Consider the following 210369-nt stretch of genomic DNA (forward strand, 5'->3'; position numbering starts at 1 on the left):
TCGTTTGTGTCTTTTTCTCCAATACAACATCGTATTTATACCTGCCAATATAGAAAAGATAACCGCGACTGAAATTTTTTTCGGTAATAGTGTGGCATCTAGTGGCTAATAATCATTACGGTGTTAACGTTTTGTTCGGTGACAGTGCGCCATATAGCTGCAAATTGCAGAAACCAATTCAACCATTCATGTTGGTTGAAAACAACATTTTATTTCTCTAATACAACTAAAAAATTAGTTGAATGAATATGAAGTGTGCCTTAGCTAAGAAATGACAGCCCGTTTAATTGGTGAATTCAACTAAAAAATAGCCATTTCAACAAATCTTTTATTATTATTAAGGGAATGAGAATTCAAAAATCTAAATTAGCAAAAGTAAGATTGTTTTAGTTGTCTCAAAAAATAACTAACTAAAATAAGAAAATCAACTAATTTTTTCGCCAAAATGCTGATTTCGGTCTTTCCGTGAAGAATAAGTCATGATTTCATGAGTACCGGCAATAGATTTTTACCCGTGTGTGTATATATATATATATATATATATATATATATATATATATATATATATATATATATATATATATATATATATATATATATATATATATATATATATATATATATATATATATATATATATATATATATATATATATATATATATATATATATATATATATATATATATATATATATATATATATCTATATATATATATATATATAATTTCATCCAACTTTACTTTACTTACAACCTTCATCTTCGAAGGAAACATTTTCATTCTTCTGGGCTCGGATCTTAAAATAAATCTGAATTTGAATAATGGTGTTTGATTGCGTTTTGGAAAAAGGTTACATGCAACATTATGTCATAACATTTATGGCTTTTGTATGCTGTGAAACAGTTATGCTTTTGCTGTATTTTTGGAGGACCTAAGATTTAATATCTTAAATTGAGAGTATTACCAGAAATGTACCCGGGTTGGCGGTTCAATACATAGGACGTTGGTCTTACAAACCAGTTGCCCTATGTTCGAGTCCCGACCTGAAAGGATTCTTAGTGTCAGTGTGATCGTAACTATATAGCGTACGCTATGAATCGGCTGTGAAAACTGTTGAAATAGAAGGTCAAATTCCACAAAAAAATGTAATACCAAGGCTTCTTTACTTCTAGCGTTTCTCATATAGAAAGGTTATGCAATCACTGTGATAACCGACTTTCGAACCGAGGCCCAGAGGATCAAGATCTATATTCCATTCGACTCAGTTCGTCGAGTATGCAAAATGTCTGTATGTGTGTATATGTATGTATATGTGAGTATATGTGTGTATATGTGAATATGTGTGTTTTTCCACTCACTTTTCTTGGAGATTGCTGAACCGATTTTCACAAACTAAGATTCAAATGAAAGGTTTTGTAGCCCCATACAAAGCTCCTGATTTTTATTCGAATCCCACCTCAGGTTCCAGAATTACAGAGCGATATGTTCAAAAAACAATGAAAATAAGTGCACTTACTTATCTCAGAGATAGCTGAATCGATTCTTACAAACTTACAATTCAAATGCAAAGTACAATTATTTCACCTTCAAACGAAAGGTACAATTATCATATATTACGTAGTTTCTGAATTTTATTTCGATCCGACTTCTGGTTCCAAAATTACAAGTAGATTAGTGTAAAAATCCTTATTTCGAATTACTTCCTCACTTTTCTCAGAGATGGCGTGACCGATTTTAGTAAACTTAACTTCAAATGAAAGGTTTCATGGTCCCAAAACTTCATCCTGATCCTACTTCTGGTTCCGGATTTGTAGAATGAAGTTTGTTAAAAATTTAATACCGTCGCTTAAAGCGGCATAAAAATAAAAAAATCTCAATTGACCTCGAAACTAATCCAATTAGTTATCCATTACCAGTGAACAACCAAACAAACCGATTCCGGCTATCCAAATTTCCGATTTCTGATTCCGGAAGCACCGAAAATAGTGGTCATATATTCCAAAATGGGTTTCACTCACTTTACGTAACCGATTTTCACAAACTTCGTTCCAAATGAAAAATTGTGTAGTTCCTTATTGAATTCCTTATTTTCATCCGGATCCGACATCCGGTTCTGAAATTACAAGGTTAAGATTGTTAAAATATTCATGCCGTCACTAAGCGCGGCAAAGTAAAAAACGTAAAAATAATTTCTTTACTTTATATATCATTCATTTATATTCGGTTTTAACCTACTAACGGTCGTTCGATCGGTATAATAATTTATAACATTGCCTCAAAACTATTCCAATCGGTAGTTATTATCAATAAACGATCAAACAAAAAAAAACCTAAAAATTGATCCCAGAAACTTTTCTCGAACCAACTTCGACTACACCGGGATCCCACTTGTAATAGTGGAACTCACTTCGTTTTCTCAGAGATGGCCTAATCGATCTGAGTACTGTTTGACTCTGTATTTTATACTAGTTTATGGACAAACCTTTTTGTTTTTCAAGAATCAAAGAAAATTCTGTTGAAGAATAAAGCAGGTTTGTTTTAGTCATCTCATCTTTTGGCGATCACTTTTCAGATAGATTTGCACATTATTCATTTTCTGCGAATCCATTGATTATAAGTGAGTGCTTGAGATATGTTATAATAACTCAAACAAAGTGCAGAGTTCAATCAATAAAAGTGATAAAATTGGATTGAAATGCGGATAACTTACGTTGGTTCAAATTCGGGTGAATTTATAATTATACAAAAGAATTCAAATCCAAATATAAATATCATACATTTGATTAAAATAGTTGATTAATACTCGAATGAACAGTGATTTCTGACAGCACTTTTTGAATGACTTGAAGAATTTGTTTGATATCTTAAAGCAATTTGATTGAAACTAACCATCCCGAAATCGAATCTTCCTTAATAAGTCCGTAAGAATATTTACCTGACAAATGGGATACCGTGATCAGCGATTTCTCCAAGGTAAGGCTCTACCATTGAACTGCAATATGATATTTATTAAACTCAAGGTATCTTTATTTCTCCAGTGCAGACCCTTTTTGTGTGTGGGTTCCTCTGAAGTATACTTGATCTACAAGTAGTACACGTTTCATGTGGCGTATCATCGAATACCCCTATGAAAATGTGTAAGGAAATAGCTTAGCTTAGCTTAGTTGACTGCCCGTGAGTTTCCCGTGATTGATCAGAAACTAGTTGAAATTGCATGTTGAACCAAATACATAGAACATAGACTGATCAATAATGAAGACGACCACGCCCAAGCAGGTCAATATGGGGTCAATGTTAGTTCAACACTTGTTGCTACTAGTGACCGAGGAATTCTCTGCATCACTACAAGTGTCACTGGAAAGGAGTGGTGTTAGTACTGTCACATTGTGTAAACTGCATTGATCCCTGCATGACAATCAATACCGATGCCGGTCACGTCCAAATGCATATCTTCTTGGGAAAAACAATTAGTTCTATGCATGTTGCAACTAGAAACTGAGGAAATCTCTGCATTTCCAGATACATCATAGGAAGGGATTGTTTGTTAGTAAGATTTCGAATAATATTATCTTTTGTTTATCGCTCTGGGGAGCCGTCTACCAAGAATACGATGCATTTTTATAGCGTTTTGTATTAATATATGTTTACTACTAGAACACGAAATTTCTTCCGAAACTCGTAAAACTCTGGACAGCCGGCTGTCGGGAGGTTCTCTATCAATTCATACAGGGTCCGCCATCTAACTTTTTTTTTAACTAGCGGTTATTTCGACATTGGTAACCTTAATGTCACTTCTGATTTGGCAGAAACTTAGTTTTATCCTTCCGCTGAACGAAAATGGTTGTGTATACGCTTGAGGAACGCGTGAAAATAGTCTTCTCGGATGAGGCACATTTTCATCACGGCGGGTATGTTAATAAGCAAAATTGTCGCATCTGGGGGACGGAAAACCCGCACGTTATTATGGAGAAGCCGATGCATCCTCAGAGAGTGACGGTTTAATGCGGATTTTGGTCTGGCGGCATCATTGGGCCATTTTTCTTCGAAAAAGAGGCAGGTGCCGCCGCCACGGTCAATGGCGAGTGCTACCGCGCTATGATTAGCGATTGGTTCTTCCTGTTACTTGAAGAGGAAGACTTGGACACCATTTGGTTCCAACAAGACGGCGATCCGTGCCACACAGCCAACGCAACGATCGATATTCTGCGCGCAGTCTTCGAAGATCGAATTATCAGTCGAAATTCGGATGTCGTTTGGCCGCCTCGGGGCTGTGATTTGACACCGTTAGACTATTATCGTTGGGGGGCTGTCAAAGACAAGTTTTATGTGGACAAGTCAGAGACAATTCAAGCCTTGAAGGACAACATTCGTGCAGCCATAGCTGAAATAAAGCTGCATACAATAGAAAATGTACTAAAAAACTGGACCGACCGTATGGCGTACTGCAAGGCCAGCCGAGGCAGCCATTTGAATGAAATAATAGTCCACAATTAACCAAAAGGATTGTACTTTAAGATGAAAAAATAAATTTTGAAATCGGATGAGCCGTTTGTGTTTTATTGCATGTTTAAAAAAAAATTACATGGCGGACCCTGTACCTTCAATTCATTGTGTTCTGTTTTTTTTTAATAGACAGCCGTAACACTCGCAAGATATCGCTCAATCACCATCAGTCGAACAACAACGCCTGACGCGATACGAAGTAATTTCGATATCTACTCCCTAACCAAAATAATAAAATATCAAATTGAGTCTAAACTATATTTACATAAGCTAAGCTTTGGTATTACATTCCTGTAGTGAAATTTGACCTTCTGTTTCAACAGACTTCGCAGCCGATTCAGAGTGTACAGAACCATTGCATGGCTAGTGCTACGATCCTACGGACACTACGGATCCTTCCAGACCGGGGCTCGAACGTACGACAACTGGTTGTTAGACCAGTGCCCTATGCATTGAACCGCCAACCCGGGACTATATTTTCTATATTTACATATAACCTTGTTAAGCACGGTCGCAAGAAATATATATTATTCACTGAGCATACGTTCCACAAATAATCGACGGAGTTTAGTCCAGCCCGATTTTAGTAAGGAGAAATATAATAAGAAAAATGTGCAATATCTCTAAAGAACGATCTCACCAGTATTCTGTTTCTCCTATTCGCATTGCTGTAAACAACGCGACCACTACTGAAAAAATTAAATAAAATAAACACTCCCGAATGGGTTTGCTGCAGACAAATTTTAGATTTTCAGCTTGAATCATACGATTGACTTGTAAATTTTCCATAAATAATAACAAAATCGGATAACACCGACAATGATATGCAGATGGCACTTCGATCGGTTGACATAGTTTAATTTACGCTTGCAAATATTTTAGTTTCGCCAATCAGCATTATTTAATAAATAACACTTTTAACACTTTTCAAAAATCAACACACACACAATTGTCACAGCTGCACTACCACTTTAAATAACTGTTTCGACCAAGTACTTTACTAAATCGTACTCCCAGTGATGCCAACTCTCATGAAAATGTGTAAGGGAATAAGAAGTCTTAAATTGTACGCTAGTCGATAAACAACTTCCAACAGAGTTGATCACTGAATTCTTCCACCCAAATAGAAGAAGATGTTTTCTTATTCCGACCGTGGCTAATCTCCTATTTGCAAAATCATAGGAACCATGATTGTACACGAAAGAATTTACAAAACTTTCTAAAATCAGAGATTGATTTTGATCCGAAACTGTTCGACTTTGATCAGAAACTTCGAGTACGTCTTGCTCAGCCAATCCAACCGAAATAGGTAATCTACATAATGTGAGCTTTCCCTTTTTCCAAGAATCATATGATTATGAGCACATGCTTCCATGTAGTAATTACACGATGTTTCGAAGCTGATCATTCCAAAGTCTGGAACCTAATTCTGGTTGATCGAAAAGTGATTACTGATTCCCTTTGAAGGTCAGACAGTTTCCTGAAACTTGGTACCAACAAGGCTTCAGTATAGTTAACGAAAAACTACCACATAATTATGCATATATTGTACCCAATCCACTATCAAAGCATGACAAGGTACGGTTTATTCAGTCTGTTGGCATCCTTTTTTGTTACCGTGTAACATGCAAAATTGTTTTAATAACATACCATCGAATCATGGTGCGCAATTGCTTTATTGAATATTACAACCTGCATGAAAGTATGCATATCGGCATCGGAGCTAGTCTGGGAATTCATGATGAAGCAGCATCATCATGTTATCATAATATAAATTCCACAACCAACATAAACAGCAGCACCAATGCCACTCGATTATAGGAACCTTGGCAGAGTTTGTACGATACTTCAAGGTCACTTAGAAAGATATGGGTTCCTCCGATCCGAGACAGAAAATAAAACAAACAAGTGAAGACGACACTCCTTTCGAGAACGAGACAAAATCACGGATCCCAAAGCGAAGATGACAGCCCTGACTGCAGATGCATTAAGCCCTCCAACAAGGAAAGGGGAAATAACAAACCATTTCAAAACTGGTTATTTGAATAATGAAGTAAACACCCGTCATTGATAGCGGCGGCGTTGATCCAAAATAATCATGTTTTGTCGGGACCAGTGGCCGTGATCTCATAAAACGTTATACGTTAATAATTTTAGGAAAATTCACAGCACGAGAGATCCCGTCCGTATCAAAAACTTTACAATTGATAAAGCTATTATCACAAAATGACAGTAGAAAATCTCATCGTTCTCACCGAGCGTCTACCGCCATACTTTACTCATAAGTAAATGATGAATCTGCACTGCTATAGTTATAATTTCCACCGATGAAATGAACTGCAGAACTATCGATCATGGAGGTAAAAATTAATTTATACTTTTCATTACCATACATCGCCTTTCCCCGCAGTCAATTTGTGGCCCCGCTGTTATCCCTTTTCGCGGAATCAATTAAAAGCGGTGGGTTCGGGTTTTTAGCTCATCCTGGCGAGATACCACCTGGAGTTTAATTGTACACATTTCAGCAATTGCAAATCCAACACACAGTAATATCACGGAGCGCACACATAATGAAGCGAAGGGAGCTGAAGTAGAGGGCAGATCGAGTGGGCGTTGATGAACAGACGCCGGTTCGGTAGCGACGGTTTGCTTGGAGTTATGTTCTCATTTTTTCTTCGCTCTTACCAGCTATTATGCTGCACTGCATGCGGTTCGGCAGCTATAATAACGGCAGATATGATGTAAGATGATTTGAAGAAACTGCATGGACATGTCTTCTATTCATTCGTGGTCAATGGACGACATAATCTGCTACCACTGCTTCGACTGTCAACTAGTGAGCTCTGATCTTGCCACTGGAAAATACGCTCTTAGTTTGCGCTCCATGTGTTGGCGTAGAATTGGACATCAATCAACCTTCAACTGTAGTAATTACTGAGGATGGACTAGTGATTGCACAACCTTTCTATATGAGAAAGATAAAAAGTATACTTTTAAATAATAGAATCGTAATCATGATTTTGTGATAATACAAACAAGTGTGTGCAAATTAAAAAAGAGAATATCAAAAATCATAAACATCACACATTGTCCTATCTGCTAGTGACGGTTAATTTATATTAACCTTTTTTGCAATTATGTTAATTTATTATTTTTTTATGTTTTCTAAATTTTGATGTAGAACACATCTTTGTTTTCTATATAGGTGTGCAAATTAGAAAATCAAGGGTAAATACAAGTAGAAATATGGTCAGGTTTTGAACACTCACAGCTCAGTCAGTTTAGTTTCAATCAGTAATATTATTTCACCAATTGATTGAAAATATTACTACTTATTGATATGAATGATCATAGCCATGTATTTTCAATTATATATCACTGAAATGTTGATTAATAGCTAGCAGTGTCCTATTTTGTCTGCTTATAATCTCCGGCATACCGGATTTCCCTGCCATAGACGACGCTTTTGAAGGAGTAAGCGATATATCAATGGGAAAGCATCGCTCTGATTGGTCAATCGATGTAAAAGCGAAGCTGTTGGAAGCACGCGAATCTATAAATATAAGCGAAACTATAGCTAACGTTTTAGTAGTAACTAACTATAGTAACGCGTAGCATGCCAGAGGTAGGTTGTTGCTAGACAGCAAGACAAAAAGTGCCATAAAACGATTTGAAGCTTTACTTGGTATGCTTTGATCTTGTGTCATGCGAGTTCGGATGAAATTCCATGTTATGTCGTTTTCGCCTGAGAAATTTGCAACTACTCCAAGGTCAATTTTGAGTGCTTAAGATTAATTTCTAATTTATATTTAATATGATGAACTCGATTAATAATGAGAAAAAGTTTTATCGCTTCTACCGAAATCGCAGAATGGTAGAGAAACCAATATTATGACGCAGAATGCCATTTCGCAGAAAGAGTCACTTCGCTGCAAACCAAATCACTTCACAGAATACTATATCACCGAAAGAGTCAATTCGCCGAATGCCAAAAGGGTCATTTTGGCGAATTGTAAAATTATTTGTATATCGCATTGAAATTGATTTTAACTGAATAAAAATTAAAGATGTTAGTGTCCACGTCCGTTTTTACCTTTTTTTTAAATATAAAAAATATTACCTTTTTTTTAAAAATATACTAATTAGGAAACGTGTGTGTGTTGTTAAAAACGAGGTGGAGATCTCAGAGATGATTGGACCGATTTTGATCAAACTAGTCGCAAATAAAAGGTCTCCTTATCACCCTGAACGCTATTGAATGGTTTTGAGATCAGATGTTTACTTTTTGAGTTATACGAAGTTTTATGTGAAAATATTTGTCACAATTGACCTTGAAAACAGATAATGTTTTTAGACATAGATTCCACACGGTAATAGCTATACAACTAGCCAATCCGTCCATTTTTAACGGAGATATCGATATTTTTGTATCAGCGACTTTTCACCTTATTCCAGTATTAGGAGTTTTACGCTCTTGATGATAAAGCGATGTTTCGGAGTAAACTGAAACACGATTTTCAATACTGTGTCATACAATTGTTTCTTTGCACCTAAAACACTATACACAGTACCCTTTTTCATGACGTTTCGATTTTAGCATGGCTCGTTTTTGGCAACATAATCAATCGAACATGGCATATGTATTATGGCGTTTTTCATTGAATAACACTGGTGGCGTGGATTGCTCTGGTTTTGCACTTTCGAGCAGAAATCGCAAAAAAACACCGTCAGAATGCTGCATTTCTGCTCGAGCAATCCACGCCACCATGGTTTTTTTTTTTAATGAAAAACGACATTAAAATGATGGCAGTGTTTTCAAATTCTAAACAACTTCATATTTATATTGATTTATACTACTTGCAACAATAATTGCTGGAATAACACAACTTCTTACACCCTCATACCATTCGAAGAAGTTCGTCGAGATAAGAAAAATTTATGTGAAAAATTATTTCATTAATTTTTCTCGGAAATGGCTCAACTGATTTCTACAAACTTAGACTCATATGAATAGTTTTATGCTCCCATATAAGGTTTCTGAATTTTATTTGGATCCGACTTCTGATTCCGGAACAACAGGATGATACATGTAATGGAATTTAAATAATGTCACTCATTTTACTAGCTGAACCGATTTGGTCCATCTAACGTTCAAATTAAAGGCCTTATGGTTCCATAAAAAAATTCCTTTTTTTTTAATCAATTAAAAATTTTATGTGAAACACACTATGATTTCTATAAGGTGGCTACACTTATTTTCAAAAATTTCTAATCTAATGAAATGGTGAACAATCCATTAAGTGAATTTAACTGGCTTCGGTTACACCGATTTCCGAATTCCGTTTCCAAAAGTATCGGCAATAGAGAAGCTAAAAGAAGGACAAAACGAATTTAATAAACAAAAACTCAAATTAAAATAAACATACAAAATTGGTGAATTTTAACCGATTCCGACTTCCAATTCTGAAATTACAGGATGATGAGTTTTTAAAATTCAAACAGTCATAGAAGATGATGACACCAAAAAATCTTCAAAGTTGGTCTCAAAACTATTTCAATTTATTCGTCATACTAATTCATGGACATACGAACTGTTTTTGGTTATGCTGTTCTCTGAATATCGTTTCTGAAAGAACCATAAATAATGACAAACACTTCTACATCTCATGGAATGGTTATTCGATTGTCATAAAAATAAATCAAATTTTCGATGTGTTTGTGAAAAAAAACTACGTCTAATACTCAACGGTAAAGTGGAGAATTGAGATTGCAGATACGCATAAATCACGAGCTGTACCAAATATACAAACATTGGAAAGCTAAGTTGGTTACAATGTACTGCTCATGTAACAAGAATGTCCCGAAAGAGAATGGCCTACGCAATACTCAATGGAGAATCTGGTAGAAGTCGTCGATTGTACACGCAACGGAAGCTTAAAAGGATTAACGAATAGCTACCAAAAATTCGTTCGGTAATATTCCGAAGATGGGATGTGACTAGCAAGTAGTAAAAACGGCTGATCTAAACCGAAATAAACATTTTTCATATTTCATTATTCTTGAATATTCAAGATTTATTCACAAATTCCTGTAGGCTAGCCATCGATACGAAGTATATGAAATTTACTTCTGCAGAGCATTAATTATTTTCTAAGAATAACAATTGCGCACAAAGCAGTTTCTTACAAATCCATAATAACACTGCGATACGCTCAACACTTGATTGATCGAAGCGTAGTAATGAGTACGCGATTCAGTGCACATTAATACGTTACACATCGGCTGTACAGTATATGCATATGTGCGCCTCTTTGATCAATGACTAGGACCACCCGTTCGTGGTTGATGCGGTTGATGCCCTTGGATGACCGCGTTTCAGTGGCCATTGGGCATCATGTTCAACGTCGTGGACCACTGAAGGTGCTATAATCAAATGGCTGCTTTTAGGTTTCTTTCGACACGTTTTGTATGAGCTTGTTTATGGGTTCTGAACACTGCTATACTTGACGGTGAGCGGCTCAAGTCATCGCAAAAGTAATTCGCAACAATACAAACCGGCGGTAATTTCAAACAAAGCTATTCGTCTAACATCACTTCTAATTGCAGTTCTTTTCAAACTAAACGCTTTTACTATCGCGAAATTCCAGAAACCATCAGCAGAAATGGTATCAAAATCAAGATCAACTAACTTCGATTTGGATGAAACTTTGCTCAAATTTAGCAATATGGCAAAGTTGTTCTGAATGAACGGAGGAATCAATTTGACTCGAATTTTATTTTTTTAGAACAGGGGTATGTGTTTTTGCATAAAAACTTCAAATTTATAACGCTCAACGCCATAACTAAAAAAACCCTTTTGATCCGCCTAGTGGTGTAATGATGCCTTTCTCATATTATTTATATTTTCAAAAACATCACTACCCGGCGAACGACCAGAATTAGATTAAAGCCGGGTATAAATAAACGATATAAAAAAACATCACTAGATTCTGTCAAATTATTTTTTCAAACTTGAATAAAATCAAAAACTTTCCTTGGTTTAAACTACCATCACCTGTATGACTTTTTGAAAGTTTGGATACTCATTGCTCTATAATCTCGGAACCGGAAGTCAGATCTGGATGAAATGGCACAGCATCTTTTAAGATACTGAGAGCTTTAATTTGTTTAAAGTTCAGTACTGATTTTTTGCAAAAGCGATTCTCACTATAACTGTTTTCACATGGCAAAAAATCAGATGTGAGAAATCCTCTAGCGAACATTCTCCTCGTTAATATCTATGAAAATAAAATGTTCACATTTAATATATCTGATATGATTCTCGAACACAAGATTTTTGGAAAATGAACTTTCAATGCCGTTACAATACCGTGGTGGTGGAGTAATATCATCAATAAAAGCAGCAAGTACTGTTTTGCTTATTTGTCCATTTATAGCTTTTTCAGGTATGTTCTCAGTCATCCAAGAACATCAGTGAAAACAAACTTTGAGATCTACACGAACAATCCGCAGCTTATTAAAAACATGTCATGGAACTCCGTATTGCTTACCTTTCTATTTTGGTCTGTTCAGGAATATTTTCTGTCACCCAGAGACTTCAGTGAATCACAAGTATGGAACATGAAGATTAAGTTCGTTAGTGCACTTTGTTTCCCGGTAGACCCCAAGACCTGAGTTCCAAGTAGTATTTGGGTGAGCACATGCAAAAGTCACCAGTCACGCGATTATACACTGATTTCTTTTTTCCAGATAATTCTTAGATACATCCGACCTTAACTAAATTCTAAACAACTCCATACTGTTAAACTTTTTTTACGCGGTAATCAAATTTAAAAAAAAAATTTTATATAATAAATGCTAAAGGCTAATTAAAAGTAGATTGTCACGCCATGCGCGTCAATAGCTCGTCTCTAGTTATGAGAATCTAAAATCTTTAACAGTGGTTTTTTATTCTTCTATTGAGAACAAACGTTAATCGATTGCTCTCAGAAATAGTGTCAAATGGAACGGAGTAGTCCATTTCCAAACTGAAGCAGAATATACCGATATTCGACCAATCGAAAAAGGCGGGTGGGTAATGTCAGAGACATATCTGGATGTCGTGAATATGAAAAAAACTGACATGTTCCTCAACACTTCCGAATATCAATTAGTTGATCAATAGTATGAATTGTGCAAGCATTCCCCCTTTTTCCATAAATACGTTTATTTCTTAAGGCAATTCACATAAGTTTTTCTTCGCCGTAACATCACTTTTACATAGAATTCTCATCCTAATATAATACTAATATAGTCACAACGATTTGAGTTTAATAAAACATATTCCTCTTATTTTAAAATATCATATTATTTGAATCAAACGATTAACTGCTATAAATTATAAAATAATCTGAAATTTTCATACATTTTGTTGTTGATTAATCATTCCCCTTTATCACATTTTTCGAAAAAACAAAGAAGGCTTCACTTAATCTCGATTACTGCGAATTTCACACAGCGAATAGTGCACAAATCTAATCAAACTGTTCTAGATTTGCACTAAACTGAGGATATTTACTTTCGATTTGCAAAGAAGAAATCCTAATAGTTCTTTAAAGAACTTTTAGAGTCATTAGAAGGGCTGATTTTGTGTGATGCTCCCCACCGTTATCCTCTTTTCGTTGTTTTTTCACCAATGAAAACGACTAGCAGCTGTGACGTAATCGCTCTTGTCGAAAGCAAAACTAGCTTTGCAAACGACACACAATACATCTGCTCGCAGTGGCGATAGAATCCAAACTGATAAAATTTTTGTTAAGAGGTTTAACGTTGATTATTTGCCTTTCATTGAAAGAAGCTATCAGGATGCTGTACGGGATTCATTCCTGCCTTTAAGAAGGACAAAATTGTGGAACTCATTACGATATTAAGCACTGTTCGGAACATTTTTCTCGAACGGTTTGTTGTACAGCAGTAGATATTTTGTTCTCTTCCTCAGAACGCGTTCTGATTGGCTGGTGTTGACATGGGTCAAATGAAACAGGTTTTTCAACAGTGTATTATTGAAATACTTCAATGCTGTTGCTATACACGTTAAGGTTGAAAAATTTCGATTCTATTGGTAGTTAGATTATATAAATCTATTCACAGATCACTGAGCTATGAGCTTTAAAAATACGAGAAAGGCAAACGCGCCTAATGAATTATCCTCTTTGATACTCGTTTATACCAAACATTTCAGAAAAGTTTAATTTTGTATTATTTGAGATTATGTCACATAACTGAAAATTTTATCATAAAATTGTGATCATATTTCCGATGGCATGTAGCAAGAATTATGTTGATTCATTAGATACAACAAGAGATATTCACTTGCAATCTGGAAACATCAGCTGGAATTCGAAATTTGCAATGTAGAGTTTAAAGCGACCGACCCGCATTATGAGACTTTCCATTTGAATCATTTTTCTGTGAGTTAATCTAGGTAGATATCAAACAATCAAACCGGAATGAAAGTTAAATTTTGATGGATTTTGAACAATACTTGCGGGGCTTATGGCTGCGAATATTGCAAACTAATGTGACTAATAGGCAATAGGTTAATCATCAATCATAAAAACTTGCTATTTGAATTCTATAAGGTAGTTTTGCTTCACTGAATTTAATCATTTCCGTTCATTTACAACTATTCTTCAGTACGAAAAAAAGCTTGCTCATAGTTCTAAAGTAGCCCCGGTTGGAAGGAAACGACGAAAGAGGTAGAGAGCGATAGATTATTTTTGTAGCAATATGGACTTACACTAGTTATTATATGATGCCAACATATCCTCCCAACCTGGCAACTCAAAACAAACCGGTTCGAAGCCAGTCGTGCTTTTTAACTGTTCATGTTTTTTTATCGCTAATCAAATCGCCTAAAGGTATGCAATTTCATCGTCGCGAAATCTATTTTTAGATTTGCACGATAAAGCCTTTCCCTCCAGAAAAAACGAAACAATCCCAGATACAATTTTGTTATCCCGTGTCGATCGGGATATTATGGTGCGATAAATCGTTTTTGTCTGATTCAATGCCTAACCAAATCATTTCGATTTTACTGATTTTGAATCCAAATTAGGCCATGATGATATCATCAGGGATAGTTCTCCATCGAGATCTCTCCTGTTGAAAATTTGGTTAATATATCGATATCTTTTTGCCTTTCTGTATAGAAAGGTATTAGAATTGCTGGAAAAACCGACTTTCGAACGGAACCTCGGAGACCCATAGTGTTATATACCATTCGACTCAGTTCGACGAGATCGGAAAATGTCTGTGTGAGTGTGTATGTATGTGTGTGTGTGTGTGTGTGTGTGTGTGTGTGTGTGTGTGCGCACTTTTCGAAGATATTTGAACGCGCTCAATTTTCTTAGAGATGGCTGAACCGAATTGAACAAACTTGGGCTCGTTTGAAAGCTACTGTCGAGCCATTGATCAAATTCGAGGATCAAATGGCTGTGACTTTTGGTTCCGGATATATGATTGTATAAGTGACGTAACCGACAAAAAGCGTTGTTTTTTGAAACGCGCTCAATTTTCTCAGAGATGGCTAAACCGATTTTAACAAACTTGGGCTCGTTTGAATGCTACTTTCGGGCCATTGCTTAAGTTCGAAGATCAAATGGCTGAGAATTTTGGTTCCGGAGATATGATTGTATATGTGACGTAACCGACAAGACGTGTTGTATTTATACGCGCTCAATTTTCTCAGAGATGGCTGAATCGATTTTAACAAACTTTTAACAAACTCGTTTGAAAGCTACTATTAGGCCATTAGTTCTGGAGATATTATAGTATATGTGACGTAACCAACAAAACGCGTTGTATTATACGCGCTCAATTTTCTCAGATATGGCTGAACCGATTTTAACAAACTTGGGCTCGTTTGAAAGCTACTGTCGGGCCATTGATCAAGTTCGAAGATCAAATGGTTGTGACTTTTGGTTCCAGATATATGATGGTATATGTGACGTAACCGACAAAACACGTTGATTTTTACCGCTCTTATATCTATATAAGACTGCCAATATTTTGAGATCACCTCTAATTTCGTAAAGCGCTAGTGCTCAAAAGTTTAAGCACCTCGAAAAATGTCCTCATGCAAAATTTGAGCTAAATCGGACATGCGTAAGGGGTGCTGCCCGGCGATTAAGATTTGAAAATTTTCGATCTTGAAAAAGCACAATAGGGGAGAGTACATGAAATTTCCGAAATCTAAATTTTTTTTCTTAAGCCGAAACTCTTAAAACTTTTAGTGTTACCTCAAAAAAAAATTTTTTTTTTAAAATCAATTTTGTGGGACTTTTGATAGTCCCAACTTTTAATAGTCCCAAAAAGTCGATTTTTGAAAAAAAAATTTTTTCGAGATGACACTAAATCTCGACGTTTTATGCAATTCTAAGCCTTTTGGCATTCAAATTATTGTTTCGATTTCGAAAATTTCATGTACTCCCCCCTATGGTGATTTTTCAAGATCTATGAAAATTCCACTAAGTGGACTAAGAAGGGTTATTTTAAATTACCATCACTCTTCTACAAATACAAATAGGCAACGCAAATTTCAAGCACTAGTTTGGATAAATGATGCTGACTGTGTGACATAAACAATGAAGCATGCTTTTGTGGACTACTCGAATCAATCTGAATCAATTGGTGTCAAAATAATATCCGAAATTATTTAATAAAAGTATGAAATATATTTTCATAAGACTGTTATGAAAAAAGAGAAAGGCATTATCACACCACTAGGTGGATTAAGAAGGGGTTTTCTTTTTGCGATATTCTCCTAACCAGAGACCATTTTTTTGTAGAAACAGACAATGAAAATTATAAAATGATAGTACTTAAGGGAGTACCTTTCCGTTCTATATATTCACATCCTTGCTCTCCCTTGAGTACTATCATTCTATAATTTTCATTGTCTGTTTCTACAAAAAAATGGTCTCTGGTTAGGAGAATATCGCAAAAAGAAAAAAGAAATCTTGACTACTAAACTTGGTCGTTAAAACAGGAAAAAAAAACAAAAAAAAGGTATGACATATATCTCTAAATATTCAATGCTTTATTGAGCCATTACTTTCGTTGTATCCAGAATCTAATATTCTTCGAAATTTCAAATTGTGTTTCCTTTTGAATATGACATGAAAGTGTATTCATTCTACTGTGTGCTTTACAGTAGTTTCCTAATCTGATATATTGATTTTTTTACATTTCCGAGCCTATCATATTGTTGAAATCAATAAATCTATGATAACAAGCTTTAACTGGAATGTATATTTCATATTTAAAATTTCAATTTAAATAATTACCTAAAATCTCGATAAAAACTCGTATGTATGAACACCACTAATTTCTTTAATTTCTGTTCAAAAGCTACGAGGACTTTATTTATGATTATCCCGAAACCAAAAATCTCAGTAACTAAAAATTTCAGGTCGAAAGAATAATACCGAGATTTAGAGTTGTTTAAATGTTTGCCGAGCACTCAGCTGTTGGTATTTATATCTCAGTTAGTTATAAATATGATTCCAAATCAGAAGCAAACGTTCAGATTGTATTATGACTGTAGTAAGATTGAATTGTATAAAAAGTGCCATCATATTTCAAGTAAAAATATACCAATGAATTTAAAAACTTTATATCACTTTAGTTAAGCATATTGTTGAATATCCCTTAAAAGAGTTCTAGTACTTTTATCGATCATGTATTTGATATTCAACACAAGTAATGCTACGCTTCAATAACAAACAGATTTCCCTACTTCACATAATTGAGATTACTTTATGAAAACAATAACTTGGCATTTAAACGTTTCTAGGTAATATCTACTTTCATCGAGTATGTTTTGCCTTTTTCATATAGAAAGACTATGCAATCACTGTGAAAACCGACTTTTGAACCGAGGCCCGAAGGGCCGAGTTTCATATACCATTCGACTCAGTTCGTCGAGTACGCAAAATGTCAGTGTGTGTGTGCGTATGTGTGTATGTAACGCTTTTTTGCACTAACTTTTCTCGGAGATGGCTGAACCGATTTTCACAAACTTAAATTCCAAACGAAAAGTCTTGTGGTCCTATACAAAATTTCTGAATGTTATTTGAATCCGACTTCTGGTTCCGGAATTATGGGGTGACATGTGCAAAAAAATGAAAATAAGTTTTCTAGCTTTTCTCATAGATGGCGCGACCGATTTTCATAAACTTAGGTTCAAATGAAAGGTCCTGTGGTCCCACGTAATTCCTGAATTTCATCTGGATCCGACTTCCGGATCCGAAAATAAAGGGTAAAATGTGTTAAAAATTGTATACCATCACTGAAAAGGGCGAAACACCATAAAAAGTTTTCTGAATCGACCTCAAATCTTCTCCAATTAATAGTTTTTATCAGTAGATGGTCAAACAAACCGATTTCGGTTATTCTTTTTAGGAATCGAAGAAAATTATTTTGAAGAATACCACAGTATTATATATGATAGTATGATTGATATGAGAAAGGCATCATTACACCACTAGGTGGATTAAAATAGGTTTTTTTTTCTTCAAAGAACAGAACATTCTTTCAATTTAAAAAAGAATAACTTTCACGATGATTTTTCGCTTTTTCTCGTCCGAATTAAAAACATTATGCAATAACTTTAAAACTCGACTAATAAAAATTCGCCCAGAAGGAAACCCAATGTTTCCTCGGAGATGATTTTCACATGCTTGGATTCAAATGAGTTCTTTAATATTATCGAAATCCGATTTTTGTTTCCAAGAACACTGAACGATAAGAGTTAAAAATTTTAAATCGTCGTTAAAAATGACTCAGCAATAAACGAAAACCAAAATCTAAATCTGGGCTCAAAAACTTAGTTCAAAACTATTTGTTGGTTGAAAATGGCGACTTCGGTTTTACTGGATATTTCATGCATATCACTCCCATTCAGAGATTCTCAACATATCTCACTCCCATTCATTTTTTAAACAATATTTAATAAACTCAACCTATTGCAGTAATGAAGTTTTTTTCGTATATCCCTAATTGGTATGATTTGTAGATTGAATCTAAATAAAAAACTTGATCAATATTACATAGAAAAATGTTTACTCACGCACTGATGATATTTGAAGTCATAGCCTAAAGTGAACTAAAATAATATTACGACCATTATTTGGTTGAAGCCGGGTAAAAATAAACTTGAAAAAAATAATAAAAAAAATATTGAACCCCTTTGACAATTCTTGAATCTAAAAAAAAATCTATCCATGATCTGAAAAGTCTCGTTTCGTAGTACCAAAGTATCAAATGTAACTTATTAAAATTTCAAGATGTTCCACAATTGTTTTAGAATTGTTATTCATGTTAGATATGTTCTTATTACTATTAAGTTTCGCAATACAACCGAAAAACTCACTCTAGAGCAACTTTAGGTACATCTAAAACAATTGGGCAGCAAATCACCAATTTGTTCATGTTTCACTAGCAGTTATAGAATTTCTTCAAAAATTTTCACATCGTCATGTAAAATGGAAGTAACTATTAACAATTGTGCTACTTATCAAAAAATTTCCAAACGGCTGTCATAATTATATCGGACAAAATATACGTCGAAATTGCTATAAATCACTTGTGGAAAAAATTAGCGAAATGATGCTCCCCGTGAAGCAAAAAATGATAAGCAGAATTGAGAACCTTGCTGTAACAAATATTTTTCTGCTGAGTCCGCATAGTTTTGGATGTCTCATGAATTATTAGGTCAGTGTGTGCAGTTTTCTTCAGTTTTAGAATAACAATGATATAAAATTCAAAACTTTCAAAAAAGTTTATCTGTTTGAAATGAACGCAAAACTTGCAAACATGAAAATATTCTCATAAAAGTTTCAGAAACACAGCATTACAAACGCAATGAAAACAAAAATCATTCAGACAATTTGGTTCGGTTTTCATCTCGTGAAAAAAAAAATCAGCAGACCTGACATCACTTTTTAAAGATATTGAACGAAAAGTTAAGTTCATCATAGTTATATATTACCGATTGAGCAACTTGTTTTTGCAACTCCAGCACATGGACTTACTAAAATAATACCTACAGTGCTTATCACAAAAGTCGGGCCCACTAAGATGAATGACTATACTGTATTGTTGTTTAATTCATTTCTTTCCGAAATAATAACATGTTAATGTTTTCTGTTATTTAGAGAATATAAGTCATTACGCTGCGTGAACCATTTTCTATTCAACTCACTGTTACCATCGATGCCATATTGGGAAATATTTAAGAAAAAATCTTTTCGAGACTTTTTACGGATCAATAAAATATTAGTTTCAATATTGATTAAAACAGTCTGAAAACTTTAATAATGTTTAAATATACCTATTATAAACACCATTCCGATGATTCTTATTAAAAATAATAGACGGTATTTTCACAGAAATTAATTTACAATCATCCAAACAAGTCAATTCAAAGATGCCTGAAAATTTCAACCGTAAGTATACATGTTTCTCCATAAAAATGCAGTTCGTTGTCGATTTTTCATTTACCAAAACACAAAAGATCAATTCTACAATATGTAGCATTATCATTTTCCATGTGCAGATTATTTCACAAGATCCATGTTTGTGTTAAGAACAGTTGTATCGAAAATCAAATGTAAAACTTATTCATTAGAAATTTAGTTTGGTATGGTTTTGTAAACGTCATTCCATTTCTTGTTTACATAACGTAGTAGTTTTCAGAAGTTTCACAATTATTTTTTCGCTGATTTGCCTTTGTGATGGGATTGACGCATGAGTTTTTGTATCATTTGCACAATCGTTGAGAAGAATCGGAAGAACTTAAAGATATGTTGCACAACACAGAAAAATTGCGCTTTTTCCATAACACAACAGTTACTAGAATAGTAATATAAACTAACTTGATAAATTGCACAATCAGTAGAAATATACAGGACAGCAACTTAGCATGCTACTTGGGTATCTTGACTACATCAAATGCGGAATCGTGAACTGGGACTTGAAATAACGGAGGTTTGTTTGGACTTTGATTATTGAGATGTACGTCATATCCGGTCATTATGAGACCTTCCATTTGAATCAAAATTTGTGATCTAGATATCTCTGCGACAAGCACAAACTAACAAACCGAAATGAATGTTAAATTTCGATGATTTTTGAATACTGCTTACGGGGATCGTCAAATCGCCTAAAAGTATGCAATTTCATCTTTGCCTCACAAAATCTATTTTTAAATATGCACGATAAAACCTTTCTCCCAAAAAATGGGTGATAACTGTTGAATAGTTGTACAAAGTTTGTAACAAATTTAGAAATAATATTGTTATTTACATGTCATATTTTAACATATATAGAAAAACGAAACATCCTCAATTGTTCTCCTTGTTGATAGGTTCATAATTGATAAACAAATTTACAAAATTTTGCATCATATAACTAAAATGACGACTACCGGAAAATTTGGCTTCTTGTCACTTCACAAAATGTCGTTTGATAAATAATGGTATGAACCTACTTAAGTGAATAATTATTAATATTGTTACAGCGCTTTTGACTAAAATGGTTATCCCCCAATAACACTGTTACTTCAAAACTACGTTGAGACGAGCTGGTGACCAGGGTTGCCACATTTAAATCTGCATTTTTCAGAAGAAAAATCTGTACATCTGTATCAGGTGATCAAAAACCTGTATTGAAAATCTGTATGAGAAATGTGGTGAGAAATCAAAGCAGAACGGAATGAAAAAGCCTTTCTTGGTTTGAATTTTATGATGTTATGGTTGGAAAATGGCTGGAAGTTATTTTTGAGTTTGAGCTTTTCGAAATGATGAAGTGAGCATGGAAAAATCTTTATTAGCAGATAGGACATCTGTATTTACTGTTCTTGGTATTCTTATTTATGTAAGTTTTACCCTCTTTTAAGAATTAACACAAAATCAGGATAATGGTTTTACTTCGAGAAACAACAGTACCATGCTTCAATATATTTTACCTCGATCATTATTCAATTTTTAATCCACTTTCTTAAAAATCTGTAGAAATCTGTATTTCTTGCCAAAAATCTGTAATCTTTAAATACAGAATCTTGGTCACAAATTTATCTTAAAAATCTGTAGAATACAGATTAATCTGTATATGTGGCAACCCTGCTGGTGACTGGAATTAGCAAATTAAGAACGGGAATGATACTAGCTGAAAATCAAAAGAGACCCTGTGAGAGCACAAGCGAGAAATCTGCTCAGCTTTCTCTCTGACTTTGATCTGCTGTATGTACATTTCCTGCTTTGGTCAGCGCCAAGCTCGGCTCAGCTTTCGGCCTCCACTCTGTCTACAGCCTTACACAGTGGAACCGATGTAACACAATAAACGACTGTACCCGTAAGTTCTATCACACAGTAATGTATCATTTTCGGTTACATATAAACTCATGTTTACTGATGAAGCAGCGTTTCTCCGAATGAGACCGAGCTGGCTAGGGTCTGCTGCTCACACCAAATCGGGTGTGACGTATAGCCTCATAATAGTATAGCTAAAAGTACTACAGAAAAACACATCATCGCTCCCGCCATCAGCAAATTATGTTCGATTGCGTCCAAACTAGGTAACAATTAGTATTTCGTATCGATTGTTATTAAGTTAATTATGCTCCATTGAAAAACTTCTGTGCCATTAAACGTGTTTTAATCGAGAGCATGCTTCGAACTGATTATGCACACTCATCGTAGATTCCCTCGATTGGGATTGGATTTGAAGAAGACGAACATTCAATGCGCCAAAAGTTGTTTTAAAATTTTTACTTTAGCAGAATTGGTTACCTAAGAGAACTTTGTTCCCTCACGTTTTAACCGATTTTGGAAAATGAACAAAATTTATTTAGGATATTCAATGCCATTTATTGACAATTCACTCAGAATACAATATCGATGAAATGACCGCCAATATTAGGCACACACAAAGCATAGTCTTTGGTTTGTTGGCGTACTCTTCAAATATGAACTTAACGGAAAGTGCCGAAATTATTCCACATTTTTTTAAGATAGGCACGCAGTTTTCACAGCTGAACGGTTTTTTCATTCAATAGTATAATATAATTTTAAGGCACACTGCTTAAGCTCTAAGTTGCCAAGGGCATTTTCTAATTCTTATTAACGATTAACTTATAACTAGAATAATATCATTAGGCAATATCGTATCGGGGTCGCGGATTCTCGAAAATCGGCCGTGGCCGGTGAATTGAATATAGCATGAGAGTCTTCCAGATGGTGTTGGTAAATATCTATGTCAGCCGCATCCTTCGGTTCGTGTGGCCTCGCGGAAAACATCCTCAGGCTACGAGGACCTGGCGGGTGGTCCGCATGCTGGTCATTGACTGGAGCGGTCTTCCGTTGTCGGTGATGGTGAAAGAGACGTAAATATTGTGAAAAACGGGGTAAAAAGGGTGTGTGGGAACAAAATGGTTGGTATACGACGCAATTCAGGCCCCAATGTAGCTCCCTACCTCCTCGCGGTGTCGGCTGGGATACGAGTAACCATAGGAAAGATCGGGTAACCAACCCTGGTGGGACCTTAGTCGTATGCTGCCTTCTCTTTACAGAGAGCGAGCTTACCCGAGCGTCTGTTCTCCATGTTAGGAGCGGCTGATTACCGTCCTTATGTCGGTGTGGGGCTCTAAACAGATCTGACACGATGGCCCTCCGGCGAGACAGGAGGTTGGTGCAGGCCTAACAAGCCGCCCGGAAAACACAAGCTACGCATAATCAAGAAAGAAATACGACTCGGAATAATCGGCAAAGACCTACGCAATGAACAAAGGACTACGATTGGAAGCTGCGTGATAAGCTTCAAATCCGCAGCTTCGATATCGTAGCACTGCAGGAACTTTGTTGGACGGGACAGAAGGTGTGGAAAAGTGGACATCGAGCGGCTATCTTCTACCAGAGCTGTGGCACAACCAGCGTTCTAGGAACGGGATTTATAGTGTTGGGCAAGATACGTCACCGCGTGATTGGGCGGCAGCCAATCAGTGAAAGGATGTGCGTATTCAAAATCAAGGGCCGTTTCTTCAATTACAGCATCATCATCGATGACGAGAAGGAAGGATTTTACACGCAGCTGGAACGAACCTACGACAGCTGTCCACGGCGGGATGTAAAATTCGTCATCGGCGACATGAATGCTCAGGTAGGCCGGGAGCCAATGTACAGGCCCGTGATTTGATCAACATACAGAAAATCAAATCGACCACGTTCTCATCGACGGGCGATTCTTCTCCGACGTCATCAATGTCCGCACTTACCGCAGTGCCAACATTGATTCTAACCACTACCTTGACGCGGTTTGTATGCGCTCAACACTATCGACGGTGCACAACACTCGTCGCACAGGAACGCCGGGACTTAATCTCGAGCAGCTACGTAGCGTTCGTACTGCAGAGGAATACGCGCATCCACTGGGGCTAGTGCTACCAACGGAAGAGCAGCTTGGCGCGGCGACTCTTGAATACGGCTGGAGAAACATAAAGTCCGCCATTAGTAGCACTGCTGCAATCATACTAAGTACGAGGTTATCGAATCGAGGAAATGACTGGTTTGACGGCGAATGTCAGCAGTTGATCGAAGAGAAGAATGCAGCAAGGGCGAGGATGCTGCAACACAGCACGAGAGCGAACGTAGAACGATACTGGCAGGCGCGGAACAGACAGAACACGGTTTTCCGGAGGAGAAAGCGCCACCAGGAAGACCAAGATCGCGATGCGATGGAACAGCTGTACCGCGCAAATGGCACACGGAAGTTCTATGAGAAGGTGAACCGCTCACGTAGAGCCTACACGCCACATGTCGAAATGTGCAGAGATACCAGTGGTAACCTTCTCACGAACGAACGTGAGATGATCGACAGGTGAAAGCAGTACTATGACGAACATCTGAATGGCGGAGCACAAGATACAGAGAACGGATAATAGATTGTTGCAATTACCGCGCAATCACATTGCTGAACGTCGCCTACAAGGTACTCTCCCAAATCCTTTGCCGTCGTCTTTCACCAATAGCTAAGGAATTCGTAGAGGGCTACGGCAAGGTGATGGACTCTCTTGTATCGTGTTCAATATTGCCTTGAAAGGTGTGATTCGAAGAGCGAAAATCGACACGATCTTCCGAAAGTCCGTACAACTTTTTGGTTTCGCTGACGATATTGATATTGTGACACGTAACCTTGAGAAGATGACGGAAACCTACATCGGACTGAAAGCTGAAGCTAGGCGTATTGGACTGGCCATAAATGCGTCAAAAACAAAATACAGGAGAGGAAAAGGCTCTGGAGAAGAAACACTACGCCTCCCACCACGAATATTGATAGACGGTGACGATATCGAGGTGGTTGACGAGTTCGTGTATTTGGGCTCACTGGTTACCGCCGATAATTACACCAGCAGAGAAATTCAGAGACGTATTTTAGCAAGAAATCGGGCGTACTTTGGGCTCAGAGAAACCCTTCGATCGAGAAAAGTACGCCACCGCACGAAATTCACCATTTACAAAATGCTCATCAGACCGGTTGTTCTCTATGGCCACGAGACCTGGACTATGTTGGCAGAGGTCCAACGCGCACTCAGTATTTTTGAAATAAAATTACTGAGGACCATCTATGGCGGAGTGCAGATGGAAGACGGAACGTGGAGACGGCATAAGAATCACGAATTGCAACAGCTGCTAGGAGAACCACCCATCGTACGGACCGCTAACATTGGACGTTTACGATGGGCTGGGCATGTCATAAGGATGTCGGACGACAGCTCAGTGAAAAAACGACAGAGATCTAATTACTAGCCATCGAGATGGTGAAGAGACAAAGGAAGGGGGAACGACAACGTTAGTGACAAAAAAAAAGATCTTATTAGTTCCAATAAAGATGGTGCACAGGGTTGGGGATCGAAAGAATCGAGCGGATATTAGTGTCGAGCCTGCAGGTGGAGATAATACTTTCTAAAGGAGGTATAACAGATTACACTTGTAAATTAATGTGTTTGAGGTAATGGTAATAATTTGTGGTCTCTGAATATATTTCCATCTTGATATTGTATGAAAAAAATATTCGATCCACCTAAAAGTAACATGATGCACTACGCTACGGACCGGAAAATGACGATTTTTTAATAAATTAACTTGTGTAGTTTTGCCTTTCTCATATAGAAAGGTTATGCAATCACTGTGAAAACCGACTTTTGAACCGAGGCCCGGAGGGCCGAGTGTCATGTACCATTCTGTGTGTGTGTATGTGCGTATGTGTGTATGTAACGTTTTTTTGCACTACCTTTTCTCGGAGATGGCTGAACCGATTTTCACAAACTTAGATTCAAATGAAAAGTCTTGTGGTCCCCTACAAAATTCCTGAATATTATTTGAATCCGATTTCCGGTTCCGGAATTATGGGGTAAAATGTGCAAAAAGAATGTGAAAATAAGTGCACTAACTTTTCTCAGAGATAGCTGAACCGATTTTCACAAACTTGGGTTCAAATGAAAGGTCTTGTAGTCATATACAAAATTCCTGAATATTGTTTGGATCCGACTTCCGATTCCGGAGTTATGGGATAAAATGTGCAAAAACATGAAAATATGTTTTTTAGTTGTTCTCATAGATGGCGCGACCGATTTTCATAAACTTAGGTTCAAATGAAAGGTCCTGCGTTCCCATACGTAATTCCTGAATTTCATCTGGATCCGACTTCCGGATCCGGATATATAAGGTAAAGTGTGTTAAAAATTGTATACCATCACTGAAAAGGGCGAAATCCTTGAGAAAAGTTTTCTCCAAAAGGGTTTATCTTAATATTTTTTATTTCTGATATGTTGTTTCAGGTGTACAACTTTGCTTCCACCGTTTTCCGATAGGTGGCTGTACCGGCTGAGGCTGGTCAAAATACATAGATGATAATGCCTTTAAAGTGAGTGTGTACAGTGTCTAACGAATTGTCATCGCCGTTTCAGTGACAGTTGTTCTTGTTTTCGTATTATTCATGCTCGAAAATGTCTGTTTATGTGGCCAATTCTCGCCATTTGCGGGAAGTTTTATTTTTCTGTTACAATTCGGAAAAAAGCCAACTGAAGCGCATCGAATGCTCTCAGAAACTTACGGTGATGCTGCTCTGAGTAAAAGAACGTGTCGGGAGTGGTTTCAACGTTTTAAAAATGGTGATTTCGATGTCGAAGACAAACATGGTGGTGGAAGAGAAAACTTTCAAAGATGAACTACTAGAAGCATTGGTTGATGAAGATTCGTGCCAAACCCAAGAAGAGCTTGCCGAATCGATGGGAGTGAGTCAGCAAGCCATTTCAAAACATCTCAAGGCCCTGGGCATGATTCAGAAAGAAGGAACTGGGTGTCGTACGAGTTGAAACCGAGGGACATCGAGTGCCGTCTATTTGTATGTGAGCAACTGCTTCAAAGACAAAATCGTAAGGGGTTTTTACATCGTATCGTAAACGGGGATGAAAAGTGGGTTCGATAAGATAATCTTAAATGCAGATAATCATGAGAAAAGCCCGGGCATGCTACTTCGTCGAAGGCAAAACCGAATATTCACGGCGCCAAGGTTATGATTTGTATTTGGTGGGATCAGCTCGGTGTGATTTACTACGAGCTCCTAAAACCGGGTGAAACCATCACAGGAGATCGGCCTCACGTCGCAAAAGTGGTCAAAAAGTACTTGGAAATGCTGAAATGGGAAGTCTTGCCCCACCCGCCATATTCTTCAGATGTCGCCCCTTCTGACTTCGACCTATTCCGTTCGATGGCACACGGTCTGGCAGATCAACATTTTCAATCATTCGAAGAGTTGGAAAAATGGATTGCTTCATGGATAGCGTCAAAATAGGACTCCTTTTTTCGAGCCGGGATCCGAAAATTGCCGGAAAGATGGGAGAATATAGTCGCTAGCGACGGACAATAATTTGAATAATACATCTGTAAGCATTTTTTCGCAATAAAGCTTTTAATTTTGGATAAAACGGCGGTTGTTGGAGTTTATTGCACTATGAGTAAAGATGGGAGAGTAACAAACGAAAAAGTTTTTTTGTTTCTTACAAAAATAGTGATTTTTAGAAAATTTTCTGCATTTTGCATTTTCAAGTTTTTCGACTCGATTTTATGAAAAAATGCAAACTTTTCAATAAAAGAAGTACACAAAATTTGGTTGAATACTACCGCTTTACTAATAATAGTGGATTTTTATTATGTTAAAGTATCTTATTAAACTGAAAAATGAAAATTAACCGAAATATGAAAAATGACTATGTAAAAAATAAAGCGGTTTTCGCGGTTCAAATATGGGAACTCTTTATATGGACTACAAGAGGACAGTGCAAGAAAAAAAATTTTTTTTTGTTTGCTGCCAACTTGGCATCACTGTGCGCAGGTGAAGAGACCGCTCTCCATGAGCCCAACACGCCGGAGTTGTGCGTTGAAAGTGTAGTGATTTGACATGAACCGAATTCCCCAAGCATAACACGAATGAAATCGGGACTCACGTTCATCCTCCTGAACCAAGGTTTCGTCGATACCCTAGGGATAATGGAATGTAACTATCGTCCCACTTCGCCATTGTTCCATGAAGTTTGCTAGCTTTCGAGAGTTTTCTGATGAGAGATAAATATCACCTTCTAATGCACCCACCTTAGCCAATGAGTATGCCTTTTCATTTCCCGGGATGGAGCAATGCGAAGGGACCCAGACTAACGATATTGAATAAGAACGTTCAGATAAAGTTCTCAAATATTCCCGAATTTTTCCTAGGAAATATGGGGAATTCTTTATTGGCTTCATTTCCCGGAGAGCTTCTATTGAACTCAGACTGTCCGTGACAATGAAGTAATATTCTTTGGACAAAGTTTCAATGATCCCAAGGGTGTATTGAATAGCTGCTAATTCTGCGACGTAAACTGAACCGGATCACTGAGTTTGTACGAAGTGGTGATGTTCTGATTGAAGATGCCGAAGCCTGTGGACCTGTTGATGTTTCATTCGTCAGTGTAAAACACCTTTTCATATTATTTTTTACGTTTCGTCTTTGACTCGTCAGTGCAGAGCAGTTCAAATTGAACTGCTTAGTGCTAAACTCGGCAGTTCAATTTGAACCGCTATGCAGACGTAAAGTTTCTAAAATAATAAAAACGGTTATGTGCCCTAGCACAAAATTTGGCTAACCCTTAAATCACCTTTTCATTGTTGACTGTTCTAAATTTATTATAAAAGATATTAGGGGCCACTTGAGGACGTATGTGATCCGGAATTCCACGAATCTCTTCTCTCATGGATGTGTCTAAAAAGACAGTAGAATCAGAAGTATCCAAAAAATGGCACTTGCTAGCTACTGATAATATTAGACTACAACAACAGAATATTATTCTCAACATTTGCTACTTAGCCATTGTACACTAGCTGGCGCACCAATTGGTCGAAGTTGTGGGCAATTTGGTGGATTCATGTCTTTTAGGACGAATGTGACATTTTTGGTAGTATACCATTCTACCATTGATTTCGAGTAGTGACAAGAAGCAAAATCTAGCTAGAAGAAAACAGGATCCTTGTGGCTTCGAATCATGGGTAGAAGTCGTTTTTGTAAACATTCCTTGATGTATATTTCGCTGTTCATTGAAACAGTGGTCATGAACGGTTTCGAAATCTTACCGCAGCTACAAATTACTTGCCAGACCATAGCTTTCTTACCAAATTTTTCGACTTCAATCGATGTCTCGGACTGGTTTAACACTTGCCCTTCTCGCACCGTATAATATTGTGGTACCGGCAAGGATTTGTAATCGAGTTTCACGTAGGTTTCGTCGTCCATCGTTATGCAGTTCAAATTTCCAGCCAGAATCGTATTGTACAGCTCTCGGACCCTCGGCCTGATCGATGCTTCCTGTTTCGGACTACTTTTGGTTGTTTCTGCTTCTTATAGGTTCGAAGATTCAAACGTTCTTTAGCACGAAGAACATTTGACTTCGAAGTGCCCACTTTTTTGGCCACATCCCGAACTGAAACCTCGTTCTTTTGCTCGAACGCCTTCAGTATACGTACATGTATTACTCGGACAAATCTCCAAATATCAAGGGGAACGTGCCATTTGAGCCAATTTGTTCTGATTCTGATACTTGTCTCTATTCATGTGGGACAATATTATCCTTAAGAAGCTTTTTGAATAAATTTAATAAGCGCTTTTTAGCAGAATCAGGCAAATTTTTCAACAAGTTGAATTTGATTTTGTCCAACCCCGGAGCTTTATTGTTACACGATAAAAGAGCAAGTAGGAGCTCTACCATCGAAAAAGGTGTTTCGTTTCTGTTTGATGAGGCGACGCGCATGATCGTCTGTTCCGGAACAAAGTCAGCACATACTTTTTTAGCGAAATTGAATATCCAGCGGTTAGAATATTCTTCATTTTCGTTTTTGGTATTATAGTTACACATTCGTCGGGTCGTATTCCAAATAGTGCTCATTGATGTTTCTCTCGATAATCCGTCTACGAATCGACGCCAATAATCGCTTTTTTTCGCTTTAATCAAGCCTTTCATTTTAGCGTCTAATGCCGCGTAGTTTCTATAATTATCAAGTGTTTCGTTTTTCCTAAACTCGATAAATGACGAAGCTCTCTCCGCGTTTAATTCTGAGTACTCTTTATCCCACCACGGGTTGGGATGACGGATGTAAATTTTCGCGTCGGGTACACGTTTCGTCTGAGCTCGAGTCGCGGTGTCGAGAATCAAGCCAGTCAAAAACTTGTATTCTTCCTCCGGTGGAAGTTCTTGTGTTGTTTTTAGTTTATCCTAAATCGAATTTGCGTAGCATTTTCTATCAATATTTCGTGTGAGGTCATACGAAACATTGATTGTCTCCGAAGGTCGTAATTCGTAGGCGATTAATATTACGATAGGTAGATGATCGCTACCGTGGGAGTCAGACGATTCAGACGAATAAGGGAAGTTTAAGGGTATTTCAGAAGTTAGCCAAGTTTCACACTACGCAAATGCGTCACATTTCACATTATTTAGTAGAAATTTAAAAGGATCTATTTTTGGGATTAGAATTCCACTGTATAATAGTGATTGTATCCGTGACCTCAGTGGGTGACTTAGCCATCGAAGGATACGATCGCTGAAAGAAGGGGCCATTTTTCAGTCAACTGTTTTAAAAATGTTTTAACTGTAGGAATAAAAGCCATTATCAGGCTTTTGAGAGGTTCAGAAATATTGAAAGTAGACATGATCCACAATATCAGAGAATTTAACAATCCCAGTATGTGATAAATTTTCTGACTGATCTTTAGGGACTTTTGAGGTTTTGAAGTCCCAGGAAGTGAAGGCCTGGAGCTTTTTTCTCTGGTTTTTTGCCATCACTTCAAGTTCTTGTAATTTTTTGTGACCCATCAGAGGACACCTCCGAACCGAATGTTTGTTTTGTTTTTTTTTTTTTTGTAAACATCAATTGAATTCTTGTTTACATTACGTAGCAGCTACCAAGAGCTTCACAATTGTTTTTTCGTTAAATAGATTGTTGCATTTGTAAAGGGATCGATGCATAAGTTTTTGTATCAGTTGCTAAATCGCTTCAAATAAACCAGACGCAACTACTTGAAAATTCTTTTAAATAAGTTTCACAATCGAGTCTTTATACTGTCATATATTTATAATCGTAACTTTGTTTTTGATTATTATTTTAGTTAGTTTCACAATTGATTATCCAAGTTAATGTGAACGTTCGTAAAACATATTTACTTAAACGTAACTCATATAGTTGTATATTCAATATATATAGTTTCATTTAGGTCTTCACTAAACACTAAAAACAAAAATAGTTAATTGCTCTCATATACAAGCACCTGGCAGTGTGACAGAAACGTCTCATCAATGGAGTCATCGCTTGATGGGTTCAATGTATTCGTCAAACCCGATAATGGGTGCAGTTTGGCGAATTGATCTAGAACGAACAACATTGAAAAATTGTGTATTAGCTGCTGTTTACTCGTGTAGAGCAACTTGTTTTTTCCTGAAGCTCTTGAACGACTGAGAACATTCCTGGAACCAATCAAAGTTGACAAGCAATATATAGCTCTAAAAGTATGAACAGCAAACCAAAAAAAGAATTGACCTCGGACACCAATCTTCGCGGATAACTATCCTTTCTTGGTAATTTGGTTTCGTTCGAGACGTCAGTTTAGACGTTACACTTCTTGTGTAATAAAAAAGTGTCTTGCAAATAGCATTAACATTACGTCTGCTCAGCGGATTATGTTGATCCGGGGGTTTGCATCAGCATAATCTGCTGACGCACTGATGAGTCGAAGACGAAACGTAAACTTAAGAATATCCTTTCTTTTTCGGTCTTAGACCCTTTTCATGGACCACTAGGACACTTGTCAAACTAAGTTAATCGTTTTCTATTATACACAGCCTGCCATAGCATAGAGTTATAGCTTACGTGTTATAGTTACGTGCATGCAAAGAAACCCAATGCATTGTATACACAGGGTAAACGGGAACCTTATTTTCACGATGGTGCAAACATTATCACGCATACGGCACATTCATTATATCCACCATAAATCGTGCCTCGAAAGATACTCCAGTATGAAGTTAAAGCAACGACGAGATCCTAATATGTTGCTTTCAACTTTCTGAGCTTCTAAAGTTAATAAATAGCAATTACTCATTTTACTTGTTCAAATTCTAATTAACACCTGTATACATAGTAATACAGATATCGATAATGGCAGAATTGTCACATTTACTTTAATGCATGACTACTATGATTATAAGAAATTCGTTTATCAATTATCATTCACCGAGCTTACAGTAATATCGGATGATTACATTTTTTTGTATCCATTATGAAAACTGAAAGTTTGATAAATCTTGCATTGTTCATTCGCTTACCTATGAGTCTATGGGAAGATTATCTCACCTCGATGAAGAACAACTCAAGTCTGGCAGCCATCACACTCGGCCATAAATTACAATCCTGATGATGAATATGGCCTCTCGACTCCAACCGAGGCGCAGACTCATTATTCAATATAGCTAAGACGATCATCGGGGTAATCCCTGGGGATATGGAAGCGGTTCACGCGTCAGATGCGCGTCATTGAAAATGTTCACAACACCATCCGTTAGCAACATTGTGGTGGGCTCGGGTGGTCATAAAACTCATACATGGGCAAAGTATAGACATCTACAAAGGGCTTCTTTGAAAATTCTCGCGAATTGGTATACCACAAAGTAAAAGTTTCTGCATTTATTTATCGCATCCCAGCCAAGAGTATCATTAAGGATTCTGGAGAGAACCTAACGCAGGGTTACAGGGTAGCGGAAAGCCAATCTTTCAAAGTCGCGCCATTCGGCATGACGTTGCTGTTGCTGACTATTCTTGAAGCAACCATAATAAAAAAAAACACGATATTTAAATAGGCAAACCAGCACCTTTCTTGAACACTCTTGCAATAAAAGGAAAAGCAGTGGAGTTCAATGACAGCAGAACGACGAACCTGTTGATTAGTATCGAAGGAAAGAATTCTTCAACCGGGATGCTCGAATGAGTGCTGACATTACCTGAGCAGCTCAGTGAGGATCGCTTGAAATAGCTTGACAGCCCGCAGCTATTGACTTCAAATACCGAGAAGCAGCGATGATGATTGATATTCTGAGATTTGCATAATCATATTTTAATGAATTTCTTTTTCCTCTAACGCTAATGGGCCCAAATCGTGGGAGAGATGGTGGAAAGAACGTTAATGTATACGACAAATAGTTGCCGCTGAAGGCGGAGTTGTAGTTTTAATAATAAACGAAAAAGTTCACTTTGTATGTTAGAACCTAATTAAAGCATATTAATCATTATCTTATGAGCCGGGATCAAATTCACAACTCTCCATGGTAGAATTTGATTTAATATTTTCATAACATATTAGGGCATATTCAGGAGCAGTCACGTACCCAGAGGGGGGGCTCGAGGGGCCCTGGCCCCTCCCGAAATAAAAAACAAATATATAATTATTTAGAAGGTCTCAGCCATGTGTTACAGAAATAACAAGAAAGTAAACGTAAAGAAATGTAATACAATAACAGTTCCAGTGGAAAAGTTTAAAGTGTCTATTAAAAACACCCATTAAAGGGACACCGAGAATTAGGTACACCAGCAATCTTCAGTAACATTATTTTTTTTATCTTTGGGCCCCTCCCGAAATGAAATCCTGGGTACGGGCCTGTTCAGGAGTGTTCTAGTTCTAGATGCATAATTTATGTCAGTTTTAAAATTTAAATCTAGAAATTATAACAAAATAAACTGGCAGCCCCAGCAGCGTTTTATCTGTGTTTCAAATATAGAAAAAATAGAACGGCAATGTATACCAGTTTTAAATTTGACAGTAGAACTGGTCGAATAAATAAAACTAAAACGGATTGCTGGGGATACGTTTGTTTCAGTTTCATTTACATTATAGACCACCCATATGAATCTTGCAGCTGCTGAATTTGCTCTTATATAGACCCAATTCTAAGTAACGCAGAGTGTCTGAATAGCTGAACAAATATTTTTATCGAAGGCACAAATGTCGGTATTATTATCAATTTCAGTGAATTCCAAACCATCGAAAATACGGTAAAAACAACTAACCAAAAAATCATTGGTCATCCAAACGCCTTGCCAAGCTGAATTCCCGATAAGCCGCGATAATTTTGATACACTCTAACGGACTCCTGCGATCCATTATTACATTTTTTTAATAGGGGCCAACCCATTGTTCATATAATGTCGGAGCACTTAGCTGACATTCATTGAAAGTTGACCCGCTGCCAGCCCTCGGCAATATCTTGCATGGAGGCTGCGGAGAAAGAACTTATTCTACCGTTTGAGCACGATTGTTTATTTTGCCAAGCTTAATTATAGGGTATGATTGAATTTACGATGCACGAATATTTTATGAGCCTTCCCCGCAGTAAGAGCGTGTTCTAAAACCTGTTTTAATCCACCTAGTGGTGTAATGATGCCTTTCTCACACAGTTCGAAAAAGTCTTGTAATTTTACATCTTATAAGATGCACATAAATGAAGCGTCGTGTTTCACACAGATATTCAAGAACATGTAAAATTGTGTGATTTGAAAATTGCAGGAGTTTACTATTGAATGAAATAAAAAAAACAAAAGATCGAAAGCAACAGCGCGAACCGAGAAACATTAGATCATAAATCTCATCAGTTAATGGACTGAACCAAAAAAGCCCATATCCGCTTGATGAATAATTGATCCATATAAATTCATATAGCGGCACTTGGTATACAAGTGCAAATTACATTCGGAGCCTGTAAAATTCTGTACGAGAGGAATATTGCGTCATTTGGAAAATTAAATAGTTATGAATTGTATCGTTTGCAGAATTATGTCACCTGTAAAATTCATAAACATTTTCTGTTATTCATTTTCTCCTGTTTACTACAGCTGAAATTTCCCGAAATACTACAATAGAAAAAGAAAGTTTAGAAAAGAGTTTTTAAGATTTGTGTTGCATAATACTACTACATTGATTTACTTTACTTGAATTTATGTTATTGAACATTTATTCAATCACATGTGAGAAAGTGAAAGCAAAGCCTTGGTATTACATTCCTGTAGTGGAATTTGACCTTCTGTTTCAACAGACTTCGCAGCCGATTCTTAGCGTACAGAATCATTGCATGGCTAGTACTACGATCCTACTGACACTATGAATCCTTCCAGGTCGGGGCTCGATCATACGACAACTGGATTGTAGAAAGTGAAGTGGGTTCTATTTTATCACATTTGAATACTATTGTCGGTACTTCCGGAACCGAAAACTGGATATCAGCATAGTAACATTCGTTTCATTCAATCATACACTAATAGCATTAGCATTAGCATTAGCATTAGAGACCGCCCGTGTGTTGCTACTCCGTTATTGATCTGGACCAATTGAGATTGCAAAATGATTTTTTGAAGTAACATGTTTGGGAATAACACATTGTTTCACACTGTACAAACTGTATTGAACCATGCATGCTGATCAATACCGACGCCGGCCACGTCCGAATGCAGATCTACTTGGGAGGGAAAGGATTGTTAGTTCGATGCATGTTGCTACTAAGAACCGAGGAATTCTCTGCATTCCCACATGCATCACAGGAGAGGATACTTTGTTAGTAAATGTTTTAATAATGTTATCATGTGTTTATTGCTCTGGGTAGCCGGCTACCAAGAATGTTTTAAAGTATTATCGTTTTATGTGTTACTTTGTGCTGGCAATATAATGCACGAAACAGTCAATCTCCGAAATTGACAAAACTCCGGACAGCCGGCTGTCGAGTATGCAGTCACTCGTTTATGCAACTACCTTTCGCGTTTTTTTTAGTCATGCATAAAAAACACATGCGGATTGATAAAAAAAAGGTATCATCTCACTGCTAGGTGGATTAAGCACGTTTTTATAAATGAAACTACGTGATACAAAATAAACGAGCGAATAGGTTTTAGACAAAAAAGTTGATTCATTGCATTGAAATATTCTAAACAGTTATTATAAAATCATTTTAAATCATCAAACAAAGGTCAACAGATTTCACACGCGTCTTGATTCTTTATTATTTCCGCTTTATTATTTTAATTATTTATTAAAATTATTAATTGGTTCTATTAGTTGATCTGGGCAGCCGGCTACCGAGAAAAATATTAATTTACTGTTTGAAATATTAATATCAAGTGTTTTTTACTATGTATTCAATATACCGATACATGTCATCTCTGTTATTAACTTTGTAATATAAACGGATTTACGTAATGGTTGATTTTTATCATTCATTTTATAATCCTGAAAGACAATCAATAACATGGAAGAAGAAATCAGCTAGACGGAAATTGATAGGTTGAATAAAGAGATGATTTAGTAAAATTGAGTAATCAGAAGTAAAACATTGAAAATATCTGATAACTGAAAGGAAAAAGAAACTCCTGCAATTGTCGCCTTTTACGACATGGAAGCAGGAACCCAGTGGATCTATTCTTCATTTTTTTCCGCCGGATTCCACACGGCATCTAGGCTGGTACAGTCCGGAGAGAGCTAATAGGTACTATCAATCTCCTAGTGGACCCCAGCCCTTATTCATTCAATCATACACTAATATAACCTAAACATTTTTTACGATATTCTATGACGATTCGAATTTTGGGAAAAAATGTACCAGTAGTCGAACTTGGATAAAAAACATCAAATCATTTATGGGGCTACAAGGGTAAAAAACCATTACCGGTACCATGATTAAAAATCATTAAATCATGAATCATGTCTATCATGAATAAAAAGTCATGATTTCATGAGTAAAATGATTGATATCGTGAACAATAACACATCTTTCATGAAAATTTTCGTGATATCAATCAGTTTGGTAATAAAATTTCATAAGAAGGCATGGTTCATGATTTCATGATTAAAAATCATGGTACCGGTAATAGATTTTTATCCTTGTATCAATGGTATATTTGGTTACAGACTCTCATGGTCTGCAAACTAGAGAAATTCATAATCCAATATAAAAAGTTAGCTTATGATAAAATCTGATTTATTCCACCTAGTGGTGTTAAAATACCTTTCTCATATAACTCATGTTTTCATGTCCAAAAAACTTTTCTTCCGATAATGAATAAGAACAAAAAAGTTTGCTTGAGCATACTTTAGCATAACCTATTCAATTTTTAACAGTTTTTACCCAAATTAAGAGAAATTCTTCGTTTTTGGCATCTTCGCTCAAAATAACGGTTTAAAAATTTAAACACATCTCACCCTGTTGCTCCAAAAACGGAAGTGAGATGCGTACAATAGCCAAAAGCAGTCTATTATCATACATGTTGACCCATTCACTTGAAACTCAGCTGTTTCTGAGTTTCTGTCCCGGGTTGGCGGTTCAATGCATAGGGTACTGGTCTTATAACCAAATCGTCGTATGTACGAGCCCCGACCTGGAAGGATTCGTAGTGTCAATTATTCTGCACACTCTGAATCGGCTGCGATGTCTGTTGAAACAGAAGATCAAATTCCACTACAGGAATGTAATACCAAAGCTTTGCTTTTGTTTCTGAGAAAATGAAGACCACTATTTCCGGTACTTCCGGAACCGGGAGCTGAAATCGGTAATTAGCATAACCTATAAATTCAAAAAAAATTGAACCAAATTTATAATTTTTACGATTTTTGCATTATCGCTCTATATGACAGGTTGCAATTCCTTACACATTACCTTGTATTTCCGTATTTCATACACACTACCTTGTATTTCCGGTATACCAAAAATCAACGTATTTGGTCATCAACTAATCATACTGACTAGCTAATCATATCAACTAGCCTGACTGAAGAATTATACGGCTATTTGAATGTACTTGGTTCGATTTTTCCATGTCATGTATATAACACACTCCTAAAAATGAATTTTTTATACTTGTCAGTCTGTAATTCCGGAACCCGAAGCTGAATCCGGATGAAATTCGGTAAGATTACATGGAGTTCTAACACCTTTCGTTTAAATCTATGTTTGTGAAAATCGGCTTAGCCATCTCCGAGAGAATCGGGTGCACATTTTTGCTACATAAACACATACACATACATACTCTCACATACAGACATTTGTTCAGATCGTTGAATTGAGTCGAACAGTATATGACATTTGGTTAAAAATTCGGTTTTCACCGTGATTACATAGCCTTTCTATATGATAGGGGCACACATATTCTTGTAATTGGCATTTTTACACTAATCATCCCACCTCCGGAACCAGCGAATGAAAATTGTGATATTTTTATGGCATCTTGAGACCTTTCATTTGAAGTAACATTGAAAAGTTTGTAAAAATCGGTTCAACCAACTCCTAGAAAAGTGAGTAACATTATTTTCACATGTTTGGTCCATATCACCCTGTAATTCCGGAACCGGAAGTCGGATTCAAATGAAATCCAGGAACTTTGTATGGAACTATAAGACCTTTTATTTGATTCTGAGTTTGTGAAAATAAGTTCAGCCATCTCCGATAAAAGTGAGTGACATTATTTTCACAATTTTGGTGCATATCACTCTCTAATTCTGGAACCGGGGGTCGGATCAAAATGATATACAGGAAGGTTATACAACACATTTCAATCTGAGTTTGTGAAAATCTATTCAGCTATCTCCGAGAGAAGTGAATAACATTGTTTTCACAGTTTTGGTATATATCACCATGTAACTCCGGAACCGGAAGTCGGATCCAAATAAAATTAATAAACTCTGTATGTGACCATAAGCCATCTTCGCGAAAAGTGAGTGACAATATTTGTCACACACACATACAGGAACAGACATTTTCTCAGTTCGTCGAGCTGAGTCGAACGGTATATGACATTCGGCCTCGTTTCAAAAGTCGATTTTCACAGTGATTGTATAGCCTTTCTATATGAGAAAGGCAAAAACATAATTTGCATTCTCGTGAAAAAGGAGCAAAGAGGATCTCTGCTACAATGTTTCAACTTGCTGACCTTTGCTTGATTCACCGCAATAACCATGCTTGAAATCGCATACTTTAGATTGGGAACCGTGAGAGATTTACCGTTCGTTTGCAATTATTAAGGTATAAACTTTTGACAAATCATTGTGCCGGAACGTTGCTGGTGTTCAGTAAGAATTGTTATTTGGAAGCCAAGCACATTTTTATTCGAAACAAAATAGTGACTTGTTAAGAAAACAAAATTGAAAACGTGTTATCGATAGTAAAAGAGCATCTTCGATTTGATTAAAATTCAAATCACTTTTCACTACAATGGTGTATGCATCATATTGCAGTTTATCCCTCTGAGATGGTTCAATCTTCAATCGGAGAATATCACGAGATCTGTGATAAATTTGACCATGAAGTTGCTGCTATCAAATCTTTACATGTTTACTCAGATTAATTACTGAATTCTCAGCTTGTTCGTTTTATCGATAAGAGAAAAAAAAGTTAAATGAGCAAAAACTTTATCTTTCTCAAATAGTAACATTAAATAATCATTGCAGCTCAATTCATATATTTGGACTCGAGGAACCAACTCTAACGAGGGATTGTTTCTAAAATATAAAATAGTAGTGTTGTCAAAATGAAGATTATTAATGCACCTTTTGGAAAAAAAAACATCATCAGTCACTTTGATCGCCAACTTCAGTGGCACTTTTAATCAACCTCCTCCATATCTCGGAGACCATTTTTCGAGCCACTTCCGGCCATTCTTCAATAACTACATAATAATTCTCGATCGAGCAAAATAGCGACCAATTGAGTGGATTCCGCCCTGTTGTCACGGTATCACCTGAGTGAAACTCGCCTATATTGCTCATTTCAGTCCAATACAGATTTTCATCACTGTCGAGTTAACTCACCTCCTTGTTTTAACAAGATGAATGAAGAATAGGAAGTTATAAGAGCTGAGTAATCTTTCCCTTTTCATATCAACAGACTCATTAAACATTTATAAGATCCTCGACCATTAGTATTGTGTGTTTATCGAATAATCTAATAATTGCTTTCAAACGAGTCTACGTCTTACGAAATGCCCGAGAAATTTTGGTGCATTAAAAAGCACTGGGATTTGTAAGTTACGTCACATATCCCGAACCGGGAATGTTCGCCATAAACCTTCCCAACTTGTAGCTTTTAAATGAACCTAAGTTTATCGAACTTCGTCGAGTCCTATTCGAGAAAATTTAGCCGATGAAGAATGTGCGTTTAGTCGGTTACGTCACTTGTACCATTATATCTCCCGAACCGGAAGTGACAACCGTTTAATATTTGAACCTAAGTTTATTGACATCTCTGACAAAATAAAGCGTTAAAAACAATGCGTTTTGTCGGTTGCGTCACTTATACCTTTTATTATTCGGAACCAAAAATGACATCTAATTGATCTTTGAACTTGAAATCAAACTATGAGAAAGTTTTCAGATATGAAAGCCACTTGATCTTCAAACTTGATCAATGGCCCAATAGTAGCTTTCAAACGAGCTAAAGCTTGCGGAAATCGGCTCAGCAGTCTCCGAGAAAATTGAGTGGTACAAAATCTGTGAAAGGTGCATGTACATAAACACAACCATTTTTCGATCTCGTCGAGCTTAGTTGAATGGTATATAACACTATGAGGTTCCCTTCGAAAGTCGGGTTTTGCTTACTATTACCTTCATATAGAGCAAAATCTAATAACAATAATAGAAAAGTTAGTTACGTCAAAATAGATACTGAAAATAAAATGACAAACTTTCCAAATGTTTTCGGTAATAGGTAATATTTGGACATTTTGAACAGATTTTAAACACTGTTATTATTCTAAACGTTTTTTGAACAATTTGACATAAAAGAAATCTAACATATTTTCGATGGTAGCCAAAATTGAAGTCGTATTCAATAAACATTATCGCCTGAATGATAAGCTATGTTTAAAGCACTTTTTTTTTTTGAAACCACAATTACAGATAAGCTATGCTACACAACCCAATTCACACTTTCTCAACAAGAGACAACCAGTTGACGCCTTTCCGTTATCCAAATGCTATTATAGACACCAGAGGTGGTATTTTGTATCTCAATTCGCCTAATTTTTTTTCGAATCGACCTTGTTTCGTATTATGGTTCTCGATTCGAGCTCGATGATTATCGAGAAGTTTTGGCATTATGAAACTGAAACAATCGATCTTGTAAACGACTGAACTCAATGAGAAATGATCGAATGTTATATAGCTATCGACTTCAAATGATCTAATACGCTTTCTCATCTTATCCAAGACAGTCAATAAAACAAAACCGCTTACGTTCAGGACGGAAGAAACCAAATATAGTATTGTGTATTGAACAATAGAAAGACCTCGAAATGAGTGAACCAATCGAACAAAAGCTACCGCCGAAAACAATTATTGTTGACTTCGACCTTCGATACGAGAACTTGAAAGTTTGCTTAAGGAGCATATGCATCTTGACATTAAACGTGTGCATTTACTTCAATGCAATAAGACAAATAATGTTGTTTTCATCCAGTTTTATAAAGTTGGATGCAATTCAATTCGCAAAAGACAGTAACAATGTGTACTATGTGGAGCACGAAATCATTAAGTACAACATTCCAATATATATGGAAGATAGTGCTATAGAAGTGCGTGTGCATGATTGTTTCAATACAGAGAGATTCTATCTATAGAAAAAGAAAAGTGCAAGAACTTTTTCCCCGGTATTTTGAATGGCGTACGTTTGTTACGCATGCGCTTGAAGAGGTCTATACCTTCTTATCTGACTTTCGGTCAGGATACAAGAATCCCGTACAAATCACTTGTTACCAATGACAATCAGATGGCCACATGTCAATATTGCCAAAAAGCTGTTCACTACGGTAAGCCATGTGATAAACTGGACAAGGAGACAACTACACCGAAGGACAACGGTGCTTCCTTCACACCAACCACAATCAACCCCAGTACACCTGTGACAGCCACCAACAACAAAGTGAAAAACAAACCGAATCTGTCAAACCAAGGGTCTGTGAGTTATACGTAAACTACTGTACAGAAAATCAGCAAGCGTAAGCGTGGATGATGAATACTACGTGTAATTTGTTCATAAAACGCTTGCAGGTGACCGGTTCCGGTCAGTACTGAACAAAGTAATAATGATTCTGATAAGTCGATTTTTTCAGAAAATATTGGTAAAAAGGTAATGGTATGGGAAGCAACGCGTGAATATGGAATGCTTTCAATTCCAAAAATACCCATATTATAAGGGTTTTCAAGGAATGTCAATAAACCGGAACTCGCGATATTGGAATTTCAAACCACCTCAGACATCGTTTCCCGACATCTACTCATCAAACCAGTTCCAAAAATACCCATATTATAAGGGTTTTCAAGGAATATCAATAAACCAGAAGTCGGAATTCTTGGAATTCAGAACCACCTTAAACATCGTTTTCCGACATCTACTCATCAAACCCATTCCGAAAATATCCATATTGTAGTAATTTCCATGGAATATAAATGAGCGAGAAATGATTTTCATTGTATGCAAAAACCTCTTTTTCTACGAAGTAAGTTCGTAAAAAATGATTACGTTATTTGGGATTTTCTTCGTAAAAAGAGTTACGTAAAAAGAGGTAACGAAAAAAAGTAAACGGAGGTTTGGGTGTAATACACTCCACCGATGATTCATCCGATTATTTCATACACTTCTCCGAACTCCCACTAAATTACTACCGAAACCAAATAATCTTCAAAATTACACGTTTAGACACAATCATACAAGAAACCCATTTTCAGAATTTTCAACGAACGATTATATTCCAAAATGAATTCAATGAAGATTAAATAACGCACTTTTTAAAGCGCTTCCACAACAGCTAACAAGAAAATCTTATACATACCATCTAGGAATCCTATAAAGAGAATTTTAATCAGAAAGGACACTTTGTCTTCACTGATAAGATAGTGGAAGACGAAAACAGACAGGAAATCAAATCAAATAATCAAATAATTACAAAAGAACACGAGCGAGCGCATCGAGGAATAACAGAAGTAGAAGCACAAATTAAACGGTCATATTTTTTCCCAAACATGTGCGCAAAAATCTTCCAAATCCAAATCTAACGAACAAATAGAACGCTCACATTCTACTATAATCGAAATCTTTCATGTAAACAAACATAAATTCAGAACAATGGGTACCAAATCAATTGTAAAATTGTCAATTACGTTATATAATAATTCTTCAACGAAATACACCCAATGAAATCCTTTTTAATCAAAACAATATAGTAAACCCAGAAAAAATTATAAGAAATGCACAGGAACTTTTTTCAAAAGCAAAAAGAAATATGGCAAAATCGTAAGAGTACATTACTAATCAAAATAGAATAAGAGAAGGCCCGCCACCAATCAATGAGGGTCAAGAGGTTTACGTTAATGGCTTGTAAGACCAGCGCCGTATGCATTGAACCCCCAATCCAGGCTTCTTTATATTACTTGAACCGAACAAATGCAATCGAATATATCCGAACAATAATTCAAAAAGTTCTATTTTCCCGCGATTGCAGTGTATATGTATTTGTTTATTTTTATTTAACTTTTTGAACCGTACCAGCCAAAATCTAGTACCACATTGTTGGGATCTCGAAACACGAAACTATATTTCAAAACTGGGCTGAAATCAATTCCAATCGATGTGTTGACAGCCTAGCAAAGTCGACTTCGGCTATACCAGTCCCTGGCTTTCAGTTCCGGCAGCACCAAGAATACTGTTGAAAGCAGGGTTGCGAACGGTACTGGAAAATGACACGAAACATCAGACAGTCAAACCGTACAAATGACAGCAGTCGCCGATTGTACTTTACCGTGAAGTAGCAGATGAAAAATGTCATAGGTCTCATGACATTTTCTCTCGTGAATGTCGCCGTTTGTTCTCATCGACAGCTGTTCTACTCTTTTCAATCTGAGAATGGCTAGCCGCAATAAACAGTGCTCCTTCCAAATTCAACAACTTTCGAGAGACAGTCGCCAACAAGGCTCAACTTGGAAATTCGTTTTATGTCGATTCTCATGAGGTGTAGGGAAACATGCGAAAGAACGTCTTGCTTCCCATTGCAGACGGTTTTGCCTTTCTCTATAGAAAGGTATTAGAATTGCTGGAAAATCCGACTTTCGAACGAAGCTTCGGAGACCCATAGTGTTATATACCATTCGACTCAGTTCGACGAGATTGGAAAATGTCTTTGTGTGTGTATGTATGTTTGTGTGTATGTATGTTTGTGTGTATGTGTGTGCACTTTTCGAAGATATTTGAACGCGCTCAATTTTCTCAGAGATGGTTGAACCGATTTTAACAAATTTGAGCTCGTTTGAAAGCTACTGTTGGGCCATCGATCAAGTTCGAAGATCAAATGGCTGTGACTTTTGGTTCCGGAGATATTATTGTATAAGTGACGTAACCGACAAAAAGCGTTGTATTTTAACGCGCTCAATTTTCTCAGAGATGGTTGAACCGATTTTAACAAATTTGAGCCCGTTTGAAAGCTACTGTTGGGCCATTGATCAAGTTCGAAGATCAAATGGCTGTGACTTTTGGTTCCGGAGATATGATTGTATAAGTGACGTAACCGACAAAACACGTTGATTTTTACCGCTCTTATATATAAGGGTGCCAATATTTTGGGATCACTTCTAATTTCGTAAAGCGCTAGCGTGATTTTTCAAGATATATGAAAATTCCACTAATTGGACTAAGAAGAGTTTTTTTAGATTAGCAGGACTCTTCTCATACAAATAGGCAACGCAAATGTCAAGCACTAGTTTGGAAAAATGATGCTGACTGTGTGACATAAACACTGAAGCATGCTTTTGTGAACTACTCGAATCAATCTGAATCAATTGGTGTCAAAATTAGTATCTGAAATTATATAATAAAAGTATGAAATATATTTTCATGAGACTGTTATGAAAAAAGAGAAAGGCATTATCACACCACTAGGTGGATTAAGAAGGGTTTTTTTCTGTATCCTTACGAGTTTTGTTTCTCTGCATTCCCGTTAAAATGAAGCGATTCAGTAAGAAAAGCAAAATAAATGCTTTGACTTCTAGAACTTGGATGGTAGGTTCGTTTTGGCAGTTCGGGTGATTTTGTTTTATTTCCAGTTGGTTGATTTACTCCAATGCACATTTTCGATCAAACAATTAAATCCCGTTCAGCATAAACCAGAATTGTAGAAGTAACAGGAGCGCAATCTATTGTCTCTGTTGTAAGATTTCTTGCCTTTGCGTCATACTAGAAAGGCAAAAGCTGCGCTCCTGATACTTCGTGACATTCTCGAAACCCGTGACCGAAAATGAACATAGCAGCTACTTATCCAGTATGTACATACACTACCACAAAGTGAATGCTGTGGCTTTGACTACTGTGAGAGAGTGCGACAAAATTAACTGCTCTCAATATTGCTGTCGTGTGTCGTGGCTCTCTTGATTGCGCCAAGCTCTCGTGTCATTGCGTGTTGGCTACTGTTGAGCGTAGCAGTTGCTCGTATCATTGGCAGTGACTGTCTTATGCTTGGCGACAGTTTAAAGAAATGTCAAATTTTCACACCTTTGGTTGAAAGTGTTACCCTATATAGCATGAATTTCATATACAAAAGTAACACGAGCCCAGGATTTCACTTGTTTAATTTGTTTAATCGAAATAGTGCATAATATGTAGATCAAACAGCTTGTATTAAAACAAAGTCATTGTCTCTATAAATAATGTTCAGAATGGAATATTAAAAAATCAACTATTAGGAATCAACTATTAGGAATTGAATCTCACTCACTTTTCTCAAACCGACTTAAACTATACCGGCTCCCGGATTCCGGTAGCACTTCTTGGTTTTTAAAGAATCAAAGAAAATTATTTGAAGAATACCACACATTTATACATGAGTATATGAGAGATGTTAGTAAGGCATCATTAATAGAAACTATTGTTGACGAACTTTTGTCACTGAATTATTACAGAGTATAAAAGATCATTAGAATGCATTACACGCAAAAAATAAAACAAACAAAAATTATGGTACAGTTTTATTTCAATTGCAAATACAGTCTGTATGTGCCTAAAGTTATAGACAAATACAAAAACCATTTGCGCAATGCAAAAACAGACCTACTTGAAGCATTTTGCAAAATAAAGTCATCTAACAGTTTATATAAATCAAGTTTGTCGGTTATGTCGCGACAAACATGTAAAATTTCAACGTTATTGAGTTGATCGAGCAGCATTGTTGATCTGAAACGTTTTGAGTTTGCGAAGATCCGAAAAACATTAACCAAGTAGACGAAAAAACACACAAACTCTGGAACAAGCCCTCTTATTCATTTATACTTTTGTAAGAAATCTACAACTTTTCTTAGATTATTTGCCTGTTCATTTTGGCCCTTTCAGATATTTCGAAAACATATCTCTATCAGTTTTTGCAATGACTGGGTGGAAACATATATTAGAGAAGCGAAATGATTGAGAAACTCACAGGAAAAATGATTTTTTGGAAAAGGATACGCTCAGAGATAGGACTCGAACCTACGTTCTTATGCATTCTGTGCATACGCGCTACCATAGTGACAAAAACTGAACTTAGTTATGGCAACTTTACGACAAACCAACTAAAATGAATAAATCGATATCTCTATCACTGAGTAACCTTTCCTTGTCACAATCATGCTTATAAAACTTCACAATTCCACAACACTCAAAAAAGAAATCACGTTACTTCTACTTGAAAACATACATGAATCTCATCCACCCAACTTTTCACATACATTCTATGGGGTAGATAGATGAATTGTATCGGATTGTTCATATATCATGCATCTTATTCAATAGGTAAATAATATATCACTTGTCCGTTGGATACAACGTGATTTTCATATGTTTTAACTGAACTTCACGTAATAGTTACATGACTTGAACATCTTTAATGAGCATAGGAAAACCACATAATAATTACATGAAATGGTACATGATTGTATAGTATATAAAACTCAGTTAAAACTAACATTGAAAAGGCATTTATTTGCAGAATGCATTTCTAACGGATCGCTTGTTATTTTACATCTATTTACATATTAATGGTTACATTATCAGCCTTAACGAATAGCAACTCAATGAAATTAAATTTATACTTAACTCTAAATATAAACTTATTATCTACATTATAAACTATTGTTGGTCGTCGATTAAAATAATCAATACCAATAATGCCAACCAGTAATAATGAACCTGATGTTTCAAACGCGACATAGTGTTCATTTCGACCAATGACTACCCATAATTGCAAAATCAAGTGAAATATTTCATCGAACGATAAAATCTCTATGATTTCATAGAGTACAGCTTGATCCGATAAAAAATTTATGACAAACTGTCCTATTTTGTAGTTAATTCCTTTGTAAACAATAGAGTCGGCGGTACCGACAGAAGTTTTTCTATTTATGATTTCTGAAAATATAAATCAATTAATCAAAAATTCTTACTGATAACTTGAATTATTTATATACATTTTGTTTTCTCCCGGAAATTATAAGATCGAAAATATTTTCGTATGCTGTTGGTTCTAAATACTTCCGGAGATCAAGAGCTCGAACAGGCCAATATCGCATTCTACTAAAACTAAACGCAAAATTGTATATTGAGTACTACACTAGTTTTGAAACTGTAGAAGCAAAGTCCGGGCATTACATTCCTTTCGTGGAATTTGGCCATTCTGTTTCAACAGACTTCGCAGCCGATTCTTAGTGTACAGAATCATTGCATGGCTAGTACTATGGATCCTACTGACACTAAGAATCCTTCCAGGTCAGGGCTGTTTTGAAACTTTACTTACCTTTGAAAACTTCCAACAAAGAATGCATTATGTTTAAGTCTGCCACTAACATGTCAGCCATTTTGAGGTTTGAAATTTTCATAGAGCAAATTCACTTAAACTTCGATTCATTCGAAAATCACATAGCTTGTACTGGGTTTCCAGATGTTATTCATAGACATCACGTAGAATATCAAATATAAATGAAGCACTGCATTTACGTGAGTAATCCTATAAAACTAATGTGATTTATTTTTTTGAAGAAAACAAATGCTGTGCATATAAACGGCCATACAAAAGACGCTCACATTTTACGCAGTAAAACGGGAATTTACAAGTACCAACCATATCCGCATTATTCGGCGGGTCTGAAAGACTCACGGAGTGGCATAGGATGAAATTTGTGATCAATTGGTTTCTTCATCAGTAAATATTAACTCATACTTGATGTTTAAAATATTCGATTTTCAAATACATTAAAACAAGTACATGGAATAAAAATCTTCATTCTTTCTTATATTTTAACTCTATGAAAATAAGTTAATAGTTGATTAAAAATTATTAGATTTGATTCAAATATTATCAATAAACTAAAATACCACTCGGTAATCGCCATTCCCAATAAGGCACAATGGGATTTATTCCGTTAAAAGAGCAATGTTCTGTTCATGTTATGAAAAATACTTTATTTAGATCTTTTTATGATGTAAGTTAATTCAAACTATTCCCTCTTACTATAATTTTCAACTAAGTAGAGTATGGGGATACGAATATATACTAGCAAAGCACATTGAAGTTAAACGATGGCACAAGACACGGTCGAGTGATAACGCGCCCGAACAGTCTTGAATCGTAACGCAATGAAAACGATATTCAGCAAAAAAGCTACAAGGTAAAGCTTTTAAGAAGCTTTTAGCTGAACTGGTTTGCTCGAAGAATCTTTACACATGACTTAAGTTTTTCAACAACATTCCTGACCATTTATAGCATTGATTATGAATTTATGAAACGAATACAATTAATGAAATCATTTTATAACACTACCAACCAATAACAAGTCAAATGTTTTTTTGTGTACTATTAACAATTAATAATATAACGTATGTGTGAATGTCATGTATACCGATAAATAATGCAGCTAATGAAATTGTTTTCAGTGCGGAATTTTAACATGCAAAACATATCCTGCCAAAATACCGCAATTCGGGTCAACATACTACAATTTCGATTACATCACTGTTCAGAGCCACGGTATATTATGCAACGAAAGTGCATTCATCCTCGCAGCAAGCTCGAGCCAGGAAAGTCTCCACAAACCCGGATCTGAATGGCATCAATAGCAACAACAACAACAACAGCTGTGAATGCTGTTTGATATAGGACTAGTACACTCTATGCAAAATAGTAAATCTGCTCAATAGTCAAATCCTGCTCGCCAGAGTTGGAGCTACGACATTGTATATCCGCTAATAACCGCAACTAAGATGTAGCTCATTATGCAATCCAATCCGAATCTACTGCGACAACAGCGAGTTTGGTATTTCGTTTTTTTTAGTCTCGTCTCATGCTATGTAATACGATTCGATACGGAAAGGCGCACTGAAGTTCAATATTGACCTTCGAGGCAAGCGCTAGTTTTTTTAGGGTGAAATAAAAGTCGTCGATTACTTCTTTAACGTTTTTCCAGTGCATAACAGTACATGTTGGGGCGGGTATAGCGTGATGGGATAGTCAAAGCTTTTCACGCAGCCCGTCTGGATTCGATTCACAACCCCGCACATAGAGTCAGAAAGTTTTTCTGGCCTGAAGAGACCTCTATAATTAGGACAAAAAAATATTATGACATAACCGAGCAGTCCAACATAAACCGCTTAGTTGATGTAAAGATAGCTATTAGCAATACACTTGTTTTGCACCGAGTCGCAATGTTATTACTGATGTGTTGAACGAAATCGTTGTCTTTTGCTTATACTGACCGATTCAGGTTTGGTCGTTCAAAGGTTTTGTTTGTATGTGCTTAGAGTGCCTAACCGTATTTACATTTCTTTACGTTTAGTTCTAGACTCATCAGTGCATAACAGTTTATGTTAAACTGTTACGCCACCTAGTATTCCAACATAAACCGCTTAGCGTCGTCAGTTAATTTTGATGACAAACGAACTAGGTATTAGTAATCGAATTTTTCTTTTCTTAAACGGTAGACCTAGGTGTGTTTTTGATTTTTTATACTCGGTATCAGCGGTAGCAAAATCGGATACATGACATATACTCGGTCAACACCACAAAGCTGTTCAGGTCAACTCGTTTTCCTTGTTACTACGATTCTGAGAATCGCAAACCACCCTGGAAAGTTCAATCAAAGAAATATGCATTCAGTTCATTATTCAAAAAGTTTGACGAAAACCAGGATGCCTTAATATTCAAATAACTACCAACTGTTCTCTATTGACCAATTTCATGCGAAATCGAACGTCCATATTTTTCTATTATTTTTTTTCAAGCTTCTCATATGCATTCTTTATGATCAAAAAAGACAATTTGCTTCATACTCCAGCAAAAATCATCCATTTCTTTTAATAAACTTTCACCCATATCTATTCCAAGCCTGGAAAAAAGTTGGAACAGTAACTTCGAGCTGTCATAGCACAGCTGTTTTTCAACGAATCACAATAATTTTTACACCCTCGATTTTTGTGAAGTTCATAGATTGATTCAACAATTTTGTATCAGACAATTGGTAAAGGAAAACCAATGAAAATTAAATTTTTCCCGTTAAAGGTTTTTTTCACGCGCCCAATATGCCCTATCTGTTTTCTAATTTTCTTTGCTTTGACATAAACATCGCATAGCAAATATTAAACACTTCAACATCACCGAGTCATAACTTTGTTGTTAATCAACCGAGTTTATAAATTTGTTCACCATTGGAACCACCACCAGAAATAAAATGCACTAAAAAACAAAAAATTGTCTGCTCAAAGTTATAATGAAAACTGTATATAGATAACCTCGCAAAAGGTGAGACTTTTCACAATGATCGTGAATATCTCGAAATTCAAAGCGATGATCTATATATTTTTACACATGATTCAATTGCTAGTGATACCAGCTACAATTTTTGTTCAACTACCATTCTTGCACTATCAAAAGAAAACCATAAAAAATCGATGATTTCATAAATATGTATAAAATTTCATTTTTTTCACAACTCAAAAATTAAAGCGATGACATGTTTAAATAAGCGAATGGCATTGAAGGAATATTGGTAGGTAGCTGTCTACCTGTTACACTAGTATAACTGCCATTAGAAGAAGATGACTTGGCCGATCTACCTATTAATAAATTGTTTTCGTTAGAAGATGAACTGGAAGGCGTTCCTGTGTTTTGATTGTTTAGAGTGTGTTAGTGTTAGTTGTCTGCCTGTTATCAAAGCGTAACTGTCATTAGAAGAAGATGATGACGAGGTCGATCTACCTGTCAATAAATTGTTTTCGTTAGAAGACGAATTGGAAGGCGTACCTGTTTTTTGTTTTAAATTTGAAGAAATAAGTGCCTTAGAAGTATTAGGCGTGACATTTGTAACGATTTTTGATTTTCAGGTATGTTCTGTAAATTTAAGGTCGTTGATTTGACTTGTTGTCTAAGCGAACGAGCGTTTAAAATTTTTCCCTGACAGGACATATATCATATGAATAAAATTTTTGAAGTTTCTCGGACAAATATCGGATAAGACGTTCGTAATCTTCCAATCCATCAACCAAGACTTGACATTATCCTCTTCGTCCGATTAGAAATGAGACTTCCGGGAGAAAAGTGAAAAGCTCAGTACGGAATGCTTTGAAGTCGGAAATCATCACCCTGTAATTCCTTAACCGGAAGTCGAATCGAGATAGAATATAATAGCGACTTAAGATTTTTCATTTGAATCAGAGAATCGGTTTAGCCATCTCGAAGAAAATCGAGTGACATTATTTGTCAAATACACACCGCACTCACACACACACACACATATATATATATATATATATATATATATATATATATATATATATATATATATATATATATATATATATATATATATATATATATATATATATATATATATATATATATATATATATATATATATATATATATATATATACCCGCACATTTTGTGATCTCGACGAACTAAGTCGAATGGTATATGACACTCCGTTCAAAAATCGGTTTTAACAGTGATTGCATATTTTTTCTATATGGCACCAATAAAATGTAGATTGAAAATTGAAATTGAATTGATTCAACACATCGAAAAAAAAGTGCACAATCGTTTAAGGCTGGCGACATTCCATCACGTCTTGCTGACAACCTAGAGATTTTCGTTGCACTTGGATCGGTGACACCGTCGTCACCACCGCTACAGTTTGTCACTGACAGACACAGATCGAAAGCAAATTCGAAGAAAGCCAGGCCCTTCGCTTAGAGTTTATATATTTTGTGGTTATTTGCAGACTCGCTTTCCTCTTCTTTTCGCAATATGTTTTCCCTATCTCGATACTTTTTCCATTTGTTTCATCAAAGCGCGTGAGCTTTCTGAAGAAAAAACAATAATTCAAGATGAAGTAACGAAACAAACAAGCCCCCATGCCTTTCTGATGGCAGCTGACTCTTATTTCGGTGTAGTCTTTTTTTTTTGCTAAGGTGTTCGTTACGACTTTTCATTCACTATCCGATCCATTCTTTCACTTTCGCTTTTACCCCTACTGTCGCTGTTTCTGCGCAGGCGAACGAGAGAGTAGATTGCGCTGGAAGGTGAGCCAGTTCCAAAACATGATTTCACTTTTGTCGTTAGTAGGTGTAGTGTCAGGAATTCTGGTTTCTTTGTCAGATATAAATTATGCAATAGAGCTTCAACACTCGCGAAAAACTGCAACAGCAAGTATTTAATAAGCATAACGTTTCGCTTGAGTGATTTAAAAAATCTATTGTGAATGAATTCAAAATGTTTCTTATTCTATTTTAGGACGAGTGAAGATTTTCAGAATCATACAATTCTGCTTTCCAATTCTGTTTGTGCCATTCTCGATCTCATAAAATTCTAGAGTTCTTTATTATTCTAAAGTTGTTATACAACTTTTAAACATGATTGTAATATTATTTTAAATCTGTGTTAGGAAATAAAATGCAGTTTGGCATGAAATAATATAGAAATCATACAATGCCTATGCATACGCATTACAAGCGACAAGTTGGTGTCCAAAATCCAACTCCGCCAATATTTAATATGATTTCTCGGTACTAATACACATTGTACACTAGCTATCCCACGAATACAACTCACAATAATAAATCCCACGGCATTTGAGCCACGAGCAGACCATGGACGCGGATTGGGAATCTAAACAAAGCACGAACACAGCATAATGCTGGGGTTTTCCAAAACCCCAACCAAACACAAATCAAACAACCTTGAGTACACCGAAACACCGCCGTTTGCATATGAAAGTTAGTGACCAAAACAGCGGGTTATGTTTCTGGTCGACTCAACCATGTTTAATCGGGCAGTCTGCCGTTACTTTATGCGGTGCTAGGCTGGGTGGCGCGTGATACCTCTCACTGGTGTCCACGATACCCATACAATGTGAGTTTTTCATTACGTCGTAAGATACACACAAACCATGGTGTGAGGTTTTGGCAAAGCAAATTTCTCTTTTCTCTTTCTTCCAATGTCGTACTTACCTGTATTAGCTTCCGAGAGGCAGACGAGGAATCTGATGGAAAGTGATCTAATAGATATAATATGAATCGGAAAAGTTTCATTTCTTGCTCAACCAAAGAGATTTGTTAAAGTTTTTTATATCTGATATTTTTGTAGCAGAGAGTGTGGAGAGAGAACTAAAATGATGTAATTTGATCAACAAATGACTACCTCTGGATACTGTGTGCATGATCGTCAACTACTTACACACATTTCATGATTACTGGGCTTGTCGCTATTGTATAGTTGAAATCTTTGTTTGACTGCAGAATAAAAAAATCTTAACTTTCCTAGCCTATTTATTTTAGAAAGAATCCTCGAGATCATTTGACTTCAAACAATTGACTACCATAGTAAAATCTAATTCCTTAAACAATACAATGGTGCACTGCATCAATGCAATAGCGTACTTTCTGTTTACAATTAGAATCTGAACTATTTCGCGAATTATTACTTTTGATGAGATTTGAACAGTTTTGTAGTATTAAAATAACGCTACCCAGGGGTATTTAGTTATTTAGTATATGACGTTGACGACAGTAGACTAATTTGGTGATCGGGACAGCACAAAAAACCTGTTTAAATCCACCAAGTGGTGTAATGATGCCTTCCTCGTATCATTCGTTATCTCTTAAATGTTCATATACTGTGGGGTTTTTCAAAATACTTTCGGTAACTTTTGTAATAAAAACTAGAAAGATTTTGTTTAGAAACACATTCTATAAACTTAAATTGTTTTGACCGAAACTTAGAGAATAATAAATTTTTAATACACATTCAAAATATTCAATACACAAACACATATGTCCTAAGTTTGTTAAAATCCATTTTAAAAAAATCATGTTTCTTGCATCGTCGTTCTAAAAAACGGCTCAAAATTCTAAGGCCAGGTCCTGCAATTATTTTTCCCGTTTTTTTAATTTCCCGTTTTTTTTTTTCTAAAAAATACAATTAGAAATTATATAGAATCAGACCCCAAGGCACGCGCGACTGAGATAATGGTAGAAAAAAGGGGATCACAATTTGTCTCGAATAAAAACTTTGATCGGCTTTTACTCTGAACCACGTTTTTTCAACTGGGTGTCAATCATATGTATGTGTATGTATGTATGTATGTGTAAAACCACCATCAGTTCAAGGCATTACCAGTGTATGCGGGTAGACTTACAGTAGATCCGAATTTAATTATCAGACAGCTATCATATAACTGCTGTTAAGAAAGCCAAAATGGGTTTTGAAGACCCGGCGCCTTCCAGCAAGAACATCCGGCCATATAATAAAGAATTTCGTTATACCAACTTAAACCCGCCTGATGATTTGTTTGTTACAGGGTCCGGCACTCGAAGTGTAACCAATTAAAAAGGCCATAAATTCAGTTTGGAAAATTACTTTTACTTAATTCAAAGTACAAAATGTGTAAAAATAATACAAAATTCAGAATCAATTCACTTTTGCTCGATATGACCACCTTTTGCCTTGACTTGATGACTTGAGAGAGCGAAGGAGTTGCTTCGTTTGGCCGAATGTGACTTGCAGGTATTTTGGCCCACTCGCGGACAATAACTTTTTTCAGCGCCTCGAGACTGGTGTATCTTTTAGTTCGGACTTTGCTCTCCAAAATGGCCCAAAGAGAATAATCCATTGGATTCGCATCTGGTGAATTCGAGAGCCATTGTGTGGACGTGATGAAGTTCGGAACGTTGTTTTTCAGCCATTCTTGGTTCACTCGAGCTTTGTGAGACGGTGCCGAGTGCTGCTGAAACGTCCATGGTCTGCCACCGAAATGTTTGTCTGCCCACGGCTTCAAAGCAACCTCCAGATAATATGTCGCATTTACCTTGACGCCAGGCTCGATGAAAACGATTGGAGAGCGCTCATCTGCGGTTACAGCGGCCCAAACCATTATCTGTTGCGGGTGCTGCCTCCTGGTGGCCAATCGATGACTCAAATTCTCGTATGAACGGTCGGTCAAGTAAACCCTATCGTTTTGAGAGTTTACGAATTGCTCAATTGGAAAAATTTTCTCGTCAGAAAATACAATGTTCGGAAATTGACCGCTTTCGGCAAAACGAAGCAACTCCTTCGCTCTCTCAAGTCATCAAGTCAAGGCAAAAGGTGGTCATATCGAGCAAAAGTGAATTGATTCTGAATTTTGTATTATTTTTACACATTTTGTACTTTGAATTAAGTAAAAGTAATTTTCCAAACTGAATTTATGGCCTTTTTAATTGGTTACACTTCGAGTGCCGGACCCTGTAGAAGGGTGCGTCTTGCTCATTTCAGACCTTCAGCGAGAAACACAAAGCTTCCTCCACGTGACTCAGGTTGGCAATCCACTCCATCATCTAGTCATTCGCCTGTAAGATACCCTGATGCACTCCCTGCCCCTCCCTGATGTCGATATAATTGAGCATAAAACAATATAATATAATATAATATAATATAATATAATATAATATAATATAATATAATATAATATAATATAATATAATATAATATAATATAATATAATACAATATGATACAATTTAAAATAACATAATACAATATACTATAATACGATAACATGATATAATATAATCAAATATATTACAACATAATATGACATAACATAAAATAATGTAAGACGATAATATATGAAGTAATATGCTATGATACAATATAGCAGTCAATGTCGCAATATAAGTTAAGCTCTTCTTTCGTCGCAGTACTGCAGGAAATATAATATTATTCTTTATAAAAAATATTATTCTTTTAATAATAATAATAATAATAATAATAATAATAATAATAATAATAATAATAATATATAAAATAACTAACGGACCTCTGCACACTTCGTAGTGCAATAATATTAGATTAGAGCTTGAGCTTGAGCGACCACCCCTGGTTGCTACTCCGTTACTGATCGGGATTAGCTGAAATTGTACAGGGAGTTTCTAGATGATCCGATCCGGGACTGGTGAATCATCCTTCAATGTACATCTTCTGGTAATCCCAGAATTCATTGATCATTACCGGCGACGGCCAGGCCCGAACGTAGATCGTCTAAGGAATGGGAAGGGATGTTAGTCCAACACTTGTTGTTACTAGAGGCCGTATATACTACTGCGCACTCCACAAGTGTCACGGGAGAAGGATATTTGTTAGTAAAATTCAGTATTGGTTTCGCGCGCGACTCAGTATGTTCCGGTTTCAAGATGCTCGGATGCAACACTAAACTCACTGACTTCCCGAGTGAACGTTTCAACAATATCCTATATTGAAGTCCCGGGAAGTCTTGATTTACAGCTCTTTTTCGAGGAAACTGAAGAAAAATTTGCAATACTATCGCGTAAAGAATAAAAACTTCCCTATTTTTTATAAATGAAATTACATGATACAAAATAAACGAGTGAATAGGATTTAGACAAAATAGTTCATTCATTGCATTGACATATTCTAAACAGTTGTTATAAAATCATTTTAAATCACCAAATAAAGGTCAACAGATTTCACACGCGTCTTGATTCTTTATTATTTCCGCTTTATTATTTTAATTATGTATTGAAATTATTAATTGGTTATATTGGTTGATCTGGGCAGCCGGCTACCGAGAAAAATATTAATTTATTGTTTGAAATATTAATATCAAGTGTTTTTTACTATGTATTCAATATTCCGATATATGTTATCTCTGTTATTAACTTTGTAATATCAACGGATTTGCGCAATAGATGATTTTTATCATTCAATTTATAATCCTGAAAGACAATCAAAAGCATGGAAGAAGAAAACATTCCAAATAAAACTTTTCTCCGAAGCTAGACGGAAATTGATAGGTTGAAAGAAGAGATAACTTAGTGAAATAGAGTAATCAGAAGTGAAACATTGGAAATATCTGATAACTGAAAGGAAAAAGAAACTCCTGCAATTGTCGCCTCTTACGACATGGAAGCAGGAACCCAGTGGATCTATTCTTGGTTCATTTTTTTTCCGCCGGATTCCACACGGCATCTAGGCTGGTACTGTCCGGAGAGAGCTAATAGGTACTATCAATCTCCTAGTGGACCCCAGCTAGTGCAATAATATTAGATTAGATGTAGAAAAACAAAACTACTTATAAATGTTAATGATTATTGAAGAAATATATCATTATAATGCTCTAAGATAAAGGCCCCAACCTTTTTGTATCACGGACAACAGGACAAAATATATAAAACCGATGGATTGCCAAAACGCAAGCAGGCAGCGTACAATGTACTATCTGAAAAAACTCTAAATTCACGCTACGGACTTATAACGATTGCCCACGCTACAAACTCCTAACGATTATTGACGGTAACAGAAAAGTTAAACGGATGAAAAAATGATGTTCAAATTGAAATGGCATATTAGTGGGCATTGTTTCTGTAATTTGTGTGTTTGTTCCTATACTTTCTGTGCTTGTTTCAGAATTTGTTCCTGTACGTTCTATACCTGCTCCAGTATCTTCTTGACCCTAAGAGTCCCAACTGATCCAAGCAAATTACAATCAAAATCAATTTGATAGTTTATGAGCAAGAGAGTGAATCGTTCGAATAGGTAAAACATGTCGATGAGTTCCCAAATCTCGGTTCCATCGATGTAATTTAATAACAGGAGGCAAACGGGATGGTTCGAGTACATTGGACGAAACTGTTCATAGCTACTCAAATGCAAATAATTAGAGATTTCGAAGTACTCTGGGTTGATATAATTCGAATCGCGTTTGGGCCAATTGAAGACGTTTGGACTCAAATAAATAACCGAACTTGCAATTTGAAGCAAATGTCGAAATTTGGAGATCTGTTTCGAGAAAAACTTACACAAAATCTCGTCTAAAAAATCTTTTAAATGTATAGCATGGGAAATGCTTTTGAAAAATTTAAGTCGGAAAAATTTCCTTCTAATTCGAATGGAGCCGAACAGTTTTGGTGTTTGAGTTAACTGTGTTAATTTGAAGTTGCAGCACACCTCAATCCTGTTGTCTCAGTGCATTGTGACAGCAATAATTATATCTATCGTGAAGATAGGATTCACATTTCTGGAGTTTTAGGAAAACTACATATCATTAAAAAAAAACGTTAATCACTTTCTTTTCTTATAGTCGTTTCATAATTTGACTTCACGGCATAGAACCCAGATTTATACATCGGAAAATGAAAACCTGTATGCTGTTAATTTGACGCCCTTACTCAATTGAACATGTGATTTCAAATAAAGAAACACGTGAGTCAAGTAGGATCAGTGAAAATTTTGCACAAATCAGCCCGTTTGGCGCCAAACGATTTTATTAATAATCTAGTATTCATATGTTGCTCTACAATCATCGGAGATCTAGTATGCATTGAGTGGAAAATTTCCAATTCCAAACGAACCAATTTTCTAGTTTTTCTCTACTTTCCCGAAGGATTTTCCTTATGTACCACACCCTAAAACCTCCGCCAAAACGTCCCCTTTCGAACAAAAAAAAATCATTTGTAGATCGGTCCACACATACCCGAGAACGTTAGCTACACACACTTTTTCCGCTCTTGTATATATATGTAAATGTATATATATATATATATATATATATATATATATATATATATATATATATATATATATATATATATATATATATATATATATATATATATATATATATATATATATATATATATATATATATATATATATATATATATATATATATATATAAAGGGTGATTTTTTAAGAGCTTGAGAACTTTTTTAAACAATAAAACGCATAAAATTTGCAAAATCTCATCGGTTCTTTATTTTAAACGTTAGATTGGTACATGACATTTACTTTTTGAAGATAATTTCATTTAAATGTTGACCGCGGCTGCGTCTTAGGTGGTCCATTCGGAAAGTCCAATTTTGGGCAACTTTTTCGAGCATTTCGGCCGGAATAGCCCGAATTTCTTCGGAAATGTTGTCTTCCAAAGCTGGAATAGCTACTGGCTTATTTCTGTAGACTTTAGACTTGACGTAGCCCCACAAAAAATAGTCTAAAGGCGTCAAATCGCATGATCTTGGTGGCCAACTTACCGGTCCATTTCTTGAGATGAATTGTTCTCCGAAGTTTTCCCTCAAAATGGCCATAGAATCGCGAGCTGTGTGGCATGTAGCGCCATCTTGTTGAAACCACATGTCAACCAAGTTCAGTTCTTCCATTTTTGGCAACAAAAAGTTTGTTAGCATCGAACGATAGCGATCGCCATTAACTGTAACGTTGCGTCCAACAGCATCTTTGAAAAAATACGGTCCAATGATTCCACCAGCGTACAAACCACACCAAACAGTGCATTTTTCGGGATGCATGGGCAGTTCTTGAACGGCTTCTGGTTGCTCTTCACTCCAAATGCGGCAATTTTGCTTATTTACGTAGCCATTCAACCAGAAATGAGCCTCATCGCTGAACAAAATTTGTCGATAAAAAAGCGGATTTTCCGAATGGACCACCTAAGACGCAGCCGCGGTCAACATTTAAATGAAATTATCTTCAAAAAGTAAATGTCATGTACCAATCTAACGTTTAAAATAAAGAACCGATGAGATTTTGCAAATTTTATGCGTTTTATTGTTTAAAAAAGTTCTCAAGCTCTTAAAAAATCACCCTTTATATATAAATATATATATATATATATATATATATATATATATATATATATATATATATATATATATATATATATATATATATATATATATATATATATATATATATATATATATATATATATATATATATATATATATATATATATATATATTATAGATGTAAGACAATTCAATACAATATATAATAAATTATGTAATAAACAACAGAATTATATGTTGTAAATACTATGATAAACATTGCACCACTTTAGGATGGGCTTTAACTTATAAGCCATTTCGCACCCTCTCATTCTGCTACTAACGCAAAAGGCGATAGTACCCAGTCGACGCCGTTCTATTCACCAAATGTCATCATAGACACATGGGAATGTGTGAGATAGGACCTTGTGAGGACTTAGTTATTTCACCATATGACGGCCTGTTTCAACTGGGTGTCACTCGTATTCCAAAACTATTGCACGTATCAACATGAACCAATAAGCATTTTACTCGTTAGATGTCTCTCTATGGTCGTAACAACAACCAAAAATAGTCATTGTTATTTAAAAAAAGTTGAATTTAAAAATTAAAAGTGCAAATAAGGCTCTAAAATCGAAAAATGATTGCCATTTTGTTTTTTCTTGATGAAAATTTTTCATTCTTGTTCCGATGATAGCCTATTCGATACAGAATATTATTAGCCAATTCTGTGAGAAACTTACTACTATAAAAGTCATCTACAAGAAATGCCCATGTGAATCCCTTATGTTTCAAACATACCCAGTACTATTAAGTAAACACTTCAGCTTCGATTAAGCCATCAACTGCATTCAATCCATAGTTAGTAACTTCTCTAAACTAATCACATCCAAAATCCAAACAGAAATAAATACGATAAACAAAATAACTTGGCACAATACAAGTCCATCTTTCGAAGGATCACTTCTAGTAAAAATGAGTTGAAAAGACGAATCTACTTTTTAAAATTTTTTAATTTCAATAGGGATCTACATTCATATTCTTTTTAAGTTCAATGGAGCGCGAACTTACAATTTATCTACTAATTATCGTCATCTAACACGAAACGCTAACAAAAAACTCTATTGCTGATTGTTGAATTTAAAGTCAAACAGAGGAAACGTGTATACCAAAATCCAACTCCGCCGATTTACGAACCACGTATAGCGATCGTACAAACACAATCATCAACCTATGATGGCCGCATCCTACCAGTACAAACAGCTCACCAAATCAACTCCATCCAGTCCAGGTGCTGCCATGATGAGATAGTTTCCCATCGTGACTCGACTCACCGCCCCATACAACAACAGCTCCAAGCTCAGTAGTCATTCGGAGGTGGTCGCGATCGGTTGGGTGAACTCAAAAACGTTCCATTTCGAATTTCCCGATAGTAGTTCCGGGAGCTTTTGCGCGTGTGCAAAAGATCGTGTGTGGTACCGCACAAAATCGGTAGAGCGTACAACGCGGTTGGGTCGCAACATTCGAATCAATCCAACTCAGTGGGAACTGTGCGTGAGAGGAAGAAATAACAATGGTGGTAATTATGGAATTGATTGTGTACTGCAATTGTCACGTTTGACGAGCTGAAGATTGCAATGATAGTGGAACATGTAAGAGAGGATTTTTAAATTGAAAAGATTGTTTTTAAATCATTGAATATTAGAGAGTGTATAGCATTGAAAGCTACAGAATAAAAATGCTCAATAACAACAGATCTAACGCACAAAGACATGAATCAAATTTAATTTGATGCCACGTTCAAATTTGCACTTCTTTAGTACATCGTCCAAAGAAGAAATAAAATCCAGTGTCGTGCTTCAAACATTAAATAGACTCGATTGGTGTTGATCATTATACGTGTAGATTCGTGTTTTGGTTTTAAGTATATTTCAGACCTTCTTGTCACGCCAACAACATCACTGTTTAAAAAAAATAATTCGGGAAAATATCAACCTGTGCACTCTTCGATGTGGTGAAGAGTGGTCGAAAACAATAATAAAATAACGCATCCGATCATCGTAGCCGCCCATCCATTTCCGTTACGGTCTAATTTCAAGTTCAGTTTCTCTATCTGCTGGCAGAGCAAACTTTCGGAACGATCTCAGCAGCCAGCGCATTTCAAATAATTAGTGAATAATTGAAAAATATATACCTACAATCCCCATTTCTTAGTAAAACTAAATGAAAAGGTTTAAGTGTATCGTAAAGCCACAAAATATTTTATAATCAGTCTAAGGTTCTCAAAATCACATGTAATCGGGGAGCCGAGTCGCTGTCACTCAGAGAAACGTAGAAATTATCGTTCAATTCGAAATACCATGGTAACCATTCCACACATTTCACTTGTTCGTATCGATGAATGAACGAAATCATTCGATACTGAATAAGAGTAGAACCCTTATCAAAAAACTTTACCATAAAAAAGTACACCAGGAAGCATTCGTCAATCTTCATTTGTTAATGATTTCACAAATCAGCTGATGATAGGTCGCGCAGACACCCGTGGGTAATAACTGGATGGGAAGTTAATAGCGGTTCACTGTCAACCGTCTACCACTCACTTTCAAATGGCTTCTCACCGGCGAAAAATCCTCTCTCTGGTGAAGCGGGTGCGGAAGACTTTCACTTTGGTGGTTACTGCGTGGAAGCCATTGCCACTGTCGGCGCACCGGTAGAAGCAATGTTATCAGTTTTTGATTTCCTGTTTTGGCTGTTGTGGACCGCAGTATTCACTGCCGATCACAATGACAATACGTTTTCAAAATCAATCGGCTGGCTTGTTTTGTTTTATATTGATACTAAAATACGTACTGTAAGATACTGAAACACGGACTTTTCCAGTATCAGTGAAGCGATTTTGACAAAAAATTACAAAAAAATTGCGTCTTGTGAGATATTCTTTTTTTTTCGAGCTCTCAACAATTTCAAATGTTATGCCGATATACAGTTTTGTAAATTACCTTGTTCAACAGTAATCAATCAATTTACCCAAATTAGTGAATTAAGCTTAAACTGTATTCAAAGTAATCATTTAGCTTCAAATGAATATTAGCAATGAATTTCTTGTCTTCAGTCGACACCCTGTATGTAACAGTGAGCCCAGGATTGACGGTTCAGTGCACAGAGAATTGGTGTACCAAGTTGTGTGCTCAAGCCTCGGGTTGGACGGATCCTAAGTGTCAATATGATAGTTGCTCTAGCCATACAAAGGTTCTGTACGCTAAGAATCAGCGGCGAAATGAAATAGAACGGTCACATTCCACAAAAGGGATGTAATACAAATACGCGTAAATGTTAATAAATTATGCATATATTACTATTCATGTCCTCGTCCGTTGGTTCGATTTCGCTGTTGTTTGCGGAAACATCGCCGTGGAGTTTTTCTGTCGCTGGATTCGTTATTAGATGGAGCAGGCGTACCTTGTTGCACATTGGTTGCAGCTAATAGATTCGTTTAATGAGTGCTACATTGTTGTAAAGCTACGTCTCAGAAGTACTGAGGTTTGCCTCAATCCGGTCTAGAAGAAGTACCGTTGTACTTGAATGTAAACGACTCATTTCTAATGAACAGGTTTTTCGACAATATCAGCATGTGGTCGTAGGTTATAAGCGATTTACATGGAATCTTGTCTCCTGTCCGGATGTCACCTAAGAAGGTATAGTTTTCTTTGAGACACTTACTTCACAATGGAAAAGTCTTATCTGTACAATGACATAGTTTTCCGAATACATTCATCTTTAACAGCAAAGTACAGGACATGCTCACTCATTTAGAAAGATTAATACTCCACATAAACTGGTGAATGTTGTACTCGACGTTTTCATATTCCGCGTAGAAAGCAATATTGTTGTCTTTAGCAAATCCAATTGTTTTGTACTTCTTGTAGTATTGAATGTAGATAACACTGTTCGTTTCAATCAGATAAGAGGCGGGTAGGGTCTGAAAAATTGGAACGAAACTCTGAATGTTATGGACCTTTATGTATGATTATCCTATTCTGCTAAAAAGTAAGACCTCAGCGCACAGGCCAAAGATTTCTATTTCGATTAACTTGAACACTTAACAAAAGTGCGGCGAATAATCAGAAACGGTTAAAGTCGCTTATAAAATGAAACAAAGACCTTGACAAAACATTCTTGAAATGTTATATTATAACAAAATGCAAAGGGAAAAATATGATTTTTTGAAAAAGTTAGAGTCTACGAGCCCCGTAGAACAATAAATTGTTTGTTCCGATTTTATTGACAATGAGCTTTGAACGAGTTTTTCTCGAAAGCAGTCCGTGTCCATTGTCAACAGACGTTAACAGACACAAAATGGCGGATCGTTATGTTAAAAATCGTAGTTTTAACTGTAAACAACCACCAAAAATTGAAAAAAAATGTAACAAAAATGTTGAGGTCTAGAAAAATATCTACTGCAACTATTCTGCTTTGATTTGTTCACTTCTGAATAGTCTCCGCTGAGATACAGTGAACACCGCAAATCATGATTTCTAAGAAGCGTCCGCAAAAATACTTCTTCACCGCCTTATTTATCAGCTACTCCCTCACATCTTAAGGTAAATGAACTTGTTTTAGATCGAGGTGCATTTACTCCTGAAGCAAAGTTCAAATTTCTAATAACGAAAGTCGAAAACAAGCCCATTGGATATTAACGATGACATTTTTTCGTATTTTCGAAGGTCCTGTTCGCCATTCTCACTTTTTGTTTATTAGGTTTACTTATTTCGGTTGTGTCCCAGGTTGGCAGTTCAATGCATTGAACGCTGGTCTTACAAGCCAATTGTCGTATGTTCGAGCCCCGGCCAGGAAGGATTCTTAGTGTCGGTAGGATCCATAGTACTAGCCATGTAATGATTCTGTACGCTAAGAATCGGCTGCGAAGTCTGTTGAAACAGAAAGGCCAATTCCACAAAAGTATTGTAATGCCAAGACTTTGCTCCTTCTTAATTCGGTTCTTCCTTTCTAATATATGAAGGCTATGCAATTACTGTGAAACTAGACTTTTGGGCCGAGGCCCGAAGTTTCAAGTGTCAGAAACCATTCGAACCAGTTCATCGAGTACACATAATATATGTGTGTCTGTGTATGTGAGGAAAATAAGCACCACCTTTCTCCGACCGAATTCACAAACTTAGGCTTATATGAAAGGAACTTTTTTCCATAGGATTTTTTTAAATGTTGTATGGATCTGATTTCCAACATTTTTACTCAACCTTCTCGGGGCTGATTTTCATAAGCTAAGACTAATATGGAAGATACCATTGTCCCATTGATTTTGTTTCAATTTCTTATGGATCTGGCTACCGGGTCCGGAATTACAGATAAATGAGTATGAAAAACTGCAAATTCAACAAGTCGCTTTTATAGAAGGAGATGTAATGATGAGTAAATTTCTAAAACATAGTAAATAATTCTAATTTACAGATCCTGTAAATTGAAGACCACATAAACTCATGTCGGATGTACCGGTCCCTGAAATCCGGTTCCGAAAGTACATGAATTAGTGGTCAAAAACTAAAATGGAAGGTTTCATGGTGTTTTACAGAATGCCTGAATTTTTTCCGTATCTGACTTCAAGTTCCGGAATTGAAGGATGATGAGTGTTCGAATGTCATCGAGTGTTCGAATGTCATCGAGTGTTCGATGAGGGTTTGAAATTCCATGCCGAAGCTAAGAGCGATGATTCAAAACAGCGAAAACATTCTTCTAAATTGGGCTCAAAACTATTCCAGTTCATAGTTGTATGTACTGACTTCGGCTATGGCGGTCCCCGGAATCCTGTTCCGGAAGTACAATAAATAGGATCAAAAGCTGCAAAAAGGAACTTATTTCGTTTTTTTCAGATATGGCACACAATTTTCACAAGCTTAGGCCCAAATGAAAGTATTCCGGAACTACAGGGGGAGTGTGTTTAAAATTTCAAACCGTCATTTAGAGCGACGCTGCAAAAAAAGGGAAAAAACTTCTAGTTTTTTGGCTCGAAACTTTTTTGTATAGTAGATTATGTTATTTTCTACCCGTACAAACTTTCCAGTTTTTATTCAATTCTTTGAAGAATATCTCAGTGAACTCTATAAGAATTTAAGCTATATAAGCAAGGTACCATCACACCACTAGGTGGATTGGAACAGTTTTTTTAATGAAATCTTACTTCTTGTTCATCTTGTACTACGTACTTTAGAGTAGAAGGTGGTTGCTGTTACGTGGTTTTGTAGAAGACACATATATTTGTAAGTACAAATTTGCCTTTAGTAAGGCTATTAGCATCATTTTATATTTTTGATTGAAAACTAGTACAGATAGCAATGAATCATTAAGTATGACTCGAAAAACCAGAATCGTCGACAATGACTATCAAAGATTTTACACGTTTAAAGTATAGAAACTCATTTCAATGATGATGATGTCGCAACTATGAAAAAATATCATTGTTTGAAGGTGAACTTCTTCTCTCCGCGTTTCTGGTAGAAATAAGTAACACCAAACGGAGGCTACGAAACTGGTTGATGCTGAAATTGAATGGTTTGTGACGAGCCAAAAATTTTAATGGTACTTGCTAATTTCATTCATATCTATAGAGCAGTCGCATTGAATAAAGATATAGTAGTTCACTCTGAGTCTAACCGCAGTTACTAAGTTTTTCAAAATGTTTACTTCTACTGTTAAAGTATCGAAAACTATGTGAGAAGTTTTATCTCAGTTGCCGCATGAGAAAAACATTCGGTTCACCAGAAAGAGTATACTACTGACCAGTCATCAACAGATCATGATTATGAACTATTTGTATGGTTGAGCTTTCAATGCGCAGCTAACAAAATCTCGAATTGATTCTCCACCGGTATTTGAGATGATTGTGTGAAATAATATGCACTTGCCGTTGTTTATATTAGCATTGGTAAATCAATGCTAATTCTATTCCTCACGTTATTGCATGTTAGGAATTACAAAGTGCATAATTACAATACTATCCGACTTACTAGTCACGGAACGATACACAATAGTTTCAATACACTTTTTACCTACTTTCGCATATTTTGCTATATTTATCAACAACTTAACTCGCATCTAGTTTCGGCGCATAAATCATGTAGTAAACGCCGCGATTACAAAATTGCATCTTCATACAAATGCTGACTTATAAGTATTTGCTTTATTTCATGCAATTACTTTCGAACACACCATAAGAATTCAATTTTCATTTCTTTCGAAAATATCTCACAAGTTAATATAATGCAAACTCAGACAGGCTGACTAAGGCCTTGTTAAAGGAAATGAACTATTTCTTTTGAAGCACAAAAAAATAATACCACAAAAACTTCTATGGAAGTGCCGACCTTCTAAATTATGAACAAATTATAAATGGCGGGGAGATTACGATGCGAAATACGAGTGTGCGGATTTGGACGGCTTCTATCTGTCTGACCAACAATAAAAAGCGCATTGTTCGATGCATTCTTTTGTTTCATTCAAACCTGTCCGACAGGACGCAATTAGGAGAGAGTAGGCTCATTTCAATTGTACAACCTGATTGTGGCGAGCTACGAGTGGCACTTTTATGAAAAAATCAGAAATCTTGATTCACAGATTTCATTTTTTGAAACTTGTTTAACACGTACTTCTACAGCGGAAACGAGCGGAAATGATTTACGCTGAACGGTTGATTCATTTTTTAGCATATGGAAATCTTCCGAAAGCGATACCTAAAAACAAACTTGATCCACCTAACGGAATGAAACATTTTTCTATCTCTTCGCATTTGAATATTGTTGCATCATTGTTAAATTGTGTCGGTCGTTTTCAATTGACTTTCAAAGATTACAATAGTGAAATTCATAAAATGCTAATTTTTTTATAAAATATTTTGTTAAATTTTATGTCAATCAAATCAAACAGTTTTAAGAGCAGAAATTGATGAATTTTCAACTCTTTTCCATTGTTACCAATTTCAATATTGAACCCTCTTGTTGCGATGTTTGTTTTCAAGTTGAAGTCTATTCGCACTATTCCGGGACGACTGGGTTGGAACCATCCGGCACGTTTTTTTCCTCATCGGCGATGACTGAGCTGTTCATAGTAAACCGAGGTTGGAGTAAAGTCGTTTTGTAGTTTGTTTAAAAAATGGAAAAAACCGAGTTTCGTGTTGTGATAAAACATTGTTTTTAATGGGTAAAAACACCGTGCAAGCGAAACAATGGATTGAAAAATGTTATCCGGAGTCTTGTCCATAAAAAGCAACGATTTGTCGGTGGTTCGCCGATTTCAAACGTGGTACCGAAACAAATGACGCGGAATGCTCGGGTAGACCTGTGGAAGCCGTTACACCGGAAAATGTGAGTGAAGTGACAAAAATTATAATGAAAGATCGTAAAATGAAGCTCCGTGAGATTGCTGAGATGACACAGATATCATATGGAAGTGTATTTACTATCCTTCATGAAAAATTGAGCATGAAAAAGGTTTTTTCCAAGTGGGTGCCGCGATTGCTTTCGATGAAACAAAATGCACCCTGCCACAAGTCGATGAAAACAATGGCGAAATTGAACGAATTGGGCTTTGATCTGCTTCCCCACCCCCCATACTTGCCAGATTTAGCCCCCAGTTACTACTGGCTCTTTGCTGGTCTTAAAAAAATGCTCCAGGGAAAAAGATTGGGCTCAAATGAGGAGGTCATCGCTGAAACTGAAGCTTATTTTGAAGCGAAAGATAAATTTTTTTATAAACATGGTATTGAAAAATTGGAAAAACGTTGGAACCATTGTATCACCCTAAAAGGTGATTATGTTGATGAATAAAAAAAATTTTTGCAAAAAAACTGTTGTTTCCATTGTTAGTCTCGGGACTTGTTCATATATATATATATATATATATATATATATATATATATATATATATATATATATATATATATATATATATATATATATATATATATATATATATATATATATATATATATATATATATATATATATATATATATATATATATATATATATATATATATATATATATATATATATATATATAATCCTAATTAGACTACACCGACGGAGAGTTCATCGACAACTGAAAAACTTCCGATCCGACGCTTGTTCGCTGATCCCTCTCTCTCTGTGCTCCAATTCAAATTGTGCTGTCAAAAATACATAGGAACATTTATTCAGCAATGAATTTTCAAAGAATTCTGTCGTAATAGGAGAAGAAAAATAGATTTTTTTCCAAATGGAATTTCAACTAATTTTTTTCAATATCCCGCTTCCTCGCATACGGACACCTCTAGTTGTGAAACACAATTTTAGATCACCCATACCGCTCATGCATTTCCGTGGCTCTCTCACGCACACTCACTCTCTCGAACCGCTTCTCCACATTGACGTTTATTGAAAATGAGCCAATGAGCCGTTCAATTGAACCGGCTCTTACGAAAGAGCGTTCGGTTCAGAGCCGCTCATTGAAAAGAGCCGTATTGCCCATCACTAGGTTCTCTGGTGTAGTTTCTCTGCCACATACATCCAATAGACCATTCCTTTGTGTCGCGAAGCGGGGACCGGCAAACAGGACGTGTTCTACAGTTTCAAGCTCATTTGGGCAGCCATGGCAAGCAGGAGATGCCGCCTGGCCGAATCTGTGGAGGTACCACCTAAAACAACCGTGACCTGTGAGGAACTGCGTCAAGCCAAAGTTTACTTCGCCGTGGGGTCTGTCGATCTATCTGGAGACTCTTGGAATGAGCCGATGTGTCCACCTGTCTTTGGCTGAGCTGTCCCATTTCCTTTGCCACTCACGTAGGGAGGCTGCGTTGGCAGTCCTGCGGGCGTTCCTGTCCCTCCGCATATCGTAGCACTCCGCGTCCTCCTTGATGAGCAGTCCAATAGGCACGCCACCACGCCGGCTGCGTCTCCAGATACCGTGCGTGCTCTCCAGTAATTTTGTGTTGCGTTCTATCCGGAGTGCCGACGCTCATACTGGGCTGCCGTACCGACTTCCAATTTTGAAATTACAGCACGGAAAGACTGAAATCAGCATTTTGGTGAAAATATTAGTTAATTTTCTAATTTTAGTTAGTTATTGTTTGAGACAACTAAAAATATCTTCAGGAATCAGAACAAATTGGCTCAAATGGCACGTTCCCCTTGATATTTGGAGATTTGTGCCTTGCCATCAATTTGTTTTTAGCATCAATTTCCCGATATATAAGAGGGAAGGATTGAAAGGAAATGGTAAGGGTTGGACTAGGAGGATGGGAAAAATTGACGACACAAAAACACATAAAAGCAGAAGTACATTCTGCACCCCTAAGGGATGCCGAACAATCTGCTGAGGATCACATTTAGTGGAAGCAGAAGTAAATTCTGAACCTCTACGAGGCCCCGATCAGTCTGCTGTTAATAAACATCCAACCCCCGAGAGGATTTAGAGATCTTACAAAAGCGACACCATTCTGCACTCCCGGAAGAATGCAGAACGATTCGCAGTATGTACGAGCAGAAGTAAATTCGGTACCCCCTAAAGGATGCCAAACAATCTGCTAAACCCTATTTAAGGTGAATACAGAAGGGATTCATTCACTCCAGGAAGAACGATGATCCCTTCTGACTATAGCTCCTTACCACATTGGGTGAGAAACGAGAGAATATCCTTCAATTTTAGCTCCGCATACACAGACTCAACCATGTATGGAGAACCAAAAACCCGGATACGTAGCTGCGTCAATGCGGGGCAGTTACATATCAGATGATATGAAGTACCATAATCGCATTCACACAAATCACACGAATAAAACTCAGCACGTTGAATAGTAGCCATGTGATAATTGAGTTTGCCATGTCCACTCAGAACTCTGACCAGAATACTGCAATGATGCTTGGAGAAATGCAGTAGACACTTTGACATTTTCAGATTTAAATCTGGTAGAAATGCTTTTGTCTGAGCGCAAGTTTGCAAGCTGCGCCAGTAGCTGGCATGTTTGGATGCAGCCCAAGAACGAATCTTGTGCTTTATCCAACTAGTTGAAAGTGGTAAAGCTGGTTCAGGACCAACGAAATCATTCGCTGCACCAGCTCTAGCCAACTCATCAGCCCATTCATTTCCAGTAATACCAGAATGGCCGGGTACCCATAAGAAGTAAACAGCATTTGAAATGCTGAGGTCTTCAATTTGAGTTCGACATGCGATCACTAGATTCGACCGTGAGTCATTCGAACTGAGTGCTTTTAAGGCTGCCTGACTGTCGGAACAAAAATAAATTCGTTTACAACAGATCCTCTGCTGAGATGCCGATGCCGCCTGGCCGAACCTATGGAGGTACCACCTAAAACAACCGTGACATGTGAGGAACTGTGTCAAGCCAAAGTTTACTTCGCCGTAGGGTCTGTCGATCCATCTGGAGACTCTTGGAATGAGCCGATGTGTCCACCTGTCCTTGGCTGAGCTGTCCCATTTCCTTTGCTAATTCAGATTTTTTAGTTCTAATAATAATTAATTTTGATTCTAATAATAATCAAATATTTGTTGAAATGGCTATTTTTTAGTAGAATTCACCAATTAAACGTGCAGTCATTTCTTTGCTAATGCACACTTCATTTCCATTAAACTAATTTTTTAGTTGAATTAGAGAACTAAAACGTTGCTTTCGAACAACATAAATGGTTGAATTGGTTTCTACAATTTGCAGCTATATGGCGCTCTGTCACCGAAAAAACGTTAACACAGTAATGACTACTAGCCACTAGATGGCACACTACTACCGAAAATAATTTCAGTCGCGGTAGTCTTTTCTATATTGGCAGGTATAAATACGATATTGTATTGGAGAAAAAGACATAAGCGAAACATAAACTTCTTTTTGATAAGTTTTCTTGTAAATCGCTGTTTTCTTCATTCGACTTCGGGAAACCGACTCTCTCACTGAAAACTTTGAGCACTCGGAAAACAAAAACCGAATACAAGTATTACACCGGACGGCGTAGCCCGGAAGGTTAGAAGATACAAAAAACATCATTTGACATATACAATTAGAGTTCAACATTCGAAACTCACTTCACTGTACCGCGTAAAAACATTATTACGCACAATCGCTTCAAATGCGCACATTGATAAAAAGGTATCATCTCACTGCTAAGTGGATTAAGAACGTTTTTATGATATGATGTAACTGATAATAGAAGATGTTCATTTCACTCTTGGTCAAGACGGTAAAATGATGGACAAAAGAATTATTGTCTCTTTTAAATAACCAGATTTTCTAAAATTGTTGATTTATGTTTAATTCTTTTTGACCCAATTTTATGAAACTATTGGACACGTGACTTTTTTGTCCATTATTTCTCCATCTTGACCTTGAGGGCAATAAACGCCTTCAATTATCTGCAACAACAGTTTTCATGGTGTATCCTTTTATTCATACAACTCCTGTAGTTAACAAAAACATTGCAGAAGACACCATATCAAACGGTCCACACTTTTTGAGATGCTTTTTTTCGTTTCTATTATAGTTTTAATCTTAAGGTCATTAGCCTCTTCGGGCAAGAAATACTTGCTCACCCTATGTAGGGCTGGGAATCGAATCCCGCTATACCCGTGCCCTATATGTTTTTAGGTTTTTCAAAGAAATTTTTACCCTTCTCAAAAGTTGGGATAGAGTAAAAATAACTGTTTTGATCCACCTAGTGTATAATGATGCCTTTTTCATATATAATACTGTGATATTCTATTCAATATGTTTCTCTTCGATATTTGAAAGAAACCAATGGATTGTTTGTGCATTAACTAGTATAACATACAGAAAGAAACAGTGCTTTGCTCGCGTAGGTCATCCTAATAAAAACGAAGTGGGTTCACTATTATATGCACTTCCAGCACCGGATCCTGAGAACCGGTATAATCGAAGTCGGTCCATACGGCAACCAATTAAGATGACGTACAAAGTCTACTAGTTTGCAGTAATTTTTGGTAGGACCATAAGACTTATCATTTGACCTAAGATTGAGAATAACGGTTTTGAGTCCAGTTTAGAAATTTTGTTGCGGTTTTTGTTTTGCCAGTTTGAGTGACGGTGTACAATATTGAACACACTTTACCCTATAACTCCGGAAACGGAATTCAGATCCAGATGAAATTCTGGAATTCCGTATGGAACCATGAGAATTTTCATTTGAATTTAAGTTTGTCAAAATCGGCTCAGCCATCTCTGAGAAAACCCAATGAGATTATTTGACACATACACACACATACATACACGCACACACACATACATACACGCACTCAGCTCGATGAACTGAGTCGAATGGTATATGACACTTGGCCCTCCGAGACAATGTTTGCAAGTCGGTTTTTCAAGTGATTGAATAACCTTTCTGTATGAGAAAGGCAAAATGTGAAATGATAATGGAAATAGTCTTTTTTGGTTGTGAAGAATGCTTATGCAAAATTTATGACAAAAAGACGACTTTGGAATTCAAATGGAATTGCTCTGATAAAGTCCAAATGCATGTGTCTGTGGTTATAATATATAGTTTGAATTTTTTTCAGATCATCATAATAAATGCAAGTACAACGAAACGACTCAAAATACCTCCTGTTTTCTTTACAGATTCCAATCAGCAACTTACACTAGTGTCAATTCAAGTGAAAATAACGTCTAAATACAAAATTGTGAAAATGTTACAAAATTACTTCGTTTGTAGTAATCCGAAAAGTGAGAATCATAGCCGAAACACGACCACATTACATGTTTATATAATTACGTAATAAATTCGAAGTGTTGCTGTTCGTCTCAGACAGTCAAGTACCAACCATTAGTGATTGGATGAAACCGCGAAAAGAAAGGTGGAGAAATGAATAACAAAGCAAAAATCTGCGGAGCACAGTAAGAAAGAAATCAGTTGTGTTGTGTCAAGTGTGAAACGCTATTTTTGCATGAATATCCAATCAACCCTTGTGTGGTATTCGTGGATCCGAAATTTCGTAATGATTTACCGTTGTATTGGTTTCGAAGTGTTGCGTTAAATGAAATAATTAGTAAAACGATACCAATAAAGATAATGTACACGCGCTCACAATGCCTAGAACTAAAACGTGTCTTAATAAAGTGCGTAAACAATTGATTGATAAAAAACCATAATTTTGGTATAAAAATACGAAAGTGCATGAGACAAATTCGAATAAACCATATGGTTTCGATAGCCAATCCGCAGAGCGTGTGCGTGTGTGTGGCCGAAATCACCCACCGACTCAGCGACACTAGCACGATCAACAAACTTTAACCGCAACTGGATATTGCGGTAAAAGATCCATACCATCGACGAGGGGATCGTGAAAGATGACGTCATTTGCTGACCATGTAAACTTCGGGAACCATCATTGGATTGCATTGTTGTTATGGCTGGGGATTATATTATCACCCGTTGCAGGTAAATAGCAGCATTTGTTTAACTTTTCTGCGTGCTTAAGTTTCGCGCAATACTGGAAAAATGAGAGAATAAAAACTCTTCCGTTTTCCTTAAAACTGCTCAAGAAAAATTATTTCAGTTTCAGCTTACTTCCACTAACACATTTGATTAGCACTAAACACCTTCCTATATGGATTTCCTCTTGCAGAAATTATTGCGATATAAAGATTTACGTACCTTCTATAAGTAAACCCGCAAAATGCGTACCTTTAATTTAACATGCGAAAGGCAATTGATTTGGAATGTTGTCGTAAAACTATTTATTTTTCCAGAAAACTGAAAATATTTAGTTTTGTTTATTTTGTGTAGCGCAATCTAATACAAATCTAATACAATACTAATGAATTCGGTGATCAAAAGAACGATAATACGTACAATTTAGAACGTTCGACTAAAGAAGTACCAATAATACCACCCATAAACGCTTTCACTGCAAAAAAAGCTTGAGAATAAGTTCTTTCCATTACCAAAGTTGCGATGTGTAGTAAACACTAACGATCTCAACAGTCATTTTTTTAATTAAACTGAGTGGAAAGACATGGGTATTGGATGAAGATCCATGCACGCTGCGACATAATTAAAGGAGAAGAATTCGTAGAGATGAGTATGGATCAAATTGGAAAAGGTATTACTATGTGTCATGCTGAAGCAACTCATTTCATCGGCGTAAATCATAATACTACTAGAGTTATATATTATATATTATATATTCAAATGGGTATAAAATACTGTACTGCTCGATATGATGAAGAGTTGAAGAGATTAATAAATCCGACTATTTCTTCAACGCTACGAAATTCTCGATAATATCAATGACGATGCTGACACCATACACCACAACTGAGCGGAAGAGACGTTGTCGTGTAATTTATAACAGGGATTGAAGATCTGAAGACTGATTAATCATTTTATGGAACGACAGTCAATGATCTCGTGAATTGTTGAGTGAATGATTTTAGTTAACTTTCAAACTTTAAATTAGCTCTCATAATCGTTTTCTTACAGACAACCTGTTCCCTTTTTAAAATTTTTCTCAAAAAACAAATGACAGTGTTTTTAAACTCTCATCAGAAACCGTGTTAATTGCGAAAACCGCGTAAATAAAAACCGTGTTAATTTCGGAATCCATGTAAAAAAGCGTACAATCGAAGTCAATTTGCTGAGTTTGCTCTAGGACAACTGCGGATATCCTTAGATTCAAGTGCGTTTACCAGTGGTCCTTAGGTAGAATGGATATTTCCATTAATTGATGGTCCATAAGTCTTCTATCTTGATTGAATATGCTAGCAGTAGCCACGATTGCTACTGAGTAAATATTAATATAATTCCAAGATGATATTATTGAATATTCAACAGCACATAACGTTCATATAAGTTTACACGCATAGCACTCACATTTACTCCAACGAAGCCGTTTGAAAAAATAATACCGTCATTGGTTCGAAAGGCCTCAATGTATACGTTAAACAAGTCAAACTGCTTTCCACCATCACCAGCACCATCACGACTAGTGCCTTCATCGACTAGCTAATGGATCGAATAGGAGTCTCTCCATGAAGAGGCTCGCATCACAGCACAATTGTGGGATGTGACTTGCCGATAGTTTATTTACCTGGAAGCTCCGTCATCGAAGCAAATGACCACTTTCATTTTTTGCTCATCTCTACTGGTGCCAATGTGGTTTGTTGAAAACTGCACTTAGCACCTAAATGATTTGCATAATAATTGATACTGCAGGAAATTACTATGCATTCATGTTTAATTTCTTGAATTTGGTATTTTGCACAAAACAGTATGCATAGTTCAAAGATTTCTATTACAAATAAGAAGACATTAAATGTCCAAAGAACTGTTACAATGAAAGTGGATAGCAAACTTAATGTTACAGCTCAACTCATTAAAGTTGCATTTTTATTTTTGAACTTCTATAGAATGTTTTTCATATCCTTTTATGATTCATTTTCCTGTACAACATGAAACAGTTCAAAACCAAGCTTGGATTTTTAAGCAGACCAAACCCTGTGGTATATGACACTCGCCCCTTCCGGGTCTCCGTTAAAACATCAGTTTTACAGTGATTACATAGCATTTCTTTATGGGAAAAGCAAACCATAATTGTTCTCATCTAAGGTTCTACATATAATCTTAGGAAAACAGCATTTGTTGAAATACGCGAAAGCAATTTTTCTCCTTAATGAGGAAAACATCATTTTATTCAGAAAAACCTTTTTTTAAATGCTTGCAGTAATTTTTGGTAGGACCATAAGACCTTCCATTTAAAACTAAGTTTGTGGAAATCGGTCAAACCATCGATGTGAAAAGTGAGTGAGATCCATTTTGGTATATATGACCACTATTTCCGGTGCTTCCTGAACCGGATACCGGGAACTAGGATAGCCGGAATCAGTTTGTTTAGTTCCCTACTGATAATGACTATCGATTTGTGTTGTTTTGAGACCAGTTTTGAACATTTTTTACGTGTTTTGTTTTGCCGGTTTAAATGACGGTGTACAATACTGATCACACTTTACCCTATAACACCGGAACCGAAAGTCGGATCCTGATGAAATTCCGGAATTCCGTATGGGACCATGAGACCTTTCATTTGATTCTAAGTTTGTCAAAATCGGTTCAGCCATCTCCGAGAAAACCTTGTGAGATTTGACACACACAAACACACACACATTCACACACACATTCACACACACACACACACACACACACACACACACACACACACACACACACACACACACACACACACACACACACACACACACACACACACACACACACACACACACACACACACACACACACACACACACACACACACACACACACACACACACACACACACACACACACACACACACACACACACACATGGGGCAGCAGGGACTTTGTCCAAGGGCTTGACGACCCCTCCCTCGGCCACTGTGAGTTGTGGGGCTTGTCTAGGATGTGGTGGAGTTTGGCAGTGGGCTCTGTTGAACTTCTATAAAAAGCTGCATGTATCCGCAGGCAAGCCCTTCCTAAGCGACCGTGTGCCGCTTAAAGTACACAAGCCCTGCGGGAGTGCCTATCGGCACATCAGGATTAATATCAGTGAAATCCTGATTATGGTATACTGGTCACGGCGAACATAACGGACAGGATTTTTTGGTTTATGGATAGGATATGACGACTTTGGGCTGACAGTCGTGCTGTTCTGCTCCCTCAGTAAGGAAGGGTGACATCGACTTGAAATGGCGAGTAGGATAACAGTACGGCTGCCTCCGTCCCGGTAAAACCGTGGCAGGCCTTCGGATACGTTCGATACCCGTACATCAACTTGATGAGTACTAGGCTCGGATGTAATATTCCCGACTTACGCCGATCCGGCTCTGAACACGGTTCTCATGAGGGGCCGTGTCAACCCTAGCATGGCCTCACTGCTTGCATAGATAACCATGGGATCACAGAAGGCAACTAGTTACTTCGGGTGGAGATAGCGGTCCGAAGGGGGGACCCTGGAAAATGGAAGAGAGCACTAATCAAAAGGAAGTTGGAACGATGAATCCGTTCGCCAAAGGCGGTTTATCGAGATCTCCGCCCCTGCAAAACCAACATGGGCACCAGTCTCGTGATAAGGAGCAACAGAAGTTGCAGCAGCAGTCACAGCAGCAGCCGCAACAGCAGCAGCAACAGATGCACCAGCCAAAGCAGAATGTGTTGAACAAAACAATGCAGAAGCCGAGAGTACTAGAAGCGAAAAGTTTAGTGGACGAGCTCCATAGTTTCGTGGACGCAAGGAACAACATCCACAAAGAAATTAAAGAGATGGTCCACAGAATTCGGAAGGCGGTAGTATCGGCCGTCAAAGAGTACGAAACGATAGTAGAACGAGCAAACACAGCGGAACTTACATTAACATCCGCTAAAGTTACCGCTATCACGAGTTCTCTGAAGCAGGGAGGCACCAGTGCAGCTCCGGTGAGCTCAACGAAACAAGGGAAAGAGGGGGTTGCTGGGGTGGATAATGTCTCTGTTTCCATTACTCCAAAGAGGCCAAGAACATCTCCAGGAGACGAGAGACCAGGCGGTTCCAAGAGACCTATACGCCTAGACGAGGACTCCTCTGAGGAGGTGGCTGAGCAAAAGGAAGGATAGAATACTGTTGGTGGCCGGAAAACAGAGAGAAAAAAGAGTCAGCAAAAGCGAAAGGAGCGGAGAAAATTGGAGCAGAAGGGGAAAGAAAAGTTTGTGCCTCGTCAAAGGACACCAAAAGGGGACGCAGTTCTCGTCAAGGCTAACGAGACTATGACGTACGCAGCAATCCTCAAGAAGGTCAGAGAGGACCCGGAGCTGAAGAATCTCGGTGAGAACGTGGTGAGAGCAAGGCGCACGCAAAAAGGAGAAATGCTTTTCGAGTTGAAAAAGGACCCTACGGTCGACAGCTCGACCATGAAGGAGCTCTTGGGTAAATCATTGGGTGAAGGAGCGGAAGTGAAAGCTTTATGCCCGGAAACGATGATTATATGCAAGAACCTAGATGAGGTCACCTCAGCAGAGGAGCTAAGCGGTGCACTTAAGACACAGTGCAACCTGGGCGACGTGCAAATTATGATCCGTCTAAGGAAAGCATATAGTGGCACACAGACCGCGTTGATTCGTCTACCAACAATTGCTGCTAACAAGGCATTGGAGGTAGGTAAAATAACGATCGGATGGTCGCGGTGTTTACTGAGAGCTGTACCGCGAGTGGAAAAGAGAGCGGAAAGATGCTTCAAGTGCTTGGACTTTGGACATCGAGCAGGAGCTTGTAAAGGCCCCGACAGATCCAAAATGTGCTGGAAATGTGGAGGGATGGGTCATGTTGCGAGAGACTGCACGCAAAAACCGAAGTGTATGCTTTGCACTTCGGAGGAGGGAGATGATCATCAGACTGGTAGCTTCAAGTGCCCTGTCTACAAGAGGGCGACTGCGGGCCAACAGTAATGGAGATAACTCAGATAAATCTGAATCATTGTGATACCGCACAGCAACTGTTATGGCAGTCAATGACAGAAACGAAGTGCGATGTTGCGATAATCTCAGAGCCGTATCAAGTTCCCCCTGATAACGGCAACTGGGTGTCAGATAGAACAGGAATGGCCGCGATACACGTCATGGGAAGATTCCCTATACAGGAAGTGGTCGAGAGCGCAAGTGAAGGCTTCGTGATTGCTAAGATTAACGGCGTCTTTGTATGCAGTTGCTATACCCCTCCGAGGTGGACAGTGGAGCAGTTTAGCCAGGTGCTGGAACAATTGACCAATAAGCTAATCGGACGAAAACCAGTAGTCATAGGAGGAGACTTCAATGCCTGGGCGGTGGAATGGGGCAGCAGAGTAACCAATGCAAGAGGATACATCCTGCAGGAAGCTTTAGCAAAGTTAGAAGTACGATTGTGTAATGAAGGCTCCGTTAGTACATTTCGGAAAGACGGTAGAGAGTCGATCATCGACGTCACGTTCTGCAGTCCTAATCTGGCAGCAAACATGAATTGGAAAGTGAGCGAGGAATACACTCATAGCGATCACCAAGCGATACACTATCGCATCGGCCAACGAATCCCAGTGGCGACACGGAGAAGCATTACCGATGGGCGAAAGTGGAAGACGAAAACCTTTAACAAGGACCTCTTTATTGAGGCACTTCGACCGGACGGCGGCGTCGATAATATCGATGCGACCGAACTGAAAAGAAGAATGATGATGGCTTGCGACACCACAATGCTGCGAAAATCGGAGCCAACGAATAGCCGCCGCCCAGCTTACTGGTCGAACGAGACGCTCAGTACGTTACGAGCTGCTTGCCTCAGAGCCAGGAGGCGGGCCCAGAGAGCAAGGACAGAAACAGAAATAGAGGAACGCAAGTCGGCTTTACGGGAAGCCAGGTCCGCTTTCAAACGGGAGATTAAGCGTAGCAAATCAAATTGCTACAAGAGACTGTGTCGAGAAGCAGACGCCAATCCCTGGGGGGACGCATATCGAGTTGTGGTGGCGAAAATTAAGGGTCCGTCCACCGTAGCTGAGATGTGCCCGAACAAGTTGAAAGAGATCGTGGAGTGTCTCTTCCCGAAGCACGACCCGACTACTTGGCCACCAACACCGTATGGGGAAGAAGAAGCCGACTCTGTTGATCGGCAAATTTCTAACGAAGAGCTTACACAAGCCGCAAAACGACTGAAAGCCAAGAAAGCTCCAGGCCCGGATGGGATACCAAACGTGGCGTTGAAAACCGCGGTTCTGGCGTATCCAGACATGTTCCGAACTGTGTTACAGAAGTGCTTGAACGAAGGCAACTTCCCAGACATGTGGAAGATCCAGAAGCTGGTGTTGCTGCCGAAGCCAGGTAAACCACCGGGTAATCCTGCCTCGTATAGGCCTATTTGCCTGCTGGACACACTTGGGAAACTCCTGGAAAGAATTATTCTCAACAGGTTGATGAAATGCACAGAAGGCGAACGAGGATTGTCGAACATGCAGTTCGGTTTCCGTCAAGGAGTGTCGACGATTGATGCAATCCGGACAGTGCTTGAGAGCGCTGAGAAGGCGTCCAAACAGAAGCGAAGAGGTGACCGATACTGCGCCGTGGTTACAGTGGACGTGAAGAATGCTTTCAACAGTGCCAGCTGGGAGGCCATCGCCACAGCACTACACCGAATGCGGGTCCCAGATTATGTTTGCCGAATCCTAAAGAGCTATTTCCACAATAGAATCCTGGTGTACGATACGAACGAAGGACAGAGGTCAGTGCGAGTGACGGCGGGCGTCCCTCAGGGATCCATTCTCGGTCCGACTCTCTGGAACGCTATGTACAATGGGGTCTTGACACAGAAACTTCCCAGGAAAGTGAAAATCGTGGGCTTCGCGGACGACATATCGTTAACGGTGATGGGCGAGTCTCTGGAAGAAGTAGAGGCCTCGGTGACAGAGACGATAAGCACGATTGAGGGCTGGATGAACGGAGTCAAGTTACAAATAGCTCACCACAAAACGGAAGTGTTGTTGGTGAGCAACTGCAAGTCGATCCAGCGTATCGAGATAGATGTAGGGGGACATGCGATTTCAACTAAGCGAGCTCTGAAACTTCTCGGAGTGATGATCGACAACCGGTTGAACTTTAACTGCCATGTCGACTATGCCTGCGAGAAGTCCGCGAAGGCGATAAATGCAATAACGAGGATCATGCCAAATGTCGGTGGCCCGAAAAGCAGCACAAGACGTCTGTTAGCCAGTGTATCTTCGTCAATACTACGGTATGGTGCTCCTGCCTGGGGAACAGCATTGAAAACGAAGAGGAACCGTGAAAAGCTCAACAGAGCATTCCGGCTTATGGTCATACGAGTCACGAGCGCCTACAGGACAATATCGTCGGAAGCAGCAAGCGTTATCGCTGGAATGATCCCAATCTGCATTACCCTGGCGGAGGATATCGAGTGTTATCAGCGTAGAACCACCAGAAACGTGCGAACGATGGTTCGAATCGATTCGATAGCGAAGTGGCAGCAGGAGTGGGACAGTACGGAGAAAGGTAGATGGACTCACCGGCTCATTCCACATCTGTCGCCGTGGATGAATAGACAACACGGAGAGGTAAACTTCTACCTAACGCAGTTTCTATCTGGCCATGGTTGTTTCCGGAAGTATCTGCATCGGTGTGGTCACGCCGCGTCTCCATTTTGTCCGGAGTGTGAGTATGTTGAAGAAACACCAGAACATGTGATATTCGATTGTCCCCGGTTTGCGGAAGTACGTAGAGAAATGCCTGCTCTAAGGGTGGATAATATATCTGAGGAAATGTGTCGTGAAGAAGGCACTTGGAATGCAGTAAACAAAGTGGTAACACAGATACTCTCGGAGTTGCAGCGAATATGGAGAAGGGATCAGCGAGTAAGCGTCGGATCGAGAGAACTTCCTTCGTCGGTGTAGTCTTGATCCGTCGTCGGGGACAAGATGAGTAGACCACGTCATAGCATCGTAAGGATACAAGTATCGAAAACGTCGGTTTCGAGAGAACTCCCAGCGTCGGGGAACTCTCTGTCGCGGTAGGCTAGATCCTTCGGCGGGGACTAGTCGAGTAGCCACCACAACACCGACTTGTGTCGTCGGGGCGCCAGCCAACCAGAAGCTAAGCTCCAACTGGAATCGCCGGACCGACCTCGGCACTCTCTCGTGTGTCCCGAGTGGTGCAACAGGGGACTCGGTGTCGGAAGAGCCTCTTTCGCCGGGGAACTCTCCGTCGGTGTAGTCTAGATCTTTCTTCGGGGATTAGACGAGTAGATCGTGGCGTAGCACCGTTAAGATAGTCGGGGCACCAGTGAACCGGAAGCCATCCTCCAACCGGCATCATTGGATCGACCCAGGCATCCTTACGGTCGGGCCGTGGACGGGTATCGAAAACGTCGGTTTCGGGAGAACTTCCATCGTCGGGGAACTCTCTGTCGGTGTAGGCTAGATCCATCACCGGGGACTAGTTGAGCAGACGCCACAACACCGATTCGAGTCGTCGGGGCATCAGCGAACCGGACGCCATGCTCCAACCGGAATCGCAGAGCAGACCTCGGCACTCCTTCGGGTGTCCCGCGTGGCGTAAAAGGGGAAACTCTCAGTCGGTGTAGGCTAGATCCATCGTCGGGGATCAGTTGAGTAGTGCGGTGCGACGTAGCGGCATTGGGTTGTCGAGGCGCCAAAGGTGGATCGAGAGGGATAAAGATAGAAACTCAGGAGCTCATTTTCTTCCAAATGAAGAAGTGCATGAGCACAGCCGAGATGTATATAGAGAGCAGGAGCTCATTTTCTCCCAAACGAAGAAGTGCATGAGCACAGCCTCCCCCGAAGTATTGAGCTTAGCTTAGTTCCGGGGGGATCAAGGCAAGATGTCCAAGGTGTTTTAGTGGGTAAGGTTCAGCCAGTCCCACTCGCTGGTTCACAATAGCGGTAGCTTGACAACTACTGAGCGCGTGAACTGGGAAAGTACATAAGTAGGTATTTCACCTTGTAAAAAAAAAAAAAAAAAACACACACACACACACACACACACACACACACACACACACACACACACACACACACACACACACACACACACACACACACACACACACACACACACACACACACACACACACACACACACATACACACACACACGAAGGTTTTTCATTTAAAAAGAATCTTCATAATATGCTGAGTAACTTCTGTGAAGACATCAAACATCCCAGATCAACCGTTATAACACAAGAAAAGAAAGTCAAATCTTATCAAGACCAATAGCAACAGTTGTGCAAATTATACAAAATAATGTTCGGTCCTTTTTTTGGTTTTCCTTTAATTACCTTTTATATAATCGTTGGATCTATTGCGGTCTTCGAAAGTTTCCTTTCTTATTTAATTTCCTAATAAAATGACATACTGTTTGTTTAGTCTATACAGTGACTACCAGACGATTTTTATTTTTGTAAAATGTGAGTTCCAATACAAACTTTCAACTACGCAGGCGAAAATATGTTTTCAACGTTTGAGTTTAAAATTTGTATATTTGCTACACGGAACGACCGAAATTAGCTCTGCGCCTAATTCGTATTACTGTTTTTGAATTAGTTGATTTTAACAACAAAATTTCCAAAATAACTATAAAATTAGTTAAAATTGAGAATTTACTTTGCTGAAAAAACTCTTATTTTTAGAGAATATGTTTAGTTGGTGAATATCCTGGACACAAACCAGCAATATTTCAATCCAACACGAAATTCTCATTGAGAACTAATTTTGTTATTAAAATCAGAAGATTTGTTTCTATTTATCTATCACCATAATTACAAAGAAAACAAAACTGAAATGGGTATTATTAACAAGTTTATTAGCCAAAAACTCACGAGAAGTGTCAAAGCAAAACAATCCATTAAGAAGCTAAAAAGGACAGTTTTTTTGAAACTGCTTGAAAATTGTTTTGATGTTTTTCGCATGTGTTCGATATATCTTTATTTGAATTTCTAAACCGATATGTAAAAATGTCGTAAACTGTTAGTGGAAATCGTACTTATTCAGAATTTGTGCGTACTTGAAGCGATTGTGCGTAATAATGTTTTTACGCGGAACAGTGAAGTGAATTTCGAATGTTTCACTCTAATTGTGATGAAGTATTCGTATCAGGTTTTTGTTTTCCGAGTGCTCAAAGTTTTCAGTGAGAATGAAGAAAACAGTGATTTAAAAGAAAAAAAAATCAAAAAGATGTTTATGTTTCGTTTATGTCTTTTTCTCCAATACAACATCGTATTTATACCTGCCAATATGGAATAGACAACCGCGTCTGAAATTTTTTCGGCAGTAGTGTGCCATCTAGTGGCTAGTAGTCATTACGGTGTTACCGTTTCGGTGACAGGGCGCCATATAGCTGCAGATTGCAGAAGCCAATTCAACCATTCATATTGATTGAAAACAACATTTTATTTCTTTGATTCAACTAAAAAACTAGTTGAATGGAAATGAAATGTGCCTTAGCTAAGAAATGACAGCACGTTTAATTTAAGAATTCAACTAAAAAAAATAGTCATTTCAACAAATATTTTATTATTATTAAGGGAATGAGAATAAAAAATCTAAATTAGCAAAAGTAAGAATTTTTTAGTTGTCTCAAAAAATAACTAACTAAAATCAGCAAATCAACTAAATTTTTCGCGAAAATGCTGATTTCGGTCGTTCCGTGTATGGTATCCAAAAAACGTGCTTAATCCACCTAGCAGTGAGATGATACCTTTTTTTTATCAATCCGCATGTGTTTTTTGCATGAATATTCTTCGGTGTTTCAGTTTTCATGACATTATTCTAATGTCCGTCGATTCAAGTGGCAATTTGAGATTTTAATCACTCATTACTCTGTAATGTCGAAACTGCAAATCGGATCGAATTTGAATCTAAAAGTGTAACAATCGATTAAACATTCCATGATATGTCGAAATAATTTCCACTTTAGAGTTTAGGGTAATTTAAGGTACTACCAGAGCCGGTATTCAGGAACCAGCATAACCCAAACCCAATCGTATGGCCATATGACGATTAAATTGCAATATTTTTGAGTCCAACTTTGAATCTTTTCGGGATTGTTATCTTCTATATCGCCTTGAATTTTAAAAATTCCTCATCCTACAATTCCAGAATCGGAAGTCAGAATTGGATAAAATTGGATTTATTTTAATTTGAACTTTTGTTTCTGAAATTCGATTTGGCTTTTTTTTAGAAAACGATTGAGCTTTGAGAAACGATTCGATACTGGAAACGGAATTCAAAATTCGGTATAGCCGAAGTCAGACAAATTTATTTGAATAGCTATGTAGTTTACATTTGATTTAAAATGTTTTAAAATCAGTGCAGACATCTTTGAGAAATCGTAGCGCAAATTAAATTTTTGAATACCTTCCGAATCGAAAACTGAATACAACCAAAAATGAAATAAGTTTTTTTGGTTATCGACTATACAAATCTGCTAACCCGATATATCTGATTAATTTATTTGAAATAGACATTTTTATACTAATCACCATGTATCTCTCTAAACCGGAAGTTGGATCTAACTGAAAAGCAAGATGTTTTATAGAATCTTAAAACTTTTCATTTGAATCTTAGATGATTCTTAGATTTCATTTGAATCTTAGATCGGTTCAGCCATCTACGAGTAAAATGAGTTACGCAGTTTTAATTTCGTTTCACATATCATCCTGTAGTTCCGGAACCAGAGGTCGGAACCAAACATAATTCAGGAGTCTTGTTTGGGAGTATACGATTTTTCATATGGATCTGAGTTTGTAGAATACGGTTGAGTCATCTCCGAAAAAAATTGAGTGAAATTATTGGTCACACACGGATTTGTTGATCTCGACGAACTGATTCGAATGGTATATGGCTGTTATTTTCTTCCAGCATTTATTTCTGTAAGTCGTTTAAATCAATATAATTATGGAATTGCTTTCAACTCGAAAATTCGTCTGGCTTACATATGTCATATTCGAACGATTATGTTGCCAAAAACGAACCGTGCTAAAATCGGTCCGAGGCAAAATATCATGTTGTACACAGTCTTTTGGGTACTTAAAACCAAATGTATGTAACAGTATAAAAAATCGTGTTTTATGTTGTTCCCAAGCATTTCTTTGCCAGACAGCGCTCAAAACTTCTACTGCTGGAATAGGGGAAAAGTCGTTTACACAAAAATTTCGATATCTCCGTTAAAAATTGACGGATTTTAACAATCTATGGCTTGTTGGATAGGTATTATCGTGCGGAATCTAAGTCTGAAAACATATTCTGTTTTCAAGGTCAATTGTGACAGATACTGTCAAAAAACTGAAAATTTTGACATAAAACTTCGTATAACTCAAAAAGTAAACATCCGATCTCAAAACCATTCAATAGCGTTTTGGGTGACGGGGAGACCTTTCATTTGCGACTAGTTTGATCAAAATCGGTCCAGCCATTTCTGAGATCTCGACCTCTTAGTTGACAACACACATACACACACACAGCCATTTGCTCAGTTCGTCGAGCTGAATCGATTGATATATGTCATTCGGCCCTCCGGGCCTCGGAAAAATTTTCGAAAGTTTGAGCGATTTCTATACCTATTTTTTATATATATAAAAAAAGGTAACACGCGCTGAAATTTAAATTTTGTAACACTCTTATAGACACAAGTAATTTGGAATCTTTAGGAATTCCCAGTACTTATCTTATCCGGCGAATTTTTGAAGCGGTTGCGAATCCAATTCGAATGTTGTTTATGAAACCATAGCATTAGAAAAGCCACATCTATGATAGAGTTTGACCATTGAAACGTAAGTAAACACTTGTCAAACTCATGAATCATTGATAACATGTTCCCTCCTCCGGCTTACATAGCATGACTCAAATTAGGTATCAACAACGCTTTTGGGGATATTCGAAGATAAATCGGTATAATTTTCCAAGCTCAGGTTTTCATATAACAACGAGATTTTGCTCTCTGAATGCTAACAAGACGATACAATACTTGCTATCCGAAGATTATCTTTGAATCTCCATTAGCGTGCTTTCATTTACTGACGTAGTCTAGTAAAGGCAATATCGATTAAAAGTCTCCCTATCACATTATGTCAACCCGGTTGATGCTGGTATTTTATGTCTAGCGAGAAAAGCCAAACCCCATTGAACTATGCATGTCCACAACAGAGATTGCTTTGGACAGTAGAAAACTAGTTTGCCTTGCGACTGTGGTTCCGACAACCTTCATTTTTAATCGGACTGATAACTTAAACGCATTGTATTAAAAGAAAAGCATATAAAGAAATATAAATTAACGTATTTTTTTTCAAATCATTCCTGAGTTTTAAATTATCGTATGTTCATTTATACAAATAACGAATATTCTTTGAATGATGTCCTAAATTTCACTTTCAAAGATTATAGATATGAACAAGTCAGCTTATTAAAAGAAAATATTCAACGAAATGTATCTAATGAAACATTTTATCCCTTTCAGAATCACAAGAGCTTAATACACCTCCCGTGATTTTAGTCGACCGAAACTGGCGAATTCGGGAAAACATCACCGTTGGTTCAATGATCAAACAGGTCGGAGCAGAAGATAGTGACAACGACGAACTGGAGTTTGGACTGGACCCATTAGGAAATGGGCAACTACAGCCATTTGTGATAGATCCGCGAAGCGGATATGTTTATCTGAATGAAAGTCTGGATGGAAAAGTGGGAGGGATTTTACAAATAAAGATGACTTTTCAGAACATTCCATTTCTTTTAGGCTGGACAGAACTTTTTCGTGTACGTCACTGTTACGGATGGTTTAGTCACATCGAAGAACGAAGTGTACGTCAACATTCTTAGCAAAAATGCCACTGATGTGTATAACTTCAGGGGACCCCAATTCACACCGGACATCAACAGCATCCGAAGGATATTGCCTCCTGGAATACACCTTCCCGGAATCAGCTCTATACCACAAGCTCCACCTCCACCGCCACCGTTTCCACCACGTCCAACGGTGCCGTTAGACAACAATCATCATTCAGTCTCATCTACTACTAAGCAAACCAAAACATATCCGGATAGATCATTGGAATTCAGTACCGAAGCATCGCAACCCACAAACAATGGAACCATCACTAAACTTTCTCCTGTATCCAAAAATGAAGCAACTGCCTCGGCAAGTCCCGCACCGTCAGTACCTCATCCGACATCCCCGCGCAGCAGTGGCAGTTCAATTAGTCCAAACAGAACAAAACCCGGTACGGACGAAAGCCATCAGCTTACATCGGTTTTGCCTGTTATCATCTCGGTAGTGGCCATTTTTCTGATCGCAGGCCTAGTGGCTGTTTGCATGTTCCGCAAATATCTTTGCGACATTAGCAAAACACTCAAAAAGAAAAACAAAATCGACAAAGCCAAAAAGTCAAACCAAAGTAATCTCAGTAGCAATATCAACTCGAGCACGACGGCTGAGGATAGTCGAAACTCAATAGGCATGAACCACTGGAGCGGCCCGATAGCGTTTAGCAACCGTTACACTTCGCCATGGGAGCGAGAGCAGAATGGACACATGCAGGTAAATCCCTCAAATAAAAGATAAGTGACGAACTCCTAGTATACGTTCTCTTCCATCCAGGTAACATCTCAGCTCTCGTCGACCAGCTCGAACAACTCGGCCATGAATGGTTGTATAAAAGACCGATGGGAATTCCCGCGTCATCGTCTGAAAGTGTTCAACATACTGGGCGAAGGTGCCTTCGGTCAGGTGTGGCGCTGCGAAGCTACCGAGATCGATGGCAAGGAGGGCATTACGGTAACGGCCGTCAAAACGCTGAAGGAGAATGCAAGCGAGGCCGAACGAAACGATTTATTGTCGGAGCTACAGGTGCTGAAGTCACTCGAGCCGCACATCAACGTTGTGCGATTGCTCGGATGTTGCACCGAGAAGGATCCGATCTTCGTAATTCTCGAGTACGTCAATATGGGCAAACTGCAGACATTTCTGCGAAATTCGAGAGTTGAGAAGTAAGTGAATGCTAAGTTGTTTGGAATTCACGAGTGGTGTGAACCTTTCGTAATATTTGTTTTTCAGGCACTACGGTAACACCCACGGAAAGTCGAAGATTCTAACATCTGGAGATTTGACATCCTTCATATACCAGGTGGCAAGGGGAATGGATTTTCTAACATCACGAGGAGTAAGTCACAAGCTGTTAAATTACAGAGTACCAGTATCACATAGGGCTTTGAAGAATTTTGGTGAACTAAAAAACATCCCAGCTGGTGTATGCGTACCTGTTTCAAAAAATAATCATGTTGTATGAGTATGAAAGAATTTCGCCGAAGCAACCACTTTTGATTTGGATCTGGCTACCGGCATCGATAATCGAAACCTATTCATTACATCCGTTTCAAAAACACAAATCAGTTGATGCTGATGGCCGTCTTGGACGTGGTTCGTCGTCAACGCGTTCTCTACCCTCAACTTGTATAAATCAAAAACACTTGCTCGCGACTTACATTTATCACCGAAGACCTTTTGCAACATTTCGGCACCAGAAATTTAATTCCGCTCAGAAGATTTAATGGAACTTCTTTGTGGAATAATTTCACTCATTGTAAAAATCACCGATAGCACTTTTAAAACTTCCGAGAGACAGACGTGTACTAAAAACTAATGAATATTTTGACGTGACACTTGCCACAGATGTTAAAATATAAAAAAATATTTCGACGAATATGGTTTCCGCGCGAAATATAATCCAAAAAATGGAGTAATCCGAATTTTATATAAAGCACTTTTTAATATGTATATTTAAGCACAAAAAACCCTACGTACCTCTGTGGAGATAACTATCGAGAATATTTTGTAAAATTTTTTGAATCGATTGGTCAAGATTTACTTGACTTATGTTTCCGGCCATCAAAAATGCAGTACTTTCGCGGAAATGCCACCAAGCCGCCATTTCGTTTGTCAGCTTTTAAAACTGATCATTGTTTTTGTACTTAAATATACATACTAAAAAGTGCTTTATACAAAATTCGGATTACTCCAATTATTGGATCCCAAAATATTTCTACAAATTTTTTCTATAGTGGTGTAACCCCTTAATTTATCTCAGCATATAGCCGTCGCCTCCATACCATAGAATATACGGCTCCAGATTAGCGCTTTGGTCATATTGATCGCTGTGCGACGTTCTGAAATAATCTCATACATGGATTAGTTGTCTTCTGTGAAGCGGCTCTATAATATATACCAATCGATTTAACTCGACAAAAAAACAATTTTACACACACACACACACACATATATATATATATATATATATATATATATATATATATATATATATATATATATATATATATATATATATATATATATATATATATGTATATTATAGAATAACAATTATTGATGCAGAAGGATGGAAGTATTTTCGAATACAAAACATTTTTCTATTTATATTGATTCATACTGCTTACAGCAATGACTGTTGGTAGAACATCATTTCTTACACCCATATACCATTCGAATTAGTTTGTCGAGATCAGCAAATGCGTGTGACAAATAATTTCACTAAATCGTAGTGCTTTCCACATAAAATTTTTGGGTACTCTCCGGGATCGCAAACCAAATACCGGGAAAAACTGAAGTTAATTTATTTGTTCATCGACTCTCAAAATCTGTGAGTCCTATAAACCCAGAAAAATTTATGTGAAACTTTTGCACTAATCACCATGTATCTCCTAAATCGGAAGTCGGATCTCATTAAAAAACAAGCAGTTTTTATAAAACCTTAAGACCTTTTATTTAAATGATGGATGAACGGAATCTAAACTGATTTAATTTGATTACACATATCATCCTGTAGTTCCGGAACCAGAATTTACTAAACTGGTCTCAAAACTACACAAATCGGTAGTCATTATCAGTAGTCAACTAAACAAACTGGTTCATGATTACCGGTTCCGGAAGCACCGAAAATGTTGGTCATATATTCCAAAATGTATCTCACTCACTTTTCTCAGCGACGGTTTGACCGATTTCCACAAACTTAGATTCAAATGAATTTAAACCTGTTTTAATCCACCTAGTGGTCTAATGATGCCTTTCTCATATATGTGGTATCCTGAATTATGTGATATCCACATTGAGTATGATTGGGTTAGCGTGTAGCAGTTGGTGAGAGTGCGGAATGACGGTGGCATGCGTTGAGTCAAAGGCCGCGAACGAGTCAAAGGCCTCGAACGAGTGTACAGAATATAAGTGGATATCTGCGGAAAGGAGAATATCTCATTGGCGATCCTGCCATGATAAACTGAACTGGAAAATCTTGAATTCATTTTCATCGTAAGTATGATTAAGACGAATTAAAAATATATTAAGAATAAAACGATAAGAGATGCGTCAGGTTAAGCAAATAGCCGACATGGAGTACATTGCACCGAGTAAAGCTCATGGTCAATGTTGAATAGTAAACACAAAAAAAAACAGATTGTTGCGTCGGGTCAAGCCGATGGCCGAAGCACATTGCAACGAGTTAAGCTCATGTTCAATGTTTGGAAATTAATAGAATCAGTTGCGACGGGTTAAGCCCATGGCCAACATGCAGTTCATTGCACCGAGTTAAGCTCATGGTCAATATTGGAAAATTCAAATCACAAAGAATTGAGTTCAGCTTAGAGTTCAGAAACATGCGAAACAAAAAAACTGCCAACACTGCTTTGTAATACACATGGTTGGTTGAAATGTGAACGAGATAGAGTAGCAGCTGATGTCCTATGGATAACTTTCAGTACCGAAAAACACACATGTTTATTCCGTATACAAAGAAATTAGTATAAACTGCTTCCGTATACGTTACATACACGTAAAATTTATAAATTGATTAGAATATGGCAACAGAGGCATTTTGTGCGAGAGTGAATTGGTTTTCGAAGCATGGCCGTGCTGGTGTTCTGTTATGTGAGTGTCTAGCGTTATGGAGTGCTTGAGGATTCAAGTAACGTGTGCGAACGAAAGAGTTTCACCCGCTACTATTCGCACTCGTTCCTATGTTTGGTGCAATTTATTGAGAGGAGCGCAGGACAGTTGCTGTTTTCATTCAGTGCTTCTAGAGCATGTAGGGTTCTGAAGTGTCGAGTTTTCTGCAGAAATTTTTGAATTGCTTTTTTGTTCTGGTAAAGCAGAAAGGGGTTGAAGGATTGAAGTATAAATGGAGGCTGATGTTGAAGACTGGCATTGACAGCTTATAAGACAGATAACCGCGGTTAGCCTCAATCAAAACCACGCTTAGGTCTCTGTAGGTAGACTACAGATATATCTCGGTAATTACAATTGTTAATAACTGATATTTACTAATACTGTTATTGATGGGGAGAATGTGGTATCCTGAATTATGTGATATCCACATTGAGTATGATTGGGTTAGTGTGTAGCAGTTGGTGAGAGTGCGGAATGACGGTGGCATGCGTTTAGTCAAAGGCCGCGAACGAGTGTACAGAATATAAGTGGATATCTGAGGAAATGAGAATATCACAATATATATTGCTGTAGTATTCTATTCAAAATGTTCGTGCATGAACTTTGTGCATTGTTTATGCATAAACTAGTATAACATACAGAATTAAACTGTGCTTTGCTCTCGGAGCTCATCCTTGAGGAAACGAAGTGGGTTTACTATTATAGGTGCTTCCAGCACCGGAACCCGAGAACCGCTATAATCGAATTCGGTTCATACGGCCACCAACTAACATGACGTACAAACTCTACTACTTTTTATTCAAATTTTGAATTGGTAGGATCATAAGACCGTTTATTTGACCCTATGATTGGGAATATTGGTTTCGAGTCCAGTTGAGCAATTTGTTTACGGTTTTTGTTTCGCCGGTTTAAGTGACGATGCACAATATTTAACACACTTTACCCTATAACTCCGGAACCGGAAGTCGGAAATGATGAAATGAAATTCAGGAATTCCGAATTGGACTGTGAGACCTTTCATTTGAATCTAATACCGTTTTCGTTTATTGATCAGAGCAGCCCGAGAGCTGACCCAGAGTCGCCCAAACAACTTTTGATGTATTTGTTTTAGCAACCTGTGGTCGCTCTAGATCGAACTCCAACCGCGTAGTTTCGCTCTGAAAATTTTCTCTGGTCGCATCACGCATCCATGCGAGTTTGTTTATTTTTCCCTTTTTTATATGAGTTGTTGTTTAGGGCGCGTACCACGTGTTCGTTTTACTCGGAATCAGAGTCGCCCGCGAGTAGGTTAAAAAACGAAGACGGTATAAGTTTGTGGAAATCGGTCAAGCCATCGCTGAGAAAACTGAGTGAGATCCATTTTATAATACATGACCACTATTTTCGGTGCTTTTATTTACTTCTGTTTCTTCACATTCTTATCTTTTTTCAGTAACACTAAAGTGGATCTACGCTTCTAGGGCTGTATGTTTTGTTCACTTAAAATATCTACTATCCCTTAGATAATGTTTCTTCTTCCACTTGCAACCATCAGGTTATGTGCTGACAAATCTGTTTTTGTTTCGTGCCTTTCTATCGGCCACCTTTAACGGATTCTTTTCTTATCACTATTCAACACTGTGTTAGGCGTCTCTGTTAGCCATATTTAGCGAATTCTCTTCTTTCTACCACGATATCGTATGCGGAATGAAACTACTTGAAAAATGACTATTAATACGTGAACAATCTTCTTCCTTTTCGTGTTCACCGCACAATGACTAAGATTTTCATCTCGTCCTCAAAAATTTTACTGACTACGCTCTAAACTACGGCAACCGCGACTTGCGACTTTTCTGAAAAACTGATTGCACTTGAACTCACGTGAAGTGACTGTCCGACTAACTGACTAGTCTACGGGCCGACGCCCGAGACTAACGGATATTTTCCGCGGACACTCTGAGACTGACTACTAACCGACTGCCTCGAACTCTTCCCAACTATGTGTTTTTTAAATTCCTAACATCTTCTTTCGGGTGAAGTCCGAAGATTTTAGTACAAGCCGAGCTTGTGATTTTAAGTAGAAAGTTCATCCGACTTTCTCCCGAAGTTCTACCGAAGGCCGAGACTACTGTCACTATGCCAGAGGCCGTGACCAGTGTCCGTGAAAAAAATAGCTTTGGTTTTACAACATTGTTGCGATGACTAATGCTCGAAAATGTGCACGCTTCTATAACAAAGTTTATACATGAATGTTGCGGCTACGCTGATATGAGAGTTTCCTTCACAATTTCCTACTTTTTGCTACAATACTAGCAAATTCAAAGGAAAATTTGCTAAGGGCGCTGCAAGAGGAAAGGTACTTTCACAAAAATGTCAATATCTTCGTTGAAAATCAACGAATTTCAGCAAACTATGACTTGTTTGATAAGTATCACAACTAAGTTTACTAATGTCGTTTTCGCTTGATGCCAACCTAACCCAGTTTCCACCCTGACTGCTGTCAAACCGTTTGTTTGAAGCTAATTTCGAACCTAGTTTTAACGTTGTTGAACTGAAAATCTAGCCAGTTTCGATCCTGGTTGTTATATCAGGTTTGCTCAAACCCCCGTTGCTAAGTGCGAAATAAACACAGTTTGGTGAAAAGTGTTTGTTTGATGAAACAACCCCGGGTCAGTTTCAGTTTTCTCAAGCGAAAACGACATAAATTTTGAAATCTTTTTTGTTTTCGAGGTCAACTGTTACAGATATTGTCGAAAAACTGCAAATTCCGACATAAATTTTATATAATTCAAAAGCTAAACAACGGATCAAAAAACGAAAACAATAGCGTTCTGGCTTAAAAAAAGATCTTTCATTTGAAACTAGTCCAATCGAAATCAGTCCAGCCATTTCTGAGATGTACGCCTCTTTGTTCTGCACACACAGACGTTTGCTTACTTCGTCAAGCTGAATCGATTGATATATGACACTTGGCCCTCCGGGCCTCGACAATATTTTCCAAAGTTTTGATTTTCGATCTGATGATGACTTTCCAAATTGTGCAAACAATATCTGTCATAATTGACCATGAAAACCAAATATGGTTCCATATTGAGATACCTTATCGTAATGCCATTCAAACGAGCCGTAGATTGAAATAATTTTGGAGAAAATGGAGTGTACTCCGGTTTGGAGTTGACCTTCATTTTCGATATTTTCGGAATCTGGAAATGGAAACCACACAGTTCGAAAAAACCCTGCGATTTCTTAAAAAGATGCACATAAATTCGCATTTCACGCGAATTTACGTGGAAGAACATTCAATATTGTGTCTTAAATTACATTACATAAAATTCATTGAAATAAAAAAAGAAAAGACCGCCGCGACTTGAACCGAGAATCATTAGATCACAAAGTACGCCTGTTAATCGGTTGAGCCATACAAGCACTTATCCGCTCGGCTGATAAAAGGGGCAGTCGAAAACATGCTAATCTAATATTGAGTCATTACAAATGAAATTTTCCGTCATTTGACATATTAGGTCTTTATGAATTACATCGTTTTACCTTGTTTTATATATATAAAAAATAGGTATAGAATTCGCTCAAACTTTCGAAAATTTTTCCGAGGCCCGGAGGGCCAATCGATTACATATACCAATCGATTCAGCTCGACGAACTGAGCAAATGTCTGTGTGTGTGTGTGTGTGTGTGTGTGTGTGTGTGTGTGTGTGTTTGTGTGTGTGTGTGTGTGTGTGTGTGTGTGTGTGTGTGTGTGTGTGTGTGTGTGTGTGTGTGTGTGTGTGTGTGTGTGTGTGTGTGTGTGTGTGTGTGTGTATGTGTGTTGTCAACTAAGAGGTCGAGATCTCAGAGATGGCTGGACCGATTTTGATCAAACTAGTCGCAAATGAAAGGTCTCCCCGTCACCCAAAACGCTATTGAATGGTTTTGAGATCGGATGTTTACTTTTTGAGTTATTCGAAGTTTTATGTCAAAATTTTCAGTTTTTTTATAGTATCTGTCACAATTGACCTTGAAAACAGAATATGTTTTCAGACTTAGATTCCGCACGATAATACCTATTCAACAAGCCATAGATTGTTAAAATCCGTCCATTTTTAACGGAGATATCGAAATTTTTGTGTAAACGATTTTCCCCCCTATTCCAGCAGTAGGAGTTTTGAGCGCTGTATGACAAAGCAATGCCTGGGAGCAAAGGAAAACACGATTTTTTATTCTTTTACATACAATCGTTTATAAGTACCAAAAAGACTGTGTACAGCATCCTTTTTCATGACAATTTGCCTCGGACCAATTTTAGCACGGCTCGTTTTTGTCAACATAATCGTTCGAATATGACATATATAAACCAGATGATGGCAGATTTTTTTTAATTATATTGTTTTAAACTACTTACAGCAATTAATGCTGGAAGAACATAACATCCATATACCATTCGAATCAGTTCGTCGAGATCAGCAAATGCGTGTGTGACAAATAATTTCACTCAATTTTCTCTGAGAATTTCTTTTCTACAAATTCAGATTCATACGAAAATTCGTATGCTCCCAAACAAAGTTCCTGAATTATGTTTGGTTCCGACCTCTGGTTCCGGAACTACAGGATGATATATGAAACGAAATCAAAATTGTGTAACTCATTCTTCTCGTAGATGGCTGAACCGATCTAAGATTCAAATGAAATCTAAGAATCATCTAAGATGCAAATGAAAAGTTTCAAGATTCTTTAAAACATCTTGCTCTTCAGTCAGATCCAACTTCTGGTTTCGGGGATACAGGGTGATTGGTATAAAAACGTCTATTCCACATAAATTAATCAGGTTTATCGGGTTAGCAGATTTGGATAGTCGATAAAAAAAAATTAACTTTTTTCAGTTTTAGTGGTATTCAGTTGTCGATTCAGAAGGCACCTAAAAAATAATTTCGTGCTATGATCTCTCAAAAATGTCTTCACTGATTTTCAAATATTTTGAAACAAATGTAAACTATACAGCTATTCCGGTGAATTTATCTGACTTCGGCCATACCGATTTTAGAATTCCGGTTCCAGTATAAAATCGTTTCTCAAAGCTCAATCGTTTTCTCAAAAAAGCCTAATCAAATTTCAGAAACAAAAATTCAAATTGAATTAAACTTATATACAAAATTAATTAGTTTTATACATACATACAAAAATTAATGAATTTTAACCAATTAAAATAATGTAATGAAAACTTAAACACCGAAGAATATTCATGCAAAAAACACATGCGGATTGATAAAAAAAGGTATCATCTCACTGCTAGGTGGATTAATCACGTTTTTTAAGATCAAGTCACCCGTAAAATTCAATTGTTATTGGTGTCCAGGTACAATTGTACTGCCCTGTACAATTGAAGCATTATGCTCTGTTATATATTGAAGATTTATGATTCCATTTCTTATTTCAGATCATCCATCGGGACCTTGCTGCACGAAATATCCTGATTACCGAGGACCACACTTGCAAGGTGGCGGACTTCGGTTTCGCCCGTGATATCGTCACATCCAAAGTGTACGAACGGAAAAGTGAAGGCCGATTGCCTATTCGGTGGATGGCTACTGAATCGCTGTACGATAACATCTTCACCGTTAAATCAGATATCTGGAGTTTCGGTATTTTGATGTGGGAGATCGTCACGCTCGGTTCGACGCCCTATCCGGGCATCGCCGCTGCAGATGTGATGCGTAAAGTTCGCGACGGCTATCGATTAGAGAAACCGGAACACTGCCGCCGCGAACTATACAACATTATGTTTTACTGCTGGGCTAAGGATCCGAATGAGCGACCAGATTTCCCGGAGGTAGTGGAAATGCTCGACCGGTTGCTACAGACTGAGACAGACTATATCGAGCTGGAACGATTTCCGGATCACAACTACTACAACATGCTGAATATGAGTGGCGAAAAACTTTAACTAAATGTTGTTTTCCATAATGAAAACCACATTCTGGAGATTACTTATTTGAAGCAACCGATGTAAATAGTCTTAAAATTGTGATAAGTTTGGCCTCTAGTGAGCTATTTATAATGAACTGAATCACAGCAATGGCGAGTGAGCTTAACTTCCTGGAAATGGAAATGTATTTCAAAGTGTAAATAATTACTAATAAATTGCTATTTCGAACAAACTGAAAAATATATTCTGGTTGACTAGTTATGATAGTATAAATGAGACAGTTTGTACAGAAACCGAATTATTTTGGCTCAAAACTCATATCAAACTTAGGTGTTACGTTCGATATCATCTGGAGTGTAACATTTTACATTGTCAATTCCACTATGTATATATTTTGGAAATTTAATTTTAATTCGTGGCTGTCGACTGCTTCCATTTGGACTGCTGTTCCTTTTTCTCTGACTGCTCCCGGTAGTAATCTCATCTGTGCTTATCTTTGGTTCTAAAAAATAAAATGTTCCGTAAGTTGCGTCCTACAGTGATGAATTTTTATTTTATTTTGCATGCGACACCTACTTTTCCGACTATTCCTGGTGGTATATTCTAGGCAACTTTTGTACAAAAAATCGTACTGCTCTCCGGTCTGGACCATCTTCACACGCTGTCGTCGAAGCTGCTTCACAGTATCGTAGATGTTGATCTTCTTTTCCTGTTGTATTCGTTGAAGTATTATATCTAGAGCAATGAATGTTCCCGTTCGCCCTACCCCGGCACTGAAAAAGAAACTTGTCAAATCGAGTTCGAAGTTGATTCTATCGTAGTCATACCTGCAGTGGACTACAACCGGTAAAGCAAGATTGTTTCGTTCGGAACGGATAATTTTGATGAATTTTATCAAATCCGTCGGAGTGGCAGGACAACCGTGATCAGGCCACACTAAAAAATGATAGTGGAAGACTGCTCTACTTACTTTACCCTATGAAGAAAATTAATATCTCATTAATCTGAATTTTTAAATCTAGCTAACTCACTCTTGTTACAATCATCAATCGCTTCTGATAGAATGTCAGATTGAGCTCCTGTGTACATTTAACTCTAATATCCCGAAAATTCACCTGCTGATTGAATATCGGGAAATACTGATAACATTTGATCTTATCATTCTCCACTGTTTGCGTCAACATGACAATCGATTCTACGTCATACTGCAGAATCATACGCCAAAAATCGAAGCCTGTCTCCTTCTTCGGTCCCTGTGTTGCTATGTACTCGCGCTGATATTTGTAACCATCAATGAACGAAGCGTTGATGTAGTCGTTTACCTCTTCGTCCTCGTCACCCACCATATCGTCATAATCGAGTGGAACTCGGTTAGCATCATACGGTAGTATTCCTAGATACCTATTTTTCTTCTCGTTTTCCTTAGCTACGAAAAACGTGACCGTTTCATTGACAAGCTGTTCGGAAAAATAGTTGATAGATTGATATTCCTTCGTGATCTTTTCACTGTTCGATTGAATCAACTCTTCGTAAATTCCCGAAAAGTTCTTGAGTGGAATATCCGACGGTTCATCGTTTGGCGAACGTATGACTGTTTGAGGGGATGCTGTTAACTTATTACTGCGCCAAAGAACAATAATTCCAAGAAGGAATGCTCCCAACAGGCAAACGAAGATGGTGCAAACAATCAACGTGAGTTGAATTAGCGAATCTGAAGGAGATATTTCGTCAAGAGAAAACAACATAAAAAATTTAGAAATTTCAAACCTGTTCGGAAAACTTGCATCGCCGAATCACTGAACCCACTTTTTGTGTATACTCTAAGAAACAGTGCATATTCTGTGCCCGGTTTCAAAGGACCATTGCAGTACTCGGATTCATCATGACAGATTTCATTTCCTATAATATAATCGATTGGTATTAAATTATGTTTCGGATACGGTATAAATTTTGAGGATGGTCGAGATAACGGATTCCATTGTTTCGGAGTAGTTTGGTACTGCGCGGTACAGGGTAATGAAGCGACATCTGACCACGAGAGTAATTGAGGCCAGCCTTCGGAGTGATTTCGTCTTGGAATCGGATCTTCCTGGCAGTGACGTTCCGAGAGCAGCAATGCTACATGTTCTATACTCCCCGAACTCGAATTAAAGATTACTTCCGACAGACTTATTCTGACCGTTCGGGTTGGATTAGGGGCATCTAACACATTCACCGTACCCCAGCTGATATCCTCTTTGAGCTCCGGAACTGAAAAAGTTTCAAAGATTCATTTATCTATAAATCGTTGTTTTTTCCTTTCTCATATAGAATCATTCGTCATCTAACACACGATGTGGATAGACGAATAATCTACTACGACTAATTTCGATTTTGTTTTATCTTTTATTCGCAGCTATCAAAACTACCTATCCAAACTATGTGTAAAACGCGCCATAGATCCGAGAAGTATTCAAAGGATCCTAAGCATCTGAAGCCAAGTGATGTACAGGTATACGACCGTTTGCTGAGTGACAACCAATATGCTGATCTGCCAGTTGATGTCGAAGAGGACCTGCAGAAGAAGGAAAAAATGCCGCCTCTCTACCTGAAGGGCTTCCCACCGACTCTACGCTCGGATTTCAACATGCTGATCAGCAAAGGACTACAGGCAACAATCCGTTTACGTACTGAAGGCTACAAAATAACTGTTCCGGCTTTGAAACAATACAAAGTAGTGGACTGTTACCTGAAGCAGACAAAAGCGGAATACTTCACACACGATATTGCCGCCAACAAACCTATGAAGGTTGTACTTCGATGACTATCCGACATGATGGAAGCCGAACTAAAGCAGGCACTCTCGGAGGCTGGACTAAAGCCTGTGATGGTGTTTAAAATGAAACGAGACAACACGGACAATCGAGTTCAACTGTACTTGATTCATCTGGAAAAGGGTTCCATCACCACGAGTCAACTAAAAACGATAAAATCGTTATTTCATATAATCATCGAATGGCAAAAGTATAAACCGGTACATCGGGATGTCACACAGTGCACGAACTGTTTGAACTACGGCCATGGAGCGAGGAATTGCCACATGAAAAGTCGGTGCGGGAAATGTGCCGAATCACACAATACCAACGATTGCCTACTAGATGACATCGCTGTAAAATGTGTGAACTGTGATGGCGACCATCCATCTACTGGCAAATCGTGTCCCAAACGTGCTGAGATCACAAAAATTCGACAACAGGCGTCCCTTAAACAATCAACATGCAGGAATGTTCCACAGAAGGATGAAATTATTTTCCCACGGCTTCCACCGAAAAAGGGATATTCCAAATTTGCCGCCACTTCCTCACAGCAATCCAAATGATTCAGCCGCTAGATCACAAGAAGAAACTTCCTCCAAAATCCCTCCTGGGTGGTGCAATAATCAATCACAAGCAAGGGATCACTCTGGTGACTTATTCTCTGCTGAACAACTGATCGTTAGATCAAATCAACGCCTTAGGAAAATTCATCATCGAATATGCAATATAATGAATTGGTTGTAGTAAATTGGAATGCTTGCTCACTCAAAAGCAAAACTGCTGAATTGTCCGACTTTCTTCAAGAGAAGAATGCCGATATTGCTATTTTAACTGAAACTCATCTTAAACCTGAAATTTCTATTTTTATTTCCAATTACAGGAGTCACAGGCTCGACAGGGCAACTACCAGAGAAGGGGGAGTTGCCATTGCCGTTAAACGATCCATTCAGCACAGGCTTCTGTCAGCCTTTAAATTACAACTTATAGAAGCCATCGGAATTGAGATTACAACGACGATGGGACCCATCATCATCATTACAGCGTACTGCCCCAAACAAACCAATCTTCGAGATGGTACGTGTGCATCATTGAAGCAAGATCTGGCTATGCTCACTCGACGGCAGAACAAATTCATCATGGCTGGAACCTGAACGCACGGTATGAGCTGTGGGGAAACAAAAGACAGAATCGAAACGGATTCGTACTTGCCGAAGATTACGAAACTGGACAGTACAACATCCTCGCTCCGGATCAACCAACGCGACTTTCCAGATCGGGAGTTCATTCCTTATTGGATATATTCATCAGCAACATCACCATAGACAGCTCTCCGGTTGTTTTCAACGAGCTCTCTTCCGACCACTTTCCAGTAATGTTGACATTGAGATCTTCACCAGAAACTGTGGCTATTCAACCTCGGAGGAACTGTTAACGCACCGACTGGGTCCAATTTCAACAAATTGCCGACCAACTTATTAATATCGATTTGTCACTAGATTCCCCGACGGAAATCGATGCGGCACTATCTTCCTTCCAGCATTCAATCACAGTCACTCGTGATAGGACGGTTCCAGTACAACATATGCCGAGTTCCTCTCTTCAAATTGACAATGTCACCAAGAAACTCATCCGACTTCGAAATATCTACCGGAGGCAGTATCAACGAACTGGCATCCTAGATAAGAAGACCTCTTATAACAACATAACTAGGATAATCCAGGGAAGGATAACTGAGCTTTGCAACAGGAACTTCCAGCGAAAGCTTTGAGCAATTCTCCCACATTCAAAGCCCTACTGGTCCTTAACGAAGGTGCTTAAGAAAAAACCGAAGCCTATTCCTCCTCTGATGTCACCCCAGGACGCAGCTGAAGGAATACCTTTAATCACACCAGTAGAGAAGGCAAATGCGCTAGGCCAGCAGTTTGTGTGTTCTCACAATTTAGGACTCAACATTGTTAGTCCACATGAAAGAGCCGTTGCTGATAGCGTAGCTGAGGTTGACCAATCAGACAGCTTGGTTCCTGGAGAAAGTAGAGTCACTGCGAATGAGCTGATGGCTATTGTGAAAAAATCCAAAAATATGAAGGCCCCCGGTTTTGACAACACATTCAACATTTAGTGGAAACATTTGAGTATTCGCTCATTTGTTTTCTTAGCTAAAATTTTTAACAGGAGCTGGGAGCTTGGCTACTTCCCATCAATCTGGAAGCTAGCTAAAGTTATCCCAGTTTTGAAACCGGGGTAAGATCCTTCCTTGTTCAAGAGAGTTGGGCCATCAGCATACTCTCTGCCCTATCCAAGCTGTTTGAAAAGTCTGTAACTATCTCTCGTTACCGCCCGCTCAGTCACACAATACTCTACCCAGTCCCAGGGTCGGCACAATCCTCGCCGAGGTTTCTCAGTATGAAAGGGGGGAAAATCACTTTTTTATTACTCCTAACAATCGTTTATTCGGCGCTTTGTCCTAATGGTCCCTAACGTCCCTAATACCCTACTAATTTACAATTTGTTTGATACACTTACGTTTTTAATGAAAATGTGTCGAGTGTAGGGCCCGTTGCGCACCTCCGGCTGCTATCAGATTCGGTCCTGGATCGTCCGGTTGCGGTGTTCTGGAACTCGGATGCTCCCCACTTATCGTCGCCGTATAGTTGCAGTCGATGAACCGGGAACTCGGGTGCTTCCGACAGTTCGTCTCACTGGATCGAAATTGCTTACGGGTCTCCGAAGAAACGCTGGACACGTGTTGGTTGATGGGAGTTTTGGGTTAGCCACCGATTCGTTGCTCACACGACGACAACTTTCCCGTTTCTTGATGATTGCTTCCAGCCCGGCCAAACCGAATGGTTTTTGATGATTCCACTCCGATAGAGTCTCAAATAAAGGTTCATTAGTTCAATGGTTGCTTGAACGTTATCGTTTGCCGTTGAAAGAAAACACATTCGCTCCATTCGCTGTTGTGAGACCAAGTGAAGTCTTTCCCTGTACCCGAGTTCCCCGGAACCTTGATACTGAGTTCGCCTTCGTACGATTGTCGTAACCGTTACCAATTTCAGTTCAGTGGACGTCGAATGACTGGGGTCTGTAGGTGGTTGTGGCGTGTAGGGTTGTACAAACTGAATATAATGCCTAACGTGTGTAGAGATTACTTTGTTTTAAAATGTTCGTTGCGCCGTCTAGCTAGCTTATTATACTTGAAAATAAATATATTTTATTTTAATCTAATTGAGAACGTTTATATTTCATTTTAAGGGTTTTAACGATTTAATCATAATTAAATATAATTTCCATATATCCTTTCTAGCTGTTTTTTTTTTATAAAGTGATTTTACCCCATATTTATGTAAATTATTTCCTGGGACTAAGATAAAGCAGTATGTACAGGCGCAAAGTGAACGGAAGGTCACACTACCGGATAGCTCGGGTAAAAAAAATTATTAAAGCAATTAATAATTTTTTTAAGACAACTTTTAGTAATGCACTGTAGTGCCGCACCTGTACCCATATAACTCAACACGTTATGATCAAACAAGCATAACAACATACACAAAGAGAGCTTAATTCAATATTATACTGACTTTAATTTAGTATTTCTCTATGTATTTTTTTAGTTAAAATATACGAAAACTAAGAAAAAATCTATTTACAGTTCCGGAACATTTAATTACAATATATGAGTCATGGGATGTCGAACATCGATCGATAGTAAACGATCTATTATCCGATAAAGTTTTCTACACAATTGGTAGCGCGTGGGGTACGTTTTAGATCTTAGATCTACGATCGTGAGCTTATATATAAGTACACAATAGTCATCAATAGGTCGAATAGAATTCTATGACAAAGAGTTAACTGTGCACCATACTGTTTATGGTGGTTTTCGATTCGGTCGGGTTTAGGAATTGCCTGTTTGCCGGCACTGATTCGAATCTTATCATGTTTGGTACAGATTGGCCAAAGATCTTTTCATGAGTTAGGTATCGTCGAATTCGTCTGAGGCTAATTCTTAAACAGAAGCAAATCAAATTTGATGAAAATATTACCTTTTTGTTATACTGTTGATCAGTAAAATTGTAATCAATTTCTAGGAATGTTTTATAGATAATATTGACGTGAAGTTATGTGTTTTATTGTGATCATTAAATCACTAATAGTGAGTTCTCCAATCCGATGGGTATAAAACCTCCGCTGAACCAAGTTCAAATCTAACTAACGATCTTGAAACATGACGGTAAATAAACCCACATTAGAGACGCTTGATTCATGTTGTAATAATTGTATTTTATTTCAGGTACCTGTATTGTAATCGTCGTATTGAGCAGGAATGGCGAAATACTACTCAGCTAAAGTGTTACATAGCTTCCTTCGCGGGAAACACGGAAATCAAACACTGCACAGATAAAAATATTTTGTGAATTTACATCTATTTTCATGCACATATTTGGAGCAGGTAATTAAACATAAAAATACTTTACAATTCTGTACGTTTCAATATAATTTAATCGCAAAATAAGCGTTAATTGAAAGATACAGTTATATTCATTGAAAATTCAATGCAATTCAATTTAGTTTTGCATCGATGAAGGTTTTCAATCAAAATTTCGATTCAACTCATGTCTATTCCATGTTACTATTGATTTACATCTCGTGTAAATTTCATTATTTCTTTCTGTGTGTGCTCACATGATTTAAACCACTTTGCGGGTAAACGACATAGTGTTGACCTTTACCAAATACGTAACGAAAATCAAATATGATTTCACCCTAAATAAGCTATCATTGAACACAGATTCAATAATTCGTTTTCAAATTCTAGGCTCTTAAATCACCAGCAGAGAAAACACCTAAGACTTTGCCTTTTAAATCACTCACTTCATAGGAGCAGGTTCCCTTTTTTGCCACTATCACACATGGTTCGTAAACCTCACCCAACTTGGCATTAAAATTATCAGCAGCTGATGACTGCCGGAATGTACGTTTAAACACTTTCTGACCGATATCGAAAGTTGGTGAGTATCTTTTGTGTCTTAGATCGTACCTTCTTTTCGTTTGTTCGTGCGATTTCTGAAGGTGCTCGATTACTTTCTCGTACACTGCTCGATTTATGTTTTTCATCCGTCCCATTCTATAGGGTGATTTTTTAAGAGCTTGAGAACTTTTTTAAACAATAAAACGCATAAAATTTGCAAAATCTCATCGGTTCTTTATTTTAAACGTTAGATTGGTACATGACATTTACTTTTTGAAGATAATTTCATTTAAATGTTGACCGCGGCTGCGTCTTAGGTGGTCCATTCGGAAAGTCCAATTTTGGGCAACTTTTTCGAGCATTTCGGCCGGAATAGCCCGAATTTCTTCGGAAATGTTGTCTTCCAAAGCTGGAATAGTTACTGGCTTATTTATGTAGACTTTAGACTTGACGTAGCCCCACAAAAAATAGTCTAAAGGCGTCAAATCGCATGATCTTGGTGGCCAACTTACCGGTCCATTTCTTGAGATGAATTGTTCTCCGAAGTTTTCCCTCAAAATGGCCATAGAATCGCGAGCTGTGTGGCATGTAGCGCCATCTTGTTGAAACCACATGTCAACCAAGTTCAGTTCTTCCATTTTTGGCAACAAAAAGTTTGTTAGCATCGAACGATAGCGATCGCCATTCACTGTAACGTTGCGTCCAACAGCATCTTTGAAAAAATACGGTCCAATGATTCCACCAGCGTACAAACCACACCAAACAGTGCATTTTTCGGGATGCATGGGCAGTTCTTGAACGGCTTCTGGTTGCTCTTCACTCCAAATGCGGCAATTTTGCTTATTTACGTAGCCATTCAACCAGAAATGAGCCTCATCGCTGAACAAAATTTGTCGATAAAAAAGCGGATTTTCCGAATGGACCACCTAAGACGCAGCCGCGGTCAACATTTAAATGAAATTATCTTCAAAAAGTAAATGTCATGTACCAATCTAACGTTTAAAATAAAGAACCGATGAGATTTTGCAAATTTTATGCGTTTTATTGTTTAAAAAAGTTCTCAAGCTCTTAAAAATTCACCCTGTATCTTCCTCGGAGAGATTATCCATCGGTTGAAGTCGATGATCGGATCCCTTTGTTGGTATTTCGTGACCGAAGATTACTCGGTAAGGGGTATATTTAGTACTAGAATGTATTGTATTGTTCAGAACGAACTCTACTTCCGAAATTCGGGTATCCCATAGTTTTTGATTTTCACGAACATAACTCCTGACCATCGAGTTGATCGTCCGGTTTAGTCTTTCTGTAGGATTAGCTTGGCTATGATGCCTTGCACTTGTCCAATGCTGTACCTCATATCTCAAAAGTAGTCCTTGGAACTCTTTTGATAGAAATGTAGTTGCATTATCGGAAATAATGAACTGTGGAACTGCTAGTCGTCTAAACCACAACTGTTCCAAAATTTCACAAACACTGCTTGATGAAATCTTCCGGACTGGAGTCAAAAGACAAAATTTAGAAAAAATATCCATGAGGACAAGTAAATGTGCGTTACCTCTAGAACTCCGTGGTAGGGACTGTATATAGTCCATCGCAAGAATTTGGAATGGTCTAGTTGTAACGCGCTGGTTTCCCATTTCCGGTACTAGCGACGTTGTTGAATGTTTAATTCGTTTGCAAGTTTCGCAGTTTGAAATATATCGTTTGATTTCGGCGTTCATCCGAGGCCAATAATACCGTTTTTTGATTTTTTCCACCGTTTTCTCATAGCCGACATGAAAAGCATTATCGTGCTCTTTAATCAAAATTTTATTTCGCATTGATTCAGGAATGCATAGCTTCCAGTCAAAGACATAATCGAGTACATCGGTTTGTGAGGACACAAATTTATAAATTTTGTTGTTATCGATTTTGAAATCCATATACTTTTCGGGTTCGCTCTGTATTGAAGTATACAGTCGAGAATACCAATTGGATTTGGCATTCATTTCCGCTATTTCCATTGACCTTGACAAAGCATCTGGTACTATGTTTTCTTTCCCTCTTCGGTGTTTGAGTATCATATCGTATTGCTGTAGTTCGATACTCCAGCGTGATAATCGAGACGAAGCTCTCCATTTAGCGCGCATTATGAAGGTAAGCGCCGAAGAATCGGTGGTCAATGTGAATTGAGTACCTTCGATATATTATCTGAACTTTTCGATGCATCTCAGAGCAGCTAGGCCTTCTTTTTCTGCGGCGTGGTAGTTCAGTTCCGCGCCTTTCAGTTTTTCCGAATGGTACGAAATAACTTTCTCTTCTCCGTTTTGCACTTGAGTGAGAACACCCGCTATAGCGTGGTCGCTAGCGTCGGTCTGTATGTGAAAAGGAAGAGTAAAGTCCGGATTTGCAATGATTGGAGCGCTAATCAACCTTTCTTTTAAGACTCTGAATGCCGAATCAGCTTCAACGGTCCACTGAATCGATTTAGGACGATTCTTCAGCAGATCTGTTAAAGGAGCTGTGAGTGCGCTGAACTGCTCGATAAACCTCCGGTAATAATTTACCATACCGAGGTATCCACGCAACGCACGAACAGACTTAGGCACCTCATACGCGACGATCGCATGAACGCGATCCGGATTGGGCCTGAGTCCATCTTTCGATAAAATATAACCCAAATAAGGCAATTCTGGCATACAAAATTTCGATTTTTCTAGGTTAATTCGCAAATTAGCTTCTCGCAACCGTCGAGCCAATTCCTTCAGTTTTTCGATATGCTCTTCAAAAGTTGTACTAACGACAACAATATCGTCTAAATATACAAATATGTAAGGTTCTAATTCGCCAAATCCCAACACAATATCCATTAATTTACTGAGCGTCGCCGCACTAGGCCGAATGGTAAACGCCTAAATTGGAAAAGCCCTCTACCTGGAATTGAGAAAGCCGTTAAATGTCGAGATTCAGGACTTAAAGAGATTTGCAGAAACGCCTGGCTTAGATCGATGGTGGTTAGATATTTGAATGATCCCAATCTACTTAAAATACGGTTTTGATGCGGCAGTGGATAAGCATCACGTTTAGTACGCTCGTTCAATTTTCTCGCATCTAGACATAGACGAACCGCGTCGCTGTCTCTTTTGGAAACTGGTACAACAGGTTGTGCCCAGGCAGATCGCGATGTTTCCACAATATCATCCCGGATCAGCTTCCCCCCGGTGAACGACCAAAAGGTTAAAGCCGGGGTAAAATAAATGATATTAATAATAATAATAATCCCGGATCATGTTATCTAACGCGTTATAAATTTTTTTTTGTATTTGTGGGCTCCAGGGATATGGGTTTTTACGTATGGGGGGTTGATTACGATATTCTTCACCGATTTCAATGGTATGCGACAAAAGATGAGTTAATCCAATATCACCAGGTTTTGGAGTGAGAAACAGGCTTTTTACTTTGTCTAACTCTTCTTGCTCTTCGGGTGACAACGTCGGATCATCGTACCCAGAATCTTCGGGCTCGTCAATAGTTTCGATAAACGAATTCCGAAGTGAAGGGTAAATCCCAAACTGATCCCAAAAAGACATTCCGAGATAGCATTGTCTCTTCAGAGAAGGTGCAATAACAAACGAAACGAATTTCGTTGTACCGTTAAACGTTACTGGTATTTCAATCTCTCCTGAAACTGATACTGGATTACCTTCGGCAGTTATTAAAGCCAAGTCAGATGTAGCACATCTCAAGTTTAAATTTGCTAATAATTTTTCCACGTTTTTGCCCAGAATGTTTCGATTAGTACCGCTATCTAACAGCGCTGTCAACTTAATTCCTAACAGTTCGATTCTTACAAACGGTCTATTGTCCCCGTGTGGGTGGAGAAATATAGTGTTTACCTCCTCCTCACCAGGTGCGAGAACTATTTGTTCGTAACCGAGTAAGGTTAGAATTTCGTTGACAGCGAGGTTTTCGTTGGTATGAGGACTTCCGTTCAAGAAGTTTTGACTACTCTGCCTCAGTGAGTAGTCTTCGTGATGTTTTTTGCAGGACAGTATGGACAGTCTTTTTGGTCAAATCCCGGAAAACCACAAACTTCACAGAAAATTTGTTTCTCTTGTTTACATTGGTGGAAATTATGCCCATACTCATGACAGTTGAAGCACGTTCCCTTTTTTATAGGGATATAAGACTTCAAAACTTTTTCTAGAGAATTTAAATTTTTACTGGTACCAGGTTTACCGTCATCTGGCTGTCTGAGATTGTTATTTTGCTTTTGATCAGTAGGTTTTCGTTCCGAAAACTGCGGCTTATACATTTGTTTTTGATCAACAGTATTAGTTTCAAAATTTGTAGGCCTATTCGAGTTTCGAAACTCCCTCGTGGAATTTTCTTCCCTTTTCCATTGTCGGTTACTATTGTTATTTTGTATTTTTTTATTCGACTCTATTTCATTCACTTGCCTATCTGTTCGACGCGATCGTTTATCGTTATCTCTGTCGTTTTTAATATACCATTGCCAGTTGATCGAGTCGAAGCTTTTTCCAAACTCTCGCATTTTAGCAATAGTAGTAATGTTAGCAGCGAGCATCGCGCTTTTATATTCTGAGCGGAGATTACGAAAGAGAATTAGAAATCTCTTCGTTTCGTCCAAAGGTGTAATCCTGGAAACGTTCTCTTGCTGCTTGCTTACGCAAATGTGCTTGTCTTTCATATTGATAGTCTAAATCAGGTGGAAGAAATTCGCGTTTTAACTCATCTACTAAATTTTTCCATGTCTTAAATTCGTCATGTTCATTTACTTCCATGAACCAAGCCCTCGCCTTACCAAGAAACAAATGGTAGGCTGAGTTATAAAGCTCATGTTCCGACAAACCCTCAGATTTTGCATTAAACTCGACTTCTTTAATAAATTCATTTAATCTACGTCCTCCATCTGTACCATCATAACGAATCTTCCACTTGTAAACTGGAAGTCGTTCGCGACCTGAATATCCTTGGTCATAATTTTCCAATTTAGATGGTTTTGACGATTCTGGAAAGTCAGGTTTATCTTGAATTAATTTTTGATCCTTAGCTAACCAATCAAGAAATTCCTTGTAAGAAAATTTTGATTTGGGTTGATCTAAATTACTGTTACTGCTGCTCAGATCTTTCTTTTTATTGTTAGATTCTGAAAGTTCCATACGAGTTAATAATTGTTCGACTAATTCTCTCAATTGTCGGTTCTCTTCTCGTAGCAACAAATTCTCTCTGTCTGTGGAATTCGTTACTACAACATCTATATCGTCATCGTTCTCTGTGTCATTTTCCTCCTCGGGAGGTGGTAGGTCAGTACTACCAATATCGCTCTCAACTTCTTCGTTTTCTTGATTTCTACAACCCACAATAGTATCGGGGTGGGAAGTTTTATTTTGTTCATTCTGTTTCGTAGGTTCAGTTGAATTTTCGTTTTCTGGAGTAGCCTTTCGCAATTTAAGTAAATTACTGTTTACTAGATCGCTTTCTGCTCTACGTATCTCGGGGTATGGAGACGAAATAGAATAAAAATTATTTAACAGTCTCACACACTGCCCTGCTAAATCTGCTATTGTATTTTGATCCGGTTCCTCTGTCGCATGCGTTTTACATCGCAACGTGCGGAAAAGAATATGTAGAAGTCGAGATTTATGTATTTGATCAGGAGCTTTTTTTGCTGGTCTATTCTCTAACACATTTGCTATTTCTTTTATCTTGCCTTCACACGTTTCAAATTCCTTAATTAATGAGTCCCACCCTTTTTCATATTCAATTTCAGCAACATTCTCTTGTTTTTCTCGTTTCAGCTCAGCTCTACATTTTCTCTCTTGTACTCCTCGAGAATCGGTTTGAGCATCGATTCTTCGGATGGCTGATTCATAAATCAATTCATCAGCCAATAAATGGGATACATTGATGCTATAGTACTGAATAATGAATCGATCCATCATACAATACCGTTAGACTGATCGAAGAACTACGGATGGTTTTTTTTAACTGATATTGAACAATATATAACGCATGTAAAACTTTCATCAAATTTGTTATTATAAATGAATAAATACTATTTCTTGATTATCGTTGTTTAATGGGAAATCTGTGTACTTAAAGAACATAACAGGGGCCAGAATCAGTATGAGATCTTCTTAGTATCGCGGACTCTATTCACACTTGTTCTTTTCAAAGGGTGTCGATATGAAAATTTCAAAGTTAAGAATTATGTTAAATTCGCTTCGTGTTTGATTTGAGATGTTTTTGCTGATCAAATTCTGTCGAATCTGGGACCAATTACCAGAAACACCGGCGGAAACGATGTTTACTATTGTTCTCCCCCCTCACTTAACCTCGAAAAATAGGTACTATTTTCCGTTGGTCGCCAAAATGTAACTATCTCTCGTTACCGCCCGCTCAGTCACACAATACTCTACCCAGTCCCAGGGTCGGCACAATCCTCGCCGAGGTTTCTCAGTATGAAAGGGGGGAAAATCACTTTTTTATTACTCCTAACAATCGTTTATTCGGCGCTTTGTCCTAATGGTCCCTAACGTCCCTAATACCCTACTAATTTACAATTTGTTTGATACACTTACGTTTTTAATGAAAATGTGTCGAGTGTAGGGCCCGTTGCGCACCTCCGGCTGCTATCAGATTCGGTCCTGGATCGTCCGGTTGCGGTGTTCTGGAACTCGGATGCTCCCCACTTATCGTCGCCGTATAGTTGCAGTCGATGAACCGGGAACTCGGGTGCTTCCGACAGTTCGTCTCACTGGATCGAAATTGCTTACGGGTCTCCGAAGAAACGCTGGACACGTGTTGGTTGATGGGAGTTTTGGGTTAGCCACCGATTCGTTGCTCACACGATGACAACTTTCCCGTTTCTTGATGATTGCTTCCAGCCCGGCCAAACCGAATGGTTTTTGATGATTCCACTCCGATAGAGTCTCAAATAAAGGTTCATTAGTTCAATGGTTGCTTGAACGTTATCGTTTGCCGTTGAGTTCCCCGGAACCTTGATACCGAGTTCGCCTTCGTACGATTGTCGTAACCGTTACCAATTTCAGTTCAGTGGACGTCGAATGACTGGGGTCTGTAGGTGGTTGTGGCGTGTAGGGTTGTACAAACTGAATATAATGCCTAACGTGTGTAGAGATTACTTTGTTTTAAAATGTTCGTTGCGCCGTCTAGCTAGCTTATTATACTTGAAAATAAATATATTTTATTTTAATCTAATTGAGAACGTTTATATTTCATTTTAAGGGTTTTAACGATTTAATCATAATTAAATATAATTTCCATATATCCTTTCTAGCTGTTTTTTTTTTATAAAGTGATTTTACCCCATATTTATGTAAATTATTTCCTGGGACTAAGATAAAGCAGTATGTACAGGCGAAAAGTAAACGGAAGGTCACAAGTCAATACAAAGGCGAATTCTTGCTCTCGCAGATGAACAGGATATATTACTTGAAGAACAGTTTGGGTTCCGGAAAGGAAGATCCACCACCCACTAACTCGCAAGGGTTAACAACGTCATCCAACAAAACAAATCAGTGTCCAAAACGACTGCCATGGCAATATTGGATTTTGAAAAGGCATTCGATAATGTGTGGCACGATGGCCTGGTGTTTAAACTACATCGGTATAATTTTCCGATGTATCTTATTAAAATTATCAAAAATTATCTTGCAGATGGAGCATTACAGGTTTCTCTGAATTATTCACTTTCAGAAAGATTTACTATTCCTGCTGGTGTACCCCAAGCAAGTATCTTAGGTCCCATCCTATACAACACATTTACATCAGACATCCCACCTCTTCCGGGTGGTAGTGTTCTGTCACAATTTGCTGATGATACTGCCATTCTTTACAAAGGTCGTGTCATTAATGCTCTGAAGAATAAACTACAGACAGTTCTAGACGCTCTAACTGAATATTTTACAAACTGGAAAATTGTGATCAAAGCAGCAAAAACTCTGGTCATCTTGTTTCCACATTCAAGATCTCCAAAACTTGTTCCATTAGACGAATGCCGAATACGTTTCGGTGATGAGGTCGTCCAATGGTCCAACGAAGCTATCTATCTAGGACTCACCTTTGACAAACTTCTGATAGTCAGGTCATATGTTGACAAAATCGTTCAAAAATGCAGCATACTCATCAGGTCTCTGTTTCCGCTGGTTTGTAGACCATGTCAATTGTGCCTGAAGAATCAGATGGCTGTATGTATATAAACAAATCATCTACCCCGCATTTTAATACGCAGTCCCCGTTTGGTGGGGCTGTTCACGAACGCACAAACTTAAGCTTCAGCGCATTCAAAGTAAGATCAAAGTAAGATGATTCTAAATCTACCCCCTTGGACAAGGACTAGTAAAGTACATGAGATGACCTCCCTGGATATACTACAACAAAATTTCGAACAATACTGCACGAAATTTGAAGAGTGGTGCTAAATCTCTGTAATACAAATAATTCAAAATTTGTACGTATTAGGTTAGGGATAGTTATAAGTAGGTAGATATTTTATTAATAATTAAAATAAATATGATTAAACATTGGTATATGAAACAAGAGTAACTAAAACACCTATTATTAATAACGAATTGTATGAACAATAAAGATGAAAGGCCAAAGGGTCAAACACTTGTACTGTAAAATGTTGATGTAATACACAAAAATAAGATTAATAAACAGATATTTATGAAAAAAAACCATTTGAATCTAATCGGTTCAGCCATCTCCGAGAAAAGATAGTGCAAAAAAACGTTACATACACACATACGCACATACACACACATACACACATAGACATTTTGCGTACTCGACGAACTGAGCCGAATGGTTCATATCCATTCAATTATTTTTTTAGTTGAATTAGAGAAATAAAACGTTGTTTTCAACCAACATAAAAGGTTCAATTGCCTTCGGCAATTTGCAGCTATATGGCGCACTGTCATCAAAAAACGCTATCATTACGGTAATGACTACTAGCCACTAGATGGCACACTACTACCGAAAAAAATTTCAGTCGCGGTTGTCTTTTCTATATTATCAGGTATAAATACGATGTTGTATTGGAGAAAAAGACATGAACGAAACATAAACTTCTTTTTGAAAATTTTTCTTCTAAATCGCTGTTTTCTTCATTCGACTTCGCGAAATCGACTCACTCACTGAAAAACTTTAAGCACTCGGAAAACAAAAACCGAATACAAGTAATACACCGGACGGCGTAGCCCGAGAGATTGGAAGATACAAAAAACATCATTTGACATATATAATTAGAGTGCAACATTCGAAACTGACTTCACTGTTCCACGTAAAAACATTATTACGCACAATCGCTTCAAATGCGTACAAATTCTGTAAAAATACACTTTCCACTAAGAGTTTATGTCATATTTACATATCGATTTAGAAATTTAAATGTGAATAAATCGTAACACATGCGAAAAACATCAAAACAATTTGCAAGCAGTTTCAACAAGACTGTCATTTTTAGCTTTTTAATGGATTGTTTTCTTCGACACTTCTCATGAGTTTTTGGCTAATAAAAGTTGTTATTAAATCCAATTTCATTTTTGTTTGTGCTGTCCTTCAGCAATGATGATAGATAAATAGAAACAAATTTTCTGATTTTGATACCAAATTAATTGTCAATGAGAATTTCGTGTTGAATTGAAATATTGCTGGTTTGTGTCCAGGATATTCGCCAACTAAACACATTTTCTAAAAATAAGAGTTTTTTCTGCAAAGTAAAGTCTCAATTTTAACTATATTCATAGTTATTTTGGAAACTTCGTTGTTAAAATTAACTAATTCAAAAACAGTAATACGAATTAGGCGCGAATCAGAGTAACGCATATAAGCTTGCTACAGCCAGACCCTGTCAGCTTGGAGCGATCTCAATTTTCAGTTCAGCAACGCCATCGCACGGCGTCTCATTCAACATGTCATGTCAATTGTATGGGTGCACAGCCCTGCTATTTTGGCGCGAACGAATTTGACATTTCTCTCCTCTACTTCTATGTATGAGATTCGATGCGGACTCACCTGAGGGCGACATGCTCGCAAAAAAGGATGTTGTCAATGATTTGTTCGGGAAATGTGAGAGCTGGATATCTTGTTAATATGATGTCTTTGCTACAGCGCAGCCCTGAATTTATAACTTTTTAGAAGGTTCGACGTGAACACGACTTTCCTTTACTATGAGGCACCTTTCAACATATGGCTAGAACTTTATCGTGAATATCTTTTAGTGTGCTTCACGTAACAACATCATTTGGTGTACTTAACGTAACAACATAGTTTTTGCTCAACGTGTCATTGTGTCAAACATTCTCGATTCGGAAGATGTAATCTAATATATGACTTAACCGACATAATGTTATGTTTTTTAGTGGAACCAAAATTTCTTGATGATACTTGAATCGAACTCAAAAATCTTAGACACGTTTGAAAGTTACTATTAGGTTAAACTCACAACACGACCTGTGTACACATAACTGTCTCATATTTTATGGGATTTCATGTATTTAATCAATGATTTATTCAGTAAATCAGCGGTTTAGAAGTTTAAATAGAAATGCTTAGTGCACCAGTAGTTCAAAATGAACTGCTAACACACTGATGAGTCGGAGACAAACGACAAATAAAAATTCGTGCGATCTGATTGAATGTCAACAGTTCAATAAAGCATTGTATGCATATGTATTGAACAAAGTTGATTCTTGTCTACTAAGCAAAATTTCTACTGAAATGCGGATTCAACACTCCTAGCACCAAGCCTGAAAAAAAGTTGGAACGGTAACTTTGCGTTTTCATAGCTCAGTTGTTACTTGACCTATTTCGGTAAATTTTACACCCTCGAATGTTTCGAAGTTTGTAGGTTATTTTAAGTATATCATTATTGGCGATCGTTTAGGAAAAACTAATGAACATCTGACTTTTCCCTTTCCAATTTCAGAATTTTAGTAGTTATCAATTGCGTTTGGGTTGTACATAAAAATTGTTTAGATATTCTGTCCAATACAAAAATATAATAATTTTTAGAGTTTAGGAATTTTTACCAAAATTCTTAAGATTGTCAGTGAAATCCAAGTTTCAATTTTGTTGTTGTTTTGTTCATAATCAATTTCCAACCAAATAAAAAAAAAGTTCATGTCATAAAATTTAAAAGTTTTCTTTCTTGAGATTCTGTACCTTTGTACCTTTCCAATGGTGAACAAATTTCGAAAATCTGTTGACTAACAACAAAGTTATAACTCGGTAAAGTTGAAGTGTTCAATATTTTCTGTGCAACGTTTATGCCAAAGGAAAGAAAATAGGAAAGCAGATAGGACATATTGAGCGCGTGAAAATTTTCATTGATTTTCCTTTACCAATCGTCTCCTACAAAGTTTGTGAATCAATCTACGAACTTGACAAAATTCGAGGGTGTAAAATTTATTGAGATTCGTTAAAAAACAGCTGACCTATGACAACTCTAAGTTACCATTCCAAATTTTTTCAGGCTTGGTATTTGGTGTGTTAATTTGCTATCTTCTATATAATTACTATAAAGCAGTCATTCTACTGCATTTCGTCGAGAAATTTAGGCTTCGCAGTCAATTCTTGACAAACAGTCCCCGTAAGAAGAAAATGCACACAATTATTTATAAGCCGGATATACTTCCGTCTCTCTAAAACAGCATGGTAGTACCAACGACCAGGGTCAGCGGAAGAGGTGGATACGGTGAATAGTACTACCCACCCGAAAATTTCAGAGATGAGTAATTACCCACCCGAAATTTCGAGCAGAAAATAATGGAAAGTTCGGCTGAAAAGTTCGTATCGTTTAATAGAAACACACATTTTTTTGCCAAAATTCGTTTTTATTATTCAACATAATTGCCATCAGAGACGATACAGCGATTATAGCGATCTTCCAATTTTTCGATACCATTTTTGTAGTACGATTTGTCCTTTGCCTCAAAATAGGCCTCAGTTTCAGCGATTACCTCTTCATTGCTTCTAAATTTTTTACCAGCGAGCATTCTCTTGAGGTCTGAGAACAGCGCCCTCTCATAGAAACGATACGAACTTTTCAGCCGATCTGTTACTATCAATATCGATATCGATAAGAACATATTTTGAAACTCATAAGAATGAATAAAATCGTTAAGAAACTATATTATGTCGTATTTAAATAATATTTCAATTAGAATATTTTGAAATTGTGGATCGTACTCTCGGTAAGCAAAATTACTCACCTGGACGTTTCATCGGTACTACTAACGTCGGACTCAGTATACCTGCATGGACTTCTGATGTCGTGTAAGAGGATTTTCAAAAGTAATCATGAAAATCTGGCCCTTTAAAGGATTCATGACATCAAGCATCAGTGTAACCAGGTGACGACATGGAAAGAGAACGTCACGACAATGGACTGCCTCCTCCCAATACCAATACCAACCCGATCGAAAATGTGTGAAGTATTATAAAGCCACTTTACACATAAAAGCCTTAAAGCAGTTGTCACGTAGAATTTGAGATATTTATATTTGAGGTTAGGAATGGGGACGAATACACGATCATGTATACCTCTTACTGACACATAGGTACGGTAAAATAAAAGTACAATCAGCAACACCTTTGACCCGAGATATGATTGGCCTGAGACCTGACGTAGACATCAAAAAAGCATTCGGCTTTATCAGCACAGTGATATACTTTTCGGCTCAAGTTGTATACAATTTCTAACAAGGAACTTATTTTAAAATGAAACAGACGTAGCTTTTTCGATGGGAACTACTTGGAAGCAATAAGATCAGAAGGTTTGAGTAATTAGCAATTATAAGTGTGCGCTCGGTGAATGATCTAATGGTTAACACCGAGGTAAAATAATACAATTATAAGTGTAAGTGTAATCTTTACTGATGCATAAAATTGTAGGGTGTTAATTTTGATTCGAAATTTAGGAAACTATCAAAGCTTTTCAACTGAAACGCTAATAACAATAACGACAGCAACTTTTGAATTGTAGAATAATAAAACTTAAAATATATGCAGGATTTTAACACCTCAAACCATCCCTCTTGAAGAATCCAAAAGACACGAAAATATCAATCCAAGTACCCAGTCTATACCTTTAGATACCACAATGTCCAGGAATAGTTTCGTTGAATTATTGACCCTAGATAAATAGGTTCAGATACTTACTTCCAGCCGGTGAATCAAACGACAGGAATCTCGGTTCGCTATGATTATATACATTATCAACAAACACCATAATGGAAACATTATAGTGAAATTCAGGTTCCAAACGATGTTCTACGAAGCTATACTTCTCCGACAAACTTTCTTCGGGAGCAAGTGTACGGCTCCAGTCCAAGTTGTGCTCTAATCCATCACGATATCCAAGAAATTGGCCCATGAAACTTCTGAGACGACCATTCAGACGGCAAGGCAGTGTCCAAGAAATGAAAACTGATGAATTGTATGGTTCGTCTACAACCGGTAGAGTAACATTGAATTCTGTGAACTCTTTCACGGGCTCGGAAGCTGAAAACAAATGATTGAAAACTGCAACTTACTTAATTAGAAATTTTCTCACCAGCTGGCAGTGTTGTTACCAACACCATCTCCGTGTACAATCCAAATCCAGCTTTTGTCGCCGCCGCAATCTGTACCACATAATCTTCATACGGTTGTAAATTCTTTATCGTATAATGTAGTTTATCTTCATTCCAGTTCGTGAATTTGACACCATCTTCATCTCCATGCAAATCGATCGTATCGTTATATCGTTCATCTGGTGTACAATAACTTGGAATCGGATAACCGGGACCCGCAGAATGAATGTGAATTCGATAACGAGTGATAATTCCATTTGTAATTAATGGAGCATCCCAGCTAAGATTTACGGCACCATCACCACCGACCAGATTCAAATTTCGCGGCTGTTCTGGAACTAAGCGAGAAAAATTATTTAATTTCAAATTCTTACAAAATTCTCCACCTACTGAGCTACCTACAATCTTCATCGGTTTCAAATACAACCGGAGTTGTTTCTTCCGACCATCCAGCAATGTTCAAAATCCTAGCCGTGCAGTTGTATTGGCTGAATGGTACTAGGGGAGTCACAATAGCCGAAAGCATTGCCTTTTCATCGGTTATAGGTGACTCACCTATAATCTGGAATTGCAGACTAGCTTGAGATCAATCCAGCTTGTAGTAAAGTATGAGCCTTATGAAGGCTTTTCAAATACAATTATTTGCAAAAAGTCTCTATTCACAGCAGTAAATTTTTTTTTTTTTTCGATAGTATAATATATATTTTCAGGCACACTGCTTAAGCTCTAAGATGCCAAGGGTATTTCCTAATCTTAATTAACGACTAATGTTACTCCAAGTAACAAGAGTTCGAGATCGGTATTTCCGAAATTTTTAGCAGGCGGCCCTATATGTCCGTTCGGAGCAATAATGGGTAGATTCACTCGTTTCACGCCGAACTTTAATTTCCTAATAATAATAATTGAGTTCAATTTGAGTTTTTAATCGAGGTTATAATAATTTCTTACGTTTAGTGCCCTTACTCGTCGTTTATACAGGCAAGATTCTGATCGGTATAACGGTCGCGTACCACCTTTGATCACTAAATTAATTTATAGATTAGCATTATAATTCATGAATAGTGGTGAATATTACCTTCGCTTTTAGAGTTCAAGAGACGCACTGCTCTTTTGTGAAGATTTAAATTTACGGTAATTGTAAGTGTATCTCTAAACATAGGTTATAACAAATTAGAATTATAGAAAATGCCTGAATCAATTACAAACCTCAACAAAGGAACTGCAGTATAGACTTTTTCGTAAATGAATATAAAGATTAAATTCGCGCAGCATCAAAACGTGCTTTCAACTGAGAACAATAGTCCTCTCTACTGACGATTGTTTCGTTCTTATACCTGTCTTCGCTGTGTATGACCGTTATCGTTCGCTATAAATCTAACGGGTAGACTTTCCGGGAAGGATGGCAGTGTTATCAGCTATCTGTGACGAGGGGTTCGATGACACTCCCCCCCAGTTCGGCAACTCTGTCCCTGGGTTGGCTAACTCTTCCTTAGACTTTACATCGAGCACCGCGACTTTGACTGCCGGTCTCTCGTACACACCTGTGTTTGTCTGGATCGTTACTCTGTGTACCTGGCCACCGCTGTTTACTGTCCCAATCACGCGTCCCTTTGGCCAGCAGTTTCTCGGAAGATCTGGATCCACAATCAGCACAATGTCGCCTTCTCTTATCGGATTCACCCTTTGATGCCATTTGGAACGATCGGTGATCTCTGGTAGATACTCCTGGAGCCATCTGCGCCAGAATCGATTGGCCAATACTTGTGACACGTGCCAACCGCGCCTGAGTGCCACTGAGCTATCGTTTAAGAGTGTTAGCGGTTTGGAACCATTAGAAGCACCTAACAGCCAGTGATTAGGAGTCAACGCGGGAGCTCCCTCATCCTCTATCGGTACGTGAGTTAATGGCCGCGCATTAATAACTCCTTCGATCTCTATTAACGCGTTTCTTAGTTCCTCATCCGACGGTCGCCGAGATAGATTCAGCTCTGACAGGTTCCGCTTCACGCTTTGAATTAGCCGTTCCCAGCTCTCCCCCATATGGGGAGATGCTGGAGGGTTAAAGCGCCAGGATGTACTTGACGATACCATCTCTTTTATCATCGCATTTTGGTTGACATCACGCAGAGCTACTTTCAACTCACGGTCTGCGCCAATAAAGTTGGTCCCCCTGTCACTATAGAAAACTGCCGGAGTACCACGACGTGACATAAAATTACGTAGAGCCATTATGCACGAAGCGGTATTTAAAGAGCTAGCTACTTCTATGTGAATTGCGCGCACAGTAAGGCATGTCAAAAGGACCCCCCATCTCTTCTCAACCCGTCTCCCCACTGCCACCTCCATCGGTCCGAAATAGTCCACGCCTGTATGGGTGAACGGACGAGTAAATGCTGCTAGTCTGCATATTGGAAGATCCGCCATAGCTGGTGGACGTGGAAGAGCTGTTCGGATCTTGCATCGCTGACAGTTTGTTCTGATTTTGCAGTATACTCTGCGCAAACGGTGAATACTGAACTTTTGTCGTATTTCATTAATAACTGTCTCATTATTCCGATGATGGAATCTTTGATGATAACTCTCCACGACTAGCCTAGTAACTGCATGGTCTCGTGGGAGGATAATGGGACATTTAACTTCGATTGGCACATATTCACAATTTATGATTCTGCCGCGCATTCTGAGGATACCTTTTTCATCGACAAAGGGATTTAATTTATATAGCGGACTTCGTTTAGCTACAGCGCCTTTCCTGCCTTCTAATGTGAGCATTGAGAAATAATCGCGATATGCATCCCACTGTGCTATGCGATAGTGAAATTCTTCAGCCCGAAGAATTTCTTCACTAGTCAGGACTCCGATCATTCGCATTTTACGGATGTTTGCAAAACGCAAAACGTATGCTGTTACGCGGACCAAGTGTCTCCATTTGGAAAAATTTTTAGCTGGCAACACAGTATACGAACTCTCAAAATGCGCATGTACACTGGCGCGTAGTTCTTCAGATGTACTCCCTATTTTAACAGGGATTTTTGGCCAATCAATTTCAGATGTCCATAAGAACTCGGGACCTTTGTACCACCTACTGTCGCTGGATAAGGTTGGCTGACGTTGCCATTTTGTGCCTTCGTCAGCAACGTTCCATTTCGTTGGAATCCATCTCCAATCGGAGACGTCCGTCAGCTCAAGGATTTCGCTAACTCGCGCTCCCACAAACTGGCTGTATTTGCGGTGTTCCGAGATAGCACGTTTCGCGAGTCGGACCAGAAAACACGTCGCTTGATCTCGATAGATAGCCCACGGATTGTAGAGACCGCGAGTCTTGCCCCGATAAGAGCCGCTTGGAGCTCTAATCTTGGGATTGATAAATACTTAAGTGGTGCCACGCGGGTTTTGGCACTAACCAGCGTACATTCGACCGTTGTCCCCTCGACGTAGCGGAGATATACTAGGGCTGCCATACCGTTCTCTCCTGCATCAACGAAGGTGTGAAGCTGGATCTCTGTTTCAGTACGCGTTGAAGTGACCTGTCTATAGCACCTCGGAATGCTAAGATTTTCGATTTGAGGAAGAAGTTTTATCCACATTCGCCATTTTTCAAAGCATGGTAGGCTGATTTTCTCATCCCAGCCGACGGCAGTGCGCCAGACTTCCTGAAGCAGCACTTTTAGGAACATCAGATAGTGTGATATTAGGCCAAGCGGATCATAGATGCACATTAGAGTGCGTAAAACCTCGCGCTTAGTGGGGCAACGAGTTCCTTCCAACAGGTCGTGCCCCAGTCTGAATCGATTCAACTTGAATGTGAAACAATCGCTACTGGTGTTCCACCACATGCCAAGCACCTTTTCTGTGGCCAAATCCGAAGAAAAGTCAAGGCTTTTTTCTGTTGATTCCTTGCCACAAATTGCAGAGAGAACCGTTGGAGAGTTTGTCGCCCAATTTCGGATTTCGAATCCGCCTTGCTCGTTGACGAAGCAGACTGTTCTTACTAGATCAATTACATCTTTTTCAGTTTCAGAGCTGCATAGCATGTCATCAACGTAGGTGTTCTCGATTATTGCTGTCGTAGCAGCTGGAAATAATCCTCTAAAGCGTTCCGCGTTGAGGTTTTTCGTGAATTGTGCACTTGCCGGGGAACAGCACGCCCCAAAAGTCATGACTTCCATGACGTATACACTTGGTTCATTCTGGTCATCGTTGTCCCTCCACAGAAATCTCTGACTATGCTGGTCTTCACCGCGAATGCGTACCTGGTGAAACATTTCACGTATGTCACCGGCTATAGCGAAGCGATACTCCCGGAATCTACACAGAACCGATGTTAACGGGGTAAGTAAATCGGGTCCTGTTAACAGGACAGAATTTAACGAAATTCCATTCGACGTGGCAGCAGCGTCCCATACCAGCCTTATTTTGCCAGGTTTGTTGGGATTAGAAACTGGGAATACTGGCAAATACCAGGAACGTTGATGGCTTTCCGCTAGCTCATCGTTTGTGAGTCTCCGTATATAGCCTTTTACTAAATATTCTGCCATCTTATTCTTCATAACACCAGCCAAGTCACGGTCCTTTTTCATACGGTGTTCCAGATTGTAGAAACGTTTTAGAGCCATTTGCTTGTTATCTGGCAGTCTGATGTCGTCTCGTCTCCAGAGTAATCCGGTTTCGTACCTCTTTCCGTTGAATAGGGTGAGATCTTGTAGAAGTTTGACGGCTCGCTCATCATCACAGGAACGAGTTTCCCTTGCAGGGCGTGTTATGCCTAGACTATCGATATTGAAATAGTTTTTCATAGATTGTTGTAAACTATCATCGCTTTCATGGTCACATAGGCATACGTGATACGTGTAGTGAAGCATATTCATTGTCTGCTCTGTTGTAGCTCCACCATAAACTGTCCATCCGAGGTTCGTCTTAATCGCGATAGGTTGGCCATACTGTCCTTCACGACTCTTTCTCACGAGGGTGGCATTAGCGTGTTTCACCCCAATCAGAAGCCGTGGTCTAACGTTTTGGTAAGACTGTAAAGGAATTTTTTGAAGATAACGATACTCGGCTTGAAGTTGTTCAACGTCGAGTGATTGCGATGGTAACTGAAGGTCCTTGACCGTCCGGACACCTTCAAGCGAAAACCGTCTTCCGTTTTGGCCGGAGATATCGAAACTGACGATATGTGAATCCTCCTCAAGTCGATGGGCACCTCCAGTCCACTTTAAACACAAAGGGCGAGGCTCCCCGGAAAGGTTGAGTTCATTCGCAAGATCTTGATTTAAAAGAGTTAATGATGATCCATCGTCTAGAAAAGCGTAACAATGAACCGACACGCCGTTACCGTAAACTACTATCGGAATATAACGAAAAAGAACTGAACTTGATCCACCTCGGTGAGTATTGCATGATTGCTCATCACGTCGTGGATTATATGCTACAGACGGATCCGATATTAGTTCTTTATGTAGCAATGGGTGGTGCTTAAAGGTACACTGATTCACACCACAGTCTTTAGACTCGCATCCTCCTTTGTGCCTTTTCAAGCATTTACGACATGTTCTTGTTTCACGAATCACCGCCCATCTCCCATCATAGGAAAGATCCAAAAAACGCTTACATTTGGCAAATGATGTACAATTTCCTTTGCATACGACACATGACGTAAAATTGAGCTTAGGTATGGCACCTGGGGTTACTCTGCAGTGTCCACTTTTCAATGATCCGGACGGATTCATTCTCCGTACCTGAAATTCGTCATGTGTGTTTACAAAGTCTCTCGCACCTTTGCGTATTTCCTTATTTGAGAAATGTTCTTGCACTGTAGGGGGGTCAGCAACAATACTAGCGTCCTCCGCCATATCAAAGATCCAATCACTGAATGCTAAGATATTTACCTTCTGTAAGTGCTTACTATGTCTGGCCCAATCTAACTTCATAGATGCTGGTAATTTCTCCACTAAGCTATCCGCCATTGACATATCATGCGTGTATTCCTCGTCGCCACAAACGCTAATTGTAACGGAAAGATTTTGAACAGCAAAGGCAAAATCAATCATTTTGTTAATTGAATCGGCCTTTAATGGGGGCAGCGACATGATCTTATTCTTCAAAACTCGAATTATATATCGCGGATGCCCAAAACGAAGCTTAAGGGCCTTTATCGCTTTGTCGATCGTTGACGGATGTAGTAAGAAATTTTGTACTGCCGTGAGTGCATCTCCACGCAAACAATTTCTCAAACGAAGCATGTTCTCTTCATCTGTTAGACCGCACATCCGCGTCGTGCTCTCATAGGTAGCGAAAAACATCGGCCATTGCTCAGGATTCCCATTAAACAGCGGCAGTTCCTTTGGAATAACCTGGCGAGCTGCTATCTGATTACGGGAAAGATTGCAGGCGAGTTGGTTACTGGTAAACCGTTTCTTCGCTGTCTTCGGAGTAGATCGCTTTTTTGGGTCAAAATTGGACTTCACTGTATCTGCTTCTTCTTCACCCACGCGGAATGATTCCCTACAATCTTGACTTGATTGCGCTTCGCCGTCAGATTTTGCATCAGCGGAATAGGGTTGCGAACTATTTACATCAGCGTTGTCTTGCAGCCAATCCGTTACTTTTGTATTTCCATTTATACCGTCACCGTGTTGCTGCTTCTCACTGTCTGCGTTTGGTCCATCGACGTCAGCTAATTCTTCTAAAATTTGATACCGTTTTTCAATTAGCCTTTTCATCTCGATTAACAAGGTCTGTTCCGCTTCTATTTTTTGTAATTTCAATTCCAAACGCATTTTGGAAGATTTTCTCGACACTGATGACATTGCTGCGGCCGACTCAGAAGGATGTGACAGCATTGTGGAAGATTTTTTCGTGACCGAAGACTCGACCGACGCGGACGTTGCCGATTCCGGCTCAGATGCATTGGACACTGCTTTCGACGATTTCTTTAACATCAATGACGTCACTGAGGCAGGCTTCGGTGGTATGACAGCAGTGTTAAGAGGATTCTGCCGCACCATCGAAGGTTTCGATTGTTGGCTCGCCGTGTTCGCGGTCTCCTGTTGAACTTTTGTTAATTTAGGTTTCCTTGCCTGTTTATCAGTTTTCATTAACCTTTCGTTAGGCACCGCGTTCAGCTTCTTTGGATGCTCCTTTATTCGCTTTCCCGTACCTATTTTCTTAGTAGACCTGTTTTTCCTTTTCTTTGCCTCACACTTAGCACAGCTCCAGTCTCTATTCTCTACTTCGAATGAAACGCCCACGCAAGCAAAGTGGTGCCAGCCATCACAATCATCGCATTGAACCATTTGGCTGGTGTCGATCGCATTGCACATCTTACAGCTACGTCCAATACCATCATCACTGGCTATCATCCCAGCAAGAAACTGACTCTTCTTATCACCATTGTGCGAAAGAGCTTTTCTAACGATTTGTCTCGTTTCCAAATTCAAAAGATCTTCTTTGTAAGCACTTGTAGAGGGGGGGTCATGGAAGGGGCCTACTGTGCTTGCGCATATAGATTGGATAGCTGAGCTCTTACCTTGTGTGGTTGCGGTGACTGCGGTGATAGCCTTTTTATCGTTAACTTGATCCGACATTTTGCATATGATAAACGAAATTAAAGATTTGTTACTCCAAGTAACAAGAGTTCGAGATCGGTATTTCCGAAATTTTTAGCAGGCGGCCCTATATGTCCGTTCGGAGCAATAATGGGTAGATTCACTCGTTTCACGCCGAACTTTAATTTCCTAATAATAATAATTGAGTTCAATTTGAGTTTTTAATCGAGGTTATAATAATTTCTTACGTTTAGTGCCCTTACTCGTCGTTTATACAGGCAAGATTCTGATCGGTATAACGGTCGCGTACCACCTTTGATCACTAAATTAATTTATAGATTAGCATTATAATTCATGAATAGTGGTGAATATTACCTTCGCTTTTAGAGTTCAAGAGACGCACTACTCTTTTGTGAAGATTTAAATTTACGGTAATTGTAAGTGTATCTCTCAACAAAGGAACTGCAGTATAGACTTTTTCGTAAATGAATATAAAGATTAAATTCGCGCAGCATCAAAACGTGCTTTCAACTGAGAACAATAGTCCTCTCTACTGACGATTGTTTCGTTCTTATACCTGTCTTGGCTGTGTATGACCGTTATCGTTCGCTATAAATCTAACGGGTAGACTTTCCGGGAAGGATGGCAGTGTTATCAGCTATCTGTGACGAGGGGTTCGATGACAACTAACTTAAAACTAGAATAGTATCATTAGATTATGTCGTCTAGAATTTTTGAAAAAAGCTTTTAGCTGGTATTCGGCAGGTGTCGGTGAATTGAATATTGCATGAATTCCAAATGGTGCTATATATGGCCGCTTCCTTTCGGTTCGTGTGGCTCCGCGGGAAACACCCCCAGGCTACGAAGGCCCGGCGGGTGGCCCGCATGCTGGTCATCGTCTGGAGCGTAGGACCGTAGGCGGTGATGGTGATGTTACGAAGAGATGAGAAAATAAAAAAAGTAAATATTGTGAAAACCGAGGTAAATAGGGGGTATGGAAACAAAATGTCTGAAAACTACAGAGATCTAATTAGTTGCCATCGAGATGGTGAAGAGACATGGAAGGGGGGAACGAAAAGTTAGTGACAAAAAAAGATCTTGTTAGTTCCAATGAAGATGGTGGACAGGGACGGTGATCGAGAGAATCGAGCGGATGTTAGTGTCGAACCTGTAGGTGGAGATTATACTTTCTGAGCGAGGTATAACAGATTACACTTGGATATTAATGTGTTTGAGGTACTGGTATATAAGAAGCATATAAGTGATATCCCGACTAGCCAACACATCTCGGACCGGAACTTCAGGTGGTCTACCTCGGGCCCTTAGGGAGTCCTTTAATAAAGACCTGGCGTCACGATACTCCGTACACGTCCATACGACATGCTCGATGTCCTGATAACCGTCACCACAAACGCAGAGACCGCTCTCCACGATTCCAATACGCCGGAGGTGCGCGTTGAAGGTGTAATGGTTTGACATGAGCCGAGACATCACACGAATGAAGTCACGACTCACGTTCATCCCCCTGAACCAAGGTTTCGTCGATACCCTAGGGATAATGGAATGCAGCCATCGTCCCAGTTCGCCATTGCTCCATGAAGTTTGCCAACTTTCGAGAGTTTTCTGACGAGAGATACTGAAAAATTCATTGAAGCAGATTGGTCTTTCATAAATATCACCTTCTAATGCGCCCACCTTAGCCAATGAGTCTGCCTTTTCATTGCCCGGAATGGAACAATGCGAAGGGACCCAGACTAACGATATTAAATAAGACCGTTCAGATAAAGTTCTGAAATGTTCCCGTATTTTCCCCAGGAAATATGGGGGATACTTTCCTGACTTCATTGCCCGGAGAGCTTCTATTGAGCTTAGACTGTCCGTGACAATGAAGTAATGGTCTTTGGGCAAGGTTTCAATGATCTCGAGGGTGTACTGAATAGCAGCTAATTCTGCGACGTAGACTGAAGCCGGATCACTGAGTTTGTACGAAGCGGTGATGTTCTGATTGAAGATTCCGAAGCCTGTGGACCTGTTGATGTTTGATCCGTCAGTGTAAAACATCTTTTCACAGTTGACTGTTCTAAATTTATTATAAAAAATATTTGGGGCCACTTGAGGGCGCACGTGGTCCGGAATTCCACGAATTTCTTCTCTCATGGATGTGTCGAAAAACACAGTAGAATTAGTAGTATCCAAGAAATGAGCACGGTTGGAAACAAACGAAGAAGGATTAATATTCTGAGCCATGTAATCAAAATACAAGGACATAAAACGGGTCTGAGAATTGAGCTCGACAAGCCTTTCGAAGTTTTCAATCACCATCGGATTTAAGATATCGCATCGGATTAGCAATCGATATGAGAGATCCCAGAATCGGTTTTTCAACGGTAAGACGCCCGCGAGCACTTCGAGACTCATCGTATGAGTCGACTGCATGAAACCTAAGGCAATACGCAAACAACGATACTGAATTCTTTCCAGTTTAATGAAATGGGTGTTCGCGGCAGATCGGAAGCAGAAGCATCCATATTCCATTACGGACAATATCGTTGTTTGGTACAGCCTGATCAGGTCTCCTGGGTTTGCACCCCACCAAGTTCCGGTTATTGTGCGAAGAAAATTGATTCTCTTCTGGCATTTTTGTTTCAGATACCTAATGTGACATCCCCAGGTACCTTTGGAGTCGAACCAGACCCCGAGATATTTAAATGTGAAGGCCTGAGCTATGGTTTCACCACTTAGTTGAAGCTGTAGTTGTGCTGGTTCTCGCTTCCTTGAAAATACAACCAGCTCAGTTTTCTCCGTAGAGAACTCGATACCCATTTGAAGAGCCCATGTCGACAAGTTGTCGAGGGTATCTTGTAATGGTCCTTGGAGATCGGCAGCTTTGGGTCCTATAATGGACACAACGCTGTCGTCGGCAAGTTGTCTTAGCGTGCAAGATGTGTTGATACATTCATCAATGTTGTTTACGTAAAAGTTGTATAAAAGGGGGCTTAAGCATGAGCCCTGAGGAAGACCCATGTAACTGAATCGTATTGTCGACAAATCACCATGTGCAAAATACATGTGTTTCTCGGACAATAGATTATGTAAAAAGGTGTTCAAAACCGGCGAAAGACCATGCTGGTGCAGCTTCTTAGATAGGATATTTATAGAAACTGAATCAAAAGCCCCCTTGATATCTAGAAATACTGATGCCATTTGTTCTTTACGAGCAAATGCCATTTGAATTTCGGTTGAGAGCAACGCAAGACAATCGTTCGTTCCTTTACCCCTGCGGAAGCCGAATTGTGTATCTGAAAGTAAACCATTAGTCTCGAGAGAGGATTCTGCCGCACCATCGAAGGTTTCGATTGTTGGCTCGCCGTGTTCGCGGTCTCCTGTTGAACTTTTGTTAATTTAGGTTTCCTTGCCTGTTTATCAGTTTTCATTAACCTTTCGTTAGGCACCGCGTTCAGCTTCTTTGGATGCTCCTTTATTCGCTTTCCCGTACCTATTTTCTTAGTAGACCTGTTTTTCCTTTTCTTTGCCTCACACTTAGCACAGCTCCAGTCTCTATTCTCTACTTCGAATGAAACGCCCACGCAAGCAAAGTGGTGCCAGCCATCACAATCATCGCATTGAACCATTTGGCTGGTGTCGATCGCATTGCACATCTTACAGCTACGTCCAATACCATCATCACTGGCTATCATCCCAGCAAGAAACTGACTCTTCTTATCACCATTGTGCGAAAGAGCTTTTCTAACGATTTGTCTCGTTTCCAAATTCAAAAGATCTTCTTTGTAAGCACTTGTAGAGGGGGGGTCATGGAAGGGGCCTACTGTGCTTGCGCATATAGATTGGATAGCTGAGCTCTTACCTTGTGTGGTTGCGGTGACTGCGGTGATAGCCTTTTTATCGTTAACTTGATCCGACATTTTGCATATGATAAACGAAATTAAAGATTTGTTACTCCAAGTAACAAGAGTTCGAGATCGGTATTTCCGAAATTTTTAGCAGGCGGCCCTATATGTCCGTTCGGAGCAATAATGGGTAGATTCACTCGTTTCACGCCGAACTTTAATTTCCTAATAATAATAATTGAGTTCAATTTGAGTTTTTAATCGAGGTTATAATAATTTCTTACGTTTAGTGCCCTTACTCGTCGTTTATACAGGCAAGATTCTGATCGGTATAAAGGTCGCGTACCACCTTTGATCACTAAATTAATTTATAGATTAGCATTATAATTCATGAATAGTGGTGAATATTACCTTCGCTTTTAGAGTTCAAGAGACGCACTACTCTTTTGTGAAGATTTAAATTTACGGTAATTGTAAGTGTATCTCTCAACAAAGGAACTGCAGTATAGACTTTTTCGTAAATGAATATAAAGATTAAATTCGCGCAGCATCAAAACGTGCTTTCAACTGAGAACAATAGTCCTCTCTACTGACGATTGTTTCGTTCTTATACCTGTCTTCGCTGTGTATGACCGTTATCGTTCGCTATAAATCTAACGGGTAGACTTTCCGGGAAGGATGGCAGTGTTATCAGCTATCTGTGACGAGGGGTTCGATGACAACTAACTTAAAACTAGAATAGTATCATTAGATTATGTCGTCTAGAATTTTTGAAAAAAGCTTTTAGCTGGTATTCGGCAGGTGTCGGTGAATTGAATATTGCATGAATTCCAAATGGTGCTATATATGGCCGCTTCCTTTCGGTTCGTGTGGCTCCGCGGGAAACACCCCCAGGCTACGAAGGCCCGGCGGGTGGCCCGCATGCTGGTCATCGTCTGGAGCGTAGGACCGTAGGCGGTGATGGTGATGTTACGAAGAGATGAGAAAATAAAAAAAGTAAATATTGTGAAAACCGAGGTAAATAGGGGGTATGGAAACAAAATGTCTGAAAACTACAGAGATCTAATTAGTTGCCATCGAGATGGTGAAGAGACATGGAAGGGGGGAACGAAAAGTTAGTGACAAAAAAAGATCTTGTTAGTTCCAATGAAGATGGTGGACAGGGACGGTGATCGAGAGAATCGAGCGGATGTTAGTGTCGAACCTGTAGGTGGAGATTATACTTTCTGAGCGAGGTATAACAGATTACACTTGGATATTAATGTGTTTGAGGTACTGGTATATAAGAAGCGTATAAGTGATATCCCGACTAGCCAACACATCTCGGACCGGAACTTCAGGTGGTCTACCTCGGGCCCTTAGGGAGTCCTTTAATAAAGACCTGGCGTCACGATACTCCGTACACGTCCATACGACATGCTCGATGTCCTGATAACCGTCACCACAAACGCAGAGACCGCTCTCCACGATTCCAATACGCCGGAGGTGCGCGTTGAAGGTGTAATGGTTTGACATGAGCCGAGACATCACACGAATGAAGTCACGACTCACGTTCATCCCCCTGAACCAAGGTTTCGTCGATACCCTAGGGATAATGGAATGCAGCCATCGTCCCAGTTCGCCATTGCTCCATGAAGTTTGCCAACTTTCGAGAGTTTTCTGACGAGAGATACTGAAAAATTCATTGAAGCAGATTGGTCTTTCATAAATATCACCTTCTAATGCGCCCACCTTAGCCAATGAGTCTGCCTTTTCATTGCCCGGAATGGAACAATGCGAAGGGACCCAGACTAACGATATTAAATAAGACCGTTCAGATAAAGTTCTGAAATGTTCCCGTATTTTCCCCAGGAAATATGGGGGATACTTTCCTGACTTCATTGCCCGGAGAGCTTCTATTGAGCTTAGACTGTCCGTGACAATGAAGTAATGGTCTTTGGGCAAGGTTTCAATGATCTCGAGGGTGTACTGAATAGCAGCTAATTCTGCGACGTAGACTGAAGCCGGATCACTGAGTTTGTACGAAGCGGTGATGTTCTGATTGAAGATTCCGAAGCCTGTGGACCTGTTGATGTTTGATCCGTCAGTGTAAAACATCTTTTCACAGTTGACTGTTCTAAATTTATTATAAAAAATATTTGGGGCCACTTGAGGGCGCACGTGGTCCGGAATTCCACGATTTTCTTCTCTCATGGATGTGTCGAAAAACACAGTAGAATTAGTAGTATCCAAGAAATGAGCACGGTTGGAAACAAACGAAGAAGGATTAATATTCTGAGCCATGTAATCAAAATACAAGGACATAAAACGGGTCTGAGAATTGAGCTCGACAAGCCTTTCGAAGTTTTCAATCACCATCGGATTTAAGATATCGCATCGGATTAGCAATCGATATGAGAGATCCCAGAATCGGTTTTTCAACGGTAAGACGCCCGCGAGCACTTCGAGACTCATCGTATGAGTCGACTGCATGAAACCTAAGGCAATACGCAAACAACGATACTGAATTCTTTCCAGTTTAATGAAATGGGTGTTCGCGGCAGATCGGAAGCAGAAGCATCCATATTCCATTACGGACAATATCGTTGTTTGGTACAGCCTGATCAGGTCTCCTGGGTTTGCACCCCACCAAGTTCCGGTTATTGTGCGAAGAAAATTGATTCTCTTCTGGCATTTTTGTTTCAGATACCTAATGTGACATCCCCAGGTACCTTTGGAGTCGAACCAGACCCCGAGATATTTAAATGTGAAGGCCTGAGCTATGGTTTCACCACTTAGTTGAAGCTGTAGTTGTGCTGGTTCTCGCTTCCTTGAAAATACAACCAGCTCAGTTTTCTCCGTAGAGAACTCGATACCCATTTGAAGAGCCCATGTCGACAAGTTGTCGAGGGTATCTTGTAATGGTCCTTGGAGATCGGCAGCTTTGGGTCCTATAATGGACACAACGCTGTCGTCGGCAAGTTGTCTTAGCGTGCAAGATGTGTTGATACATTCATCAATGTTGTTTACGTAAAAGTTGTATAAAAGGGGGCTTAAGCATGAGCCCTGAGGAAGACCCATGTAACTGAATCGTATTGTCGACAAATCACCATGTGCAAAATACATGTGTTTCTCGGACAATAGATTATGTAAAAAGGTGTTCAAAACCGGCGAAAGACCATGCTGGTGCAGCTTCTTAGATAGGATATTTATAGAAACTGAATCAAAAGCCCCCTTGATATCTAGAAATACTGATGCCATTTGTTCTTTACGAGCAAATGCCATTTGAATTTCGGTTGAGAGCAACGCAAGACAATCGTTCGTTCCTTTACCCCTGCGGAAGCCGAATTGTGTATCTGAAAGTAAACCATTAGTCTCGAGAGAGGATTCTGCCGCACCATCGAAGGTTTCGATTGTTGGCTCGCCGTGTTCGCGGTCTCCTGTTGAACTTTTGTTAATTTAGGTTTCCTTGCCTGTTTATCAGTTTTCATTAACCTTTCGTTAGGCACCGCGTTCAGCTTCTTTGGATGCTCCTTTATTCGCTTTCCCGTACCTATTTTCTTAGTAGACCTGTTTTTCCTTTTCTTTGCCTCACACTTAGCACAGCTCCAGTCTCTATTCTCTACTTCGAATGAAACGCCCACGCAAGCAAAGTGGTGCCAGCCATCACAATCATCGCATTGAACCATTTGGCTGGTGTCGATCGCATTGCACATCTTACAGCTACGTCCAATACCATCATCACTGGCTATCATCCCAGCAAGAAACTGACTCTTCTTATCACCATTGTGCGAAAGAGCTTTTCTAACGATTTGTCTCGTTTCCAAATTCAAAAGATCTTCTTTGTAAGCACTTGTAGAGGGGGGGTCATGGAAGGGGCCTACTGTGCTTGCGCATATAGATTGGATAGCTGAGCTCTTACCTTGTGTGGTTGCGGTGACTGCGGTGATAGCCTTTTTATCGTTAACTTGATCCGACATTTTGCATATGATAAACGAAATTAAAGATTTGTTACTCCAAGTAACAAGAGTTCGAGATCGGTATTTCCGAAATTTTTAGCAGGCGGCCCTATATGTCCGTTCGGAGCAATAATGGGTAGATTCACTCGTTTCACGCCGAACTTTAATTTCCTAATAATAATAATTGAGTTCAATTTGAGTTTTTAATCGAGGTTATAATAATTTCTTACGTTTAGTGCCCTTACTCGTCGTTTATACAGGCAAGATTCTGATCGGTATAACGGTCGCGTACCACCTTTGATCACTAAATTAATTTATAGATTAGCATTATAATTCATGAATAGTGGTGAATATTACCTTCGCTTTTAGAGTTCAAGAGACGCACTACTCTTTTGTGAAGATTTAAATTTACGGTAATTGTAAGTGTATCTCTCAACAAAGGAACTGCAGTATAGACTTTTTCGTAAATGAATATAAAGATTAAATTCGCGCAGCATCAAAACGTGCTTTCAACTGAGAACAATAGTCCTCTCTACTGACGATTGTTTCGTTCTTATACCTGTCTTCGCTGTGTATGACCGTTATCGTTCGCTATAAATCTAACGGGTAGACTTTCCGGGAAGGATGGCAGTGTTATCAGCTATCTGTGACGAGGGGTTCGATGACAACTAACTTAAAACTAGAATAGTATCATTAGATTATGTCGTCTAGAATTTTTGAAAAAAGCTTTTAGCTGGTATTCGGCAGGTGTCGGTGAATTGAATATTGCATGAATTCCAAATGGTGCTATATATGGCCGCTTCCTTTCGGTTCGTGTGGCTCCGCGGGAAACACCCCCAGGCTACGAAGGCCCGGCGGGTGGCCCGCATGCTGGTCATCGTCTGGAGCGTAGGACCGTAGGCGGTGATGGTGATGTTACGAAGAGATGAGAAAATAAAAAAAGTAAATATTGTGAAAACCGAGGTAAATAGGGGGTATGGAAACAAAATGTCTGAAAACTACAGAGATCTAATTAGTTGCCATCGAGATGGTGAAGAGACATGGAAGGGGGGAACGAAAAGTTAGTGACAAAAAAAGATCTTGTTAGTTCCAATGAAGATGGTGGACAGGGACGGTGATCGAGAGAATCGAGCGGATGTTAGTGTCGAACCTGTAGGTGGAGATTATACTTTCTGAGCGAGGTATAACAGATTACACTTGGATATTAATGTGTTTGAGGTACTGGTATATAAGAAGCATATAAGTGATATCCCGACTAGCCAACACATCTCGGACCGGAACTTCAGGTGGTCTACCTCGGGCCCTTAGGGAGTCCTTTAATAAAGACCTGGCGTCACGATACTCCGTACACGTCCATACGACATGCTCGATGTCCTGATAACCGTCACCACAAACGCAGAGACCGCTCTCCACGATTCCAATACGCCGGAGGTGCGCGTTGAAGGTGTAATGGTTTGACATGAGCCGAGACATCACACGAATGAAGTCACGACTCACGTTCATCCCCCTGAACCAAGGTTTCGTCGATACCCTAGGGATAATGGAATGCAGCCATCGTCCCAGTTCGCCATTGCTCCATGAAGTTTGCCAACTTTCGAGAGTTTTCTGACGAGAGATACTGAAAAATTCATTGAAGCAGATTGGTCTTTCATAAATATCACCTTCTAATGCGCCCACCTTAGCCAATGAGTCTGCCTTTTCATTGCCCGGAATGGAACAATGCGAAGGGACCCAGACTAACGATATTAAATAAGACCGTTCAGATAAAGTTCTGAAATGTTCCCGTATTTTCCCCAGGAAATATGGGGGATACTTTCCTGACTTCATTGCCCGGAGAGCTTCTATTGAGCTTAGACTGTCCGTGACAATGAAGTAATGGTCTTTGGGCAAGGTTTCAATGATCTCGAGGGTGTACTGAATAGCAGCTAATTCTGCGACGTAGACTGAAGCCGGATCACTGAGTTTGTACGAAGCGGTGATGTTCTGATTGAAGATTCCGAAGCCTGTGGACCTGTTGATGTTTGATCCGTCAGTGAAAAACATCTTTTCACAGTTGACTGTTCTAAATTTATTATAAAAAATATTTGGGGCCACTTGAGGGCGCACGTGGTCCGGAATTCCACGAATTTCTTCTCTCATGGATGTGTCGAAAAACACAGTAGAATTAGTAGTATCCAAGAAATGAGCACGGTTGGAAACAAACGAAGAAGGATTAATATTCTGAGCCATGTAATCAAAATACAAGGACATAAAACGGGTCTGAGAATTGAGCTCGACAAGCCTTTCGAAGTTTTCAATCACCATCGGATTTAAGATATCGCATCGGATTAGCAATCGATATGAGAGATCCCAGAATCGGTTTTTCAACGGTAAGACGCCCGCGAGCACTTCGAGACTCATCGTATGAGTCGACTGCATGAAACCTAAGGCAATACGCAAACAACGATACTGAATTCTTTCCAGTTTAATGAAATGGGTGTTCGCGGCAGATCGGAAGCAGAAGCATCCATATTCCATTACGGACAATATCGTTGTTTGGTACAGCCTGATCAGGTCTCCTGGGTTTGCACCCCACCAAGTTCCGGTTATTGTGCGAAGAAAATTGATTCTCTTCTGGCATTTTTGTTTCAGATACCTAATGTGACATCCCCAGGTACCTTTGGAGTCGAACCAGACCCCGAGATATTTAAATGTGAAGGCCTGAGCTATGGTTTCACCACTTAGTTGAAGCTGTAGTTGTGCTGGTTCTCGCTTCCTTGAAAATACAACCAGCTCAGTTTTCTCCGTAGAGAACTCGATACCCATTTGAAGAGCCCATGTCGACAAGTTGTCGAGGGTATCTTGTAATGGTCCTTGGAGATCGGCAGCTTTGGGTCCTATAATGGACACAACGCTGTCGTCGGCAAGTTGTCTTAGCGTGCAAGATGTGTTGATACATTCATCAATGTTGTTTACGTAAAAGTTGTATAAAAGGGGGCTTAAGCATGAGCCCTGAGGAAGACCCATGTAACTGAATCGTATTGTCGACAAATCACCATGTGCAAAATACATGTGTTTCTCGGACAATAGATTATGTAAAAAGGTGTTCAAAACCGGCGAAAGACCATGCTGGTGCAGCTTCTTAGATAGGATATTTATAGAAACTGAATCAAAAGCCCCCTTGATATCTAGAAATACTGATGCCATTTGTTCTTTACGAGCAAATGCCATTTGAATTTCGGTTGAGAGCAACGCAAGACAATCGTTCGTTCCTTTACCCCTGCGGAAGCCGAATTGTGTATCTGAAAGTAAACCATTAGTCTCGACCCAATTGTCTAGACGGAAGAGAATCATTTTTTCGAACAACTTCCGGATACAGAAAAGCATAGCAATCGGCCGATACGAATTGTGATCGGAGGCTGGTTTCCCAGGTTTTTGAATGGCGATAACTCTCACTTGTCTCCAGTCGTGTGGAACAATATTACCCTCGAGGAACTTGTTAAACAAATTCAGCAAGCGCCTTTTGGCAGAGTCAGGAAGCTTTTTCAACAAGTTGAATTTAATTCTGTCTAACCCCGGGGCCTTATTGTTACACGACAAGAGCGCAAGTGAGAACTCTACCATCGAAAACGGTGTTTCGTTTGTATTCGAAGTCGCGGCGCGGGATATCTTCTGTTCCGGAACAGAATCAGGACATACTTTTTTAGCGAAATCGAATATCCAGCGGTTAGAATATTCCTCGCTTTCGTTCGTTGTGTTTTGGTTGCGCATTCGTCGGGCTGTGTTCCAAAGAGTGCTCATCGATGTTTCTTTTGTTAATCCGTCAACAAACCGTCGCCAGTAACCTAGTTTCTTTGCTTTAACTAAGTTCTTCATTTGCTTATCTAGCGCTGCGTAATTTCTATAATTATCAGGTGTTCCATATTTTCTGAACTTTTTGAATGCTAAAGATCTTTCCGCGTTCAGTGATGAGCACTCTTTGTCCCACCACGGGTTGGGAGGACGAATGTTAGTATTCGCGCCGGGTATACGTTTCGTCTGAGCTTGAATCGCAGTGTCGAGAATCAAGCCAGCCATAAACGTATACTCTTCCTCCGGAGGAAGTTCTTGTGTTGTTTCTAGTTTCTCAGATATCGATATTGCGTAGCATTTCCAATCAATATTTCGTGTGAGGTCATACAAAACATTGATTGTTTCCGATGGTCTTAATCCGCTGGCGATTGAAATTACGATAGGCAGATGATCGCTACCGTGGGGATCAGGGATTACCTTCCACGTGCAATCCAACCGTAGCGATGTCGAGCAGAGGGATAAGTCCAGCGCACTTGGTCTTGCTGGTGGTGCGGGAATTCGTGTCATTTCTCCCGTATTCAAGATTGTCATATTGAAGTTGTCGCTAATATCATGGATCATAGCTGATCTGTTATCATCATGAAGACAACCCCATCCCGTACCGTGAGAGTTAAAGTCTCCTAAAACTAACGTCGGTGCGGGAAGAAGTTGCATGATACTGCTGAGCCAGTGGTACCCAACTGAGGCTCTAGGGGGAATATAGATGGAAGCAATACAAAGGTCCTTGCCTTTAATTGTGACATGACATGCGACAACTTCAATACCTGATATCGAGGGGAGGTTAATTCGAAAGAAGGAATAGCACTTTTTGATCCCCAAAAGTACTCCTCCGTAGGGATTATCTCGATCCAGGCGAATAATGTTAAAATCGTGGAAGTTTAGTGATACATCAGAAGTTAACCAAGTTTCGCACAATGCAAATGCGTCACATTTCAGATTATTTACTAAGTATTTAAAAGGATCTATTTTCGGGATGATACTTCTACAGTTCCACTGTAAAACAGTGATCGAATCCTTGACCTCGTTCGAAAAATTAGCCATCGAAGGAAACGATTTCTGAGAGGAGGGGCCATTTTGCAGTCAGCTGCATCAAAAACATTTTAACTTTTGGCAGGAAAGTCATCAAAATACCTTTTAGGGGGTCAGAAATGTTGAAGACGGAAAATATAAAGTCCACAATGTCACTGAATTTTACAAGTCCAGCACTTGATGTGTTTTCTGGTTCCTTGGGGACTTTCGGGGTTTTGGGTGTCCCCGGAAGTGTTGGATATTCTTTCTCCGATTTCAAGTCTCCGGAACTAGGAGCTTTTGGCTTCTTCTTTTCGTTTTTTTTACCAACACTTCCTTCTGCTGTTACTTTTGGAGGGCCTTCAAGAGATATCTTCGAACCCTTTCAAGGGAGTTTAGGAGATGATATATTTTTCCTCTTCCTAAAACTACGAGGGACAGTTGAAGATGTACCTTCTTGAGGATCGTCAGAGTCGCAATCGTCCGCAGACAAACAGGTGTAGGGGTTCTGTTCAGGTGGTGTGGCGATTTTCAGCATTTCTGCGAACGAGCGGTTTGATCGTTGCTTGAGAGATCGTTTCAAATGATCTCCACGCAATTTATACGCAGAACATGCTGTGAGGTCATGCGGGGCCGCCCCACAGTAAAGACACTTTTCAATGTCTCTGTCGCAAACGCCATCCGCATGACTCTCTCCACACTTCGAGCAGCGGGGCCGATTTCCACAATGGGAAGCTGTGTGTCCTAGTTGTTGACAACTAGTGCAATTCATTACCCGTGGTACGAAAAGTCGTACAGGTAGACGAACCCTGGCCAGGAGAACGAATTTCGGCAAAGCCGAGCCGGAGAAGGTCACCCGATACGAGTCCGAGTGGGGATAAGACTTTGTCCCATCCGCGGCGATCGATACTGAATGCAAACGTTTGCAGTCCAGTATCTTGACATTCTTAAGCAAGGGATCTTTAAAACATCCGACCCCATGTTTGAGAATGTCCTCGCATGTCAGACTTGGATCCGTGATCACTCCGTCTATCTCGACTTCGCGAGCTGGTATATAAACGCGGTAGTCCCGCGTAAAGTGATCGTTTCGAGCGATCTCATTAGCATGTTTCAGACTGGTCAACGAGACCCTGAGCTTATCGGGACGAATTTTTGAAATAAATTTCAATGTTGTATATTTCGACTCCAAGTCTTTAGATATTTTCAAAATATTAAGCGGTTTATTCTTCTCTTTGGTCCGAAAATAAACCACATAAAGGCCGGCCGAGGGTGAAGGCTCTTCGGGATACTGTTTAACCCGGTGAGTCTTACTATTTGGGGCAGATTTACAATCAGTTTCCATTTTATCTTCGGGGGGCAGGGGAGAATTTAATGGACTTGCCATAGCGCGGTTGAGGTTCCGCGCAAATTATAGGGGGAGTCAAAATATAAGACGATAAAGGGACACGAAGGGAAAAAATATTATACTTAGCTAATGATCCGTAGCAACTCGGCCGCTGAGGCCAAGCGTTAGTTACAACGACCTCCGAGAATAAATATGCACACAGCACCGGTTCACGGCACCACACTAAACGTCGGTTCACTGTTCTTATTGTTTTAACACAATAGCACCCGGCACTGTCTAACGGTATTTATTGTTTATACTGTATTGATCTACTGCACAAGCTCACGAACAAAAGATCTGATATTAAATGACCTTGAAACGGATTAGAATGGATTAACGCACAGCTGCTCTAATGCAAACTACCATCCGATCGATACGACGGTCACGAAAGGAATGTGATCACAGCAGTAAATGTCGACCGTATTACTAACCATAATGTACACGTTACGGAAAATCCATCCAGTACCCTAACTCGATATCGCGACCACACCACAGAAACAGCTGACCAACCAATATTCATCACCGACACGCAGACAGAAGGTACCACGTACACCACGGACAAATCGATGGCCCAACAAGCCTATCAGGCTACCAGTAACCAACCGGATGAGGAATGAACCATTTGGATGGAGCCAGCATAGCCAGTTCTAGTGAAGAAGTCGTTTAGTGCATTTGTAAACCTTTTTATTTGAGAAAAAAAGTTTATATTTTTTTCAAACTCGGACCACCAGAATTATAACTGGCGCAGTCGACGGCAAAGTGAGCGAAATTAAGTAGAAGAAATAACTTAAGTGAAAGATCGACTAATGAAGTGATCTTAGTGAAACTAAGAGCTTAATAGAAGAGAAGCATTTAAGTGCAACGAAAGACCTTCTTAAGTAAAGTTCATCGCGAACACCTGTGTTACCGGCAAGAAAGCCGCTGACGAGAGGAAATCATACAGCTTGTGTAATCCAGAACGAAGGAAGGGCCCATTCACACAACCTACAACCAACCATTGACCATTGACGACAGCTAGAACTCCAGTTGAGAATCAGTAATCTTCTGTAAGTAATAAATCTTTTTACTAATTAACAAAAGTGAACATTGAGAGAAAATTCAACTAAAAAATATTCTATAAACCGTGCTAAAATCTTCGATAATAACAGAGCTATGGCACAGGAAATGAACGTTAACGAACTGTTGGAGCAAATCCGCAGAAAACAAAAAGGGGCTAATACAACAAATTAGTGCTGTGCGCGAAAGGGCAGATGATCCGTTTTTAAATTACCGGGCACCCGACACCGACACCGAGAACACCTTAGAGTTATTCGGAAGTTACAAGGGGACACCGTATTATAACCAAATCATTAGAGCCGTGAAAAAAAAAATAACAAGAGAAACCAAAGAAGTATTAATAGTAGACGGAAACCCTAAAGATTGGCAATAAATCAAGGAGGCTCTATTAAACTCCTACGACGACAGAAGAAATCTTACATCTCACATACAATCGCTCTTTTACATAACATGAAATTCATTTAAACAAAAAAAATGAATACTGATAGCGAGCGCCGCGACTTGAACCGAGAACCACTGGATCGCAAAGCACGTCTGTTAATCGACTGAGCCACAGAAGCATACAACTGCTTGACTGGTAAAAGGTGCATTGAAATTCATACAGTCGCACCTGCTAAGAAAACGCAAGTTACAGTCGAAACCAGTTAAAATTCAAGCTAATCTAACATTAAGTCATTAAGAATGAAATTTTCCGTCATATGATAAATTAGGTCTTTATGAATTACATCGTATGAGGGATTGAGTCACCTGTAAAATTCAGATTTTTCTGGTGTGTAAGCCACCGCAAATTCACAACGCGACCATTCCGCATAATGCTCAAAAACTTGGTTCATCAGGGAAATTCAGACCACCAAAACCAGCTACTGACGATGACGTATCCATGAGAACGGTTAGATCAAACCAGGCATGTCCAAACACTGCACTGCACCGTGCGTGCTCCATATAAGCACACCACCGCGTGTATTGAGAATGCCATTGCGTGCCAGTGTACAGAGAGAGTGTGTTATTTTCGGCACAGGTGTTGCAAGCTTCGGCATACACCGAAACCGCATGTTTTCAGTTTCGTTAAACACTGGAGCCGAGTATTTTGAATTTCGCGAAGGCACCGAAGAGCACCCATGCGTTGGTTATATTGTCAATCAATTGAATTCAATCAAACGGTTATCGATGAAAAAAAAATAAATCATTCGAACGCATTTTTCGTCATACCGTGGTGGTATAGGCGATTATAGTACAAGCAACGTACAAGACAAAATAGTATCCGTTGGAAATTAATTGAAACGAAATTAAAATTAGGACAGGCAAATTCCAAGTAATTCAAGAGCCAAACAAGCAAGAAATTACCCAAAAATATAACTTTAGGGAAGACCATCTAAACGACGAAGAAAAGAAAGCGCTAAAACACGTCATCAATCAAAATAAAGAAATACTACACTTGGAATCTGAATAATTGACATTTACACATAAAACTAAACATGAAATCAAGACAGCCGACAATATACCAATTTACGCAAAATCCTACAAATATCCTCAAATATTTGAAGGATAGATACAAAGACAGGTACAGAAGATGCTAAAAGACGGAATTATCAAAAAGTCGATATCACCATACACCTCTCCTGTATGGATAGTACCGAGAAAACCGATGCATCTGGACAAAAAAAATCGTTTAGTGATCGATTACCGAAAACTCAACGAAAAAAAACAGTATATGACAAGTATCCGATCCCGGATGTAACGGGCATATTGGACAAATTTGGTAGAGCTCAGAATGCCCTTCGGCCTGAAAAACGCACCTGCCACATTTCAGCGAGTAATGGAATGCATTTTTCGAGGACTAATATGAGTGTGTTGTTTCGTCTATATGGACGACATAATCATTTTGTCTAGCTCACTGCAAGAGCATCAAAAAGACTTGATACTTGAAAAAGTTGAAAGACGCCGGTCTGAAGAGACAACTGAACAAATGTGAGTTCTTCAGAAAAGATTTCTAAGATACACCGTGTCAGAAGACGGAGTGAAGCCTAATGCGGATAAAATTAAAATAATTAGAGACTGGCCGATGCCAAAATGTGAAAAAGAAGTCAGACAATTTCTGGGCACGTTAGGTTACTACCAGAGATTCATAAAAGATTTCGCGAAGGTGGTAAAACCAATGACAAAATTACTGAGGAATGGCATCGAGTTCAGAATTTTACCTAATAATATATTTACTCCAAAAAGTGTTCGGTTCAGCTCCGGTCTCCGCTTTATTTTGAAAGATCTTTTCTTTAAATATTTAAGTCAATTATAAAATGAATAATTTCCATCAAACGACCAAAAAAATTTCCATAATGCATAATTCCATACGTATTGAAATTGATCAACATGATCTGAGTTCAGACCACCCCAAAAAAAAAGAAAATAAGGAATTACTTCAAGCACAATCCGAACCTTCTGATTCGGGACGAGTCCACCTGATTCACGGGTCGAATTTCATGTCTTCAAGGCAACGAAGGGAACCAGCAAAGCAAAGCTTTGGCATTACATTCCTTTTATGGAATTTGGCCTTCGCAGCAGAATCTTAGCGAACAGAATTGGTACCAGCTTCCTATACATTGAACCACCAATCCGCGAATTTTGATTGAAAACTTTTTCGATGCAAAACTAAATCGGATTGCATTGAATTTTCAATGAATATAACCGCATCTTTAAATTAACGCTTAGTTTGCGATTAAATTATATTGAAACCTACTGAATTGTAAAGTAATCTTATATTTAATTGCCTGCTCCAAATATGTGCATGCAAATAGATGTAAATTCACAAAATATTTTTATCTGAGAACGTTCTTGTTTTTGTGCCGAAGAAAGCAAATCATTCATCGTTTTAGAGCTTAAATCGACCACTCTAGATTTTCTCTTTGATAACTGTATCTTCAACTTGGCCTTCATCATGACAAGAATATAAAGGTGGACTTTTACCTTTCTTTTTCGTCATATGTCAATTTAATGATTATGTGAAGTGAGCATTTGCTAATGCAAATGATATTATAAATGTATTAAAACCTATTCCTTTGAACTCACTTAGCTTTCACACAAACAATTCCTATTTCGTTGTATTATCTTCTTCAATCCAAACTTTAAAAAAACGTTAAGTAGTGATGTGAGTAGCTTTAGTGTGTAAATACTTGGAATGCATAATATATTGCATATAAACTTACCACATTAGTATCTGCTCCCGGAGGTACCTCATCCGTCCGGCAAGTGAACTGAATCATCATCATAGAACACATATTGTTGTTTTCGTTGGTTAAACTGGTTTGCAGTTCTAAACTGTTCGGCAAGTGGTTTTTCAAACGAACCTGGTCAATATGATACCGCATGATAACTGCAGAAAAAATTAATCACTATACTGCAATTAGCCTTACGTGATAGAATATCTTACTTCTCTCCTTAGTCCAAATATCCACAATCACATTTATTCCATCGTTGGCTGAAATAGACACCGGAATAACCTGCACACTATACTTGGCACAAGCGACTACCTCGCCCAACGGAAAGTACAAATCAGTAGTACTGTTAGATAATTGCGCAGGCTTTTCATCTTCCAATTCAATCCACGCAACTAAGCGATAAAATGCTACACAGGATGCAGCATGTTCCGGGGGTTTCCATTTGGCGGACATCGATCTAGGCTCTACTTCGTACAACTCAAGACCCTGTACAGCACTCATTTGTTCTTCCTTTACTGTAGCATTCACAGTGACTGACGCAGCTTCAAGATTTACTAAGTATACAGGAATGATCGTTATTTCATAATTCACACATGCATCGAGGCCGGTGATAGTCAACCAGGTTTGATTTGGCAGAAGAGACTCGGTTTTGTCTAAGAATGAAACGCGATACGTTTCTACGCATTGTGGTAGCAATTCAGGTGCCGACCAGCTAACAGTTAGTTGTCTGATCTCATCAGCATCGATTGTAACGTCCCTAACGAAACCTGGCCCTGCAAAATGCCCCGTTATCTTATAAGGATCTCCTAATGCACCAGTAATCAATACAGGAAATATTCGTGTGGTGAATCGAGAAAGGAGACATACATCGAGGATTGGTTTTGCATAGTAACCTTTTGCAAACTTTTGGTATTCTACTTCAATTGTAGTGTTGGGAAGTGTGATAACACTAAACGTGTTTGTTCCAGTGGTGATACAATCAATTCCCCTAACTGGTTGCTTACAATGAATCCAATCGTATGCTAATGGAGTTTCTTGAGCTTTCTTGTCATGTTGTTCCATAAAAACTGTAACTTCAATTGGAGAATGCCGTGTCTGATACTGGTCAACTGCAGCAACTTGAAAAGTATAATTTTTGCATGGTTTGAGATCGCTGATGGTAGCAATATTGGACGAGGTGTTCATTACAGGCTCTATAAGTCCTTTCCTGTAAATCATATATCGAGACACACATTTCGAAACGATGGGTGATGGAACCCACTGAATTGTGACAGAATTGGACGATATCTGCTTTGCTTCGAGTCGTTCAATAAATTTACGATTCAGTAAAGATGCAATTCCACTCAGAGAAGAAAATGAAAACACATCTGATGCATTTAGTAGAGCCGCGCTTGCTGTGGATTATAAGAAAAGTGAGATTTATTCGATGTACTCGACAAAATTTGATTTTTTTATATCACAGTATAAAAGCATTGCATTGAGAGAGAGTTGGAATCACTGGGAGTGCGATGCGGCGCCTGGGTGTTGCTCTCAAGAAAGTCTAATTTATATGTGTATCACGCAATTTATAGTAAAGTAATTGATCGAAACAGTTATTTTGAGTGATAGCGCAGCTGTGGTAAGTATGTGTTGTTTATTGAAAAGTGTTATTATTGAACAATCCAATCAGCGTGGTCACCACGAGATAGCGTTATGGTGATTGTTTTGACATATCCCATGTATATAGAAAAAAATTCGACGAATTTTTCAATTTACTTGAGTTTGAAATAATGCAGATGGCAAAACCTTACAAATATGGGTAAGAAAAACGATTATTCACGTGTTGCCATCAAACATATGATTTCAAATTGTTCTATACTCTTGGCAATCTCGGATGAAATCTGAAATTTTCAGTTCACATACAGATTTGATTTAGATGATAAAACATGAGTAAATAGACTAGTCATAAAACTTTTGATCATAATTTATCAATTAATCTTAAAATCCAACCCAAAAAACAAAGAATATCCAAGATATGAAAACATTACCCAACCTCACTTCTTCGAATTTGGTATTTCATGTTACGATTTCGGCTGCTCGGCCATCCATGGAAGTTGACCATCAATGTCAACTTCCCTCTCTGAGCAGCCTAGATAGCCGTGTAGTGTCGGTAGCGGTTTCCCAACTGGCTAAGAATAACGCTACGGTCCACCTGTACCGGTGGTATAAGTCCACCAAACAGGTAAGCCGTGTGGCATCCGGCGGAATTATTTTTTTACCAAGAATTGATCCACTGGTTTCCTGTTCCATGTCGTAAAAGGCCACATAAATAGGAACTCCTAAGCCAAGGTGTATTTCCGTGCCGATGGCTGAATGGCTGCAGGAGGTTAAACAATGCAGTCGTGAACGGAATATCTTGGGTTTTTCCCTTACTGTGTTAAGCGAAGCTCTGGCACAGTGGACGACTTCTTTCTTCGCAACTCGTGGGATTTAAATGATTAAAACATTTAAAAAAATCCTTACATGGTGGCTTATAATCGCCTATAGCGAACCATGTAAGGATGAATCATTACTCTAATTGATAATGGTTAGAGTGGCACAAATCAATCTCCAGCATAAACGTACAGCAACTATAAATCTATCCAGACTTCTGCAAGAAGGTAAAGCTTCTATAGCTTTGGTTCAAGAACCATATTTCCAAAAGGGAAACTTCTACGTTGGAAAATTGTTAAACCCAGTCTTTGTTGCCTTCAACAAGACCGGTATGACTAATCCACGTGAAATGTCTCGAGCATGCATACTTGCAAATAGTGCTCTCGATGTTTCTCTCATATCGGAGCTCACAACTCGGGATATTTGTGCTGTCACAGTTGATATGACTATTGATGGCAAAGACAGAAAATATGTCTATTGTTCGGCATATTTGCCGCATAATCAACCTTCGCCAAGCGATGACTTCAAAAAGGTTGTATCATACTGTTGCAAAAGTGATTTACCGCTTGTAATCGGCAGTGACATAAATGCTCACCATATCATTTGGGGCAGCACAGATATAAATTCGAGAGGCTCTGATATGATGGAATTTGTGAGCAGTACAAACCTGCACATAGTCAATGCAGAAAACCGTCCAACTTTTGCGAGAGCTGGAAGAGAGGAGGTTTTGGACGTAACTCTCTGCTCTGATATAATTGCGCATGAGTTGGTGAATTGGCTCGTCTCCGATGAGCTCGAACCTTCGTTGTCTGATCATAAGTACATCTTCTTTGATCATTCAAACGTTAAATTTGATATTATCACATATCGTAATCCCAAATCTACAAACTGGGACCTCTATGAAGAGGGCTTGGCGACTAGATTTTACGGGTACCAACCAACAATTGAAACCCCAATTGATTTGGAAAATGTTGTCGACGAGACAAACTCACTCATAGTTGCAGCATATGAAGAGGCTTGTCCACTTCGGATTGTGCGAGCTACTAGAGGAACTCCTTGGTGGAATGCTGAACTTGCTAGACTAAGGAAACTATGCAGAAGAGCTTGAACCACCGACGCAGAAATGGGTCGGAGGCATTCGTGTCGGCTCGAAGGGCTTACAAAAATGCTCTTCGATCGTCTGAGCGAAGTGGTTGGAAAAGCCTCTGCACAAATGTCTCTAGTCTCAACGAGGCTAGCAGATTAAATAAGTTACTTTCGAAGTCTAAGGACTTTAATGTCAGTTTCTTAAGAACTTCAGATGGTGAACACTTGTCTGATGAAGGTGATGTACTTCACTATCTTTTTAACACTCACTTTCCAGGATGTATGGATCCATCACCGACAGCTCTTCCAGAGACTTTTTCAGGTAGTTACGATTCTTGGGCCCTTGCTCAAAGCGTTGTGACGATTGAATCGGTCAAATGGGCAGTTGAGAGTTTTGCTCCGTACAAGTCTCCTGGAAAGGATGGAGTTTTCCCAGTGTTACTGCAGAAAGGGTATGAACATTTCAAACATGTTCTGAAGAAAATACTTACTTTTAGTCTTGCGACAGGATATATTCCAAGAGCCTGGCAGGAAATAATCGTCAAATTTATTCCCAAAGGCGGTCGCGACACTTATGAGGAAGCGAAGAGTTTCAGGCCTATCAGTCTTAGCTCATTTCTTCTTAAAACAGTGGAACGCATAGTCGATCACTATATCAGGAATGTTAGTTGGGCGTGCATCCGCTACATGGAGTGCAACATGCTTACCAGCGTGGAAAGTCCACTACAACCCTGTTACATGATGTTGTGTACAACATTGAAAAAGCTTTCTCACTAAAGCAATCTTGCTTGGGAGTTTTCCTAGATATTGAAGGTGCCTTTTATAACGTGTCTTTCAATTCAATTCTGGAAGCAGCCCGTGGTCATGGCATACCTTCAAGTATTACAAATTGGATACACGCAATGCTTAGCAATCGACTTCTTTGTTCATCGCTTCGGCAAGCAGAGATTAAAAAGCTGAGCGTCTGTGGGTGTCCTCAAGGTGGTGTACTATCCCCACTTTTATGGAACCTAGTCGCTGATGGTTTGTTAAGGAAACTTAATAACCTTGGATTTCCGACTTATGGTTTTGCCGACGATTATCATATATTGATGACCGGTATAAGCATTAACACTCTCTTTGATTTAATGCAACAAGCCCTGCGATCTGTTGAACAATGGTGTTGTCAGGTTGGATTATCTGTAAATCCGGGCAAAACATCAATGGTGCTTTTCACTCATCGTAGGATAATCACAGGAGCTCGTCCGTTACAGTTCTTCGGTTCAGAGGTTACTGTGGTCGATCAAGTTAAATACGTCGGGGTTATTCTTGACTCAAAACTGAATTGGTCTGCTCACATTGATTTCAGGATTAAAAGAGCTTGCATGGCTTTCGGCCAATGCAGACGAGCTTTTGGAAAATCATGGGGACTCAAACCCAGATATATTTATTGGATCTACACAACTATTGTTAGACCAATTTTAGCATATGGATGTCTTGTATGGTGGCAGAAAGGAGAAGTCGCGACAGTTCAGTCAAAGCTAAATCATCTCCAAAGGATGGTCCTAATGGCGATGACAGGAGCATTCACGACAACTCCTACTGCTGCTCTAGAGGCGCTACTGTGCATTAAACCACTTCATGTGTTCCTAAAACAAGAAGCATTATCTTGTGCATACCGTCTTAAGGTTACAGGGCTTTGGAACAGTAACCCATTAGATTATGCTACCAGCCACACTCGCTTGTGGTCTCAAATGGTTACGTGGGATGAGTATTTACTCGCTCCTAGTGACCTAACTCTCACATGCAGTTTTCCTTTCAAAACATTCAATGTGAGCTATCCTCTTCGTGAGGAATGGTTGTCTGGTTGTCTGGAACGACAACTTGATGAACACATAGTTTGTTATACGGACGGTTCTCTGTTGAATGGTCGTGCTGGTGCTGGTGTCTACTGTCGTGAAATGAGGCTGGAGCAGTCTCTTTCACTTGGTAGATACTGTACTGTGTTCCAAGCAGAAATCTATGCGATTCTGTGTGGAGTACAATCGGCACTTCAGCAGAGGATCTGTGGTAAACGAATTTATTTTTGTTCCGACAGTCAGGCAGCCTTGAAAGCACTCAGTTCGAATGACTCACGGTCGAATCTAGCGATCGCATATCGAACTCAAATTGAAGACCTCAGCATTTCAAATGCTGTTTACTTCTTATGGGTACCCGGCCATTCTGGTATTACTGGAAATGAATGGGCTGATGAGTTGGCTAGAGCTGGTGCAACGAATGATTTCGTTGGTCCTGAACCAGCTTTACCACTTTCTACTAGTTGGATAAAGCACAAGATTCGTTCTTGGGCTGCATCCAAACATGCCAGCTACTGGCGCAGCTTGCAAACTTGCGCTCAGACAAAAGCATTTCTACCAGATTTAAATCTGAAAATGTCAAAGTGTCTACTGCATTTCTCCAAGCATCAGTGCCATTTCTTGGATACTTCTGATTCTACTGTCTTTTTAGACACATCCATGAGAGAAGAGATTCGTGGAATTCCGGATCACATACGTCCTCAAGTGGCCCCTAATATCTTTTATAATAAATTTAGAACAGTCAACAATGAAAAGGTGATTTAAGGGTTAGCCAAATTTTGTGCTAGGGCACATAACCGTTTTTATTATTTTAGAAACTTTACGTCTGCATAGCGGTTCAAATTGAACTGCCGAGTTTAGCACTAAGCAGTTCAATTTGAACTGCTCTGCACTGACGAGTCAAAGACGAAACGTAAAAAATAATATGAAAAGGTGTTTTACACTGACGAATGAAACATCAACAGGTCCACAGGCTTTGGCATCTTCAATCAGAACATCACCACTTCGTACAAACTCAGTGATCCGGTTCAGTTTACGTCGCAGAATTAGCAGCTATTCAATACACCCTTGGGATCATTGAAACTTTGTCCAAAGAATATTACTTCATTGTCACGGACAGTCTGAGTTCAATAGAAGCTCTCCGGGCAATGAAGCCAATAAAGAATTCCCCATATTTCCTAGGAAAAATTCGGGAATATTTGAGAACTTTATCTGGACGTTCTTATTCAATATCGTTAGTCTGGGTCCCTTCGCATTGCTCCATCCTGGGAAATGAAAAGGCATACTCATTGGCTAAGGTGGGTGCATTAGAAGGTGATATTTATCTCTCATCAGAAAACTCTCGAAAGCTAGCAAACTTCATGGAACAATGGCGAAGTGGGACGATAGTTACATTCAATTATCCCTAGGGTATCGACGAAACCTTGGTTCAGGAGGATGAACGTGAGTCGCGATTTCATTCGTGTTATGCTTGGGGAATTCGGTTCATGTCAAATCACTACACTTTCAACGCACAACTCCGGCGTGTTGGGCTCATGGAGAGCGGTCTCTTCACCTGCGCACAGTGATGCCAAGTTGGCAGCAAACAAAAAAAAAATTTTTTTCTTGCACTGTCCTCTTGTAGTCCATATAAAGAGTTCCCATATTTGAACCGCGAAAACCACTTTATTTTTTACATAGTCATTTTTCATATTTCGGTTAATTTTCATTTTCAGTTTAATAAGATACTTTAACATAATAAAAATCCACTATTATTAGTAAAGCGGTAGTATTCAACCAAATTTTGTGTACTTCTTTTATTGAAAAGTTTGCATTCTTTCATAAAATCGAGTCGAAAAACTTGAAAATGCAAAATGCAGAAAATTTTCTAAAAATCACTATTTTTGTAAGAAACAAAAAAACTTTTTCGTTTGTTACTCTCCCATCTTTACTCATAGTGCAATAAACTCCAACAACCGCCGTTTTATCCAAAATTAAAAGCTTTATTGCGAAAAAATGCTTACAGATGTATTATTCAAATTATTGTCCGTCGCTAGCGACTACATTCTCCCATCTTTCCGGCAATTTTCGGATCCCGGCTCGAAAAAAAGAGTCCTATTTTGACGCTATCCATGAAGCAATCCATTTTTCCAACTCTTCGAATGATTGAAAATGTTGATCTGCCAGACCGTGTGCCATCGAACGGAATAGGTCGAAGTCGGAAGGGGCGACATCTGAAGAATACGGCGGGTGGGGCAAGACTTCCCATTTCAGCATTTCCAAGTACTTTTTGACCACTTTTGCGACGTGAGGCCGATCTCCCGTAATGGTTTCACCCGGTTTTAAGAGCTCGTAGTAAATCACACCGAGCTGATCCCACCAAATACAAATCATAACCTTGGCGCCGTGAATATTCGGTTTTGCCTTCGACGAAGTAGCATGCCCGGGCTTTTCTCATGATTTTCTGCATTTAAGATTATCTTATCGAACCCACTTTTCATCCCCGTTTACGATACGATGTAAAAACCCCTTACGATTTTGTCTTTGAAGCAGTTGCTCACATACAAATAGACGGCACTCGATGTCCCTTGGTTTCAACTCGTACGACACCCAGTTCCTTCTTTCTGAATCATGCCCAGGGCCTTGAGATGTTTTGAAATGGCTTGCTGACTCACTCCCATCGATTCGGCAAGCTCTTCTTGGGTTTGGCACGAATCTTCATCAAGCAATGCTTCTAGTAGTTCATCTTTGAAAGTTTTCTCTTCAACCACCATGTTTGTTTTCGACATCGAAATCACCATTTTTAAAACGTTGAAACCACTCCCGACACGTTCTTTTACTCAGAGCAGCATCACCGTAAGTTTCTGAGAGCATTCGATGCGCTTCAGTTGGCTTTTTTCCGAATTGTAACAGAAAAATAAAACTTCCCGCAAATGGCGAGAATTGGCCACATAAACAGACATTTTCGAGCATGAATAATACGTAAACAAGAACAACTGTCACTGAAACGGTGATGACAATTCGTTAGACACTGTACACACTCACTTTAAAGGCATTATCATCTATGTATTTTGACCAGCCTCAGCCGGTACAGCCACCTATCGGAAAACGGTGGAAGCAAAGTTGTACACCTGAAACAACATATCAGAAATAAAAAATATTAAGATAAGCCCTTTTGGAGAAAACTTTTCTCAATGATTTTCGCCCTTTTCTGTGATGGTATACAATTTTTAACACACTTTACCTTATATATCCGGATCCGGAAGTCGGATCCAGATGAAATTCAGGAATTACGTATGGGACCGCAGGACCTTTCATTTTACCCCATAAGGACCTTTCATTTTATCCCATAATTCCGGAACCGGAAATCGGATTCAAATAATATTCAGAAATTTTGTAGGGGACCACAAGACTTTTAATTTGAATCTAAGTTTATGAAAATCGGTTCAGCCATCTCCGAGAAAAGGTAGTGCAAAAAAACGTTACATACACACATACGCACATACACACACACATAATGGTACATGAAACTCGGCCCTCCGGGCCTCGGTTCAAAAGTCGGTTTTCACAGTGATTGCATAACCTTTCTATATGAGAAAGGCAAAACTACACAAGTTAATTTATTAAAAAATCGTCATTTTCCGGTCCGTAGCGTAGTGCATCATGTTACTTTTAGGTGGATCGAATATTTTTTTCATACAATATCAAGATGGAAATATATTCAGAGACCACAAATTATTACCATTACCTCAAACACATTAATTTACAAGTGTAATCTGTTATACCTCCTTTAGAAAGTATTATCTCCACCTGCAGGCTCGACACTAATATCCGCTCGATTCTTTCGATCCCCAACCCTGTGCACCATCTTTATTGGAACTAATAAGATCTTTTTTTTTTTGTCACTAACGTTGTCGTTCCCCCTTCGTTTGTCTCTTCACCATCTCGATGGCTAGTAATTAGATCTCTGTCGTTTTTGCACTGGGCTGTCGTCCGACATCCTTATGACATGCCCAGCCCATCGTAAACGTCCAATGTTAGCGGTCCGTACGATGGGTGGTTCTCCTAGCAGCTGTTGCAATTCGTGATTCTTATGCCAGCTCTGACTGGACATTGCAAACTCAATTATCACATGGCTACTATTCAACGTGCTGAGTATTATTCGTGTGATTTGTGTGAATGCGATTATGGTACTTCATATCATCTGATATGTAACTGTCCCGCATTGACGCAGCTACGTATCCGGGTTTTTGGTTCTCCATACATGGTTGAGTCTATGTATGCGGAGCTAAAATTGAAGGATATTCTCTCGTTTCTCACCCAATGTGGTAAGGAGCTATAGTCAGAAGGGATCATCGTTCTTCCTGGAGTGAATGAATCCCTTCTGTATTCACCTTAAATAGGGTTTAGCAGATTGTTTGGCATCGTTTTAGGGGGTACCGAATTTACTTCTGCTCGTACATACGGCGAATCGCTCTGCATTCTTCCGGGAGTGCAGAATGATGTCGCTTTTGTAAGATCTCTAAATCCTCTCGGGGGTTGGAGGTTTTATTAACAGCAGACTGTTCGGGGCCTCGTAGAGGTTCAGAATTTACTTCTGCTTCCACTAAATGTGATCCTCAGCAGATTGTTCAGCATCCCTTAGGGGTGCAGAATTTACTTCTGCTTTTATGTGTTTTTGTGTCGTCAATTTTTCCCATCCTCCTAGTCCAACCCTTACAATTTCCTTTCAATCCTTCCCTCTTATATATCGGGAAAATGATGCTAAAAACAAATTGATGGCAAGGCACAAATCTCCAAATATCATTGGGAACGTACCATTTGAGCCAATTTGTTCTGATTCCTGATACGATTTCTCCATAAATATCAATCAAACATACCACGGAAAGTTACTGAATCATTAATGATCGAATTTTTTACCATATTTTCACACGTTTTTGTATGTTAGTATTCGATTCATAAGAAAAAAAAAAACCATGGATTTTGTTCGAATCTTCAAGCAAAATTATCACCATCGCTTAGTTCAAAGCTCTCCACTCGTGCAGCGCAGCGATCGCAAAAGAGTTGGTTGGATTCTTCAATTGATCATTGCTGATTCGTGAAAATGAACAATATTCCAACGATGGAAACTGTGAATTTACTGCCAATAATTGAATGACTTCAACCGATCGAAGCGTCATCTGCATATCATTGTCGGTGTTATCATTGACTTGTAAATTTTCACAAATTCCATATAAAGAATTTGTGAAAATTTACAAGTCAATCGTGTGATTCAAACTGAAGATCTAAAATTGGTCAACAGCAAACCCATCCGTGAGTGTTTATTTCATTTCATTTTTTTAGTAGTGGTGTGTCATCTCGCGTTGCTTACAGCAATGCGAATAGGAGAAGCAGGATACTGGTGAGATCGTTCCTTAGAGATATTTTTTTCCATATTTACTATCTTTTTATATTCCACCTTACTAAAAATCGGGCTAGACTATTCGGGGAACTCCGTCGATTATTCGGGGACCGTTTGATCTTTTTTTCTTCGGGCAAAACGCTAAGTATAAGACTCATGCGTAAAGTTTATAACCGTGCAGATATTTTTTGGAAGCTTAACTAGAACTAGAATGTAAATTATAGTTTAGACTGCTAGGAGAGCTTTGGTTTTTTTCTTGCTTTGTTTAGAGAGTAGATGTTGACATTACTTCGTATCGCGTAAGGCTTTGTTGTTCGTTTGATGTTGATCAAGCCATATATTTCTATTATTACGGCTGTCTATTGCAACAAATAACAGAGCACAATGAATTAAATATATGAATTGATAGCGAACCTCCCGACAGCCGGCTGTCCGGAGTTTTACGAGTTTCGAAAGAAATTTTGTATTCTAGTAGAAAGCACACATTAATACAAAACGAGATAAAATTGCAACGAATTCTCGGTAGCCGATCATATTATAAGTAATTATTATCTACCAAGATAAATCCTGATCATTTCCTCGCCCCACTAACATCACTCCTTTCATGTGACACTTGTGATGATACAGAGAACTCCTCGGTCATTATTAGCAATAAGTGTTGAACTAACGTTCCTTCCCTTCCCATAATGACCTGCATGGGCGTGGCCATCTACGTTATTGATCAGTCCATGTTTCTAAGTCAGTTTAGGTTGCATAATTCGGTCATTTGTTTGTGAATTTATATAATTTAACAGCCAATCGATTCGAAAAAATTTAACTTGAACATATGAGGTAACGTCGTTTAGGTATTTCAATAAGGTTTGAATTGACCTATGTTAACCAAACTTCCAAACCGCTCAGTTTCTGCTTCATATGATGAGAACATTGATCGCGCAAGTGTAAACTTTTAAATACCTTGGGTGTGGCTTAATTCCAAATGTATGCGGGGAGGACACATTAGGTATCTGATAACAAAATGCCAACAAAGAGTAAATTTTCTTCGAACAATAACAGTATATTGGTAAAGTGCTCATTCGAAAGATCTAACAAAATTGTATCAGACAACAATACTTTCAGTGGTGAAATATGAATGCGTTCTCTTTCGTTCCGCTGCAAACTCTCATATTATCACATTCGACACATATAATTAGTCCTGAAGTTCTGGTGGGAGTTCTTCCATTGAAAGATCGCCTTTGAGAGCTTTCATCACGTCTGCTAATAAGATGTGAGGTACTGAATCCCCTGGTTATTAATAACTTCGAATGGCAATTTTCTTGGGTAAATTAAGACAGTACCTGAACGACATATTGCATAATATTTATCAAAACACTATAGTCTGGGTCCCGGCTCATTGCTCCATTCCAGGCAATGAAAGAGCCGATATTTTAGACAAATGTGGAGCTATTGAGGTTGGAATTTATGAGCGATCGATTGCTTTCAACTAATTCTACAGCACGTCTCTTCAAAGAACATTTGCCAGCTGGTAAACTTCATAGGATAAAGCTGATCTGGGTCGGTGAATGCACTCAATTATTCCTTAAAATATCGACAAAGACATGGTTCTGGGGACTAGATGTGAGAAGGGATTTCATTCATGTGATGTCCAGACTCATGTCCAATCACTACACGTTAGATGCACATCTCATTCGAATCGGGCTTTTCGAGACTAATCATTGGGGCAGTCACGTACCCAGAGGGGGCACCCGAGGCCTAGGCTCCTCCCGAAATCAAAAAGAGATTTATAATTATTCAGAAGGCCTCAGACATGTGTTACAGAAATAACAAGACAGTAAACGTAAAGAAATGTAATATAATATCAGTTCCAGTGGAAATATTTCAAGTGTCTGTCAAAAACAACTCGTAAAAGGCACAGTAACAGTCATCAGTAATATTTTTTTTATATTTGGGCCCCTTCCGAAACGAAATCCTGGGTACGGGCCTGGCGTGTGGTATCGTGATGTCAGATTCTTTGCGTACTCAAGGTACACTACCCAATGTCCCAATTCGTGACATTCTTACCTGTCGTAACCTTTCATGGAACTTCTTTATCATTTTATTAAGGCCACTAGAGTTGCAATTTAATTTTTATTTTATGTTACACTTCTTCCTCTTCCATGAGTTCAACCAATAGCCAGCTATCTTTTATTGAATAAAAGTGAGAAACTAATATAAACAAACCTGAAATAGTTCTTGGATCATGTACAAATTAAATGTAATTTATAATGGGAAATCGTTTGATAAAAACTGTGTTAATATTAACTAGTGAATACCGATGTATTAATATGAAAATTAAGAAATCTAGTAGTAGTATGTTTTATTGAATACTAATTGCAAAATTTGAGCTAAATAGGATCGAAATTAGAGTTTTTATTAACACCTGCTAATACGAGGTCATTTACATTTACTAATTGAGAAAAAATAGTATAACTTCCGCAGTTCTTGTACGATTTTAATGTTTTAAAAATGAATCAATTTGTTCATCGATAAATACACTCTCTGATTATTATAAAATAATTATATTGGTTATACTTTGCAATAAACAATGATTAATCAAATAGCTATTTTTTAAGTTTTACTCGTTGAAAACTCATATCTAGATCAATTAAACAAAAAACTCTAATACATCACTTTATAGACCTGACAATGCCTTTTGAAAACCGTATTGGATCGTAATCGTTAAAATACGCTCTGATATCCATATATTAACAAGTAACATTTTAGAAACGCATTATTTTTTAATAAATAAAAATAATTGTTGGAGGAAAAAAATAAAAGAAACATTTTTTCGTGCTATCAATGCCATATGAAGATATGCGAATCTAATAAGGATAAGCCTGAACGCAATGTAGAATATAGAGGTCCAAGCTCACAATTTTGAATATCTGATCGATAGTTAAGCGCGTCTTGTTCAAACGATATGAATCTTTGAAAGTCGTCGGTCGTGCAGCGGCCCGGCAGATTTTTTTGTAAGTCCGGCAGCCCGGCAGCTATTTTTAGGCCCGACACTGACGGGCAGCTGATAACCTTAGTGATTCATCCTCGACGATTGCTCGAAAACTGATGATTGGGCAAGAATTTTGCGTCAAGACTTCTCAATATCAATAAAACGATGGGCTCAAAGATGTACAGTAAAAGTACCTCGAAAAATAATTTCACCCAATTTTTAGTTTTAACGGGTGATACGCACCGTGCCAAATTAAAACTGGGCACTATAAATCCGCAATATTTTATATATACCGAGCAAAAAAACAATCTGAGCTATTTCAGTAAACCACTACGTACGAACTACCTTGAATTTCTATGCATCTTAAGTCTAGGAGTAACAAAGTGAAGCGATAACCAAAAACAAAATTGAAACTTCAATAGATACCGTTAAGAATTGTTAACTCAGTATATTTAAAAAGAGAAACTTTCAATGCATCCGACTTAAGATTTCAACTCACAATCCTAAAACTACAGGAATATTTCAAATTGCCATTATGAGGCTGTATCGGAAATAGTTCTGCGTCTTCTTAATTTGTTTACTTACATTTTGGATTAGAATTTTACGCTGACTGAAAAAAACAACACAATTTTTACCTTTCTCATATAGAAAAGTGTTACCATCACCTGAAAAATTGACTAGTAAAAATTGGCCTAATGCCATATACCATTCAACTCAGTTCTTCGAGCTGAGCTATGGCTGTGTGTGTATGTATGTGTGTGTCAAATAATCTCACTTGAATTTCTCGGAGATGGCTGAACCGATTATGACAAACTAAGATTCAAATTAAAGGTGTCGTGGTTTGCAAATCCTGAATTTCACCCGGTTCCGGAATTATAGGGTAAAAGTGTGTTAAATTTTGTACAGAGTCACCTAAAGCGGCGAAACATAAAACCGCCAGAAAATCCTAAAAGCTGGCCTCAAAACTACACCAATCGCTATTATCAGTAAGCAGCCAAACAAACCGATTCCGGCCATCCTGGTTCCCGGTTCCGGAAGTAACAGAAATAGTGATCATATATTAAAAAATGGATCTCACTCACTTTTCTCATCGACGGTTTGACCGATTTCTACAAACTTAGATTCAATTTAAAGGACTTATGGTGTCATACGGAATTCCTGAATTTCATCCGAATCCGATTTTCGATTCCGAAGTTATAGGGTAGAGTGTGTTAATAATTTCATACCGTCACTTGAAGCAGCACAACAAAAAACGTAAAAAATTCAAATTGGCCTCAGAACTACTCTAATTGGTAGCCATTATCAGTAGGCAGCCAAATGAATCGATTCCGGCTATCCTGGTCCCCGGTTTTCGATTAACGAATTGATCTTACTCACTTTTCTCAGAGATTGCACAACCGATATTCAAAATCTTAGGGTCACATGATAGGTCATATGGTCCTACCAAAAATTACTACCTTTTTTCGAACTCAACATAAATGTAAACCGTATTTTATAATATGATATCAAAATCGTATAAAATCTTCAAAATTTGAATAGAAACTAGTAAAGTTTGTACGTCATGTTAGTTGATGGCCGAACCGACATCGATTATACCAGTTCTCGGGTTCCGGTACCGCAAGTAACTACAATAGTACAACTCACTTCGTTTTTTTTGATAATTATTTCATTCTGTAGGTTATACTAGTTTATGCACAAACAATCCCTTGGTTTCTTTCAAGAATCGAAGAGAAACATTTTGAATAGAATACCACAGTATTATACCTATATGAGAATATGATTGATATGAGAAAGGTATCATTACCCCACTAGGTGGGTTAAATCTGGTTTTATATATACTCTCGAAAATTCTTGAAATTAATTTGAACATTTTTCCTGTATTTATCTCTTTCTAGTGAAATAACGTTTGGCTTGTACTCCCAGTAATAATTGTTGGCATCGTAGCTCTCATCACTTTCAAACGGCTCCATACCTCGCACTTTCCCAAATGCTGTATCCCAAGTAATGCGGAACTTCGAACCATCTGTGATCTAATCTCCCCCTCTAATTCGATTAGCTCGATAGTAAACATATACATGCGACCAGCATTCAAACTATCTAATGTGCTGGCTTCATACGGTGCAACTGTGACACTCTGATTCAGTTATGAAATCCTGTATTCAGGCGCGTATACAGGGGGGTGTTTTAGGGGTTCAAACCCCCTCCGAAACTCAAAAAAGTATGATATTATGTAAACTCTTTCTTTCAAATAAGTAAAAAATAAAATGAATAATTTTCAACAAACGACTCCACAATAAAAAAATTTCAAATAATTATATAAAAAGTTCCATTTGTATGGAAATTGATCAACATGTTCTGAAACACCCCCCGAAATTTTTTTCTGGGTACGCGCCTGCCTGTATTCTTTGATACATTCAACATACCAAACACGTTTGTTCCATTTTAATATTACTTTCTATGCCGATTCACTAACAATGCTTACTTTATTTATTTTCATTTGTTATCTCTGCAGTTTTGAATCATTTTTCGGATAGAACTCCGGTAAATCCCGAATCATATATCGATGTAATGCAAATCTCACGAAAACCACAAATTTCATTCGGATCGAGAAGCTTTGTGAAAAATTCATCACAGACATTATTTGGAACAAAATTATCTTCAAGTTACGAGTTATTAGGGGCACCATAATTCTACCTTTTTCCGATATACGTCCGAATAAGTGCTGCCATTGCCCTATATTTTAATATTTCTTCGAGAAAATATTCACCGAATGTTATACTTTGATGTTACATTATTGTTGAAAAGAAATTTTCACTGCATCACAAAAAAAATCGCAGTGACATGCCGTTTACCGTACAAGTTAAACTTTATCAACACGCCCCCACCCTCTTAAATGCAGAAAAGACTTACCCATTGAACAAGGATCCAAAGTATTGCTAACGTCGGTTCCTGTGCTAACGGCGTCGTCAATCGTAATCTGAAGAGCTACACAAGCGAGGAAGGCTACCAATATCATCAAAAGATTTTTTCTTCTTTTAATCGCCTGCATAACTTCTATCAAGCTATTCCAATGTCACTGATAAAATTACAATTTTCTACACTCATCATGCCCACTTAAAACAGTTACTATTACACTAATATCCTACCTGTGATCAATAAATATATTATACAAACTTCAACAAATAACGATTTGTTTGTCAGAAGTATTAGAAAATAAAATCGCTTCGGAGGTTATTCTCCAGAATCATACCATTATAATTTTGGAATCGAAAATTAAAGCAAATCACTAACACTAGGCGATAAAAATACTACTTTGACTTTTTTCATCACAGTGTAAGACGTACATCGGATCATTGTCTGTAAACACACAGAGACTAGAACAGTACTATGAGGTAGCACGGTATGCAAGCAATTAAACTCCTACCGACCATAAAAATTGTAGCGTCCATAAAACTAATTACTAATTACTACGGTAAGCAACTGCAATACTGGAATACTGTAAAATTTATCAACAAAATAAGCGTTTTATTGTTGCATCAGTTATGTACACCCAAACCTCCGTTTACGTAAACTTTTTTTACGTTACCTCTTTTTACGTTACCTCTTTTTACGTAACTCTTTTTACGAACAAAATTCCAAATAACGTAACCTTTTTTTAAGAACAAAATCCCAAATAACGTAAACTTTTTTTACGAGCCTACTTCGTAAAAAGAGGTTTTTGCATACAATGAAAATCATTTCCGGCTCATTTATATTTCGTGGAAATTACTACAATATGGGTATTTTTGGAACGGGTTTGATGAGTACATGTCAGAAAACGATGTTTGAAGTGGTTCTGAATTCCAAGATGGCGACTTCCGGTTTATTGATATTCCTTAAAAACCCTTACAATATGGGTATTTTTGGAATGAGTTTGATGAGTAGATGTCGGAAAACGATGTGTGAGGTGATTCTGAATTCCAAGATAGCGACTTCCGGTTTATTCATATTCCTTGAAAATCCTTACAATATAAGTATTTTTGAAACGGGTTTGATGAATAGATGTCGGAAAACGATGAGATGGTTCTGAATTCCAAGATGACATAGCTAGTTTCAACAGTTTCAACAGTCTTGATAATCTGAAACTGATTTCTCTGGTATTTTAATCTTCCTTCTACTAAATCCGGCTATAATTTAGATCTCCCGCAGATATTAGGCTATTGCTTCAAAAATGTAAGCTCTTACTAATGAAAACCGATTCGAAAATATGCATATTGTGAAGGTATTCGAGCAATTCGAGAAATATCGACACAAATTGTAAGGGTTATCAAGGAACCAGAAGCCGCCATTTTGGATTTCTAAAATACCCATATTTTAAGGGTTTTCAAGGAATATCAATAAAATAATCGTTTCGAAAATACTCATATTGTAAGGGTTTTCAAGGAATATCAATAAACAGGAAGTCGATATTTTGGAATTCAGAACCACCTCAAACATAGTTTTCCACCAAGTACTCATAAAACCCGTTCCAAAAATACCCATATTGTAAAGGTTTTCAAGAAATATCAATAAACCGCAAGTCGCCATTCTGGAATTCAGAACCGCCTCAAACATAGTTTTCCACCATCTACTCATAAAACTCATTCCAAAAATACCTATATTGTAAGAGTTTTCAAGGTATATCAATAAACCGGAAGTCGCCATCTTGGAATTTTGAATCACCTCAAACATCGTTTTCCAACATGTACCGAAATTGATACGACTTAGAACATCCTTTTCCTGCAAATACTAATAATTTTTGTTCCATAGTTATCTATTTATTTATTTATTTATTCATTTATTTGGAGCAGGAAAAAGCCCAATGGAGCTGAAATAATAATCTCTCACTCCAGCAGGCATAAAACCTCCTCATCGTTTATATCAACAGATTACAACACTCCAACAGATACATGTATGTACTTAACACTATCAATTAAAACTAATCCTAGCTAACTAACTCTGACACTAAACCCATCGGGTAAACGTTGGTGATTTTGCATTAAAACTAAAGAAGAAAAGAAATATGCTTTAAAATGAGAGGTAGAAGGAGGGAGTGGTGAATGAGAGTTGGCGAACGAAACGGGGTAAGGTTCGGCATGTAGATCTAATTAGTGGTCGAAAAGATGGTGGAAGTTATCCATTATATTATCCATATCCAATAACATACATACATACGAAAAACTTTCTTTACGTTGAAAATTCCAAATAACGTAAACTTTTTTTTTACGTCATAATTCGATTTACGAAGTTCCGATTATTACGTAAATGAAGGTTTGGGTGTAGTTATAATAGTTAATAACATGAAATGTATCATTTTGATATTCTGTAATCTGTTGGTACAAAAAATGAGAAGGTTTTATTCCTATTGGAGACATCAATATTGATGTCTTTTTTGATAGATAAGAAATACAAATTATTTCAATCGATTGTTATCATTGCCCATACGCGCATCACCATTCATTTCGCAAAATGCTAATCACCTTCGGTATTACATTTTTGGAAAATCATTCTAGATTTATTCGTCGTCCTTAGTTCTTGGTTGAACCTAAAACACCCATTTACTAAAACACCCATCAAAACTCGATATGATTCGCCTGTTATTTCAGATAATTCAATGTACATGTAGTGTATTCTTAAATTGAAATTACATTATCAAAGCACTACACTACAAAGGCTGACTAGTATTGCTTTTGTTGTTATACCTCAAACTACGAACACAATTGTCTACTACCAAACTAAAAACATGTCACTTAGATCAAATATATTGATTCTGATAGCTTTCACATCCGCTTAAGGCAACCTTTATCGCTCAAGTAGACCAGCCAACCAATTCCAATTAAATTAATCCATCATTTGTGTCTCGCTATCGATTGGTAATCATTCACACGATATCGGTTAACAAGTGCGCAACTACAACAACTGGTCAAAGGGAAAAACATACGACACTGATAACAGGCTTTCGCACAGCCATTATTAAACAATATTTTTAAACGCACCGAATATATATTTCTTGCTAGTAGCATATTCGCGCACGAGCAAAACAATACCCTACCATATCTCTACACTAATGTCTGCAAGACCATTTTTGTGGTGTTCACATAGAATGACTATTGCAACGGTACAGTCTGCGACTTTATGTTAGAAGTATCATGTTAAAAAAACACTTATCATCCGCAATCAACACAATGCAAAATTCAAAGTTCTACGTTCCGCGGCTGAGCGTTGACTGAGTGAGAGACGTTTATCTTTTAGTATATATGGCATTCGGCCTATGATAGTGAGTCGTCAGCATATCTACTGAAAATTGTTGAAATCGCTCAGTCTAGTCTTCGGTTCTCGCCTCTATAGACGAACAGACTCGATGATCTCTTTTCAAAGCGGCAGTTAAACTTCTTACTCATATTGACAACTTTACAAGGATGTCTGTTCTCTGTGCTTTGATATCATATATTTTTGAACAAGTTTAGAACCGTACAAACAAGTTTAGAACCGTACAATGAACAGAGGTTCATTCAGAGCAGAGATACCAGGTAGAGAATAGACGGTACAACACTTCCGACTTACCAGGCCCGTAGTCAGGATTTCATTTCGGGAGGGCCCAATGATTAAAAAATAATGTTACTGAAGATTGCTTATGTACCTAATTCTCTGTGTGCCTTTAACGGGTGTTTCGAGTGAAAACAAGAATGATTTATTCGTATTCGTTCCAAAGTTTCCGTTCGTCGTATGATCGTTACGGGCGTAAACAAGAATGATGGTGAATATTCTATATGATTTACCAAATTAACACACGCGTAAAAAGAAACTTAAATATTCTCAAGGACTCACACAATAACTCTTTCTACCTTGCGGAAAGTTTTTAACCGCACCTAATAGTTCAAATCGATACTTTTCGAAATGTAGACGTTTATGGAAATTACGAAAAAATAGCTAACTCATAGTAAGTGAACGATCGAAGTGAGGACCGTGGGGTCGAAAAGAAAGAAAAAAAACCTGTTTTAATCCACCTAGTGGTGTAATGATGACTTTCTCATATTACTCATAACATTAAAACTATTACTGTGGAATTCGCAAAAACAATTTTTCATTGAATAGAAATAGGAAAGTTTGTTGGGACTTGATCTAACAAACTCTACAAATCCTGTTTACCCTGTAGCTCCGGAACAGGAAGTAGTATCCACAATAAATTTAAAATTCCGTATGAAACTGTAAGACTTTTCTTTTGAACCTATAAGTTCGTGAAAATCGATTTGGCCATCTCCAAGAAAAGTGAGTGAGATCCTTTTCGCAGTTTTTAATCACTATTTCCAATTCTTCCGAATACGAATTCAGATAAACGGAATAGCCGAAGTTGGTTCGTTTGCTACCAATAAATATGACCTACAAATTGGAACAGTTTTGAACGAAGTTAAACCTATACTTACTATCTTATGCTCTATTTCGATTAAACCAATTACTTCTGCATATGTAAGTCAAGCTAAACAGCATGAATCAACAGTATAAAACATGTAGTAGGATTATTATTATTATTATTATTATTATTATTATTATTATTATTATTATTATTATTGTTATTATTATTATTATTATTATTATTATTATTATTATTATTATTATTATTATTATTATTATTATTATTATTATTATTATTATTATTATTATTATTATTATTATTATTATTATTATTATTATTATTATTATTATTATTATTATTATTATTATTATTATTATTATTATTATTATTATTATTATTATTATTATTGACATCACTACACAACGTGTACGAAATAGAACAAAGCACGCCTTGTTCGTTTTGTGTTTTCTTCTTCTTTCGGTGTTGTACATATTGTCACTCCATATGGCGATTTGAAAACTTTGACACTCATTGCCCTGTTACTGCGGAACCGGAAGTCGGATCCGGATGAAATTTCACAGTAGCTTTAAAGACAGTATGAACTTTAATTCAAATCAAGATTTGTGAAAATCGGTTCAAGCATCGCAGAGAAATCGAAGTGAATTTAGTTTTAGGAGTTTTTCTTCTCCACTTTCGGTGCTATCGGAACAGGAAAAGAGGGGACTAGTAGTGCCGAATTTAGTTTTCATGCCCACAAACTAACAAGCTCTGCAAACTAGAAGAATTTATGAGATAGTTTTATGGGATTTGTACCTGTTTTTAACCATCGTTTGTGGAAAAATACTAATAAAATTGGCAATTTCCACTTATCACGCTTTAGTTCCGGAATCAGAAGTCGGATCCAGATAAAATGTTCTACAAATTTTCAGGATATTATAAGACCTTTCATTTGAATCTAGTGAAAATCGGTTGAGTTATTCCAGAGATAATTGAGTGTAATTTTTTTCTCAAATTTTCACATATTACCATATAACTCCGGAACTGGAAGTCACCCTTTTCCACCGGAAACTCGGCAATGCACTCCTGTGCAGCGAAATGTCAGCGATCTCTTCTGAACCAATATCACACGCGAAATCTAACGAAACCTTATTCTCGCTCGTCGCCACTTTGCTATATTATACTCACTCTTAAAAAGACACTTTCTTCCAGGCTTCCAGTCCAATTGCCAGTCCAAAACGAAGTGACTTCTAAATTTTATTATCTTAGCATAATCCATTTCTGCTTATTTACACCGAAGCATATTTACATAAAATAAAAGGGGAAAAAGGGTTCGAGCTTTTAGCTCGACTCTGAATGAACTCATAAACTACACTCTAGTTATAATTAATTCATTAGCCTAGTTTATTACAATAACAAGCAGTTCTATGTAGTGTTTCAATTGTATCTTGGACAATATTTTCCATTGGACTATAGATCGAGCTACCTAAGTTGTGAGAACTTATTATGTGATTACCTATGGCGCTAGCTTTTTCCTCGGACGTTACTCGAATTGTACCTCCTACTTTCAAGGGAGGTATCTGCTTCGGTTTCGCTTTTAATATTTTGTAGTTTCCAAAATGGCTTAGAGTGAGGATCTAATTTCGAGATATTGGAACTAAATTTATCATTTTTGAGCTTTTGTATTAGCTTCGTGGATTTGCTGGATGACCGGGTAGTGGTCGGAACTTAATTCTTGGAGGGTTAGCGGCTTCGGTAGATCCAGGTTGGTCAGGAACACATCAAGAGTGGAGAGCACTCCAGCTGGTGATAGGTAGGTGGGACGTTCAGGAGCAGTAACCAATTGATACAGTACTAATACTTGCTCAGCACGCATGTTGCATCGCTGTAGCTAGGTCCACATAGCGGTAAAGATTGGCAGAAGCTCTGCAGCAATGTATTTGGGGGTAGATTGGTTACCTTCTTGAGGGTTTGAATTTGATTGTCCAGGAATACGCCAAGCAGAGGAAGAACCATTACCTCTTTGGAATCCTGGGGGAAGCAGGTCGGGAGACTAAAGCCCTTGAGTGCCATTATCCGGTCCACCTGGCAGTAGCTCTAGAAAATTTTCTTGAGTAAAGGCTGGAAGTTTTTTTGGTCGACGTCCTGGCTGGTTTTTCGTGGATGCTTCCTTACGGATACGTTTGTACGTTTCACGTGCCCCGCACGTTCGGTCGGTAGCACAATGTTGCTCACTGCAGTTGGCACACTTGAACTGAGTAGCTTCTTTGATTGGACAAGCGCTGGTTTCGTGATCAGAAGCACAAATATTACACCTTGGCTTCAGGTTGCAGTTTCGAGTGCCATGCCCGAAATGCACCGCATACACTGCGTAACATAACGGTGCATTCCACGGTGTTGATGTCGGCTGTTTGCATTATCGGTAAACCTCTCAACACTGCTTTAAACGGCATGTCGTGAGTAAAATACTGTGCTTTTTGTTTCACATATTCGTCCTTTGGCTGTAGCATCACTTTCGTACCAACTCTGATAAGTGTAAACTGCGCATTGATGCCTTTCGATTGGAGATCCAGCTGCAATTTCATCAGGGGAATCGACTTCACTATCAGCTATAGAAGTTTTGTGGCTACGACGACAGGAGGGTTTTCTACTTCCTCCTCTCGACCGAAATGTCTTACTGGCAGCCATTTCTCTATAAGGTATGATACGCTAAATTGATTTGGCGAGCAAAAAAAATGTCGCGACAATTTCAAAAGTCTGTAAATTTTGACGAAAGTCCATTTTCAAAAGTCTGAAAAAGTCTGCACAACAAAAAATGTCTACAGCACTATGTACGAAATCTGCAAATATACAGACAAATCTGCAGATCTGCCTTCTCTGACTGACTGACATTAGCAGACTTGACTGTACTGGCAGTAACATTAGCAGACTTGACTGTACTGGCTGAAACGTTAGCAGATTTCCTGCGTCGCATTTTGGGACTGGAACCAGATTTATTCCGTTTAGCCATTGACGATGAACAGAGATGTCCATCTCCTCTGTGTGATGAAGAGCAAGCAAAATTTCTCCCCTCGCACTGACAACTTCAACGAGAGCTCTTCTCTTTCACATTTATACACCATTGTTGTATAAAGTGTGCACGCATCATGAGTGCGTTTGTTTATTTCCTTTTACCTCTTCCACTGAATCGCACCAAAGTGCTAGAGCATTAGCTAATAAATTCTCTGAGGTGGATGCAGATACTTTCACAGAGGTGTACACGCCGGTGAGCACTCTGCTGTGTGGTTTGTGTAGAAGAAGCGTGGACACGCAAAATCGGCAAAATAAAACAATTTATCGTAAAATTTTCGGTTTTCCTTGCAAATTTTTCATAGCAAGGCCAGATCTACTCTCTATTAATTGAAGTTCACAGAAGTGTTCGCTCACCATCACGCGCCTGTGGTCACTTGGGTGTAGTTAGACGAGAGCGCGTGTGAGCGAAGCATGCGAAGAGAATGTGTTTCACTCGCGCCAGCTGCTTTAACCACAAGCACACACTCAAATGCTGTCTATTCGACACTGAGAAGAAGTGCGCTTTCCTCTTTGTGCGATTTTTTTTTTTTTCAAATAAAATTTTTATTAGGCTCATTTGCTTTAGCTTAACGTGGCCGATTGTCTTGTTGTTAGGGAGAGAGAAAGGGATGCCGTATTACGGGGCGGCATACTCCCCAGTTAGTAAGGGGACATAGGGAGGGTGGGACCTACACAGTATTGAATTGAAATTTGAATACATCATTGGTTTGTGGCATACATCTTTTAGACACATTTTGCGTTCGATGAATCTTCATGTTTTTCAGCTTGTAGCAATGAAGAGATTATTCTGGATTGGGATGCTTCGTTGGTGTGTTCTGACGTTGATGTGACGTTTTTGGATAGCTTCCAGCAACTCAGTCAGTTCAAGGCAGGTGCATGCTCCGAAGCATCGTTTACACAGGCCATACTTCCAGCAACGTAAAGAAGAGTGCGGTAGAGCTGTAGACGAGAAAGAGATAGGGAGAGCACTAAATTTGAGCATTGATAGTTTTCAAGAAGTTATAGATGAGAGTCATATAAGGAAGATTTCGAGTTGCCAAGACGTCGCGGACTGGTACGAAGGGTGGTATACCTCGGGCCCGAAGGGAACCTATGAGTTGGGACCTGGCATCACAATACTCGACACATGTCCAAACAACATGTTCGATGTCATGATAACCCTCACCGCAAACGCAGACACCACTCTCAGCGAGCCCCACACGACGGAGATGCGCGCTGAACATATAATGATTAGACATGAGCCTTGACATTACACGAATAAAGTCTCGGCTCACGTCCAACCCCCGGAACCAAGCTTTCGTCGATACCTGTGGGATTATTGAGTGTAACCATCGTCCCAGAGTTCCACTATTCCATGTATTCTGCCAGCTAGCTAGAGTTTTCTGACGACAGCAACTGAAAAATTCATTGAAGCAGATTGGTCTTTCATAGATATCACCTTCTAGTGCGCCCACCTTGGCTAACGAGTCCGCCCTCTCATTGCCCCGTATGGAACAATGTGAGGGGACCCATACCAAGGTAATCTGGTATGATTTTGCAGATAAAGCACTCAATTGTTCCCGTATTTTCCCCAGGAAATACGGTGAGTGCTTTCCAGGCTTCACTGAACGGAGAGCCTCAATGGAACTGAGACTGTCCGATACAATGAAGTAGTGATCTGTGGGCAGAGTGTCAATGATCTCAAGGGTATACTGAATTGCAGCTAGTTCTGCGACGTAAACTGAAGCTGGATCACTGAGTTTATAGGAAGCGGTGAAATTTACATTGAATATACCGAAGCCAGTGGACCCGTCTAGATATGATCCGTCAGTGTAAAACATTTTATTACAGTCGACTTCTTTAAATTTATTATTAAAAATTTTTGGGATCTCTTGAGGGCGTACAGGATCCGGGATTCCACGAATTTCTTCTTTCATGGATGTGTCGAAGAACACAGTAGAATTAGAAGTATCCACAAAATGAACACGATTGGGAACAAACGAAGAAGGATTTATATTCTGAGCCATGTAGTCAAAATACAAGGACATAAAACGGGTTTGTGAATTAAGCTCGACGAGCTTTTCAAAGTTTTCTATCACCATCGGATTCAAAATGTCGCATCGGATTAGCAGTCGATATGAGAGATCCCAGAACCTGTTTTTCAACGGTAAGACGCCCGCCAGCACTTCAAGACTCATCGTATGGGTTGATTGCATGCAACCCAAGGCAATACGTAAACAACGATACTGAATTCTTTCCAGTTTAATGAAATGAATATTCGTAGCGGAGCGGAAACAGAAACATCCATATTCCATTACTGACAATATCGTCGTTTTGTACAACCTGATCAGGTCTCCTGGGTGAGAGCCCCACCAAGTTCCGGTTATTGTACGAAGGAAATTGATTCTCTGTAGGCATTTTCGTTTCAAATACCTAATGTGACATCCCCAGGTACCTTTGGAATCGAACCAGACCCCGAGATATTTAAATGTGAAAACCTGAGCTATGGTTTCACCCCCTAGTTGAAGCTGTAATTGCGCAGGTTCTCGCTTCCTTGAAAATACAACCAGCTCAGTTTTCTCCGTAGAGAACTCGATACCCATTTGAAAAGCCCATGTCGACAAGTTGTCGAGGGTATCTTGCAATGGTCCTTGGAGATCGGCAGCTTTGGGTCCTATAATAGACACAACACTGTCGTCGGCAAGTTGTCTTAGCGTGCAAGATGTGTTGATACATTCATCAATGTTATTTACGTAAAAGTTGTATAAAAGGGGGCTTAAGCATGAGCCCTGAGGAAGACCCATGTAACTGAATCGCTTTGTCGTCAAATCACCATGCTCAAAATGCATGTGTTTCTCGGACAATAGATTATATAAAAAGTTGTTCAAAACTGGTGAAAGACCATGCTGATGCAACTTCTCAGATAGAACGTTAATGGAAACTGAATCGAATGCCCCCTTGATGTCGAGGAAAACTGATGCCATTTGTTCTTTACGAGCAAATGCCATTTGAATTTCTGTTGAGAGCAACGCTAGACAATCGTTCGTTCCTTTGCCCCTGCGGAACCCAAATTGTGTACCTGAAAGCAATCCATTTGTTTCGACCCAATTGTCTAGACGGAAGAGAATCATTTTCTCCAACAATTTCCGAATACAGGAAAGCATAGCAATCGGCCGATACGAATTGTGATCGGAGGCTGGTTTTCCAGGTTTTTGAATAGTAATAACTCTCACTTCTCTCCATTCGTGTGGGACAATATTACCCTCGAGGAACTTGTTGAATAAATTCAACAAGCGCCTTTTGGCAGAGTCGGGCAGATTTTTCAACAAGTTGAATTTAATTCTGTCTAACCCCGGGGCTCTATTGTTACACGACAAGAGCGCAAGTGAGAACTCTACCATCGAAAACGGTGTTTCGTTTGTATTCAATGTCGCGACGCGGGATATCTTCTGTTCCGGAACAGAATCAGGACATACTTTCTTAGCGAAATCAAATATCCAGCGGTTAGAATATTCCTCGCTTTCGTTCGCGTGATTTCGATTGCGCATGCGACGGGCCGTATTCCAAAGAGTGCTCATTGCTGTTTCTCTCGTTAATCCGTCAACAAACCTTCGCCAGTAACCGCGTTTCTTAGCTTTAATCAGACTTTTCATTTGAAATTCTAACGCCGCGTATTTCCGATAATTATCTGGAGTTCCGTTCCTTCTAAACGAGATGAAGGCTGAAGCTTTTTTCGTTTTCAGCTCTGAGCACTCTTTGTCCCACCATGGGTTGGGAGAACGCATACTAGTTTGCGCGCTAGGTACTCGTTTCGTCTGAGCTTGAATTGCGGTGTCAAGAATCAAGCCAGCCAAAAATGTATACTCTTCCTCCGGAGGAAGCTCCTGTGATGTTTCCAGTTTCTCAGACATCGAGCTCGCGTAACGTTTCCAATCAATGTTTCGTGTGAAATCGTACGAAACATTGATTGTTTCCGATGGTCTTCCACGGTTGGTGATAGAAACTATGATCGGCAAGTGATCGCTACCGTGAGGATCACAGATTACCTTCCACTTGCAATCTAACTGTAGCGAAGTCGAGCAAAGGGATAAATCCAGCGCACTTGGTTGTGCTGGTGGTCTAGGGTTCCGTGTCATTTCTCCCGTGTTTAGAATTGTCAAATTGAAGTTGTCACACAGATCTTGAATTAACGAAGAACGATTATCATCATATAAGCAGCCCCATCCTGTACCATGCGAGTTAAAGTCCCCTAAAACCAGCCGCGGTGAAGGAAGAAGTTCTATGATGTCTGCAAGCCGACGATGCCCTATCGAGACTCTGGGAGGAATGTAGATAGAAGCTATACATAGATCTTTGCCTTTAATATTAATTTGGCAAGCAACAACTTCAATTCCCGGTGTCGAGGGGAGGTTAATACGATAAAATGAATAGCACTTTTTAATCCCTAAAAGTACCCCTCCATAAGAGTCTTCTCGGTCCAGGCGGATTATGTTAAAATTATGGAAGTCGAGGTTGATGTTAGAAGTAAGCCAAGTTTCACTCAAGGAGAATACATCGCAATTATGAGTATGTATTAAGTGTTTGAAAGAATCAAGTTTTGGGATGATACTTCTGCAATTCCACTGAAGCACAATGATCATATCTTCGATTCTCAGTGGTAAATTATCCATCAAAAGATACGATCGCTGCAAGGAGGGGCCATTGTTCAGTCAACTGTTTTAAAAATGTCCTTACTGTTGGCAGTAGAGCAGTTAGGAAGCTTTTCAGAGGATCAGTAATATTGAAGGCTGTTAATATCCAGTCCACGATATCAGAAAATTTCAATAATCCAGCGTTTGTTGGATTTTCTGGTTGTGCTTTGGGGTCATTCGGGGTTTTTGATGCCCCAGGAAGTGCTGGGTACTCCTTATCATCCCTAAGTTTTTTGAACCCAGGAGGTGTTTGCTTCGGTTTTGAGTCAGCACTTTTTGTTTCCGTTTGGTTCTTTTGTGACGAAGAGGACAGTCTGAGGCCTTTACGAGGAAGCTTGGGAGAAGCCAGATTTTGTCTTTTCCTGCTTCCTTCAACCTGTGTGTAGGAAGGTCCTTCGCCTGGGTCGTCAGAGGTATCCTCTTCAACTGGCAAGATTGCAAACGGGTTCTCAGGGGTCGATGGAGTGGTTCTTTTTAAGATTTCCGCATAAGAACGTTTGGAACGTTCTTTCACGGATCGCTTCAATTTCTCCGCACGCTGTATGTACGTAGGGCACACCGAAAGATCATGAGGATTCTCCCCGCAGTAGCAACACTTTTCCACTGCTCTTCTGCAGAGATCGTCCTCATGGGCCTCTCCGCATTTGCCGCATCGCAGTTTGTTGCAACAATAGGTTGCCGTATGACCTAGCTGTTTGCAGCTTGTACAATGCATTACCCGCGGTACATACAGCCGAACAGGTAGACGAACTCCACTCACTACCAAATAATTTGGAAGTGCAGATCCGGCAAAAGTCACGCGAAATGAGTCCGATTGGTAAAATTTACCATCTATCGATTTGGAGTGCAATTGCTTGCACTCCAAAATTTTCACTGGTTGAAGGTCGGGGTTTTTGAAACGGCCTACCCCGTCCTTCATCAGATCTTCGATTGTCAGACTTTCGTCACGGACCACACCGTCGATCTCCACCACATGAGACGGGACGTACACGCGGTACTCCTTCGTGAACAACTCGTTGGTAGCAATCCCGTTTGCTTGCTTCAGGTCGGACACAACAACGCGTAACTTGTTTGGCGAAACCTTATCTATTGTTTTTATTGCCGAGTAATGTTTTTCCAGGTCCCGAGCAATATTTAAAACTCTGAGAGACTTTAATTTGGGCCGGAAGTATACCACCCACGGACCCCCCGAGCCATCGTCTTGGTAAACTTTTTGGCGAGCAGGCAATATCTTAAAGGGAGATGGAGGCATCGGAGAGGGAAATGGCATCGGAGAGGGAGATGGTATCGGAGGGGGAGATGGTATCGGAGGGGGAGATGGTATAGGAGGAGTAGATGGCATCTCGGAAGCAAACTCAGCCTCTAAATGTTCTTCGTTCATTCGTTCAGCTTCGCCCTCCTCCGAGACACCCCCACTGTCATCAATATTCATATTTAAAGTGCGGGAGTAAAGAAGTCTCCCGCACTTGAAATGAAAAAGAAAGAAATAAAATGAAAAGAAAATATATGAATAGTAAAAGTTGAAAGAAAAAGTTTGAGAAAATACTTAACAGTATGTCACGGTAAGCTGTTAGGTGAGTTGCTCCTTCACTCCTTCGTTGTGCTTCAGCGTGACCTTGACTCAGGATTTGGCTGCTGCGATGCGGGTAGCAAACAATAGAAATAACTGCTGCCCGAGGATAGCACAATAGCGTCTACTGTCGATACCGATACAAAACCGGTGCACAGACAGAACTCACTTGCGGGGATGCTACTTTTTATCACTTTTATTTAATGCCTATACTACAGCCTCTGCTGTGATAGGCACCTTCGTCTTACCGATGTCGATTGTTAAAAAACGCGTGTGCTCACTTCGAACATTCGGTTACGAATGATCTCTTTGTGCGATGTTTCGTTTTTTCATCCTCGGTGTGGACAAGAATCCGACGCCAGCGTGTATCACTCTGGTGAAATGCCATCTCTGACGATGAATGAAATGAAAATGAATGAATGAAAAAATAACAATTACTAAAAAAACACGTCCGATCTGCTATACACACAGCAAACGAATCAATGATAGAAAAAGTGGCAAAATCACCAAATATTGCTGGAGCAGCACAAATTTTGTTCTCTTCCTCAGAACGCGTTCTGATTAGCTGTGCTTAAATGGATCAAGTCAGACAGGTTTTTCAATAGTGTACTATTGAAAAACTTCAATGTTGTTGCAATATACGTTCAAGTTGAAAATTTCGAATCTATTGGTAATTAGATTATACATATAAATCCTTCTACAAATCACTGAACTATGAGCTTTCAAAATACGAGAAAAGCAAAAAAGCGTCATGTGTTTTCCTCTTTGATACTCGTTGATACCAAACATTTCGGAAAAGTTTAATTTTGAATTATATGAGATTATGTCACACAACTGAAGATTTTATCATAAAATTGTGATCATATTTCCGACGTCATGTAGCAAAAATTATGTTGATACGTTAGATACAACAAGAGATATTCACAATCAAAAACTTATCACTCTCTCAGGGGGTAAATTTTGGAAAGGCACCCCATAGTAAAGTAAGTCGTATTCACGACAAAACGCGATCACAGCCTCCGATCACAATTCGTATCGACCGATTGCTATGCTTTCCTGTATCCGAAAATTGTTCGAAAATATGATTCTGTTTCGTATAGACAATTGGGTCGAGACTAATGGCTTACTTTCAGATACTCAATTTGGCTTCCGCAGAGGCAAAGGAACGAACGATTGTTTTGCGCTGCTCTCAACCGAAATTCAAATTTGCTCGTAAAGAACAAATGACGTCAGTTTTCCTAGACATAAAGGGAGGTTTTGACTCAGTTTCCATTAACGTTCTATCTGAGAAGTTGCATCAGCATGGTCTTTCACCAATTTGGAATAACTTTTTATATAATCTATTGTCGGAGTAATACATGTATTTCGCGAATGGTGATTTGTCGACAATACGATTCAGTTACATGGGTCTTCCTCAGAGCATATGCTTGAGCCCCCTTTTATACAATTTTTACGTAAACAACATTGATGAATATATCAACACATCTTGCACGCTGAGACAACTTGCCGACAACAGCGTTGTGTCTATTATAGGAAGCTGCCGATCTCCAATGACCATTGCAAGATACCCTCGACAACTTGTCGACATGGGCTCTTCAAATGGGTATCGAGTTCTCTACGGAGAAAACTGAGCTGGTTGTATTTTCAAGGAAACGAGAACCAGCACAACTACAGCTTCAACTAAGGGGTGAAACCAAAGCTCAGGTCTTCACATTCACATATCTCGGGGTCTGGTTTGACTCTAAAGGCACCTGGGGATGTCATGTTAGGTATCTGAAACAGAAATGCCAGCAGAGAATCAACTTTCTTCGTACAATAACCGGAACTTGGTGGAGTACCCACCCAGGAGACTAGATCAGGCTGTACCAAACAACGATATTGTCCGTAATGGAATATGGATGCTTCTGCTTCCGATCCGCCGCGAACACCCATTTCATTAAACTGGAAAGAATTCGGTATCGTTGTTTACGTATTGCCTTAGGTTGCATGCAGTCGACTCATACGATGAGTCTCGAAGTGCTCGCGGGCGTCTTACCGTGGAAAAATCGATTCTGAGAATCGAATGGTGATTGAAAACTTCGAAAGACTCGTCGAGCTCAATTCTTAGACCCGTTTTATGTCCTTGTATTTTGATTATATGGCTCAGAATAATTATCCTTCTTCGTTTGTTTACAACCGTGCTCATTTCTTGGATACTTCTAATTCTACTGTGTTTTTCGACACATCCATGAGAGAAGATATTCGTGGAATTCCGGATCACATACGCCCTCAAGTGTCCCCTAATATCTTTTGTAATAAATTTAGAACAGTCAACTGTGAAAAGGTGTTTTACACTGACGGATAAAACATCGACAGGTCCACAGGCTTCGGCATCTTCAATCAGAACATCACCGCTTCTTACAAACTCAATGATCCGGCTTCAGGTTCCGGTTCGGGATGTGTTACCTCAAACACATTATAATACAAGTATAATTTGTTATATCTCGTTCAGAAAATACAATCTCCACCTACAGGTTCAACACTAACATCCGCCCGATTCTCTCGATCCCCGTTTCTGTCCACCATCTTCATTGGAACTACTTACTTACTCTTACTCTTTCAGTCGTAGACCACGCGGGTCTCTGCTGTATACAGGAGTCGTCTCCATTCAACTCGGTTCGTGGCTGTTCGACGCCAGCCTCGGTAGCTGCGAAGGGTCCGCAGGTCGTCCTCAATTTGATCGATCCATCTTGCCCGCTGCGCGCCTCTTCTTCTTATACCGGTCGGATCATTATCGAGAATCATTTTAACCGGGTTGTTCTCCGACATTCTAACAACATGCCCGGCCGACCGTAACCGCCCGATCTTGGCCGTTTGGACGAGGGTTGGTCCTCCCAGCAACTGGTGCAGTTCATGGTTCATTCGCCTTCTCCACGTACCGTCTTCCATCCGCACTCCGCCGAAGATGGTTCGCAACACCTTCCGTTCAAAAACACCTAGTGCGCGTTGATCCTCCGCAGGCATTGTCCAGGACTCGTGCCCGTAGTGGATAACCGGTCTAATCAGCGTTTTGTAGATAGTTAACTTCGTACGACGGCGAATTTTGCTCGATCGAAGCGTCCGGCGCAGTCCAAAGTAAACACGATTTCCTGACAATATGCGTCTCTGAATTTCTCTGCTGGTGTCACTTTCGGCAGTCACCAGTGAACCCAAGTACACGAACTCGTTGACCATTTCGATTTCATCACCACCAATCAGAATTCGTAATGGGTGGCTGATGTTATCTTCTCTCGAGTCCCTGCCTTTCATGTACTTTGTCTTTGACACATTGATGTCTAGTCCGATCCGCTTGGCCTCAGCTTTTAGTCCGATGTACGTATCTTCCATCTTCTCAAAGTTGCGTGCTATAATATCAATATCATCAGCGAAACCAAGTAGCAGGACGGACATTCTGAAAATCGTGCCACTCGTGTCTATCCTCGCTCTTCTTATCACACTCTCCAAAGCAATGTTGAATAGCAGACACGAAAGGCCATCACCTTGCCGTAGCCCTCTGCGAATTCCGAAGGGACTCGAGTTTATCCCCGATACTCGAACAACGCACATCACTCGATCCATCGTAGCCTTGACCAATCGTATCAGTTTGTCCGGGAATCCGTAGTCGTGCATGATTTTCCATTGCTGTTCTCGATCGATTGTATCGTAGGCTGATTTGAAATCGATGAATAAGTGATGTGTGGGCACATTGTATTCGTGGCACTTTTGCAAAACCTGGCGGATGACGAACACTTGGTCCGTGGTAGCGCGTTCGCCCATAAATCCTGCCTGATATTGTCCCACGAATTCGTTTGCAATCGGTGAAAGTCGACGGCATAAGATTTGGGAGAGTACCTTGTAGGCGGCGTTCAGCAGAGTTATCGCGCGGTAATTGCAGCAATCCAGCTTATCACCCTTTTTTGTAGATGGGACACACTATTCCTTCAATCCATTCATCCGGTAAAATCTCGTCCTCCCACATCTTGGTAACGACCCAGTGCAGTGCTTTCACTAGTGCATTACCACCGTGTTTTAGTAGCTCGCTTGGTAGTTGGTCAACGCCAGCGGCCTTATTATTTTTCAACCGGCTTACCACCTCCTCCACTTCTTGGAGGTCTGGGACCGGCAGTCTATCGTCCTCCGCACGCGTTCCCAAGTTCGTTACCGCGCCGCTACTTTCGTATTCCGCCACATCGCCATTGAGGTGTTCGTCGAAATACTGCCGCCACCACTCGATCACCTCACCCAGTCGTTCGTGAGAAGATCCCCGTTGGTGTCCTTGCACATATCGGCTTGTGGCACATGGCCTCTGCGCGAACGGTTCACCTTCTCGTAGAACTTCCTTGTGTCATTAGCACGGAACAGCTGTTCCATCGCTTCGCGATCTCGGTCTTCCTGTTGGCGCTTTTTTCTACGGGAAACCGAGTTTAGTCTGTTGTTTAGTTAGCGCCTGTCTGTATCGCTCCTCGTTTGCTCTCGTTCGGTGTTGCAGCTTGCTCGCCCAAGCTGCATTCTTCTCGGCCACTAACTGTTCACATTCGTCGTCGAACCAGTCGTTCCTTACGTTCGGAGCCGCCGTACCTAGCATTGCTGATGCAGTGCTACCTATGGCAGAACGGATGTCTCTCCAGCCATCTTCAAGAGTAGCTGCACCAAGCTGCTCTTCCGTTGGTAGTGCCACTGCCAACTGCCGCGCGATGTTAAACCGAGACGTTCGGTTTCGACGTTGGGTAGCCATCGTCAAAATCATTTTAATTGAAGATTGCATCGATTTTTGTTTTGGAGTTTGCTTATAATATTATGTGACATTACATCTAATGGTTCTATATTTGTGAGTTTGTGTAACTCATTTGTACTAAACCAGGGAGGACGCTTCAAAATCATTTTCAGAATTTTATTCTGAATCCTTTGAAGCGTTTTCTTCCTGGTGGAACAACAACTTGACCAAATTGGTACTGCATAAAGCATGGCTGGTCTGAAAATTTGTTTATAAATTAACAATTTGTTTTATAGACAGAGCTTAGAATTTCTGTTTATAAGAGGATATAAACATTTAATATATTTATTACACTTTGCCTGGATTCCTTCAATGTGATCCTTGAAAGTGAGTTTTTTGTCGTACGTTAAACCTAAGTATTTAGCTTGATCAGACCATGTCAATTCCAAGCCATTCAATTTGAGAATGTGATTATTGTTTGGTTTAAGAAAAGAAGCTCTTGGCATATGAGGAAAAATAATTTGACTGGCGGCTGCAGATCACTCTTAGATTTCTACCGACTGCAGATCACTCTTAGATTTCTACCTGTAGCTAACAGACTTGTGTCGTCACAGAATAGCGATTTCTGACAACCAACGGGTTGATTTGGAAGATCAAAAGTGAAAATATTATACAAGATTGGAGCTACGCTCGAACCTTGCGAAACACCGGCTCGTACGGGTAGCAATTCAGATTTACAATTCTGATAGCTGACCTGAAGAGTACGATCAATTAAATAATTTTGAACCATTTTGATCAAATAAATAGGGAACTGGAAATCAGACATTTTTGCTATTAAACCTTTGTGCCAAACACTGTCGAATGCTTTTTCTATGTCTAGAAGAGCAACTCCAGTGGATAACCCAGAAGATTTATTTACTTTTATCATGTTCGTTACTCTGACAAGTTGATGAGTAGTTGAATGTTCATGACGAAATCCAAACTGCTCTGGTAAAAAAAATTGAATTCTCATTTATATGAGACATCATTCTCAACAAGATAATTTTTCCAAAAAGTTTTCTGATAGAAGAAAGTAAGCTAATTGGTCGATAACTTGATGTTTCTGCTGGGTTTTTATCAGGTTTGAGGATAGGAATTACTTCAGCGTTTTCCATCTTTTTGGAAAGTAAGCTAATGAAAAACACTTGTTGAAAATTTTAACCAGGAGTCTCAAGGCAACATCGGGAAGATTTTTAATAAGAATATTAAAAATTCCTTCATTACCAGAAGCCTTCATGTTTTTAAGTTTCCTAATAATTGATTTAATTTCATCAAAATTCGTCGCAATAATGTCATCTTGTGATAACACTTGGGTTGAAATATGCTCATATTTCAGTGAGACTTCATTTTCAATAGGACTCACATAGTTCAAATTAAAATTGTGTACACTCTCGAACTGCTGAGCAAGTTTTTGAGCTTTTTCGCCATTTGTAAGAAGTATTTGATTTCCTTCCTTGAGAGCAGGCATTGGTTTCTGAGGTTTCTTAAGAACCTTAGAAAGTTTCCAGAAAGAATATGGTTTAATTTGTTCAACTTCTTTAGCGAAATTTTCATTTCGCAGAAGAGTAAATCTATGTTTAATTTCATTTTGTAAATCCTGAACTATGTTTTTCATAGCAGGATCACGAGAACGTTGATATTGTCGTCGACGAACATTCTTCAACCGAATGAGCAGTTGAAGATTGTCATCGATGATAGGAGAATTTAATTTAGTTTGAGCTTTGGGAACTGAAAGGTTTCTAGCTTCGATAATATAATGATTCAAATTATCAATTGCTGTGTCGATTTCCGCAGAATTTTCTAAAATAGTTTCATGATCCACATGATTTTCAATGTGAGATCTGTAATCCAACCAGCTAATTGGTTGAATATAGAACTAATGATAGTTGAATATAGAACTAATTGGATTAATTATAGCTTCGTTTGGAAAGTCTGAATGTTACTGGAAGATGATCTGAGTCAAAGTCAGCATGTGTAATCGGTTCACTACAAATGTGACTTTGATCTGTTAGACTTCAATTTAATTTTCTTTTGCATTTTACTTCAATATTGAGTTTCTCGTCATAAAAATGAAGTAAATTATTATGTCAAGTGTTAGAGAATTTGTTTAATTTTATTATGTAAGGATGCACATTTAACAGTAGTTTGCCCAAGGAAGTCATTTTGACTGCGTTTCTATTACAATTAGAACCACAAAAAAACCATAGCACAATTGCTTAAAATTCTGTGACTTTTTTAATTCAACGATATCTATATTAGGCCACATTACCTTAGGGCATGTTTTTTTGTGAAGGTAAGTCGATTTCTATGGCGGCGACATTGTTTTCTGCTCTTGTTTCCTAGTAACGTAACGAAACATGAGAGAGAAATAAAATAAAAAAAAAGCTCAAAAAAGCTACCAATTAAGCGGTAGCTTTATATTTTATGTGTCAAACTTGTAACCGAAAATATCAAGACTTTCTTGGCCACCCGGCTGCATCGAGAGTCATTTTGCACATTTGCGAGAGAGCATGGAGGGAAATGTAATACGCAGAGCGAGCCACATGGTTATACACGACCTACTGGCCTCAGCCCTTAAGTGTTTTGATTTCAGATGATCCAACACCAAGTTATGAGGGGCACTGAAATTCTTCTTTTTTCCAAGATACGTCCGAATAATTGCTGCCATTGCCATATATTTTAATATTTCTTCGAGAAAATTTTAAATAATGTTCTTCGAATATTATACTTATATCAGCAACATGTCATATTTCGTAAATTTGCATTTAAAATCAATCACTGGTGTTTCTTAAGGGGCGGGTAGGGTCCAACACTTTTGAAAAATCATTTACTATTTTGTTTGTATTTTCTTATAAAACATTTCAAGAATTTTCTGTGAAATTTTCAAGTCTATGAGAACAAAACTCAGCAAGTTACTTATCTTATATTGTGAAGAAGTAAGAGGTTGGCGCCAAGGTTTCTGTTTCGATTGACTTAAAAACTTAACAAAACATTCTTGAATTGTTTCATTATAACAAATTATAAAAGAAAAAAAAAGTGATGCTTTGAAAATGTAAGACCATGCGGGATCCCTGGAATTTCCATTGATTTTATAGACAAAAAACTTTGAACGCGTTTTTCTCGAAAGCAGGTTTTGAAAGTCCGTGTCCATCGTCATTCAAAAACTACTGCACCGATTTTTTTCAAATTTTGCGCACACTCCCTATATATAAAAAAACCAGACCCCAACGTTTTCCTTTTCATTGTTTGTTATTTTGGGAAGGTTTTACAGCTAAAAAAGGACGGTTTTTTCGTGTAAAAACGCAGTTTTCACTTTGAACAACCACCAAAAATTAAAAAAAATCAAACAGAAACGTTGGGGTTTTGGAAAAAGTTAAAAAAAAAACAAAATTTACACTAATCACTAATTAACACCTTCGATTAAATTTTTTTTTATTTAAAATATATTTTTATTCAGGCCTATTTGCGTACAAGCTTTACGTGGCCTAATTAGCCGATTTTTTAAATAAATAATTTTTTGAAGTGGATCTCGTTGTTACTCTTTTTCTAGGAGTAGAAGAGCTTCCCTCCCTTTCCCTCCTGCGAGTGTTGACTTTGTTCGTGGCTCGTCTAGTCATCCATTCAAGCATAGGTGGTTTTGTTGTTGATTTCCGTCTTCTTTTCGTTTTCCTTGTTGTTCGCAGTCTTGAGCTCGTTGCTAGTTGCTGTAGAAGCGCCTTGTTTTGCATTGGTTGCAGTTGTTGGTTGGTTTGATGGTGAAACAGGAATACTACGCTCACTAGTTTTCGTTGTTGAAAGGTTGTCCTTGTCTTTGGTTGAAGATGTCCTTTTCGCAGTTTCAGTGCAAGGTTTACCGTAATGTGCAAGTTGTTCACAAAACTGACATGTAACCAGCTGATTTTCATAGGTAATCAGCGTTTTACACGGATGTGTCCAACGTTGACCATAAATGATGTAAGATTTAATTGCCTTACTTAGTTGCATACGACTCTCACGCCACTCCGGATGCCGGGAAAAAATTCCGCCATACTTATCTTTCGATGGAAAGAACTTCACCGAACTGCGACATGTTTTCCCGAATGGACTGATCGCTGGTCTGTGGGGGAAGGTCATGTACGCGTACTTCTATGGCATTGTCCACCATGTGCACAGGGATTTTGTATTTAATGTTGTCACACTCAACGCTGTGCAAATCGTTGTTAACCGCAGCGAATGCAATTACATCGCTTTCAAGTTTAAACATAATGTACACACCGTTAGACGCCTTGTTGAATTGAATCTCACTTACATTATTAGCGTCTAGATGCATTCGTTCTGTAAGTAAGATTTCAATTTCATTTGCTGCTGGTTTAACTCTGCAACGCTTGAAATCTATTCAAATTGAATTTGGTCTTGTAGGCCAAGTTTCAGGCTTTGTTAAATCGTATTTGACCATTCCGTACACTCTATTGTTCACTGCACTGTATTGTCTTTGTTTCTGTTGTTTCGACCGTGAATGATTTTCGACTGTGCCGGGTGAGATGCGAGCACGAACTGATTAAAATTTATGATTGTGAAATTAGTTCGTCTTCTCATAATGTTCAGTCATCTCCGAGAACAGTGTGTGCACACAAAAGTTTCATACACACACACACACACATTTTGTGTACGAACTGGTTCTAATGGTATATGGCACCTGGGTTCAAAAGACGAGTTTTCAAATTATTGCATAGCCTTTTTATATGAGAAAGGCAATCTCTCTCTCTCTCTCTCCCCCCGTGACGTTTATGCGAAGGTTTTAGACTATAGTACATAAGGAAAATCCTTCGGGGGAATAAAGAAAAACTAGTAAATTGGTTCGTTTGCAATTGAAAATTTTCCACTCAATGCATGCTAGATCGCCGATGGTTGTTTGGCTGTAGAACAAAATATGAATACTAGATTAATAATAAAATCGTTTGGCGCCAAACGAGCTGATTTGTGCCACAATTTCACTTAGCCTACTTGATTCACGTGTTTCTTTATTTCGAATCACATGTTCAATTAAGTTAGTTTTCCTAAAACTCCAGAAATGTGAATCCTATCTTCACGATAGATATAATTATTGCTGTCACAATGCGCTAAAATTTTAGTCAGAGACAACACGATTGAGGTGTGCTGCCACTTCAAATTAACACCGTTATCTCAAACATCAAACCTGTTCGGCATTCTACTTTTTGGAACAATTCCATTCGAATTAGAATGTTTTCTATTTTTTCGGTTTAAATTTTTCATAAGCATTTCCCATGCTATATCTTTAAAGGATTCTTTGGACGAGATTTTGTGTAAAGTTTTCTCGAAACGACTTCAAAATTTCGTCAATTGCTTCAAACTGCAAGTTCGGTTATTTATTTGAGTCCACGTCTTTATTTGGTCCAAACACAATCAAAATTATAGCAACCCGTTTGAGTGGCTAAGAACAGTTTCGTAAAATATACTCGAACCATCCCGTTTGCCTCATAACATCGATGGAACCAAGATTTGGGAACTTGTTTTACCTATTCGAACGATCCAGAAGAGTAAGAAAAAATTGCTTTAAAGTGCGCAGTGTACGTGCGTACCTGTTTTGGAGAAAAATGTTGAGATCGAATCAAAAACAATTGTCAGATGATTCATTTTTAAGGAACATGAAGGATAATACTTCTCACTGTGCGAGAAAAATACCATTCTGTACTTCACTGATCGCGAGCAGTCATGAGGGTTGTTCGATTATTCTGTCTTTAAAGTAGTAGAGAAATAAGAGGAACAAGTACAGAAGGAAAGTTCAGAAAAAAATAAAGAAGATACAGGAACAAGTGCAGAAAAAGGTACAGAATGTGCAGATGGTACAGACATAAGTACAGAAATTACAGGACCAAATACAGAACAGGTACATTAAGTACAGGAACAAATTCTGAAACAAGCTCAGAAAGTACAAAATAAAGTGCAAAAAATAGAGAAACAAGTACAGAAAAAAGTTAAAAGTTCAAAGTTAATTGCAAATGTTGTCGAGGCAACAATTTTGAATGACAGATTTGAAGAAGAAAAGTTTTCATTCCACGCATTCCAATGATGCCCACTGATATGTCATTTCAATTTGAACGTCATTTTCTCATTCGTTTAACTTTTCTGATACCGTCAATAATCGTTAGGAGTTTGTAGCGTGGGCAATCGTTATGAGTCTGTAGCGAGTATTTCGAGTTTTATCCAGATGGAAAATTGTACGCTGCCTGTTCGCGTTTCGGCGTCCTGTTTTGTCCTATTGTCCGCGATATAAAAAGATTGAGGTCACTATCATAGAGCATTGTTATGATATTTTTCTTCAAAAAATCATTAAAATTGATAAGTATTTTTGATTTTCTACATCTAATATAATATTGCTGGGCAATGAAGTGTGCAGAGGTCCGCTAGTAAGATTATAGATTTGGAAATCAGTGGCACATATTACACCAGGAGACGAACCAATGCCCTCGACGATAAGTCTAATGGTGAAAACCGAGCTGAAATAAATGTATATACATTTATACACACACAGAGCAGTGACGGCATTTCACCAGAGTGATACACGCTGGTGTTAGATTCTTGTCTACACAGGGGATGCAAAAAGCGAAACATCACACAAAAAGGAAAGCGCACTTCTTCTCAGTGTCGAATAGACAGAATATGAGTGTGTGCTTGTGGTTAAAGCAGTTGGCGCAAGTGAAACACATTCTCTTCGCATGAATAGCTCTCACGTGCTCTCGCCTAAATACACCCAAGTGACCACTGGTGCGTGCTAGTGAGCGAATACTTCTGTGATTTAATTTTTAAATTTATAGAAGGTAACGATGGCCTTGCTATGACAATCTTTTTCGCAGCAAAGAAAAACTAAATTTTAACGATAATTTGCGCTTTTGCTGAATATGCGTGCCCCACGCTTCTCTTATGCGAACCGTACACCAGAGTCCTCACCGGCGTCAGACCCTGTCAGCTTGGAGCGAAATCAATCTTCAGTTCAGCAACGCCATCGCACGGCATCTCATTCAACATATCATGTCAATTGTATGGGTGCGCAGCCCTGCTATTTTGACGCGCACGAATTTGACATTTCTCTCCCCTACTTCTATGTATGAGATTCGATGCGGACTCACCTGAGGGGGATATGCTCGCAAAAAAGGATGTTTCCAATGATTTGTTCGGGAAATGTTAGAGCTGGAGATCTTGTTAATATGATGTCTTTGCGGGCCTGCACATTTCGGAGAAAATATTTTCATCCACTTCAGAGAATTTCAGAGCTCTGCTCAAGCAATTTGGTGTGATATACTGCTAGAGTTAAAAGAGAATAAACATTCACTCTCTTGATGCGTGCACACTTTATAAAACAGTGGTGTATATGTGAGAATGAGAAGAGTTGATGTTGTCAGTGCGAGGGGCGAAATTGAACTTGCTCTTCGTCACAGAGGAGATGGACATCTCTGCATACAGGAGACGAATCGACGTAATAAAACTTGTTATAATTGGCATGTTTCACAATTGCTTCATATCGGTTATTTTGTTAGATATGTTAGACAATTGAAATTTTGTAAGGGATGTAAAATTCAATCATACTACTGCTTTTGAAACCAACTCAAAAACCTGAATGCATTAGGTTCCACATCCGGTTTTTCAACTGACTCTACGACAAGATGATTTTAGCAGTTTCAATTCCGGTTTCCACTTAGCATATATTACTGTTGTGAAACATATAAAACTAGAAACTTGATGCACATCATTCAAGAAAAGTGCAATCCAATCGCATAATCGTTGCGAGAAGAGTTAATAAATTCAGTACTAGAACAATGTTTACTACTTGGGAAGCAATCTTCAAAAAAATTATTTTTTAATCTTTGGGCCCCTCCCGAAATGAAATCCTGGGTACGGGCCTGAAACGGGCCATATGTTATTTAGGGGCTTGGCTAAAAGCCGTTTTCGTGCTTTGGGCACATAACCGATTTCACTATTCTTTACGTTTCGTCTTCGACTTGTCAGTGCAGAGCTGTTCAAATTGAACTGCTTACTGCAAACACTTAAACAGTTTAATTTGAAACGCTTTTTGCCTTTCTCATATAGAAAGGTTATGCAATCACTGTGAAAAGCGACTTTTGAACCAAGGCCCGGGGGGGCGAGTGTCATATTCGACTCAGTTCGTCGAGTACGAAAAATGTCTGTGTGTATATGCGTACGTGTGTATGTAACGTTTTTTTGTGCAAAAAATGAGTGAAAATAAGTGCACAAACTTTTCTCAGAGATGGCTGAACCGATTTCCACAAACTTAGATTCAAATGAAAGGTCTTGAGGTCCCATAAAAATTCCTGAATATTATTTGGATCCGACTTTCGGTTCGGGAGTTATGGGGTGAAATGTGCAAAAAAATAAGAAAATATGTGAAAATAAGTGCACAAACTTTTCTCATAGATGGCGCCACTGATTTTCACAAACCTAGGTTCAAATGAAAGGTCCTGTGGTCCCATACGTGATTCTTGAATTTCATGCGACTCCGACTTCCGGATCCGGAAATATAGGATAAAGTGTGTTAAAAATTGTATACCATCACTTAAAATGGGGAAAAACCTTAAAAAAAATTATAAATCGACCTTAAATCTTTTCCAATTGATAGTTTTTATCAATAGACGGTCAAACAAACCGATTTCGATTATTCTTTTAAGAATCGAAGAAAATTATTTAGAAGAATACCACAGTATTATATATGATAGTATGATTGATATGAGAAAGGCATCATTACACCGTATTTGTGCCATATGGGCCATATGTAATACTTGTTCAGCAATGTTTAAATAAATTAACTCATTGCACATTTTCTTGAGCTTTCTGTTAAACTTTTGGGCGGGTAAGTCTCCTATTGGAAATTTTAATGAAACATGGTTGATTTTCTCGCCCTTGGTCATTGGTTCAGAAAGTAAGTGATAGATTTCATAAACAAGATGTCGTAAAATTAGGACTATTCAAATAACTATTCGAGATCTGTCATAAAAGAAGGTTAAGTTCCGCATTGGAATATTAATAGCACCAAGGTTATGCTTTGGTAAATCAAACTATCAAGCGAAACTCCGCTGAAAATTAGATGGTAAGTGATAACACAGCCAAACAATAAACAAAAGTAAACTCGGACAATCTGCACTGCCTTTTTACCATTTCAATATATGTAAGACACAGTTATCAGCCTGTCATATTCAATCAACTAAATGCATTTCATTTAACACTATCATAACCATAAGCTAAATACCATTCTTATCTCGACAAAAAGTAAAATTTCAAGCGCCATTAGCACATTGGAATGTTTAACAGACGATTTTTCGGCAAAATCAACCAATTTTATCAATTTCAAGCAAGTGATCGAATGCATTTTTCAAAGCTACCAATGTTCAACATGTATCGATAACGAAAACAGGCTGCTACTAATGTGAATACTTGGCAACAATTGGTAAGTTGGTGTGTCATCACTCTGATTGAAATAACCAAAATAATAATTTTATCTCCCGCTGATTGATCGATCGACATTTTGTTAAATCTCATAATGTTTTATGGTCCGCCTCGTACTGGAAGTACCATTCAATTTGTTCATGTGTCAGTGAAGGACCGCTCTCCTGTAGAACGTGTTGAAAGTGCGCCATAGTTACTTGATGAATATCGTCATCGAGTGAAGCAGCGTGCAAAGCAGCCTAAAATTACATGTTTCAATATTCTATAAAGGATATGATGTCGCTAATACTACACAAACCTGTGAACAAAGATTTCGCAAGTCCGCTCCAGAATAACGCTCAGTTTGTTCTGCCAACCGATGTAAGCAAACATCATCTGCCAAAGGTACGTTTGCCGATACTTTCTTCAAAATTTCCAGCCGAGCCGATACATCTGGTGCTGGAATGTGGATGAGCTTATTAATACGACCGGGTCTTAATAGAGCTCCATCAATCATATCCGGTCGGTTAGAAGCCGCAATGACTAAAATGTTTCTTGAATCGTCACTGCTTGCCATCGATGACTGAAAGCTTCCACCAATTCCATCCATTTCGATTAACAAAGTCGAAAGAACTCGTATGTGAACGTCATTTGAACGGGTTCCTTGCATACTGCGACAACCTACCAAAGCATCAATTTCATCCAAGAAAATTACAGCTGGGGCACTAAGTCGTGCTTGATTGAACAGTCTAGTAATTAACTTCTCCGCTTGTCCTACATATGGTGAATAAACTGCAGCAGCAGAAACTGAAACGAATGTCATTCGGGATTCAGCAGCTAGGCATCTGGCGATTGTAGTTTTAGCGCACCCAGGAGGTCCATAGAGAAGTATACCTTTTAGATAACTTAGTCCAAATCTTTGAAATGCCTGAGGATGTTGAAGTGGACCAAGGACTGAAACCCGAAGCGTTTTTTTCAATGTTTCCATTCCTCCGATTGAGTCCAGCGTATTGGTGAGAGAACTTAACACTCCAATAGAATTCCGGAGCGAATTTGGTCGTATTTTCTTTAAGCACTGATCAACGGTTTCGATCAATGCGATTGAGGGGTTTCTATCAATGGATCTTTGAATCGTGTGAATCAACAATTCTAAATCCGATCCTGCGTAACCAGCTGTTCGTTTGATAATTTCATTTAACACAGATGCATCTATAGCAAAACCTGTTCGCTCAAGCACAACGGTAAGAATGTCCTTGCGATGTTCCTCGGATGGCATTCGAATGAAAACTTCAATTCCAAACCGACAAGGACGACGAATTCTCGGATCTAAGCCTTCAATACTAGAAGTAGTTCCAATTACAATAATATTATTATCAGAATTATGCAATCTATCTAGTTGAGCCGTAAACTGTGAAGATATTCTAGCGATGTTTAATAAATCTTCATCTTTTTTGTTACTTAACTTAGGACACAGGGTTTCCACATCCTTTACCAACAAAATTGTTTTGCATAAATCCCCAAAAGATCTAGCAAATCTTTCGATTCGTTGGAAAGTTTTTTTTAGCTCTAACTCCGTTTCACCTGGGTAAGACCTGATAAAATTTAATCCTCGAATGCAGAATATCGGGTGATTTCCTTCTTGGCCAAGTTGTGCTATTAGTGAGTTTTTCCCCGAACCAGGTGGCCCAATCAACAACATATTTTCCTTTACTGTTTGATTTAAACATTTTTGTATGTTTACTTTAGGAAAAAACAACCCTCCCAGTTGTAACAAATCTTTACTCTGATGATCAGTGTATAGAATTTTTTCAACTAAAAGAATTGTGTTACGATCGATTTGACCATAGGAACTGCTACCTTCAGTACTTTTAATCGTCACACTAGCAATTCCATAGTTTGAACCAGATATTTCACTCAAATGGACTCGACAGTTTTTACTAAAAAAGAACGTTCGTATCAAATATTTCACCAATTCAGCTAACTCCACTTTATTACTAGTAACATCGAGATTCAGTTTACTACAATCAACACTCAAGGTTACAGAAACCTTGTCGAAATAACAAATGTTTTCATTAATCTCGATCAAGTCCTTCACAACCAGGATATCAAAGTCCACCAGCTGCTTTGTGGTCACAAAAGAAGAGGACACCTCCACACTTTGATCCACATAACAAATCGTATTTTTTACGATGTATTGCAAAGAAGGTGTGAACAATTTGCACAGGAACTGTCGGTCACTGTTACAGAAACGACACACAACCGGAGTTCCCACCGGCAATCGGATGCCACTACAGAGTTCTTCGGCAAATAAATTCTTCGATAATTCACATATCTGGCGCGCCGGAAATAGTTGTCTACTGTCTGGGGTAATTTGATGATTAATTAAAATTGGTTTGAACATACTGACACTTATAAGCAAAATAATATAAACCCTAAAACAACTATGGTCTTAGCCAGTCAAGCGACAACACAAACAAAAAAAAACCCTAAAACAAGACCTAACAACGGGGGATGCTTTTGAGCAGAGATGCCAGATATTTTCATAGAAAATCTGTATTGCTTTACAGAAAAATCTGTATTTATCTGTATTCACTAATAAAATGAAATTTCTGTAATAAAATAATGCTAGAAGATGTTATTTCAATAGACTATGATTAAAGAATAACAGATTTAATGAGCATTCATTCTTCATATCTTCGTAAGTCATTGCCGCGCCCACAATTCATCAACGAAATTTAATAGTTTCAAAATGTTGACTTCAAAGTTGACATGGAATCCAACGTCCAATATTCAACGTCAAGTCAGGTCATAAAACTCTCAGTCTGACAAAGTTTCATTTGCCATGACTTCCTTTAATATCAGCTCAAATTGGCTTCAAATTATACATGCTAAACTACATGTTGATTGATAATTTATATCTCGTCGCTGCATTCAAATACTAATAGATAAATTTAAAAGTTTTTGTTGGTTTGTGCAGAAACTGTGAATTGCCTTAAGCACTGACGCGAAAAAATAGAAACAAAATATGTGCTTTTCGCACAAACCAACAAAACTCCTAAATGTTCTCATTTTGCGACGGCCAGTATTAACCCGTCACTCGTTTTCGCATGAGACATCAATAATATGGCACTTGACTTGTACAATATCTTTTGAGGATTGCATAAATAGTGCCAACTTTACGTATGCTTAGCGGTATTGGCACATTGTCGCAAAGCTGATTTACCGGTAGCGACACCTGCCAATGAAAAATGGAACCATGTCTTTTGGATTATTTAGTTTTATTTCCAGGCATTTAAAAAATGGTATCAAACCAAGTTTAATGCCCTATTCTGAATAAACGGTAGATTTCGCACAATGAATTAAGATCAACATTACCACCTCAGAGTAAAAACTTTTTCTTCATCTTCTACTATGATTTTTCGAATGAATTTGCCCGTTTTCATAAGAAATCGTTGAAAAGTTGGAGTAATTAGAAATTTTCCTACCGATTTGAAAGCTCTTTTTAGTTAGTTCTGTTTAGTGAAAGTATCATCTCTAAACAAGCAGCGCCTCTACATTTCAGTTTTGCGACAATATGCCAATAGATTGATCTGCTAGGCGCGAGATGGCAGTTCAGTTTGAACTGCTTTAAGCACTGACAAGCCGAAGACGAAACGCAAAGAAATAGAAACTAATTGATAGCTCAGGCAAAATAGTGTAATTTTTTCTTTCTTACTTTTTGTGAAATCTGTATAAATCTGTATAAAATTTAGAAAATCTGTATAATATCTGTACTCTGTATAAAATCTGTGTGCGTATTTAAAAATCTGTATAAGGGCATATTCAGGAGTGTTCTAGTTCTAGATGGATAATTTATGTCAGTTTTAAAATTTAAATCTAGAAATTATAACAAAATAAACTGGCAGCCCCAGCAGCGTTATATCTATGTTTCAAATATAGAAAAAAATGGAACGGCAATGTATACCAGTTTTAAATTTGACACTAGAACTGGTCGAATAAATAAAACTAAACGGATTGCTGGGGATACGTTTGTTTCAGTTTCATTCACATTATAGACCACCCATATGAATCTTGCAGCTGCTGAATTTGCTCTAATACAGATAAATCTTTATAAATGGCATCTCTGCTTTTGAGCAATTTGACCCTAAGACAAGACCTGACATCTGGGGGGCTGCTTTTGTTCCAAAATGGACCAGTTTCTGATTGGCTGATTTTGATGTTGCCACCTGCACATTGTGAAAAGATAAAACTTTTGCAGGGTACGCGAGCAATGATGCCAAGTATAAAGAAAATCAGAAAACAAATTTATTAAAATGTATAATTTTAGCTCACCAATGAAAATGAAAATTTTCGGAGAATGTTTCACTTTTTTTTTCAATCTCTTTGGTAATAAATATTTATAGTGGCAGGACTGTGTAATTAAAATAGGCATCAAGCCGTTTTTCTTTTTAGTGAATTAAAGTGTAACCAAAAAAGATTTGTTAAATTAGTGTAAACTCAAAAGTGTGTTTAGTTTTACGAGAAGAATGAACTGTTGTGTTCCACACTGTGGTCGCATTAAGCATTTCTATCCAAACCTGAATTTTTCCGGTTTCCTAAAGATCCGGTAATACGTCAACAATGGATCCGATTTTTCATTCAACATAAGATATTTCGTGTTTTGTCATCAAAGCTCAATTAATTGTTTTTAAGCATTAATATATAATAAAGAAATGCATTCACCAAAACATGTTTTATGTTTATTTCAAATCAAAAACCTAAAGTCTAAAAATTTAAATGTAATATTTTTTTCCTAGAATAGTTAAAAAAAATCTGTAAATATGGCTACACTGTAGCCGATACGTTGGTATTTATTCCACAGGGCGAAAATGACGAAAAAGATGATTCGGAAGGAAGAATAAGAAGCCAGTTGTCAGGTCTTGTCGTAGAATTTGACGTCTCTGTTCCACACACACGCTTAGAAAAAGTTACTCAGAGATTGAGTACTAGGTACGTATCATACTTTATTCCAGAGATGCCAGATATTTTCATATAAAATCGGTATTGCTTTGAATAAAAAATCTGTATTAATCTGTATTCACTAATGAAATGAAATTCTTACAACAAAATTATGCAAAAAGATTTTATTCCAACAGATTGTGGACTTTTATCTCGTCACTGGAATCAAATACTAAAAGATAGCTTAGACAGAAAAGATTAATTATTTCTTTCTTTTCGTGAGATCTGTATAAATCTGTATTAAATTTAGGAAATCTGTACAAAATCTGTACTCTGTATTAAATCTGTATGAGCATGTAAAAATCTGTATAATACAGATAAATCTGTATAAATGGCGTCTCTGCCATTTATACAGATTTAAAAACATACTTGTTTTTTCTCGGATATACAGACTTTTGCAGCCCTGTCTGAAGATATTTAAAATTTTGTCGTGAATACGACTTACTTTACTATGGGGTGCCTTTTCAAAATTAGCCATATGGAAGAATTGGCAGAATTTAATCGCGAATATCTCGACTTGTATTAATGGTAGCAACATAATTCTTTCACCATTTCATCAAAAATATGATCAGGAATTCAGGATAATATTTTGAACAGTGTGCGATAACCACAAACAACTCAAAAATAAAGTTTTCTTAAAATTTGAAAACAACGCGGAAAACTTTTTACTTTCGCTTGGGTTTTTCGCGCAAGGACGACGATTTTGAGATAGTCAGGCACATATCTTCAACTGAATGCGTATAAAAGGGGAACCGTGGTCGAAAATCGATCATTTCTTTTCATGCGTTCGATGGAAGCAGACGTCGTGGGAGTGGAATCATCAACCAGCAGCGAGAGAGAATGCACCTTCTGCGTGGTTAATAAAAACCTCAAACGCTCAGGTCGCATCTCTCATTCGCTTGCTGGCCATCGAGGCGAGAGGACCAGCCAGCAGCAGCAGCGAGAGTTAAACTTTCCACCAGCAGCGAGAGAGAATGCACCTTCTGCGTGGTTAATAAAAACCTCAAACGCTCAGGTCGCATCTCTCATTCGCTTGCTGGCCATCGAGGCGCGAGGACCAGCCAGCAGCAGCAGCGAGAGTTAAACTTACCACCAGCAGCGAGAGAGAATGCACCTTCTGCGTGGTTAATAAAAACCTCAAACGCTCAGGTCGCATCTCTCATTCGCTTGCTGGCCATCGAGGCGCGAGGACCAGCCAGCAGCAGCAGCGGGAGTTAAACTTTCCACCAGCAGCGAGAGAGAATGCACCTTCTGCGTGGTTAATAAAAACCTCAAACGCTCAGGTCGCATCTCTCATTCGCTTGCTGGCCATCGAGGCGAGAGGACCAGCCAGCAGGGTTGCCACATTTAAATCAGCATTTTTCAAAAGAAAAATCGGTAAATCTGTATCGGGAGCTCAAAAACCTGTATTGAAAATCTGTAAATAGAAGTGATAAAAAATCAAAGCACAACGGAATGAAAAAGTCTTTGAAACCCAAATTTAAAGAAACCAAAACATTTCTTAGTCTGAATTTTATGATATTGTAGTTGAAAAAACGCTGGAAGTTGTTTTTGCGTTTGAGTCTCTCGAAATAATGATTTGACGAAAAACTTTTAAAATCCAATCTGAAAGTGAGAACTTAATCTGATTATTTTCAATTTCGTTCATTAGGTATAATGCAATTGGCAATCTTTCTTCTTTACTACCTTACGTTATGGCCGAGACCATCATCTTTCTACCTTATCAGAAGCAACTTTTGAAAGCATAAGCAATTACGCTACACTAGTTGTAAATAAAAGTAAGCATAAACGAATCTTTATTAGCAGATAGAACATCTGTGTTTACTGTCCTTAACACACTCTTTTATATAAGTTCTATCCTCTTTTTAGAATTAACACACAATCAGGATAATATTTTCATTTTGAAAGAACAATCAATACCATAATTTAATAGATTTTAACTTGATCATTATTCAATTTTTAATCCACGCTATCAAAAATCTGTACGAATCTGATTTTTTTTAGAAAAATCTGTAATCTGCATATACAGAATCTTGGTCACAAATTTATCTGAAAAATCTGTGAAATGCCGATTAATCTGTATATGTGGCAACCCTACCAGCCAGCAGCAGCAGCGAGAGTTAAACTTTCCACCAGCAGCGAGAGAGAATGCACCTTCTGCGTGGTTAATAAAAACCTCAAACGCTCAGGTCGCATCTCTCATTCGCTTGCTGGCCATCGAGGCGCGAGGACCAGCCAGCAGCAGCAGCGAGAGTTTAACCAGCAGCGACGGAGAATGCACCTTCTGCGTGGTTAATAAAAACCTCAAACGCTCAGGTCGCATCTCTATCTAGGACTCACCTTTGACAGACATCTGATATTCAGGTCACATGTTGACAAAATCGTTCAAAAATGCAGCATACTCATTAGGTCTCTGTATCCGCTGATTTGTAGAACATCTAAACTGTGCCTGAAGAGTCAGATGGCTGTCTATAAACAAATCATCTACCCCGCAATTGAATACGCAGTCCCTGTTTGGCGGGGCTGTGCACGAACACACAAACTTAGGCTTCAACGCATTCAAAGTAAGATCTTAAAGATGATTCTAAATCTACCCCCTTGGACAAGGACTAGTGAAGTACATGAGATTGCCTCACTGGATATACTAGAACAAAAATTCGAACAATACTGCACGAAATTTGAAGAGAGGTGCTCAATCTCTGAAATACAAATAATTCAAAATTTGTACGTATTAGGTTAGGGATAGTTATAAGTAGGTAGACATTTTATAAATAATTAAAATAAATATTATGATTAAACATTAGTATGTAAAACAAGAGTAACTAAAACACCTAATATTAATAACGAATCGTATGAACAACAAAGATGAAAGGCCAAAGGGTCAAAACACTTGTACTGTAAAATGTTGATGTAATACACAAAAATAAGATTAATAAACAGATATTTATGCAAAAAAAAAAAAAAGGTCGCATCTCTCATTCGCTTGCTGGCCATCGAGGCGAGAGGACCAGCCAGCAGCAGCAGCGAGAGTTAAACTTTCCACCAGCAGCGAGAGAGAATGCACCTTCTGCGTGGTTAATAAAAACCTCAAACGCTCAGGTCGCATCTCTCATTCGCTTGCTGGCCATCGAGGCGAGAGGACCAGCCAGCAGCAGCAGCGGGAGTTAAACTTTCCACCAGCAGTGAGAGAGAATGCACCTTCTGCGTGGTTAATAAAAACCTCAAACGCTCAGGTCGCATCTCTCATTCGCTTGCTGGCCATCGAGGCGCGAGGACCAGCCAGCAGCAGCAGCGACGGAGAATGCACCTTCTGCGTGGTTAATAAAAACCTCAAACGCTCAGGTCACATCTCTCATTCGCTTGCTGGCCACCAAGGCGAGAACCAGCAGCGACTGAAACTGGATTCTGAGTGTTATTGGATCTAAATTTAGGTCTTGAACTCAGGGACCAGTTCTCTATTCCAGACTTCTATTCGGTTCTTCTTAAAACCATAATAATACTCCTAAAGAATTATGCGGAATTTACTTTACTGTACCTCTATACAACCCATTTTGTCGTGAATACGACTTACTTTACTATGGGGTGCCTTTTCAAAATTGGCCATATGGAAGAATGGGCAGAACTTAATCGTGAATATCTCGACTTGTATTAATGGTAGCAACATAATTCTTTCACCATTTCATCAAAAATATGATCAGGAATTTAGGATAATATTTTGAACAGTGTGAGATAACCACAAACAACTCAAAAATTAAGTTTTCTCAAAATTTCAAAATAATGCGGAAAACTCTTTACTTTCGCTTGGGTTTTTCGCGGAAGGACGACGATTTTGAGGTAGTCAAGCACATATCTTCAACTGAATGCGTATAAAAGGGGAACCGTGGTGAAAATCGATCATTTCTTTTCGTGCGTTCGATGGATTCGCTTGCTGGCCATCGAGGCGAGAGGACCAGCCAGCAGCAGCAGCGAGAGTTAAACTTTCCACCAGCAGCGAGAGAGAATGCACCTTCTGCGTGGTTAATAAAAACCTCAAACGCTCAGGTCGCATCTCTCATTCGCTTGCTGGCCATCGAGGCGCGAGGACCAGCCAGCAGCAGCAGCGAGAGTTAAACTTACCACCAGCAGCGAGAGAGAATGCACCTTCTGCGTGGTTAATAAAAACCTCAAACGCTCAGGTCGCATCTCTCATTCGCTTGCTGGCCATCGAGGCGCGAGGACCAGCCAGCAGCAGCAGCGGGAGTTAAACTTTCCACCAGCAGCGAGAGAGAATGCACCTTCTGCGTGGTTAATAAAAACCTCAAACGCTCAGGTCGCATCTCTCATTCGCTTGCTGGCCATCGAGGCGAGAGGACCAGCCAGCAGGGTTGCCACATTTAAATCAGCATTTTTCAAAAGAAAAATCGGTAAATCTGTATCGGGAGCTCAAAAACCTGTATTGAAAATCTGTAAATAGAAGTGATAAAAAATCAAAGCACAACGGAATGAAAAAGTCTTTGAAACCCAAATTTAAAGAAACCAAAACATTTCTTAGTCTGAATTTTATGATATTGTAGTTGAAAAAACGCTGGAAGTTGTTTTTGCGTTTGAGTCTCTCGAAATAATGATTTGACGAAAAACTTTTAAAATCCAATCTGAAAGTGAGAACTTAATCTGATTATTTTCAATTTCGTTCATTAGGTATAATGCAATTGGCAATCTTTCTTCTTTACTACCTTACGTTATGGCCGAGACCATCATCTTTCTACCTTATCAGAAGCAACTTTTGAAAGCATAAGCAATTACGCTACACTAGTTGTAAATAAAAGTAAGCATAAACGAATCTTTATTAGCAGATAGAACATCTGTGTTTACTGTCCTTAACACACTCTTTTATATAAGTTCTATCCTCTTTTTAGAATTAACACACAATCAGGATAATATTTTCATTTTGAAAGAACAATCAATACCATAATTTAATAGATTTTAACTTGATCATTATTCAATTTTTAATCCACGCTATCAAAAATCTGTACGAATCTGATTTTTTTTAGAAAAATCTGTAATCTGCATATACAGAATCTTGGTCACAAATTTATCTGAAAAATCTGTGAAATGCCGATTAATCTGTATATGTGGCAACCCTACCAGCCAGCAGCAGCAGCGAGAGTTAAACTTTCCACCAGCAGCGAGAGAGAATGCACCTTCTGCGTGGTTAATAAAAACCTCAAACGCTCAGGTCGCATCTCTCATTCGCTTGCTGGCCATCGAGGCGCGAGGACCAGCCAGCAGCAGCAGCGAGAGTTTAACCAGCAGCGACGGAGAATGCACCTTCTGCGTGGTTAATAAAAACCTCAAACGCTCAGGTCGCATCTCTATCTAGGACTCACCTTTGACAGACATCTGATATTCAGGTCACATGTTGACAAAATCGTTCAAAAATGCAGCATACTCATTAGGTCTCTGTATCCGCTGATTTGTAGAACATCTAAACTGTGCCTGAAGAGTCAGATGGCTGTCTATAAACAAATCATCTACCCCGCAATTGAATACGCAGTCCCTGTTTGGCGGGGCTGTGCACGAACACACAAACTTAGGCTTCAACGCATTCAAAGTAAGATCTTAAAGATGATTCTAAATCTACCCCCTTGGACAAGGACTAGTGAAGTACATGAGATTGCCTCACTGGATATACTAGAACAAAAATTCGAACAATACTGCACGAAATTTGAAGAGAGGTGCTCAATCTCTGAAATACAAATAATTCAAAATTTGTACGTATTAGGTTAGGGATAGTTATAAGTAGGTAGACATTTTATAAATAATTAAAATAAATATTATGATTAAACATTAGTATGTAAAACAAGAGTAACTAAAACACCTAATATTAATAACGAATCGTATGAACAACAAAGATGAAAGGCCAAAGGGTCAAAACACTTGTACTGTAAAATGTTGATGTAATACACAAAAATAAGATTAATAAACAGATATTTATGCAAAAAAAAAAAAAAGGTCGCATCTCTCATTCGCTTGCTGGCCATCGAGGCGAGAGGACCAGCCAGCAGCAGCAGCGAGAGTTAAACTTTCCACCAGCAGCGAGAGAGAATGCACCTTCTGCGTGGTTAATAAAAACCTCAAACGCTCAGGTCGCATCTCTCATTCGCTTGCTGGCCATCGAGGCGAGAGGACCAGCCAGCAGCAGCAGCGGGAGTTAAACTTTCCACCAGCAGTGAGAGAGAATGCACCTTCTGCGTGGTTAATAAAAACCTCAAACGCTCAGGTCGCATCTCTCATTCGCTTGCTGGCCATCGAGGCGCGAGGACCAGCCAGCAGCAGCAGCGACGGAGAATGCACCTTCTGCGTGGTTAATAAAAACCTCAAACGCTCAGGTCACATCTCTCATTCGCTTGCTGGCCACCAAGGCGAGAACCAGCAGCGACTGAAACTGGATTCTGAGTGTTATTGGATCTAAATTTAGGTCTTGAACTCAGGGACCAGTTCTCTATTCCAGACTTCTATTCGGTTCTTCTTAAAACCATAATAATACTCCTAAAGAATTATGCGGAATTTACTTTACTGTACCTCTATACAACCCATTTTGTCGTGAATACGACTTACTTTACTATGGGGTGCCTTTTCAAAATTGGCCATATGGAAGAATGGGCAGAACTTAATCGTGAATATCTCGACTTGTATTAATGGTAGCAACATAATTCTTTCACCATTTCATCAAAAATATGATCAGGAATTTAGGATAATATTTTGAACAGTGTGAGATAACCACAAACAACTCAAAAATTAAGTTTTCTCAAAATTTCAAAATAATGCGGAAAACTCTTTACTTTCGCTTGGGTTTTTCGCGGAAGGACGACGATTTTGAGGTAGTCAAGCACATATCTTCAACTGAATGCGTATAAAAGGGGAACCGTGGTGAAAATCGATCATTTCTTTTCGTGCGTTCGATGGAAGCAGACGTCGTGGGACCAGCAGCGACGGACAGGGCGCCTTTTGCGTGGTTAAAACCTCAAACGCTCAGGTAGCAACTTTCATTCGCTTGCTGGCCTTCAAGGCGAGCAGACTGCCATCGCGAGAGTTAAACCAGCAGCGACGGAGAGAGCGCCTTCTGCGTGGTTAAAAGCTCAAACGCTCAGGTAGCAACTTTCATTCGCTTGCTGGGCTTCAAGGCAAGCAGACTGCCATCGCGGGAGTTAAACCATCAGCGACGGAGAGAGCACCTGCCATCATTTGGTTTTCGGTAGTCATAACGAGAAGTTCAATTTTCAGATTGTAGTTCCGCAATATAGGTTTAGAATTCAGAGCCTGCGTGCTGAAACTGGATTCTGGAACTGTATTCCGGAACTAATTTGAGTTTCGAAATTGCAATTCTAGAATTGTAACTGGATTCTGAGTCTGTTATTGGTTCTAAATTTAGTTCTTGAACTCAGGATCCAGTTCTTTATTCCAGACTTCTTCTATTCGGTTCTTTTTAGAACCATAATAATACTCCTAAAGAATTATGCGGAAATTTACTTTACTGTACTCTATAAAACCCATTCTGGTAGTCATGGCGAAAAATCGTCTTCATGTTTTAGAGCTTAGTTCTGGAATATGGGTTTAGAATTCAGAGTCTGCGTGCTGAACTAACTAAAATCGTCACCATTTTTTTTATTATAAAGAACTATAGTGCTTATTTCATAGTATTTAAGTGCGTTTCAGAATGTTTAATGTAACTAATCTGTAATTTAATCTAGGCGCATCGTTTAAATTTCTAGTAATGAAAGAGGGGAAAGTTGCACAATTCAAACAATCGATGAACTACCAATTCGAATTCGGAAGCATAAATAAATCGTGTCATATTCGTATTCACGACATCCAGTTATGTCTCTGACATTACACACCCGTACTTTTTACCTGGCATCTCTGTTCACACAGGAACACTGAAATGAAAATCTTATTTATATTCATTAGATTTGTCATATGAATCATATGCAGAATATACTTCATAGAAATTATATGGAAACTTATAATCTTTATTTAATGTGTACGTCAAATCTAAATGGACGTTATCATAATGAAAGTTATAAAAATATCCCATATAATTTATATGGAAATCCGATGGAAGTCGTGAATCGTACTGCTTGAAGCTGAAGAAATAGTTGTGTCTCCGATATTCATCAACTGCTCCAGACCATTTTTTTCAGGAAGTTCCGCATCTCAATGTAGTTTTAAATCGCTGACAAGACAGCTCATCCAACTTCGTTCAAGGATATGCGTTAACGGACCATGAAATATATATCCGGTACATTTCATTACTCTATCTGTCTAGTAAGATTCATTTTTATTTTCAGTCTCGGGATCTCACTTCTTTTTCGCAAATATCATGAGGTGCTCCCTTACCGAACGGAATACTAGTAAAGCTTGAATCCTCAAAGAAAAGTAGTAGTTGGCGATTATTTGCTATTCGTATGAGCTCTATTGAAAGTTATATATATATATATATATATATATATATATATATATATATATATATATATATATATATATATATATATATATATAGCTAAATTTTCTTTTTCACATTATATGATATTCTAATGATTTTGCACTATTAGCATTTCCCATAATAGTTACAAGATGTGTTCAACATCATGTCAAATATATGAGATAATCTTATGAAACATAAAACTCTTCTTAACGTTATTTTTACAGGATTTCCATATAACGAATGAAATTTCCAGTCTGAGTCAAATTTATTGGCGCGTCTTATAACCATTACTAGATATCCGCACAACATACATTGGAACAATTTATGAAGCGCATATTATATTCACTTCGATTTTATTCAGATAGGTTCATATATACCATATGACTAGTTTTATAAAATTTATATATATATATATATATATATATATATATATATATATATATATATATATATATATATATATATATACTATATATATATATATATATATATATATATATATATATATATATATATATATATATATATATATATATATATATATATATATATATATATATATATATATATATATATATATATATATATATATATATGTATATATAATTATATATATAACTTTCAATGGTAGTAGCTTTACTAGTATTCCGTTCGGTAAGGGAGCACCTCATGATATTTGCGAAAGAGAAGTGAGATCCCGAGACTGAAAATAAAAATGAATCTTACTAAACAGATAGAAAAATGAAATGTACGCGATATATATTTCATGGTCCGTTAACGCATATCCTTGAACGAAGTTGGATGAGCTGTCTTGTCAGCAATTTAAAATTACATTGAGATGCGGAACTTCCTGAAAAAAAATGGTCTGGAGCAGTTGATGAATATCGAGGACACAACTATTTCTTCAGCTTCAAGCAGTACGATTCACGACTTCCATCGGATTTCCATATAAATTATATGGGATATTTTTATAACTTTCATTATGATAACGTCCATATAGATTTGACGTACACATTAAATAAAGATTATAAGTTTCCATATAATTTCTATGAAGTATATTCTGCATATGATTCATATGACAAATCTAATGAATATAAATAAGATTTTCATTTCAGTGTACTTCTATGTATGAGATTCGATGCGGACTCACCTGAGGGCGACATGCTCGCAAAAAAGGATGTTGCCAATGATTTGTTCGGGAAATGTGAGAGCTGGATATCTTGTTAATATGATGTCTTTGATAGAAGTAAACAAATCGAAAAGGGTCGAAACTCTTTTTATGTTGATTTATTCAGTGGATATTGAGGGAAAGTGGTAAAATTTGGTAAAAGATAGACCAACAGTCCATTCACTAATCAAAAACTGATCTGAGAATATACGATAATTTCTAAATAGGATTTGAAACTAAACTCGAAACATTTATCGACGTTTTTCTCCATTTGCTGTCTATGTTAAATTCGCCCTTCGAAAACCCACGATGTAAAAAATACACTGGTGGCATGATAAGACAGTTTTGGTTGTGTTGGTAATTTTCTCACGAAATTAAGTATGGCGCGCCGAGATTCAAGCATGTAAACATAAACAAACGACCAGCTCAGATCGAGAATTCACTACTAAGTTACTCCAGTTGTCGCGCAGCCTGGCGAATCTTTGACACTAATTGAAAATCTGGACATTTTTCTTCAAGGGCTTGCAAGGTAATGTCGCAATATAGAAAATTGTACACACATCTGATTCTGTTCATTTCGTTGGAGGAAGGATTTGGCGCATTGTGGAATCTATTACAGTTATCATGAATAATGGAGTGATTGTTCTGTAAGTGGCATTTTTTGGCTAGTGATGATCTAAATGATTCCGAATTGGATGAATAAAATGTTGCACTTATTGATAATTTTAATTGATACACAATGGCGACCACACGTTGATTGTCGCTTAACTGATCGGTTAACCGATAATGAATACATCTTGGTTTTACAGTTCCTAATCGATCAAACAATATCTGCCTGTAGCTCTTCATACTCTTAAGTATGGTTATATTTGACTTATTATATTTTTTTCTGATTCAATTTATTGTCATTTTTGCAGCGTTCTCACCAAATAAGTATTTGGCAAAAATGATGTTTTATCAACACCGCAAGGAGACATCAATCCATCGTGAAACACCGAAGATGACAAAATGAAATCATTTCAGAATACCGATGTTCATATGAAGGTCGAGAGAATCGATCCATTCGTTCGCTCGAATTACACCGTCGGTGGAGAATGTTACAAGCCAAAGTTTGAGATTCCGAATGTTTACTGGGTACATCCGTTCAAGGTTAACTACGAGCAAATTGGTTATACGCTGCTCTACTCTACGATGTAGGCTTCAGTACGCCCGTTAACTTACACACAGAACGAAAGTTTCATATCAAGTTTCTATCCGTAGTACGTAAGTACTTTTTTAATGATGGTCGACGTGTTCCTGATCTTGTTATTATCTTGTCTGGCTAGACCAATGCCATTTGCTTCTACACGCAGAAAAATTTATTTTAAATTTTATTATATTAAACTTTGAATTCAAAGGTATTTTATTCTGAATCAGCGCTTATTTTCATTTTGCTTTGATTCAAATACATTTGATATTTACATCAAAGCAAATTATTATTAGAAATTAATAAAATAAACATTAAATTCAAATATATTGTTCTTTGAATTCAAATATATTTCATTTCCACCTGAATTTCATTTCACTTAGATTCAAATACAATTCTTATTTGATTCAAAGCAAATTAGTTTTGTTTCTAAAATCAGGCTTTCATGCAACTGTGTGTAGATTCAATGATGGATTTTTTTTAAATTCAATAAATTATTTTAAAAAAATTTGTGGTTGTGGTATTTACTCCTCTACTTCCTTTCTTTCAAAATTTTCCAACAGCTCCACTGTGAAACCGTTCTCTGGAATGAATACAAATGTAAGTTCCATGTACATAAATAATTCATAACCTACCTATCCTATGAAAGCATACGGTATCGCACAATTATAACGATTTCAATAGTGCAGATAGTTTCAATCCGTCAACTGCTTCGAAAATTATTACTTTCACGAACGAGGTTTTCCGTTTGAGTGATGTAACAAAATAAAATCTTAGAAAAAAATGTGTTAAATATCACAAAATCAACTAGTCCCAATGTTTGATTCAATGAAAATGATTTAGAATCAATAATCACTGGCATTTGATTCAAGGACAAAAATTTTTAATCGACGCCCATGAATTTAAAGCTAAGACTCTGTATATTTGATTCAGTTCAATTCCAAAGTCAACAATTTTTTTTTATCTATCCAACAACATATTTGATTCAAATACATTTAATGTACTGTAACAAGCATTTGAATCAAACAAATTTTTGATCTGTTTCAATAAATTTTTAAAATTTGAACCCATATCTCAATATATTTGAATCTAATATCCATTACAAACACAAAATTTGATTCAAAAAGGGTTTTATTTGATTCAAATTTTAATTCAAACATAATTCTATTTGATTCAAACAATTGTTTGAAGTTGATTTAAAAACTTAATATATTAGAATCTAATGTGTTCTATTTCTCTGCGTGTACCAAATCCGTTTCGGAAAATTTGTCTTTGTTTCGAAGATTGAGCTAAAATCAGTTTACTCATTACGTGTGATGATTGAAAATATTGAACTTACCATGCTTTTCTAAGACCCGACGTTGAAAACCACAAAATTTAAGTTGCATTTCGCTCGACTGATAATCTTTGGTCCCGAAATGTGCAGAACATACGCGCCAGTTCTTTACACTATTGTACTCCAGTCCGCGAAAAATATACCAGTTTTTTTTTTTAAATAGACTGATCATTTCCTCTAATTCGACGATTGAAACATCCCGGAACAAAACAACGCATTTTACTGTCAATATTTTCGCAAACAGAATTAACTCTAAATATTGTCATAAAAGTAACTCCCAGAACGTCATTTGCTTGTGTTTTTTCTTCTTCACGTCTCTCTGTTATTCCAAAATAAAATGACAACCGCACTAACTCATCTTACTCATTTTTGAGTAACTATTTTTAAGCGTGATGCATGCTTAAAAATAGTTACTCAAAAAAGAGTAAGATCTCACTCATCTACAGAAAAAGTGGAACAACTCTAATTTAGAGTAACTCCGAAGTTACTCAAATTTGAGTTCTTCCACTGGAAACGATATTTGGGTAAAATCTACTCATTTACTGAGTAATACTCAAATAGAGTAACTATCACCCAATTTTGAGTGAAATTTTATTTCCTATATACCAAATTTGCAGAAAAATTGCTCCTTTTCTGAGCGTATTGTATTAAAATATTAAGTAATTGAACTCAATACTATATCAAGTGGTGGTCGCTTGGAGTAGTGTGTCAATCGCAAATTAACATACATGTCAGTTATGCTCAGGCACCAATCATACACTTATTCCTCATAAATGACATTTGAGCATATTCGTTTCCATTCTGAAGAACAGCACGGAATTTATCATTCTGGTTTTTGCTGACACAACACCGTTTGTGTTGAGCGACTCATCCTCTAAAAATGCGATCTCACTAACAAAAAATACAACCTGTTGCTACAAATGGTTATTACAACTTTTAGACTGATCTTGCGAATAGTAACAAAAAAAACGAGTTCTTGCGTTAAACTTAAATTTAGAGTAGGAGTTACTCAATATCATTGATGATAACTACTCAATTTTTGACGTTTCCATGTATCATTTGAAAATGAGTAACTAGTACTCAAACTCTGAGTAACCTTTTCTAAGCGTGCACATTTTCGACACGATGTAAAATACCTGGTGATCACGTTTTTCTATGTGTTAGTGCGGTTGTCATTTTATTTTGGAATAACAGAGAGACGTGAAGAAGAAAAACATAAACAAATGACGTTCTGGGAGTTACTTTTATGACAATATTTAGAGTTGATTCTGTTTGCGAAAATATTGACAGTAAAATGCGTTGTTTTGTTCCGGAATGTTTCAATCGTCGAATTAGAGGAAATGATCTGTCTATTTAAAAAAAAAACTGGTATATTTTTTGCGGACTGGAGTACAATAGTGTAAAGAACTGGCGCGTATGTTCTGCACATTTTGGGACCAAAGACTATCAGTCGAGCGAAATGCAACTTAAATTTTGTGGTTTTCAACGTCGGGTCTTAGAAAAGCATGGTAAGTTCAATATTTTCAATCATCACACGTAATGAGTAACCTGATTTTAGCTCAATCTTCGAAACAAAGACAAATTTTCCGAAACGGATTTGGTACACGCAGAGAAATAGAACACATTAGATTCTAATATATTAAATCTTTAAATCAACTTCAAACAATTGTTTGAATCAAATAAAATTATGTTTGAATTAAAATTTGAATCAAATATAACTCTTTTTGAATCATATTTTGTGTGGTAATGGATATTAGATTCAAATATATTGAGATATGGTTTCAAATTTCAAAAATTTATTGAAACAGATCAAAAATTTGTTTGATTCAAATGCTTGTTACAGTACATTAAATGTATTTGAATCAAATATGTTGTTGGATAGATAAAAAAAATTGTTGACTTTGGAATTGAACTGAATCAAATATACAGTCTTAGCTTTAAATTCATGGGAGTCGATTAAAAATTTTTGTCCTTGAATCAAATGCCAGTGATTATTGATTCTAAATCATTTTCATTGAATCAAACATTGGGACTAGTTGATTTTGTGATATTTAACACATTTTTTTCTAAGATTTCATTTTGTTACATCACTCAAACGGAAAACCTCGTTCGTGAAAGTAATAATTTTCGAAGCAGTTGACGAATTGAAACTATCTGCACTATTGAAATCGTTATAATTGTGCGATACCATATGCTTTCATAGCATAGGTAGGTTATGAATTATTTATGTACATGGAACTTACATTTGTATTCATTCCAGAGAACGGTTTCACAGTGGAGCTGTTGGAAAATTTTGAAAGAAAGGAAGTAGAGGAGTCAATACCACAACCGTACCTAGCTGAGCACACAAAATTCATTCAATAATAAATGACATAAAAATTTTAAGACAAATTTCCAACCCATGGAAATTAGATTCGGCAGAAAGTCTGGAAATTTTCAAACATAATTCCACTTCTTTACTAAACAGAGACCAAGGAAATAGGTCTTCCTGGCTCTTTAAGTTACTACCTACACACAGGGGACAGACAAACATAGAAAACACTTAATCTCTCCCTACCCTAAAACAAATTAGATAATTTTTTCGAGGTGTTTATACCTGTTGTAGGAATCTACCTACTTCCGTTTCATATAAAAGGAACAACATTGCAGCATTCTTTCAATAACTAAACAAAACTATCACACTGAAGAAGAATATAAATTGTATTCGAAATGTGCATATGTGATGTGACGTTTATTATACAAGATTTAT

At 38.4% G+C, this 210369-nt stretch overlaps 3 protein-coding genes across 5 annotated transcripts; 1 reads left to right on the plus strand and 2 right to left on the minus strand.

Annotated features, from left to right (window-relative positions):
• Positions 1-61616: 61616 nt before the first annotated feature.
• Positions 61617-98951, plus strand: LOC131439451 (tyrosine kinase receptor Cad96Ca). Of its 2 annotated transcripts, none has more exons than XM_058610453.1 (7): positions 61617-61915; positions 73903-74722; positions 88301-88524; positions 88580-89380; positions 89441-89829; positions 89897-90002; positions 98202-98951. In XM_058610453.1, the coding sequence occupies exons 2-7, from the start codon at positions 74632-74634 to the stop codon at positions 98706-98708; spliced, it is 2118 nt and encodes a 705-aa protein (XP_058466436.1). In that variant the 5' UTR covers positions 61617-61915; positions 73903-74631; the 3' UTR covers positions 98709-98951. The 2 variants fall into 2 exon arrangements, with proteins under 2 accessions (XP_058466436.1, XP_058466437.1); XM_058610454.1 differs by having other exon boundaries at positions 61617-61842.
• On the minus strand, positions 98906-165807 carry LOC131439450 (receptor-type tyrosine-protein phosphatase F). Its single transcript, XM_058610452.1, has 12 exons — positions 165652-165807; positions 162492-162727; positions 146098-147279; positions 145874-146040; positions 120464-120623; positions 120043-120399; positions 119649-119990; positions 100458-100940; positions 99722-100401; positions 99518-99666; positions 99267-99463; positions 98906-99192 (listed from the first exon to the last, which is right to left on the minus strand). Exons 2-12 carry the CDS (start codon positions 162628-162630, stop codon positions 99017-99019), a joined length of 4032 nt encoding a protein of 1343 aa, XP_058466435.1. The 5' UTR covers positions 162631-162727; positions 165652-165807; the 3' UTR covers positions 98906-99016.
• A 24741-nt stretch (positions 165808-190548) lies between these two features.
• Positions 190549-192925, minus strand: LOC131437396 (ATPase family gene 2 protein homolog B). 2 transcript variants are annotated; one of them, XM_058606703.1, is made up of 3 exons: positions 192326-192455; positions 190788-191808; positions 190549-190728 (listed from the first exon to the last, which is right to left on the minus strand). In XM_058606703.1, the coding sequence occupies exons 2-3, from the start codon at positions 191742-191744 to the stop codon at positions 190579-190581; spliced, it is 1107 nt and encodes a 368-aa protein (XP_058462686.1). In that variant the 5' UTR covers positions 191745-191808; positions 192326-192455; the 3' UTR covers positions 190549-190578. The 2 variants fall into 2 exon arrangements, with proteins under 2 accessions (XP_058462686.1, XP_058462685.1); XM_058606702.1 differs by having other exon boundaries at positions 190788-192925.
• Positions 192926-210369: the final 17444 nt, after the last annotated feature.

Source organism: Malaya genurostris, chromosome 3, assembly GCF_030247185.1.
Source record: "Malaya genurostris strain Urasoe2022 chromosome 3, Malgen_1.1, whole genome shotgun sequence".
In the NCBI taxonomy this organism is placed as follows: domain Eukaryota; kingdom Metazoa; phylum Arthropoda; class Insecta; order Diptera; family Culicidae; genus Malaya; species Malaya genurostris.

Excerpts from the sequence above, each read along its gene's own strand:
- LOC131439451 (XM_058610453.1), top strand. The coding sequence starts at position 74,632 with ATGACGTCATTTGCTGACCATGTAAACTTCGGGAACCATCATTGGATT. Across the intron at positions 88,525-88,579 it reads ATGAAAGTCTGGATGGAAAA|GCTGGACAGAACTTTTTCGT; the intron begins GTGGGAGGGATT and ends CATTTCTTTTAG. Across the intron at positions 89,830-89,896 it reads CGAAATTCGAGAGTTGAGAA|GCACTACGGTAACACCCACG; the intron begins GTAAGTGAATGC and ends TTTGTTTTTCAG.
- LOC131439450 (XM_058610452.1), bottom strand. The coding sequence starts at position 162,630 with ATGCAGGCGATTAAAAGAAGAAAAAATCTTTTGATGATATTGGTAGCC. Across the intron at positions 146,041-146,097 it reads TATTTGGACTAAGGAGAGAA|TTATCATGCGGTATCATATT; the intron begins GTAAGATATTCT and ends TTTTTTCTGCAG. Across the intron at positions 99,667-99,721 it reads GATTGATGATTGTAACAAGA|GGTAAAGTAAGTAGAGCAGT; the intron begins GTGAGTTAGCTA and ends TTTTCTTCATAG.
- LOC131437396 (XM_058606702.1), bottom strand. The coding sequence starts at position 192,869 with ATGTTCAAACCAATTTTAATTAATCATCAAATTACCCCAGACAGTAGA. Across the intron at positions 190,729-190,787 it reads TGCGAAATCTTTGTTCACAG|GCTGCTTTGCACGCTGCTTC; the intron begins GTTTGTGTAGTA and ends ATGTAATTTTAG.